The following is a 222462-nucleotide window of genomic DNA, read 5'->3' as shown; positions in this document are numbered from 1 at the left end:
CCTGATCCTAACATATTCCTCAGCTTCAGATCAAGAAAAGGGTATCAACTTCTTTCATAACTGAAAGGAGCCTGGGCTGGTATGACTCAGAGGTTGAGCATCGTCCTATGAACCAGGTCACAGTTAGATTCCAGGTCAAGGCACATACCAGGGTTGCAGGCTCAATCCCCATTAGGGGGCATGCAGGAGGCAGCCAATCAGTGATTCTCTCATTATTAATGTTTCTCTCTCTCCTCGCTTCCTCTCTGAAATCAATAAAAATATATATTTTTTTAAAAAAACTGAAAGGCAGCCTAGACGTTATCCATCTAACTTTTTATTCAAAATGGTAGCCCTCTTAGCAGAGATTTCTGAGTCATCCACTTTCTGCATGAATATTTTTGCTGTTGGAACCCTCATTTCATAAAGCAGTGAGTACTGTGGGAGAGCACCTTAACATAGAACCAAAATCTATCTCACTCTGCTTCCTCCACCTACTGGTTTGAATCTTATCCTCCTAAATCCTCTCTATATTTGAGGACAGTTGTCTTATCTCCCTTAGTTGTCTGTGGTATGTTATCAGTTCTAAGATGCATATTCTTTCCATGTGTGGCATCTGCGAAATTGGTATGCCTTTTGTAACTGGTGGCTTGTCATAGTTTCAGCTACTTCTTCCTTGGTACAAAAAATAATGATGTACCTTACAATTGTTGGCACATGTTTGTTGAAATACAGTATTCCACTTCAACACTTTTTCAATAAATGATAAAACATTCAAGATTATTCAATTTAACTCCTTACCTTACCTTACCTTACCTTACCTTACCTTACCTTACCTTACCTTACCTTACCTTATATACAGAACATTTTCCTTCCAGTCTCCCTGGTTATGTTCTATGATGTTGAATCCAATGCGTTATAAAGCAACTACTTTCAAAATTTTAATGACCTCAGTTACGTTTTAATATTGCACTGAAACCTTATTGGTTCTGCTCTTCATCCACACAAATGAATTCATCTTTCTGCGACAGCTCTTGAATTTGAAACTTGAAGACAGACATCATGTTTACAAAGTTGATTCTCTAATGCTAAACATTCCTACTTCCTATTTGTTTTTGTATATTTTGAATGTAATTTAAAATGGGGATACTAAAACCTGCCTCATGATACCATGCTGAAGACAGGGTACAAGAAGCATTCAAAACACTTAGTATACTGATTTGCAACTAGAAGTCATACCACATAGTGCTCTGCCTTCCCGTCATGGCAGCTCTTAAAATACAGCAGACTTCCTATCTTCTGAGCACTATACTTTTCCTAAGGCAGCTGAAGATTAGTATTTGGACAATAGACTCACAATTTACATTGGTCTACATATGAACCACTACTTAAAAAAATTTTTTTTAATTGATTTCAGAGAGGAAGGGAAAGAGATAGAAAGAAGCATCAATGATGAGAGAATCCTTGATAGGCTGCCTCCCACTCACCCCCTACTGGGGATTGAGCTGAAACCCAGGCATGTGCTCTTGACTTGAATTGAACCCAGAACCCTTCGGTCCGTAACCCAACCCTCTATCCACTGAGCCAAACCGGCTAGGGCAGTGGTAGGCAAACTCATTAGTCAACAGAGCCAAGTATCAATAGTACAACGACTGAAATTTCTTTTGAGAGCCAAATGTAAGCTTAAACTATATAGGTAGGTACAGTTATTAACTTAATTAGGGTATTCCTAAACTGGCCTTTGCTAAAAATGTCCTCAATCTGATTGAGGTACATTCGCTGAGGTCGGCCCCTTCCAACTCTCCCATCCACACTCGTCTTGTATACTTGTTTCGTCTATCTCCTTTCGTTCATCCTCTCTATATGTCCAAATCATCTCAACATACCTTTCTCAATCCTCGACACTACATCTTTCATTTCACAACGTTCCCTAAAATCAACTTAATAAACTTTCCTTAAAGTCTTAGTTAAACTATAGGTACGCTGAATAAAACTTCAAAATAGACTTGCCCAGGCTGAAAAACAACTTCTGTGCATGGGCCACAAAGTTTCAATCGCACTGTAAGTGCACGCCTGCACGTGGTATTTTGTGGAAGAGCCACACTCAAGGGGCCAAAGAGCCGCATGTGGCTTGCAAGCCGTGGTTTGCCGACCACTGGGCTAGGGCTACATATGAACCACTCTTAAGCCTTGTTATATTCCACCATCCTTTTTCTTTTAGCAACCCAAGTGCAAAAGTAATTATCCTGATTCAATGTATCTTAACTTGAAGCAACTCCACACACAAAATTATAGGGTTTGATTTAGATCTCAATTTTGACTTCTTCATTTCCTGGTTTGTCATTTATTCATGATATGATCTAATTCACGGGTAATGCTAGTGGCAAGGGAGTGAACCTTGTGACATGCCATTAGGAACTAGCATTTAAAAAGACATTGAGATGTGGCTTATCTCATTCTCCAGGGACTGTCTTAATAGAATCAGTTAGAAGGTATTTCTATGTCTTTTTTATTAACTACAGAGATAAACCAAGGTTAAGAGAACATTAAATATAAAGAACCCTTTTTGTTTTTTTAAAATGTATGTTTATTGATTTCAGAGAGGAAGGGTGAGGGAGCGATAGAAGATTCAATGAGAATCATTGATCACCTGCATCCCGTACACCCTCCACGGGGGATCAAGTCCGAAACCTGGGCATGTGCCCTGACCAGGAATCAAACTGTGATCTCCTGGTTCACAGGTTCACACTCAATCACTGAGCCATGCTAGCTGGACAAGTTCCCTTTTCTTTTACAGACAAGCATGTTTAGGTTTTTGGCAGTTTTTTTGCAAAACTGGTCTATTAAGCCAATCTAAGTTAAATAAAATCAGTGAGTCTTCCTTTGCAGCCATTCTCAGATCCCATATATTTAACCTAATATTAAACAGAATATTTAATAAAATAGAAGACAGATAGTTTTTTAATGAAGGAGAATTCAGAGGAAGGGGTCAATTAGAAAGGGTAGAGTGAAAAAAATGGGGAAAGTTTAGAAAATTAATTAAAAATGCTTAGAAAGTCTCTTGAAAATAAAATTACAGCAAAAAATAGTAAATTGTTTCAAAGCCCAATGATTTAATTTGTAAATTTTATTTTCAAATTGAAATATCACTTTATGCCATTTAATCAACATGTGTTTATCAAGCACCTATTGTGTTCCAAGTCCAGTGGCAAAAAGGAAAAGACCAGATAAATATTTGGCTTTATATATACTATTAGAATTCAAATAAACTTTCAGTTCTTTTTTTTTTTTAATTTTTATTTATTTTTTATTTTTTGTTTATTTTTTAAATATATTTTATTGATTTTTTACAGAGAGGAAGGGAGAGAGATAGAGAGTTAGAAACATCGATGAGAGAGAAACATCGATCAGCTGCCTCCTGCACATCTCCTACTAGGGATATGCCCGCAACCCAGGTACATGCCCTTGACTGGAATCGAACCTGGGACCTTTCAGTCCGCAGGCCGACGCTCTATCCACTGAGCCAAACCGGTTTCGAAACTTTCAGTTCTTATTAAAATTTGTTAAATTGAAGGAAAACTATGTGCTCAGTGAAAAATCCCTGAAAACTGAGTTTTTTCCATATAAAGTATCACCACTAGAACCCTAAAATATGTATTTTAAACTAAAAAACCAAAAGGGCTTTTCTTTGTAAATAGCTTGTGGTTCCATGAAGCCAATTATAGTAAAAGCAAAAAAATTATTTAACATAATGTACACATTTATATCTCTAGTTATATAGGGAAAAATTAATAAAATCTAAACCTGAGAGAAAATGTGAATAACTAGTTTAGGTCAACTTCTGCACATGTAAAACCACAAATTATAAAACCAAGGAATATAGAAGTGTGTTGTATTAAAGACTTCATATAGAATTTTAAAACTTGGATCTTAAGTCCAGAGCATGGTAATTTCTGATATTAACAAGTTATAAAAAGTTGGTTTACATACAAGCGTTTTGCATTTTGATGATTCAGGGTGGAAGAACTCAGGAAATTGAAAAAGTGTGCACTTTACTTTGCATATGGCAATTAAGACAACAAACCACTTGATATGAGCTATTTTGCTCTTCTGAGTCATTCACACAATACCAATCATGATTATGGTGATGCTTTATGTTGATATGTTTGTATCATAAGAATAGATGCCCTTCCATTTTTTCATTTTACCTTTCATGTTTTTGTAGGAAGTTACATTTAACAGTAAATTATTATGAAAAAATGTTTAAAAAAGAAATTGATTTGTAGGATTTGACACTGGTTTATGTCAAATATGGTGTGTGTTCTGTGAAGATTGTTTTCACTACAATAAAATTATATAAGTGCCATCTTTCCTATGAAGAGATGCTTTGGTTTAAATCTGAAAGATTAAAAAAATCCTGTTATTTTTATATTAGCTTCATATCTCAAAATACATAGAGATAAATCTTGCCATTTTATAATCCTGACACAGAAATGTCATGTTTCATTTTCAAAAAAAAAAATGATTTGGTAAATGTCAAACTTTCACTCTTCATAGAAAAATAGGTTAAAAAGGAAAATTTACAGATCAATACTCACTGCCTCCCTTTTGCTATCTTTAGTTCTGCTTTCATAGCTTCAGTCTTCAGGCATTTTTAAATATAGTATTTAAGTTTAGATGGAAAAGAACCCATCAACTTGTAACTGTTTCACACTGGAGGTGAAGTCTGTCCTGCCACTGCTTTTGGCTTCCCTTAATTTGAGTATTACTTCTTAATGATAAATATCAAAGGTCTAGCAAGAAATTTCTTACAAGTTTCACGCAAAAGAAAAGCATTTTGATTGGGTCCCAAGAGTGATCAGGAAGTTTTATTTCTAATAGTTTTCTCTGTTTTGAACTTGGTTAATACTAAAAATGTCTACATTTTAACCTACAAGTGAAATGGTGATGGTTCCAGTAAACTACTTGTCAAAAACTGAAAGAAAACTACATTTTAAATTGTTTAGTTACACCCTTCAATTTGATATTTGTAAACCCTTAGTTTTTTTATCTTCTATTTTTCATGCTGAAGAAATAATTTCACAATTTCAAATCAAAGTCAACACTGCAGTGAGGAGAGCTTTTCTACTTTATTACAAAGAGAAGAAGCCTTTATGTGGTCAGAAAATACAAGATTGATCTTTTTTTCTCTTCCTATGAAATGCTGCTGTTCAAACAGCCAGAGTGAATTGTCTCAGTTCACTTCTTTAAGTCCCATCACATTCACTTGGGTATGGATGTCCTTGGCTGCTGAAAATCTGGCCCTTTAGTGCACAGGGCGACAAAGTCCCCTGACCAGCAGTTCCAGAATGTCCCATTTTCATATATTGCATCCATGCACACCTCCTAAAAATGAGGTACAGCAGGGCAAACATTTTCCAAAATAGATGTCATATATATAATATATACACATTCGTACATACATACCTTTATTCATGTGATGTCCAAAAATTTAAAAAAAATGTACACATTTATTACAAAATCGTAACAAAGACTGGACAGTGTTTTGCTCATTCTGGAAAGATGAAGCTCAGTAATAACACAACCCTGGAAACCATCCAGAGATCGTGGCAATCTCTTTCTTCTAAACAGTCAGATATTCGTGCGTTAAGCTTGGCGAAACTGCCTTTCAAAAACAAAAGGGGAAGTAAAATGAAGGAAGCAGACCTTGCTCATCTTTCCAAATGAAATACGAGAAGGATCTTCACATAAAAATGCACAAACATTTGTTATTTTATTACCAATAGTGCTACAATGAACAATGCAAATTTTGTGGTCTAATTTTGTTGAGTCTTTTGTGGGTTTTCTTTTTTACATTTTAGAAACTAAACGGTAAACTTCTGTCAGTGTACTTGCTTGTCTTTATAGACCCAAGTCTGTCTGCTGGCAAAAAAAGAAAATAAATGAAAAAAATTCAGACCCTGCTCGAACTAGAGAAAAACAAATTACAAATTTAGTTGTTGGGCAGCACATAATTAGTAAGGCAGGACCTCAAATGGTGACCCTTTGCGTAAGCCAATTGCCAAATCCTCAAGGAATTAAAACCAGGGTGCCTGAGCCACATCAGTTCTGCAGTTATGTTGAGTATTGTGCTGAGACAGCCATACCCCAAGAAAAGGGAAGTCTTTTTTTAGAAGGCTTGCTGAGCAGGGTTGTAGTTGAAGGTGGATGGCAGGTGAGGCCGTTCTTCTAATTTGTCATATTCCAAATGGAACTCCTACAAAACCAAATTTAAGAATTTAGTTGATTTCCTCTCCTTTTGTCCTCCAAGTTTTGTGAAAACATATTTTACTATATTAACAAAATACCTACATCTATGAGAATGTTCACAGACACAGATATACCAACTAATTTTTCTCTTAGGTAAAATATAGCTTGAATGAAAATAATATGCTGTCATTTCTATCCGATAAATAAAATAGAGACTTCCTGCATAAAAGTCAGACTTCTCATGCACATCTATTTTATGTCACAAATTCTATGCTTTTTCCCCCCTCAAAAATAAAAACTTGACAGGGCACTTACTATATCACTAATAAAAAACACAGAAAATTAGAGAATATAGGGTGTCCCCAAAAATGTATAACACACTTTGAATAGATTATAAAGTCAGTGTTTATTAACATACAGTTCATTTTCAAAATTTAAAAGAATCTACAGAAAGGAATAATTTTCTTTTTCAACGCCAGTTTTCAAAATGATGACCGTTCTGGTCCAGGCACTGCTGATAATATGAAGCAATGGAATCGCAAACATCAAGAATCATTTCGTTCGGTATTTTGTGCACCCTCGATTCGTCGACTGCTGTTGGTTTTGTACCATAAACTTTATCTTTTATGTATCCCCATAAAAAGAAGTATAATGCCACTTTAGGATAAATTTTCTTTGTTCAAAACTTAGTATGGCTTCACCCATTATTTCAAATCAGTTAAACCTGAAAAGGAGTGAAAATTAAGTGAGTTATCAGCTGTTAAAGTGTGTATACATTTTTGGGACATGCTATATTTAAAAGTAAAGCCTCATTCAATGAAATATAAAACCTAAAAATTTATTTTTCATGAAAAAACTTTAGAAATAGTTTACCAATTTGTCTTATAAAAAAAGCATACAAAGTTATTCTAACATTTAAATTTCAGGAAAAACAATGAACTTAAAACTCACACATCTCCAGACTTCCCATTTCACAAAAGCAAATCCCTGAAAAGATGTAACTGCTACCCAAAACTAGACAGTGGCTGATGTAGGCACATTTGAAAGCAAACTGCATAGCCTATTTCAATTAAACTTTCAAAATACTATATTATCTTCATGAGTTTTAAAATTTAAAAATGTTGAAGCCATTGTTTTCATACTTAACCAAGATCAATGAGATGCAGAATATAATTTTTTATCCTATCCTATATAATAAAAGCTTAATATGCTAAATGTCTGGTTGACCATTCAACCAATCAAAGTGTAATATGCTAATGATATGCTAAGGATGCTCAACCTCTCGCTATGACATGCATTGACTACCAGGAGGCAGACGCTCCGACTAGTAGGTTAGTTTGCTGGTGGGGTCCGGCTGATTGGGACTGAGCGAAAATGGCTGGACATGTCCTGGTGCCCTCCACGGTCCCTCCCTGGCTGGCCAACCTCCCGCTCCAATCATGCACCAGGCCTCTAGTATTAATATAAAAATCATACCTTTGCAAATCCGAAGAGCAAGAGGTTCTAAAATCATTAATTCTACAACTAAATTCATTTAGCATAAACTATCTCAGTCGATCACATTTAAAAAATTATTTAATATGATATATTATGATTAAAGAAAGCCAGCAAGTAATGTTAGTACTATGGGTTACTATATTTTACCTTATCTGCTGTTTTGTTTTGTATTGATTTCAATAATGAGTATTTTCACGATTAAATTAAGGGGGAAATTTCACTCTTAAATTAATGAAAACCTATGTCATAATTAAATTTTGAGATACAAAACCAAGTATTTAAAATTTAAGGATAGGGAGAACCAAGATGGCGGCATAGGTTAAAGCTGGAGTTTGCTGCTTTGAACAACTACTTCAAAAGTGAAACCAAAAAACGGAAGGAACATCACCCAGAACCACAGGAACGCTGGCTGAGTGGAAGTCCTACAACTAGGAGGAAAGAGAAACGCATACGGACACTCAGAGGAGGCGCAGTGCTGAAGTCAAATTCTGAGGTGCGGAGTGCGCGGAGCGGGCTGGCGGCAGAGGGCGCGGTTGTTGTTTTCAATCGGGAGGGAGTCGCAGACTCTGAGCTCCAGATCCGGGCGAGTCTTTAGGGACCCAGACTCAAACGGGAGAAGCGGGACTGTCTGGCTTCGGTCAGAGCGAGGGCAGCTTTCTCTCCGAGCTTTGCAGCGGGTGCTGGGACTCAGAGAGGCAGAGCCCCTTGGGACAGGACTGAGAGCCGCCATAACTGCTCTCTCTGGCCCACCCTGTTGATCCTGTGCGACCCGCCCCGCCCAAGCCCTGCACAGAGGCATTTGCCGGATAGCCTCAGGCAAAGGCTAGATTAGCACCTCCCTAGAGGACAGAAGTTCTCTCACTGCTGACACAGCTGATTCTCATAGCCACTTGGCCTGGAGGTCAAACCCTCCCTGGAATTAGCTACAACAATCAAGATTTATCTATAAGACTGCAAACAAAGACCACTAGGGGGTGCACCAAGGAAGCATAACAAAATGCGGAGACAAAGAAACAGGACAAAATTGTCAATGGAAGAAATAGAGTTCAGAACCACACTTTTAAGGTCTCTCAAGAACTGTTTAGAAGCTGCCGATAAACTTAATGAGATCTACACGAAAACTAATAAGACCCTCCATCTTATATTGGGGAACCAACTAGAAATTAAGCATACACTGACTGAAATAACGAATATTATACAGACGCCCGACAGCAGACCAGAGGAGCGCAAGAATCAAGTCAATGATTTGAAATGCGAGGAAGCAAAAAACATCCAACCGGAAAAGCAAAATGAAAAAAGAATCCAAAAATGTGAGGATAGTGTAAGGAGCCTCTGGGACAGCTTCAAGCGTACCAACATCAGAATTATAGGGGTGCCAGAAGATGAGAGAGAGCAAGATATTGAAAACCTATTTGAAGAAATAATGACAGAAAACTTCCCCCACCTGGTGAAAGAAATGGACTTACAGGTCCAAGAAGCGCGGAGAACCCCAAACAAAAGGAATCCAAAGAGGACCACACCAAGACACATCATAATTAAAATGCCAAGAGCAAAAGATAAAGAGAGAATCTTAAAAACAGCAAGAGAAAGAAACTTAGTTACCTACAAGGGGATACCCATACGACTGTCAGCTGATTTCTCAACAGAAACTTTGCAGGCCAGAAGGGAGTGGCAAGAAATATTCAAAGTGATGAATACCAAGAACCTACAACCAAGATTACTTTATCCAGCAAAGCTATCATTCAGAATTGAAGGTCAGATAAAGAGCTTCACAGATAAGGAAAAGCTAAAGGAGTTCATCACCACCAAACCAGGATTATATGAAATGCTGAAAGGTATCCTTTAAGAAGAGGAAGAGGAAGAAAAAGGTAAAGATACAAATTATGAACAACAAATATGCATCTATCAACAAGTGAATCTAAGAATCAAGTGAATAAATAATCTGATGAACAGAATGAACGGGTGATTATAATAGAATCAGGGACATAGAAAGGAATGGACTGACTATTCTTGGGGGAGAAAGGGGTGTGGGAGATGTGGGAAGAGACTGGACAAAAATCGTGCACCTATGGATGAGGACAGTGGGTGGGGAGTGAGGGCGGAGAGTGGGGCGGGAACTGGGAGGAGGGGAGTTATGGGGGGAAAAAAAAAGGAACAAATGTAATAATCTGAACAATAAAGATTTAATTAAAAAAAATAAAATAAAATTTAAGGATATTACATTAACAATTACAGAAAGAGCAAGTATAACTTGCTGAAAGTCTAATGTGTGTCAAAATAGGGCTAGAGTTGATTTTATTCTAATCTTTATAACTGTAGCTATCATCTTCATTTTGCACTTGAGGAACATGGGGCTCACAAGTAACTTGCCCAAGTCATACAAGTATCAGATTTAGGATTAGAATCCAGATCCGTGTAATACCATGACTTTTCTAGCATAAAACATTATTTTTAATATTCTTAGCCGAAGATCCAAAATAGAATCACTTCATTATACCATATATCCATAAATAATGTTGAAAAACTTCAGTCCACTGACAAATATTTATAAAGAAGGCACCCAGTGTTGACTTTAATCTAAAAAGGTTCACTTTATAGGGTTTGTAGAGTAACAAAAGCACAGTGGTTATATGCTTATCAGTAAAAACTAGCAATATCAGAATTACCATCACAATTACCACAGCTCTCCCTAATACACTGTATAAGCACAACTCTCTTTTCACCTGGCTAGGCTTTAAAAGAATTTATTGTCTGGCTTGAAGATGCATACCCAGTTAGTAAAGAAAGTATCTTTTTGATCTATCATTCTAAATTACGTGTAGTTATAGGGTAAAAAGTCTAGTTGTAACTGTGACAAATCATACATACATCTCACGACCTAAGTTATAAAATTCTGTTCAATTTTCCTGTCTTTGTCATTGCACATTGGTGAATTCTATTGTTAAAATTTATAACTAGAGTGATTCATCAATGCACATTTATTTTCCCTATATCTTTAAAAAAGAGATCAGTTTAAATCTAGGGAACATAAATATTTTAATACTAGAGGCCTGGTGCACAAGATTTGTGGACGTGGGGGTGGGGGGGTGCCCCAGCCAAGCCTGCGCCCTCTTGAAGTTTGGGAGCCCTTGGGGGATGTCCAACTGCGGGCTTAGGCCTGCTCCCCGCTCCCCAGGGGGAGCCGGCTTAAGCTGGGAGTTGGATATCCTTAGCGCTGCTGAGAGGAGGGCGAGGCTCCTGCCACTGCCACTGTGCTCGCCAGCTGTCAGCCTGGCTTCTGGGCTTCTGGCTGAGCAGCACTCTCCCTGTGGGAGTGCATTGACCACCAGGGGGCAGCTCCTGCGTTGAGCGCCTGCCTCCTGGTGGTCAGTGTGTGTCATAGCATCCAGTCGTTCCGCCCTTCAGTCGATTTGCATATTACCCTTTTATTATATAGGATGATAATTAAGAGACTCACAAAGACCTTTATATAAGATTTAAAATTTAAATAGGTTGCACTTGTGTGTTCCATTTTTAAAATCTTATTTTTGTTTTCTCTATACTTTCATTGTTAAAATATGCAAAGCTTACTATATACTGGTATCCCTAACTTTGATTGTTGATTACATCTCTTTTACATGTTTATGCTATATGCACACACATAACACATATGTACACCTCTACCTCTGTATAATCTGTAGGGGCAAGAAGGATGTCTTCTTTTGTGTACGATTACCTACTGTCTAGAATAGTGCCAGGGCCCTAGCAGGAATGTAACTAATGGCTGATGAATTAATAAACACAGTTTTCTTCATTTCTTTTAGAAACAGAACACTTAACTTTTAAAGTATTCAAAGATTAGGTATTTGCTTTAATGGGAAAAAATTTTTAGATTACAATTTAATGATTTTAAAGGCTAGAAAGAGTTCTAGATACTTTTAAAAAATAACTTCTATTGTCTTCATTTTTCTATTAATAAAATTAGGTTACATATTCTCAAAAGGTTACTATGAAGCAGAATTGGAATACATGCACTGGATTCAGATGTCAAGTAAAATTATTATTACTGATCAAATTTCACAGAAAAACATACACTGCAGGAATGTTTTCTAAAATCCTGAGAAATGTCAGCTTTTTCTTCACTAGGATAAGTCCTCATTAAATTTTAGGAAGGAAGTAAAAACTATCTTAAGTACAGTTATATTAGAAATACTTTTTATTTTGAAAAAAGCTCATTCCTAATTACAGTATAAAAAGTACTAAAATGTACAAGTGAAGTTAATGAAAATAAAAAAAACCCACTCTTATTTATATCAGGCTATGATATGATAATCCTAAGCATTAAAAATCCTATTCAGTGTTGGACTCAAATGGTAAAGTTAGGCCGAAAAAAATTCTTAGGTTTGTAAGTTTAGTATGAGAAAGCTACTGATAACAGGGCAGCCTCCAGCATCAAAATTTCTCTGTGGATGAAATTATTTCTCAAATTTTACTCATTAAGAGTAAAATAACTACTATCCAAATTACCACTATTTTAAATTAGTGGGATAGTGAGTAATTCCATATAAGACAGACCACCTAGTCTGCTGACAAATCAAGATTATCTAAAAGGGGAGAATAAGCAAAGGCAGCATCAAAATTTTTATGTACATAAATAACATTTTTAAAATAAATAACGGGCCACATTCTAGAACTCAGAGTCAGAATTTTTAGGGATAAGAAGTACTTCTGATTTAAATAATCTAATCCCTTACTTAACATTACAATTCTTAATTTCCCTAAAAATATTAAGTGGTTTACAAGAGAGAAAGGAAGAACCTCATATACAAGATATTCTGGATGGAGACCTGATTATGGTCGAATCAGGCCAATACTTTTCATGATACCAGGGTAACATCAAGTTATTAGTTATAATACTAATTCTCAGCGTAGGTTTCTTACAATGAGTTGAAGCTATTTAATGCATGTTCTTTAACTGTAAATAGTAAGCCACACCTACTTTACAGATGAGGACTTTGAAATTAACTTGGGACCTGGCATTTTAATGGAGTTTGTGTAGTATAATGAAATCTGTTAATGAATATAACTATGAATGAAATTAATTTAATTCCTAATCCAGTTTCTAGAAAAATACTGAAAACAACCTAAAAAAACAGAAGTCATTGCAAAAGTTTATTCTATGAATACAATACAACTTGGTCTAAGTTTATGAACCTGTATTTTAATACAACCAAAAGAAATTTGATAAAAAACAAAATTCCACTTGCTTTCATTACTATGAAAATAATTTTGTTAAAGAATATCAGTACAAGTGGCCAGCAAATTACTTCAAGAGAGATTTCTTAGGGAAAAGTTTAGTGATTATTTCCCAAATTTTATTTTCCTACGGCACTGCTAAAAATTTTAAAGGAAAAGGTTAAGAAAACCCAACAATACAAGAGAGATAAAATTGAGTAAAATTATTTTGTGCGCACGTGTGTGTACACACACTCAACAAACAAAATATTCTTTAAAATGACATTTCTCTGACTAGGGATTTCCTTTTGTGAGATAATAAGGGGTCCTATTAATGTTTAATAGGGGCCCTATTAAATTGTTTCTGAATGTTTAAGTTTATGGGGAGAACTTAGTTCTATAGAAAACAAGTATTTTTCAATAACTTGATTTTCTTCACATATACTGAACTGAAATGTATCTAAAATTATATATCTATCTACTTCACACATCCACCCCTTTTTTGCATATCCTAAATTTGGAATAATTTACAAGCAAAAGCCTCAAATTGAATGGAAAAAACTTCAGTTATTTCCTAATAGAATTTTTCATCCTCCAAAGAGACCTTTTCTCTCCTATAGAATCAACTAACAGAGTTTCTCAAAGTATGGCTCCAGACACGGACCAGCGTCATCATTGGCATCACTTGGGAACTTGTTAGAAATAAAAATTCTCAGGTTCCATCTACAAACTCACTAAGTCAGAAACAATGGCGGTATGGCCAAGCAATCTGTGTAAAGGTCTCCAGGTAATTTTGATGTAAGCTAAAATTTGAGGACCACTGACCTAGCCTAACAACAATCAATTATCATTTTTCCATCTTTGGGAAAAAAGTAATGAGCTGTAATAACCATGATTGAAACAGCAGCAACAAACTACCACAACTACACTCATATATAAATACTCAATATTTGCCAAGCACTACATTTAGTGTAAATGTGTTTGTGTGTAATCTCATTTAAAGTTCATGAAAATCTAGAGGGAAGTATTTTGATTTAAAAGGAAAATTGCACAAGGTGAAAGCATAAATAGCAGAAACAGGAGTTAAATTTAAATCCATGACAACAAAGGCTATGGCTTTCTATTACACTATCACTTCTTAAAGAACAGGTAATATACACAATGTCTTATGTACTATTTGTAATGAATATAATTATTTTAACATAACTGAAAAGTTAGAACATAGATCTACTTTTGAAATCAAGATATGCATAATAAGTAGAATGGTTAAAAAAACTCAAATACAGTCTATAGTGGTATATGGACTTGCTCTGAGAAGTAATGACATTAATCATTGAGAAAACACCTAAAAATAGTAATTTTTAAAAAATTTAATCCCTTGTATGTTTCAAGTTTTATATGAAATCTTGTAATGTAAAACGTTTTTCATGATAAGTATCTGGTAAGCACTTTACATTGTTTTCTTAAAATGTTTTACCTTTTTATCAGTTTAGTAAAGATGACTCAAAAGAAAGAAAAAAAAAAGCCCAACTAACAACTAAAAAATCATCCAATGAATTGTCTTCTGTTTCAAAACTCTAAACTCTTTTCTATAATGTGTGCAACTGTTTTAAAAACCCTATATCTGTTTATATATACCGGTTTATGGGAAATCTCAGACCTGCTTAATAAAAAGTAACAATAATATAATACATGACTGGCATTGCACAAGAGTATCTTTACAACTTAGTAGAAACAAAAATATTTAAAATGTCACCAAGGCTTTTGAAGTTACAAAATTTCTTACCAAGTTCAATCATTTTTCTAACTATGAGTGATATGAACTGTTTCTGCATACTCTCCTAGAGTTAAATAAATCAAGCTGAGGAGGTAGAGACAAAAGACCAAATATCTGGCACATTACTAAAATGAATGCATTGGTACATATAAACAGACAAGAGAGGTCACTTCTTTTTTAAATCTAGATTTATACATTTACACATGAACAAAATATATACCTTAGCTACTTTCCTCCAGTTAAGACAGTCAAAGAAGTAATATGTTCCCCTCTCATATGTATTGGTTTTCATTGTTGGCTCCATGCCTGGTGCCCTGGTAATCCATACTCGTTCTTCTTTGTGGTATCTCCAATCACGGTTAAAACTTCAATTTTTAAGAGAAAAAGACAATTAATATTTTCCTATGGCTCATATTTTTAAAACTTTTCTCAGAAAGTTATTACACATAAAATATATAAGTAGGAATGCTTCTTTGTCCTGACTTTGTTATTATGTACAACCCTAGTGAAATAAATGCAGAAAAATAATTTCTTAATTTTTCCAAAACCCACATCTTTACTTAACGGAAGAAACTTTTAATGAAAACAAAACAAGATCTTAAAAACTTTATGAGTGATGTGGTAAAATCTTAGGCAGACCAAATAAAGAACGATTGTGTTCCAGAAACTTCACTTTTTTGTTCTTCTTAATATTCAATAGAAATAGAAATATCTATTAAAACAAACAAAAATGCCAACTACTTGAATTATTTTGTATGGAACTAAATACAATGTCTATTTGAATTAACTATTTAAATTCACACAAATCCTCCACGTAAACAAATATCTTCCTATCCATACCATGAGGTAATTTTTAGATATATGATATGAGACAACACAGCCAGTGATGGATGGATGAATGAATTTATTTACTTATAACTTAAAAGGAACAGTTATCAATTCCTATCTTACAAAAAATGTGAAAAGAACATGAGAAAAAAAACAAATTCTCAGCTGAGAAATAAAAAACAATTTATTATCAACACAGTAAGTTTTACAGTTAAGTATCTAATCAAAGCCATTTGTAGAAATATTATAAGAAATGTTATAAAATACTTAAGTCTGTAAAAATGTCTCCTAATCATAACATCAGAATTTTTTAGTAACTCACTGTATAGTAATCATGATTAGAATGACTAATATGTTACCAACTGTACATGAGAAACAACACAAACTTTTTATTTGTACGACATCAGGTGAAAACAGAAATGCTCAGAAAAAAACATATCCGTGGACCAACTTCTTAACAGTAATTTAAGTTGGATTTTATCTTATCAATATTCAAAACACACAAGATATATGTACAGTGAGTTGCCCACATAATATTTAATAGATGTTTATTGAATGATGAAATTCACTAACATATGTGGTTCCATAAGGAGTCAGATGAACCACAGTTATGAACCATATCTTATAAAAATTAGATTCACCAAATCCATGATCCAAGTTGATTCTGTCTTCAGGCTTCTTACAAACTTAGGGTTAAGTTTAAAATTCTTTTTATGTACACAGTGATTATGAAGCCATAGTAATCTAAGATTTCAATATAAATTAACTTTATTTTACTAAATGTAAAAATAAATTTCTTGATGGAGAAATATTTTCACTTTAAAAACAAAAGACAAAAACTACAGCCATCATAATTTTTTTAAAAAGCAGCTTTTAGAATAAACAAGATCCACTATAATACAAAAATGTTTAAAAATATTTTGAACATACAGCTCTACTGCAGCTAGAAGTTGTAATACGTCTCCTCCATTCATGTAATAGAGATAGAAGAGAAGGTCTTCTCCATATCGGCCAAGTTTTATTGCAGCCAGCTAGGAAAGAGAAATAAATTATTCTCAAATGTAAAACAAGTCTGAAAATCCTAACATATAACTGCTACTACTAAAGTAAAAACAGAAACAGAAACTCTTCTCTTCATAGCAGATAACTGCTATTACATGATTATACAAGTAGCTATAATTCTAAAGTAGAGTTTCATCGTTTAGGGTAGTTTATTATTTAAGTGACTAAAGTTATTTAACAATTACTTCTGATACATCTATTTTATGTACTAATAGGAAAAGAGCTAAATAAAAACTTCCAGTTGAGTTCAAATGCTGAATGTCTTACTTAAGGGATTTATTAGTTATCCAATGTGGGAGTAATAGTGAAACACTGTGCTCAGAGATTCAGAACTTATATTCAAGATCTAATTCCATTACTTACTAATATACCATTTCAAGTAATTTAATGTCTCTAAACTTCAATTATAAAATGTAGAAAATGAAATCTTACAAGGGTTACTAAGAATGAAAATTAACTAAGTGACTCTATGTGAACAAGCCTTGTATGTCTGATAGACTCACAGGAAATGTTATTGAATCTACATTTGACAATGACTCAAGCACAAATCAGTTGGTTAAGTATATTTAGCGAATCATGGATGTAAGTACAAAAATAATGCCGAGATTGCCTATTTTGATTAAATGAATGTATGACCGCTTTACATGTCCCTCTAGAAAGCAGAAACAAATTGTCTACCGAACTATAAAATGTGAGTTCAACAGTTTCAAATTCTCACATTAATACAAATCTTAAATGCTCACCAAAACAAAAATACTTTTTTTACTTAATCCTGTATCTAAATATTTACTTAACTGCTACACATTCTCTGAATGTAATTTTTCTCTGCATTCATGTTATCCCCATTCAGGTAGCAGTCCCAAATGTGTCAAATCATCCATTGAGAAATGGTCTGGATCCTATAGGTATTGGTAGCAAAAGAGTCCTACAGTGGAGGTGGCAGCAAGTCACACAATCCAAAAATAGAAAAAGATATCTATCTCCATCTCATACTTATCTTCCACCTAACTCAAGAATTAAGACATAGTGAGAAATATATCTCTTTATTTGCCTGTCCACAACATCAATATCGATTTGGCTTACATAACTACATGGTATAGATGCAGAACATTGTAATTTACATTAGCCACTTATACACATAGGAATAACACAAATATGTAATTTTAATATATTATATCCTTTCACAAGGCTAAAATCCAGACACTATTTCTAACAAAAATAAACTCTTAGTTCTTTTCCCTAAAATAAGTGTTTACCACTTTCTTTCTTTCTTTGACCAGGGAAAAAAGAAAAAAAAAAGATTAAAGCTGCAAACTGTTAACAGTTACTTTATAACTAGAATTTTAGGTAATTCAAAAATAGAAAAAAAAATTACATAAAAAAGCCAAAAGTCATAAGTAGTTTTTAAACATATAATATATAATTCTATTAAAAACACTGTATCTGTACTATAAGAAAATCTTTCTAACCGATAAAGATATAAAATCTAAAAAAAGATTTTATATATATACACAGATTGGCAAAAGTAGGTTTATAGTTGCATTGTAATATTCTTATGAGTTAATAAAGCTACTGTAATAATCATAACCTGCATGTCTTCTTCCGTATGAACATCAGAAGGAATTTATTACATATTTCAAGTTAGTTTATTCCCATCAACAACGGTTATGGTTGTACACTGTTACTGATAACTATAAAGCAGTATTTTATCAGTCCTAAAAGTGTTTTGTTGAAAAATATTAAACAAAATGTAATCCAGACCTCATTAACATTAAGAATACAAACAAAAGTAGAAATAAAATTGCTACATATAGCTGAATAAACATATGAAATCATACCTGAGACCACTGCTAATTATTTCCAAGTATTATGCTATCTGAACTGAAAAATAGTGCCTGAGTACTAATAAATTCATGCTGAGTAGAATAATAAGCTACACTCACCTTATCCCTAATGTGAATGTTCGTTAAGTACTCAGATGGAACATGGAAGTCTAGATAATAAAATAAAAAAAGCCTTATTAACTGATTCTCAGTTATAAATATATTTTTTAAAGGTCTTAACACAAATACAATCTCCTACCTATGTCTTGAGGTCGACAAGGTGAAGATGCCCAGGGTGATGCAAATTTGGGGTAGAGATTTCTGAATAAAGGAGGGGAAAAAAAACACTCTGAAGTCAAGGGTAGAAAAAAAGATTTCTAATTTTAGTTCAGGATATCAGGAAAAACAGTTAACTTCAAAAACATTAACTTTTTATTTCTAATTTCCTTTCTTGGGTTTACTATGACTTATATAGAGCAGGAAACTGAAACCAGGTTTTATATATTCAGGGGTTGGCAAAAGTAGATTTACAGTTGCATTGTGACATTCTTTTGAGTCAATAAAGCTATTGTAATAATCATAACCTGCATGCCTTTTTCCTTATGAACAACTGTACATATAGATATCTATGCCTATGCTTAGAATTCATTAATACCATGACCCAAGTAATATTACTTTCTCATTTTTATGGTCAAAAAAAAAGGAAAGAAAATCAGTAATTATTAAAAGCAAAAGTTCAAATTCATCAAATATTTATTGAATGCTTATTATATGCCTGGAACCATTACAGGTGCTTGAAATACATCAACAAACAAAGCAAAGATCACTGACAAAATGAAACTTACTTTTTGGTTCAGGATGGTGGATTGGAGGGAGGCAGATAAAAACTATTTACATAATAAATTATATTCCCCATTAATGGGCGGGCAGAGAGAGGAGATTAGTTATATAATTAAATATAGGTATCAGGTTAGGTATCATTTAAAAGGTCAGATATGACAAAGACTTGACGAATGTAAGGAATTAACCATTATTTATCTGCTAAAGACTATCCTAGTCTGAGGAAACTGCTAGAACCACTAAGGCAGACATGTAACTGACATGTCTGAGGTACAGCAAGAAGGCCAGTGAAGCTGGGACAGAGTGAACAAAGGGAGAAGCTATTGGAGAGAGACAGAAATCAGGCCTATAGATATTAGAAGGCCTGTAAATATTTTGGGTTTTTAATCGTAATGAAACTATAAATCCTTAATGGGTACATAACAGAGGATTAACTTATTCAAAAAGAATTGTCCTGGCTGCTGTGTAAAGAAGAGATTATGAGGGGCAAAGGAAGAAGGAGAAATAACCAGTGATTAGCTAATGGAGTAATTCAGGCAAGAGTGGATGGTGATTCAAAAGAGGATGGTAGCAGTTAAACTAGTGAAAAGCAATACAGCAGCCCTTCTACTATGTATGTCAAATGTTGCTCACAGGTCAAAAAAGGATAAGTTCCTGAAAGTGACCAATGAATTTATTAATATACTGGTCATTTGATGACCTTGACAAGAATAGTTTTAGTGTAGCAGGAATAAAATATTAACAGAGAATAGAAGACGAATGGGATTTACAGAGATGGCTCTTTTGAAGAATTTTACTTCAAAGGAGAATATAAAAATGGGGGGCATTAGACCAAGAAGTCCTTTTAATATGAAAGTAATAACATATTTGTATGCCGACAGAAATAACCCAACAAAGTACGAAAAATTAGAAAAGAATGGATCAACTACAACAACAGTGTGCAAGAGAAGGGAAGTGCAGATGGTAGTAAATAGTTAGCTTTGGTTGGAGGACTATGCTGACATTCTCTTCTGATTGCTTCCATCTTTCTTAAAAAAGTAGAAATTAAAAAAAAAAAAACAAGCCGAGACCGGTTTGGCTCAGTGGATGGAGTGTCGGGCTGCGGACTGAGAGGTCCTGGGTTTGATTCCGGTTGAGGGCATGTGCCTGGGTTGCGGGCGTGTCCCCAGTGGGAGATGTGCGAGGGGCGGCTGGTCGATGTTTCTCTCTAATCGATGTTTCTAGCTCTCTATCTCTCTCCCTTCCTCTCTGTAAAAAATCAATAAAATATTAAAAAAAAAAACCACAAAAAAACCAAAAAAACAAAAAAACAAGGCCATCACCTGAGAGTAAGGACAGGGGTTTGAATAGGCAAATATAAAATAGTTGCATAGGAGAGCAAAAGAATAAATGGACTAGGCATGCCAGTTATGATTATGGTTGGCAGAATTAAGGTCCTACTTTTCCCGTTCCTGGATGTACTTCTACAATGAAACCAGGCAGTGAAGTTGTAAGCTTCTCTCCCACCAGGCTCAGTAGCACAGGTCAAAAATAGAACAGGCGGAGATATAACCAGGGTTATAGTTTTTTGCCATGCAAGAATGACAAAGCAGGAGGGGGCAGAGCAGACAAGAGTATATGTAGAAGAGCAGTATGACTGAACACAGAGTAAGTGGGTAAGAAGGAAGCGAGTTCACTGCAGGGAAAGAGAGAGAGAAAGATGTTTTGGAACAACAAAAAGGTAAAAGAATGGATTGAAGGTCCCAATAGAGTCAAATTATTTCAGGAGCCAACACTACAGGGAGAAAGATAGAAGATAAGAAGTGGCATGGGAGCACAGACTTAAAATTACAGAGAAACTAAAGTTACTAGTAATGGCAAGCTCAAAAGGATGACAAAAGAGGCGAGCAGGTGAGGTATAGTAGAGGGGTAAGATTTCTGGACGAGAGAAATTCAAGGAGCCTAGATGTCAGGATTTAGAAAGATCATCTATGTGTTTAAACGGCCAAATTATAAGAGGAATAATATTGTGAAATGACCGAGATACAGGAGCTAATATGAAAGGGAATGACCCATGATTCAACAGATAACAGTAACAATTAGTGGCAGCAGGTGATATAATTTGATGATATGCAGGGAGATCTTACGTACAAATGTGGAAGGAAAGAAAAAAACTTACTCAGGAGAGTTCAGATTGAGGCCTAATGTTGTCAAGTCACTTCCTAATGCAAGATGTACCATTCCTGGGTCTGTCTCTGCTGCCCTGATAAATGTTAACAGGCCAATCATTCCAAATTGGTCCGTCACCATCCCTTGAGGAATGTTAGTAACCCGACCTGAATAAGAAGAACATAGTCATTTTTATCTTTGCTGAAAAAGTAAAAGAAAAAAAGAATTCTATAATACCACTGACATATTTTATGGAGTCCCACCATCAGGTAACACCTGGATCCCTTTTTTCTGCTGGTTATTATTTTGTGTTGTTGAACTTTTATCTCCAGGGAATTTGGGTCCATCTGTACTTGAAGTTGTCTTGCCAGATGTATTCAAATTCTAACATGAAAAAAAAATTAAACGTAACATTAATTTTTGTTAAATACAAAAATTTCAAATTCACATTTCTATTCATTCTTTATTATATTTAATTTGGTAGTAAGTTACCTGTGTTCCAAGTTCTACATTAAATCTTTTTGGTTCTACAACTGTCCCATAGTATTCAAATAAATCCTGTATTATACACACTTGAACATTTAAAGGACAAGGAATATATGAAACATATTCTTATCTCAGATTTTCAGTCACAGACAAAATATGTTATCTATCATCTCAGGACTTCATGCTTCGGGATACACTTGAAATTACAACTCTTCAATACTTTCATTTAGAAGAGAAACTAAATACTTAAATATCACCATAAAAACCTCCAAGATAAGTCAGAACATACGCACTTTTAAAATTCGTATTTATTTTAATTCTTACCCAATATTCTTCTTTATCAAAATTTTAATATACAAACTCCCATAACGCAAAAAAAAGCTATTTTCAGTGAAATGTGGAAGAAATAAACATATTCATTAAGTCAGAAAGAGGAAGCTGAGTTGGCTGAATCAACACAGGAATAAAAATGTGTATAAAGATTCTTCAAGGAGAAAACTTACTCAAGAAAAACACAGCTCCTTAGAAGGCTATAATATCAAACTTCATGGGATCCAGCTGACAGGGACTACAATAAAAGTCTAAATTAACTCTGAGAAGTTCAACAGAAATTTGCAAACCTATATGAAATAGGAAAAAAATAGGCTATCTTCTAAGTTATAAAGAGTTTCCACATTCTTCAGAAGTTAGATTATTACGAATATTCAAGATAAACAATTTTGTAATAGTATTTAGTAAGTCCTTAATATAGTCTATAGTCTATAAAACTGTTAATATAAGAGAAATCTGAAGGGAAAACACTACATCACTGACATACATAATTCTCAGTTACTTACAGATTTACTGTCATCATTACTTGATGTTGGATCTTTATAGCTGGAACCAGGTAATGCTGGAAAGTCTTCGTTGTGTATTGAGAAGTCCTGGGATTGCTCATTTGCTGGTTTTGTTACCATTCCAACTATGTAATGAAAATAATCCAGAGAATTGCAATTGATATTTATGATATTTTGCTAAAAATTATAAAAAGTTAACTTTCCTCATAATATACCAAAAATATTTTTATTTTGCTCTGAAAGCATTCTTCAAAAAAATTAGTATTCAGAATAATAAAGAACTACATTTTTATATATTGATTAATAACGCAATATACAAATAATGCAAGGGAAATAAGTGTTTAAGACATAATTTGATATTGATAATAATCATTAATTTTTTTGTTTAAAAGCTTGCTTTATTTAAATATTTGACTAGCTATTATAAATACCAGTTGTCAAATACAAGTGAACAAAATAAATTTTAAGAGAACATGTCAGTATTCTACTTGAAAGTGACTTACAGAGTGAGCAAATTGCAATCAATTATTAAACAACTCCATATTATTTCAGATTTTCTTGGACTCCATGTAATAGATGTAAAACATGCAAGAACTGGGAAGAAATCCTCCCACTATACTTGGCATTAGTCAGGCCCTTATTGGAGACAATATCCAGTTTGGGGCGCCACAGTTCAAGAACGATATGGAGAAACTAGAGTTGGTCCAAGGAGAGCAACGGGAATGACTAAAGGGATGAAAAAGTGGACCTATGAGGAAAGGTTAAAAACATTAGAGTCTGAACTGAGAATCAAGTAGCTAGGTACTCAACTTCCAGATCATTTTTTGTTATTTTTGGAAGACTGATTTGGAAACTTCAGAATATGAACAATGTTTTTCCCATCTTCATATATTATTCATATTCATATTCTGAAAGGCATGGAAATCCTTCTAGGTTGAAAATGGGGAAAAAACAGTTGTAAGAGTGATGAACTGATCCCTCTTAGTTCATTGTTTTCTGCTACTGGTATCTATTAGGTTCTGCCAAAAAGAAACAATATGTGCAAAGAATAAAAAGAATACGGCTACATTGCAGCTACATAATTTTCATGTCTAAATTGTTACTGCACATGTTTCTACAACTGTCCTATAATATACAAATAAATCCTGTATTATATACATTTGAACATTTAAAGGTCAAGGAATATAGGGAAAATATTCTTTTCATTTAGCATCTATAAGACAAATTTCTTATTAGAGACAGTAAAATGGGATATTTTAATGGTGACGGAGAGTCTACATAAACTATACATGACCCATGAGCTGTGGTTCTCAACAGGAGGCAATTTTTTCTCCTACACATTTGTCAATTATGGAGACATCTGTGGTTGTCACAATGGGGGAAGGGTGAGAGGTAAGAGGTGATACTGGCATCCAGCAGGCAGAGGCCAGGGATGTTGCTAAATATCCTATAATGTACAAGACAGCCCCTCATTTACAAGGTATTATCTGATCCAAATGTCAATAGTGTGGAGGTTAAAAAACTCGCTTAGAAAAAAATATTTATTGTATGGTCAGTCATTATTAATCACTAATACTGTATTCTTTTTATAAATGTGTGACGAATTAATAAAAGGCAGATCACAAAATCATTAAGGTGTATCAATGCAGAACTGCCAGAAGAAAATAACTTCTGAATACCAATGAGGACTTCCTTTTGGTGTTTCTGTACAAACTAAGTTTTCCCATTTAACTTTGCTATGATGGTATTCTGGAAGGAAAACGCACTTTCGGTATATCAACTCCAATAAATAATACTACTCTGATAGGAAAACATACCAGTACCAGTATGTGTGTATATATGTGCAATGGAAACTTTCCATTGGCCATCATTAAAAAGTTTATTTACCATAAGGAGCTCTTCCAGCCAAGGGGTTTATTAATGGAGTTGGGTTACCACTTCCTTCCCTTCTGTTTCGGTCTGCTAATGCTGGAAAATCTGAAAGGTCCAATCCTGTCACATTTTCACTTCCATCTAAATAAGAAGAAGGAACACCAGTTATCGATTCAACCAACATTTTAAAGATATTATTAGAGGCCAACCATAATATAATTTGAAATGACAGTGCCTTCTTCCTATATAATGCACAGCACTGTACTAGGTATATGCAGGTGCACAATAAATATTCGTGGATTGATTTCATGGACAAAAGAATTTCATGGACAATTCAGCAAAGCAAAATATAACTATCATAATAAAAATTTTAAACCTTAGAGACTTAAGGTAAAGAATAAAGAATAAGGTAGTACAGTGTATTTCTCCAGTGAAAGATGATACTCTAAAGTTATAGCTTTTTAGCTAGCAAGAGAGAGATTATTGTGATATATAACTGCTCTTTTCATTATATCCAAAAGCAGAGCTTATATCTGAAATGCTTGGAGCTTCAATTATATACAAGTGTGAGAATAACAGTGCCTCCTGCAATGGCCAGAATCATATCTGAAGGGAGGCAGTGGAAACAGAAACCATAAGGACTTCTTTCCTGTGGTCTATTGGTCTCATCACAGATATATATGCATGTGTGTAAGTGTATGTGCGTTTTGATTTGGAGAAATAAGCAGGGTAGCATAACTAGGGTTACAAGTAGGGTTCCCATGTCTGCTGAATGCTTAGGAAGCATGGGAATATGATATAAAGACCAAAAGTTTTTTACCTATTACACAGTAGGCGCTCAATAAATATATGTTAAATAAACTTTATTTTTGATCATTTTAAATTTTTATAAACTCAGCTTGCTTCCTTTTAAAAAATAAAATTTAACCCAACATTTATACTTTGCCTATTTTAATCATCCCCTTGTTTTCTTAACTTCTATTATTCTATAATTCTTACAATCTTGTATTTCTAATTTTTAAAGAATTTAATTTCTACCTTAGTTTTAGCCTGCAATATAGCTTTTTTTTCACCTAGCGTTTTATGACCATTCTCACTTTATTTTACCTTCTTTCCTATTAATTTTATTTTTTCTCCAAGTTTCGTAATTAGAAAATCTCAGGAAAAAAACACTTTTATCTCAAGATAATTGCTAATAGAAAAAATACACTCTCTTAACATTCCAAGTTACGTGGCAATTTAAAATTATGAAGGGTAAAAGATAAAATCATTCATACCCATTGATTTTTTTAAAAATTGAAGTTGATGAATTTTAAATTTTAATAAGACACTATATGAATAAAATATAAATTAATAATTTACACAGTTTCAATCTAAACAGTAATCTCTTTTCAATTATTTGATTACAAATTAACTATATAATAATTTTTAATACACATATTCAGGTCCTCTAGATGAAATTAAATTGCCATGTTATTTGAGAATAGTTTTTACTTAACATAGTTAATTAACCCCCAAATTTATATTTTTAGGGATTTAGTAACAATTTTCCTATCATGAAATATTCTTAGTTAAAACAACTTTAAAAATAATTCTAAAATTTATAGACATATATAAAACCATAACTCAGAATATAAGATGGCATTGTCAGACAGTTACTTTATGATACATTTAAAATGTTTCTGCCTTAAACTATGAGATGCAGCTTAATTTCAGAGATATTAAAAAAAATCTACATTTTAGAAATAATGGGATGTGGTACTTCGTATTATTTTAACATCTTGAACACAAATTGTTAACTTTTAAATGCCAAAACTTGGGATTTTAAAGTCTCATTTGTTCAACTCATGCTGCTAAAGAGATAACTTTAAAAATCAAAGTCCATAGCCACAGATGACATTTCATTACTAAATCTTCTCTCAAGCTTCCACATATGCTCCATTTAACTGATCATTCTTTCACCTTCTACTTTTACATACATTTCTCTCTCAACAATCATATTTATTTTGGCTCCTATGACCATAACAACATCCTTTATTTCCTTTCTCAGGAGGCAAGGGTGGAAGAGGGTGAAACCTGTAGCAGAATAGCAACAAAGCCTCCTATTTGGTCTGAAGCAGATGCTAAAAGAAATAAATCAACAGACTGCAAGAATTCTTTAGTGTCAATATCAGAGTTGGTTTTCCATGTAATTAATTTTGAATTTTACACATAAAATTTCTAAGGGTTAAAATGCCAAAATCAGTATTAAAACTGTTAAGAAAAACTTATAAGTGGCTCCATATAATGTTAAAGATTTCTTCATTCTGGGTCTCACTGGCTAGAATGCCATACCACCCAACCTAGTTTAGACTATGGTGACAGGACTGAGGATAGGAAAAGTTCTTGAAGCAAAAAAGATTCAGAGGCATATATAAAGGCTTAGTTAATGTTTAGGGTCCTCTAGGTATTAAGGAAATAATAGTGAAGTTATAAAACTATGCTATTACCATGCCAAGTGAAAAAATATATTTAAATATCTCTGAACTGTTCACTGAATTAAGTCCTATTCTTGTCAAATTCTCACTAAATTAAATTCTACCAATTTAACACACAAAAAAATCCTGTAATATTTTAAGACCAGTATGTTCAATTGCTTTATATTTCAAAGATCTACCATATGTTTATAGGGTACTATCTCCAGAATAAGCTTACCTGTTCCATTAAAAATGTTACTTGATAAGGAGTTATTCATTCCAAATGCCTGATTCCTGTTCATTCCAAATCCAGACATACTGGGTACATAGAAAATAATTTTAGATATACAGTAAGAACACTAACTTTCAGATGAAGATAAACAAAAGTGTATACTTTTGGTCTCCTCATATAAAACAACAATATGTTCTAAAACAAATACTAATTTTGTTTTCCTGAGTTTAATTCTTTAATTTTATTTTAAAATCTCCCTAAGACCTTCCATGAACAACAGAGAACCAAACATCTTACACAGATGACTTAAAAAAACAAAAAATTTATAAGTCTTGAAGAAAACAAAGATTAAGGGTACCATTTAGTCTTCTTGGAGAGCCAACTTACTGGATATACTGGCAGAACTAACCTCAAAACTATGCACTTTAGTGTAGCACCACTGTTCCTGAATACTTTTCTTCCACTACTGGGAAAGTATGCTACTGTTATTGTCCATAAAAGGTCTTTTTTCATACAGTCTTTCTTCCTCAACTAGAATATACACTCCTCATAAACCGAGTCCACGTCATATTCAACTGTGCATAATCTGCCCTTAAGTGTCAGGAGGAAATAGGCACTCAAACATTTAGTTCATCTGAAGTAAATGATGCTTTTCTTTAACTGAAGTCAGTGTTCTAAAACACATCATTCTTATTTAAATATAGTTTATCTTTCAGATACTTAAAAGAAAAAAAATATCTTCCTGTAGCCCCATCAATTTTAAAAATTAATGAACAATTGATAATTGGTAAATAGTTATAAGTGCCTTTTTTTTTTTTTTGCACAAGCCTAAACATGGAAAAACAAAGCAAAAAATAAGACTCAACTTAAAGCAAGGCCAGAAGTAATAAAGAATTTCAAAAGGAATTAATGCCAATTCTACAATGATAGTAAGAATTTTTAACATCAAAAAGTCTAATAAAAGACAGTGTATCCATGTTCTTAGTAGGGTTAAACTGTTTGAAGATAATAGGTGTCTTGTTTTTTTGCCTATGTCTAAAAAACTAACTATGACCAAACAATATTTTCATAAAATATGCAGCTGTGCAACAACAATACTTCAGAGAAGAGTAAGAAAGCCAATAGAAATGTTGGTTTAATAGCATGTTAGAATTGCTGATATAGGTACCTTCAAACACTGAATAAGTGCTAAGAGATGAAAACGTTCTATAATAAATATAACTCATCAATAGTAATAAGCAGGGTTTTAGAGATACAAAGTATCATTGACAGTTTATAAACAAATTATTTTTAAAGACAATTAAAATGTAAAAAAATATGGAAAGGCAAAAATTTAAATATACATTCAATGAACAATACTATAAGAATGGGGAAAGATGTGATAAAGCTCAAGAAGTATTACATGATTAGGAAGCTATCAAGGAGATGAGAATTTTGATAACTCTTTACAAATAATAACTTAAAATTAAAAAAGCAGTATGATTATAAAAGAAATGCTCTCAAGTCTAAGTAAAAGTAAGAATTGAAGCTTATGAGATGAAGATTAAAAAGAAAATGTCCTAATAACCTACTTTAACTCAGATTTTACAAGTACTAGATAAAAGAAAGTGAAATAACTGGGTATGATGAAAACAACTAGAGCAAGGTCCTCTTTTTCCCTGGAGTTCTCCATTTAAAAAATATTGGCAAACTTAAATGTTATCTTCCCAAGAAAGCCTTACATTGTAGATAAAGGCATGAAACGGTGTAAGAGTTCATCTTTTTGTTTTAAATCCCAGGCCATGACAATTTTCAAATACTATAGATACAGTCTGAGAAAACCTTTGTTCAGAAAGTCTCCAAAGTAAGTACGAAATTAAATTTCAATTGAAAAGGTATTAACCATAGCCTAAGTGAAGAAAGGCAGTAATAGTCAAATATGTCCTATTCACAAGTCTCTTAACGCACAGGTGACCGACCTCATTTAATAGAGGAAAAACATACCAATAAAAATCTGCCTGCTGGCAACCTAAAAACAATCCTCTTCTAAGAGCAACAATAAAAAGCGATAATGTACTTTCTAAAATAAAACTGATTTTCAAAAGAATGTGTTGAATTTGGAGAGGTTAAAATTGTGATGTGTAACAGAAAGAGAATCTCTGTTCATAAATATATGATGAAACACTTATGAGACAGAAGCCACGACTCAAGAACAGAATGCTGATTATGAAAAGGCAAATTTGAAAATACCCAGAAAGACAATTATACACAGTATCAATAAACATCTTACCTGTTCACAGTAAAAGGCTGTCGAGAAGGCTGCTGCTTTGGCATACATATAATGCTTGGCGAGCTTCTGTTGGGGCTACCTAACCCTGAACTGCTCATGCTATTTGTCCTGCTAGGAATTCCAATGCCCTGACCAACCTGGGAGTGGTTCATCATATTCCTAGGATTCATAGGCAAAATACCCCTGAAAAAGAAGTCCATTATACTAAATAAACTCTCTATAATTACTCATTAAAATTCTCTGTAAATAATCAATTGACCTAATCCTAGAACTTCAAATATACTTTCAAATTGCATTGCTAATTTTTATTAATTTCTTTTGTCCAGCTATTCTACCCTTAAAAAAAAAAAAAAGCCAAAGTACATAAACCAACAAGGGCAAATTACAGTGGAACTAATATACGGTGATATCTAAGATGAGAGAACTATTACTGTGACTATAACATAAAATAATACAAATGTATTGCACATATATATATTAGAATTTCATTCCAAATGTATGTTATCCTTCTTTCTTTATACTAATATGCATCATCTATGTAATCTGTTTTATTTTATTCTCACTAGAGGCAATGGATGTGTGGTGTGGGAGCAATAATCAGAATTATCTAAGGAGTGATTTTAAATTGCATATCCTCCTTTGAGGAAGAGAGCTAGCTTTTGGAAAAGCCCCCCTGGTGGTAATTAAACCTTAATACCCACCAGCTGACAACCAGTATGCTAGCTGCAGGATAAAAACATCTTAAACTAAACTTATCAATTTGCAATGAAATAAAATTAGCAGAGGGTATCAACTTTCTTTTCTTCAGTGAAAGGCACTGAATCATTTAGTTAACTTATGAAAAACTGAAAAGCTTGCTTACTCTACAAAGATACATTTTGAGAAATATGCTGGTCCACCAATAAATACCTGCTTGGAGATGGAGGCGTGTGAAGTGACATTGTTGGTACCCCTGTTGTTGGCGTGACGTGGCTCGGTAACTGAGTGCCTTGTGATAAGCTGCGATTTAACTGAGGGGTATTGTTGCTCATCCCCCTCATTGGAAGGCCTAGTGCACCTATTAAAAAAATTCAGAAGAAGGAAATTCATTGCCATCAGGAATGAAATTGTTATCCATCTTCTGGAGTTGGTAATTTAAAACATTTAAAAATTATCTAACATGTAATATAATATGCAAATTTTAAATGAATATATTCAATTAACTCCAAATGGACTCTGATTTTAACAAAAATAATGTCCTGGTCTGAAATTTAGTAGTATTATAAATGGATATTGCTTTCATATTTCTATTTTACAATAAGCTATGTCTGTCAATGACAAATTAGATGATTGATGTTCAATAAAAACAATTTATACAAATATGCTTTTTGAAAAATTTTCAATCGTGTGTTTTAAATAATTGAAGTACACAGACATTTAACCTCGCTTTGCTGAAGGAACTTTTTTTTATATGATCCTTTTAAAATGCATTTCAGAAAGTCTTTTTACCACTATTTATACATACATACTTCTCAATATTATAGTCTTTACAAACCCAACATAAAATGTAAGCAATTGATTAAACTCAACCTGACATAGCTACAAGAAACAAAACTTTTAAATATATATATAATTTTTTTTTAAATTTCAAAGTAGCCCAGCCAGCATGGCTCAGTGGTTGAGCGTCGACCTATGAACTAGGAGGTCATGGTTCAATTCCCGGGTAGGGCACATGCCTGGGTTGCAGCTCAATCCCCAGTGTGGGGTGTGCAGGAGGTGGCTGATCAATGATTCTCTCTCATCAATGATGTTTTTTTTTCGCTCTCTCTCCCTCTCCCTTCCTCTCTGAAATCAATAAAAATGTATTTTAAAAATAAATAAATTTCAAAGTACGATCACCTTCTATTTATCTAGTAGCACTCCTGGGGCCAGATGTAGGAATAAATGCGTTCCAATAGGTGTATTTTTGAAGACTACTGAGGGTTTAATATTCAGATGTAAAACATTAAAAAATAAATGTTTGGAATAAGCTTTTTAGAAAAATGACATAATTCCTACCTTTTATTAGTATAAAATACAAATTATTATTTTCTTAATGACTCAGAATAATTATTATGGATACCTAATGTGCTAGATGTTTATTTTCCCCCCTTTTATCTCTCAAAGTAAGACTGTTCAGCTCTAACTTGTCATCATATCTGCCTATGAATGAATGGCCCATTGCCTCCATCTTCCTGACACACACTTTTTTATGCTTTCTGTTTCTGTCTACGTGGAATGGCACGTCAACCAAACTTATTCTAACTGGAGGTTAAATAAAAGTGATAAAAGGGAGTGAGTGCTAATGAATAAGTAGATGACAAGTGCTAGAGATTTAAAGTAACTTCCCCCACCCCACCCCCTTTTGGTCTAATTTTGTGTCAAAAACTGCAACAACCTGCATATTTTGAAACTATGACCTCAAAGAAACAGAAGATATATTCTGAATGTTTCCTCCAAATATCTTTATAAAATTTACCTTTAGGCATAACTATGTACCACCTTCTAATCTAGGGGGATACCAGTGGATTAAAATTTCCCTTAAATCTACCAGCCTCAGTACTCAGCCTAAAGTTTGCTTCTCAACTGAATGAAGCCAATGTATACAACTTAAATATAATGACTATAATCTATGTGTACTCTTTTCACTCATGTTCCATGAAGACCCAAGCTTGGTTCTGTATTTCTTTAAGTCACATGAAGAGAACTTAAAAAATCTGGCCTAGATTACATGTTGATATAGTTACTATATGTCTGATTACTATAAGTTTTGTGATGAGTATACCACTACCTGCAGCCACTTTCTCTGAATCTGGGACAAAATAAGGAAGAACAAAATATTAAAAATCAACCTATATAAGTATATAAGATAACTTCAGAAGAAATCAGTCTTTTCCTTCTTTCAAGCACATAGTTTTCTCCTAGGCCCACTAGATGCTTCCTGAAACGAACCACCCAGTGATAATTCTCACATAACTCACTAAACATTTACTGTTCCAGCTGCTGGGGATATAGCAGTGAACAAAATAGAGAAAAAAGGCGCCTATCCTCAGGGAGCTTACATCCTTCTCCCCAAATATGTTGTCCAAAAGTCAGCTATAGCTGCAAATTTCCCAAAGGAATGTTTTTCTCAGTGACTATTTCCACTGCACAAACTGAATTAAGAGCACATCCCTTAAATACTTATGGCAAGATATGTCATTCTTTATTCAAGGTTTGGCTAAAGATAAAAATATAAGTTATAAGGAAAAAAATCAATTACAGCAACCAAATCCTTGAATATTCATATTTTAAGTCTCCTGAAATCTGTATTAAGAAAAGGGGAGAAATTCATAATTCATCCAAGAGACCTTCTTAAAGTATTTTCCTTTCCATTCCCAAAGCAAGTAGCCTCCCCTAGGAATTCACCTGTTCTACCCACACCGACAAAGGACAAACAAGAAATATACAATTTTAGAGCCAGAAGGAACCTTGAAGATTAATTAGTCCAAAGTTCACATTTTACAGATGAGGAAGCTGAGCTTCAGGTAAGTTAACTGACTTCTCCAAGGTGACCCAAAGAACCAAGACAAGAGTTTAGAGCCCTTTAGGAACCCAATATACCACTAAATTAGTACCCTTATGAGAGCCTAATAAATTTGTTTTTTTTTCTCTTGCTTTCTTTTCCCATTTTTGAATGTTTGTTTCTTCAAACTTTTTCTAAACCTTCATCTCTTGTTCTCTTCCCTCCATTTTCTTTCTCCCTCTTTTCTCTATATCTGTCAAGTTTTCTTTCCTCTAGTTTTCCTTTTCACTCTCTTTACAGCTTCTTCACTATAAACATACACTTTCCACAAAAATCTAGTACCCTCAGGCTTTTTTTCTAATAATTAATAAGCCTTACAAAACCCATCCAGATTTGCTTACTTCAACCCATCATATACAAATTATTCTATGCTGTATTATGAAAATTTATAACTTAAGAAATATGAGATTATCTGAACATTTTTAAACTTAAAAACTTAAGAGAAGGAAATAAGAATGGGTAAGGTTTGTAGTCAATTAGGAAGTGGCAAACGAGTTAATTTATAGTGCTTAGAGTGGAGGAAGACTCTGAAATAAAGAAACTCAAAGACTAGCATTTACTTTTATTTTTTCTTCAACATGCTTAATTTAACAAAAAACAGCTTATAAATCAAAAGGTCTGAGATGTACTTTGAATGAGGTAGGTATAAAATAATCAAAAGAACAGAAAGAAGGGCATCAATTTCACACTGGATCATCAAACCTTGAATACTTAAGAATTGAGTTATTTTTAAAACATCAAATTCCTTTAAGACATAAAGAATATCACTGAATAGGAATATACAAAGATTTACTTTTAGGAAACAAAATACACTAAGTCATTAAATCTGAGTTACTTAAGTCAAACTATTACAACTGAGTAGGGTCAGAGGAGGGAAAAATTCACTCTTTTTCTAGCATAATTAGAAAAAAATGATGGAAATTCATCTCCAAAATATTATACCACGAAGAATACGTGTAAGTTTGAAGAAAAAAGAGGGGTGTTGGGGAGAAGAACTAGCTCATAAACTTTTCTTTGGCATAAAATAACTACAACAGATAAATATAAATATGTATGCCTGAGCTTGTATATTGGAGGGCAGTAGAATTAAAATTTATCACACACCTAAGAACCATGTGTCAAACATTATGCTACTTCATCTCTTTTCCTCCTTATAACAATCCTACAGAGAAAGTATTTACTCCCTTTTTTTTACAGAACAGGGATAAAACATGAACAACAACAAAAAACTGTTAAAAAGCAATAAGAAAAGTTCTAAAACTTTTCTAAACCAAATTTTTCTTTCATTTTGACAGATTGATAAATAAAGTAATACAATGTTAGGAGGAATATATGAACATATTCTAAATACAAAGCTACATATTTGGCGGGCTGCTAAACAATCAAAGAATGAATTGAATTCTTTATTAATTATTCTTCAGAAATCCAAAAGCCTATGATCTAAGAAATGTTTCCATGAATTATTTCCACTGCACAAACTGAATTAAGAGCACATCCCTTAAATACTTATGGCAAGATATGTCATTCTTTATTCAAGGTTTGGCTAAAGATAAAAATATAAGTTATAAGGAAAAAATCAATTACAGCAACCAGATCCTTGAATATTCATATTTTAAGTCTCCTTAAATCTGTATTAAGGGGAGAAATTCATAATTCATCCAAGAGACCTTCTTAAAGTATTCTCCTTTCCATTCCCAAAGCAAGTAGCTTCCCCTATGAACTTACCTGTCCTACCCACACCGACAAAGGACAAACATCTTCTTACCCCCAAACTGTCCTGCATTTAGCCAATTAATCTTCCCTCTAACATTATTTCATTACTCATTTTCCTTTATTAAAATCAAAAGATCTTAGAGACAGAAAAATCTCCAGAGATCATCATTCAACTAAGTTATAGATGAGATCATCCAACAGTTATATATGACAAACTAATATCAAGCATTAAGTGACTTGCCCAAGATCACAAATAATGAATAAAAATAATGACCCAATTTCTTAACTCCTATTTCAATTCCATCATGCACCGGGCTCTAGTTAAAAAATAAAAACTGCTATAATTGAGGTGTTTACATGCAGTATATGTATGGTATGCTTGGATGTGTGTGGGAAGGACCACCAACTCAGACTAACTTGGTGAAAGTAGAATAGATACGATGATCAGAAAATGTTTCTTGGAGGAGACAGTACATGAATTAATTAATGAAAGAGACCTAGCCAGGTATTTGGTGGTGGTGATGAGGAGTCAGGGATAAAAAATGTTATAACAGTTCAGTCTGAGAGAACAGCAAGATGTATGAAATGAGGACACAAGTGATATGCCTGGAGGAGGAGGCTTGCTTCTGCATCTTGGAATGTATGAGACAAGAAGCATAGTTAGAGCTAACTGACTTCAGCATCCTCAAATATAAGAAGTTGCTGCTTTGTTAGCACTAGCTGAGAGTCCCAGACAACATTTGGCTGGATCTTTACAGCAGCCAGCACCCTACCTGTGGAACAAATGTGTGAAACTCCCATCTATACTTTGTACTCCTCCACAAGCTAAGTTTCCATTATGAATTAGTGGCAGATATTCACAAAGTAATACAGGTCTCAAACCATACTTGATCCCACTCTTTCACATCCCACCATCAAACAATCATATTAGCTCTACCACCAAAATATCTGACCACTTCTAAACACCTCCACCACTCATTCAAGTCATTCTATTTTTCTTGCCTGAACTACTATAGTAATAGCCTTACTTGTTCCACCTCCACCCAGTTCATTTTCTACATAGCAAAATGATCTTTTAAAACTGAAACTGGCCCTGGCCAGGTGGCTCAGTTGGTTGGAGGGTTGCCCCATACACCAGAAAGTTTTAGGTTAGATTCCCAATCAGGGCACATGCCTGGGTTTCGGGTTCGATCCTCAATTGGCGCACATTCGCAAGTAAACCAATTTATGTTTCTCTCTCTCCCTCTCTGCCTCCCACCCCCCAAGTAAAAAATCAATAACATATCCTTGGGTAAGGATTAAACTTCAAAAAAAAAAAAAAGCTGAAGCTGTAAAATCTTTTAAAAAAATATATTTTTATTGATTTCAAAGAGGAAGGGAGAGGGAGCAAAAGATAGAAACATCAATGATGAGAGAGAATCATTGATCGGCTGCCTCCTGCATGCCCCCTACTGGGGATGGAGCCTGCAACCCGGGCATGTACCCTTGACTGGAACTGAACTTAGGACTTTTAGTCCATAGACTGACACTATCCACTGAGCAAAACCAGCTAGGGCTGAAGCTGTAAAATCTTAAATGTAAAGATAAAATAAGGTAGTCCAATGAAGTAATCATTTTCACCAAAAAAATAGTTGGTTGTTTTTTTTTTTTTTGGGGGGGGGGCGGTACTGTATGCAATAGTTGTGTTCTTGAGCTTGAAAAGTAGCAAAGATACTGAATTGTGAAAATTGTACTTCTTAGCTGAAACCAATGTAACAGCCTAATAGGTTTACCTTGCCTTAATAAAATAGAACACTCCCTAATATATCCCATTTTGTGGATGTTGTTTATACTACTCAAACAACCTTACACGTAGTCTCACAGATAGCCAATGTCAAAATGGCCTCAACTGTAAACCCTTTCCTGATCTTTCTCCAAGATATGTGATTACTCCTGACTTTGAAATATCCATTAAATTCTGTACTTCTTCCACTTGGTAGTAAAATAACATGTACATATCCTACTGTATTATATGTAGGGACCGTATCTTGCTCATCATTCAACAAACATTTACTAAGTGCCTGCCATGTAGAGTACTGAGGAAACAAAGGCAATGAAGACATGCAATAAATAAATGCATGTATGTACCACAGCAGTATGTACACTACATGGAGATATCATAAGAGAGAATGATCTCTTCTACTACACATTGTAGTACCTAGGATGATGACATATATATGGTAGGCATTCAGTGAGTATCTTGTTAAACTCATTTCCTATCTCCTTTTTGAAACCGTCCTTTCCACTGCAACTTACTGTGCTTTTCTCTCCAAACTGTCTGTCCATGCCATACCTTTTAACCTATCTATTAGCACTGGAGGCTGTTATTTAGTATTTTATATATAAATGTGCTTCGTGAGAGTAAGAACTCCCAGAGGATTCAGTTTTAATTCAAGTACCTGTTAAATGGTTCTCCAATTTCCTGAAGCTACCAAAATGTGTCCCTTGCCATACTAACTGTCAATAGCATCATCTGAACCACCCTACTTGTGTTCTGGTTCTCTATAAAATAAGTAGCCTTCACATAGGTGTTCTTAAAACAGGAGGCCCAAGAGATGTTGTTGAAAGCATGAGACTAAGCCACTGCTCTCAAGCTAGGAGTTCAGATTCCAGAAAGACAAGTTTATTTCCTTTCCTGACAACAGGTCTGGGTCCTCTGAAAATTCAGATACAAATGTGTATAATGGATTCATCCAGAGAGCTAGTTTACCCAGGTGCCTTTAAGATAACAGGCATACAGAAAGCACCCAGTAAATAGTAGTTTCTTAGTAAGTAAGGAAAAGTCACTCCAGCTATACTGCCACTTAATTTCAATGCACTGAATATCTAGGAGAAATTAATTCCTGGTTCTCTGTTCATTCCAATGTAGTAGATAGCTTCAGAAAGACCAGGCATATTGAAACCTGTAAAGTATACCTAAAATCTTATCAAAGAAGTAGAGAACATCATGCAATCTTGAATACAAGATTCTGTTTACTGGCTTCCATAGTTATCATTTGGTGCATAGTATTCATGAACTCCTGGATGAAAAGTTACTTGGATACAATAATTTTCTGGGTACCCTTATGTACTATGCAACCACTTCCACCCAAACCTGACAAAATGTAAGTTTAAGCAGTTCTGTATCCATTCCAAGAAGAATTTCTTCCTTTGTTTAATCTCAGTGAGTCTCAGTTTTCGAGAGAGCACTCTTCCTTCTCCTCCTATCACCTCTCTCTAATCATTAAGAATACACAAAAAAGACAGCAGAACTCCATTTTAATGGCACAACTTCCTACTGAATTTCGACAATCTGAATATAAAGTTAATGGTGGTACTCAATGCAAACTGGGAGGCAAAAGAACTTTTAGTTATAGCAAGACCAATGCAAATTACAATTAATTGCCATAAGACAAGAATCAGTAATATACTCCCACCTAAATTTTCCTTCTCCTTCCTCGTCCTTTATTAAGGTCAGCCCTTCAAGTTTCATCATTCTGACTTGGTTATACTATTAAACCTAGCCCTCAAACCCCACAGAGTAGCAACTGTTTTCCTCTCTAACAGGGTATGTGTTCAGACTACTTACCGGCTAAATGATTTGACTTGGTCCTGCTAACTGACAGAGACTGGGATTCCAGGCTCTGTCTTCTTTTACGATTTGTAGCTTCTAAATTTATATGCTGGAAAGAAATAATTGTACCCTGACTTGAAATACTTTAGTACCAACTGATCTAAGGTTCGATTTTTCTGTAGACTAATTAATGCCCACAATGTCAGTTAAAGAGTGAGCCATGCATTAAAAATGCTGTTTCACCAATACTAAAGGAATATAGCCATTTAATATATTAACCTCCAGTGGGAAATACATGTCATATGTGGCTTGTTTTTAAACTAATAAGTACCTTAAAATACATTTTCTAATAAAAATAACTTTGCTCATTTATTAATTTTTGTATATCCTTAACAATCAGCACAATGATTTACACAAATTAAAAAGTCAATAAATGTCCATCATAGCAATAAAATAACTATAATTAAAACCTAATCCATTCCACAGCTTAGCCCAATTACAATTTCACACTTGCAGGTTTAAAAAAATTAGATCAGAGCTTTAAAATCCATATAACTGATTATGTTGTAAAGTAATTGCCATTCTTCATAAAATAACCTTAGTTTCTCAAATGTAATTTTTCTCTAATCCAAAACTGTGGATTTTAAAAAGAAAACAAAGTATGTTTTTCACAGTTCTCTACAGATATAAAGGGTAGCTTTAAAATAACTAGGCATTTATTTCTATAGTAAGGGTTACCAGAAAGGTGAAAGCAGTATGTTTAATACTAAAACACAGGTTAAAAGAAAGAAATTACTAGCTAATAATATTCCCCAACAGCTATGATGAACACTGGAGGGTAAATAAGCAACACGGTTCCTATTATAAAAAGCTCTTTAAATATGTTCTCAATTTAGAGAAAACTGCTAACATCTGTAAGTACCTAATAATATTATTTACTAATTATTTATTAACAAAATTTTGTTTCATAGCAAAAGAGAAAGGCCACAAAAGAAGGAGAAAAAAGGAGATGTAAACTATATTTCTAACACAAACACTTCCCCCTACTAACCTTCAAAATAAGTTTGAAGGATCAAGTGGTATGATAACTATTCTGATACCTAAAAAAACTTTGCCTTTTATTATATTGGAAAAGAGTTTAAAATCAAGTAACTGATTTTTATTTGAAGCTAGTTAAGATACTTAGCCATCAGACTGTCTTCTCTATTATTATTCTGTAATCTATGCTGCAAACTTCTATTCCTTTTAAGTCTCCTCCCTCTCATAAACAGATCAGCAGTCTCTGACATTTACAGAGATGATAAAAATAGTATTAATATATAACAGTTTGGAAAATTAATTTTTAAAAATAGGAAGATTTTATAATTTAAAATTATAAATATTTTTGTGATAACAGCTAACATTTATTGAGCGCTTACTATGCGCCAGGCACTGTGCTAAGCGCTATAAAAGTATTACAATCTATAATAATAAAAGCGTAATATGCAAATCAACCGAACCGAACAGCAGAATGACCATTGGACAACCTTCCAGATGACCATGCTATGACACGCACTGGCTCCAGGCCAGCCAAGGCGGGTGCGATGCGATTGGTCGGGGGCCCCATCATCACCCCACGATCACCCCAAAGAGGGAGGCCCAGGCCACCGGCTGGCAGGGCAATCAATTGGGGGTGGGGTGGGAAGGAGAGGCCTCCCTCTGCTGGGCAACTGATCACGGAGCCCCACAATCAATCGCCCCAAAGAGGGAGGCCCAGGTCTCTGGCCAGCGACCCTGTGGCGGGTGTGCGGGGCTGGCCAGCGATTGCCTCACAGAGGGAGCCCCAGACCAGCTAAGCAATCACACCCCACACCTGTCGCCCGCAAACGAAGGTGGGGGAGGGGGAGCAGTGCCACACAGATGGCAAGCAGTGGCAGCGATGGGGATGGGGCCAGCTGCTGGCAGCCAGGGGCAGGAAAGCCCCGATAAGCCCTGATCACTGGCCAGGCCTAGGGACCCTACCGAGGGGTCCCGGATTGTGAGAGGGTATAGGTTGGGCTGAGGGACACCCCCCCCCCCCACCCGTGCACAAATTTTGTGCACAGGGCCTCTAGTACTTAATAAGAAATAAAACCTTGCATATGGAAAATGCATTAAACTGTGAGTCAAAAACATTGATTCTATACCTAGACTGAGCTAAAGTGAAAGAAGAAATATTTGCTAAACAAAGAGAACATTTGACAAACTGCTAAGTAAATGGGCTCACATTATTAAAAAGGCCAAAAACCACAAACAACCTAGTCAACTGACCAAACAAAAAACCCTTTAACTTCCTCTAATTGAAAAAAGAATGGATGTCTAGTTTTAATTTGTTTAGCAAATTCTTCTTCAAAATTACTGCAAAAGAATATATATAGATACAAAAGATGCAGAAATGAATTTTAATCTAACCTATATCCAAATAACAATAAATTTTTAATTAGAAAGGTCTGATATAATGAGATTTTATTATATAAGTGAAATAAGAAAAACTAAAAATTAAGTATCTTTCCTTTTAAACCCTAGAACAAACCCACAAGGGCAGCACTGGCTGTTCTTTACTTGGTAGTTGTTGTTTTTTTCTTTAAAGTATTTCAGAATAAATACAAAATTCTTACTTTGTTGCCCGTATAAACTTGCCCCAAACTGAGACAGCTGACTTGATGTTGATGGTGATGCCAGCATCTAGAAACAAATTAATTATATTAGAACATAAAGAAAGTACACAGAACAATGCATTTACACATTGCCAATCTGTACAATACATCATAATATGCGAGAGTCAAACCCACATTTCTCCTTCTTCAGAAAAACATAAAACAAACATTAAATTCACAATTGGATAAAATTAAACTGTGCAAATAAAATGAAATTTTTTATTATCACGAAAGTTTTTTCAAGTTATTCTAAATGAAACTATAACAAAATCATTATTTCACTTTAAAAGAAAACTAGGTTAACAAAAATTTGACAGTATTTCAAAAAGTCAGCCTCTAAATTCATAAGTGAATTCCTTAATTCTTAAATAATATATTAAGCTAAATTCTAAATTCAGTTTATTTAAATTAAAAATAAAATTACCTAAATAGAAAAGTTTTTTATTTTGTAAGAATAGTTCATGACTTGTATGCACAAATAAATGATGTGTATCAAATTGGTAAAAAATAAATAAAAACCTAACAAATATACTAGTACATGCAACCATATAATAGACGGAGATAACACACTACCAAAGGACAAGTCAAAATACTTTCAAAAAATACTCATATATAGACATGGTATATAAATGTATATTATACAGTCTATTAGTGAGTGATGTGAATTTCATGGCATTACTATAAAATGCCTTTCCGTTCATTGCATCATCCTTTTCCCCCCTAGAATATTAATTCTCAAGGAACATGTTATATTGAATTTTGTTTCCTCACAGAGTACTACTATAAATGGCAATGTTATGAATAGATACTTAAACTGAACAAATAAAAATGAGCACAGGTAAGTGCATGTCTGTGTATTCCGTCTTATATTAAGCAACCATAAAATATCTTAATTAAATAATACATGGGCCATATCATCAAATGGATTATAAGCTATTAAAGGAAGAAAATGAATTATACAACTAGTTGTATTTTAAGGCACAGTGTGGCAAATGCTCTAAACGAAGTATAAAGTAATACCAGAGAAAAATAATTCTGAACACTGGTTAGGTAACAGAAATGCTTTGTAGAATGGTAACATCTCATGTGAATATAGATGAGTGGTCTTCCACAGTGAGGATGGGATAAACGTTAGTGACATGATTACAATACAAAATAAGAAACATTAGGATAATAAGGTAATTAAGGAAAGGAGATAGGGTCAACCCCAATGCACAGTGAGGCACAGGAAGATGAGAAATAAAAGACTATGTTGGGGCCAAATGTAAAGAGTCTTCTTAAATGGCATACAAAAAGTGGCTACCAACTACGGTAATAAAGAGAAAAACTAGTATTAACCAAGGAAGTAAAACAATCAAACTGTGTTTGGGAAGATAATTCAAACAGCAAAAATGGGTGGAAATAGAAAATACTAAACTAGAACAGCAGAAGTGGGACTACAAAGAAGAGGCATTCTGGTTGTAGAAGCACAGTATTTGATGTTCTATTGAAATGGTTGAGGAATAGGGGAAAGGAGGTGGGTAAAGAATCACCAGTCAGGGAACTATCAGAGGTCACTCTTGTTTCCAGTGAAGAAATGGGCTGACACTGGCCCTAGCCGGTTTGTCTCAGTGAATAGAGCAGTGGCCCACTGACTGAAGGGTCCCAGGTTTGCTCCCCAGCCTTGGTTGGGGTGCGTGCAGGAGGCAACCAATATGTCTCTCTCACATAGATGTTTCTCTCTCTTTCTCTGTACCTCCCCCTCCCTTACACTCTCTGAAAAAATCAATAGAAAAAATATTCTCAGGTGAAGATTAACAAAAAAAGAACTGGGCTGACACTGACCATATTAGGAAAACCAGGAGAAATAGTTACAAAATAGAGCTTTAAAAGAACACATTTCATATTATTTTTATATCAAAATTCTAAGGCATTTTAATTATTCTAAAATTTAATAGTTTGTATACAACTGTAGTTTCAAATTAATTATACACATCAGACTCTTCTGTAGAGCTGAGTTACATACTACTATAAAATAGCAGTAGTTTAGTACAGTAACAAATTTTCTTTAAAAAAGCACAGAACATTCTAAATATATCTTCTCAAATCCAGAGAGTATGCAATCTGAACAAACTGAAAAATTATGCATTTTATGTCTGATCAAGTCCTTTTGTTAGGTACAGTTGTCATGACTGTTAGCACATAACTAGAAATATTTTAAGTACATGAAAGGCTAAGAACAAAATCAAAGAAAATGTATAATATATTAGGAAGATTTAGTTGGTGATAGAAGGTAAAAGGTTTACATGAAATGCTTAAGAGTCATGATTTTCTGATATCATTATAAGCTATAAAAGAAAATAGAAGAGCAAGCTGCTTCCAAAGGCTTTAAATATAAGCTGCTGGCCAACGTGAATGCATGACTTAGAAAAATCTGTCAGTGTAAACATTTTAAAATGAACCATTTAAAATTTTACTTTTCCTAGAAATTTATTTTTAGTGAGTACATAACTCCTAAGAACAAACACTTTAGTCTACATTCTCACAAAGATTAAACATCTACAAGAGAGTTATAGGTGTGCCAAGATATCAGCCTGCTCAGCATTAGGAAGCTTAGTGGGGAGGTACTGCATGAAGGTAGAGATGACATAGCTTACTGGGCCAACAACTTGAGACAAAGATTAGTAAAATGATCCATTTAGCAGAGTGACATATTAAATATTATCATTTTCTCTATGTGTGAGTACATGAAGAAGGTTAGAAAACTCTGCTTTACAGGAATATGAAAATAGTTTGTTACATTTTCTTTTTTTTTTTAAGTATTTTTATTAATTTCATAGAGGCAAGGAGAGGGAGAGATATAGAAACATCAATGATGAGAGAGAATCATTAATCGGCTGCCTCCTGCTCACCCCCTACTAGGGATTGAGCCCGCAACCCAGAAATGTGTCCCTGACCGGAACCGAACCTAGACCCTTCAGTCCACAGGCTGACACTCTATCCACTGAGCCAATTGAGCTAGGGCTAGTTGGTTACATTTTCAAAACATCCACATAAAGTAAGCATTAATCAGCTATACAAATGTTAAACTGACTGCCTCAAAATGTGTCAAAAATGCAAATAATTTCTCATAAAATCAACCCCTAATGCTATGGTATTTTTAAACTCTGAAAGAATGATTCATGAAATATATCAGTGCTAAAAATAGATTTAAAACAATGAAGGAATATGAATGGCATAGAAATCTATATATATAAAAGCCTAATATGCAAAGTGTCCCTTAGGGAGTTTGACTGACTGGGAGTTCGACTACTCGCTATGACATGCACTGACCACCAGGGGCAGCGTGGAACAAAGGAAGGCCCCTCTGGCAGCCACTAGGGACCCTACTCATGCACAAATTTTATGCACTCCAGTACAGTGATGGCGAACCTTTTGAGCTCGGCGTGTCAGAATTTTGAAAAACCCTAACTTAACTCTGGTGCCGTGTCACATACAGAAATTTTTTGATATTTGCAACCATAGTAAAACAAAGATTTATATTTTTGATATTTATTTTATATATTTAAATGCCATTTAAAGAAGAAAAATTAACCAAAAAAATGAGTTTGTGTGTCACCTCTGACACGCGTGTCATAGGTTCGCCATCACTGCTCTAATATTATTTATAAAGTAAAAAAAAAAAAATGCATACCAAATGTACTCTGGCACAGCAATAACTACAATGAACAAAACCCAGAAAATTTATATATTTTAAATTGCTGAAAGTTAACATACAGATAAATTTCTTAGAAAGATATAAAATTTTAGAAGATCAAGAGACACATTACAGTAGGGAATGCAGCATAAGTAGAAAGAGCCCAGCTTTGGAGTCAGAAAACAAATCTGGATTTGAATCCTGGTTCTGCAACTTACCTATGGGAGAGCTGAGTTTCTGTTCCCTTCTTGCAGGATGGAAATAACACTACCTATCTCATAAAGATGAAGTGAAGATTAAAGGAGATAAGGCATATAATAAGTGCTCAATAAATGGTAGGAGGAGCTTCTAATAATTTAGTCTTCCTCCTAAGGCAGGACTGTCATTAACAGCAGCCAGGAGTTCCCGGCCTTTGGGGATTTTTTTAATAGCATCCCAAATTTATATTAATTTCTGGCTAAGAAGCTATAGAAATAAGTCTGTCATCACAAATTCCTGTTAAAATAAGGAGAATTTGTGTTCTTAGAGAAATGATAGAAAAAGATCAAATGTCACAGAATGAGTAAAATGCTGAAACCAACAAGTAGGTTACTGTGTTCCCAGTCTAAAACCATCAAATAATTATACTCTTCCCCATTTCACAGTCTATAATATACTGCAGTCAAACAATAAGAAAAACCAAGACGCAGCTAGAACTACTTATGCGATTCAAGTTATTTCCTTGACCAACAAAAAGCTCCTTTATCCTTTAATATAGAGAATGTCAAAGAAATCAACAGATTAGAAACTATTTTAAAAATTATTTCCAGTTACTAGATAAAACTGAAATTCATGACAAAAAAAGAAGTCTGAAATTTTGGTTTAAAAAATGTATGTTTGAAAACTTAATAATAGGCCAATTTGGCTCCTGCCAGGAATCCATAACAGCAAAGAAGTATTAATTATTCTATACCACATGTACTTTTCAATAGTGACTACCTCTCACATTTATTCTCTCTAATAAATGTACTTTCAATTACAAACCCTCTTTTAAGAAACATTAAAATAAGTTTGGTCAAGAAATTATTGTCTACATTAAGGAATGACTTCAAAATACAACAAAAGTTTTGTTAAATAAAACTTTCCCAAACACAAAAGCAATTAGAAAATGAAGTTTTAAAATTTTTTTTAAAAATTCATGGTACAAGAAATATACTTACAGGTATGGTGATAATATAATACTGAGATTATTATTCAAGGATAAAAACAGTAAAGAAATATGACTTTCCCTCTATTATATCTACAAATAGAAAAAGAAACAAAGGAAAAGAAAGTTCTAACTATAGATAGAATCTGAAGAACATTTTAAAATTAAAAACAGTATGGTTAAAAAAGATTAAACCACTGAAGTCAGAATGAAATCTAACAAACAAGCACACCAAAAAAAATTAAAATGTCCATAGTACCCAAAGCAATCTATAAATTCAATGCACTCCCCATTAAAATACCAACGTCATATTTCACAGACCTAGAACGAACTCTCCAAAAATTCATCTGGAATAAAAAAAGACCCCGAATAGCTGCAGCAATCCTGAGAAAGAAGAACAAAGTAGGTGGGATCTCAATACCAGATATCAAGCTGTATTACAAAGCCACTGTTCTCAAAACTGCCTGGTACTGGCAAAAGAACAGACATATAGATCAATGGAATAGAACAGAGAACCCAGAAATCGACCCGAACCACTATGCTCAATTAACATTTGACAAAGGAGGCAAGAACATACAATGGAGCAAGACAGTCTCTTCAATAAATGGTGTTGGGAAAATTGGACAGATACATGCAAAAAAATGAAATTAGACCACCAACTTACACCATACACAAAAATAAACTCAAAATGGATAAAGGACTTAAATCTACGACGGGAAACCATAAAAATACTTTAAGAATCCAAAAGCAACAAAATCTCAGACATATGCCGAAGCAATTACTTCACCGATACAGCTCCAGCAGTGATGGCGAACCTTTTGAGCTCGGCATGTCAGCATTTTGAAAAACCATAACTTAACTCTGGTACCGTGTCACATATAGAAATTTTTTGATATTTGCAACCATAGTAAAACAAAGATTTATATTTTTGATGTTTATTTTATATATTTAAATGCCATTTAAAGAAGAAAAATCAACCAAAAAAATAAGTTCGCGTGTCATAGGTTTGCCATCACTGGACTCTAGGGCATTGGAAACTAAAGAGAAAATAAACAAATGGGACTACATCAAAATAAAATGCTTCTGCACAGCAAAAGAAACCATCAACAAAACAACAAGAAAGCCCACTGTGTGGGAGAACATATTTGCCAATGTTATTACCTATAAAGGTTTAATCGCCAACATTTATAGGGAACTCATACGACTTAACAAAAGGAAGATAAACAACCCAATTAAAAAATGTGCAAAGGACCTAAATAGACACTTTTCAAAAGAGGACATTCAGAAAGCCAAGAGACATATGAAAACATGCTCAAAGTCACTAATCATCCGAGAAATGCAAATCAAAACAACAATGAGGTACCATCTCACACCTGTCAGAATGGCTATCATCAACAAATCCACAAACCACAAGTGCTGGAGAGGATGTGGAGAAAAAGGAACCCTCCTGCACTGCTGGTGGGAATGCAGACTGGTGTAGCCACTGTTGAGAACAGTATGGAGTTTCCTCAAAAAGTTAAAAATGGAACTCCCATTTGACCCAGTGATCCCACTTCTAGGAATATATCCCAAGAAAACAGAAACACCAATCAGAAAAGATATATGCATCCCTATGTTCATAGCAGCACAATTTACCATAGCGAAGATCTGGAAACAGCCTAAGTGCCCATCAACAGATGAATGAATTAGAAAACTGTGGTACATCTACACAATGGAATACTACGCTGCTGTAAAAAAGAAGGAATTCTTACCATTTGCAACAGCATGGATGGACCTGGAGAGCATTATGCTAAGCGAAATAAGCCAGTCAATGAAAGGAAAGTACCACATGATCTCACTCATTTATGGATAATAAAGACCATTATAAACTGATGAACAAAAATAGACACAGAGGCAGAGCAGCAGCAAACAGACTGTCAAACTACAGCAGGAAGGCCAGCGGGGGGCGGGGGGGGGGGGAGGGCGGGTAAGAGATCAACCAAAGGACTTGTATGCATGCATATAAGCATAACCAATGGAGACAAGACATGGGCGTTAGGGGAGGCCGGGGGAAGGTCAAGGGGGAAAGTAAAAAAGAGACATATGTACTACTCTTTGTACTATTTTAAGCAATAAAACAAAATTAAAATAAATAAATGAATAAATAAAAAGACTATCTTGCCTAATAGACAAACATGAAAATTGACCGTTCCTTCGCTATGCCTTAAGCCACACCCACCAGCCAATCAGAGTTACTATATGCAAATTAACCCAACCAAGATGGCAGCCAGCAGCCACGGAGCTGGAGCGAGCAGTAGGCTTGGTTGCCCCAATAATGGAAGAAGCCAAACTTCCCGGCCGGCTCTGAGCTCCACTCAAAGCAACAAAGTTTCAATTATAGAAGGTAAATAAACCTCAGATAACTGCTTTCACCAAGCCATGGCCATGGAGCGGGAGCGAGCAGGAGTGGGTTGCCCCTGGCGATGGAGGAAGCCAAGCTTCCCGGCCAGCTGCGGCCTCCTCTCAAGGCAAGAAAGTTTCAATTATAAAAGGTAAATAAACCCCAGATACCTGTTTCCAGTCACCATGGCCACAGAGCTGGAGTGAATTAAAAAGAAACACACACAACAAAAAGGAAAAGTTGGGAGCTTCGGTCGCTGGGGGGCTTGGTCAGTCTGAAAATGGCCCTCAGCCCCTCACCCAGGCTGGCCAGGCACCCCGGCGGGGACCCCTACCCTAAAGGGGCTGTGGCCAGTCTGCAAAAAGCCATCAGCCCCTCACCCAGGCTGGCCAAACCCTCAAGGGGTGAGGTTCCCCACTGGTGGGCTTGACCAGCCTGCAAATAGCCATCAGCCCCTCACCCAGGCTGGCCAGGCACCCCAGCGAGACCTCCACCCTGATCCAGGACACTCTTCAGGGCAAACCAGTTGGCCCCCACTGGTGCACCAGGTCTCTATTGTATATAAAAAAGGGTAATATGCAAACTGAACCTAACAGCAGAATGACTGGAAAGACTGGTCACTATGACACACACTGACCACCAGGGGGCAGATGCTCAATGCAGGAGCTGCCCTCTGGTGGTCAGTGCACTCCCACAGGGGTAGCTCTGCGCAGCCACAAGCCAGGCTGACGGCTGCCAGCACAGCGGTGGTGGCAGGAGCCTCTCCTGCCTCCTCAGGAATACTACGGATGTCCGACTGCAGCTTAGGTCTGCTCCCTGCTGGTAAGTGGACATCCCCTGAGGGCTCCCGGGCTGCCAGAGGGATGTCTGACTGCCAGCTTGGGCCCGATCTCTCAGGGAGCGGGCCTAAGCCAGCAGGTGAACATCCTCCAAGGGGTTCCAGACTGCAAGAGGGCAGAGGCCAGGCTGAGGGACATCCCCGAGTGCACAAATTTTTGTGCACCGGGCCTCTATTGAAAAGGTAATATATTAAAAACACCAAAAGAAGACAGGGACAAGACAAAAATAAGTCATAGGACCTGATTATCTTATGAATCAGATAACTAACAACAAATTATGCATTTACTAGATACTTCCAGTAATTTTGATTAAAACATTAAATTTTTAAAAAGAACATTTTAAAAAGTATAATATAGCCAGGCTGGTGTGGCTCAGTGGCAATTGAGCGTTGACCCAGGAACCAAGTGGTCACTGGTTCAATTACTGGTGGTGGTGGTGGTGGGGTGGGGGGGGCGGTTAGGGCACATGCCCAGGTTACAGGCTTATTTCCCAGTAGGGGGTGTGCAGGAGGCAGCTGATCAATGATGTTTTGCTATCATTGATGTTTCTCTTTCTATCCCTCTCCTGCTCTCTTTAAAAAAAAAATCAATAAAAACATTTTAAAAAGTATTAACATATGCTGAAATATTTGGTAATAATTGTAAAAATAATTCCATTAATCATTGAACATTCAAATTCTTTACTAAAAAAGGTACGAAAATAATCGTTCTTATACTGTCAAAATTTTAGTTTAGAAGCAAAGTACAAGTTTACAAAAATGCATATGACTGATTCAAGGAAAGTTCACATTTTTAAAGGCTCTTAATATAAACTGATAAACTATTTTGTACAAAGACTATCCTGTGTTAATTATACTTCTAAGGCATTTACTTCAATGCTCCCTCATTGATACTGGCTATTCTTCCACTACAAGAGAAACAAACGAACTCCTTGCTAGTATGATAGGACTAATATAGTATTTTCTGAATATAAATTATTAGTAGTAGTGTTTAACACTTTGTAACCATTTTGGTAGAAATATCAAAATTTAATATATCTTATATCATTTTAACTCCTTTTGATAAGTAGGTTTTTATCTTTAAAATACTCAGTTTGAAAATTATGTGAATGACAATGACTGTAGATTTTAGAACATTCCCTTCAAACAATTTGACATTTAATTCCAATTTCTTTAGAGTATAGTCTGATGTATTTATATTTAATGATACCAGGTTATCACTTTCATAGAAATATGACACACTTATATGCATGCATATTTTCTATTAAAAGTTTTAAAGGTGAGTTTTCAGTTTTTTAGGTAAATAATCATATTTCCTATAAATAATGTTAATTTTGTTATTTTTCAATATCAACTTTCTTTCCCTTTCTTTAACAAAGACTCACTGAGAGTCTACTATGTCCTATGCATTATTACAGCTTCTAGGAACACAGCAGTAAACTAGACAGGGGAAAGTCTTTGCCCTTGTTAAACTTAAATTCTAGTGGAGTAGAAAGGATAATAAACAGTTAATAAATATGTACTTTCAGGTAGAGATAGGTGCTATGATTGTTAAAATGCAGGAAAGAATTTAGAAGAATATAGTGGAAGTAGTACAGATAATATACAAAAGTCTGCTTAGGAAGAGTGATCAGAGAGGTCTCCCAGATATATTTTAGCAGATACATGGATGTAGGGTAGGAAGACAGAGAGAACCATGTGAAGATCTGAAAAATGAAAGTGCAAAGTGCTAAGGTCCTGAAATAGAAAGAATTCAATGACAATAGCCAGCCTGAGTCCAGTATGTACTTAAATACTAGTCATGAGGATGACCATATAATGGTGATAGAAGGTATCCCTATTTTATACCAGATTTTAATGAAATATTATTAATTGGCCTAAGGGAAAGCATACTTGCCATAACTGCTGTAGGATAACACGAGTATGAAAGCTAGGTATGGGTTCAAAATGGATACTGTTTGTCAAAATAAGGAAGTAGCCTACTCTTTATCAGTTTTAAGAGTTTTTAAAAATATGAAGTAGGTGTCACATTTTATGCCCTTATTCAGCATATATTAAAACAAGGGAGAAGAGGTTCCTATAAATTTGTCTTCTAAAATGATTATACTTAAGAATCATCAAATAAGTGTAAAGACTCAGACTAGAAAAGATGTTAGCAATTAAAATATAAATATGTATATTTAAAATTCTTAAGTTGATTAGATTTTATTACCCCCAAAGAGTTGTCTATTTCATGTCTTATATGAATGCCTTTCATTTTCTGTAAGGTCCTCCCCATAACGAAAATAATTATAATGAAAAAGAAATCAAATCCATACCTGCCTCTGATTTAATCTTTGAAAACATTTAAGTAACATATCTGTAATATTTACAAAACTACTTCTGTATTTCAAAACAGAAAATTCAGCATTCTATAGGACGACACATACCATACAGGGACATCTTTAAATAAAAGGTCTTGGAAAATAAGAAGTAACAACCACTTAACAATTTAATTAGCAAGTAATCTCATAAAGTACAGTTTCCTATATACGTCTATGATCATGTATATGACAAAAAAGTTACATTTTATATTCTATGAATAGTGTAAATCAGGAAATTGGTTGTTTTTTGTTGTTGTTGTTTTTTAAATAATTGGCTTAAAGATTCCCTCAACCACTAGCCAGTTACAAATTAAAATTATTTTCTCACTGTTCCCAGAGAGAAAAAAATTACAAAGTTATCCATCCTTTATTTAGTATTTAAAATTTTTTTATCTTCAAAAGTTTTATAAAAGACAAAAATAATTATTTGTAGATGATACATAAAACCTAAAAAACCCAAGAGAATAAAACATAATATTATTCATATATATTATTCAGTGGCAAATTTAATATTTCTACCTGTCTTCTAAAAGTTTTGCATACAGTATTCATTTATCCTTATAACTACTCATGAGTCATATACTATTTCCAGTTTATAGATGAGAAAACAGAGACACAGAGACTAACTTGCCCAAGTACTATTTACACATAGCTAATAAATCATGTGGTTGAGATATAAATTCATATAGGAGGATTTCAAGAGTCCACATTCCCAATCAACAAAAACTAATAAAAGACTTTGTAAGGTAGTAGGTTATAAATATATACACAATCAAACTATTCTATATACCAGTAAAAACCAATCAGAAAAATACAATAAAAATAACCACCATAAAAACCTACATATTAAAAGGTATAAAGAACAGGAAAAAAAAAATAGCATATACTAAATCTAGCATATTGCATATACTTGCAGAATGCAAGAACCAAGAATGTTTTCAAAAATATTTTTAAAAGTTATATAAATATCTACTTAATATCATTTAGTTAATCTCTTGGCACGTAAAACCTATCTGGTCATTTATGGAAAAGTTTTCTGACTGGTGAGCTAATTATACATGGTGTAGGGACAACTGGATATTCAGAGTAAGGGGGAATCTGGCACCATAAAATGCACACCTTAAACCAAAATATATTTCTAATGAACATAAGTTATATGTGAAGGATGAAGCACAAAAGTACTAGAAGTCTAAGTATGATCTCAAAAACAAAAACAATAAAAAAAGACTGATGAATCAAATTCAGTAAAAAAGAAAACTATTTTGTATTTAAAAAACTATAAAGTAAACAAAACAAAATACTGAGAAAATATTTGTAACAAATGACAATTTTCTTTTTTTAAAAAATATATTTTTATTGATTTCAGAGAGGAAGGGAGAGGGAGAGATAGAAACATCCATGATGAGAGAGGATCATGGATCGGCTGCCTCCTGCACACCCCACACTGGGGAGTGAGCCCACAACCCGGGCTCAGGAATCGAACCAGGAATAGAACCCTGACCTCCTGTTTCCTAGGTCGATGCTCAACCACTGTGCCAGTCTGGCCGGGCAAATGACAATTTTCTTACTCTTATATATAGAATACAGCAACAAATAAACAGACATCATCTCAATAGAGAAATAGAAAATAGCACAAAAACAGGTAGTCCACAAAGAAAAACAAATGGCCAATAACTATATGGAAAAGACACATCACTCTATGTGTGTGCATGTGTATAAGTTTAGCAACGTTTTACTGTACATTAAAACAGGAGATTTCTTTTGTCTATTGGCAAAGATGTAAAGGTAACAGCTGGTATTCTTGAGGGCATAGAGAGTGCTGATGAAAGCAAAAATTGCTACAAGCTTTCAAATAGAAAATATGTCAGTATGTCCCAGAGATTTAAATAACATTTTTAAAATAAAAATATATAAAGTATAAAATTACAATTTTATTAATAAATTATTCCCGACGGTCAATACTATGGGTAATTTATTTTCTCCCATGAATATTTTCTAAAATTTTCTGTATTATTTTATAATTTAAAAAGTGTCAGCAATAGCAAAAATTTATAAGTAGTTACATATATATTATTATTCCCATTTTACAGAGAGAAAACTGATGCTTGGAGAAATTTTTGCTAATAGACAAAGCCAAGACGCAAACACATACCTTTACTGCTTTAGAGCCCAAATTCTTAATCCCTATGTCTTATTACCTTGTTAATTAATTAATTAAAGAGTTTTACGAATCAATTCATTCTGTGTTATTTTTGTGACAACTAGATTGGGATGCTAACTAATGTATGTGAGTATGAGAGTGGATGTAAATAATTCTGACTAAAAAACTTGGCTCTCTAGAAGACAGACATCTCTAGCATTCATTCTGTTCACATATCTTATTTCCGAATCAGTTTGCAAGTTTCATATCTTCCTAATTGAAATAAATGCTTTTCATCAATAAGTAACATTCCACTGCCACTTTTCCATCAAACTTAACTTTTGCTACAATCACAGTAACACACACAATTTAGTTTTATAGTTTCTGCAGTGATGCTACCAGAAAGACATCCCAAATTCTTTAACTCTAGATCAATACTTAAATATAGCAACTTATGTAAAATATAATTCCATTATAATTTATAGCAAATAATTAGAGCACTAACATAACAAAATAAATTAGATGACATTATTCTGAGTTATAAAATTGCACATTAAGTATAAAGAAAACCACCATACACATAATTTGAAAAGAACCCTAACAATGCAACTGGTAGTTTGTTGCTAAAATGACACAATTTTCAAATACAAATAAAATGGAATAACACCAAAACCCAGGGGTTGGGGGGGGGGGATCTTTAGAGCCCACTGAAATCCTAACTTAACCTAGTTAAGCCAAACTGTGAAATTCTAAAAGATGCAGGAATAAATTTTAATGAAAAAAAAAAAAAGAAAGAATTTGTTACATATCTTAGAATTTTATAACTATTTAAACACCACTAAGAATCTTATTAGCTTAACAACTAGAGTAGATTATTAGAGAGAGAGAGAGATTGGGAACAGCAAGTTCGTAAAGGAAAAAAGAAAAGTACAAAGTAGAAGAACGCAACTGGTTTTCCTAAGTATACAGCAGGTTCTCATTATTATGTTGGTGGTGTTGGTGTCGGGGAATCAATTCCCAGTGGGGACCACTGACTGTATTGAATTTGCACATTCTCCCCATGTCTGTGTGGTTTCCTCTAGGTACTCTGGTTTTCTTCCATGTCCCAAAGATATTGTTAGGTTCACTGGAGTGTTAAAAGTGTCCCAGTCTAAGTGAGTGTGGATGTGCGTGTTTACGAGGGAACCCTACCATGCAGTGGTTTCCTGTCCAGGGTTGGGTACTGCCTTACATCGAGCTGGAATAAACAGGTTGGAAAATAATTCTCTTAATTGTTTTTATTAATATTTCTTAAATATATATATAGCTCATGTTTATTTCAATGTTTAATATTAGATGTGTTTTGGGGATTTTAGAAATATGATGTTTTTGTGACCAAATATACCATAGGAGCTTAACTCTTGTTTATGTCAATTAACCGATGGTAAAATTGGTTTTGTCATATATCATTTTGCTTAAAGTTGCAGTTTCCAAGAACCTATTGATGATGTTAAGTGAAGATTTACTATACAGTGTATAATTTAAAGTAGTTTACCAGAATTTGAAAATAACGATTGAATTCATTTAAAATATTTTATCAATTGGCTAATTATGACTTGGCTATGTCCTAAATCCTTTCATTCCAAATGGGAATATTGAACTATTAGCCTTCCAAAGCATTTAATTCACACCTCTATATGATCTTCCATATTTTGAATATAGTTCTTCAAAAAAATTTTTTTTTTATCATTGCATCCCTACAATTGAACAATGGAAAAAAGCTGTTTCTATCTGAGGCCTAGGGTTATAGCTAGATTACAAAGCAAAGATAAAGTTTCATTGAGGCCTGTCATTATACGTTGAAATCTGTGCAAATCTTTCTATTCTATATATGTGTTTCAACACAAGTCACTAAACAAATTAAAAAAAAAATTGATCTTAACGCAATACCATGTTTACCCCATGTCTTTGAATACTTCCTACCACAGCATTACCATATTTCAACTTGAGAATCAGAACATTTGTCTCCCATTAGAATGTAACTTATTCCTGGGCCTAGAAATGTGTCTAAAAGATAGTCATTCAACCAAAGATGGTACACTGAAGTTCATATACTGCTTTTCAGGAACCAGAAAGAGACAGACTAAGTAAACACAATGTTAATTGATTAACTTACATCTTTTTCTGACCGATGTGGAAACATAGAAGACTGGCTGTAGTACATATTTTCGTCATGGTAGTCACTGTCGACCCCCTCTACAAACTTCTTTCTTGAAGCACCAAACATGCTGTTTGTCACCTAAACAAAAATATTGCTTTTATCAAGAATAATACTTTGGAAAATGTCAAACTTTACTTTATTCTTATGTGGAACCAGAAAATGAAAGGAGCATTGCTAAGATGAAGAAACAGATCAACTAAGGGCTTCTGGAACACGTTAGACTAGTGGTTCCCAACGTGGGGCACATGCCCCACAGAGGGGGGAAATTTGACTTTAAAAGTTAAGGGGGGGCAATTCAAGAATGAGTTATTAACAGTGAATTTTTTGCATTTCTTATGGTTCTAGGGGCCTCTTATACAGCATATAAATATATATTGACATATATATGCATTTCAGTTCTCTATTATATGTTTTGAAACTTTATTTGCTATTTTTTCATATCACTTCATATTATTATTTTTAACAATTTCTTAGTGATTTCTTCCTCAGTACTTCAACTGCCCATTCATTCTGTTATTTTTCTCTTTCATGGATGCTATGTTCTTTGGAAGCTTTAGACCAAGTTAATGGCTTTTTAGGCTTCCTCCATGTGAATAGGAGCTCATTTTTTGAATAATAAGAATTATATGTCACGGGGGGGGGGCATCAGGATTTTAGAGATGCTTAGGTGGGGCATGGCCACCTAAATTTGGGAACCACTGTGTTAGACATATATAAATCTCACTATAACAATATAGTACTTAATGTTTACATCCAGGCCATAAAAATAAGAGAATATATGTAAAGCCTGTCTTATACAATAATTCCACTTAAAAGAAATAAATGTCACTTATTCTTGGGGGAGGGGCGGGAGCAACCCCAAGTATAATTTTCTCCTGCAAACATTTTTTTGAAATTAAGTTTGGGTTTAAGTATTCAACATCTTCACATGCATCTTCAGTAGTAGTGTCTTTGTAAATACTCTAATTACGGATTAAATTATCTGTTTTCCAGAGTACAGGATATTCACTTACAATATAAGTTTATTAAGATATAGTAATTTCTTTTTTTTCTTTTTTTTTTTTAAAGGATTTTTTTAAATATATTTTATTGATTTTTTACAGAGAGGAAGGGAGAGAGATAGAGAGTTAGGAACATCGATGAGAGAGAAACATCGATCAGCTGCCTCCTGCACATCTCCCACTGGGGATGTGCCCGCAACCCAGGTACATGCCCTTGACCGGAATCGAACCTGGGACCCTTCAGTCTGCAGGCCGACGCTCTATCCACTGAGCCAAACCGGTTTCGGGAAGATATAGTAATTTCTGAGGCAGTATTTAATGGCACACAGGGAGTTTTATCTGAAGCCACAGTACCCACTCATATAATATTATAGGATAACTTTTTCATTCATCATCCTGGTGTAAATTTATATTCTCCATTACATAACATGTTTACTCTTTTGTTTTTTAAGTCTTTACCACATCCAACACTAGCAATTTTGAACCCAAACCAAAATAAAAAATTACTAAATCTATGCTAATTTTTACTTATTTTCAAAAGCTATCAATTGATGTTAAAATCAATGTGTAAACTGCAGTGTCACGATAGAAGAGATATATAAAGAACTAAATACATGGTGACCACATCTTTCCATAAAAATTTGGGGGGAAAGCATCAAATTTGATACTTTTCTTATACACTTATTATGAATACAGGTATTTTATTCAACTATAAACAAGAAACAATTTCTTTCAGTTCTCATTTCAAAATGAAACACTGTAGTTACCATTATTTATCAGTAGATATGGTGAACTAATATGGTACAGACTTTAAAAGCAAGTTTAGCCCTAACCGGTTTGGCTCAGTGGATAGAGCAATGGCCTGCGGACTGAAGGGTCCCAGGTTCAATTCCGGTCAAGGGCATGTACCTTGGTTGCGGGCACATCCCTAGTAGGGGGTGTGCAGGAGGCAGCTGATCGATGTTTCTCTCTCATCGATGTTTCTAACTATCCCTCTCCCTTCCTCTAAAAAAAGCAAGGTAATGTGCAAGTTTGTTGAAAGCATCTATGCTATTTGGTAATTGCTTTTTTATCTTAAGTTCCCTGTTAAAATTGTAGAAAACTCAAATATCTAACTATTCTTCCTGTTGAAGTCTGAGAAAAAGCTATTTAATTAACTATCAACAATAGTAAAAAACAGCTTAACCACTGCTTTGCTATATGTTTTTGGGCTATTAATCTCTTTAGGTATGAAATACAGAAAGTTATTTTTAAAGGGTCTATTAATCTGTTAGGACATACTTAATCTTCATTGGGCAGTGGACTCCCTTGGTTAATCTCATGAAAGCTCTTCCATAATTCTGAATGTAATTTCAGGGATTAGGATCCCATATGCCTATCTCTATCCCCCTAAGTAGTCACTAACAAGAAGGAAAGCACTTTATAATCTACAAATTAAGGCACTTTACATATGAGATTTTAAATGCTTGTTTTGTAAAAGTTAAGGATACATTTGAGTTCTATTTCTAAGAAAGAACACATGAGAAAATGCATGGAACTTATAGAATTCAATAATATTATGTGAAAGTACCAGCATATCTCTCTTCATATTTAACACACATAAATTAACTCAAATAATACAAATTAAACTCTTCTTTTGACAATTTTTGTATAACATTTATCTTCAAAACCAATTACAGATTTCTAGAATTCCAAAACTGAAGTTAATTGTACAGAATAAAAAACTTCATGCTAATATTGTGCAAAGGTTTTACTGTTTTGAAAGCAAAACTAAACATATGAAGTGCCCCATACAAAGGAAAATGTTTCTTTTCCATCAATACCAGATTTTCCCAGATTCAGTGTATGTGTGTGTTCCTGTGTGCCAGAAAGAACACAAATATGTAGAAATTCATATTTGTTTTATGTGCTAAATCACACATCAGTGAAAATGCTAATTATTCCTACAAGACTTATGCAAAAACAAAGAGAGGTAAAAGTGTAATAATACTCTGCTCTCCAAATTCAAGCCCAAGTCCAGGGATGTGTACTGAGATGAAACAAAGACTTTTCTAATCAATAACAAAACCAGAGAGAACCAAGATGGCGGCATAGGTTAACGCCGGAGTTTGCTGCTTTGAACAACTACTTCAAAAGTGAAACTAAAACACGGAACGGACATCACCCAGAACCACAGGAACGCTGGCTGAGTGGAAGTCCTACAACTAGGAGGAAAGAGAAACGCATACGGACACTCAGAGGAGGCGCAGTGCTGAAGTCAAATTCTGAGGTGCGGAGTGCGCGGAGCGGGCTGGCGGCGGAGGGCGTGGTTGGCGTTTTCAATCGGGAGGGAGTCGCAGACTCTGAGCTCCAGATCCAGGCGAGTCTTTAGGGACCCAGACTCAAACGGGAGAAGCGGGACTGTCTGGCTTCGGTCAGAGCGAGTGCAGCTTTCTCTCCGAGCTTTGCAGCGGGTGCTGGGACTCAGAGAGGCAGAGCCCCTGGGGACAGGACTGAGAGCCGCCATAACTGCTCTCTCTGGCCCACCCTGTTGATCCTGTGCGACCCGCCCCGCCCAAGCCCTGCACAGAGGCATTTGCCGGATAGCCTCAGGCAAAGGCTAGATTAGCACCTCCCTAGAGGACAGAAGTTCTCTCACTGCTGACACAGCTGATTCTCATAGCCACTTGGCCTGGAGGTCAAACTCTCCCTGGAATTAGCTACAACAATCAAGATTTATCTATAAGACTGTGAACAAAGACCACTAGGGGGTGCACCAAGGAAGCATAACAAAATGCGGAGACAAAGAAACAGGACAAAATTGTCAATGGAAGAAATAGAGTTCAGAACCACACTTTTAAGGTCTCTCAAGAACTGTTTAGAAGCTGCCGATAAACTTAATGAGATCTACACGAAAACTAATAAGACCCTCGATCTTATATTGGGGAACCAACTAGAAATTAAGCACACACGGACTGAAATAACGAATATTATACAGACGTCCGACAGCAGACCAGAGGAGCGCAAGAATCAAGTCAATGATTTGAAATGCGAGGAAGCAAAAAACATCCAACCGGAAAAGCAAAATGAAAAAAGAATCCAAAAATGCGAGGATAGTGTAAGGAGCCTCTGGGACAGCTTCAAGCGTACCAACATCAGAATTATAGGGGTGCCAGAAGATGAGAGAGAGCAAGATATTGAAAACCTATTTGAAGAAATAATGACAGAAAACTTCCCCCACCTGGTGAAAGAAATGGACTTACAGGTCCAAGAAGCGCGGAGAACCCCAAACAAAAGGAATCCAAAGAGGACCACACCAAGACACATCATAATTAAAATGCCAAGAGCAAAAGATAAAGAGAGAATCTTAAAAACAGCAAGAGAAAGAAACTCAGTTACCTACAAGGGGATACCCATACGACTGTCAGCTGATTTCTCAACAGAAACTTTGCAGGCCAGAAGGGAATGGCAAGAAATATTCAAAGTGATGAATACCAAGAACCTACAACCAAGATTACTTTATCCAGCAAAGCTATCATTCAGAATTGAAGGTCAGATAAAGAGCTTCACAGATAAGGAAAAGCTAAAGGAGTTCATCACCACCAAACCAGGATTATATGAAATGCTGAAAGGTATCCTTTAAGAAGAGGAAGAGGAAGAAAAAGGTAAAGATACAAATTATGAACAACAAATATGCATCTATCAACAAGTGAATCTAAGAATCAAGTGAATAAATAATCTGATGAACAGAATGAACTGTTGATTATAATAGAATCAGGGACATAGAAAGGGAATGGACTGACTATTCTTGGGGGGGAAAGGGGTGTGGGAGATGTGGGAAGAGACTGGACAAAAATCGTGCACCTATGGATGAGGACAGTGGGTGGGGAGTGAGGGTGGAGGGTGGGGCGGGAACTGGGAGGAGGGGCGTTATGGGGGGGGGGGAAGGGAACAAATGTAATAATCTGAACAATAAAGATTTAATTAAAAAAAAAATAACAAAACCAAAAAGAAAGGGGGAAAAAGACAACATAGTAAGATTTTCATAAAAGCTAGTTTAATTTATTTTTAAATGGCCTGTCCTTTATTCCATATAGAATAATGAAATGGAATAGGAAAGTTTTTAGACTAATAACCAGGAAGGGTGGAATTGGGAAGATAGTCAAGCAGAGAAGTAAGGGAGCCAACTAGGCAGACCCATAGGAAGAGCATTCAATAAAGAGGAAACAGAAGATCCTCAGTGTTGTGACTAAAGCAGCATGAGCTTAGTGGATAATGATAGGAAATAAAGGCAGATATACTGATGAGGGTCAGATCATTTTGTGCCTGACAGGCCTGAGGGACACTGGATTTTATTCTATGTGAGGTGGTAAGTCAAGAGAGGGTTTTGGGCTCTCAACAGGTGGCTCAGCTGGTTGAAGCATCGTTTCGCGCACCAAAAGATTTTGGTTTTGATTCCTGGTCAGGGCATATATGGGAGGCAACCAATTGATATCTCTCTCATCAATAAAATCATCCTCAGGTGAGGGTTAAAAAGAGCCAGAGAGATGGTGTGGGGGCAGTTTAAGGTTGACATAATTTGGCATATAAATGTTCTTAAATGCCTGAAAGCTACTCTGTAAGAATTGAATAAAAGAGGGGATAAGAATGGAAGCAGGGAAACAGGTTGATAAGAGATGGTGGCTCAGAGGGCAGTGGCAATGGTAGAAGTGATTAGATAAAGGATATATTTTGAGGGAGAGCTGATACTAATAAACAGATGAACAGATAGTAATATGAAAAGATAACATTACCTCCTGGAAGAGAGTAAGTAGAAATCAAAGTACTCTAGATATCAATTTTTATCAATTTCAAAGAGATATCAACACTATCTTGAAATATACTAAAATTACTGGTTATGCCATTTATATTAAAATCAATTTGGTAATGGAAGTTTGAAAAATTAATTTAAAAATAAACATACTTCATTTTACATTACTACATATAAAATCTGTTATATGTTATACTCTTTGGTATGTATCATCTGTCAGCTTTTTTCAAGCAAACATATCAAGGGCTTATATCTATTTTGTTAACCATCTTTTCTCACAACTCTCATACTAGATGTTATAACAAATCAGAAATAAAAATTAAGAATTTTACCAAGAAAGAACAGGAATATGTATATCCCAAAAGCAATGTTTCTTAAGAACATCTTGAACATAGATCTAAAACATTTAACTGACATTTTTCTTTCCTTTGACTACACAGGAACTAACCAGAAAGAGAGAGAGAGAGAGAGAGAGAGAGAGAGAGACAGACAGAGAGAGAGAGAGAGAGAGAGAGAGAGAGAGAGAGAGAGAGAGAGAACACACTTATTATTTAACTTGGACTAGCTAGAAATTCTTAAGATATGACATTCTCAACATCTAAATACAGTATTTCAAAGCCAATGCAGTAAATCAAAATAATCTCAGAGAAAGAATTTGCAAAACCACAAACTTGATATATTTTTTACCTTTTTAAAAAAAATATTTTTTATTGATTTCAAAGAGGGAGGGAGGGAGGAGTGGAGGGAGGGAGGGAGGGAGGGAGGGAGAGAGAGAGAGACAGAGAGAGAGAGAGAGAGAGAGAGAAGAGAGAGAGAGGAGAGAGAGAGAGAGGTGTACACACACACACCTCATGATGGAGTGGTCCTTTTCCTGACAGCAAACAAATGTAGCTTGATTTCAAAATCTATCTTCAGTCATAACTCAAGATTCTAGCAGCATATTTTAAAGTGCTGCTAACATTTCTACCTCAGAAGTACAATTTAATAAACTAAATCAGCAATATTTAAAACTTATTTCCTGATTATTTTTTCCTGCTTTGTTCTGCACATCCATCGCGTTCTATTCTTTCTTTAGAGTGGCTTTCACATCTGTTTTTGACATTCTTCCTATTATCATCTTAGTTTAAATTCTAGACTAGATTTTTTTAGCTTTCTGACTGGTCTTCCTTCATATTTCAACAAACATGCTGAGGATTTACTATATGAATTATGCTAGCAATTGTGTTGATGAAGAGAAAAACTAATAGGTAACAGTCCCAAGTCTTAACTCACAGTCTAGCTAGGAGACAGACCTATAAATAAACAATTACAAATAAAAATCTATACAAGTGCTTTGGGAACACAAATAAGGGAATATCTAACTTTGAGGCAAACAGACAGAAAGATTTTATTATAAAAGAAGTAATGTTTGGGTGAGCAAAACCTTGATAAAAAAGGAAATACAAGTGCATGGAGTGGGAGCTAACTTTGGCATGAGACAGCATGCACAAGTGCTCAGAAGTGAGAGAAAGCCTAAGAAACAACAAAACTTTTCAATATAGCCAACATGGAAGAAGTCTGTAAGGACAGTGATAATTGGGTAAGGAAAAGTAGGCCGAACTTTTGCCAGGTTAAAAGAGGGCAAGAGAATTAGCAGACAAACCAGGTACAAAAATCTAGATGATGAACTAAGCAAGACTTCCCTTGACTAACTTTATTGTTGTGCCATATTAATAACTACTACATTGACTTTGTCACTTTCCTGTTCTCATGTCTTGTTAATTTCCCCCACCTACAGGATACAGACCAAGATTCCTGAGATCATGACCTTAAAACAACTCTGCAACAACAATAATCTGAAAATCCAACACAAACCTTATGCCTCAGTTTAATTTGGGTTATTCCTAGTTGTTCCTATTCATCTCTGAAAAATGCCATATGTAACCCTTGTGATCTGCAAAAAGTGAAACTCCATGCTGATCAGACTAACTCTAAATATTGATTGAAATCATCCTATCTTTCCATCTTTGTCACTTCCTAGCATATCTCCAATATCCTCTGAACATTTTTTTAACCATTCTTATTCCCCTTAAATCTACTTTCCCATATCAGCCAAAGTGAATTTTTAAAATAACTATCATGGCCCTACTGATTGGAATGTTTCAACAGCTTGCCAAATCAATAATATTGCTTACAAAAGGCCCTAAGTCAGTGGTTCTCAACCTTCTTAATGCCGCGACCCTTTAAAACAGTTCCTCATGTTGTAGTGACCCCCAACCATAAAATTATTTTCGTTGCTACTTCATAACTGTAATTTTGCTACTGTTATGAATCGTAATGTAAATGTCTGATATGCAGGATGTATTTTCATTGTTACAAATTGAACATAATTAAAGCATAGTGATTAATCACAAGAACAATATGTAATTATATATGTGTTTTCCGATGGTCTTAGGCGACCCCTGTGAAAGGGTCATTCGACTCCCAAAGGGGTCGAGATCCACAGGTTGAGAACCGCTGCCCTAGGTAATCTCTTTGACCTTAACGCTCTCCACAGGCCTACTGCCACACTAAACTGCTGCCACACCTCAGTAAATCAAACACAAGTTCCATTCCACCTCAGGGCCTTTGCATAATCCTGATACCTCTATTTAGAATGCTTTGTCTCCCATTCTCTGGAACTTTCACACCATGTTAGGACCCCTGATTTACACAGTCATTGAAAAAAATAACTCATCTTGATCACTTACTATATGCCAGGCAATATATCCTAAATGTTTTAAAATGTATTTACTCATATGCAATCCTCAACGCTTACTTAGTACAGTAGCCCTTCCCCCCTTATGCACAGGGAATATGCTCCAAGACCCCCCAATGGATACCTAAAACCTTAGATAGTACCAAAATTTATACACTGTTTTGTTCCTATACATACTTATGATAAAGCTTAATTTATAAATTAGGCACAGTAAGAAATTAATAATCCTATCTAATAATAGACAAACATGGCAATTAACCGTACCTCCGACACGCTTCCCATTGGCTAATCAGGGCGATATGCAAATTAACTGTCAACCAAGATGGCGGCCGACAGCCAGGCAGCCAAAGCGAACAGGAGGCTTGCCTGCTACGGTGAAGGAGGAAGCCAAGGTTCCCCGCCTGCCGCTGCTGGGCTCTGAGCTTGCACTCTAAGCAACTATGTTGCAATTATAGAAGCTAAACAATCCCCATGCTTTCAGCCAGCCGGCCCAGCTGGAGTTGCAACAGTGTTTCAATTATAGAACCCAAACAAACCAGATAACTGCTTTCAGCACCCAAGGCCTCAAGCTGGAGGCGAGTCTCAGAGCTAAAGACGGCTCTCAGATCCAGTGATAGCCATAGAAGGTAGATAAATCCCAGAATAAAAAAGAAAAAGAAAAAAAGGAGAGATTGGGATTTTCAATCGCCTGCCAGCCTGAAAACGGCCCTCAGCCCCTCACCCAGACTGGCCAGGCACCCCAGTGGGGACCCCCACCCAGAAGGGGGTGTGACCAGCTGCAAACAGCCATCATCCCCTCATCCAGGCTGGCCAGGCACCCAAGCGGGACCCCCACCTTGATCCGGGACACCCTTCAGGGCAAACCAGCCGGCCCCCACCCGTGCACCAGGTCTCTATCCTATATAGTAAAAGGGTAAATATGCCTCCCAGCACCGGGATCAATGGAGCAGCAAGGCCTGCTAGCACTGGGATCAGCGGAGCCGCAAGGCCTCCCAGCACCGGGATCAGCGGAGCAGCGAGGCCTCCCAGCACTGGGATAAGCTGAGCAGCAAGGCCTCACTGCCCAGGTGTCAAGTGGAGCCACGAGGCCTCCCAGCACTGGGATCAGCGGAGCCTCGAGGCCTCCTGGCCCCTGGAGCAATGTGACAGGGGGCAGCGCCCAAACCCCCTGATCGGCCCTGCTCTGTGTGTGACAGGGTGGAGCCGCAACATCCCCATGGGCCCTGCCCTGAGTGTGACGGGGGGAGTGCCCCAACACCCTGATTGGCCCTGCTCTGTGGGTGACAGGGGGCGGTGCCCCAACTCCCCTATCGGCCCTGCTCTGAGCCCGACCAAGGGCTGCACCTAGGGATTGGGCCTGCCCTCTGCCACCCGGGAGTGGGCCTAAGCCAGCAGGTCGTTATCTCCCGAGGGGTCCCAGACAGTGAGAGGGCACAAGTGGGGCTGAGTGACACCGCGCCCCCCGCCCCCGCCAGTGCACAAATTTTTGTGCACCGGGCCTCTAGTAACATAATAAAACAGAATTAAACAATATACTGTAATAAAAGTTATGTAAATGTGGTCTGTCTCTCTCGCCTCTCTCTCATAAATGATCTGATAACCATGATGTCTACTAAATGACTAACAGTTGGGTAGTGGATATGCTGGACAAAAGGATAATTCACATCCCAGAAAGGATGGAATGAAACAGCTTGAGATTTCATTATGCTACTCAAAACAGCATGCAACTTAAAACTTATAAATTGCTTATTTCTGAAATTTTCCATTTAATGTTTCTTGACTATGGTTGACCACAGGTAACTGAAACCACAGAAAATAAAACCATGAATATGCATTTACATATGTAGTCCTCATTTTCAGATGAGAACCAGCATAGTTGGGTATATTGCCCAAGGTTCCATATCTGATAATTGACAGAGATGGGATGTGAATCCAGACAATGTTAGAGTCCTCCTCTTTAGCCACTATAATGCAGTGACTCCCACATGTGCAACTAATAATTAATGTATGTATTCTCCCCAAACTCTAAGCTTCATGATAGGAGAAGCAGTAGGGGGCAAAAAAGGGGGGAAGGGACAGGGCTTATTTTGTAGTGAACAATGGTAAGTAGGAGGCCACAATTAAATATTTGTGCATGCTAAAAAGATCTCTACAGTAAAAGAATGAGAATGGACTGGATAGAATTATATGAAACAAAAGCCAGTCTCTACCAGACTGATTGTATCTATTTTAGAAAAAGACACATTTTTTTTTAATTGTGCTGAAAAGACTATTACACCAATTAAAAAGTAATTACTGGCCTGGCTGGTGTGGCTCAGTGGTTAAACTGTCTCTCAGTTGCAGGCTCAATTCCCAGACCCAGGAGGGGTGGGTGTGGGAGGCAACCAATCAATGTGTCTCTCTCACATAGATGTCTTTCTCTCCCTGATCCTTCCCCTCTCCTCTCTCTCTCTCTCAAAAAATAAAAACAAAAACAAAAAACAAAAAATCAATGGGAAAAATGTACTTGGGTGAGGATTTTTTTTAAAAAAGTAATTACTGTTTCCATATTCTACATGAACTAATATTTTTGAGTTCTTTCTAAATATAAAGAACATAATTTAATTCTTCAAGGAATTTGGATGATTATAACAAGATTCTAAAACTCTAAATTTCATTATAAATTACCTAAATAGATATTGTAGCATTAAATATGTAGGATACGTCTAAAAACTGGGTTACAAGAATAACAAATTCCTAATGGCAATATTTTCTTATGGATTCTGTAGCCAGGAGATTTACTGTTAATATGCTGACACATGTGAACCATAATAAAATCAACTATTTCACAACACTAATATATGAAGACTTCTCCACAGAGATTTTTTTCACTTCTAGTAACAGAGTTTGTACTCACCTTGTATTATCAAAGATAAAGTGCCAACATATGTGTTTGTGTGTGGGTGTGGGGGTGGGGGTGGGGAGGAAGGCTGCACTGTTCCTTTTTTACTCTTTTCTAATGGAGGTTCTACTCTGGTTACTGAATAGACAATCTGACTTACTGTTTACTTTTCCCTCTCAATACCACATTTACTATCACATACACACACGTTCTCTGGTGTCTACAAAGTAGGCAGAAACCAATTAATAAAATCACAGCCAACAGCCATTAACATTTATCTGTCTTTATCAAGAGGTAGTCTATAAAGATTTGAAACAAATCATGAGAAGCCATAATATCTGAAGATAATCAGGTATTTTTATTATTGCCCTTTAGAGGGAAAGGCTAACAGGTCTTTCACTGAGAGATTGCCCAAGTTCTATGGAACTAGTATATTCCTATTCAAAGATTAAATAGTATCACCTAGAAATATTTATAGCCCAAGGAATTTTTATTTTGGTAGTATTTTTTGGCATTTGGATTCTGAGCTACCAATCATGTTCCACAACTATTATAAATAATCCAAATTTTATTTCATTATGGAAAAACACTAAAGTAAAATAAAAAAGAAATGGGCTTAAATAAAAAAGAAAAGAGCACATAGAGTGGACAGGAAAAAGAAATCTAGTTTCTCAAAGAACAAAGAACTTAATATTTGGAAATCTTTAGAAAAAGAACAAATGATCTTCCACTCCTTATGTAAGAACCATATTACTCTTGAAGTCCTACTAGTTCTAGAATACTGTGGCTTGATATTTACAATATGATAAATGTATAATGAATAGTTTATGAATCTGCTTAGAATGGATCTAAGAAAAGTGAAGGTTTAAATTTTAAAGGTAGAACAGAAAAATTCATCAACTTGTATTGATAGCATGGAAATGAAAGTAAGTAATTTCATACTCTTAGCAAATGCAGAATGCTCAAATGTGCAAGAAAAGCCTTAATAAATACTAAAAATGAAGTTAACAGGTAGATGCACAGGAAACATATGACTCTGGTTGGAAATGTAATTCAGCAGAAAACTAGGGGCCTAAATGAACATATTCACAATCACTATTTTGGAGAGTAGGCAAATATCCTGATAGTTCCAGGATTTATAGAAATATTTTGTAAGCGGTCTCATTCAAAAGGACAGGGTACACCATATCTAACAAAAGATGGAGAGAGAACATAAAGAGAAAACATCATTCTTCCTAATCCAAAGACCGTTTACTGAAATCTGAAGTCTGAAGCTGCTTTACTCATATATACCCCAAAACCATCCCTTTAAATGTACCCCCCCAATCTAAAAATTCTCTACACAGTGTTAAAAAAAAGTCTATAAATGCCTCTATTAGTTTGACTTTGATGTAGGAAAGTATGTTGTATACATTTCAACTTGAAGAAACAGATTCTGTGGTTTTCCAAAAATTAAAAATTGCTTGTATCAATACACCTTATACACATTAAAACTTGAATCACTTATACTAGTATATAAGCTTTAAAAGGTAAGTGCATTAGCCTAAAACCAAAACTCTAATAACTCAGAAAATACTAATCCATAGAAAAAAGCACACAACCATATATTAACTAAAAAACCCACTATAATTGGTATGCCTATGAGCAGTACGTTAGAGTTGACAACTAAAATTAAATAAGCAGTACTTTGTCTTTAAATATTAGAATGGCAGATGACTTCGTGATGTACTTAAATTCCTAAAATTAGATCAGTAAGCTTTTTAAAAAACAGGGACAACTTTTGGTAAAAGCAAATTCAAACAAAATGACAGAGAAAAATTTAGACTTTTAAAGAAATCAATCTATATATAGGACTTAAATAAGATTTATTCACTTTTATGAAAATGTAAATACTTGTTTTATAACAGTAAATTAATGATGCCAAAAAAATAGATTCTATTATCAATATTAAGACTAATAGAAATAGATTCTTATTTAAGTTATTTAAAGATAGCATCTATTCACTAACACAATGAAGGTGCAAAATATATTAAAATAGTAAATGAAATACAGAGGAATATCAGAATGCTGAATTATGCTATATAAAGCAGTTGGAAATGAAAAGTATTCTTTCAGCAAGGGAACACAGGACCTTTAAAATACTTCTAAACATCTTGCCATATAAATTCAATCAACATTCATTGAGCATCTACTATGTAATGTGCTAGATATTACATTTGTACTCATATACTTTATTCATTTGATGCTCAGATTAAAGGAACATCACAAATCAAAGAGAGTAGAGGTGTGTCCTAACCGGTTTGGCACAGTGGATAGAGCAATGGCCTGCAGACTGAAGGGTCCTGGGTTCGATTCCAGTTAAGGGCATGTATGTACCTTGGCTGCAGACACTGTCATGGGGTGTGTGCGGAAGGCAACCAATCAATGTGTTTCTCACATCCATGTCTGTCTGTCTGTCTTTCTTTCTGTCTCTCTCTCTTTCCATAAAAATCAATAGAAAAATATCCTCGAGTGAGGATTAACAAAAAGAGAGATAATGTAGAGGCAAAACATTTACAATGGGTTCTTGTACCATTACTATGGCCTCCAAGGCCTGAGTGAACTTACCCTTCATTACCTGTCCTCTCTTACCATTTCCCTCTTATTTTACTGTGTTCTACACTGAGCCCCTCCCCTGCTGTTTCTCAAATAAGGCATGCTACTGTCTCCGGGACTTTGTACTTATATTCTTTAGGATTGTTCTTCCTCCTAGATAATCATATCATCTTCCTTCAGATATTGAGGCATATTAGTGAGGATTTCCCTATTTATTCTATTTAAAATTACACTATCCTTTTCCCCAAACCCTTAGGCACACTATCCCCTTTCCTACTTTAATTTTTTTCTGCATAATATATTAGCATATAATTTATAATGCATTTTATTTGTTTGTTTAATGGCTTTCTATACTTTAAAATGTCAGTTCCATGGAAGCATTTGAGATCTTGCTTCCCAGCATGTCATTGCTTTGGCTCAAATAAACTCTTAAAAAAATTTCTCTCTCTTTCTCTCTCACACACACAAATAAAATAAACAGAATGAAATGTCAACTCCATAAGAATAGATTTTTTTGTTTGTTTCTTTGTTTACTTCTGTCTCCATGGGATCTAGAATAACTGCCTGGCAAGGAGTAGGCTCATAACATGAATGTGTCCTCATCTTACTCCATGCATGCTATTACCTGAATGTTATTTGACACTAACTGACCAATACAGCATGCAAAAACTTTGAGTATATAAACTATTTTTTAAAGTATTAAAAAATTAATTTGAAATTTTACAGTTCTGAAACATATGTCAATAAAAATTGTTTTATGCCTTTTCCTACTGAAGTTGACAACCACTTCCAAAATACCTAATAGACTACCAGAAACCTTCATTCTAACTATGGGAAGTAGTAGACGAGGATTGGGAGATTTAAACAACTTTTTTTCAACTTCCCAATTGTTTTTCAAGTTAGAATACATTTTGCTTAAAATAAAAAAAAAGGTGTTTTGAGAGTATTTCAAGTATTTCAGAGTTATAATTTAATACAATGGGACAATATGTCTCTTTTCTATCACAAAATTCCACTAGAAGAATTATACTACTTAGAGCCACTGGATTGCACTGCAGTCCAAGGGAATATGTATTTGGAGTTAGCTGAACAGTGCACAGCCTATATACTCAGTCTAAGACAGCGAGCATGGTACAATTAAGCACTAATATGTATTTAGTGTTTGCCAAGTAAGTACTGCTCAAAGCACTTTACATATATATATATATATATATATATATATATATATATACATATATACATATATATATGTGTATATATATATGTATATATATATATATATATAACTTCAATGAGCCTATATAATAAAGATGTAATATGCAAATTGATCCTCACACCCTCACAAGATGGTTGCCTATAACCAGGCCGACAGGGGGGTTAATGAGGGAAAACCAAACGACTTAACAGCAGGCTGCATGGGGCGACCAGGCCAGAAGGGGGGCTGTGAGGGGCGATCAGGCCAGTGGGGGGGGGGGGCAGTTTGGGGTGACCAGGCCGGCACGGGGGGGACAGTTAGGGGCAACCAGGTTGGGGGGAGGGGGGCAGTTAGGGGCAACCAAGCCAGCGACGGTGGGGGGTTGCAGCTGGGGGCGATTAGGTGGGCGGGGGGGGGGGGGGCAGTGAGGGGCGACTAGGCTGGTGGGGCGGGGGATTTGAGGGAGCAGTTGGGGGCAACCAGGCAGGCAGGCAGGTGAGCGATTAGGAGCCAGCAGTTCAGGATTGTGAGAGGGATGTCCGACTGCTGGTTTAGGCCCGATCCCAGCAGTCAGATATCCCCTGAGGGGTCCCAGATTGGAGAGGGTGTAGGCTGGGCTGAGGGGACCACAACTTCCCAACCCCCGTGCATGAATTTCATGCACCGGGCCTCTAGTTTTACGTGTGTGTGTGTGTGTGTGTGTGTGTGTGTGTACATACATACATACATATATATCCTATCTAATAAAAGACAAAAACGGTAATTAACCGTACCTCCGCTATGCTTCCCATTGGCTAATCAGGGAGATATGCAAATTAACTGCCAACAAAGATAGCGGCCGACAGCCACACAGCTGAAGCGAGCAGGAGGCTTGCTTGCTCCAGTGATGGAGGAAGCCAAGGTTCCCTGCCTGCTGTGGCCTGCTCTAAGCTCCAAAAGCAACAAAGTTTCAATTACAGAAGCCAAACAAACTCCAGATACCTGCTTTCAGCCAGCCTCGGCCTCAGAGCTAGGAGCGCCAGTGACGGCAACAAAGTTTCAATTATAGAAAGTAAATAAATCCCAGAAGAAAAAAAAAAAGAAGAAAAGAAAGGAGAGGCTGGGAGCTTCAGTCGCCGGTCAGCCTGAAAACACCCCTCAGACCCTCACCCACAGTGGCCAGGCACCCCAATGGGGACCCCCACCCTGAAGGGGGTGGGGGCAGCCTGAAAACAGCCATCAGCCCCTCACCCAGGCTGGCCAGGCACCCCAGAGGGGACCCCACCCTGAAGGGGGTGTGACCAGCTGCAAACAGCCATCAGCCCCTCACCCAGGTTGGCAAGGCACCCAAGCGGGACCCCCACCCTGATTCGGGACACCCTTCAGGGCAAACCAGCTGGCCCCCACCCATGCACCAGGCCTCTATCCTATATAGTAAAAGGGTAATATGCAAACTGACCCTAACAGCAGAAAGACTGGGAATGACTGGTCACTATGACACACACTGATCACCAGGGGGCAGACGCTCAATGCAGGAGCTGCCCTCTGGTGGTCAGTGCACTCCCACATGGAGGAGCTCTGCTCAGCCACAAGCCAGGCTGATGGCTGCCAGTACAGTGGTGGTGGTGGGAGCCTCTCCCGCCTCCTCAGCAGTGCTAAGGATGTCCGACTGCAGCTTAGGCCTGTTCCCCGCTGGCAAGTGGACATCCCCCAAGGGCTCCCAGGCTGCCAGAGGGATGTCTGATTGCCATCTTAGGCCCAATCCCCCTGGGGAGCTGGCCTAAGCCAGCAGGTGGTCATCCCCGGAGGGGTCCCAGACTGTGAGAGGGCACAGGCCAGGCTGAGGACCCCACCCCTACCCCCGAGTGCACAAATTTTTGCGCACCGGGCCTCTAGTGTGTGTGTGTGTGTGTGTGTGTGTGTGTGTGTGTGTGTGTGTGTGTATCCTATCTAATAAAAGAGAAACAAGGTAATTGGCGTACGACCGCTACCCTTCCCATTGGCTAATCAGGGCGATATGCAAATTAACTGACAGCCAAGATGGTGGCCAGCAGCCAGGCAGCTTGAAACTAACATGAGGCTTGCTTGCTTCAGTGACGGAGGACTCCAACGTTCCCCGCCTGCCACTGCAGGCCTCTGAGCTGCAACTCTAAGCAACTATGTAACAAATATAGAAGCTAAACAACACCCCAGAAACCTGCTTTAGTCCGCCGGGCTTCAGCCAGCAGGATCACAACATTGTAAGCAAAGGCCAGAAACCTACTTTCAGCAGCGGAGGCCTAAGAGCTGGAGCCAAGCCTCAAAGCTAAAGCTGGCCCAGAATAAAAATAATAAAAGGAGCAGTTGGGAGCTTAAGTCGGCCTGAAAACAGCCCTCAGCCCCTCACCCAGACTGGCCAGGCACCCCAGTGGGGACCCCCACCCGGAAGGGTGTGTGACCAGCTGCAAACAGCCATCATCCCCTCACCCAGGCTGGCCAGGCACCCCAGTGGGGACCCCCACCCTGATCCAGGACACCCTTCAGGGCAAACCAGCCGGCCCCCACCCGTGCACCAGGCCTCTACCCTATATAGTAAAAGGGTAATATGCCTCCCAGCACCGGGATCAGCCTTGACAGGGGGCAGTGCCCAAACCCCCTGATCGCCCTGCGGCTCTGTGTGTGACAGGGGGCGGGGCCACAACCTCCCTATCCACCCTGCTCTGTTCGTGACAGGGGAAGGTGCCCAACCCCCTGATCGGCCCTGCTCTGTGGGTGATAGAGGGCGGCGTCCCAACCCCCTGCTCTGTGCGTGACAGGGGGCAGCGCCCCAACCCCAATTGGCCCTGCTCTGTGCTTGACAGGGTACAGAGTCCCAACCACCCTGATGGGCCCTGCTCTGTGAGTGACAGGGGGCAGCGTCCCAACCCCGATTGGCCCTGCTCTGTGCGTGACAGGGGGTGGCGCCGCAACCTTCTCATCGATCCTGCCTTGAGTGTGACAGGGTGCGGTGCCCCAAACCCCCAATCGGCCCTACGCTGAGCGTGACTGAGGGTGGCATCACAACCTGCCGATCGCCCTGCTCTGTGCATGACAGGGGGTGGCGCCCCAACTCCCCAATCGGCCCTGCTCTGAGCCCGACCAGGGGCTGCACCTAGGGATTGGGCCTGCCCTCTGCCACCCGGGAGCAGGCCTAAGCCAGCAGGTCGTTATCTCCCGAGGGGTCCCAGACTGCGAGAGGGCACAGGCCGGGCTGAGGGACCACCCCCCCCCCCGAGTGCACAAATTTTTGTGCACTGGGCCTCTAGTATATATATATATCTCATCCTCAATCATTAACAAAACATCTACAAGCTTGTTACTTTTTCCTCAAATGAGGAACAGAAGGGCAAAGCCTATAGGCTCTAGTCAAATTAAACAGTTATCATGGAGAATAACCAGCCTCCTACAACTCCAAAACCAAAGGTTATTCAACAGAAACACCCAGTGGATAGGCATGGGCTTGAAAAGTGAGGGATTAAGTGAAGACCTACATTCTGAACTGTGAAATCCTTAGCTTTCTTTCCTTAACCTGTTTTAAAGAAAGTACCAATCAGATTAAAATCACCCCTCTACTCCACCTTAAAATTTGACCCTTGCACAACATGGGTTTGATTGTGCAGGTCCACTTATACTAGATTTTTCCCCCAATAAATACTACGAATGTCACATACTGTAAAAATGAAATTTTCTTCAATAAAAAAGTTAACTCAACTACATGTTAAAAAAAACTCTGTCCACAAACCCTGTTCCCAATTTTAAAAAACTTGTTATTTGGAAGTAATTTTAGACTTGCAGAAGAGTTGCAAAAATTTCAGAGTTCCCATATACCCCATACTCCCTAGTAATAACATATTATATAACCATAGTACAAGTATCAAACTAAGAAATTAGATTCTAACTAAACAACTTTATACAGATTTCACTAGTTATTCCACTAATGTCTTTTTTCTATTCTGGAATACACATTACATTTAGTTTTATGTTTCTTTAATCTTCCCCAGCATCAGACTTTATCTCAGTCTTTCCTTGTTTTTCACAACATTTACAATTATGTCATCAGTTACACTAATGTAACCACACTGTAGAATGTCCTGCTATTTGGGTATACCTGAGGTTTTCTCATAAGTAGATTAAGATTATGAAGCCACATCATCACAGAAGTGATGTATCCTTCTCAAGTGCATCATATATGATGGATCTATTCCAATATGAGTGTGATGATACTGTATCTTATTACAGATTAGAGGCCCGGTGCATGAAATCTGTGCACTTGGGGGGGGGGGTGCCCCTCAGCTCTGTCTGTGCCCCCTCGCAGTCCAGGAGCTCTCGGGGGATGTCCGACTGATGGCTTAGGTCCGCTCCCCATGGAGATCGGACCTAAGCCATTAGTCAGACATCTTTAGTGCTGCAGTGAAGGCAGGAGAGGCTCCCACCACCGCCTCTACGCTTGCCAGCCATGAGCCCGGCTTCTGTCTAAGCAGCACGGCCCCTGTGCGAGCACACTGACGATCAGGGTCAGCTCCAGTGTTCAGCACATCATGGCGACTGGTCACTCTGCAGTTCGGTCAATTTGCACATTAGCCTTTTATTATATAGGATGATATTAACCTTGATCTTCCTAAAGCTGGCATATCTGCCAAGTTTCTCCATTGTAAATTACTAGTTTCCCTTTCTGAACAATAAATATTTTGAAGTACGTATTTGAGAATATTTAAATATGTTTGTTTTTAAATTTCTGCCCACTAATTATAGAATTCAACCATGGATATTGCCTGCAGCACCTATTACTGTAATGTTCTGATTTTTAATTTTCTTCATTTCTTCTGTACTATACAAGGTGGGGCAAAGGTTAGGTTTATAGTTTTGAGTACACAAAAGAGTGTCTTCTTGCATTATATATATGTGGTTCATATGCTAAGTGTTTCTCTGACCCTCTCACCGGTCGCTATGACGTGCACTGACCACCAGGGGGCAGATGCTCAATGCAGGAGCTGCCAGTATGTGAGCTGGCATCATGGACCTGGCGCCCACAAAGCAACACTTGGCTTCCCCCAAGTGGGACACAGGTCCTGCCACCAACCCAGAGCAACAGCCCACCAAATTGCAGCCAATGCTGCTGAGACTCCATTGCGTAAAATGTGGCTCACAGCACAGCCCGGCCCGGAAACAGTCGCTGTGGGCGCTGGGTAAAGACGTCACAGAGCAACTTCCGCTTCCTCTCCCTAGTGACGACTAGCTTCCTTGCAGTTTCTTTAGCCCAGGAACACGACTCGCTTTATAGCCAGGAGCAAACATTTCACACTTTAACCAAATGTCTGTGAAGCGTTTTCCTTTGCCTTATCTCATTTGATCCTCACAGAAGTCCTGGAGTAGGTAGTTAGGAGACTCGGTGGAATCCTATTTACTTTTCATTAGCTGGAAAATGGAGATTTAGAAAGCTTAGAAACTTGACCCAAATGAAAAGAAGTAAGAAATAGTGGACCTTGAAAATGACTTCAGGTTTTCTCACTGCGCAGAACATAGTCAAACACTGCTGCAGTTAAAGATTTTACCCTTTGTTCTCCCTGTGTGATCTACAATAATAATCTGCTTTGTGTTGATATTTACTGCTGTGTTGCTGACAATTACCTGAAAGAGAAATTGGGGTGCTTCACTGGGCTAGAAAAAGTTTAGCTAAATCAAAAAGCAGGTCTAATTAAGCAAGTTTATTCTATATCTAAAAAAGGCTAAGTTGACTCGCGTATGTGTGATACATATAAAGCTCTTGCTGGCGCCAATTGCACGCGTGTGTTTCCATCTGCCATTGTCGATTGTAAATTTGGTTGACACTTCTATTATAGAGAAAGGGCGAATAGCGATATTAATATATTTCTTCTAATTAATTTCCTTTCAATGTGCACGAATCTGTGCACTGGGTCACTAGTTCATTAATTATTGTATTATCTTCCATACGAACAACTGCAGACCTACTTTGGCGCCACTTTGTATTTGTTAACTGAGTGCTTCTTTATGTCAATCAAACAATCTTTTAAAGATCTCACTCTTAAATATAAATAGTGTCAAAGACTTTACCTAACTGATCCAAAATGATATAAGTATAGAATAATGTCTCAAAATAAGGGTCCTTCACTCTCACAAACACATTCTTTCAGCTCTCTTACATTGCCTTTATCCCAGTAGAAAAAAAAATAGGTTTAAATTTTTACATGCCCCATACAGCCTCTCAGCATTTCTGTCCTTGAAAAAATATCTTCCCATTGTTATTAGGACATATACTATAATGTCTTTAATTCATTAAGCCAGGTTAAACAATAAAGAGATAATATATATTCTATGGAGTAAGGAATTCTAATTAGTAAAATTATTTCTTAGCTGAGATGATAAATGGCTACTGTATTTATGAATCTATTTGATTCCAAGAAATCTTGAGGGAGGGAATTCAATAGAAATTATCCCAATTTTTTGCTTTAGATCAAACAGAATTCAAGACTATGAGGTGTCCACATAACTGGAATCTTTTTGCTGACTTTTACTGTTTTATGTTTCTTTTTCAAGTGTTGAGGACAGGTATAATATACCTGTGTACTGCATAACACATCGTGTCTTACACAACAGAAAGTATTCAAGCCTTGACTGAATACTGACACAAAAGCTCACGCTCTTTATCAGGAATGCATTTTCATTCACCTTCTCAACCAAAATATAATTTTTTAAAAATGAAATCTTAGGACTTTTACTTCCAACCAACTTAAAAAGGGACAAAATATATTAAATGATCGTTTGCAGACATAGGACATCAGGCAGTGCAAGACAATAATCCCTGGGAGCAGCAAAAGAATTGATGTGAGTACTACACCTGCCCTTGCTTAGAGACTGAAGGAATTTTGAGGTTGTAATGCAAGTAGAGGGAGTCCTGATGGAGCCCAGAAATGTCTTTGATTTGAGGAAATGTAGCTGAGGGTCTAGGCATGCCAGCGTAGCTGGAGTGAGGTTAGAGTAACAGATAGGAAAAGTGAGCTGCAAAGAGAGTTCTAAAGATCTAGGATCACTCTAGACTTCAGCTAAGTACTGATTAGCATATGCATGTGAGGCATAGAAATGACCTCCAAGACTTACATGGCTATTCCCAAAAGCTAGAGTACAAAAACATTGTAATTCACAGGGCATCAGGTAGAGTACTCAGAAGAGTACAGCCCCAGTAATTGGGAATAATTAACACTAGGCAAAAGGCTAATGTGGTTCTGCCTAACAAAACAAAAAAGCAAACAAAAAAAAGAAGCCTCAAATAGTTTCTAAGTAATTTAACTGTGTCCCCAAGAAAAGTGAAGAATATTAACAGAAATACAAAAAATATATAATAGCACTGAACAGGTAAAATTTCCAAGGACTGGCATCCAAGTAGATATTACCAGGCATGCAAAGAAGTAAAATAAAATACATAATGGGGGGGAGGAGAGGGAGAACAATCAACAAAAACAGACCCATAAATGACACAGATAATAGCATTAATAGACAATGGCATTAAAAGTTATTATAACTATATTTTGTATGTAAAAGGTAGACTAATGAACATGATGAATATTAGTGAACTTAAAGTGGCTCTGTTGGTTGGGGCATCATCCCATGCACCAGACAGGTTCAGGTTCGATTCCCAGTTAGGGCACATACCTATGTTGCAGGTTCAATCCCTGGTTGGGCGCATATGGGAGGGAACTGATGGATGTATATCTCTCACATAGATGTTTTCCTCTCTATCTCTTTCTCTCTCTCTCCCTTCCTCCCTCTCTAAAATAAAAAACAAAACAAAAAATCATCTCAGGAAAAACTACCCTAAATAAAATACTGAGAGAAAAATATAATTAAAGAAATAAACAGAATATCAGTAAGCTGTGGGATGACTTCAGGTGACCTAGTATGTATAATTAAGAGGCTCCAAAGTAGAACAGGGACAAAATAAATATTTAAACAAACAACAGATTAAAAATTTCCCAACTTGATAAACACTATGGACACATACATTTAAGAGGCTCAAGAAATCTCAAGCACAAGAGTCATGAAGAAAATTATACCAAGATACAACAAAATCAAAATATGTAAAACAATGACCAAAAAATCTTAATAGTAGCCAGAGAGAAAAAGTTGTATTATGTAAAGAGGACTAAAGATAAGAATGACAGCAGACTTTTTGTCAGAAATGATCAGTCAGAAGAAAAGATCTAAAGTAAAAACTGAAAGATTTCAGACACACAGGCCTCAAAAAATTCACCATCAAGAATGCATTACAAACTTTTTTCTTTTCAGTTTAGGTCTATCCCAATGGGAGTTCTTCTGTAGGCCCACATCATTGGAAATGCAGCACAGTAAATATGTGGTTTGCTTAACTCACAGAACTATTTGTTAGATATGTGGGAAAGAACTACAAAACAAGAGATGCTAAATGTATGAAAGATCTAATCATCAAAAAATTTAATGTTGGGTATTGACATATCTTAAAGATATGTATTATTCTAAAATATGATAGCTTAGGGGTTTATTCATGTTGAGAGGGTGACTGAAATTGAAAACCAGCCAGATCCATCGACCCTGACACTAAAAGTGGCCCTAAAGTAAACTGCATATAGAAATTGAATCCCAAAGATTATAGGGGAAAATTTCTCAATTATGTACGTCATCAGTATGTCCATATTCAAGTAGAGATCAGGAAAGCCCACCAAAAAAAAGTGTGGACTGACATGACAATTATAGGTTAAGCAAAATTTCTTTTATAAAGGGCTCTCTTGAACACTATAATTCAAACTTTGGAGGAATTAAGGCGATAAACAGTAACAGTATCCCAACATGTGAAATTCCTTACATAAAAATAAACTTAAATCGCCCCCCCCCCCCCCCCCCCCGCCGCCCCAGGACACACACAAGAAGATGTTTTAAGTGTGAACTTCAACAACTCTACTCAAACTCCAAAAACGTAGCTGGGCTTAAATTTATAATAAGAAATATAATACACAAAGCAGATTCCCGTATAAAAATCAATATTTCAACCAATAATCACCTGAAAGTCATTAGCTTTTACCACAAAACAGGGAATGCACTTTCCCAAACTAAATTCCTAAGGCTTTAATCAGGTCTATAATGAAATGAGATTTGGGAAAATATTATGCTTATTTAATTAGGGAACATCAGTAAATTTAAATATCATTATAAGGCATCAAGTGCTTTCCAAAAACAAGTGAAAAAAATAAATGATCAACATGGATACAAAGGAATCCTTTTTCCATAACAAAGAGCAAATAAAATTATTCTACAATAGAATTTTTTAAAAATCTAAATCAATTCATCTCAGCATATACAAACTCTTAGCAATACTAGTATAAATATAAGTGATTTATTTAATATTCCTTTGAATTTCCCATATGCTCTTCTATATAGGAAATAACATGTATTTTTATACATGTACTTTTCAGAGAGGCTTCAAAAAATTTTTTTTACAATGGAAATTTAAACCACTGTTCCTAAGAATATATTTGAACATGCTTTAAGTGTCAATAAGTAACAATAAAAGAAAGGGAGCCCATGTGAATCAGCTAGTTGGAACATGGTCCCGTACACCAATAGGGGGCAGGTTCGATTTCTGATCAGGGCACATACCCAGGTTGCCAGTTCAATCCCCGAATGGGGCGCGTGCAGGATGCAGCCTATTGATGTTTCTCTCTCTCCCCCTTCCTCTCTCTAAAAACCAATTTAAAAATAACTAAACAAATCTAATTCCAAAGTGGTGGCAGAGTAACTGGAAGCTACACAGATACTCTCCTAGGAAATAACTGAAAATACAACTAAAATACAGAAAAAGCACCCTGAAAAATTAACTAAAGATTAACTGGAGAGAACCGGGATAACCAAGGACAGAAAGTGGATGATACTGCAGAGACTGGAAGGAAATGCAGACGTGCAAACGGGTGGCAGCAGCTAAAGTTCCAGAAGGGTATCTCAGCAGTAGGGAGGTTCCCTGAGAGCTCTGGGTTCTAAACCCCAAGCTGGGATCCCCAGCCCAGAGCACCAGAACTGAGAAAAGTGGCCACATAACATCTGGCTGTGAAAAACAGCAGGGTTGATGTCTGCCAGTGAGAGACGATTGAAAATGTAGGCACCTTCTTACATGGCCAACTTATCAGATTTCATGTGGAGCCACTCACCTTGGGCTCCTGTAGAGGGAGAACAGAGCGAACTGGAGCTATGTGAGCAAAAGCCAGGGTTGGGGGTATAGGGTGAGACCTCAGAAACCAGACACCCCAGTTTCCTGTGCTGAGTCATTCCCTCACACTGCAGAGGACATCTTTCTCCAGCAGACCTTTGTCATCCAGGAGGTTTTTGACTGGGGAAAGGCAATTGCCCGACCCATTGGAAGACCTCTTGCCCACTCCATGGTTGATAGCCTGAGGCTAATCAAGAGTTGAGTGTCAATGGGACAACAGGCAGAGATAGGTCTCTGAAGCTTTGAGTTTTTGCCTAATCTAATCTGGAGCTCAGGGCTAGGAAAAGCAGACTCTGGTGCACATCTTGGTCCTTTCCAAAGGCATCCAGTCCCAGCAGAGGGAGCTATAAGCTGTGGATTGCTTTTAGCGCCAATCAGGGTACTCAGGGCCAGTCACAAACAGCTTCTGATACAGTCCTGCATTAGAGATTGGGAGTTCTAGCAGATCTACCTAATACAGATACAAACCCAAACAAGCAGACAAAATGGGGAGACAAAAAAACAAGCCCCAAATGAAATAAGAGAATTCTCCAGAAGAGCTAAATGAAATGGAAATAAGAAATTTATCAAATATACAGCTCAGAATAATGATGGCAAAGATGTTCAACAGCATGAGAAAAGATACAGTAACTCTGAAGAATGACATAGAACTAATAAAGAACACAATGGAAGGAATGCACAGCAGATTAGGGGAAGCTGAGGATCAGATCAGTAAATTAGAAGAGTATAAAAAAGTCAATCAGAGAACCAAAAAGAACAAAACAATTAAAAAAAACAGGACAGCTTACGGGAGCTGTGAGGCAACATGAAACCTAGAAATATTCAAGTGATAAGAGTACCAGAAAAAGAAGAAAGTGAGCAAAAGATAGGGAACATGTTAGAAGAAATAACAGCAGAAAACTTTCCTAACCTGGAGAAGGAAACAGTCATACAAGTTCAGGAGGCACAAAGAGCTCCAAGCAAGAAGAACCCAAACAGGCCCACGCCCACAAACAGCATAATTAAAAAGCCAAAAGTTACAAAGAGAGAATCTTAAAGGCAGCAAGAGAAAAGCAATTTGTTACCTACAAAGGCGCCCCCGTATGGTTGTAAGATGATTTCTCATTAGCAACTTTACAGGCCAGAAGGGAATGGCATGAAGTACTCAAGGTAATGGAAAGCAAGGATCTGAAACCAAGATTACAATTACTAAACCAAGGCTATCATTCAAATTAGATAAAATAAAGAGCTTCCCAGACAAAAAAGGCTAAAGAAGTTTATCACCACCAAACCTGCACTGCAAGAAATGCTAAGTGGACTGCAGTAAAAAAAGAAAAAAAAAGAAAAGAAATATATATTTAGAGAAACATAGGCCTAAAGAATTAAAATGGCAAGAAATAAGTACCTATCACTAAAAAACCTTAATATAAATGGATTAAATGTTCCAATCCAAACACATACAGTAAAAAAAAAAACACCCCACATACGGTAGCTGAATGGATACAAAAACATGACCCAGTTAAATGCTATCAATAAGAGACTCACCTCAGTACAAAAAACTCAAAAAAGATGAGTGTGAAGGAATGGAAAAAAAATATTCCACGGAAATGAGAAAAATAAAGGTAGGCTAACAATACTCATATCTGACAAAAGAGACTTTAAAATGGAGGATATCACAAGAGACAATCAAAGTCACTATCCTATCCTATCTAATAAAGAGAAACATGGTAATTAGCCGTACTTCCGCTACCCTTCCCATTGGCTAATCAGGGTGATACGCAAATTAACTGCCAGCCAAGATGGCAGCCGGCAGCCAGGCAGTTTGAAGCAAACATGAGGCTTGCTTGCTTCAGTGACAGAGGACTCAAACGTTCTCCGCCTGCCACTGTCGGCCTCTGAGCTTGCAGTTTGAAACATTGTTACAAATATAGAAGCTAAACAAAACCCCAGAAACCTGCTTTCAACCAGCCGGGATCTCAGAGCTGGAGTTGAAACAGTGTTTCGATTATAGAACCCAAACAAACCAGATACCTGCTTTCAGCAGCGGAGGCCTAAGAGCGGAAGCCAAGCCTCAGAGCTAAAGCTGGCCCAGAATAAAAAAAAAAAAAGAAAGAAAGAAAAAAGGAGCAGTTGGGAGCTTCAGTCACCCGCCAGCCTGAAAACACCCCTCAGCCCCTCACCCAGACTGGCCAGGCACCCCAGTGGGGACCCCCACCCTGATCCAGAACACCCTTCAGGGCAAACCAGCTGGCCCCCACCCATGCACCAGGCCTCTATCCTATATAGTAAAAGGGTAATATGATGCCTCCCAGCACCGGGATCAGCGGAGCTGTGAGGCCTCCCGGCACCGGGATCAGTGTGACAGGGGGCAGCACCCAAACCCCCTGATCACCCTGCGGCTCTGTGTGTGACAGCAGGTGGGGCCACAACCCCCCTATCTGCCCTGCTCTGTTTGTGACAGGGAAAAGCACCCCAACCCCCTGATCGCCCTGCTGCTGTGTGTGTGACAGGCTGTGGTGCCCCAAACCCCTGATCGGCCCTGCTCTGTGTGTGACATGGTGCAGCGCCCCAACCCCACCCCCCCACACACACATACACAGGCCCTGTTCTGTGTGTGACGGGGTAGAGCCATAACCTCCCCATCGGCCCTGCCCTGAGTGTGACAGTAGTGGCGGCCCAACCCCTTGATCAGCCCTGCTCTGTGGGTGATAGAGGGCGATGCCCCAACCGCCCCCCATGGGCCCTGCTCTGTGTGTGAGGGGGTAGAGCCATAGCCTCCCCATCGGCCATGCCCTGAGTGTGACAGGGTGCGGCGCCCCAACTCCCCTATCGGCCCTGCTCTGTGTGTGACAGGGGGGAGCTCCCCAACCCCCTGATGGGCCCTGCTCTGTGCGTGACAGAGGGAGCTCCCCAACCCCCCTGATGGGCCCTGCTCTGTGAGTGATGGGGGGCAGCGCCCCAACCCCGATTGCCCTGCTCTGTGCGTGACAGGGGGTGGTGCCGCAACCTCCCCATCGACCCTGCCTTGAGTGTGACAGGGGGCGGCGCCCCAACTCCCCAATCGGCCCTGCTCTGAGCCCGACCAGGGGCTGCACCTAGGGATTGGGCCTGCCCTCTGCCACCCGGGAGCAGGCCTAAGCCAGCAGGTCGTTATCTCCCGAGGGGTCCCAGACTGCGAGAGGGCACAGGCTGGGCTGAGGGACCCCCATCCCCGAGTGCACAAATTTTTGTGCACCGGGCTTTTAGTCCTATATAATAAGAGGCTAATATGTAAATTGATCAAAATTAAAGTGGTGAAGTAACAAGTGACATCACAGAAATATGATTGCAAGAAAATATTATGAACAAATATATACCAACAAGATGGACAATGTAGATGAAGTAGACAATCTTTAAAAACTGAATCAGGAAGAATCAGAAAAAGTGAACAGGGAACTGATAAAATAGAAGCACCAATTATAAAAAAAAAGAAAAAGAAAAAAAGAGCCCTGGTCCAGAAAGCTTCACAGGGGAGTTTTACCAAACCTTCAAAGAACTGACACCTATTCTCAAACTATTCCAAAAAATCTAAGAGGAACACTTCCAAGCTCTTTTTATGAGGCCAGTATTATTATCCTAATAACAAAACCAGATAAAGACAATACAAAGAAAGAGAATTACAGGCCAATATCTCTGATGAACATAGATGATAAAATCTCCAGAAATGTATTAAAAAGAGCATACACCATGACCCAGTGGGATTTATTCCAGGGGAGGAAGTCTGGTACAATATTTGCAAATCAATAAACAGGATACATCACATAAACAAATTGAAAGAATCATATCAATAGATGCAGAAAAAGCATTTGACAAAATCCAACAGCCATCTACATATATAATAAAAGGGTAATAGGCAAATCAACCAAATGGTAGAATGATCAGTCACTATGATGCACACTGACCACCAGGGGCAGATGCTCAACGCAAGAGCTGTCCCCTGGTGGTCAGTGCACTCCCACTGGTGGAGCGCCGCTCAGCCAGAAGCTGGGTTCATGGATGGCGAGTGGAGCAGCGGTGGCGGGAGCCTCTCCCACCTCTGCAGTAGCACTAAGGATGTCCAACTGATGGCTTAGGTGGGAGCGGGCCTAAGCCATCAGTCGGACATCCCCCGAGGGCTCCCGCACTGCAAGAGGGCGCAGACTGGGCTGAGAGACACCTCCCCCCGAGTGCATGAATTTCGTGCACCGGGCCTCTAGTCTATATATATAAAGCCTAAGTGACCGTTCAATCATTAGATTGATGCACACTGACCACCAGGGGGCAGATGCTCAATGCACAGGCATGGAAACATGGAACAGACTGATGAATCTCAGAGAAAAGGGAGAGGGAAGAGGGCAGGAACAGATTAACCAACGATCTTATACTCATACTAGAGATCTGTTGCACAGATTCGTACACTGGTGGGGCTCCTCAGCCTAGCCTGCACCCTCTCGCAATCCAGGACCCCGTGGGGGATGTCAGACTGCTGGTTTCAGGCCAATCCCCGCAGGCCAGGCTGAGGAAAAGCACCAGTGCACAAATCCGTATACTGGGACTCAAGTTTTTGATAAAAACTCTCAGCAAAGTAGGAATACAGGGATCATACCTCAACATAATAAAGGCCATATATGACAAACCTACAGCCAACATCATAGTCAATGGGCAAAAACTAAAACTATTTCCTCTAAGAACAGGAACATGACCAGCTGTCTGCTTTCATCACTCTTATTCAACATATCACTGGAAGTATGAGCCTCAGCAATCAGACAAGAAGAAATAGAGAGATCCAAGATGGTGGCAGATGGGACAGTAGGCTGCAAGATAGTGTGAGAGTGAGAGAGTGAAAGGAGAGTGGGCGGACATGCCGGGAGTGTCTGAATTTGTGAATGAGGGACAGCTATATTCCACAGGACTGTTGGGGACTGGTGGACCAGGCTCCTATGGCCAGGCAGCCTCTATTACTGCTGAAATCTCTCCCAGAGTGGCTGCTCTGCCACAGAGACCGCACCATCTTGAAGGGGAGAGCAGCTGTGATTGGGAGCCCAGTCTTACCTTCAACCAAGAAAACCTTTGATGCCTCCCCGGACCATAAAAAACACAATTTCCACGGACTAACTGTTTGACCTGTGAACCCCATGAACACGGAGACTCCAGCCTCCCTGGCCATGGGCGCCTAAAGAGTTTGTCCAAGGGGAGACAGAGACATGGTGGCAACTGAAACATGAATGGGTCCTGCACCTTCTCACAGAATAGATAGAATAGCTGAATCAAATAACATCCACCCGGAATTGGTGAATTAAACACAGCTGGTGAGGCAATATGTGAATGGAAAGGTCAGAGATAGCCTGGAGAGAGGTGGGATCTGGGATCCAGGCTCGAGGGAGAAAAGCATGCAGCGGGGACTAGAGTTTCAGAGGGAGACTGCGCTCCACCAAATCCATGGCCCTTGGGGTCCGTGTAGCCCTCGAATGTGGAAGAGGATCCACAGGGCTGCTGGCGAAGGGGACTCTAGATACAAGACCACAGCTGTGGGAGACTGTGCCCCAGAAAGAAAGCCTGAAGTTCTATACTGGACATGCAGTGTGGGGAGAAAAAAAACGTGAATCGGTACGGTTCCTTTGTCTTTTTTACTTCCTTGCTTTTGCTGGCTAAGCTCAGTACATAAGATAGCTTAACAGGGGAGTTCTACCAAGCATTCAAAGAAGAACTAAAACCTAACCTCCTCAGCCTATCCCAAAAAATTCAAGAGGGACACTTCCAAGCTCTTTCTATGAAGCCAGCATTACTCTAATTCCAAAACCAGATAAAGACACCACAAAAAAAAAAAAAAAGAACTACAGGCCAATATCCTTGATGAACATAGATGCTAAAATCCTAAACAAAATTCTAGCAAATCAGATCCAGCATTACATTAGAAAGATCATACACCATGACCAAGTAGGATTTATCCCAGGGAGGCAAAGATGATACAACATCCGCAAATCAATAAATGTGATACATCACATAAACAAACTGAGAGACAAAAATCACATAATCATATCAATTGATGCAGAAAAAGCATCTGACAATATCCAACACACTTTCTTGATAAAAACTCTCAGCAGAGTGGGAACAGAGCCTTAACATAATAAAAGCCATATATGACAAACCTACAGCCAACATCATACTAAATGGGCAAAAAATAAACTCATTTCCCCTAAGGATGGATACAAGGCAGGGATGCGCACTTTCACCACTCCTGTTCGATATACTAATGGAAGTGCTAGCCATAGCCATAAGACAAGAAGAAATAAAAAGCATCCAAATTGGAAAAGAAAAAGTAAAACTGTCATTATTCACAAATGACATGATAATGTATATAGAAAACCCCAAAGACTCCATCAAAAAACAACTACATCTAATAAATGAATTCAGCAAGGTAGCAGGATACAAAATTAACACCCAGAAATCTATGGCTTTTTTATACACCGACTAGAGGCTCAATGCATGGAATTTGTGCAAGAGTAGGCCCTTGCAGCTGCCCTGGATGCTGCCTCGGCCCTCACAGCCCTGGCTATGTCCAGAAGGTCGTCTGGATGGTTGTTCTACTGTTCGTCCGTTCAGTCGATTTGCATATTACGTTTTTATTATTATAGATAATAAACTCACAGAAAGAGAAACTAAAAAAACAATCACATTTACCATTGTACCAAAAAAAAATAAGATACCAAGGAATAAACTTAACTAAGGAGGAAAAAGACCTGTACTCAGAAAACTAAAGGACATTGAAAAAAGAGATAGAGGAAGACATAAACAAATGGAAGAACATACCAAGTTCATGAATTGGTAGAATAAACATCATTAAAATATCCATACTACCCAAAGCAATCTACAGATACAATGCAATCCCTATCAAAATACCAATGGCATATTTCACAGACATAGAACAAACTCTCCAAAAATTCATCTGGAATAAAAAAAGATCCTGAATAGCCACAGCAATCCTGAGAAAGAAGAACAAAGTTGGAGGGATCACAATACCAAATATCAAGCTACATTACAAAGCCACTGTTCTCAAAACTGTGTGGAATTGGCACAAGAACAGACATATAGACCAATGGAACAGAACAGAGAACCTAGAAATGAACCCAAGCCATTATGCTCAATTAATATTTGACAAAGGAGGCAAGAGAATACAATGAAGTCAAAACAGTCTCTTCAATAAATTATGCGGGGAAATTTGGTCAGATATATGCAAAAAAATGAAACTAGATCACCAACTTACACCATACACAAAAATAAACTCAAAATGGCTAAAGGACTTAAATGTAAGATGGGAAACCATAAAAATCCTACAAGACTCCAAAGATAGCAAAATAGGAGACATATGTTGTAGCAGTATCTTTACCGACATAGCTCCTAGAGCAATGGATACTAAGGAGAAAATAAACAAATGGGACTACATCAAAATAAAAAGCTTCTGCACAGCAAAAGAAACCATCAACAAAACAAGAAAGCCACCTGCATGGGAGAACATATTTGCCAATGCTATTTCAGATAAGGGTTCAATCTCTAAAATTTACAGAAAACTCATATAACTTAACAAAAAGAAGATAAACGATCCAATCAAAAAGTGGGCAAAGGACCTAAGTGGACACTTTTCAAAAGAGGACAGACAGAAGGCCGAGAGACACATGAAAATATGCTCAAAGTCACTAATCATCTGAGAGATGCAAATCAAAACAACAATGAGGTACCATCGCACACCTGTCAGAATGGCTATCATCAACAAATCAACAAATGACAAGTGCTGGAGAGGATGTGGAGAAAAAGGAACCCTTGTGCACTGCTGGTGGGAATGCAGATTGGTGCAGCCACTGTGGAGAATAGTTTGGAGTTTCCTCAAAAGGTTAAAAATGGAACTCCCATTTGACCCTGAAATCCCACTTCAAGGAATATATACCAAGAAACCAGAAACAATCAGAAAGAATATATGCACCTCTATGTTCATAGCAGCACAATTTACAATAACTAAGATTTGGAAGCAACCTAAGTGCCCATCAGCAGACGAGTGGATTAGAAAACAGTGGTACATCTACACAATGGAATATTACGCCACTATAAAAAAGAAGGAACTTTTACCATTTGCAATAGCATGGATGGAACTGGAGAGCATGATGCTAAGTGAAATAAGACAGTAGGAGAAAGATAAATATCACATGATTTCACTCATATGTGGGATATAATGATCAACATAATTTGATGAACAAAAATAGATCCAGAGACAAATGGCAGGAGAGGTGTGGGGGTTAGAGAGTAACCAAAGGACTTGTATGCATGCATATTAGCATAACCAGTGGACACAGACACTGGGGCGGTGGGGGCTTGCACAGGGTAGGAATGGCTGGGGGTTGGGGGCGGAGGGGTCAATTGGGGAAAAAGGAGACATATGTAAAACTTTAGACAACAAATAAATAAAAAATTTTTAAAAGAAAAGGCATTCAAATTGGAAAGGAGGAAGTAATACTCTCATTATTTGCAGATGACATATAGTACATAGAAAACCGAGAAGACTCCACCAAAAAACTACTAGATTTAATAAATGAATTCGGCAATGTAGCAGAATTCAAAATTAACACCCAGAAATTAATGGAATTTTTATACACCAATGAATTATCAGCCCCAACCAGTTTGGCTCAGTGGATAGAGCGTCAGCCTGCGGACTCAAGGGTCCCAGGTTCGATTCCGGTCAAGGGCATGTACCCTGGTTGCGGGCACATCCCCAGTAGGGAGAGTGCAGGAGGCAGCTGATCAATGTTTCTTTCTCATCGATGTTTCTAACTCTCTATCCCTCTCCCTTCCTCTCTGTAAAAACTCAATAAAATATATTTTTTTAAAAAATAATGAATTATCAGAAAGAGACACTAAACAAAGAATCCCATTTATCGTTGCAACAAAAAAATTAAGGTACTTGGAAATGAACTTAACCAAGTAGAAAAAGATTTGTGCTCGGAAAACTACAGGATGTTAAAAAAAGAGATAGAGGAAGATACAAAGAAGTGAAAGAATATGTCCATGTTACTGGTTGGTAGACGTGAAATCATTAAAATGTCTGTACTACTCAAAGCAATCTACAGATTCAATGCAATCCCTATTAAAATACCAACAGCTTATTTCACAGATCTGGAGCAAATACTCCAAAAAGTTATATGGAATCAAAAAAGACCCTGAATAGCTGCAGCAATCTTGAGAAAGAAAAACAAAGTTGGAGGGATCACAATACCAGATATCAAACTATACTAACAAAGGCACTGTCATTAAAACAGCCTGGCACTGGCACAAGAACAGGCACATAGATCAATGGAATAGAACAGAGATCCCAGAAATTGACCCCAGCCATTACTCTCAATTAATATTTGACAAAGGAGGCAAGAACATACAATGGAGTCAAGACAGTCTCTTCAATAAATGGTATTGGGAAATTGGACAGATACATGCAAAACAATAAAACTAGACCACCAAGTTACACTATACACAAAAATAAACTCAAAATGGATGAGACTTACTTAAATGCAAGACATAAAACTATAAAAATCCTAGTAGAAACCTCAGGCAGAAAAATCTCAGACATCTCTTGTAGCAATATGCTTATAAACTAGTAGCCCTGTGAACGAATCTGCACCAGTAGGTCGCTGCCACCCTCCTGTAGCTCTCCGCCCACTGCCCCATCCTCTGGTAGCTCCCCCCACCACCCCCCATAGCTTGTTGCCCTGCCCTCTCCTGTATCTCTCCGCCTCCATCTTGCTTGCTGCCCTGCCCCCTCCTGTAGCTCTCTGCTGCCCGCTGCCCCGCCCTCCTGGAGCTCTCCCTTCGCCCTCTCATAGCTTGCTGCCCTGCCCCCTCCTATAGCTCTCCACAGCCCGCTCGTACCTCACTGGCCCATCCTGCTGCTGATCCGTGAAATGGTTGTGAGGCGATTGGTCGTTATGCCTCAAGGCGTAATGGCTAATTAGCACATTCCTCTCTTATTATATAGGACTAGTAGCCTGGTGCACGAAATTTGTGCACATTAAAAGGGAATTAACTAGCGGAAATATTTTAATATTGCTATTTGCCCTTTCTCTATAATAGAAGTGTGAGAGATAAAAAGAAATTAGTAAAATGTATATTAAAATAATATATAAATTTGTTAATAAACAGTATCAAAAGGATATAACAGAAGCATGATATAAAAACGACAAAAACATGATATAAAAACAACAGTATTGCAAACAATGTCTGATAAAGTTATTAAACTTATTCTAGTTATCTTCCTGTACACCACATTAAGAGTGAAAACACTTTCAGAGTGCTCGATTAATTTTTTGTGGTGAAGTATTTAGAACTTTAATGTCACATGCTCTTCGAACTCGAGAGAAAGCATGTGCGAAAATGGGTTTAGTTAGGAATATGTCTACTCTGTCTAGAGTTTGTCCTTGTGATTTATTAATAGTCATCACACATGCTGGCATCATGGGAAACTGTCGTTGAATCAATTTAAATGGGAGGCCAGTGTCAGATGGGGACAAATCAATTCTTGGAATCAGAACAATCTCTCCCTCTGCCGATGCTGTTAATACTTCAGCTTTGATAATGTTAGGTCATAATCTTCTAATAACAAATTTGGTACCATTACAAAGACTCCATTTACTATTAAGATTTCTCAATAGCATGATGATTGTACCCACTTTCAATTTTAATTTATGACACAGCATTCCCAAAGGAGTAATACTATTAAGAAATTCAATGGGAAAATTTTCCTTTTCAGCATCATCTGTGGAATTAATGGAATCATCACTCAAACATGTGTGAAAATCTCCATCAACTATATCCAAATTTTCTTCATTTAATTTTTGAACATGCTCATTTTTTGGACAAAGAATTGCATGTTTAGATATATTTTTAATATTATCTATAGATATAGTATTTCCAAAGGTAGCTTCAATAATAGATCCATTACAAATCATTTCACAGGGGATTTCAGTAATATCCATTCCTAAATGAAAACTGCTATCTAGTTTGCCATCTCCAAGTTTTACTAACCATTCACTATAAGCAGAATCCTCTGATCTCATATTTGTTGTAAGAGACAACTTTCTGAAACATCCCCAAACACTGCAGTACTTTAAACTTGTTTGTACTATGGCCAATCGTATACCATGCAGTACAATACTGAGACATTGTCTAAAATCCCCTCCAAGAAGGAGAACTTTCCCAACAAATAAAACATTCAAATTTCTCTTAGTAATCTGTCTGTGGCGTTTATAGCATGACTGGATGCCATGGTGCATTCATCAATAATGAGAAGATGGGCTTTTTTAATAGTTTTAGCAACTTCACTGTTTATATCAAGTCTAGAAATTGAAGTTTCATTTAGTGGAATGGGTAATTTATATTGGGAATGAAAGGTGCTTCCACCGAGAAGTAAATTTATAGCAATTCCTGTAGATGCTGTGGGTAAAACAATACTACTACGACCTCTAATATAATGTATTAAAACTTTATAAAGATATGCCTTCAGGCTCTGAGGGCCGGTTCCTGCCTCAAACCTTGCCCACACTGGAAACAGCTCTGGGAAACAGCTCGAGGAGGGCACAGTCCTTGGCAAAGCGATCCAGGACTCAGTGGGTCCATGCTCCGAGGGCAGGTTCCTGCCTCAAACCTCACCCGTACTGGAAACAGCTCCGGGAAACAGCTTGGGGAGGGCATAGCCGTTGCCAAGACAACCCCTGCAGGATTGACTTCCTTCCACTTGGTCGAGCCTCGGTCGTGACGTTACACCCAGGGTTTTTATATAAATAGATTTCCTAGGGCAGTGGTCGGCAAACTCATTAGTCAACAGAGCCAAATATCAACAGTACAACGATTGAAATTTCTTTTGAGAGCCAAATTTTTTAAACTTAAACTATATAGGTAGGTACACTGTTATTAACTTAATTTGAGTACTTCTATGCTGGCCTTTGCTAAAAATGTATGTTCGCTGAGGTCGACCCCTTCCAACTCTCCCATCCACACTTGTCTTGTATACTTGTTTCATCTATCTCCTTTCATTCAGCCTCTCTATATGTCCAAACCATCTCAACATACCTTTCTCAATCCTCGACACTATATCTTCTTTCACTCCACAACGTTCCCCAAAATTAACGTAATAAACTTTAAAGTTTTAAGTCAACTTCGCACTGTACGTGCGCACCCGCACGTGGTATTTTGTGGAAGAGCCATACACAAGGAGCCAAAGAGCCGCACATTTGGCTTGTGAGCCGCGGTTTGCCGACCACTGTCCTAGGGCAAAGGAAACTAAGGAAAAAGTAAACAAATGGGACTACATCAAAATAAAAAGCTTCTGCACAGCAAAGGACACCATCAACCAAATGAAAAGGGAGCCCATGGTATGGGAAAACATATCTGGCAATGATACATCTGATAATATATATAAGAAACTCATAGAACTTAATAAAAGGAAGACAAATAATCCAATATATAAATGGGCAAAGGACCTAAATAGACACTTCTCCAAAGCAGACATACATATGGCCAAGAGACATATGAAAAAATGCTCTAAGTCACTGATCATCAGAGAAATGCAAATTAAAATGATAATGAAGTATCATCTCACACCTGTCAGAATAGCTACCATCAACAAATCAACAAATGATAAGTGCTGTTGAGGATGTGGAGAAAAGGGAACCCTAGTACATTGCTGATGAGAATAGAGACTGGTGCAGCCATTATGGAAAACAGTATGGAGTATCCTCAAAAAATTAAGTATGGAACTGCCATTTGACCCAGTGATCCCACTTCCAGGAATATATCCTAAGATACCCGAAATACCAATCAGAAAGAATGTATGCATCTCTATAGCCATAGCAGCATAATTTACAATAGCTAAGATTTGGAAACAGCCCAAGTGCCCATCAGTAGATGAGTGGATAAAAAAGCTATGATACATTTACACCATGGAATTCTATTCAGCAGTAAAAAAGAAGAATCTCTTACTCTTTGAGACAACATGGAGGGACTGGTAAGAGTATTATGTTAAGCAAAGTAAACCAGTCAGAGAAAGACAATTATCACATGATCTCACTCATATGTGAAATCTAACAAAATAAATTGATGAACAAAACAGATCCAGAGACATAGAAGCATGGAACCGACTGTGGAATCTCAAAGGGAAGGTGGGGGAGAGTGGGGGAGTGGGAAGAGATTAACCAAAGTATTTGTATGCATATATGCATAACTCATGGACACATAATAGGGTGGGGAAGACCTGGGGGGTGGGGAGGTGGTAGTGAAGGCAGGCTAGAAGAGGTCAATGAGGTAAAAAAGGAGACGTATATAATATTTTCAACAATAAAGATTTAATAAATAAACAAGTAAGAAAATAAAAAATATTTTCAGCCAGAAAAACCCTAACCAAGGATACATTTTTTGAGTAATCTCAGAAACCTGGATTATTTGTAAGTAATGTGACTGAAGATATAAACTATTTTTAGAGTAGAATGAGCAGGAATTAGGAAATAACTTCATGTGTAAAATATAACCTCATCTTATTCCCTTCTTAAGTGAAAATTTTGGAATTCTATATTAATATGATTCATGAATTAACCATACTGTGAAATGATACAAAGTTCTTTTCAAGCTGGGTTATGAATAACGAAATGCCACATAACCTAGAATCATAATATTCTTAAAATAACTTACCAGAACCTATCAAAGATTCAATAACCCAAGTAGTGTGACCAATTGAAACTATGAGTCAAGGTAGTTGGAAATGGTGGTGAGGCAGGAGCTACAGCAAGTATAAATAATTAGCAATGGCCATGTTAGTCAAGTCTATGAGAACAACTCAGAACAGAAAAGGTTACAAGAACCAATTTCTCATAGGATTTACTCTGGCTTATTAAAATCATAAAGATCTGGCAAGAAACTTCAGACATCAAGTTAGGGGAAATTCTAGAAAGGTAAAATATGACAACTGTCTTGTGTGCTATTTAAAATCCTCACCCAAGGATATGTTTTCTTTTTTAATTATTATTAATTTTAGAGAGAAAGGGGAAGGAAAAGGGAGGGAGAGGAAAAGAGAAAAAATGAGAGACAGAGAGACAGATATATTGGTTGCCTCCTGACCAGGGATCAAACCCGAAACCTAGGTATGTAACCTGACCAGGAATTGAACTGCAACATTTTTGGACAAAGTTTGAACCAACTGAGCCACCTAGTCAGGGTGACACTGTTTTTTTTTATTAGGGGTAGTGCCCAAACCAGTCAGTCTTATAATCACAGACTCTGCTAATTGTACATGAATATCCATTTACAGATTTTCTCCACTCCTCATTTTTCCAAGCTGAGGGAAGAAAAACTTGAGCTAAAATTAAGGATTAGCAGATTAACCAATGCTGTTACTATCACCCTAATTGCTGTCACGTCCTAGAGCAGTGATGGCGAACCTTTTGAGCTCGGCGTGTCAGTATTTTGAAAAACCGTAACTTAACTCTGGTGCCGTGTCACATATAGAAATTTTTTGATATTTGCAACCACAGTAAAACAAAGACTTATATTTTTGATATTTGTTTTATATATTTATTAAATGCCATTTAACAAAGAAAAATCAACCAAAAAAATGAGTTCACGGTGTCATAAGTTCGCCATCACTGGCCTAGAGGAAATGAAACTTGTTGGATGGAAGGGAGAGAGGGAGGCTGGATATGTTTCTGTGCAGAAAGCCTAAAGCTTTGAACTTTGAATCATTCTGTATTCTGAATCATTAAATAACTTGACAATGAATTATTACCAAATGAATAAAGTAGATTTTCCTTGAAAAAATTAAACTAAAATGTTTTATTTTAATCACTATTTAATAGCACCAACTTTATAATTAACCTTCATTTAAAAGCTCAAAAAGAAAACAGTAGGTTGGGGGTTAGGAATGTGAAGGGATTGAGGTAAAAGAGGTACAAAAAGAGAAAGAACTCATGGGCATGAACAACAGTGTGGTGATTACGGATAGGGGTAGGTGGAAAAGAGTATAGGTCACCTAAATGGTGATGGAAAAAATAAAATAGAATAAAAAGAAAACAGTAATATTACACTTCAACCATCCTTTCAGCATCCTTACAGACTACAGAGGATGGATACTAACTTAATGAGAAACAAGACTCTAGCATTGTAAGGACAGAAGTGAATGACAAATTCAGTAAAATGGTGGTCTCTGAGCATCCTGGGATTTTCATTTCTATTTCTTCTATATTCTAACCAATTTTGTCCACATTTCTGTAATTCTCCATTACCCTAAATATAGCATAAGACTTCGGTTTAGTCTTCCAGTATTAATACGTATAAAAGCAAGCTCTGAATCCAGCCACAAAGTTATAAATTATGTATCAGATAATATAAGTTTTTACATATATACACACACCTGAAAATTTGTGTTGACATTACAAGAATACACATTTATTAGAAGCATATTTTGAAAAATGTCCCCAACTATTTAAACTGTCAAACCCATTACATATGTACTTTAAATTATAACCCAAATTTTTCAAATTGAGGTATATCCAATATGCTGGTTCTAGTTAAATACAACATATTAAACAGTTCAATGTAGCTATCTGACCAATAAGGAAAAAGGAAAATAAATCTTACCTGGTAGTTTCTTTTTTCAGATAATGTATGTCCATCAGTCCTCACCATAGAGTCGTGTCCTTTCCTCACAGTACTGGAGGCAATCAAACAGAACTGTCACTCAAGGGTCGTGTCACAGGAAGGACCGCCCACCAGTTCTCCCTCTAGAGTGGAATTATCCAAAAGCCATCAAAATTACTAACATGTAAATATATGAACAGTAACAAAAATATCCAATATTATACATAGAAAACAAAACAAAAAGTACTTTTTAAATATTCTACCTGATCTTCCTCTCAACTATCTGGGGAGAGCTAGATGGGCAGTCATACTTTGAGATAGAAATTATTAAATATGAAAAACTCTTCCTTCCCACTTCTCTCTACAGTTAAAACTGTCTGCCAGACCTCATATACAAGGTAGAAACTTATAAAAATGGAGTTGACAAAAATGTTCAGCCCTCAGCTGACATTTTTTCTGTTAAATGTTCTTCTGTTAGTCTCAGAAATATCGAATTAATTCAGATTTAGTCGATATTTCTGAGACTTAAAATCCCTCTCTTCCAAATACTTTATATAGTACTCATTCAGTTTATGATGTTTATTCCTATGCGATATAATGAAATAAATGTTCTTATGACTAGTAAATGAAACCCAAATCAATACTTATTAAAATTTACTTCAATGAAGAGTAGTAACATATGTTAACTTCCTGAAGCCTTTGTCTTTCAATCCTCCAATTTCATACACATTCTAATAGAATTTGCTTTACTACAATATGGAAGAAAAATAAGGGGGCTCATGTCTTAACCTCAATAAAGATAAATAAGTCCAAAATGACTAGGCACATCAGATACAAAAAATTCAGTGTAGGAGAAGTGATAGTCGCTAGAGATGTTAACTTAAAAACTGTAAACTGAAAATGAGATAAAAACCAAAAATGGCATATACAAAAAAAAAAATGGAAGCACAGATTTTATAAACAAATATCTCTCACCAAAGTTTTAGTGAAATGTTTACCCTAGGAAAGTAGTAAGTGTATCTAATCCTATCTAATAAAGAGGGAATATTTTAACTGACTGCCACGCCCTCAAAGATGGCCAGCAGGGGAGGGCAGTTGTGGGCGACCAGGCTGGCAGGGGAGGGCAGTTAGGGGCAACCAGGCTGACAGGGGAGGGCAGTTGTGGGCGACCAGGCTGGCAGGGAAGGGCAGTTGGGGGCGACCGGGCCGGTAGGGGAGCAGTTAGGCGTCCATCAGGCTGGCAGGGGAGTGGTTAGGGGGTGATCAGGCTGGCAGGCAGAAGTGGTTAGGGCAATCAGGCAGGCAGGCAGGCAGGTGAGCGGTTGGGAGCCAGCAGTCCCGGATTGTGAGAGGGATGTTTGACTACCCACAGATATTGGGTCTAAAGCAGTGGTCGGCAAACTGCAGCTCGCAAGCCACATGCAGCTCTTTGGCCCTTTGAGTGTGGCTCTTCCTAAGCCTTAGGAGTACCCTAATTAAGTTAATAACAATGTACCTACCTATATATTTTAAGTTTAAAAAATTTGGCTCTCAAAAGAAATTTCAATCGTTGTACTGTTGATATTTGGCTCTGTTGACTAATGAGTTTGCCGACCACCGATCTAAACCGGCAGTCAGGCATCTCCCAAGGGGTCCCAGATTGGAAAGGGTGCAGGCTGGGTTGAGGGACACCCTCCTCCCCCAGTGCATGAATTTCCTCTAGTGATCTAATAATAGTTGCTAACCATTAAAATTACATTCAAATTTAGAGCAATTATTTAACATCATAAGAAATATACTTTGGGAGAGGATAAGAGAAACACCTACTTTAAATTCATAAAAAGTATGAATAAATTTTATTAAAATCAACACACACATACATACACATACATATGGACTACCTCCAAAAAAGCAATCTAATAAGACGAGCAGAAACATTTCCAAGGAAAACAAGTCATTAAGAATTAAAGTTTTAAAAAGAATCTACATAATGAAAACCTGTATTTTGCCTTATTTTATTACAGAGTTAGTCAAGCTACTTAACTTTTATTATCTTACATTGTATATGTTTGGTGAAATATTTTAAGATTCCTTACTCTAAGGCAAAAATGTAACAAACAGCCCATTACCAAATTTAAATGTACCACTGGAATTAAGTTTTTCTTTCTCAAATATAACAAATGAGAAAAGTTTGTTTTTTTTTAAGCCATAAGTAAGTATAATTACTGTTATAAATGTAACCCCTAACATCTAGTTAGGAATTAGGTTATTCATAAAGAAAAATTATATCAAGTAAATTTGGATGTCCAAGAATAGTTAGGTGACACACATTCAGCTCTAATTTAAATTTTCATGATCGTTACAAAATGAGAGCGACACTGTTTTACTAAGCATTCCCAAAACAACATTAACCCTGTTTTAATGTTAGTGTTTTATAGTATTAATAGATTTTAAAACAGTATTTGCCTTACTATTAATGTATTCATGGCAACTCTGAAGTCAATGTATAATAGTTGGATTTTCCATTGTTTCTTATAAAATAAAAATGTGTTTCTTCTTAAATATGTTTAAAGTCCATGCATTTTCTTCAAATTATGCTAGTTTCATCAAAAGATAAGTTACAAATTTAAAATCGGGTAAGGCATTTTTCAACAGTATAACTTAACTATATAAAACAGATAATTATTACTATATATGCTAAATAACTTGATTAAAAATAAAAGTTAATATTTATTCTGTAAATTTACCAGGTAAATGAAAAATAACTTTGGAATACTATAAATTTTAATACAAAGGGAAATACTGTTTTGTTTCCCTCTTAGGATAACTTAAAATATTTCATGGCTTAAGGTTTCAAGCAATATCACTATATGCTTTAACCAATACAGGAACAGATATTCTATACTGAAAAATAACTAAGAATTCATTATCTCCTTTAAGTAAACAAAGAGAAAAAGAAATAAACACACTCTATTTTCTTCCAGGTAAACATGACAGCTAACATTTGTTACCACTATCTTGCATTGGATAAAAATGTTCAGTAATAGATTGTCTTGATATTTGTCATATTTGTAATGAAATGATGTGCAATAGATTAAAGAAGATGTGAGTATGTATGTGAAGCACAGTATGTGAAAAGCAGCAAGCATGAGAGAGAACATGCACTCCAACTGCCTAAATTTATTAAAGTTTATACATTGGTTTTCTAAAAAGTCCGACAAATATTCAAAAAGGCAGAAAAGACAAATATTTACAAAACCAAAATGAAATGGCCTATAAGGCAGGGATACCTTCCAAGATATAAAACAAAACAAGAACAAAACAGAGACTGCATTTACCCTCCTACCTTAAAAAAGCAGAAAACTAGACAAAATATGTGAAACTAATTTTCAGACACTGGACATTATCTAAGAGCAGAGATCTTCAAGAGGAAAAAAAATGAAGTAACCCTATTGCCTGCAGAGTTATGATGCTGAATGAAACCGGGAAGGTAGAGATGGGACCCATTCAGAGCCCAATGGTCTCACTGAATTAAAGAGAGTTCAGAGTTAGGGGAGACACCAAGGCAGCTAGAATTTGCAGAACTAATGAAGAGAAGGAAGCTGCAGGGGCAAAGAACTCCAAAGATCAAGAGAGAGATTCTCCTTAAGGTTTTGGCTGAGTAATGATCTGTGCATGCATATGAAAAAAGGATTGAGTCTGGAGAAAAAAGCCTCTGAAAAGTAGAAGTCAGGCCCTGGCCAGTTGCTCAGTGGTTAGTATGTCGGCCCACAGGCTGAAGGGTTTTGGGTTCAATTCCTGGTCAAGGGAGCATACCTTGTTTGCAGGTTTGATCTGCAGCCCTAATAGGGGTGGGAGGCAACAAATCAATGTGTCTCTCTCACATAAATGTTCTTTTTCTCTCTGCCTCCCCAGTCCCTCTCATTCTCTGTAAAAATCAACCGAAGAAATACCTTCAGGTGAGGATTAGGAAAAAAAAAAAAAAAAAAAGGAGTCAGAACATTCCCCAGACCTTCTGTTTCCATTAATCAGAAGGTAGTTAATGCCTTATAAGGTTGTATGAGTATGTTTTATACAATAGGATGTTCTAAACCAGCACTAACAAAGCTTAAAACTGCTGGGCCAGCGTGGCTCAATGGTTGAGCATTGACCTATGAACCATTAGGTCATGGTTTGATTCCCCATCAGGGCACATGCCCAGTTGCAGCCTCAATCCCCAGTGTGAGGTGTGAAGGAGGCAGCCAATCAGTGATTCTCTGTCATCACTGATGTTTCTATCTCTCTCCCCATCCCTTCCTCTCTGTAATCTATCCTCCTATCTAATAAAAGAGTAATATGCAAATTAACCATCACTCCAACACAAGATGGATGGCAGGGGAGGGCAGTTGGGGGCGATAAGGCCAGCAGGAGATGGCAGTTGGGAGGGACCAGCCCTGAAAGGGAGGGCAGTTGTGGGCGATCAGGCCAGTAGGGAAGGGCAGTTGGGGGGGGACCAGGCCTGCAGGGGAGGGCAGTTAGAGGTGATCAGGCCAGCAGGGGAGCAGTTAGGCGTCGATCAGGCTGGCAGGGGAGCGGTTAGGGGCAATCAGGCAGGCAGGCAGGCAAGAGGTTGGGAGCCAGCAGTCCTGGATTGTCCCAGATTGGAGGGTGCAGGCTGGGCTGAGGGACACACACCCCCGTGCACAAATTTCGTGCACCGGGCCTCTAGTCCTAATAATAGAGAAACATGGTAATTAACCATAACTTCATTACCCTTCCCATTGGCTAATCAGCGAGATATGCAAATTAACTGCCAACCAAGATGGTGGCCGGCAGCCAGGCAGCTGAAACGAACAGGAAGCTTGCTTGCTCCACCGCCTGCCGCTACCCGCCTCTGACCTTGCACTCTAAGCAACTATGTTGCAATTATATAAGTTAAACAATCCCCAGAAACCTGCTTTCAGCCGTCAGAGCTGTAGCAAGCAGGACCGCAACAGTGTTACAATTATAGAACCCAAACAAACCCAGATACCTGCTTTCAGCAGCCGAGGTCTCAGAGCTGGAGCTGGCCTCAGAGCTAAAGCCAGCTCTCACCTCCAGTGACAGCCATAGAAGATAAATAAATCCCAGAATAAAAAAAAAAAAAGAAAGAAAAAAAGGAGAGGCTGGGAGCTTCAGTCACCCGCCAGCCTGAAAACGGCCCTCAGCCCCTCACCCAGAGTGGCCAGGCACCCCAGTGGGGACCCCCACCCTGAAGGGGGTGTGATCAGCTGCAAACAGCCATCATCCCCTCATCCAGGCTGGCCAGGCACCCAAGTGGGACCCACACCCTGAAGGGGGTGTGGCCAGCCTGAAAACAGCCCTCCGCCCCTCACCCAGGCTGACCAGGCACCCAAGCGGGACCCCCACCCTGATCCAGGACACCCTTCAGGGCAAACCAGCCGGCCCCCACCCGTGCACCAGGCCTCTATCCTATATAGTAAAAGGGTAATATGAAAACTGACCCTAACAGCAGAAAGACTGGGAATGACTGGTCACTCTGAGACACACCGACCACCAGGTGGCAGACTCTCAATGCAGGAGCTGCCCTCTGGTGGTCAGATTGCTCTCACATTGGAGGACCTGTGCTCAGCCACAAGCCAGGCTGATGGCTGCCAGTACAGCGGTGGTGGTAGGAGCCTCTCCCACCTCCTCAGCAGTGCTAAGGATGTCCGACGGCAGTTTAGGCCTGTTCCCCGCTGGCAAGTGGACATCCCCCGAGGGCTGCCGGGCTGCCAGAGGGATGTCTGATTGCCATCTTAGGCCCAATCCCCCGGGGAGCGGGCCTAAGCCAGCAGGTGGTCATCCCCTGAGGGGTCCCAGACTGCAAGAGGGCACAGGCCAGGCTAAGGGACGCCCCCCTCCCCCCCTCCCCGAGTGCCCAAATTTTTGTGTACCGGGCCTCTAGTGTATATATAAAAGACTAAGCGACCATCCAATTGGTAGCTATGATGCGCAATGACCACCAGGGGGCAGATGCTCCAACCATTAGAGGAGGGAGCCTGATTCCTTACGGAATCGGCTATGGGTTAGGTTCATGCTGGTGCACTGTCTGCCCCAAATCTGCTTCACCCATACCCCAGACCCAGAGAGGGGGAAGCCTGAGTTGGGGGTGTATCACCTCTGGCAATCCAGGACCCCTCGGGGAAGTCGGAGAGCCGGCTTCAGCCCAATCCCCACAGGCCAGGCCGAGGGACCCTACTGGTGCACCAATCCATGCACCAGGCCTCTAGTCCTATATAATAAAGGTCTAATATGCAAATGGTCGTCACGCCATCAGGCCTTAACGGCTCAGACACTCAACACTGTAGAGAGAGGAATGGGGACCAGCCAGGCACAAATAAGCTCATGAGAGAGGAATGGGGACCCCAACTGCCCTCCTTTTCAGGCCTAGTCCCTCCCAATTGCCATCCCCAACCAGCCATCTTATGATCACATGGGAGTGGCCATCTTGTGTTGGAGTGATGGTCAATTTGCATATTACTCTTTTATTAGACAGGAGGATAGATTACAGAGAGGAAGGGATGGGGAGAGAGATAGAAACATCAATGATGACAGAGAATCACTGATTGGCTGCCTCCTTCACACCTCACACTGGGGATTGAGGCTGCAACTGGGCATGTGCCCTGATGGGGAATCAAACCATGACCTAATGGTTCATAGGTCAATGCTCAACCATTGAGCCACGCTGGCCCAGCGGTTTTAAGCTTTGTTAGTGCTGGTTCAGAACATCCTATTGTATAAAACATACTCATATAAATCTTATAAGGCATTAACTACCTTCTGATTAATGGAAAAAGAAGGTCTGGGGAATGTTCTGACTACAAATGAGCTAGCAAGAGAGGAATGGGGACCAGCCAGACTGCAGCCCAGGGGAGGGACAAGCCTCATGCCCCATGGTCCCGGGCGACAGCACCTGAAACCTGCGGCCCAGGAAAGGAACGAGCTGCCCACCCTGCAGTCCTAGGTGCTAGCGCCTGTGGCTGCAGGCCCAGGAGAAGGACAAGCTGCCCACCTTGCGGTCCCAGGTGCCTGTGGCTGTGGCCCAGGCGAAACTGCCCGCCCACAGTACCCTGCAGCTGCAGCCGGCCCGAGCAAAGCTGGCCCAGGTCCTTGGTGCCTGTGGCCAGCCAGGAGGAGAAAAGCCTGGGTCCCGGGTGCCTGCGACCAGCCAGAGAAGGGAATTCTGGGTCCTACGTGCAGGGCAAGGCAGAGGTGGTTAGGGGCAATCAGGCCAGCAAGGTAGCAGTTAGGGGCGACCAGGCAGGCAGGCAGAGGTGGTTAGGGGTGATCAGGCAGGCAGGCAGGTGAGCGGTTAGCAGCCAGCAATCCCGGATTGCGAGAGGCAGTTGGACATCCCCTGAGGGGTCCCGGATTTGAGAGGGTGCAGGCTGGGCTGAGGGACCCCCCCCCCCCGCAACGCATGGATTTCATGCACCGGGCCTCTAGTGTATATATATATAAAAAGCTTAAAACCTAACCTCAGAAGGATCAAGCTAATTCTAAGTACACCTGTACACCCAAATAAAGCCCAACAATCTCTCTCTATATATAAAAGGATAATATGCTAAGTGTCCGACTGGTTGCAATGATGTGCACTGACCACCAGGGGGTAGACACTCAATGCAGGAGCTGCCATGATGCACACTGGCCATTTACAGAGAAATGGCACTGTGGACCTGGTGTCCACAAAGCAACACTTGGCTTCCCCCAAGTGGGACACAGGCCGTGCCACCACCTCAGAGCAATAGCCCACCAAATCACAGCCGATGCTGCCGAGACCCCATGGCACAAAATGTGGCCCACAGCCCAGCCCAGAAACGGTGGCTGTGGGATCCGAGTAATGATGTCACATAGCAATGCCCAGCTTCCTCTCCCTAGCAACAGGCCATTTAACAATAAGTGGCACCACGGACCTGGTGCCCACAAAGCAACACTCAGGCTTCACCCAAGTGGGACACTGGCCCCAACACCAGCCTGGAGCGACACCCCACCAAATTGCAGCCAACGCTGCCAAGACCTCATGGAGCAAAATGTGGCCCACAGCCCAGCCCAGCCACCATGGCTGTGGGCTCTGAGTAATGACGTCACATAGCAACACCCAGCTTCCTCTCCCTAGCGACTAGCCTCCTTGCAGTTTCTTCAGCCCAGAAACATGACTTGCTTTATAGCCAGGTGCAAACATTTCACACTTTAACCAAATGTCTGTGAAGCATTTTCCCGTGTCTCATCTCATTTGATCCTCACAGAAGTCCTGGAGTAGGCAGAAAGGAGACTTGATGGAATCTATTTTCTTTTCATTAGCTGGAAAAACGGAGATTTAGAAAGCTTAAAAACTTGACCTGACTGAAAAGAAGTAAGAAATAGTGGACCTTGAAAATGACTTCAGGTTTTCTCACTGCACAGAAATATAGTCAAACACTGCTGCAGTTAAAGATTTTACCCTTTGTTCTCCCTGTGTGATATACAATAATAATCTGCTTTGTTTTGATAGTCACTATGTTGCTGACAATTACCCAAAAGAGAAGTTGGAGTGCTTCACTGGGCTGGAAAAAATTTAGCAAAATCAAAAAGCAGGTCTAATTAAGCAAGTTTATCTATATACATAAAGCTCTTGCTGGCGCCAATTGCACGCGTGTGTTTTGATCTGTCATTGTCGATCATGAATTTGGTTGACACTTCTATTATAGAGAAAGGGTGAATAGCAATATTAAAATATTTCTTCTAATTTCCTTTCAATGTGCACGAATCCGTGCACCAAGCCACCAGTATTTAAAATAATACCACACTCAAGCATAAAATGATGTTAGATTTATAGTATCAATTATATTGTGCTGATTTCTGGCTATAATAATGTACTATAGTTGATGACATTATTACTATATAAAGTAAGATGACATCACTATAGGAATAGGTGATAGGTACATGGGATTTCTCTGTACTACTTTTGTACCTTCTTATGAGTTTATAACTATTTTAAAGTTAAAGATTTTTAAAAGGTCAAATTGATCTAGAGCAGGGGTTAGGAATGTCCGGCCCATGGGCCCTATAAGGCCTGCAAAATCACTTGGTCTGGCTCTGCCAAGGCATTAGGGGTGAGTTAATTAAATGTTTTACCAAATATAGCAGGCTAATTTTCAAGTTGATAATTTTGTATGGCCTGCACATGATGTTATAAATATCCAAATGGCCCAACTATTAACCAAGAATTCTAAATCTAGTTAAAATATCTTTCAAAAATAAAGGCAAATATAGCCACTTTGGAAGAATTTGGCAGTTTTTAATAAAATTAAACTTAAAATACAATCCAGCAATTGTGCCCCTGGGTATTTACCAAAGTCAATTAAAAACTTAGGTTCATACCACAATCTATACCTGAATGTTTATACCAATGAAGGCATCCTTCATGAGGTGAATAAACAAAATAGAACATCTACACTAATAAAAGGGAAACATGCAAATTGGTGTCACTCCGCTATACCTACCAGCCAATCAGGGCAAGTATGCAAATTAACCCAACAAAGATGGTGGTGGCCACGGAGCTGGAGGCTTGAGTTGCCCCCGGCGATGGAGGAAGCCAAGTTTCCAGCCCGCCCTGGCCGCCGCTCAAGAGAGAGAACAACACGCAGGCACGGCCAGGAGCCTGAGAGATCAAAACAGAGGGGCGCCTGCTCCACGCCTCCATGGTGTGGCTGGGGGCAGGCCCCCAGTGGACATACACACACACAGGGTGCCTGCTCCAAGCCTCTGACATGGCTGAGGGCAGGCCCCCAATGGGGATGGACACACACACACACACACCCGGCGCGCCTGCTCTGAGCCTCTGTGGCATGGCTAGGGGCAGGCCCCAGTGGAGACACACACACACACGGCGCCTGCTCCAAGCCTCTGCTGCCAGACTGTGGCTAAGCAATCAGTAGGACATCCACTGAGGGCTCCTGGACTGTGAGAGGGGACAGGCTGGACTGCGGGACCCCCCCCCCCCAGTGCACGAATTTCGTGCACCGGGCCTCGTTATACAATAAAATTCTATTCAACAATAAAAAACAACAAGCTATTAATTCATACAACATGGATAAATCTTAAATGCATTTTGCTAAGGGAAAGAAAGAAACTCGACCAAAAAGGCTATATATTAAATGTTTCCATTCATATAATATTCTGGAAAGGCAAAACAGATTAGTAGTGCCAGGGAACTGAAGAGGGGTACAGGGAGCAATTGAAAAAGAGGATACACAGAGTTGCACCACCAGCAGACTGAGGGAAGGGAGGAGGTAGCCCATCCGTATGCAGGCCACTGGGGACTGAAGAATGCGCCCCCATCCCACTTCCCAGGTATGTGAACCTGTAAAATTATGACTTCCAAGATGATATAGTATATTTTAATTGTAGGGGTTCTATTTCCCCAGTTTTTGTCCCATCCAGGCTTTTTTACTTCAATTGGCCCATAGAGAGAAAGATCTGGTGACTTCCCTGAGAGACTATATTAAGGAAGAAGAAGACAAATTAGAAGAAATATAAAAATGGGCAGAGAATTTAGATCGGCTAGCTAGCACGATAAAAGATCCAGAAGGATTTGTCAGGCACCCAGTAAATGCATTCAAGTTAATGAAACCTCTGAACACTGAGTGGAGTGAGTTTGAGAACCTAATCCTCAAGGATATGTCAGATGGCTTTATCTCTAACCTAACCATTCAGAGACAGTACTTCCCTAATGATGAAGATCAGGTTGGGGCAGCCAAAGTTCTATTGTGTCTCCCAGACATCTACAATTTGAATACAGATACTATCTCAAAAGGTAATCTTCCAGGAGTAAAACACAAATCTTTTCTAATAGTTGAGGACTGTTTTGAGTTGGATAAAATGGCCTATACAGAAGATTATTACTATACAGAACTGTGAATTGAACAAGCACTCAGGAAGCTGGATGAAGGTGAGGTTTCTACCACTAATAAAGTCTCTGTTCTAGATTATTTGAGCTATGTGGTGTACCAGCAGGGAAACCTCAATAAGGCACTTTTGCTTACAAAGAAGCTTCTTGAACTAGATCCTGAACATCAGAGAGCTCATGGTAATTTGAAATATTTTAAGTATATAATGGCTAAATAAAAAGATGGTAATAAGTCTGCTTTAGATTACCAATCTGATCAGAAAACCATGCTGAAGAAGAAAGGGATTGCTATATTAACTGCCAGAGACAGAAGTAAGAAATGCTGTGCAGTGGGGAGGGTATCAAAATGACTCCACCAAGATAGAAAAAACTCTTTTGCCACTACCATGATGGAAACTGGAAACCTAAATTTATTCTGGATCCAGCCAAACAGTAGCATGAGTGGGACAAAAGTCGTATTATGCATTTCCCTGATATTATTTGATACATAAATTGAATGTCAAAGATCTAGCAAAACCAAGAATAAATAACTTTTTTTTCTATCCTCAATTTACTATACCTCTGTATCTTTTACTTTGTAAGATTACAGAAATTATAACTGATATGGCAATAACACCATATCACAATGAAGTTGTTAACTAAGCTGTATTTATGCCAGTTTTTCCTCAACACAAGTAACAAATCTTGTAAATGTGTTTTTAAAATTTTATTTCTTTAGGTGACATTGGTTAATAACATTATATATGGAAATAGGTTTTAAACTTTTAATTACGAAAATTATAGATGAGATTTTTATTTCACACTTAACAAATTTGTTTCAGCATCTTCCTGAAAAAGTTTCCTATGTACTTTGGAGCCCTTTAGTCTCAGAGGCTAAACAAAAACCAACTGTTTCATTCATCTATATTTTTATCTGAAAGAATACTTAAAGTATTTTTATTCCCTTTTAGGCACATTACTAGAAATATATAATTAGGCACAAGCATTATTCGAATTTGAAATATCATAGTTTTTTTTATTTCAACCTACATCATTTACCTTAATAAGAGAAACTTAATGTAAATGCAATCCTATAAACTGTTTAGTGTAGAATTCTTCTTTTGTGAGAAAGACTACCTTTAATGCTCTTGCCTTTTATTTTTTTACCATCAGCTTGTTTTTAAAATGTTGTTTAGTCTTCATTGTAAAGTACAATCTGCCATCGCTTTCATAAAGAGATGGTTAAATAAACACTAGGCATATTTTTGTCTTTTAATACACAAAAGTTGTCACATTTCTTTTTTTTTTTTAAATGTACTTCATTGATGTTTTTACAGAGAGGAAGGGAGAGACTTAGAAATATCGATGAGAGAGAAACATCCATCAGCTGCCTCCTGCACACCCCCACTGGGGATGTGCCCGCAACCAAGGTATATGCCCTTGACTGGAATCGAACCTGGAACCCTTCAGTCCGCAGGCCGACGCTCTATCCACCGAGCCAAACCAATCAGGGCTCTAATTTCTTCTTTATAGGTCGAGAAAGTAAATACATTTTAGACTTTACAGGCCATACAGTCTACCAAAAACACTCAACTCTGATGTTGTAGTGCAAAAGCAGCCATTAAAAATACAGAAACGATGTGGCTATCTTCCAATAAAACTTTATTTCCAAAAGCAGGTAACAGGCTGAATTCGGCCAATGACATCATTTGCTGAGCCTAGTTTTATTATAAAGGTTGAATTATCAGAATATTCGTACTGCAAAATGCCCTTCAAGTTAGAATTCTTGTTGTTGTTACGTTTTACTTTTCCACACTGCTACTTTTTGTTTATTACCAAAAGTTATATTTTAGGTGGAAAAGGTGGTCTAATAAATATGGGTACTTTACAGGTGAATCCTTATACATTTTCACTTATAATTACACTAGAGGCCTGGTGCACGAAATTTGTGTACCAGTGGGGTCCCTCGGCCTGGCCTATGGGATCGGGCCAAAACCAGTTCTCTGGCATACCCTGGGGGGTCCCGGATTGCAAGAGGGCACAGGCCAGGCTGAGGGACCCCACTGGTGCAAGTTCAGGGCCAGGGAGGGATGTGGGAGGTTGACCAGTCAGGGAGGGAACGCAGGAGGGCTCCAGGGCATGTCCGGCCCATCTCGCTCAGTCCTGATTGGCCAGACCCCAGCAGCAAGCTAACCTACTGGTCGGAGTGTCTGCCCTGTGGTGGTCAGTACATGTCATAGCGACTGGTTGACGGTTGACTGTCTGACCCCTGGTTGTCAGTGTACGTTGTAGCAAGCAGTTGAGCAGCCTTAGCATATCATTAGCATATTACACTTTGATTGAACAGCCGACCAGCCACTTAGCATATTAGGCTTTTACTATATAGGACTAGAAGCCCAGTGCACGAAATTCGGGCACTCAAGGGGAATCCCCTCAGCCCGGCCTGCACCCTCTCACAGTCCTGAAGCCATCCCGCGTTGAGTGTCTGGCCCCTGGTGGTCAGTGCATGTCACAGAGACCAGTCGTTCTGCCGTTCGGTCAATTTGCATATTAGCCTTTTATTATATAGGATAATATTCTATCATTCTCTTTTGAATTTCTATTGCAGTCCGTTATTTGTGATCAATAAACCCCAAAACAAAAAAAAAAAACAAAAAGAGGATACACAGGGAAACTTTTAAAGAGTTGGAACTATCCCATATGATGTTAGAGTGATGAGTATGATGCTATGCATATATTAAAAATTCACAGAACTTCACAATATAAAAGAGGAAATTTAAATGTATGCAAATTATAAAAACCAACTGGAGGTTAGAAAATCAGAACTGCATAGCCACACTGAAGGAGGCATGAAACTGGTGCTGACCTAAGTAATTTTGGAAAAGGGTGTCTTGACTGTTAACTATTAAGAAGAAAAAAAGAGCTCTACATAAACACTGTATTCTAGTTGGCAAAGTAATTCCTCACAGGGCTATCCTATATAATAAAAGAGAAAAATGGTAATTGGCGTACGATGATACCCTTTTCATTGGCTAATCAGGGCTATATGCAAATTAACTGCCAACTAAGATTGGCAGTTAACTGCCAACAAGATGGCGGTTAATTTGCATATGTAGGCACAATGCAGGGAGGCGAAAGGGAAAGCAGGAAGAAGCCCCCTGCCACTGACAGTGATCGGAAACCCAGGGGGGTGCTAAGAGCTGGGGGGAAGGGCAAAGGCGGCCCTGGGGCCGCCTTTGCCCTGCCCCCCAGTCATGATCAGAGAATCAGGTGCCTTTTCCGCCCTGGCCAGTGATAGCAGGAAGTAGGGGTGGAGCCAGCGATGGGAGCTGGACACGGTCGAAGCTGACAGTCCCGGGAGCTAGGGGTCCCTTGCCTGGGCCTAAAGCGGAGCCCACGATCGTGGGGCCGCTGCAGTTGCGGGTCCCCGCTGCCCGAGCCGGACGCCTAGGCCAGAGGCGTTAGGCCTGGGCAGGGGCGGAGCCTGCAACCGGGGGGAGCTGGGGGTCCCCTGCCCAGGTCTGACACCTCTGCTGGAGGCCTCAGGCCTGGTCAAGGGGCCGATCCGGTGATTGGTGATCGGAGGGTGATGAGGGTCAACTCCTCTGGCCGAGGCATCAGGCCTGGGCGGGGGGCTGAGCCTGGGATTGGGGGGATATGATGGTCCCCTTGCCCAGGCCTGAAGCCTGGGTCAGAGGCGTCAGGCTTGGGAGGGGGGTGGAGCAAGCGATCAGAAGGAGATGGGGGTCCCCTGCCCAGGCATGATTCCTGGGCCAGAGGCCTCAGGCCTGGGTGGGGGCCAGAGCCAGGGATCGGGGGGAGATGGGGGTCCCCTGTCCAAGCCTGACACCTCTGGCGGAGGCGTCAGGCCTGGGCAAGGGGCTGATCCTGCGATTGGAAGGTGATGGGGGTCAACGCCTGCGGGCTCCCAGTATGTGAGAGGGGGCAGGCTGGGCTGAAGACACTCCCCCCCCGCCCCCCACACCCAGTGCACGAATTTCGTGCACCGGGCCCCTAGTAGGTTAATAATTCTGAAACTGTTATGCATATATGCTGAAGAGAATAAGTAAAATGGATGGTGCTTTGTGCCAACTAGGTTTCTCCCAGTCCAAGAGAGAAGCTACAGATAAGCTAGGAGGAAGACTAGAATGAATTAGTCATGCACCTCTTAATGAAGGGATAGATTCTGAGAAATGTATTGTTAGGCAATTATCTTTGAAGCAACACCACAGATTGCACTTACACAATCCTAGATGGCAAAACCTACTACATACCTAGCTTATGGTATAGCTTATTGCTTCTAGGCTACTGGCCTGCATGGCATGTCACTGTACAAAACAACATGAGATTAAATCAAGCCCAAGAGAAAAAGATAAAATCAAGAGATGACATAAACACTAGATACATGTTATGCAGCTGGCATAACACAACAAACATACTGTTTTACAGTATACTATTTGTTAAATAGAAAGAGTACACTCTAAAATAACAATAAAAAGTATAGTCTAGTAAATACATAAGCCAGTAGCATAATAACTTATTATCAAATAGTATGTACTATATACAATTCTATGTGCTATACTTTTACACGACTAGCCACAGCAGGTTTGTTTACATTAACATCACCACAAAAACTGAGTAATGAGTTGTGCTAGGACATTAGGACAGCTACAATGTTGCTAAGTGATAGGAATTTTTCAGCTCCATTATAATCTTACTAGAGACCTGGTGCACGAAATCCGTGCACTTGGGACGGGGGCGGGGGTGTCCCTCAGCTGGCCTGCAACCTCTCACAGTCTGGGAGCCCTCGGGGGATGTCCGTCAGTCGGACATCCTTAGCGCTGCTGCGGAGGCGGGAGGCTCCCGCCACTGCCGCTGTGCTTGTCAGCCATGAGCCCGGCTTCTGACTGAGCGGTGCTCTCCTTGTGGGAGCGCACTGACCACCAGGGGGAAGCTCCTGCACTGAGTGTCTGCCTCTGGTGGTCAGTGTGTGTGGTGTGGTGGTCGATTTGCATATTAGATATTATTAGATAGAATAATATCTTTTATTAGATAGAATGGGGCCACCATAGTCTACACAATCTGTAGCTGAAAGAAACATTGTTATGCAGAGCATAATTGCATATGTACTAGATTAGAGCGAGAGACATCTCTACTGGTAACAGCTTGCTCTCAATTACAAGGCACTTTAAATACAGATTGTAAATTGTTCATACTGTTACAGAATAGATAATTTCACTGATGTCACTTGAAAATAAATTAAAAGTTGATAAAATGTTAGATGATTAACAGGTATGTTGAAATTATATTTTAAAGGTAAGTTTGATAAAAGGGTATTTAAAATATTTTTTTACATTGCAAACAAAGCTAATTTTGAAAAAACCCCAATTTTTAAAATATTTTCAAACAAGTTAAATTTATCTTTAATCTTTTTAACAGACTAGGAGCAATTAAATTTCAAGAATGCAAAGTAATTTATGTAACACGTGCATCAATAGTGTCTACTCATGAGCAATAATTTCTCTCAAATGAACACTTTTAGAGTAAATTTCTGAGTGCATCAGTATAAAGCAGCGGTTCTCAACCTGTGGGTCATGACCCCTTTGGCAGTCGAACGACCCTTTCACAGGGGTCACCTAAGACAGTGGTCAGCAAACTGGCTCCTTGAGTGTGGCTCTTCCACAAAATACCACATGCTGGCGCACATGTACAGTGCGATTGAAACTTCATGGCCCATGCCACAGGACCAAAGAGCCACATGTGGCTTGTGAGCCGCAGTTTGCCTACCACAGGCCTAAGACCATCACGCATATCAGATATTTACATTACGATTCATAACAATAGCAACATTACAGTTATGAAGTAGCAACGAAAATAATTTTATGGTTGGGTCACAACATGAGGAACTGTATTTAAAGGGCCAGAAGGTTGAGAACCACTGGTATAAAGGGTAAAGAATAAACATTTTATACTTCCTTTTCTGTGTTGAAAACCCTTAAAATAGATTTAGTCATGCTATCAGCTTAAAATCCAAGAAGCCAATAAGGGGGAAACATAAACTATATCTTAGGGTAAGAATCAAAAAGAAGCAGGCTTATTCATGCAGGATGTTTCCCCAAGTCAGAACCTAACAAAACTCCTCTACAAAATGACCCAACTTTGGAACATGCATTTTGGCCATGGTCAGATATGGGAGCACCTGGAGATTTTAACATGTCTAATAAAACTCTCCAAAGAATGGAAATGTAATAGGAAGGGGTGCGATGTATGCACAGAGATGCATACTGTTCTAAAACTGGAGATGATGCAACTTGAAAATGAGGAACCCAAGTGAGATTTTGGAGTGCTTCCCTGGGAAACAGAACAGCTAATTTTCATATCCATTTGAATGCCACAGTGACAGTGCTATACTTGCTTAAAATTAAAAGGTACATCAAGAATGAAAAACATCGTAAAAAAAAAAAAAAAAAGAACCTAACAAAAATTAAGCATTTATTACCTGGCCTACTAAATAACACCAGAACTCCAATTTTTCTCCATTCAGAAAGGCTTGTCAAAATAAGAAATCAAGGAAACTAAGATGGCGGCATAGGTAAACACCGAAATTGCTGCCTCCTACAACAACTTCAAAAATACAATAAAAAGACAAAACGGACATCATCCAGAACTACAGGAAGGCTGGCGGAGTGGAAATTCTACAACTAGAAGGAAAGAGAAAAGCACATTGAGGGTCAGGAGCTGCGGAAGTAAAGTACAAAGGTACGGAGGCTCGAGCGCGCACGGAAAGGGGCTGGTACCTGAGGACGCGGCTGTCTTTTTGAATCGGGAGGGAGTCACAAGCTCCTGACTGCTCTGAACTCCGGTTCTGGGAAGTCTCTGGGGACCCAGGACTCATACGGGGAGAAACTGGACTGTCTGGCAGCGGGCAGAACTCGGAACTTGAGAGCGGCTTTCCCTCAGAGGTGCTTGCAGCAATTAAATTACCGGGACACTGAGATGCGCCCAGCCCCTTAGGGCAGGGCTGAGGATCTGCCATAGCTGCTTGCTCCGCCCTTTGATTCCCTGAGACCCCGCCCCGCCCAGGCTGCAGCAGAGGCTTTTGCATATGAATGCCCTGGCCCTTTGCAACCTGAAAATTACCTAACAAACTGCAGCTGGGCCACAGAACCAGAACTTCCAAGAGAAGGCCCAAGGCCCCACAGCAGCTTGCATTGCTTCACAGCTGGGCCTCATCAGGGCACCTCCAAACTCCAAAAAAGGAAGGGGAATCTGCAGTTCTCTTCATAGCTCCTGCTGGGTAACCTCTAAGAGCAAGGGTACCCAGTGGTCAGAGGGGGACCATCCAGATTACAACTCCTCAGATCCATAAGGGACACACTCAGGGTGCAGACTCAGTGAGCACCAAAGCCCCACTGAAGCAAGCCTTGCCCCAGAAGGGTGTCTTCAGCACAGAAGTTCACCCATTGCAGACACAGCTGATTCTCACTACCAAGTGGCCTGGAGGTCAATTCCTCCCAGTTATCCTACAACAATCAAGGCATAACTACAACAAAACTGTGCACAAAGCCCACAAGGGGGTGCACCAAGAGTGTCCACCTCAGGTAACTGGGGAGCCTGAGCCACTGGGCCCTACAGGACACCTAGCACACAAAACCACTCTACCAACACAGGGAAGCATAAAAAATGTGGAGACAAAGAAACAGGTCACAAATGACAGAAATGGAGGAAAGGAAACGACTGGATATAGAGTTCAAAACCACGTTTATAAGGTTTTTCAAGAATTTTATAGAAACCGCCGATAAATTTAGTGAGACCCTGGAGGATATGAAAAAAGACCAACTAGAAATTAAGCATACACTGACTGAAATAAAGAATAATATACAGAGATCCAACAGCAGACAAGAGGATCCCAAGAATCAAGTCAAAGATTTGAAATACAAAGAAACAAAAAAGACCCAACCGAAAAAGAAAAAAGAAAAAAGATTCCAAAAATATGAAGAAAGTGTAAGGAGCCTCTGGGACAGCTTCAAGCGTACCAACATCAGAATTATAGGGGTACCAGAAGAAGAGAGAGGGCAAGATATTGAAAACCTATTTGAAGAAATAATGACAGAAAACTTCCCCCACCTGGTGAAAGAAATAGACTTACAGGTCCAGGAAGCGCAGAGAACCCCAAACAAAAGGAATCCAAAGAGGACCACAGCAAGACACATCATAATTAAAATGCCAAGAGCAAAAGACAAAGAGAGAATCTTAAAAGCAGCAAGAGAAAGACAGTCAGTTACCTACAAGGGAGTACCCATACGACTGTCAGCTGATTTCTCAACAGAAACCATGCAGGCCAGAAGAGAGTGGCAAGAAATATTCAAAGTGATGAATAGCAAGAACCTACAACCAAGATTACTTTATCCAGCAAAGCTATCATTCAGAATTGAAGGTCAGATAAAGAGCTTCACAGATAAGGAAAAGCTAAAGGAGTTCATCACCACCAAACCAGCATTATATGAAATGCTGAAAGGTATTCTTTAAGAAGAGGAAGAAGAAAAAGGAACTCTTACCATTTGCCATAGCATGGATGGAACTGGAGAGCGGATAAATACCACATGATTTCACTCATTTGTGGAATATAATGAACAAAATAAACTGATAAACAAGGACTGATCCAGAGACCGAGAGGCATTGATTGGACTGTCGGGCCTTGGAGGGAAGGTAGGGGAGGGTGGGGTAAGGGGGAAAGATCAACCAAAGGACTTATATGCAAGCATATAGGCCTAACCAACGGACAGGGACAACGGGGGGGGGGGGGGGGGGGAGGGAGTAACGTGGGGATAAGGACACATATGTACTACCTTAATCAATAAAAAATGTATTTAAAAAAAATAAGAAATCAGCTGATCATGAGTAAAATCTCTAGAAAATACTTCATCGGCAAGGGGAAATAATTATTAACTTTATTCTCCAAATCCTATTAAATTTTGTGTGTCCTATCATCATACAGAAATACACAACTATTAGTTTTGTTAATTTCTTCTTTCTGGCCTCAGTTTCCTACTCTGTAAACTAAAGGGATTTAGATAAATTTTTAAAATGCAAGCTGTTTGCATTTTATGTTTTATGGAAAAATATTATATTTTGATAATTTTATATTTTAGATATTTTGTGTCAAGAAAACAGTGAACAATTATAGCAGATTCCCCCTGGCCCCATGTTTTTTTCCTCCCACTTTATTACTCAGTACTACTTATAACACTGCCCAAATATTCTGGAGTTCGGGAATGGTATCTAAAATATTTAGAATTTAGTAGTCATTACCACACTCAACTTTGAGCTACAATGGGAATTTGGACAGGTTAAGACAGTTGAACAGGTTTTTCTTTTCTTTATTTTGTTAAAGCCTCTCACGAAGATATTTTTATTGACGAGAGAGACAATATAAAGAGAACAATATATTCTAGTTTGGATATTAATTAGAACTGACTACCATATGTGACCAATTTCAATGGCGCTCAATAAAAGCTAAGTAAATGTACTTAGCCATTATCTTTAAAATCATAGGGTTTATCAAATTCCAGAACTATGTCAAGCAACTTTTTAATAGGTAGATTATAATAGCAAAAATGTTATGAACTGATTTTCTGAACTAATTTTTGGTTTGATCACATGATAAAATAGTTTCAAAAGTCTGTGTTGATAATTAAGGTACATGCAAGAAAGAAGCATGGGCAGACATAATGAAAATAAACACATTTTATTTCTGCCCAGCTGGTGTGGCTCAGTGGTTGAGGGTCGACCCATGAACCAGGAGGTCATGGTTCGATTCCTGATCAGGGCACATGCCCGGGTTGTGGGCTCAATCCCTAATAGGGGGCGTGCAGGATGCAGCCTATCAACGATTCTCTCTTATCATTGATGTTTCTATCTCTCTCTTCCTCTCTCTCTGAAACCAATAAAAACATATTTTTAAAAAAGAATTTCATTTCCAAAATCAATGCCACCCCAATAAATTATCAATAAAATATTAAAAAACAAACAGCAATTTCAGTCCCATACCAAACTTATCCTGGGAAAATTGCCACATTAAGTAAAAATAGTTTTTCTGAATGCTTTAATAATACAGGCTTTATGGATCTATAATCAACATGTAAAATAAAAAGTTGCCTATATTTACAAATAAAAATAAATCAACACCATTGTCTTTAAATCAATTTATTCGCTGGTTGTCATAATTTAATGTTTAACTTAATTCTGTGTTTCTTCCATTTTCTGTAGTGGTAGCATTACTTCTAATATATTTGTGTAGCTCTCTCACAAATATTTCAAGGATTCTAGGCACCTTATACATAGAATTCACTATAAGTAGAAAATTTGTCTAAAAGGTCCAGCATCTCAATAGTCTTAAAAGTCCTAAATAAAATGAAATACAATAGAATGCTACTGACCTTAAATGACAAAAGTTCAAAAATATCTGAACAAAGTTCATTATCTTCAATGAAATTGGGATCCAATATAAAGACAATGGGTATCCTTCTAGTCTTCCAGCTGCCTGAAACTTACACACGTTTATGCAAATTGCTTAACGTTTGTGTGATTCAATTTCTCCATATGAAAATAATATCTGCATAGTCTGGCTTATGGCTATAATCAAGTAAGTTTGTAAACTAGCTTTATAATATATATAAAATATCATTTAAATAAAGTTGCTTAAATCAGAACAGACTACCAGATGTGACCAATCTGAATGTAAATAGCCAAATCAGTAGCAATTTTCTGTAAGTTTAAAGCTAAAGAAGGTATTAAAATTAATGAAATATTTTAGAGCCTTCATTACAATTAGTTAAAAATCCACAAGTGGTACCAAAGACGGAAGTAGCTATTGCCAAAGCAGTACCTAGTACCTCTAAAATAAGACCAAGTCCTATTAGCCTCACATTCTACTGTGGAATGGACATACTGGTTCTATTAATTCAACAAAGGAAATTGCAAATTGTGATCTATTTAAGTAAAACTCCTTAAAATATGTAACAGCTTCCTTCTCATTCTGCCTTATAAATGGTCATCAAATATTATTTTATATCAGCAACTGAACACACCACATGTGAACCAAAAATCTGAAAATTGGAACTCTAATACAATTTTTTGTACGTAATATTTTTTCTTGTAATAATTCCTTTAAGTTATTGGTTCTACTAATAAGATAATACTAAAAGCTGACGATAAACTGCTTAGACTCACCAAATGCATGACTGATTATGCTTATCAAATTATCTCAGAAAAAATGATAGTCACGTGATGGGGGAAAGATGTGGCTTCTTATAAAAAGTAATTAAAAAGTTGCTCTTAACATGAATTTAACAAGTCAATTATATATTAAAATACATTTTTATCTCAAAACTAATTATTTTTATAGTTTTCCTTAGAGACTATTAAAATAAAGTTTAAGTAAAAAGCAGAAGAGAATAATTATAGCTATAATTTGAAGCAGACAACATAATAGTCAGTGAGCACTAACTAAATGGACATTTTCCCAACCCCTCAAAGTTTAGTTTTTGTGAAAGACAAAAGGACAACTGGTACATGTGGCATGATGGACATGGGAATGGCCAGAGATGCTCTGCAGAGCACTGGCACCTGATTGTCCTGTCTAAGGCACTAACACCGAGATGAGACAACAGACATATCTATAGAGGACACAAATAGGCTAAAGAATTTACATCATTTTTTTTCAGAGGATGCTTATCAAAATCACCTTATGAGTGTTTAAATATTGCTTCCCCTTCATTACCCCTACTTCTGTTCACCAGATGCTTTTTAAAATGCTCTCAGTGATTCTAATGTATAACTTCCAAGGTTTAGCCTATACAGGAAAGTGAAATTCCAAAAATGTTTTCACCTCAGCATTAAATAGTGAGCAAAAAGAAACACTGCAAATTTATAAATTGATGTCTTATGTATGCCAATGTGCCCTTTCCTTGCCTTTTCTTTACTCTACCTGAGAAATAATGCTAGGCCTTAAACATTAATATTTAAAGTGGTTGTTTTTTTTTTTTAAAGATTACTTTTTTTGTTGTTTTTTTAAAAATATATTTTATTGATTTCTTACAGAGAGGAAGGGAGAGGAATAGAGAGTTAGAAACATCGATGAGAGAGAAACATCGATCAGCTGCCTCCTGCACACTCCTTACTGGGTATGTGCACGCAACCAAGGTACATGCCCTTGACCGGAATCGAACCTGGGACCCTTGAGTCCGCAGGCCGACACTCTATCCATCGAGCCAAACCGGTCAGGGCTAAAGTGGTTTTTAAGCACAAGATCTCTATTGTTGAAATGCATACATTCTAAGTTCAGAAGTGGAAAATATTAAAAAGTAGGAGCAAATATTATAGTAAAACTTCTTCGTAAGAAATGTCTAACAAAAAGTTCCTCTAATGTTCAATACTTAGGTTTTAAAATATGCCCAAGGTCAACATTTCTTCTTAGAAATGTAATATTAACTATCATTTGCCAACTATTAGGCACTGTGCACTAAACTCTACTTTCTTTTTTTCACTCTTCACAATAATTCTATAAGGTAGATATTACTATCCCTTTTAAAATATATATATTTTTACTGATTTCAGAGAGGAAGGGAGAGGGAGAGAGATAGAAACATCAATGATGAGAGAGAATCATTGATTGGCTGCCTTCTACCCTACTGGGGATCGAGCCCGCAAACCAGGCATGTGCCCTTACCAGAATCGAATCCAGGACCCTTCAGTCTGCAGGCCGATGCTCTATCCACTGAGCCAAAGCAGCTAGGGTTCTATCCCTTTTTTAAAGATGAGAAAACAAACTTTGAGAATAAGAAAATTATACAAGGTTAAGAACTAATAAGTTAGAATTAACAGGGCCAAAATTTGAGCTCATGTCTATGTAACTTGAATTCAGTCTTAGCCATATATTTTGCTCTCTCGCATATACTGGTATGCTAAATATCTCAGATATATCATACATATCATATGTACACATAATATCTATCCTATCAACTATGGCTTTATGAAAAATGAAGTCATTTCAAGAAATTCCAGCTAAGTACTTCTGCTTAAATGTCTCACTACTCTGCTATAATAATAAAAAAAAAATAGCAAAGGGGAGACACGTAACAGACATTAATCAGCTAGAAATTGAAAGTTCAGAAAGAACCTGATCAGGATATAGAGTGACCACAATATTCTTTCAGGACAGCTTTAGACCCCAAGAAGAGAAAAAAACAGGCACTTGTCATAAGGCAAACATTGTTCTGATACATTGTTTTGTTTAATTTTAAGGCAGGCAGATTACACTATCAATCAAGGTCTTTGTATCTATCGATGTCATAGAAATAAAGTAGTGTATCTTATTTATACACAATTCTTTAAGAAGGGGGCTTCAAAATTCCTTCAGAAGTCCACTTTCTATATCTTTATTACCAGCACCTTCATTCAGTCCTTAATTATTTCTTCCCTAATTGGTCTCCCTTCTTCTGTTCTTTCCTATAAGAACTATGGAACAGACAATTTGGTCTAGGTACCAAGGCATTTTGACATCTAGGAGTCAGAAAGATTAGATGCAACAAGCAAAAGGAAATAGAGAAGGAGCCAGTGAGGGAGATGAAAACCAAAGACAATGTGTTAAACATCTTGAAAGTTTATGGGGGAAAAGTGGTTCAAGGAATATTGAAACTGTTTCAAATGATGTTATTAAAAATCAGAATTTTTGATCTAACAATACAGAAGCCACTTGTTAATCTTGATAAGAGTAATTTTTTTTTGGTGGAATGTAAAAATAAACGCACTTACTGGTTTGGGTTGACAAAAGAATAGGAATAGAAAAACTAGAGACACAATATAAAGATTTTTTTTTTTTCAGGGAGTTTTGCCATAAAAGGAAGGAGGAAAATGGGAAATGGGTGAAGGAAAATGTGGAGGTGAAGGAAGCCTTTCAAGATTAGAAAACCTATAGCATAAGGAGAAAGCTGATGACACTAGAGGGTGAAGAATTACTTTGAGCAGATGTGGATGAAATTTATAAGAGAGAATGGTCTTAGGCAAAAGGACATATCAATGGAAATGGAGAGATAGTAAATGAGTATAGATTTAGGTAGGTAGATAGATATATCTAGAACTTTCACAAGTATGGAAGTTCTCATCTGGTTTTTTCTATTTTCTTAGTAAAATAATAAGAAATGAGGTCATTAGCTGAAAGTAGGAGAGAGAAGGGAGGTAATAGTGCCAAGTAACACTAAGGTCCACTTGAGATCAATGTTCATTGCTGTACTCTTTTTCAACCCATGTAGCTTAAGGAAAGCAGTGTTAAGCAGAGGTGGACTTAACCAAAGCTTGCGGTAAAATTAAGCATGAGATAGGCAGTGCTATTAAGGGTATAGGCAAAGTAGTGATTATGGGTAAGAAAAGTAGTAAGGGCATATCTTACCATTTGCTTGCCACAATAGCTTTCTTTTGTGATTCTCAAACACATTAAGTCAGTTTTCAACTTAGAGTCTTTACAGTTGCTGCTCCTTTTCAATGATGTTCTCCCAAATCTCAAATGCTAGGCAGTTTCTTGACATTAACTTTTCTGCTTAACTATCTGTCTTCAGAGAGGTCTTCCCTGAAAACTCACTATTTGAATTTTGTCCTCATTTGTTTGTCTGTCTCCCCAGCCTTAGAATATAAGCCCTGAAAAAGAGGAACCATGTCTATTCTGCTTATCACTATTAATTTCAGTACCTAAAATAGTACCACATAATATATACTCTTTTGTTGAATAAATGAACCACATAAAATATAGGAAATCCTTTATTAACTTTAATTTTATGAAAACATCATTTTCCTTAAAAGGACCGCACCAGAAGCATCTTATATGATTAGAAGAACAAGATCAATAATCAGGTTTATTTTATTTTACTTTAGAAGGTTAATTTTTATTAAAAGATGGCCTTTGCAAATAATTTCCCCCAAAATACATACTTTTAAAATATAATGTGCATTTACTCCCCTTGATGTTTTGATGCAAGACCATCCTTTTCTTTGAGTTTCAGATTACTAACTGTGTTTTTACATGATCTTTTTATATAAACCACATCAATGATCTATCTTTTAAGATTTCTAGTATTGATATGGTTTAAGTTGAACAAGATTTTAAAAGGGGTTTAATAACACAAACTTTCTGAATTTTTACAAATGTTTTATTTTTAAATAATTGTCTCACTATAGCAGACACTCCTAGATGACATGACTCCCTACCTAATAGTCTTCCCTTGTGACCACCACAGTTGTCCAGATGTTCAACCTTTCCCACATGAATTAAGGGGAAATGCTGGTCAAAGCCAAAATGATAACGCATGCACGCACGCGCACACGCACACACACATCCTTGTCAGTAATTGGTTTATGAAACAGCATTTGAACCAATTCTGGTTAATGAGACATGAGGGGAAAACTGGTGGTAAGGATTTAGAATAAAAGGGGGGAGGGAGAAATCCCTCTTTCCCCCTGCATAGCCATCTTGTAACCAGGATGACAGCTAGTTTATGAATAATCTGACACTAACAATGGCATAACAGAGAGATGGAAAGAATTTGGCCCTGGTACTAATCACTTAGCTGCTGCATTAACCAACACAAAAACTGCCATTCCTCCAGATATGTGAAAAAATAAATATTCTTTACTGTTTAGTCAGTTGAACTAAAAGTTTCCTAAACCTTTAGGCTTATCCAAAACTAACGCTTTAGTAATTTTTAAAGCACTTTCTGTAAAGCCATTCCAAAGCTTTTCATTAAAACAGTTCTTTCTACACTCATATTTCATTATTTTAGATCACACTTAAACTAAAAATCACGTTAACACTGTGTGAAAACAATGGATTCTTGAGCATATAACTAAAATGGTAGGGAAAAGGGAAAAGAAAGAGTAAACTAGTTATTCACTTGCTATAAGTACTCAGAATACTCTGGACTACAGGATTTGATAGCAATGGTTTGAAAGAACATGTCATTTAAATTGAGGTTTGTTAAAAACATTAGTCACAAACACACTTCTGTATATATAATAGATTATGTCTATAACAAATATATATTTGTCTACAGTGGGCAGAGGGGCAGCTAATAAGTCCTATAAAAACTTAGGACATAAGACTGTAAGAAAAAAATTAAAATGAGAGTAAACCTAGAGTCAAACAAGTATGAGTCTATTTAATTTAAACTCCAGTCAAGTGGTAAAGAGAATAGAAACTATACCCCAGTATGTATTGTTTTACTGCTAATGAATTGAGAATAGTGACAAAATTCCACAGTTCAAAATGTTCACACAATAGAGACAAAATGTACTATTTGCTTTGTGTAACAGCCAAATTCCATTTTATTATGTGCATATTAAAGATACCTATAACACTTTGCTACTTACAAGGGAAAGTTGTATATACCTGTAAGAAATATTAACTAGACAAATTATCTCAAAGAGAAATTCACCAGATATTTTGAAATAATTATTCAGAATTAAAACAGCCTAAGATCCTTGATACTAATAATTATACTTTTAAAATGACTTCCAAAAATACTTAATGAGCTCTACTGTATACCAGGTAGTAAATAAAGGTGAATTAAAGAAAAATGCCCATAAGAAACACACAGCTGGCCCTAGCCAGTCTGGCTCAGTGGATAGAGTGTTGGCCCGTGTACTGAAAGGTCCTAGGTTCGATTCTGGTCAAGGGCACATACCTCGGTTGCAACCTCGATCCCCAACCCTGGTTGGGGTGTGTGCAGGAGGAAACCAATTGATGTCTCTCTCACTCATTGACGTTTCTCTCTGTGTTTCTCCCCCTCTTCCACTCTATCTAAAATTCAATGGGAACATATCCTCAGGTGAGGATTAAAAAAAAACTAACACAACAAAAAACAAAAAGAAACACATAGCTGAAAAATTTATTTCTGAAATAAAAACTCTATTTGTACATATCCTGGAGTCAGACATCATGTTTCCTAATTATTCTCCATAGTTATAAAACACTAAATAGCACAAAGTTACAAATGGCAATAATATTCACATCTTTAATAGTAATATTAATTCACTAAAAATGTATTTAATATATATTGAACATAATTTATGTTTACCTAAAACACATAAAGGTACTAAATTGAATGTGTTGTTAGACTGATAAGAATAGTTCTTAACTTGGCTTCTACAAATTCTCAGTCTATTGATTGAATGCAGAGGGTGCATAAATTTGAATAGGAAAATAATCACATCTTTATTTTATTAATCTCTAATTGAAATTAAGTATTTCTTTAACAAAAATGTAAATAAGATGTAATAGTGGCATTACCTGCACTTGTGATTTTGTTACTAGTTAGAAACCACAGATATTTTCATATCACTTTGGTTGCTAAATTTCAAATTTTAATTTAGGCTCATTACTAGTTCAAAAATTACTGCATCACTTGACTCTGTTGATATGCACATTATTGAATTTACTTATTTGATATTTAAAAAATTGTATTCTAATATAATTGGTATCTTGATAAGTATTTAATTTTGCATAATTAAAATATTATTTTGAGAAGGGGTCTACATGCATCACCAGAAAACCTAAGGGGTTCATGACTCAAAACAGGGTAAGAACACCTGGATTAGACTATCAGCTCATGGGTTAGGTTGTTTGTAGAGGGTTAACAGAAAGCACAGTACTTTAAGAACTGGAAAAAGCCTCAGATCACATTGTGGTCTGGTGGAAGCAAGTGCCTTGTTCAAGGTCACTCACAGAGCTTAGTAGTGATAGAACCAGAGAAAACAGAATCCAAATTTTTTGGCTCATAACACAAAGCTAAATCAACTTAGATGTGATTTGGCTATAAGAAAGCAGAACAGGACAGAGACAACTCTGCAAATAGATGCCAAAAGGTTATTAGGGAAAGAAATAAATTACACAGCAAGAGCTAGTTTGAAAAAGAAAACGATGGTTTGAGGTGTTAAAGCATTTTGAAAATGAATTCTATAGCATGACATGCCAATTCAAATGCTGAAAAAGACGTCAGAAAACAAATAGGTGAGACTTTCTTTGCATACTGAATCCATAGAAACATTCCAAACATCTGAATATTACCAATGTTATTAAAATAAGCGGTCTCTCCCATTTTTCTTAAAACATGCACCTTCATCTGTTTTTTTTTTTTCCACTTTATAGAGACAGGGGTAAGGTGAAAATTTTACTTTCCTCCTGATCTACGATAAGAAGTGCAATAGTAAGGTGTTGGTTTCAAATAACAGTTGGTATCAATGTCAAGGAAACAGAAAGCAGGGACTGTGAAAAACTGGAGAGTCTGTGAACAGCATAAAGGTTGTTGCTACTACTCAAACCTACCAAGAAAAGAACTGTCAACTCAGAATTCTAGCTGGAACAAAAGTATCCTTCAAAAATGAAGGTGGCCTTGGTCGGTGTGACTCTGTTGAGCATCGTCCCATGCACCAAAAAGTAGTTGATTCCATTATGGTGAGGACACATGCCCAGGTTGTGGGTTTGATCCCTGGTCGTCCCATGCACCAAAAAGTAGTTGATTCCATTATGGTGAGGACACATGCCCAGGTTGTGGGTTTGATCCCTGGTCGACATGGTATTAGAGGCAACTCGATGTTTTTCTCTCTCTCCGCTCTCCTTCCTCTCCCTCTAAAATCAAGATAGATAGGTAATAGATAGACAGACAGACAGACAGACAGAGAGATAGATAAAGGTGAAATCGCACTGGCCGGGTAGCTCAGTTGGTTGGTCTTAATATGCCAAGGTTGTGGGGTCAACACTTGGTGAGGACACATACAAGAATCAATCAATGAATGCATAAATAAGTAAAACAACAAAATGATGTCTGTTTGTCTCTCCCCCCCTTACCCCACCCCTTCTACTCTCTCTAAAATTAGTAAGAATTTAAAAAAAAATAAGTTTCATTCTTAAAAAAAAATGAAGGTGAAATAAATTTTCAGATGAAAGGAAACTAAAATAATTCATCATGAGCAGACTTGTTCTAAAGGAAATTGCTCTGGACAAAGAAAAATAATGCCAGTAGGAAACTTAGAATTTCAAGAATAAAAAATATAAAAAATGGCAAATATGTGGATACATGCAATAGACCAGGAGTTGGCAAACTTTTTCTATAGAGGGCCAACCAGATAGTAAATATTTTTAGGCTTTGCAGGCCAAACAGTCTCTGTTGTTACTAACCAATTCTGCAGTATAGCACAAGAGAAGTCACAGGCAATATATAAACAGGTGAGACGTGACTGTATTTCAACAAAACTCTATTTACCAAAGAAGGTGGCAGGCCAAATTTGGCCTGCAGTCATAGTTTGCCAATCTCTGTGACAGACTATTCTTTTCTGTTTAAATTCTTTAAAATAAGTATAATAATTTAAAACAAAATTTACATCATAGTCTGAAGGGGTATTCAAACCATGTAGACAACCACTGCCCTGCCCTCTTATTACCAAATTAAAGTTTCCTTACTAAGTTGGAGTTTTTCTGCAAGGAATTTAAATCATATATGAACTTTCAAATGTTATGTACATACTTTTTATAATCTAGTAATTGAATTATATCTTCTCAACTAAAGAACTAGTCCTAAGTAAAGAAAGCTGCCACTCTCAGTATCATAACTCAGAGCAGTTGATAAATCTGGTGACTTCTGGCATTGCAAAAGAAACATAGTGCAGTGATTTTCAAACTATGAACTCTAATAGTGGGCCATAAAATCAGCCAGTGGGTCAAAACTAGCATGTTTAAAAACATGATATCTATATATATATAAAAGGCTAAGTGTCTGTCAGTCCGACCTGTAGCTATGACCACCAGGGGGCACTCAATGCAGGAGCTGCCATGATGCGCACTGGCCATTTAAAAATAAACGGCACCACAGACCTGGCACCAACAAACCAACACTCAGCTTCCCTCAAGTGGGACACAGGCCTGCCACCACCCCGGAGCAAGACCCCATGACACAAAATGCGGCCCATGGCCCAGCTCAGCCCGGAAACAGTGGCTGTGGGCGCCAGGTAATGCCGTCACATAGCAACGCCTGGCTTCCTCTCCCTAGTGACTAGCATCCTTGGAGTTTCTTCAGCCAAGTAACAGGACTTGCTCCATAGCCAGGTGCAAACATCTCACACTTTAACCAAATGTCTGTGAAGGGTTTTCCCGTGCCTCATCTCATTTGATCCTCACAGAAGTCCTGGAGCAGGTAGAGAGGAGACGTGGTAGAATCCTAGTTTCTTTTCATTAGCAAGAGGTGAAGAGCGATATTAAAATATTTCTTCTAATTAATTTCCTTTCAATGTGCACGAATCCATGCACTGGGACACTAGTATAACGTAAAATACCTGCGTGAATACTGCAGTAAGATAATTGTTTTCTGAGTCTTCCCGCCCTTGCCCCGCCCCGAGTCATACACAAGTGAATGAACTCACCCTGGCTCCACACTACCAATCCTGGTTTAAGGAAAAAAAAAAAAAAATAGTAAAATCTCTAGAAGTAGGCTTGAGCAAGAATGATAGTGTAATGAAAAACACACACACACACATCACAAGCTATGAAGTCAAAGACCTAAAAAAAAATCTTCATTCTGCCACTCATTAGCTATATGACCTTGGAGAAGTTATTTGCACAAGTTATTCTATAGAACATTTATTGAAATGGGAAGAATTTGGCTAACTTTGTATAACAATTGTGAAGAGTATATATGAGATTACTTTACTCGGAGCAAAAGTCAAAGTCCTTGTGATGGCTTATAAAATCTTTCCTGACTTGCCTCTCGCCCCCTACCTCCTTTTCTAAACCCATCTCCCCTTCTTTCCCATTTCACTCCAGCCACATAGACTTCCTTGTGATTTTCCAATCATAAGATATCAAATCCTATGACACCCTCTCTCACGGACCTTTGCTCTTGGTTGTCTTCCCTTCCTGGAACCCCTTTCTCCCAGATATGCACAGAATTGCTGCCTCACCACAGTCGTACAGAATCACCTTCTAGAGGAGAAATTCCATGACCAGCCAATTTCAATCTGGATCTCATATATAGGGTGGGGCAAAAGTAGGCTTAAGTATGTGAAACACGGTTTATTCTTGTATTATTATTTATTAATCATTGTATTATTTTACATATGAATAACTATAAACCTACTTTTGCCACACTGTGTATATCAAGCATGTCAAATTCGTGGCCTGTGGGCCACAACGAATATTTTTGCAGCCCAGCCAATATAATGGTATGTAAGAAACGTTTTAATAAAAATTTCATTTTTTACAATATCCTGTTACATATAATCATTAATGAATTATAACGTTCACTAATGACTGATTACTATAATCGTGTTGCATTCATTTCCCTTATGCGCAGGCGCACCATTTCTCTTCACTAATACTAGCAACAAATATTTTAGCAGCTAATTGCCACGACATTAGTCTTGGACTGACTTGTTTGGTGTGCGCAACAGGAAATATTTTGCTTTTGGAGAACAAGAAAAATAGGTTTATTTGCGTTACGCTTATTAATTTGTGCAATTATTCAGTGTCTGGTAAGTTAATGTTCAAGAAAAATACTAATTTTTATTAAAATGTTTGCACATTTGTAATTCCTTAACTAATAAAGAATTTAAAGATTTAAAAAAAAATAAAACAAAATGTTCTATTATTTTATGTTCACGATTACTCATTTATTTCAGCCCTTTGTATTCAGCATGTCTCTATCAAAATAAATCTATGTTTCTATGAAAATTGAAACTATTTTTTTTGCAGCTCACATAAACTTAAACCTTGTTTATTTGGCTCGTGTTAGTCTTTGAGTTTGACATGCTTGGTGTATATACTTCATACTCCCTTGGTCTCTTTTTTTTATACCCTTACCACTATCTGCCATACCATCTTTTATTTCTTACTCTGTACACTCTATATTTTCTTAGAACAGTACCTGGTATATAGAAGTTAAATAATTGTCGAATGAATAAATAACATATAGAAAGTACCTAATACAGTACTTTAACATTATTTTGTCTACCCCCCCCCATTAGCAAACAACTTATTCTTTCAAATTCATCCATGAATATCAAATTGAAGGCCTCTTAGGCATATGCTTAAGAAAATGGTAAAAAAATAAATCCAATTTAACATTTAACATAACATCTTAGCTACATTTCTTAGTGTTGATATAGTAAATTAAATTAGGCAAAAATCCTCTTAACCATTTACATTGTTATTTTATCCAGTCTGACCTGCTTTGGGCTCAATTTTGGTGTAGTACTTCTTTATGTTAATCTCACTTCATATTCGTGTGATATTAAACTTCCCCCCCTCCCCAAGGAAACAGAATGATTTGGGAGGGGACCAGAATCAGGATAACTGTCATTTTATTCTTATTCTTATTAAAATAAAAGCTATAAACAGAAAACACATAGAACACAAAATAATAAAAAATATTCACTATTCAAAAAAAACCAAAAAATACAAAATTTTCAAGTTATAAGCTTACATTTTTAAAATTCAGGACTTTTTTTCCCCCACACAACTGTAATCAGTGCCATTGACAATAAAATGAAAAAGACAATTCATACATAACTGGTGAAAATGTAAACTGGCACAGCCTTGGTATAAGGAAAAAAAGCAAGTAAATATTAAAAGCTTTGGAAAATAACCTTTCATACATTCAACAAATACTTGCCAGTCCCTATATGAGGCTTCAAATACACATCAGTGAGCATGACTGATTTGATCTCTATATATGATCCAGTGATGGAATGAAGACTAAAACTGAATAATGCTAGAAATCAAAGGAACTTAACCTCTTTTTCTGTGCTAATTGACATATTAGAAATAAAGATAAACTTTTTCTGAAATAGTATTAAAACCAACAGTCAATTTTGTAAAAGCGAAAATACGTATATTTGCCATGGCTTAAGATTTTAGCAAGTACATTTGCCCAAGGCTGGCATATACAATTAAAAATAAAAGCCATTTAACTATACAGTTTAGGATGTAGACTATTCTGAGGAATGAATTCTCTAGTTACTTCTTGTTAATTTCAGCAAAAAGCCTTTATTATTAAACCTTTTCCAAATGTGTTAAAAAATTATCTTTTTCTTAGAAACAGTAAACATAATGAACATAAATCACATTTGACACATGAGCATACTGTCGTGCCTGACAATCATTATTAAAACCATCAAAAATTACAAAGGGGCATATCGTGACCAGGATATGCATATCTCCTAGAAGTTTACAAGTTTTATATTATAAGTGTAAGTTTTATAAATAAGTTTACTGGTATGAATGAGTTGTCTTTATTATATTTTAAATTATTTGCCTTAGTTAATATGAAAAAAATGGAGGAACAACCTGAGGATTCAGGGTAGCACAATTCTAGTTTCTAGAGTTTTAGTATGTGAAAGTATAAACAGAAAAGAGCATTTTATGTGAAAGCAGCTTTTTAATAATACGAGATTAATCAGCAGACTTCACAAGCACATATCAGTAACTAGATTTTATAAGGGTTCCTTCAATGTACAACAATCATTTTCCAAATTCATCACTCTGTGATTCACTTTCCTTACTTTGCTACTGCAGCTACTTAGTACTAGTCTGCTTTCCTAATATGGTATGTACTTTAATGCTTCAAAAGGTTCAGTAGGCATGAGATCTTAAGAGATTTAAGGGAGGGGGGAAAAAACAGTGAAAGTTATTCACATTACATAAACAAAGTACAAAGAATATTTTCAAACTATTGTACTGACATTCTCAATACTCTAATTATAAATTACAAATTCATTTCATTTGTAAGGAAAAATAGGAATGTCAAGAAAAATGTCCGGCTAAGAATGATAAAGAGAAAGCACACAAATACCACTACAAAAATTTGGAAGAACCCAAGGAATATTTACAATCTTTCATCCTAATGACAGAATGAAGATGAGGCCAACTTCCTGCTATTCCTATCTATATATATTACACACAGAAAATATCAGGACTTCAGCAAGCAAAAATATCAGTATCAATTGGTCTATTCTGATGATCATAGCAGAATCATTTTCTCCCTCTTCACATCCCCCCTCCCCCAAACCCAATAAGCCAGATATTTAATTTAATAAAGGGCAAACCACATAAATGCAGCAGTAGCACAAGGTAAAAAATGAATAAATGAATCACACAACTTAAGAAACTACTAGTTTCATTACAACCACTAATAATAAGGCATCATCACCATAACACTCTCACATAATTTACAGTTAACCAAGCACTTTTACTTTCATTACTTCAATTATCATCAGGAACACTATGAGGTATAAATGACTAAAAAGCTGAGGTCCTTAAATATTAACAGATGTGCCCAGGGACATAGCTAATAAATTCATGGAGTCTAAATAAAACACATTTTCTGAATCCAAGTATGGTGTCTTTCCAAAATAATATAGTATTTCTTCATTTAAAATGAGTATATACTCAAATGTAAATAAATGACCCAACTTTCTCAACTTTCAAAAATTAAGTGATAGGAGCTATGTTAAGAATTTCCTCTAAACTTCCTCCAGAATTTTGGAATATTTCCTCTGCATAAAGGCAAAGAAATGGGAATCAAGAGTGCTAAGAGCCTATTGTCAGGTGTTTTATATGATTGTATTTAACTCTCTGAAGAGCCTAAAAGGAGATATTGTATTCATTTTAAGGATACGGAAAAGAGGCATAGAAAAAAAACCAAACTTGCTATCCATAATGCAACATAACTCAGGTTGTAACTGGTTGACACAAGTCTGACTGAATCCCAAGCCAATGCTCTACACATTAGGTTGTTAAATGCCTCTTATGTGCCATGAGAGTAATGCTAAGATGTATTTATGTTACTCAAAATACTACACATACTACTTAACACAATGTCATCTAAACAAAATTCCTGGTAGGAAAAACATGCCTAGATACTTAAGAACAAACCTGCATCCTTCTTGTTTACATTTACAAACTTGGAACAAAAAGAGCACAGTGCACTCTATGAAATAAATTGTGGCTAATTATCATTTGCCTCAGAAGCGCATCTTTACGTAGCAAGTCCCACTCAAAAAAAAAAAAGAAAGAAAAAGAAAAAAGAAAACCTCACACAACCCACAAAAGCCTTTTATTCCTTAAGTCAACTCTATGAGGTAAGTATTGTTGTTTATCCACATTTTTGAATGAGAACACTTAAGTTTAGAAAAGATAAATAAAGTCACACAGCTAATTAAAAGCAGTACAACGGTAATTCCAATTCCATAGCTGCTACCAAAGACTTTAACAACATCATGTAAAATTCCAACACAATATAACTCTCTTTAATAGGAAATAGTTATAAGTAGCTCCATTTTGTTAAGTCAAAAAGGAACCAAATAGACAATTAGGCAAGCTGGGCAGCTCCAAGTCATCTCGATAGAATCATTTACTTTTTCTAGTAAAAAAATGCTATATAATGCATGCTATTCAAAGTAGTAATTTCCTAAAACTGCATCCTTAAGGAATCAATTCCTTTCACTTAAAAACATGCATTTGGGTTCTTTTTTTTGTATGTCAGAATTAACAAATAATGCTAGCAACCTAAAATAAATGCATAACTAAGGGTTATTCAGTGGTTCTCAACCTTCCTAATGCCGCGACCCTTTAATAGTTCCTCATGTTGTGGTGACCCCAACCATAAAATTATTTTCGTTGCTACTTCATAACTGTAATTTTGCTACTATTATGAATCGTAATGTAAATATCTGATATGCAGGATGTATTTCATTGTTACAAATTGAACATAATTCAAACATAGTGATTAATCACAAAACCAATATGTAACTATATATGTGTTTTCCGATGGTCTTAGGCGACCCCTGTGAAAGGGTCGTTCGACCCCCAAAGGGGTCGCGACCCACAGGTTGAGAACCGCTGGGTTATATAGTATTGGGAATAACACGTACACACCTTAGCACTGCAAAATAAGCACTTTTAGTAATATATAAGTATCAGCTCCTATGAACGATTATGTCATTAATTTAGAGTTTTTGGTATTATTCTAATTTATCCAAGTAATGTTAAATCTCAAGTCTACAAATAATGTCAAATAACATTCAAAATTTGCCTGCCCTGTAACTTCTGTAATGAATTCCACCCATTAATGTAAAACTTTGAACTAATAGCACTGGTGTATATATGTAACAAGTTCTCTGGAAAACAGAAATGAAAGTTTCGAAATTATAAAGTTAAATAAATAAAAAAACACAAAAACCTGCCAATATGAATACAAAATACTCACTAATGGAGAGAAAATAATTCTTCAAGAATTTCACAAATATACTATATTACATCATCAAGCTTGAATTTTAATTATAAGTCAACTCTGGAATCTAAAATCTGCCCCTGAAGCACAAATTTGATTATCACGTGACTTGTTAAAATAAAAATTTGGTTATTACTCATACTTTAAGAAAGTCTCTCACACTATGGCAAATCCATTCCTTCAACCAACTTCTCATGAGGTCTCAGAACTCCATCAAGAATTTAGCAAAAAGCACTGGCCAGTGTATTCAGTGGTTAGAGCGGCAGCCAGAGAACCAAATGGTCAAGGTTTGATTCCTATTTGATTCCTAGTCCGGGGCACATACCTGGGTTCCAGGTTCAATCCTGGGCCTAATTGGGACATGTGCAGGAGGCAACCAATCCATGTGTGTCTCTCACATCCCTCTGTCTCTGTCTCTGTCTCTCTCTCTCCCCCCACCCCTCCATCCACTCTCTCCAAAATTCAACAAGAAAAAATATCCTCAGGCGAGGATTATCAACAAAAAACACAAAGAAAAAAAAATTAGAGCAAATTACTTAACCATTCTCCAAATCCAGTATATTCTGAGGCTTTTTTTATATGCAATGCTGATTCTGTACATTCGCCAACCTAGTGAACTCCAAATCATCCTTTCAAACCCAGTTCAAAGGCCACTTCCCTAAAATCAACACATTAACTCTCTCAAGCAAGACCGCTCTATTCTAGCATATATATCCACAGCATGCACCTTAAAAAGTAAACGTGAAGAATTATTCAGCGCACCTATAATAGTGCATGGCAAACAGTAACATTTATTGGACTGTTCAAAGAAATCTGATTGAACATGAAAATCATTACTAATCAATTTCTAAGAAAAAAACTACTATCTAAAACTTGGCAAAACTAAAAAAAAACCCAACTCTCGCCGAAACCGGTTTGGCTCAGTGGATAGAGCGTCGGCCTGCGGACTGAAAGGTCCCAGGTTCGATTCCGGTCAAGGGCATGTACCTGGGTTGCGGGCACATCCCCAGTGGGAGATGTGCAGGAGGCAGCTGATCGATGTTTCTCTCTCATCGATGTTTCTAACTCTCTATCTCTCTCGCTTCTTCTCTGTAAAAAAATCAATAAAATATATAAAAAAAAAAAAAAAACAAAAAACAAAAAAAAACCAACTCTTAAAAAAGGTTTTATAAGTCTATGCCAAGTTTTAGTTTGTTCTTCTTTATAATTTTCCACTAAGACCCCAATTCCACCGGATCCGGAAAACATTTTTATAGACTCTAAATGAAAAATATTCCCTCCTCCCTATAGCTCTCATAAAATTTATTACGAATTATTGGATCCACCAAAATATTTTCAGCAGTTTTAAGACAAGAATTATGTCTTGATCATCTTTCTTTTCCCCCTTTACAATTCACTCCTATTTCGGTAGAAAGCATTAAGTAACTGTTTATAAAACAACTTATCATCAAACATGCAAAACTTGACCCCCTCTCAGAGCCTTCTATTTTTTCTGCCTGGAAAACAATCACCCAGATTTTTGCATGGTTTTCTCCTTTTTAGGTTTCTGCTCAAATGCAATCTCTAGAGAGGTCTTCCCTCATTACCCTACTTAAAATAGTCTCATCCTTCAGCCCTAATCAACTGCTATACTCTTATCTGCTTTACTTTCTTCATCATAATTATCACTATCTAAAATTGTTTAGTTGTTTGCATGTTTATGTAATATCTCCCCCTCTAAGATATATTAGCTCCATGAAAGCAGACTTGTCTTATTCACTATCATATATACCCAGCACAACCGAAATGCCCACAAGAGAATAAACAATTACTAAAGGATTTAGTTGGAAAGAGCTAGAATTCTAACAACCAACCAGTAGAAACTAAAATTTAAATTTAAACAATTTGTATCCAAATACTACTAAAAACAAGTAAATTCTATAAATTTTGCATCTGCAGAAAGAACTCTTTTTTAAAAACACAGATTTTAGGTTGGAAGTGACCTTAGAGACCAAGTCCAGTGGTTTCAAGCTATGCTTTAAAATACCCTAAGAGGTCAAATTCCCTGAAGCACTGGACCGTAATTGTTTTATATATATATATACACTAGAGGCCTGGTGCACGAAAATTTGTGCACTAGGGGAGTCCCTCAGCTCAGCCTACGCCCTCTCACAGTCTGGGACCCCTCCAGGGATGTCCACCTGCCAGCTAGGCCTGTTCCCTGCGCTGGCAATCAGACATCCCTCTGGCAGCCCGGGAGCCCTCAAGGGATGTCCGACTGACGGCTAAGCCGTCAGTCGGACATCTTTAGCACTACCAAGGAGGCGGGAGAGGCTCCCATCACAGCCGCTGAGCTCGCAGCCATCAGCTCGGCTTATGGGAGCTCCCCCTGTGGGAGCACACTGACCACCAGGGGGGAGCTCCTGTGTTGAGCGTCTGCCCCTGGTGGTCAGTGCGTGTCATAGCAACCGGTTGTTCTGGCCGTTCCGCTGTTAGGGTCAATTTGCATATGATCCTTTTATTATATAGGATACACACATCTATTTTAGAATGTGTGATTTACACACATACAGAACAAAAAAGCATATTATACAGTCATGTGTGGCTTAACAAAAAGATACATTATGAGAAATGCCTCATTAGGCTATTATCTTTGTGAGATTATAGAGTGTAATTACACAAACCTGGATGGTATAGTCTAGTACAAACTTAGACTATATGGCATATAGCCTACTGTTCCTAGCCTACAAACCCGTATAGCACATTAATGTACAAAACAATGCAACATTAAATTAAACACAAGAGAAAATAATGCAATGAAAAGATGCAATAAACATGAGACTACTGCTGGCATAACATGGCACACTATTTTACAGCAAACTTTTTCTATAAGTAGAAAGAGTAACTCTAAAATAATGATAAAAAGTATAATACAGTAAATATACAAACCACTAACACAGTTATTATTAAGAATTTTGTATTGTACATACAGGGTTGGGGCAATAGGTTTCATGTAGTTGACTACATGGAAAAGTTTATTCTTGTATTACTTATTATATTATTTTCCATATGAACTGTAAACCTACTGTTGCTCACTGCTGTAGATGTATGTGCTATACTTTTATATGACTACCAGCATCACCATGTGATGTAATGTGCTGTGCTCCGAATTCAGGATTTGTGTGGGAATTTTTCAGTTTCATTATAATCTTACGGGACCACTGCTGCATATGCAGTCCATCATTGACCAAAATGACATAATGTAGCCTATGACTGTACATCAAATTTAAACACTTTGAAAACTGCTATCTCTGCTGCCAGGTTAAGTAGTTTTGCTATAGACTTCAAATAAAGTTTGGCTTGACATGTCTATGAGTCTATCTATAATTTCTCACAAATGTGTATAGATTAGAAAGGTTACAGCTCAATTTTTTCTAATCTGAAAACAGACATGCTCACATATAAAATTATAAAAACTCCACTCCTGAAGCACTACTCTGTGCATTAAATCAAGGCAAACCTCGAGGCATATATGCTCAGCACATAATCTTCCTGCAAAATAATTGGGCAATATGTAAATTTAGAAAATGTGGTATGAGTGTGATTACCTATTGTCATTACAACAGAATTATTACTTAAAGTTTTGGTGTTTCTTAATAAATTTTATATCTTTAAATATATGAACAGCTGATGTATTTTGCCAGAAAGTCAAGCTTTAAACAAAAATTTCCTACTACTCCTCTTTCAAACTCCTGTTATTATTTTAATTAAATTATTCTGAATCTGCAAGACGATGTTAAAACAAAAACAAACCTTCTACTTACACCGACATATAGAGTAGCATTGAGTGAAAAAGGTATTAGATGCTGAGTCCAGTCTAAGGATAAAATAGCCTCCTTCATTCCCAGTTATGAATTGTCATAGTAATCAAGGCAGCTTGACTGTCTGACCTTTATGTTAATGTTAAAATTTAACCTTATTTTGCCCTGGCCAGCCTGGCTCAGTGGTTAGCATGTCAGCCTGTGTAAAGGAGGGTCTTGGGTTCAATTACTGGTCAAGGGCACATACCTGAGTTACAGGTTCCATCCAGGCCCAGTCAACCAATTGACATGTCTCTCTCACATCTATATTTCTTTCTCTCACTTTCCTCTCTCTCCCTGCTTTCCCCCCTTTCTTCCACTCTCTTTAAAAAACAGTGGAAAAAAATATCCTCAAGGTGAGGATGAACAACACAAAACAAAAATAATAATGATTTAACTTTATTTTTAAAATTAACATCAAAATGACAACCATATAAAATTGAGATGAAGGAAAGTATTTTGCAAGCTGTAAATCATTTTTAAAATATTAAATACTAAAATTAAGCCAAAAGGAATCAGGTACTTTGAATGGCATGGTAAACTTATGGAATATTATTTGACCAATCTATGAAAGACTTTTACAAACCAAAAATTAAATACAAAATTGTATGTAGAAGTATTATAATTTACAATGTAAAAAGTTATACAAATACACACTCCTGCCAGATGACAGAAAACCAAATGTTCCTCTCCCAAATACAGTGTATTACATAATCAGTCATTACATTTTGTCCAGATGCTGAAACAAAATGCAGTTATGTTTCAACATCTAAATATACAAATTAAAAAACTGTGTATCGCCGAACCGGTTTGGCTCAGTGGATAGAGCATTGGCCTGCGGACTAAAGGGTCCCAGGTTCGATTCCGGTCAAGGGCATGTACCTGGGTTGCGGGCACATCCCCAGTGGGAGATGTGCAGGAGGCAGCTGATCGATGTCTCTCTCATCGATGTTTCTAACTCTCTATCTCTCTCCCTTCCTCTCTGTAAAAAAAAAATCAATAAAAAATATATTTAAAAACAAACAAACAAAAAACAAAAAACAAAAAACTGTGTATCAATTTTTTGGGGGGGAAAAAAAGCAGATCTACTCATTGTTACCTAAACTGCCAGGACACATAATTTTCTCTTGCTTATTTTATCATTCCTTGGCAAAGTAAAAATTTACTAAGTGTGCATTCTTATGTACTCTCACATCAGAAAAGATACTTCAATTTAGCAAAAGCGGAGAAAGGACTGGTGTCCTGAGTAATGAATCGAGTTCTATTTTAAAAAATATACCCTCTTGCCCTGGCTGGGTGGCTCAGTGGTTGAGCGTTATCACATACACCAAAAGGTTGTGGGTTCAATTCCCAGTCAGGACACATACCTAGGTTGCAGGTTCAATCCCTAGTTGGGGCGCATGTGGGAGGCCACTGACCAATGTGTTTCTCTCTCTCTCTCTCTCTCTCTCTCTCTCTCTTCTCTGTAAAATTAAAAAATTAAAAAATAATAATAAATACCCTCTCTGTATCTTTAGCAGTTTTTAGTAATTATAAAGTCTCTGAAAAATATATAAGCAAATAAAACAAAAAGCATGATTTTTAAAATCTAAGTTAAATGTTAACATCTCCTCTAGATACAACTGGGGGTCATTACCCTGTTTTGATTTCTGTATCTCAAAAAAAGGGAGGGAGGGATAAAACTGGTGTATAATCTCTTATTCAAACTCTTAAAGGCCAGGTTTATCTCGAACTGCAATTTCTCAGATTTTAGAAAGTTAAAATAGCATATATATTAAGCAATGGTAAATATATGTCACCATGTAACTATAAATACAAAATATCTCCTTCAACCAATGACTTTAGTGACCTTAGCCATACAAAATACAGTAAGATATATAGATCTAAACACTCTGCCAGAAGCACTTTATTACTAACATCCTTCCCTTAGTCCTGCACGCACTCTACACACATTTCTCTAAGAAGCTGGTTATCTCTTTTCCATAGATAATTTAGAAACAAAACGGTAAGGACTCAAAGAAGTGAAGGAATGCAGGATGGCCTTCTCCCATCCCCTTCCAACCAGTCTGATATGTAGATTGGGAAGCAGAGCACTCTGACAGCATTACGTGTCAAAGGACAATCTGGCACCTGTTCTGTTTACTGCATCTTTATCGATACCTACTAAGCACTGTGCACTAGAGAAAATACTAGAAATGTAAAGATAAACAGGACAAGTACTACCTCTTAGGTGCTTACAGTCCAGTGGAGGTTATAGTGGATAATGGGGTTGGACAGTAAATTACAATACAGTATGACATGTTCAATAAAAACTGTATGGGGGCCAGCTAAATTTTCATTAAGTGACACCAATACTTTAAACAATAAAAAATAAATTCACATGAATGTATAAAAAAGAAAGCGACACCTGAATAGAGTTTTGAAGAATAAGAAGTCTGTAAATCAACAGAGAAGAGATAGTAAAAATATCCCTCCCCCATACACACCTAAATACATTCACCTGAAAGAAAAAAAAAGAGAGGAACACTTTCATAGTAAGTTGCAAACATGTCCAAAATATCTAGTATATAAACAGACTTGGATCCTGAATCAAAGCATATATAACACATTAAAGTGTATTCAGAAAAGGGAAATTTTCTTTTCCCTCCTAGATAATTCATTTTGCATTTCCATATTATATAAGTTATGGGTCTTACAAAAAAAAATATTACAAACCATTTTATTAGTTCCAAATAAAGCATACCCCCAAGTGATATACCTGGAAATTTGCATCTGTATCAGAGAACAAGCTGTTAGAAATTATTTTTCTAGGTCATTCTTATAGACAAAGTAAATAAATGAACAACCACATCAGTGTGACTTGTCATACGAAAGGAGTCTTTAAAGTTTAAAAAAAGGAAGCCAAGTTAAAAAAGAAAACCCACAAAAAACTAAAGTAACAAGAAAAAATGTGTGTGTGTGTGTGTGTGTGTACTATTTAAATTGAAGAAAAGGTTCAATGAACAAAACCAAGGTAAAAAATGATAAAATAACTCTAAAAACTCAAAATCCTAATGTCTGTTCTATTACTTTTCAAAGACAGACTTTCTACGAGACATCAATTTTAGTATATAGCTCTTTTTAAAATATCTGGTCAAAGTCACACTGAAATTCATCTAAGTATCACAGGTAGAAATCATCCTTAGTAAGGACAGTCACCTGTATAATCAACCAGAATGACTCCTATCACAGTATTGGATCCCTTGACATCAATCTTGTATATAATTCTATTCAAACATTACAGTGTAACTCAGAGTAACTGTCTGTAAAACTGCCCTACCTGGTACCTTGATTTCTTTTGCTTCTTTGTATTACAAAATCCACTAGAAGTCTATGTAACAAATAAAATCTTATTTAGTAGTATCTTCTGCTAAGATTGTATCACTATTTGCATAAGTTGTCTTCACATGCTTATTTAAGCAAGCACATGGAAAGTTTGACTTTATGTAATCCTAATAGAATGAACTTTCTATACTTAAAAATTTTAAGACAAAGAGCAAAAAATTTGTTAACTTCCTTACTAGTCTGTTACACTCATTATTTCATATGCCTCCATGAAGCAAACCTACCTTTTCTTTATTTTTCTATAGTATCAGAAAATGTTATGAAGCAAATTTGTCACTAAAAAGGGAAATACTATAACTCCCCCAAAGATTGTGGGGAAAAAAAAATCTGTAAGTTTTTCCCCCCAAATACAAGTACTTTTAGTATCAATATCTATCTACTGAAGAGATAAAAACCAAAACTGGGTTAGAAGTACTTCTAGAAAAATCTACTCATAAATCTAAAGTATTTATTTACTTTTTGAATAAACAGAATTTTCAGGTTATAGCTAACTGTAAAGTAGCTCCCAAAAATAATAAAGTGAATTAAATATCCAAAGTTCTAAAGTATAAACATAGGTAATTAGTTCTCTTTGGGAGAACTAGTTTTATTTTATCTTCAAGATCAAGTACTTTTCAAATGAAAGAGTTATGTCACTCATATCTATAAATTTTGCCCTTGTTTTTCCACCATGTAAGTTTACTTTAAAAAGAAAGTATTATAGAAACTGAAAATGTTTTAAAGATTGTATTTGTTGCTTGGTTAAATATGAAGGCAATTCTCATTCCCCAAGAGTTATCATATTGGGTTACAGATAGCTCTACATAGTATACTTAGAATAAAAGGTTTCTGCCAACAAATGATAGCTACATTAATTCATTTTTATGGGTACAGCATTAATTAGGATGCAAAAAACTGTGAAAGGTTCTCAGCTCCTTTCTAATACACAAGGTATTCACAGAAGTCACTGCAATTCAAGCTCTCAGGAAAAAAAATGATAGAAAATGAACTTTAAAAATTAAACGAGGATCTTATGAAGTCAAGAAAGAAGTGCCGAAGTTTTGCCTTTTTTACAGTGAATTTTTCCTTCTGATTCAGTATTACAAAAGAACTACAAACTAGAGTTGTTCAACATAGAAAGCTTACTAAAGATCTTGGTCCATTTAGAAGTATTTCAATAAAAAGAGCTCAGAATGTAGACATCTAACCATTTTAAATATACATTTAACTGGTTCAGTCCACTGTGATTCTTAACCCTTTAAATATAGAAAAGTCATCCTCCGTAATTGCAGAAGAAATGTATTCATGGACATTTGGAAACAAATGTGGTCAAATAACAGGAAGTGTTCCCTAATAACTCAACATAAACATGTAAATACGTAAGTATTTTCAAATTTCTATGCCCCCCCCCCCACTTCCACTTACGTTGTTTCAAAGGGCAAACCAAAAGTTGCACTTATTCCAGAAGTCCTAATATCAAGCATGACAGAAAATGTGTTCAACTATGAGCTCAATTCAAGTACAGCCTCCCTCAGGAACAGATTTTAACTCAATACCGTCTACCACTTCACCAAGAATCTAAGGGTTCGTATCAGTGCATATTTTCTTATACTTATTAGAAACTGTCCTGAAGATTAAGAAAGGAAGTTTTATGACCAACAGTTTTATGAAAACGGAGAGGAAGAAGAAGAAGAAAAAAAAGTGTTGCATTCTGTCTTCTGGATGTTGCAGGCATCTCCTAGGACCCAAAGGAAGTTGATGCTTAGGCTCCTTCCGAGAGTGTGGTACCCGTATGTTAGGACTTTCACGGAGGTAACACCGCGCTCCCGGGGCCTGGAATCAATGCAAATTCTAAAGCCCCGGCAATGCTCTCCCTAAAGGAAACTTCAGCTTGCGTTCAGAAACGATCGCCAGTCACCGAGCGTCACCGGGCTTCTCGCCTCGGCGGACAACACAGCCTCGAACGAGAACGAGGAAGGCCGCCTTTAACTCCGCTCATTTCTTCCGTAAAACTTTTAAGTGAGACCGAAGCCAGCAAAAGGTGCGGAGGCCCCGACGGAAGTAGAAACCCGGGGCCGGCAACTTCCCAGACAGCAACGTCCCGGGTTCCTCCGCCAGCCCGGGACCCTCCGGACTCCGTCTCTACCGCACGGCGGGGGCTTCGGCCTCCGGGCGCGGCGGCAGAGGCGGCATCACAGCTGCACTCCTCCTTCCATCACCCGGGCCCTTCGGTATCCCGGAGCCTGCGGGCTCCCGAGACCCGTTAGTCCAATACCACCCATCTTACACACACACGCACACGCACACACAGACACACACACAAGTTGCAGGTGATGTGCGTGTACGGAGAGAATGTGAACAGCCCGGGGCCGCGGCAGCTCAGGGGAAGGCGGCAGCGCCGTCTAGAGCGGGCCCGGGCTCCCCGGCCAGCGCCGCCGCTGCCTCCTCTTCTTCCCCAGGAAGCAGCGCGGCGCAGGCTCCTCGCGCTGGCGGGAGCCCGTGAGACCCGCGTCGGAGGGAAAAGCCCAGCGCCCACCGAGGGGACCGGGCCTACGACCCAGAGCTGCTGCTGCTGCTGCAACGACCCAAGTACCGCGCCGCGACGCTTTACGTCCCATCCACCACCCTCCCCATACACACCCCCTCCCTCTCTCCCTCCCTCCACCGCCGCCACCCCCCCTCCCCGCCCGCTCTGCTCTCCCTCTCTCGATTGGAGCCGAGACAAAAGCAACGGGAAGCGGCGGGCCGGGACGCTGCCCGCGGACCCCAGGCGCGACCGGACCGGCCCCGAGGCATTCCCCCGCCTTGCGGGGGCCCCGAATCCGCCGCCCCAGCCGCGCGCCCCGCTGCCAGACTTCCGAAAATTTGCCAAAAACTCACCGCATGAATTTTCTTGTCCCGCGGATCCAAGATGGCGACGTATCCACCGCGGAGGCTGCTGGGAGCAAGACCTTTACCCTCTGACCCCCACCGTGACCCCCGTCGTTCCGGCTTCCCTTAGGCGGTGGCGGAAGGTGGGAGAGGCGATTGCCGACCGGACGAGGTTGGGGGCGGGTTGACCGCTTCCCGCGCGTTGGCCCGTGGCTGGGAGAGGCGCCTCACTCCGTCATCTCTGTCCGCAGCCTCCGCCACGTTTCCCTCCGACTCCCCGGGAGGCTCGTAGCTTCTGCGCGGCCGTTATAGCGAGCGGAGCCTGAGGCCGCTACAGTTCCCTTGGGGCGGGTTGGTTCCCCCGGGGCACGGGCCCTGGGTGCGCGGTGGGCCGCGGGGTCCCGGGCCGGGGAGTGGTGAGGTGGCGTGGGCCCGCCCTCCCCGGGCCGGGGAGCGTGTTTGTGTTTGTGTACGTGTGGACACCCCGCCCCGCGTCCTCCCGGAACGCCCCCTGGCCCGGCACCTGGCGCCCGCGGATCCCGGCCCCGCTTTCCTCCCGCAGCCCTGCAGCCTCCGCGGCCCGGGCGCGCCCTTCAGGGACCGCAGCGCGTCACCTCGCCTCCGGAGAAGTGAGTGCCCCTCTGCCCAGCCGCCGCGATTTTCTACTCACCACCCTTCCTGCCTTTTTTTTTTTAACTTGGTGGGAGGGAACATATTGGGGAGTAGGTTTTTAGAGCACTTTGGGGGGCACTCTCTCAGACTGTTGGATTTATAGTATTTTCTCTCGCCCCGAATGACTGGCTGCGCATATCAGTTGGAAATTATGGTGGCTTTGGTGGAAACTTCAGGAAAATGAAAAGTCTCTGCTTTCCAGAAAAATAATTGCCACTCAGTGAAATTAAATTTGTTTTCTTTGAAGTAATCAGTCTGTTCCCTTTTATATTGATAAACTCTTCCCTTTTTGTTACTAGTGGACATTTGGGGCTTGAAAAGACCCTCTACGCGAGTGTTTTGGGGTTGTGAAAATTGTTATTTCTATTTGAGTGATGGAATTTATTAATGTAAATTACGTGCAATTGATTCGGAATAAATAAAATTTCTAATTTTCTTATTTGTTTTTGTAAAATCAACTTTTTCTTCCAAAAAACTCACAGTAATCCAATTTAAAATACACCACTGAAGAGCAAAGGGTTATCTGTCGCTCCTAAATAACAAAAAATATATAAGCATAAAACAAAAGGTGTCTTTGTCCTGTTTACGGAATGCAGTGTATTTTGAACTATTACTAGATACTGTGTAAATTAAACTCCAAATGTTGATGTGGCCAGTGGAAAGTGTTTCACATGGTTATTCATTTCACTAAACATTCTGCTTCACCGTGTTTTTTATGTTAGGAAAGGTCGAGGAAGAACACTTCTTTATATTCTTCCCTACCTTTTCCCCAACAGTTCTGCCTGCCTTTTGAACTTTTCCTTCTGCTTTGTAAGATGGCATGTTAAAAAACTGAATACGCCTCTGAATGTCATACATACATGTATATAAGTACATGTATGTACATTTGTATTACTGAGCATTTTAATCTATTAATAAAAGTATAACTTGATATTTGGAATCATAAGTTAGAATAATAAAAATGAGATATGGTTTTATATATATATGTGTGTGTGTATCCTATATAATAAAGCCCTAATATGCAAATTGACTGAATTGCGGAACTACGGGTCGCTATGATGCGCACTGACCACCAGGGGGCAGATACTCAACACAGGAGCTGCCCCCGGTGGTCAGTGTGCTCCCACAGGGGGAGCGCTGCTCAGCCAGAAGCCAGGCTCATGCTGGTTAAGGCAGTGGCCGTGGCAGGTGCCTCTCTGGCCTCCACAGCAGTGCTAAAGACCCCTGGGGGATGTCTGACTGCCAGCTGCGGGGAGTGGGCCTAAGCCCGCAGGCGGACATCCCCTGTGGGGTCCCGGACTGAGAGAGTGCAGGCTGGGCTGAGGAGCCCTCCCCTCCCCCCTCCCCAGTGCATGACATTCATGCACTGGGCCTCTAGTACAGATATATTTATACAGTTGCACCAAGTATTATCACTTTATCCATTAGTTTGCTTATATAGAGGACTTTGTTAAGACCAAAAGATGGACCTTATTGTTAACATCCCCATATTTACTCAAAACATGTTTTAAATAGCATAAAAGTTGGTAAAATTGGAGAAATCACTTCCAGAAAGGGACAGGTCTAATTTGACGGTTTTGTTAGCTTGGATATTTTACTGGAAGACATAAGACATTTTCATGGTAAATGTGTAGGGTAGGAGCACTAGGAAAAAATGCACTGACACTGTTTCTTTCTTGAGAAAACTTTAGGATAAATTTAAGTCTTGTTGAACAAGTTTTAAATTATCCTATTACTAGTGTCTAATCTGTTAATTTGTAAAACTTGTTGAATGCCTACTATAGAGGTTGGTCCTAGGTATTAAATGAGCTAACATTTGTTAAGAGCTATGTTCATAGTTTTCTAGTAAGCACTGTAAATAGAATATTTTTTAAAATTGTCCTATTGCATCAAAAAGTCCATTTTTATTACTAATATTGATCAAATTTATCCATTTTGTAGATAAGTGGTGTTTTTAACTATTCACTTTGATGGCTTTTACTGAAAAACAGTCCACACCTTGTATGTGTTTTGTGTGTTGAAATGTGTGTAGGTAAATTTCTTGCATACCTTATGGAAAAATTACTGGTTTAAAGTGAGGGAAAAAAATCCTCACTAGGGGAAGAAAATGAGTTTGTAAATAACTAGTTATAGGAAAGGGAGTCCTCACATTTTTGAAAGATGTAGACAGTACTGAAAATCTTACCATGGTAAGGGGTAAAAAGGGTAGGTATCTCAAATTTAACAAGTACTTCATTGTCTTCTGTGGCTCGGTTGTCATCCCATGCACAGGGGGTTGCGAGCTTGATTCCCTGTCCAGGTTTCAGGCTCAATCCCCAGGAGGGAGGCAGCCGATTGATGTATCTCAATGTTTCTCTCTCATGGATGTTTCTCTCTATCCTTCTCCTTTCCTCTCTCTAAAAATGAATAAAAACATTTGGATTCAAACTGCCCTTACATAAACAATACTACCAACAGTCCACTCACTTGTTCAGGCATAAAACTAGGAATATTATTTGATTCCTCACCTCAACTGATCATCCAGTACCATCAGCTCTTCCTTGTATGTATTTACATTCAGCCACTTCTCATCACCTCTCATGCCACCATCCTGTCCAAGACACTACATCTCTTAAAGAGCAATATCCACATTATCTGCTTCCACTTTTCCCTGTGCCCCTTCAAACCATCTCTACATACCTGCTAGAGTGATCATTTTAAAAAGCTCAGGAGGCTATGGTACTTCCTTATTTTAACCTCCAATGGCTACCCTTAGAATAAAATTCATTTTCCTTACCATGGCCTTTAAAACTGTATAATCTGGCTTCTGCCTACCTCTCCAACTTCATCTTGCTCTCACCCTTCCTTTCTGTCTCTGTCACGTATCGGGCTTTTTCCAGTCTATAGCAGAGACTGTTGGTTGTCCCCTAAAATTTTTCTGATTTTTTTCATAGTAATAGACATGGGCACGTGGCTATCCAGAATAAAGACTCTATTTCCAGCCTCCCTACAGCCATGTGGTAGTTCTGGCCAATAAGCAGGTATGTCATATTCAAAGACAGCTCTTACACAACTTCAGTCCTTTGCTGCTTTTCCTTTTATATCCTGCACCCTGGACTACAGGTGTGAAGCATTTAACTCTAGCTGCCAGTTTGGGCCAGGTGCAGGTTCCCACATCATAAGGATGGCAAAACCTTAAGCTGGCGGAAACCTGAGGCCTTGAGACCCTTGTGGAGTACCATACCAACCCTATACTCCTTATATTAATTTTGACAGAAAGAAAAAAGTAAACTGTCAGTAAAGCTACAATTTAGGGTCTCTCGTACTCAGTTCAACTTAACTGATACTCCATAGGACCTTTGTACTTACTGTTTATTTCTGCCTGAGATATGCTTTCTCTATGTCTTATGGCTAACTCATTCTCATTCTTCAGGTCTTAACTCAGATATTATCTCTCACACTCTTCCTTGGCCACCGTATCTAAAGTAGCTCCTTTTTTCACTTATTTTCTCGCACATGACCCTCTATTTTAATAGCATTTTTAATTTGTCATCATCTCTTTATTGTTTCCCTTCGCCCTACTAAAAATGTAAGTTTTATGAGAGCAGGGACTACATTTGTTTTATTCACTGCTTTATCCCCCACACATGGTAAGACGTTAGGTAAGTACTGTTGAATGTATGAGACTGGGAGTAAATGAGCTGTTGAATGAATGAAATAGATCCTTATCCAATATATTAGGTAAACTGTTTTAAAGTTAATATGTTGAAAGGTTTTCTTCAACACATGTGAAATTCAAGCTACGAAACAACTAGGAAGAATAGTGCTAAACTAATAGAATAAGCCAAGCTTCCAGCCCTTGATAATGGAAATATGTACCTTTTCCTGGGAAACCTATAAGGTTATTGCAGGGGGCCAGGAAAAAGCATAATCGGCGAGAGAGTAGCAAATCAGGAAGAGCACTACAAAATATCTTCTGCAGAAACACCCACAAAATAGCATTCTGGTTTGTTATATAACTTGCTGGACCTCAGATTCTTCAGCTAAAACATATGAATCTTAAGCTTTGAATAGTAATCTAAAAGTTTAATAGTAAGTTAGACTTATGAGTGATGTAACATGTTACACATTAATTTGGTCTTCAGGTGTTATTTTAATAAGTGATTAAATCTTGATACTGGTAAGGGTTCAGAGAAACGCTTTCTTATACTACTGAGAGTATTAATTGGCAAATTTCTAGAGTATAGCTTAACAATATGTATCAAAAGCCTTGAGCATATGCATTTGACAGGTCAATTACTCTAAAGGAAATGTAGCATAAGGATATGTGTAACAATTTTATTGCAAAAGTGTTCATTACTGCATTGTTTACTAGAATATTGGTTAAATAAGCTACATCCATACAGCAGAACCGTATTCAGTTTCTAAAAACAATGGAGGAAATTTTATCAATAGATACATTAAGTGTGAAGAAAGCTTTAAAATATAACTCCAATTTTGTAAAAATTTATAAGTTCACAAAGGACTAACTGGATATGTACAAGATTTTTAAAAGTGACTTTTACAGTTATTTTTATTTCATTTCATAGTTTTAAATTTTTTTCATAGAAAAATTTTTTTACAATGCTAATTAAAAGGCTGGCTGTCTTTAGCCCAGCCAATGTGGCTCGGTGGTTGAATGTTGACCCATGAACAAAGAGGTCACCGATCCGATTTCTGGTCAGGGCACATGCCTGGGTTGCAGGCTCCATCCCCGGTTTGGGGGGTGCATGAGGCTGCTGATAGATGTTTCTCTCTCATACATGTTTCTATTTCTATCCCTTTTCCTTCCTCTCTCTCTCTAAAATCAATAAAAACTTTTTTAAAGGCTATCTTTATATTTAAATAAGTAAGTGCATAATTTGGGGAAATAGTACCACTACTAAATTGCCAAGCCTGATATCTTCTACCTTTTCTTCCCTACACAACTATTACCAGATCTTGCATATTTTACCTTCTAAATATGTCTAGGATCCAGCCTTACCTCTCCCATTTTTTAGCCATTCTCTTAATCATTCACTCATAATCTCTTATCTGAACTTTTAAAAGAGATTATTTAACTGGTCTTTCTTTATTAAGTTTTACCTCTCTCCTGTCTTCCAAACGACCACCAATTTCTATGGTGCACATCTTTGGAGACTTCCCAAAGGTGGAAGTAAGATTGTAACTCTGAGACTATCATAAAAGGCATTGGGACTTCCTTATGCATACTCTCTTGAATCACTGAGAGATGCCAGCTATCATGTCATAGGACATTCAGGCAGCCTATAGAGAAGCCTATGTGCCAAGGAAATGAAATCTAACAACCAATAAGGAACTAAAACTTGCCGACAACCACATGAGTGTTTAGAAACAAATCCTTTGACCCCCTTGAGATGACTCCAGCCCAGCCAACAGCTTAACTAACCTCATAAGAGACCCTGAACCAAAACCACCTAGCTATCCACTTCCTGAATCTGAGATATTTGTTGTTTTAAGCTGCTGTGTTTGGGTTAATTTGTTATGCAGCAGTAGATAACTAATACATCTTCCTTCAGGATTCATCTTTTGTGAAATTTTTCTGAACCCATTTTTTTTTTCCACTTAGGCTACTTACAGAATTGGGTTTTGCCTTGCTATACAAGGAGCTTCTTAAGGGCAAGAACTATCTCATTTTCCCTAAATGTTTATACATCAACAGGTGTTTTTAGCACTTACATGCTCAGCATCATACTAAAGAGTTAGCAGTGACATGATTTGATTTAAAAATGTAATTAGTAAGTAACACTTAAGACTTACTATGTATCAGGCACTATTTTAGTCATTTTACCTATATTAACTCATGAAATTCTTATTTCTACTTTATGTGCTCTGTGGTACAGAGTAAATTCTCTGCTAGATTAGAAAAGGGAAGTGAGAGGGGACTGGTGTTGTTAGGGATAACTTCACTAACTGGCTGTTTAGGTTCAATGTTAAATGACAGTTTGCATAGATGTGCATGAGAGGAAGGGGACGTTTTCAGTGGGGGCATAACACGAACAAAGGCAGCTGGGAATATCATAACAAAGTACCACTGATTGGGTGGCTTAAACAAATTTATTTCCTCACAGTTTGCAAGCTACTAGTCCAAAACAGGGTTGTTTTCTTCCAAGAGCCTCTGTCCTTGGCTTGTAGTTGGCTTTTTATGTTCACATGGTGTTCTCTCTATATTCAAGTCTGTCTCCGAATTTCCCCTTTTTATAAGAACACCAGTCATATTGAGTTACAGCCTACCCATATGACCTATTTAATCTTAACTACCCTTTTAAAGGTCCTATCTCTAAATAAAGTACAGTGGGGCCTTGACTTAGGAGTTTAATTCGTTCTGAGACCGAGCTCGTTAAGGAGCTCGTTAACTCAAATTACTCTATCAACTCAATGCAAAAAAATCGGCCGAGAGACAGCTGGTATCTCAAAAAACACATTAGTCGGAACACTCATAAGTCAAGGCCCCACTGTACTGGAGGTTAGAACATAAATTTTGGAGCAATACAAGTCAGCCAACTTGGAAGCAGAAATGAGTAAGGGCCAGTGACTAAAACCCCAGCCTAAGGTAAGTAGAGGGGGCTAGTGGAATTTATCTTAGAATCAGGTGGCACAATTTTAGATTATTTTAAATGCCAGGCAGAAGAGTTGAAATGGATGGCTTTTGCTAAGTCACTGCTAATCAGTTCATTCCAAGGTTTAGTCAGCACCAAAAAGGAAAAAGAAAATAAGTTAAATAGAATCATTTATTGTATATTTCTTCATATCTACTTAAAATTTTTTTTCTAATCCTCACCCAAGGATATGTTTTTATTGATTTTTAGAGAGAGGGGAAGAAAGAGGGAGAAAAAGAGAGAGAAACATCGATGTGAGAGAGAAACATCATTCGGTTGCCTTCCGTATGCACCCACATGGGATTGAATCTGAAACCTAGGTATGTGCCCTAACCAGGAATTGAACCCAAGACCTTTCCGGGAATGGGACAACAAACACTTCAGCCAACTGAACCGTACCGGCCAGGGCTTCAGATCCACTTTTATGACTTGACATTGTCATTCTGAACTTTCCAAGGTAATTACTTTTAATTATCTATGAGTCATCTCAAAATTAATGTCTTTTTACCCATTCAAATCAATTTCATACAATAAAAAAAGTTCTTTTTTCCCCACATCATGCAAAAAAATCAACAAAATGTTTCCATGATTAAGCTGTTTTTTAATAAAAACACCAATTATTTTATCCCATGTATGAATTATAAGATATTTTTCACTTCAAAAGTTACGCCCCCCCAAAGGTTACCAGGTTTAATGACTATATAATAATTAATTAATTTAAAACATAATTAGCCAATACATTCTTGCTTGGCAATGAATGAATAACTGAAATCTGTTTAAAAGGAAAACGTGGATTAAATACTGAATTGACAGAAGGAATGAAAATAATTTATGTACATAGAGTAGGTTGATGAGAGAATTACCTGCTTAAAAATAGTAATGGCCTTAGTGATAGCTATTCCAATGTTGAATGTTAATACAGTTTTTAATTAAGCAGTTTATACTTAATGTGAAATTACATTCAGTATAAAAGAAAGTGATTATAAAGACAATGAGACAATAAAGATTATGAAGTCTGTAGATCTCACCAAAACCTTAACCATAGAAGAAACAACCTAAAAATCCCCTACTTCAAACTGATTATATTAAATTCACTAATTCTTGCAATCAGGCACTGTTTTTATGTTTAACCTAAAATATTTACATTGTTTTTCTTATTTAGCATTTAAGACTGCTCACATTACACATTGTTCATGGATGAAATATGAATCTAAGCAGATTTTCTGTAAAATATGATATAAGCTTATTCAGTTTTCCATCTGATTGCTAATAAACCTTACAGTACAGTTTGTAAAGCCCCTTAAGGACTGAGTGTGTAGAGCAGGCTGCAAGTTTCAAGAAATAAGCTGAAAATGAGCATATAAGCCTACTTTTTTTTCTTTTTAAATATATTTTTATTGATTTCAGAGAGGAAGGGAGAGGGAGAGAGATAGAAACATCAATGATGAGAAAGAATCATTTATCATTAAGCTACCTTCCGCACACCCCTAATCCCTCCCCCCCCCCCCCCCACCACCAATAGGGATCAAGGCCGCGAAACCCAGACATGTGCCCTGATTGGGAATCGAACTGTGACCGCCTGGTTTATAGGTTGATGCTCAACCACTGAGCCCCACCGGCTGGGCAGGCCCATTACTTTTTTAGAAAGACATTGTTTGCAAGAAGATAGTTATTGAATAATCACAATAATTCTCAATAACTTTACATTATGAATACGATGTCCACCTCTATATGTGGAGCCTATATTCATAATCAATTAAGGTGTTTTAAAAACACTGCCTATAATAGAGGTAAAGACTCATTTCATCAATAAAAAATGAGCATAGTTGGTTCCTATTAGCTCTATATCTTAAAAGTTGCTCTATCTGCTATACCTCTGACGGGTGAAGGTGGTCCCCACACCTTTTTCCCTTTTAATGAAGCAGCCTACAATTAGGAGTAACTCTTCATAAGCAGAACCCACAAGAGTGGGCATAGAGTAGTTGAATGATAAAACCCAGAGGAACAGCCAGTTGATTACTTACAAACCCAGCAGCTGCAACTGAAGAGAGTTGATAGTCTAGCACAAAAACAAATCATAAAACATCAGATTTCTGAAAAATAGGGAAAATCTTTTCTGGTGGCCTCATCCCAAAAGCTAGTTTTTCCTGATAACAGGGAATCTTATCAAAACAAAACAAACAAAAAAACCCTCTTACTATAATAGCAGAGGAGGAGAAAGCTTCTATTTTGAATGAACCAACTGCAAACATATTTATTATACTTTGTTAAGTTGAAGAACTTGCATGAGTGTGTGGTTTCTTACTGAAAAAAAATTTTCAAAAAGGAGAAAGGGAGGAGGATCCAAACTGTGTTGCTTGGACTGTTTCTATGAGATATTGGTAAGTATTCTGTGATAAAAGGATTCTGTTATATATAAAGCATAGGAAATGCTGAGTTAAACCAGGTAAATGTTTCATTATAGACTAGAGGCCTGGTGCACGGATTCATACACTGGTGGTGTCCCTTGGCGTGGCCTGCGGGGATCTGGCTGAAACCAGTAGTCCAAAGCCACCTGCTGCTCCTGCTCATCCTGGCCCCGCTGTGTCTGCCTTGGGCTGGCACCCAGTCAGTCCTGATTGGGAGAGGTTTGCGCTGCCCACAGTGGCACTTGACAGCCATGAGCCCTGTGTCTGGTGCCCATCGGTCAGCTCAGTGGCGCTACCACTGTAGGAGCGCACTGACCACCAGGGGGCAGGTCCTGCTTTGGGTATCTGCCCCCTGGTGGTCAGTGCACGTCATAGCGACTGGCCATTCGGTCGACCGGTTGCTTAGGCTTTTATATATATAGATGGGATTTTTAATATGCCAACATTTGTGTCCCTAAGTGTCATAGTTCATTGTTACTGAAGATTTCAGCTAATACCTCACAAAACATCAACTGTCTACTACGTTTAAGAAAAGACTGTACTTAACTGAGTTTGGGCTTCCTATAAACAGAGATTAAGGATTTTCTTTCATCATCTTTGTTAGGAGGAATTGACTTGGGCTGTGAATTGGCTATCACCAATGTTTTGAATAGGACCAAATAAGAAATACTTATTTATGTAAGAGTAAGGTTTACCAAAACCTTATGCAAGGACTGGCTGGCATTCAATATCATAACAACACTAGTTTTTTTAGCTGAATATATCTTATAGTTAGATTTATAACATATTGAATGGGAGTTATCCCATAGACCTGTAATTATGATTATGCCCCAAAGCTGAACATGAAATGCACCAAATGCTCCACATTATAAATTAAAATAACTTTAAATAACTGCAGGTATTAATTGAGTAGTGTCACAACTAGCCTACAACCACCACCACTACCACTTCTATCTACCCTTACTTAAAAAAAGGAGGGCTGGTGGAGAAAATAGTGTTTGTGGAAAAGCTGTTCCCAACATGTAGTTGGGGCGGAGGCTGGAGTTTTCATGGAAGAGAATCACTTCTAAAGACTGGATTTATTTTAAAAAGGGAGATAAATTTTTTCTCTCTTTTGGCTGTTTGCTTGGTCACAGGACTTACTGATCTTCTGGAGCTGAGTATGGGAAATAAAATTTCAACCATGATAGACTGAGAGAGGTCAGGATAGCAGGGAAGTAGCTACCATTCCCATCATTTAATGTGGCAAAAAATGGAGTTTCTCATGGGTGGTGTGAATACCAGGGAAGGTAGGTGGGCTTGAGCCATCTTTGCCAGTACGAGGGCACCATCAAGAAGGAACCGCTATAGCAAGAGGTATGAAAGAGCTCTAGTAAGCTGGAGCCAGATAACCACCAAAATAGCAAACAAGGTAATGGTAAAGCCCTGCAGGCTTCTGCAAAGAGGCCTCACTGGAGATTCAGCTTTTGGATACTGGCACATAGAGGTTATCAATATCCAGTCATGAAGACTGCATCCTCACCCAGTCAAGGAAGGAAACTTTTGCCCTTTCTCTTTTTTTACAATTTGTTGAGGTGATTTTGGTTAATAAAATTGTATACAGTTCTCAGAGACATCATCTGTATATTATTTTGTATGTTTGCTACCCCAAGTCAAATCTCCTCCCATCACTATTTATTTCCCCCTTTACCCTCTTCTACCTCCCCCCACCCGCTTTGTCCTTTTCTCTTTTAAATAAGGAAGAATTTATCTTTTTCTTTCTCCCTTCTCTCTGCCACAATCCAAGTGTCCTAACCCTAGAAGAGGGAGGAGAAGCAGGTGTCTAAGATTTCCTGCTACTGCCTCCAAATCACTAGAGCTTTACCTGTACTGGTGGTGGATGGATGGGAGGAAAAGGGGAGAAGAGTTTTGAATTGAGTTCAGGATTGAAGCTCTCAAGTTAACATGACTGACTCTTTAACCTTAGATGGTTATTGTTCTAATCAAGTACCTGAAAAATCAAATATCCTATATAATAAAAGGCTAATATGCAAATAGACCAAACAGCGGAACAACTGGTCAGTATGACATGCGCTGACCACTGGGGGCATGCGTGGAACATGGCAGGCATTGGCAGCAGGTGGCAGAGCACGGAATATGGCGGGCATTGGCCGCAGCAGAATGGTGGAGCAGGTGAGCAGGGGTGCCAGACCAAGGCGGGGCACTGGTCGCTGTAATCAGGGCAAGCCTCTGATGGTTACTGAAAATTCTTTACTTCCCGCACGCCGCAGCCCCCTCCCGCCCGGCCCTCCGGTGCTCATACCTGCTGATGGCGCCGGACCTGATAGCTTGGCGCCGTCTGGGTGCAAGCAGCAGCTGCCGGCTCCAATTGCCCCTCAGGACTTCTCCACCTCCCCCTGCTCCTGAGGGGTGATTGGGGCTAGCAGCTGCCTCTTGCACCCACAGCTGGAGTTGCTGTTCGCACCCGCTGCTGGCACCCAGCACTGGCACCCAGCTTGGCGCTGTCAGCAGGTGCGAGTGGCGACTGCCCACCTGGATCGCCCCTGAGGACTTCTCCAGCTCCCCCTGCTCCTAAGGGGCAATCGGGGAAGCAGCCACTGCTCACACCCGCTGACAGCACTGTACAGGTGCAAGCAAGGCCTGCGCCTTCAGTAGGTGGGAGCGGCAGAGGCCGGAGCAGGGCTGCCGGCAGACAGGGAACCAGGGGCCATGGTGGGAGGGGCTGGGTGGGGCACGGAAGATGGGCCAAGATCTGCCCATGTGCCCACTGCAGCCTCGCAGCCCACAGTTCCTTTTCAGGTGCACAAATTCGTGCACTGGGCCCCTAGTATGTAAGATATCAAAAGAGCCACCACTCTGTAAAAAAGGAAGTTCTAGCTGGTATTGTTGGGAAGAGTTATTCAAAAAAATGAGGACATTGCTTTTATGCGCTCAACAGTTTGAAACATTTTAGTAAAGAAGACAGAAATACTTAAAAACATTTATGCTTGTTATAGTGTTCATTTCAAAGTGTGATTTCCATAATTCATTATCAGTTTCTTTTGTGAACTTAAGTTCTGAAATTTAAAACATCTTTGCAAAATGAGTATTCTAGAGGTGTATTTATAACTGACAGTTTTGGTGAAGATTCAGAGGCCACCCACCGTACCCCTTCCAAAAAAAAAAAGCAAAACAAAAATCAAAGTAGGCAACACCACACCATTTATGGAATGATATTCTTAAAAGTTTTGCTCCTTTTTGCTTTTGCCACACATTGCAAAGACAGGCAGTTATGTCATTCAATCCTAATATCATCACATTGTCCAGATTTTAAACGGATAAGTGGGATTAAAGAGCAAAGGAGTCTGAACTACCTCTTTTTACATTGTCCTTGATAACGTTTTTAAATCAAACGGCATTTCACATAATTTGAGATCAATGTCTTTACTTCCCTTTTTTTGGTAATTTTTTTTTTCAAATGGTAACTTTTTTTATTTCAAGAAAAAGGATTGGAAATATAATAATGTTACACGCAGTAAACACCAATTATTCAAGGAAAACTATCTTAATTATAAAAATATCACATGCAATAAACATTAATATTTCAAGAAAAAAGGATTTCAAGTATAGTAATATTACCAAAACTGTACTAACATAGTATGATATCACAAAAGTTGTAGGAAATATTAAAAATAGGCAAATAACAGGATTACTTCTATTCTAAAATATTAATTTTTCCCTCTGGCTCTATTTTTGTTCATCAGTTTATGTTCTTCATTATATTCCACAAATGAATGAGATCATGTGATATTTATCTTTCTCAGACTGCCCTACTTCACTTAGAATGATGCTCTCCACGTCCATCCATGCTGTTGCAAATGGTAAGAGTTCCTTCTTTTTTACAGCAGCATAGTATTCCATTGTGTAGATGTACCACTGTTTTTTAATATGCTGATGGGCACTTAGGCTATTTCCAAATCTTAGCTATTGTAAATTGTGCTGCTGTGAACATAGAGGTGCATATGTCCTTTCTGATTGGTGTTTCTTTGTTCTTTGGATATATTCTTAGAAGTGGGATTATTGGGTTAAATGGAAGTCCATTTTTAATTTTTTGAGGAAACTTCATACTGTTTTCCACAATGGCTGCACCAGTCTGCATTCCCACCAGCAGTGTAAGAAGGCTCCATTTTTTCCACATCCTCGCCAGCACTTATTGTTTGTTAATTTGTTGAGGATAGCCATTCTGACAGGTGTGAGATGGTATCTCATTGTGATTTGATTTGCATCTCTCGGATGATTAGTGACTTTGAGCATGTTTTTATTTGTCTCTTGGCCTTCTTTATGTCTTCTTTCGAAAAGTATCTATTTAGATCCTTTGCCCATTTTTTTATTGGATTGTTTATCTTCCTTTTGTTAAGTTGTATGAGTTCCCTGTAAATTTTGGAGATTAAGTCATCAGAGATGACATTGGCAAATATGTCCTCCCGTGCAATGGGCTTTCTTGTTGTTTTGTTGATGGTTTCTTTTGCTGTGCAGAAGCTTTTTATTTTGATGTAGTCCCATTTGTTTATTTTCTCTAGTTTCCGTTGCCCTAGGAACTGTATTGGTAAAGATATTGCTTCAACGTATGTCTACTATTTTGCTGCCTATGGAGTCTTCTAAAATTTTTATGGTTTCCCATCTTACATTTAAGTCCTTTATCTATTTTGAGTTTATTTTTGTGTAGGTGTAAGTTGGTGGTCTAGTTTCACTTTTTTTGCATGTATCTGTCCAATTTTCCCAACACAATTTATTGAAGAAACTATCTTGACTCCATTATATGCTCTTGCCTCCTTTGTCAAATGTTAATTGAGCATAATGGCTTGGGTTGATCTGTGGGTTCTCTGTTTGGTTCCATTGTTCTATATGTCTGTTCTTGTGCCAATACCACACAATTTTGGGAACAGTGGCTTTGTAATATAGCTTTATATCTGGTATTGTGATCCCTCCAACTTTGTTCTTCTTTCTCAGGATTGCTGCAGTTATTCAGGGTCTTTTTTTATTCCAGATGAATTTTTGGAGAGTTATAGGCCTGGGAAATATTCCGTTGATATCTTAATTGGGATTGCATTGAATCTATAGATTGCTTTGGGTAGTATGGACATTTTAATGATATTTGTTCTACCAGTCCATGAACATGGTATATTCTTCCATATGTTTATGTCTTCCTCTATCTCTTTTTTCAACGTCCTGTTGTTTTCTGAGTACAGGTCTTTTACCTCCTTAGTTAAGTTTATTCCTAGGTATCATAATTTTTTTGGTGCAGTGGTAAAGGGGATTGTTTGTTTAGTTTCTCTTTCTGTGAGTTCATTATTGTTGTACAAAAAGCCATAGATTTCTGGGTGTTAATTTTGTATCCTGCTACATTGCCAAAGTTATTTATTAAGTTGAGTCGTTTTTTGATGGAGTCTTTGGGGTTTTCTATGTACAATATCATGTCAGCTGCAAATAATGACCATTTTACTTCTTCTTTTCCAATTTGGATGCCTTTTAGTTCTTCTTCTTGTCTGATCGCTATGGCTAGCATTTCCAGTACTATGTCGAACAGGAGTGGTGAATGTGGGCATTCCTGTCTTGTTCCTGTTCTTAGGGGAAATGGTTTTAGTTTTTGCCCACTGAGTATGATGTGGGCTGTAGGTTTGTCTTATATGGCCTTTATCATGTTGAGATAAGCTCCCTCTATTCCAACTTTGCTGAGAGTTTTTATCAAAAATAAGTGTTGGATTTTGTTGAATGCTTTTTCTGCATCTATTGATATGATCATTTGACTTTTGTCTTTCAAGTTGCTTATGTGATGTATCACATCTATTGATTTGCGATTATTGTACCAGCCTTGCATCCCTGGAATAAATCCCCCTGGATCATGGTGTATGATCTTTTTAATATATTGCTGGATGCAATTTGCTGATATTTTGTTGAGGATTTTAGCATCTATGTTCATCAGGGATATTGGTCTGTAATTCTCTTTCTTTGTAGTGTCTTTATCTGGTTTTGGAATTAGGATAATGCTGGCCTCATAAAGAGTTTGGAAATGTTCTTTCCTCTTGAATTTTCTGAAATAGTTTGAGGCGAATAGGTGTTAGTTCTTCTTGGAATGTTTAGAAAAACTCCCCTGTGGAGACATCCGGATCTGGGCTTTTGTTTGGGGGGAGATTTTTATTACCGCTTCTATTTCATCGGTGGTTATTGGCCTATTCAGGTGTTTTGATTCTTCCTGATTCAGTATTGGGAGATTCTATTTTTCTAGGAATTTGTCTATTTCCTCCACATTGCCTAGCTTGTTGGCATATAGTTGTTCATAGTATTTTACAATCCTTTGTATTTCTGTGATGTCCATGGGTACTTCTCCATTTTCATTTCTTATTTTATTTATTTGGGTCCTCTCTCTTTGTTTCTTGATGCGTCTGGCTAATGGTTTATCAATTTTTTTTATCCTTTCAAAAAACCAGCTCTTGGTTTCATTGATTTTTTTGTATTTTTTTTTTTTTTTAGTCTGTATGTTATTTCTGCTCTTATTTCCTTCCTTCTACTTACTCTTGGCTTTTCTTATTATTCTCGTTCTGTTTCTTTAAGTTATAGGGTTAAATAGTTTATTGATGATTTTTCTTATTTTTTGAGGTATGCCTGTAGTACTATGAACTTCCTTCTCAGTACTGCTTTTGCTGTGTCACAGAGATTTGGGGTTGTTATGTGTTCATTTTCATTTGTTTCCAGGAAGTTTTTTATTTCTTTCTTGATCTTGTTGGTAACCCATTCATTGTTTAATAACATGTTATTTAGCCTCCATGTGTTCGAATGTTTTGGGGTGTTTTTACTGTAGTTGATTTCTAATTTCATTCCATTGTGATCTGAGAAGATGCTTGATATGATTTCAATTTTCTTGAACTTGTAGAGACTTGTTTTGTGTCCTAGCATGTGGTCTAGCTTTGTGAATGATCCATGTGCACTTGAGAATAATGTATATTTTGCTGCGTTGGGGTGAAATGTTCTATAAATGTCTATCAAATCCATTTGATTCAGTGTGTTCTTTAGAGTCTCTGCTTCCATGTTATGTTTCTGTCTGGAAGATCTGTCCAGTGAAGTTAGAGGGGTGTTAAAGTCCCCTCCTATGACTGTATTGTTGTCGATCTCTCCACTAAAGTCCTCTAGAAGTTTTTTTATATATTTAGGTGCACCTATATTGGGTGCATATATGTTTACTAGGGCTATATCCTCTTGTTGGATCAATCCCTTTAGTATTATGTAGTGACCTTTGTTGTCTCTTGTGATGGCCTTCATTTTAAAGTCTATTTTGTTGGATATGAGTACTGCTGCTCCAGCTTTTTTTTTCTTTTCCATTTGCATGGAAATTTTTTTTCCATCCCTTCACTCTCATACTCTGTGTGTCTTTTGTTTTGAGGTGGTTCTCTTGTAGACAACATATAGTTGGGTCATGTTTTTGTATCCATTCAGCTATCCTATGCCTTTTGATTGGAGCATTTAATCCATTTACATTTAGGGTTATTGTTGAGAGATACTTATTTATAGCTATTTTAATTCTGTATGGCTAGGTTTCTCTCTCTGTTTCTTCTTCTCAGCAGTCCCTTACAGCATTCCCTTTAGCATTTCTTGTAATGTTGGCTTAATGGTGATGAACTCCTTTAGCATTTTTTTTTTGTTTGGGAAGCTCTTTATTTGACCATCTATTTTGAATGATAGCCTTGCTAGATACAGTAATCTGGGCTCAGATCCTTGCTTTCCATTACCTTGAGTACTTCATGCTATTCCCTTCTGGCCTGTAGAGTTTCTGATGAGAAATAAGGTTTGTCAGCCTTATGGGAACTCCTTTGTAGGTAACAGTTTTTTGTTTTGTTTTTTCTTGCTGCCTTTAAGATTCTCTGTCTTTAACTTTTGGCATTTTAATTATGATGTGTCTGGGCGTGGGCCTGTTTGGGTTGTTCTTGTTTGAGGTTCTCTGTGCCCCTGAACTTGTGTGACTTTTTCCTTTACCAGATTAGGGAAGTTTTCTGCCATTATTTCTTCAAACAACTTCTCTATGCCTTTCTCCCTTTCTGCCTTTTCTGACACACCTGCTGTTCTAATATTGTCATGTTTCACGTTGTTCCACAGCTCCCTTAAGCTGTCCTCCTGTTTTTTAATTGTTTTTTTCTTTTTGGTTCTCTAATTGAGTGATATTTTCTTTCTTTTTTTTATTGATTTTTTACAGAGAGGAAGGGAGAGGGATAGTCAGAAACATCGATGAGAGAGGAACATCGATCAGCTGCCTCCTGCACACCCCCCAATGGGGATATGCCTGCTACCAAGGTACATGCCCTTGACTGGAATCGAACCCGGGACCCTTTGGTCCGCAGGCCAACGCTCTATCCACTGAGCCAAACTGGTCAGGGCTTGAGTGATATTTTTAACTCTGTCTTTTAATGCACTGATTCGATCCTCAGCTTCCCCTAATCTGCTGTGTATTCCTTCCAATGTGTTCTTTATTCATGTTATGTCATTCTTTATCTCAGACTGTTCTTTTTTCATAGTTACTATATCTTTTTTCTTTTTTTAAAATATATTTTATTGATTTTTTTACAGAGAGGAAGGGAGAGGGATAGAGAGTTAGAAACACCAATGAGAGAGAAACATCGATCAGCTGCCTCCTGCACACTCCCTACTGGGGATGTACCTGCAACCAAGGTACATGCCCTTGACCGGAGTCAAACCTGGGGCCCTTGAGTCCGCAGGCTGACGCTCTATCCACTGAGCCAAACTGGTTAGGGATATATCTTTTTTCATACTGTTGAGCATTTTTAGCATTATTGCTCTGAACTCTGTTTCAGATAAATTTCTTATCTCTGCTTCATTTATCTCTTCTGGAGAATTCTCTAGTTCTTTAATTTGGGGTTTTTTTCTTTGTCTCCTCATTTTGGTTGTCTGTTTGGGTGTGTGATTATGTTTTAGGTAGATCCGCTACACCTCTCAATCTCTAGTGCAGGACAGTGTTGAAGGCTGTTTCTAACAAATTGGATCAGACAAAGATTCAAAGCCTCCAGAGACTGCTTCTGTCTACAGCAGTGATGGCGAACCTTTTGAGCTCGGCGTGTCAAAATTTTGAAAAACCCTAGCTTAACTCTGGTGCCGTGTCACATATAGAAATATTCATAATTTTTTTTTTTTGATATTTGCAACCATAGTAAAAAAAAGATTTATATTTTTGATATTTATTTTATATATTTAAATGCCATTTAACAAAGAAAAATCAAACAAAAATATGTATAAAATGAACAAAAACAGAAAAGCAATGTACATTTAGGAAAAAATAATAATAAAAACAATGATAATCAAATGGTATGAAAACTAGAAATTAGTGACTTTTTTGGTGCTGAAGTTTGTCTGCTAATTCTTCGATTGCAGGTTCATACTTGGTGCACTTCAAGGCCAAGCAAGCGCCACTAACTTCATCTGTTAGCTGGTTTCTTTTGTTCGTTTTAATATTATTTAATGCTGAGAACAAAGTCTCACAAAAATATGTTGATGAAAAAATTGTTAGCAAAGCCATCGCTAGATTTTTTATGTCGCTGAAAGTGTCAGGTACTCTGTTCCAAGCACTCAAAATTTCTTGGTCGTAGTTGCACTCTTTTTCATTATTCAAACGATTTCGTTCCAGATTTTCAAGTTTCGACCTTAAGTTGACAAACACAAGTCCAAATGCTACCTTGAAAATCTGCAAATTGCATCTCTAAATCGTCAATTTGCATACATTGGAAATCCTTACACATGAGTCCAAATGCTACCTTGAAAATCTGCAAATTGCATCTCTAAATCGTCAATTTGCATACATTGGAAATCCTTTAATTCCAAAGTACTGTAAACAACTACATTCGGATACTTAATTATTTTAATGGTCTGTTCTAGGCTTCTAAATTGGTCAAATCTTTTGCTGAACTGCGCAAATAACGAGTTTACTATATTGTGGTACATAAGTATGGACTCCATTACACTCGTAGTGGCCTTCTCGAAATACTTTTTTATCTGAGGAAAATACTTATAAGTTTTAGTTTCAGTATGTTGCTTGAAAATTTTAAGTTTACTTTCAAAAGATTTGATGTATCCAAACATAAAGTCAATACTTTTGCCAAAACCTTATAATTTTAAGTTCAGTTCATTCATATGAACAGTGAGATCTGTAAAAAACATCAAATTGCTGACCCACTTATTATCATTGATCTGAGGAAAGTTTTCCAGATCTTTATTCTCAATAAATACCGTAATTTCTTCAAAGCACTCCACAAATCGCTCAAGTACTTTACCTCGACTCAGCCATCTCACATTATTGAACATCAGTAGTCCACTGTAGGTTGAATCAACTTCCTGTAAAAGTGCAGAAAATTCTCGCTTGTGAAGGGGTCGAGAAGCTATAAAATTCACAATTTTTGTTCAACTGACATTAAATCATTCAATTCTGAGAATCCCGATTTGGCACACAACACCTCCTGATGGATAATGCAATGAAAAGGTACAAGTGGATGTCTAATAGCTTCCATAAACAATTTCAAGAATCCCACAGTTTTTCCCACCATATTTGGTGCCCCATCTGTCATGACTGACACAATTTTAGAGATATCAATGTTTAGGTCACTGAATGTTTTTATAACAACCTTTCATATTTCATTTCCTGATGTCCTTATTGGCACTGATTCTAACTTTATCAACTCTTCTCTCATTGTGAGACCATCAGAATATCTAGCAATAATGGCCAACCGAGCATTTGATGTGACATCAGTAGTTTCATCAAGAGAAATCGAAAAATATTTACAACTATTTAAGTCTTTTTTTAATTGATGTTGTATGTTTTTGTTAAGATATTTTATTCTGTCTTTAATAGTATTTCTACTGAGTGGTAACTCAGAAATTCTTTTAATAATATCATCTTTATTTTTCATATTGTGAAATAGAGCTGGTGCACATCTTAGAAATGTTTCCTTCATAAATTCTCCGTCACTGAGGGCTTTTCCATGCTGAGCTATGGAGTGAGCAATACAGTAACTTGCTGATGTTAAATTTGTAGAGCATCTTACAAATTTAATGATGGAATTTGATTGACTTTTATAGAGGTGTAGCTGCCTAGAAATGTATTCCTTCCTTTCATCGATACTTCTTTTCAAGAGCTGACAATGATTAGTTTCAAAATGTCTCTACATTCCACGTTCTGCTTACTACCGTTTCATTACACAGTATGCACAGTGATCTGTTGTTTCTGTCTACAATCCCGTACATCTCGGTCCATATGTCTTGAAAGGGTCAGCTACTGCTACTTCCACTTCCTTTATCATTCAATGTTGCTTTTTTATTTTTTTGATTCTCCACCACAAGGCTGAAAAAATAAATATAAATCACGGCGTTTTTTATAAAAGGTTGATAGCTTTCTTACCTATTAACTTTTTGCAGTTGTTGCACTGACTCCTGGTGCAAAACAATTCAAAGATAGTATGTATAACCAACAAATATATGGTGCTGTAATCAATTATCCGACACGCAGAATGTCTCGTCGAGCACTGTTGCACTGTATATCTTTTTCTTCCAATCCTCCCACTCCTGTCTCCTAACGAACATGGAGGTCAAGTGCCTCGATTTGCCGAATGCACCCAAACGCACGGAAGCTTACCCGAGGCACATGTTGACAATAACGAGGCCGTTTCCAGAATTGGGCATTTTGTCACTCGAGTAAAAATAAAATGTCATGAGTAAAGATAATCTATTTATAGTGCAATGCTTAACCTTTTTATATTAATGTCAATATTGGAACAACATATCTTGGATGTTTTCACCATGTATCTTTGCTATGCAACACCGCTGTCCATGTTTACATCCGGTTTTAGAATTGCATTATTGATCATGAGTAACGTGAGTATATATTACTCCAGTGATGCCCAACTCTGGCTGTTCGGAGAGACAAATATTTGAATTATGCAATTTTTTGTCTCTGTTGATGCGTGTCACCCAAAATGAGTTCGTGTGTCACCTCTGACACTCGTGTCATAGGTTCGCCATCACTGGTCTACAGACTACTAGGATTCCAATTGAATTGTCCTCAAGCAGTCGTCTTCAGGTGTAGGGAGAGTTTTTTCAACAGGGTGGGGTGATTGCTTCTGCCTGAGGCTAATTGTTACTTTCAATCTCCTACGTGGCGTCAGGGCAAGGTGTTTTCCAGTAGGGTGTGTCAACTGTATTCCCCCCAGGGAAGGCAAATGTCTATGTGGGAAAGACTCATCCCAGGAAACTTGAGGTTTCTGCCTTCTGAACTTTATCCCCACAAGCCCCCATTCCTGGGTTCTGCTCTCACAGCTCCAGTCCACTTCACCCTCCCTCTGCCAGAGCACAAGGTGGGTGGCTCCACAGTGAATTTTTGTGTGTTAGCCCTTCAAGAGAGTGCCTGAACTTTAATCTGCCACTCCCTGGCAGACAGCACCCCGCTGCTTTTCACAGCTAGATATTATGTGGGTATCCTCCACATATTTGGTGCTCTCTGCTGGGGAGCTCAACTTGGGGATTAGATCCAGAGTTCTCAGTGCCAGCACCCCCCCTCTCAAATTCCCGCCCCCCCGCCCCCCACACACAGTTGAGATATCTTTCCAGGACTTCAGTTGCTGTCTGTGGGTGCCCGGCTAGCCCTTTCGTGCCTCCGCCCCTCCTACCAGTCTCTATACAGTCTCCACCTTCAGTCCTTGGATATCAGGGTTCTCTGCTGTGAGTTTTCCATTGATTATTTAGGAAGCCTTTCCATATTTCACTTGTAATTCCAGCCTGTTCCTGGGAGCATGTCCATGCAGCATTCATCTACTCTGCCACCATTTTTAACCTCTTTACTTTTAATTCAATAAAATTAATATAGTTTCACCCAGAAAACAGTAAAGAATAAATTTAAAACTGTTACTTAATGTGATTTAAGATCCAGTCTTCCAGATCAATATAGCATTTCATTGACAGTTGATGGAATAATAACCAGCATATATTTATTCAAACCTTTTAACCAATTTATTAGATATATGAAGCATGAAGAACTACTTTTGCTTGTTTGCTTATTAGTGAGGGAATAATATAGTACCAGAGATTGCTTAGCAACTTTAGATCTGGCGACAAACAATTGGAGAAATATATGGAGAGCCTGAGTACATGCAAATTCCTAGTGCATTCATGCTGGCAAATGTGTACTATGTGCCAGGCACTGATCCAAACACAGGGAAATAGAGCAGTAAGAAAGGCTGATATGGTTCCCGTTTTCCTGGAGGAGATACAATAAATAACTATTCAACATAATATTAAGCAATGATAAGAATTATTAAGGAAATGAAGCAAAATAAGAGCTAGAGAGTGATAAGGGTATGGAGTGCTCTTTCAGATAACGTGGTCAGTGAAGACTTCTCTAAGGAGATAGCATTTGAGCAAGAGAGCTCCAGGAAATGAGATTGCATCAAGTCCATTTTATAGATATGTGATCTAGGTGTTAGGCTATGAATTTAATAACCCCAAAGGACAACTTTAAAAAATATGATCAACATCCCCATCCAAAACACACAATTAATTTGTCTTTACAAAAAGTATATTGCTGTGTACAGTTAAATCTTTATAGAAACTGATTTTTTGTTGCTTTTGGTCTCATTCATTTAATTTCATTTTAACTCAACAGATCTTCCTTGAGTAATTAGTATGTTCCAGGCTTTATTAGGCTCTTGCCAGATGCCAGTGAATAAAACAAAGGAGGCAAGAGCATACAATGGAGTCAAGACAGTCTGTTCAATAAATGGTGTTGGAAAAATTGGACAGATAACATGCAAAAAAATGAAACTAGACCACCAACGTACACCATTCACAAAAACAAACTCAAAATGGATAAAGGGCCGTAATGGGTTTGGCTCAGTGGATAGAGTGTCGGCCTGTGGACTAAAGGGTCCCAGGTTCGATTCCGGTCAAGGGCATGTACCTTGGTTGTGGGCACATCCCCAGTCGGAGGTGTGCAGGAGGCAGCTGATCGATGTTTCTCTCTCATCGATGTTTCTAGCTCTCTATTCCTCTCCCTTCCTCTCTGTAAAAAGTCAATAAAAATATATTTTTAAAAAAATGGATAAAGGACTTAAATGTAAGATGGGAAACCATAAAAATCTTAGACGAATCCATAGGCAGCAAAATAGCAGACATATGTTGCAGCAATATCTTTATGGATACAGTTCCTAGGGCAATGGAAACCAACGAGAAAATAAACAAATGGGACTACATCAAAATAAAAAGCTTCTGCACAGAAAAAGAAACCATCAGCAAAACTACAAGAAAGCCCATTACACGGGAGAACATATTTGCCAATGTTACATCTGATAAGGGCCTAATCTCCAAAATTTATAGGGAACTCGTACACCTTAACAAAAGGAAGATAAATAATCCAATCAAAAAATGGGCAAAGGACCTAAATATACACCTTTTGAAAAAGGACATACAGAACGCCAAGAGACATATGAAAACATGCTCAAAATCACTAATCATCCGAGAGATGCAAATCAAACCACAATGAGATACCATCTCACACCTGTCAGAATGGCTATCATCAACAAATCAACAAACAACAAGTGCTGGCTAGGATGTGGAGAAAAAGAAACCCTCAGGCACTGCTGGTGGGAATGCAGACTGGTGCAGCCACTGTGGAAAACAGTATGGAGTTTCCTCAAAAAATAAAAATGGAACTCCCATTTGACCCAGGAATCTCACTAAGAGGATTATATCCCAAGAAACCAGAAACACCTATCAGAAGGACATAAGCACCCCTATGTTCATAGCAGCACAATTCACCATAGCTAAGATCTGGAAACAGCCTAAGTGCCCATCAGTAGATGAATGGATTAGAAAACAGTGGTACATCTACACAATGGAATACTATGCTGCTGTAAAAAGGAAGGAACTCTTACCATTTGCAACGGCATGGATGGAACTGGAGAGCATTATGCTAAGTGAAATAAGCCAGTCAATGAAGGAAAAATACCACATGATCTCACTCATTCATGGATAATAGAGACCATTATAAACTTTTGAACAATAATAGATACAGAGGCAGAGCTGCCTCAAACAGACTGTCAAACTGCAGCAGGAAGGCCGGGGAGGGTTGGGGGGCAGGAGGGAGGGGGGTAAGAGATCAACCTAAGGACTTGTATGCATGCATATAAGCATAACCAATGGACATAAGACACTGGGGGATAGGGGAGGCTAGGGGACTGTCAAGGGCAGGGGGAAAAAAAGGACACATATGTAATACCCTTTGAAATACTTTAAGCAATAAAACCCAAGTAGTGTCAGGAACCCCCCCCCCAAAAAAAAAAAAATAGAAAACTGTGGTACATCTACACAATGGAATACTACACTGCTGTAAAAGCATTCTTACATTTGCAATAGTATGAATGGACCTGGAGAGCATTATGCTAAGCGAAATAAGCCAGTCAAAGAAAGATAAATATCACATGGTCTCACTCATTTGTGGAATATAATGAACAATATTAACTGATGAACAGAAATAGATCAGGAGACATAGAAGCATCGAACAGAACATCTAACATCAGAGGGGGGGCAGGGGCGGGTTGGGATGGGAGATCAACCAAAGGACTTGTATGCATGTATATAAGCATAACCCATGAACACAGACAGTAGGGGCAGTGAGGGCATGTGCTAGGGGGGTGGGAATGACTGGGGAGAGGTCAATGGGGAGAAATGGAGACATATGTAGTACTTTAAACAATAAAGAATTAAAAAATAAAACAGTAGAATGCTACAGGATATGCTTTTAATAGCAGTTATACTATTAAATGCCTAAATTACACCTGAAAAGTAAAATGACCCCTAATAAAAATTTCATCTGTATTATTGGAAAAAAAAAGATCCCTGACTGTGTCAATTACATTAGAGCAGACAATAAATAATAACACAATAAATAAATTATATGCTGTATTAGGTGATTTGTACTATAGGAGGAAAAGTAGACCAAAGAAAACATTAGAAGAATTTGTTTCACTAGTAAATTGGATAGTCAGGGTGGGTCTCAGTGACAATAGACCAGAGCAGATACCTAAGGAGAGGAGAAAGTTAGCCAACTCTGAAGGAACAACTCTCATTGACATAGACATAAAAGGCACATATACATACATGCTTTTGCCTTCAAGGATGTTACCTTTTTTTTCAAGATTCATTTTCTTAGCTTATAAAAAGTAAACTGAATATACAATCACTATTTATAACTATTTAAAGGTATGAATATGTTATCTTTTAAGTACTTAAAGGATAGTGGGGGAGGGGGGAAATTTTACCCTCGTTTTTCTTCTGGCTGGTTGGGAGGGCGGCAAAGGATGTAGAAAAGACAGAAAGAATGAGCTGGGTCAGGTGGATCTTACTGTGCCTGGCTGAGGCCACAGAGAGAGATCCAGAGGCAAGCTGAGCCTTTATTTTATAGCTAGAGGTAAACAAGGTAGTGGTCACCGTAGTTACAATGTTCTTGTGAGTTTCACTTGTTTTGGCAGCACTTGCTGCACCTCCCACAGCCCATTAGCTACCCAGGAAGGATCTAGGGAGTGTCATAAGGTCAAGCCTAATTATGCTAAGAGGACTGTGCCCTCTAAGCTGGGACTTGTTTGTGGCTTTGCCAACAGGTCAATCCCAGGCTTAATCCTATAGCCGCACCCTACAACTGGTCTAATAAATAGACATGAGACATTAGTAATAGAAAATAAGTAAATGTAATACATATATTTATATGGGATCCCTTCATACATAGAGAATCAGAGACTACAGGCAGGTGAGGCTCAGTGATAGAAAGCGGACATGAGCCCTGTCCGGGTAGCTCAGTTGGTTGGAACCTTGTTCCCATATGCCAAGGTTGTGGGTTTGATCCCAGGTCAAGGCACATACAAGAATCAATCAATGAATGCATAAATAGGTGAAACAACAATCTCTCAATCTCTCTCTCTCTCTCTCTCTCTCTCTCTCTCTCTCTCTCTCTCTCTCCCTTTCTCCCTTCCTCTCTCTCCAATCAATAGATTTTTAAACATTAACAAAAAGCAACTTGGGTATATAAGACATTCTGGGCTACAGATGAGTAAGGTGCAGGATAAGAAAAGCAGATGCTTAGTAAATAGAAGTTTGCCCTGCCTCTAAACCAAGTTATTCTATTTAGTTAAGGGAGGGGGCATATCTTGGGGTAACCTGTTCTGAACCCCCATAATAGCCACTACTGTAGATGGATAGATAATTTTTAAATCATTAGATTATGAAGCATTACTATTTTAAAAGAGACTGAAAAAAATAACAATTAGAAGTATTTTTAAAAATATATTGGAATGTGTAGGTCACAAGTAAATGTACTATATTTGTTGCCTGTTCAAAGGTAATGGGGTTCTCAAAGTAATGTTTTAAAAAATAAGATAGCCCTAACTGGTTTAGCTCAGTGGATAGAGCATCAGCCTGCAGACTCAAGGGCCCCAGGTTCTATTCTGGTCAAGGGCATGTATCTTGGTTGTGGGCACATCCCCAGTAGGGAGTGTGCAGGAGGCAGCTGATCAATGTTTCTCTCTCATTGGTGTTTCTAACTCTCTATCCCTTTCCCCTCCTCTCTAAAAAATCAATAAAATACATTTTTTTAAAAATAATATAAATTGGACAGTATGGTAGATTACTCACTTCATGCTACAAATTGAGTGTAGGACTAACAAGCATAATGATTTGTTGGTATTAGTAGTTAGAAAAATTGACTTTTATGAGTTCATTCAATACAATTTGAATAATTTCGATTCTTTTTGTCTTATTTTAGCTTCATTTTACCTGTTTTTCAGGTATTGCTACCTTTATTATAAGTTTGTTTAAGTCAGCCCTCATGAATTTACATACAATATCTGTTATTCTGGAGATTTGTAATCTTTGTTTCTAAAACATGTTAGATTTGATTAAATACTAGGGAGAAAGCAAACAGAGAAGGACTAGACAAGGAATTGCAATACTAAATAGGATGGAAGGACGTTTCCTCTGAAAAGGTGACTAAATGGAAACCTGGAAGAAGAAAGAGAATGAGCTATTGAATATCTGGGGGAAGAGCATTCCAGGCAAGAGGGTACTGCAAATGAGTAGCCTTCGTGTGTTCAAGGTCTGGCAAAAAGACCAGTAAGACTAGAAAGGAGTGAGCAAGTGGGAGTGCAGTAGGAGAGGAGGCAAGAGAGGTAATGAGGTGAAAATGGGGTCCTTTGGAGATAAGAACAAGTTTCAATCACAGAGGTCACTATAAGCTATTTTGGTAACTTTGACTTTTTTTCTAAGTGAGATAACAAGCTATTGAGGATTTGAAGGAGAGGGATGACATGATCTCTTTTGTAAAGATCTGTCTGAAGTAGGGCAAGAAGCAGGAAGGGCAGTTAGGATGCTATAGCAATAGTCCTAATGAAAGGAGATGACGATTTGGACCAGAAAAGTAGCAAAGGAGGTAATGAGAAATGGTCAGATTCAGAATATAGAATAAAAAGCTCCCAAATTACTTTATTATTGATTAAAATATGTTTATAACAGTTTGTTTATAACATTTTCATTATAAAATATTATGGTCATTTCCCATTTCTTTAAGTATTCTCCAGCACATAAAAATAAAGTAAAAATAAAAATTAAAAACAAATGTCCCCAGCACATAATATTAGTGACTACATAGTATACTTTAGTTGTAACATAATTTAGCCATTGTTTATATAGAACAATTTATTTAACCAGTCCTCTTGTTGACCATGTAAGTTTTTCCAGGATATTTTCTATTGTAAATACCATTAAAATGCACATCCTCATTGTTATGTCTTTGCAAATATTATTACTAATTATTTAGAAATCTCTGCCTGTTGATTTTAGGAATGACTCTGCTGAATTTGAACTAGAAAGGCAGAAACTAGAAAAGCAGAACTATTACCATAAACCAACAACTTAGATTTTTTTCCTTTTAGCTATAACCATAGAAAAAGGGTTCTCTACATCAGATGCACATTGATAGAGTTTAAAGGGCACCACAAATATTTGATTATGAAATATTTATAAATTCCTGCTCAAGATTAAATAAACATTCATGTATTTCAGAATTTGTTTTTATTTCTGATAGACGTAATTATTACTAGGCACAGATGACCAATTACAAGGACTGTCACTATTTTAACATTCTACTTGAACTGGGGCCATGCTGGATTTCTGGCACCTGAGCTTTCACATCCATCTGTTATTAGGGCATTGTGCCCACTTACTAGGTTTATGCCAGTTTCAAAATATGTGTAAATCAAGATAGGCAATGTGTATTTGAGATATAAATCATTTTTTTTAGAAAGTTTTTATTGATTTTTTAGAGGGAGAGGAAAAAAGAAATAGAATCATTGATATGATAGCAAAACATCAGCTGCCTCCTGCACACCCCCTACTGGGGATCGAGCCCACCACCCAGGCATGTGCCCCACCAGAAATCAAACCTGCAACTCTGTGGTGCATCCGGCGACACTCAACCAACTGAGCACACCAGCCAGGACTATTTTACATCTGGGTTGTTTTTAGGAAGACTTTTAGGCACTTACAGATTTGACATAACTTCCAATTAGATATAGGTAGAAAGCAAAAATACTAACAAAATTTTAACTTTACTAAGTAATAAATAGAATACCAGGTTTCTTCAGCATGAGAAAATTGAAATTAGGGGAGCTGCTATAACAAATCCTTGAAAAAAGTTTATATATACTATTTGAGGGAAAGAAGTTAACATTTATTTGGTACCTGCTATGTGCAAGGTGCTTTTACATAATTAATTTATGTAAATCTTACAATAGACCTGTGATTTCAGTATTATTATCTCTATTTTGCAAACAAACAAACAAACAAACAAACCAAAAAAAACCCTAAACTAAAAGAAATGACTTAACCCTGACCGGTGTGGCTTACTGGGCATCATCCTATGCACTGAGAGATTGCTGGCTCTATTCCCAGACAGGGCACATGCCTAGATTTCTGGTTCGATTCCCGCTCTGGGCACATATGGGACTCAACCGATCGATATTTCGCTCTCACATTGATGTTTCTCTCTCTCTCCCTGCCTCACTCTCTAAAAAAAACGGAAGAAGAAGTTAAAATTTAAAAAATAATCAACAACCAAATAATTGCTTTACCCTTAAAACTCAACTCAACATTCCAAGGTAAGTGTGAGTTTATAAATTAGCTCTCATTATCAAGAGGCAATACCAAATAGCAATGAATTATTTTTACTCTAAGAGACTACCTACTCAGACAAACTATCTAAGAGGGGGAAAAAAAGCTGTTTGCTTATCATCAGGTCAGTGATTTTCAAACTTTTAAAAAGAAGCTATTTCTTTATCCCAAACAAAACTACATAAAACAGATGAGAATGGTTGAAGCAAGGGTGCAAAAATGGGAGCTGGAGGTTGTAGTTCTGTTTGCTCCCTACCCAGTTTTCTCCTCTAATGCTCCTTATAACCTCTGAAGTAATACTTGTAAATCGCAGGAGTTGGAATCTCTTTTAAAACCTGTGTTGTGGCTAGAGCACTTGGTTGATCAGCTCACTTTTGTAATATTCAACTGATTTATTTTGATTATCTACCGATCACAAAAGTGTGACTTGAAAGTGGGGGAGAACTTTCTGGGGCAATGGCTAAGAATTTTTTATTTTATCTGTATTGTCTTTCCTTCTCTCTCCCAGGCAGAATCAATTAATTCAATCTATCAAGTATTTTTTTAACCTCATCTGAATGCCAGGCACTATCCTGGTTCTTACCTTCAGGAAGTTTAGATTCTAGTTTGGAAAAGTAGATAATAAAGAAGTGAAAAAACTCAATTTGTGCTATAAGGAAAATATATTTTTTAAATAAACAATGCTTATGGAATGCTGGACTACTTTATTTATGTCTCGTTGCTTAAAGTTACTTGTATTGGGTTGAATGTGTCCCTCAAAAGTTCATGTCCACCCTGGACCTCAGAATGTGACCTTATTGGAAATAATGAAAAAAGTTTAAAATATACTATTTTTAAGATGTAATTAGTTAAGATTAAGTCAGTGGATTTGGGTAGGCCCAAATAATGGAGACACAGACACCCGGGGAGAAAGCCATATGAAGGAAGCAGAGATTGGAGGAGATGATTTACAAGCCAAAGAACACCAACGATTGCCAGCAACCGCCAGAACATCGGAAAGGCAGAGGTTTCTTCTGTAGAGCCTCGGGAGAGAGCAAGGCCTGTTGGTGCCTTGATCTTGGATTTCTCGTCTCCAGAACTGTGAGGGAGCAAATGTATCTTGTTTTAAGGCACCCAGTTCGTGCTGATTTGTTATGGTAGCCCTAGGAAATTAATACACTGCTTTATATAGAATAGTTAGGAAGGCTTCTCTTAGTATATGACTTTTAAACAGAGACAGGAATGATCAGAATGACCCAACCAAGGTAAAAAACACTGGTGTTATTTCATCTCAGTGATACATATGCTACAGATATTTAAATTACTAGTTCTAAAAATAATATAGTAGTTCTAAAACAAATTCATTATTTTTCCACTCACTACAGTTGTCTTTTCTTTGCAAAAACTATAAAGTAGATATTAATTTCCATATAGCAAATAAAGAACTTGGACAGTGTCACACACCTAGTAAGTGGCAGCATCTAGATTCAAATTTAGATAATCTGGTTCAAGAGCCTAAATTTACTAAGGCACTATTTCTCAAGCTTCAGGCATCATGATTTCATTCTGTCCACAGACTTCCAAGGTTGCCCTTTGGTGATATTTCACGTAACGTGGTCTTATTGAACATAGTTGCTCTATTTTGTCTCATACTTTTTATCTTCCCCTTAATAATAGTAGTAATAATTTATGATGATACTCATGATTGCTTAATTTACTGAGCACCGTGTATGCCAGCTTTCTTAATCCAAACAACAACCCCATGAGGTAGATGCTATTATTTTATGAACTAAGGAATAACTTACATATAGTAAGGTGATATGCCAAGATCTATAGGCTTAAATCGATAGGCCTATTCATTCTGATGTTATACACTTGTGTAACAATGACCAGAATATTCTCAGCTCAGAAGGCTCTCTTATGCTCCCTCCAGTAGCTAATTCTCCAATGGTAAACACCATTTTAATATCTTTTACATGGACTAGCTTTGCCTATTCTGGAACTTCCTAAATGTGAAATTATACAGTATATACTCTTTGGTGTCTTCTTTCTTTCCAAAGTCCTCACCTTTAATGACCATGTTATACTTTCTCCAACAAAATTGCCAGGTCTTCTGCCTTTTTTCCCTAAGCTTTTGCTAAGTAATTAATGTTGATGATGTAATAAACAACTTTTTGCTAAAATATTGGTGAGTGAAAATGGTTTAATATTTTTTACAGATAACTTATTAGTATTATAATTGACCTTAAACCTAGAAGAATGACTACTATGGGAATTCTAAGCAGTCTAAGAGATTCTTGGAAGGGGAATAGAGAGATTGTGTTTTTCCTTAAATCTGAACACATAATTTTTTAATTAGTGCATTAATTGTTACTTTTAAAAGTTCTTTCTAAAATGTCAATGCTGTCGCTATAACTGCTTCTGAAATACTATAGAAGAAATCTTGGATGCATAAAAAGAAAGTTTCATATGACACAGAAAATTGAGCACTGAAGTTGTCAAAGATTTTGGGTTCTATCCTATGCTCTTCAACTTACTAGTTGGTTACCTCACTTAAATCACCTGATCCTTCTGAGCCAACTTCAATGTGAGGATAAAAACATTTGCTATGACTGACAGGATTGGTGTGAAAATCAAATATGAAATAAGCTCATGAATCTTAAGTGCTTCATAAAGTCCATATGTGATAGATACTTGGCTTTTATGTATGCAAAACTTACCTATTATACTTCATAAAAGAGCTAATATGATAATAGATATAAGTAAAATGGAATATTCTGACCATCTGATGTAATAGGAAGTCTTAGTGAAATTATTTTTGAAGAACTTGTAATTTAATAACCTAGATTGCCAATCACTTGATTCAAGTTTGATCTCTAAGTGAGTTGATTTGGAAAAACATAATAGCAATTTACTTTCCCATTTCCTTTTATCTTGTTTTTACATTTCAGCTCTCCTCAGTTATAAATTTTGTTGGAATGCAATACAATTTTTTGCTTTTAACTATTTCCTTAGAATTTTTGAGTCACATGAACTTGTCTAGGGTCCTCCTGTAACAAGAATTCTATAAATGCCATGTAAGATTGTGAAGAATTTGTCAGAAAGAAAAATGTGCAAGACTTTTTCTCACTAATAACCACTTACTAATTAATCTATAACCAGTGAAAAATAGTTTTTTGGGGGGAAGTGGAGGATAGGAGAGGATGAGTATGTACCGCTTTACTTTGGAGCACCACCGGCTGGTAAATGGAGTCTAATGGTGTTTGGTACACAAATTAAGAATTATATTGGGAGATTAGAGCAATCCAATTTTATATAAAACACATACTAGTTATTAGAATTGTAAGAAATGCTGATTTGATTTACTAACTAAATGATTCAATTATTAATCTTTTCATTATACAGATCCTTTTTTTAGTCTGTTCCCAGAGCCAAATTCCCTTTAGACCTCACCATCACATCCCCAAGCGTCTGTAACATTATTTTCCTCTCTTGGAGTCCCACTTCTATTATCTCTGATTCTGTAGTGACACCTGGAAGGGCATTCTGTTTGCTTTAGCTCTTCTTCGATAATTCTTTTCCCTGTAAAGAGGGACAACTATTTTAGCTGAACTATTGATCTATAAATATTTTTAATACTGTGCAGTCTGCCACAAGATGAGAGTAACAATAGCATCAACAACAACCCACCTGATTACATGGTTACTGTGGGCAGTCATTTAATTCTCACAACTTTATGAAGTATTATGCTATTTTACAGAGGGTAAGTAATCTATCTACCTGAGGCAGGAAAGGCTAACTGTCTACCCAGAATTCATGTTCCTTTCACAGAATGGAGTTTTCATTGGGAATTCACCATCTATCATAAACTACATATTCATTCACAATTGTCATATCTTCCAAATATATTGATCCTTTATCATCATGAAGTATCCCTTTTTGTCCCTGGTAATACTCCTCTTCTTGAAGTTTATTTTGTCTGATTTAATATAACAACTCCTGCTTTTTAAAAAATTCTTTATTGTTTAAAGTATTACATATAATATTACATATGTCTCCTTTTTCCCCCATTGACCTCTCCCCCACGACCTCCACCCCCCGCCCCCGCACATGCCCTTACCCCTCTAGTGTCTGTGTTCATGGGTTATGCTTATATGCATGCATACAAGTCCTTTGGTTGATCTCTTACCTGACGGTCTGTTCGATGCTTTTATATCTCTGGATCTATTTTGTTCATCCATTTATGTTGTTCATTATATTCCACAAATGAGTGAGATCATGTGATATTTATCTTTCTCCGACTGGCTTATTTCACTTAGCATAATGCTGTCCATGTCCATGCTGTTGCAAATGGTAAGAGTTCTTTATTTTTTACAGCAGCGTAGTATTCCATTGTGTAAATGTATCACAGCTTTTTTAATCCACTCATCTGCTGATGGGCACTTAGGCTGTTTCCAAATCCTAGCTATTGTAAATTGTGCTGCTGTGAACATAGGGGTGCATATGTCCTTTCTGATTGGTGTTTCTGATTTGTTTGGATATATTCCTAGAAGTAGGATTAATGGGTCAAATAGGAGTTCCATTTTTAATTTTTTGAGGAAACTCCATACTGTTTTCCACAGTGGCTGCATCAGTTTGCATTCCCGCCCGCAGTGCACCAGGGTTTTTTTTCTCCCCACATCCTCGCCAGCACTTGTTGTTGGTTGATTTGTTGAGGATAGCCATTTTGACAGGTGTGAGATGTTATCTCATTATTTTGATTTGCATCTCTCCGATGAATAGTGACTTTGAGCATGTTTTCATATGTCTCTTGGCCTTCTATATGTACTCTTTTGAAAAGTGTCTACTTAAAGTCCTTTGCCCATTTTTTTTTTATTGGATTGTTTATCTTCTTTTTGTTAAGTTGTATGAATTTCCTATACATTTTGGAGATTAGGCCCTTATCAGATGTAACATTGGCAAATATGTTATCCCATGCAGTGGGCTTTCTTGTTGTTTTGTTGATGGTTCCTTTTGCTGTGCAGAAACCTTTTATTTTGATGTAGTCAATTTGTTTATTTTCTCCTTAGTCTCCATTGCCCTAGGAGCTGTATCAGTAAAGATATTGCTACAACATATGTCTGATATTTTGCTGCCTATGGATTCTTCTAAAAGTTTTATGGTTTCCCATCGTACGTTTAAGTCCTTTATCCATTTTGAGTTTATTTTTGTGTATAGTGCAAGTTGGTGGTTTAGTTTCATTTTTTTTGCATGTATCTGTCCAATTTTCCCAACACTATTTATTGAACAGACTGTCTTGACTCCATTGTATGCTCTTGCCTCCTTTGTCAAATATTAATTGAGTATAATGGCTTGGGTTGATCTCTGGGTTCTCTGTTGTGTTCCATTGTCCTATATGTCTGTTCTTGTGCCAGTAGGGGTAGTTTTGAGAACAGTGGCTTTGTAATACAGCTTGATATCTGGTATTGTGGTACCCCCAACTTTTCTCTTCTTTATCAAGATTGCTGCCACTATTCAGGGTCTTTTCTTATTCCATATGAATTTTGGAGAGTTTGTTCTAGGTTTGTGAAATATGCCATTGGTATTTTAATGGGGATTGCATTAAATCTATAGATTGCTCTGTGTAGTATAGACATTTTAACGATGTTTATTCTACCAGTCCATGAACACGGTATATTCTCCCATCTGCTTATGTCTTCCTCTAGCTTTTTCTTCAGTGTCCTGTAGTTTTCCGAGTACAGGTCTTTTACCTCCTTAGTTAAGTGTATTCCTTTTAATTCTTTTGGTGAAATGGTAAATGGGATTTTTTGTTTGTTTGTTTCTCTTTCTGTGAGTTCATTATCTATCCTATCTAATAAAAGAGAAACATGGTAATTAGCCGTACATCTGCTACCCTTCCCATTGGCTAATCAGGGTGATATGCAAATTAACTGCCAGCCAAGATGGCGGCCGGCAGCCAGGCTACTGACACGAACAGGAGGCTTGCTTGCTTCAGTGACGGAGGACTCCAACATTCCCCGCCTGCCGCTGCTGGGCTCTGAGCTGCTAAGAAACATTGTTACAAATATAGAAGCTAAACAAAACCCCAGAAACCTGTTTTCAGTCAGCCGGGATCTCAGAGCTGGAGTCACAACAAAGTTTCAAATACAGAAAGTAAACAAAGCCAGAAACCTGCTTTCAGCAGCGAGGTCTCACAGCTAAAGCTGGCTCTCAGCTCCAGTGACAGCCATAAATCCAAGAATTAAAAAAAAAAAAGGGAAAAAGGAGCGGTTGGGAGCTTCAGTCACCCGCCAGCCTGAAAACAGCCCTCAGCCCTTCACCCAGACTGGCCAGGCACCCCAGTGGGGACCCCCACCCTGAAGGGTGTGTGACCAGCTGCAAACAGCCATCATCCCCTCATCCAGGCTGGCCAGGCACCCAAGCGGGACCCCCACCCTGATCCATGACACCCTTCAGGGCAAACCAGCCGGCCCCCACCCATGCACCAGGCCTCTATATCCTATATAGTAAAAGGGTAATATGCCTCCCAGCACCGGGATCAGTGGAGCCACGAGGCCTCCTGGCACCGGGATCAGCGTGACAGGGGGCAGTGCCCAAACCCCCTGATCGCCCTGCGGCTCTGTGTGTGACAGGGGGTGGGGCCACAACCTCCCTATCCGCCCTGCTCTGTTCGTGAGAGATGGAAGGCGCCCCAACCCCCTGATCGGCCCTGCTCTGTGCCTGTTAGGGGGGAGCTCCCCAACCCCCCGATCGGCCCTGCTCTGTGTGTGACAGGGTGGAGCCGCAACCTCCCCACCAGCCCTGCCCTGAGTGTGACAGGGGGGAGTGCCCCAACCCCCTGATCGGCCCTGCTCTGTGGGTGACGGGGCGGCACCCCAACCTCCCCATTGAACATACCTTGAGTGTGACAGGGGGCAGCGCCCCAACCCCCCAATTGGCCCTACCCTGAGTGTGACTGAGGGTGGCATCACAACCTCCTGATCGGCCCTGCTCTGTGCGTGACAGGGGGGAGCTCCCCAACCCCCCTGATGGGCCCTGCTCTGTGTGTGACGGGGCAGCGCCCCAAACCCCTGATCGGCCAGCTCTGTATGTGACGGGTGGCACCACAACCCCCTGATCCACCCTCCTCTGTGCATGACGGGGTGGCGTCGCAACCTCCCCATCGACCCTGCCTTGAGTGTGACGGGGCGGTGCCCCAACCCCCCAGTCGGCCCTACCCTGAGCATGACTGAGGGTGGCATTGCAACCTCCTGATCCGCCCTGCTCTGTGCATGACAGGGGGCGGTGCCCCAACTCCCCAATCGGCCCTGCTCTGAGCCCAACCAGGGGCTGCACCTAGGGATTGGGCCTGCCCTCTGCCACCTGGGAGTGGGCCTAAGCCAGCAGGTCGTTATCTCCCGAGGGGTCCCAGACTGAGAGGGCACAAGTGGGCTGAGGGACACCCCCCCCCCACTGCCAATGCACAAATTTTTGTGCACCGGGCCTCTAGTCTATATATAAAAGGCTAATATGCTAAATGTCTCTCTGACCATCTTGACGAGTCACTATGATGCGCACTGACCATCAGGGGGCAGACGCTCAATGCAGGAGCTGGCATGACGTGCACTAGCCATTTACAAAGAAATGTCACTGGGGGCCTGGTGCTGACAAAGCAACACTTGGCTTCCCCCAAGTGGGACACAGGCCGTGCCACCACCCTGGAATGATAGCCCACCAAATCACAGCCAACACTACCAAGACTCTATGGCGCAAAATGCAGCCCACAACCCACTCCAGCCCGAAAACGGTTTCTGTGGATGCCAGGTAATGACGTCATGTAACAATGCCCAGCTTCTTCTCCCTAGCGACTAACCTCCTTGCAGTTTCTTCAGCCCAGAAACATGACTTGCTTTATAGGTGCAAACATTTTACACTTTAACCAAATGTCTGTGAAGCATTTTCCCATGCCTTCATATTATTTGATCCTCACAGAAGTCCTGGAGTAGGTAGATAGGAGACTCGGTAGAATGCTATTTTCTTTTCATTGGCTGGAAAACAGAGATTTAGAGAGTTTAGAAACTTGACCCAACTGAAAAGAAGTAAGAAATGGTGGACTTTGAAAATGACTTCAGGTTTTCTCACTGCGTAAAATATAGTCAAACACTGCTGCAGTTAAATATTTTACCCTTTTTCTCCCTGTGTGATCTACAATAATAATCTGCTTTGTGTTGATATTTACTGCTGTGTTGTTGACAATTACCTGAAAGAGAAGTTGGATGCTTCACTGGGCTGGAAAAAGTTTAGCTAAATCAGAAAAAACGTCTAATTAAGTTTATTCTATATATGTCAAAGGCTAAGTTGACTCGCGTATGCACGATACATATAAAGCTCTCGCTGGCACCAATTGCATGTGTTTCATCTGTCATTGTCGATCATGAATTTGGTTGACACTTCTATTATAGAGAAAGGGCTAATAGCAATATTAAAATATTTCTTCTAATTAATTTCCTTTCAATGTGCACAAATCCGTGTACTGGGCCACTAGTTGGTGTATAAAAAAGCCATAGATTTCTGGGTGCTAATTTTGCATTCTACTACATTGCCAAATTCATTTATTAATTCTAGTAGTTTTTTGATGGAGTCTTTAGGGTTTTCTATGTACAATATGTCATCTGCGAATAAGGACAGTTTTATTTTTTCTTTCCAATTTGGATACCTTTTATTTCTTCTTCTTGTCTGATTGCTATGGTTAGCACTTCCAGTACTATGTCGAGCAGGAGTGGTGAGAGTTGGCATCCCTGTCTTGTTCCTGTTCTTAGGGTAAATGGTTTTAGTTTTTGCTCATTGAGTATGATGTTGGCACAACTCCTGCTTTCTTGTGTTTACTGCTGCATGGAGTACTGCTCCACCTCCCCCCTTTTTTTTTAAAAAAAAAGTTGTTTTTATTGATTTTTAGAGAGAGAGGAAGGGAGTGGGATAGAAAAATAGAAACATCAATGATGAGAGAGAACCATTGATCAGCTGCCATCTGCATGCCCCTTACTGGGGATCAATGGTGATTCCAAATGGTGACATCTTGGTTCCTGGGTTGATGCTCAACCACTGAGGCATACTGGCTGGGCTCTCATTGACATTTTAGTGCTTTTGGTCCTCATTTCCTTCTTTTGTGTTAATTGAATATTTTAAAAGTTTTGTTTGTATTGAATATTTGAGTTTTAATTCCTCTGTTGACTTTCTAATTAGCTCTCTTTTCATTCTTTTAGTTTATCTGGGGTTTAAAAAATTCATTTTTAACTTATCTCAATCTACTTAGAGATGTATTGACTTAATTCCAGATAAAAATATAGGAAACTTACAATAGGATAATTCCATTTATCCCTCTCCTTAGTCATATATATTACATTTTTATTTGTTATAAATCCATTAGTACAGCTAAATATTTGGTTTAAACCGTCTTGTCTTTTAAATAGGAAAAAAGAAATATATATTGATTAATTTTTACATTTTCCCACATATTTACTATTTCCATTTTTTAACATAATTTCACTAAACTATCAAGAATCTTGAAATATTGTATTTTTAATTAATAAGTACAGTTAGAGAAATTTTTATGGCAATAATTAGAAATGGGAATAAATTTTTATAATTGTGTTTTTCCCTACTTGTTCTTAGAATTAAAGTGTGAAGTAATTTAAATGTCTAAAATTAAGAAAATCAGTTCATAAACTATGTTACATACATAGGATGGATAAACATTTGTTTTTAGGATGTTGATTAGCTGTGACATATATATATATATATATATATATATATATATATATATATATATATATATATTCTAATAAAAGGAAAACATGGTAATTAGCCATATGTCCGCTACCCTTCCCATTGGCTAATCAGGGCGATATGCAAATTAAATGCCAGCCAAGATGGTGGCCGGCAGCCAGGCAGCTTGAAGCTAACATGAGGCTTGCTTGCTTCAGTGACGGAGGAATCCAACGTTCCCCACCTGCCTTGCCGGCCTCTGAGCTTGCAGTTTGAAACATTGTTACAAATATAGAAGCTAAACAAAACCCCAGAAACCTGCTTTCAGCTGGCTCGGGATCTCAGAGCTGGAGTTGATACAGTGTTTCGATTATAGAACCCAAATAAACCAGATACCTGCTTTCAGCAGCAGAGGCCTCAGAGCTGGAGCCAGAGCTAAAGCTGGCCCAGAATTAAAAAGAAAAAAAGGAGCAGTTGGGAGGTTCAGTCACCCACCAGCCTGAAAACAGCCCTCAGCCCCTCACCCAGACTGGCCAGGCACCCCAGTGGGGACCCCCACCCTGATCCATGACACCCTTCAGGGCAAACCAGCCGGCCCCCACCTGTGCACCAGGCCTCTATCCTATATAGTAAAAGGGTAAAATGCCTCCCAGCACTGGGATCAGCGGAGCCGCGAGGCCTCCTGGCACCAGGATCAGCGGAGCCGAGAGGCATCCCGGCACTGGGATCAGCGTGACAGGGGGCAGCGCCCAAACTCCATGATCGCCCTGAGGCTGTGTGTGTGACAGGGTGCGGCACCCCAACCCCCTGATCCGCCCTGCTCCGTGTGTGACAGGGGGTGGTGCCCCAACTCCCCTATCGGCCCTACTCTGTGAGTGACAGGGGGCAGCTCCTCAACCCCCTGATCGGCCCTGCTCTGTGTGTGACAGGGGGGAGTTCCCCAACCCCCTGCTGGGCCCTACTCTGTGCATGACAGGGGGGAGCTCCCCAACCCCCTGATTGACCCTGCTCTGTGCGTGACAAGGTACGGAGCCCCAACCCCCCTGATGGGCCTTGCTCTGTGAGTGACAGGGGGCAGCGCCCCAACCCCCTGATTGGCCCTGCTCTGTGCATGATGTGGTGGTGCCGCAACCTCCCCATCGACCCTGCCTTGAGTGTGACAGGGGGCAGTGCCCCAACCCCCCAATCGGCCCTACCCTGAGCGTGACTGAGGATGGCATCGCAATCTCCCAATCCGCCCTGCTCTGTTCATGACAGGGGGCGGCGCCCCAACTCCCCAATCAGCCCTGCCCTGAGCCCGACCAGGGGCTGCACCTAGGGATTGGGCCTGCCCTCTGCCACCCGGGAGCAGGCCTAAGCCAGCAGGTCGTTATCTCCCGAGGGGTCCCAGACTGCAAGAGGGCACAGGCCGGGCTGAGCGACCCCGCCCCCCCCCCCTGAGTGCACAAATTTTTGTGCACCAGGCCTCTAGTTAATATATAACATTCTTATAATTTTTAGAGAAAGACTAAGAAGTACACCTAGATATCAATACTAGTTCAATTATTTGTTTGGATTTCTGCCTTTTGCTTATTTACACTTTTCTGTATATTCTGAATTCTTACAACAAATATATGTCCTTTTATAATGAGAAGAAAAGTATGATGAGAAAGAATTCAAAATTAGGGAGGTCATGTTATAGAAACACTGGTCAGAATGTTTGAAACTAGTTAATCATAGTATTAAGAATAAATCGTTTCAGCCAGGCTAGTGTTGCTCAGTGGTTGAACTTTAACCCAGGATCCAGGAGGTCACCTGGTCAATTCCTTGTCAGGGCATATGGCCTGGCTGTGGGCCCAATCCCCAATAGGGGGCATGCAGGAGGCATGTTTCTCAATTTCTCTTCCTTCCTCTCTAAAAGTCAATAAAAACATATTTTTTAAAAAGAGTACGTAATTTCATAAACATATTTATCAACTTGAATTCAGGATAACGTCTGTCTTTAGTTGACAAGTTTGGAGGATGAATGTAATAAACAAATTATGACAAAGGTATATGAATTTATACATTATTCAATATATTAAACCTATTCTCTTGGTAGGCTTTCCTTTTCCAATGTGATTTAAAGATTGTTACAGTTCCCTAACAAGTATCTCAAGTATCTCCCTGACTGGCTGAATCATCCCTTAAAATTCCTGTAAAGCAACATCTTTTTAGAAAAATTATTTTGTCTTTCTATGAAACCTATCTGATTTTATCTAGGAAGGTAGCATCCATTGACATATTACCATGGGTTACTGTATCAGACTCGGGACATTCTGATGAGTATTTTGGCAGTTTTGGTAAAGACCTGCAGCTGTAAAGCTGATAGAGCATGCCAATTCTAAGCAGATTCCTGTGGGATATTCTGGAAAGTTCAGTGGCAGGGTGAGGATGTTGGGTACTGTACAGAATTGCAGGTGGGTAAAAAGAAGACGAAACAAGAAAAAGAAGAGAGAATACCAAATGGGGATGCAGGAATCATCTAAAATTTATTCAAACAGTGGGCTGTGTTCAGCAGTTGTTCAGCCTGTATCATCTTTTAAGTGGCATTTGTCTGTGACCATCTACTCCCACGGTGATTTGCCGCTTGCTCTATCATTGAGATAGACATAAAAATCCTATGTAAATTTTATAGTCCTTAACGTTTATTATTTTGCCCTTCACACCTTCAAATTCCAGAGTTGCCTAAGTAACTGAAGAAATTAATAGCCAATAAAGGGACGTGCCAAGTGAACCGTACTCAGGGGGCGGGGGGGAATCGGTATGTATGCTAGTTAATCAGAGCCTTCTGGAGGCTGTACCTCTTTTTCCTTGACTGTCACACATGCTGACAACTCTTTAAGATGGAATTTAAAGCCAGATCAGAGAAGATGGAGATCTGTGGAAGTTCTTGCTAGATGAACCTTTCAAAGGATCGTAAGTCAAGTTGCATTAGCAGCCTTGGTTCAGTCTTCCCATAGGACCCAGTCCAAAGAAAGGAAATCTTAAACACACACACACACACACACACACACACACACACACAAAGTCAGAGATTCAGAATACATAGGGATTTAATAAACCCAAATCTAACTCCATTGTACAGATGAAAAATGTAAGTCTTGAAACTTGACTGTAACTAGCTTATAGCAGAGCTAGGATTAGAACCCAGGTCTCTTAGCTGCTAATTAAATGAGTGTCCCACAATATCAAGTTGCCCCAAGTCCAGGTGTCAGATACACACCTTCAAAGCCCATAGAAACACCAAACAAAGCCAAGCAAAAACCAATAGCAAGATCCTGCAAGTCTGCCATCAAACACTGGGAGAAAATGTGTAAACATTAGGTAGACTAGAATCTCAAGCCATACTGCCTTTTACAGAAAGTGGGTTATATCAATGGTTCTAAATCATTTTCCCCTCCTAAAATTGCTTTAAAAAAGGAATATAGATTGCTACTTATTTGTTCTATGATACTTTTTAAAAAATATGAAATGATGTATCTCATTTGAAGTCTGTCTTCAACTGATTTGGGCAATACTGTTTAGCCATGACAAAGTTAAATGAGCCTGTTGTGTGAAGATGCCTGGATGAGTGCCATAGGAATCAGAATAAGGTCATATTTATCCTTTTGGACATTTTATTCTTTATCTAGACTCCAAGAAGGCAAAGGGCATTATGATAACGAAGTCCATTGGTGACCTAAATTGGAAGGCATTGTCAATGCAAATGAGAACAGAGAAATAATATAAATACCAGTTTAGACACATATGCCAGGGAAGATATAGTGGGACTTTAAAAGAAATATAACAGCTTGGCCTGGAAATGGTTCTGGAAATTCTAGGGATAAAGAAGTCATGTAAAATGATAATGGCTAAAAAAGAAAAGGGAATTGTAACAGTTTGCAAAATGAGACAGTATTACAATATGGAAAAGTGGGGGAGGGGGAATAGCCCCAAACAAAAAGTTGCAACTATGAACTTATATACATTTATACAAATCTTCCATCCCAGAAAGATTTCTGTTATTATATTGGGATATAAACATGTTTGGTGTGGAGTTAGAGATGGTATCAAAATAACCACATAAAGAGATGAGTTGCATATAAAAGGGACTGTGGTCCTGGCCAGGTAGCTCAGTTGGTTAGAGCATCATACTGATACACCAAGGTTGCTGTTCGATCCCTGGTCAGGGCACATACAAGAATCAACCAATGAATGCATAAATAATTGAATAAGTGGAATGTCAAAATGATGTCTCTCTCTCTCTCTCTCTCTCTCTCTCTCTCTCTCTCTCTCTCTCTCTCTCTCTCTGTCTTTCTCCTCTCTCCCTTCCTCCCTTACTCTCTCTCCCTTCTTTTCTCTTTCTAAAAAATTCTCTCTATAGAAAAGGCTAATTTGTAAAGCGTCCCCTTGGGAGTTTGACTGGGAGACCGGGAGTTTGATCGCTCACTATGATGTGTGCTGAACACCAGTGGGCAGTGTGGAATGAAGGAAGGCCCCCAATAGGCCCCAATCGGCGCTGATCACCGGCCAGCCCTAGGGACCCTACCCGTGCATGAGTTTTGTGCACAGGGCCTCTAGTCAATAAATAAAAGGGACTGTGAGTACACTGTGAAGGTGTTGGTAGTACCTTCAGGATCCCATTTAAAGACAAAAGGGGAAGAATGGAAAAAGAGAAGGAAATTGCTGTTTCTGCCCTTTGTTATCTATGCTTATTATGCTTTTCTCTCTGCTGCTTCATTAAGAAAAAACTAAATTTTTTTCTTTTTTAATATATTTCTACTGATTTTAGAGAGGATGGGAGAGGGAAAGATAGAAATATTAATGATGAGAAAGAATCATTGACCAACTGCCTCCTGCATGTCCCCAACTTGGGATTAAGCCCGCAACCCGGCATGTGCCCTTGACCGGAATTGAACCTGGGACCCTTCAGTCCATAGGCCAATGCTCTATCCACTGAGCCAAACCAGTCAGGAAAACAGTTTTGTTTCTTAATAAATCATTGCCTATTTCTAGGTCTAAAAAAAAATAGTCAGGCTTCAGCTACAACCTATGGCCAGGTGGTCAATCTGAGGCTCCCTCTATAATCCTATGAGCATTTTTTATGTCTCAGGAGACTAGAGCCAATGATTTTTTATTCTTTTTATTATTTTTCCACACTTTTTTAATTTGTAAAGTTAGAATTTTCTCAAACTGTCTTTATAAGAACACACAACAGTCTGTTCCACACTGTGTAATGCCATGATGAAATTTAAAATTTAGCATATGTGATTGCTATGCAGTGAGATTCAGAAATCATATGCCATTGGATCAGAAATGGATCCTCCCTCTACAGCTGTATAGAGTGACTGAAGTGCCCTTTTCAGCAGATACCTCTATTTCATGGCAGAAGGCATCCATTAAAGATTGCAAGAGATATTTAAATGAAAGGCTGACTCACCCAGAAACATCAAACACATAATTTCTCACTAACCCACAGGTAAGTATGGGTTTGATTTTCTGCAAAAGTATAATAGTAATGCTAGTTGGTGCATAATAAGTAAAAGGGAATGAAATTATAAGATAAAAATATTCTTTAGCATAATTTTTAGGAAACATCCATCCAGCCTCCAATTTTATGAGCATTATTTGCCTTACAATGAAATAGTCAATATTTACTAGTCAGGATTCTTAGGAGCTTTGAAGCAAATAGCTTTAGATGATATCCCAGAAAATTAAGAATGACCTGGATAACAGATTTTTCCTGAAAGTCAGTCTATTGAAGTTCAGCTGTAACATAGCCATCTGGAATGCTTGCTTTTCCCCAACCAGCACATGTGCTGCTTGTGATCATTTTCTTAGACCTGCATGCTGTTTTGACAAGAGGACACTGTGTCAGCATTAATTTACCTCACTATATCCTTTCATGAGCCAGTCCAGAGACTTCTAAACTACATCCTCTTTCCTTTGCCTATTCAGTTCTCTGTATCTGAAAGATTTAGCTTAAAAAGAAATTGAACCAAAGGCCACAACTCTAAAGATTTGTAGAACAACATTGTATGTGCTGTCAGAGTAGTAAAAGAAGCACCAATGTCTGTGACCAGATAAAAGTCATCATTGAAAGAACTGATTTATATTTACAGACCTTAAATACATGGTTGAGGGAAACCTGTTTCTGATTCAACTAACGTGTGGAATTTTTTTACAGGTACCTGTTACATAGGACAGACACTATTTCATTCCAGTCTTGCTAAATGCCAAGTATTGTGGTTATGTTGGGGATACAAAGTTGAATAAAATGTAATCACTGCCTTCAGGAGGCACATAGTCTAGTAGGGGAGCGAGATTCATAAATCGATGCGGTAAATGTAACGAAAGAGGCAAGCTTGGAGGGCTATTGAGACACAAGGTTTTCTGCAGGAAGCCACTTTTGAAATGAATTGAAGAAGGAGAGAAGGAAGAAGCAGTAGCTTGAGCTAGGGCCAAGGACTGAGAAACAACACTTCAGTGATACTAGAGAACAGAATAGGATATGGGGACTGGGGAGAAATGATGGCTGAGGAGTGGGACAGGGTCCCGATAATGCAAGGCCTCTTGCCACATGTTAAGGAGCTTTCCTAGCAGATATTTGATGGAATATTTTGTTCCTAGCAGATAATTCTGTGGGGGGAGGAGTTTGGAAAACATTAGATCAAAAGATTCCTTTAATGTAGAGTCTCTTGGAAACAAATATGGTAATATGCAATGTGAGTCTCCAAAACAAGAACATACTGCATAATTTCTGACCATGGAACACTTAATGAAATACCATCTTTTGGGATTAGAGTTCTGAGATGCGCACTTTGGAAAGTAATGCACAGATCTCTCAGAAACCATGGAGGATTTTAAATAGATGGATGATATGGACAGATTTGCATTTTAGAACACACTGGAACATTTCAGAACTCTATAGCAGTGTAGGAGACAATTATAGGGGGACAAATTTGATGGCAGAGAGACCAGACAGGAGATCATTGTTCCAGAATCCAGGGTATCAAAAATGTGGTTCTGCACTTAGGTAGTAGAAGGAAGATAAGGATTGAACTAATGTTTAGGAAGTTAGGTGGATAAAACTTGATCATGGATTGAATGTAGGGAAGGTGAGGGATAGGAAAGATTCAGTTTCTAACATGGATGTTCAGGTGGATGGGGTGCCAACAATTAAGTAATTATAAGAGGAGAAGTAAGTATATCATGAGTTTAGTTCTAGACAAGTTGAGGTTTAGGAAATCTATGACAAATCTAGTGGAGATTTTAGGAGATAATTGGGTATGAAAATGAAGCTTTTCTGTTAAATACTCAGATTTGGTAGTCAACAGCATATAGGCTGTTGTGTGGTTAAAATTATGACAATATTAAAAAATCACCCAGGAAGAGCAAGTAGAACTAGAACATGAACTTAGGATACAAGCCAGGGGAATTCCAACAAAAGTATGTATATACATAACAACTTCAAAACCTTGAGTCAACTCAAACCTTAAATATAGGTTGATATTTAAAAATACCAGCAGCACAAAATTAGATCTCATTTCAATGATGATTTTGGATCTATGTTAAATTTGTATCTTTTCTTACTTAGACTTTATATTAGTCCATATCAAATATTAATAAGCATTCTCCATTTTCTTTCTTTGTAATGACCAGAATTTTACTTTTTTTAAACTTTGCAGTGCTTTTCTTCTTTTAGTTACTCTTTGAAAACAGAGAGCAGTAGCAAATAGAGATGTGAACTCAGGCTGTCATATTTAAACCTGTGAGTTTGCAGACTGCTAGTAGTGGTTCCAAAATTTCTACATAGGAAGAGCTTGAGAAGGCAATCTGGTTGAAAGAAGGTGCAGAGGCAAGGTTCTGTAGAAAATGTTTTTGCTAAGGTTGAATGTTTCTTTGGGGGTTGGGGTTTGATGAAAGTTATTCATGGGGTGGAGGAAGCTAAATTTTCCCTAAGGCCTTCACTTGGCCCCATGCCTGCTCTTTCACATAATTAAATATGTAGTAATTAATATTTCCAACTGATATTAAAATTAAACCTCTAAGTAGTTAACAATGTGTCAATCTAAAAAATATCTCGTGCATATGTCACCACAATAAATTCAATAAAAATGTAAAATAGCCCAGCCCTGTGGCTCAGTGGTTGAACATGAACATCAGCCCATTAACCAGAAGGTCATGGTTCAATTCCCAGTCAGGACACATACCTGGGTTGTGGGCTTGATCCCCTGTAGGGGATGTGCAGGAGGCAGCTGATCAGTGATTCTCATCATTGATATTTCCATCTCTCTCCCCCTCTTCCTGCCTCTCTGAAATAAAAAATTAATTTAAAAAAGTAAAATAAACATATGAATAAATAAAATGTAAATTAAAAGATAAAATTAAATAAATAGATTTAACCATTTGTACATAATTCATGTATGTGTGCCTAGGGGCAGTAATTTTGAGATTCAGAAAAACCCTTCAGTATTATGGGTAGGTGGACAAAATACCATGTTTTTAGGGGAAATAGCTACTTTCTGCCTAATTATCCACATTGGCCCATAAGAAGAGGAAAGAGTATACCAATACAGTTTTTTATTTAATTGGGTTTTTAAAATATATTTTTATTGATTTCAGAGAGGAAAGGAGAGGGAGAGAAAGAAACATCAATGATGAGAGAGAATCATTGATTAGCTGCCTCCTGCATACCCTCTACTGGGCATGTATCCAGACTGAGAATCAAACCGTGACCTCCTGGTTCATAGGTCAATGCTCAACCACTGAGCAACGGAGGCCAGGCCAGTTTTTATTTTATTATTTTGTCTGTTTTTATGTAATATTTTTAGCAAATATTTGAAACTTCATTTGGAAAATATTGTTTTAGAAAAAAATAAAACAATGTATGAATAAATATTAAAACATAAACAAAAACATTTAAAAATGTTTAAATTGCAACTAAATTGTACCAGGTCACCTCTTCATTGTGTGTTTATTAACCTAATTATATTGTTGATTAAACTACCTTTCAGCGTCCTATTCTTATTCTTTGGTATACTGAGGTTGCTTTTTTAAAAGCAATATGGTAGAACTTAAAATATAACCACTTATGGCAAAACAGCTTTGCTTAGTATCTACCACTGTTGACTCTCAATCTTTATATTTTATATACTAAAATTTTTACATAACCATCAAAATTCTTTTTGAAAAAAATCAGAGTATAAATAAAAATGAGTAAATAAGGATATGTAGCACTATACTTTTTATGAATAATAAAAGAAATTATGTATCTAACTCACTTAGGTTGTGTATGACCTACTTTGGTGTTTGTGTTGCAAGTGTAATGTTATATGAATGTAAAGGAATATTAAGGAACATAGGACAAACTTTTAAAACTAAAATTATGAGATATTCTCTGTGTATATCAATTAATAGTAATTTAATAGATTACACCTCATTGATTTGAAGAATTCAAGCAATTAGTTTCTTTGGCACAGAGCTTTCTTTCCAAGAGTAATTTAAGTATTAAAAAAATCTTGTCATGTAGTTAGATTTGGAAAAAGCAGAAGCAATATCACTAATGTACATGCCACTCCAAATACAGCTTTGCAAAAGGCAGGTTTGCCTGGAATCCTTGCAATGGATACAGTTAAGCTGAAGCCTAATGAAATCGAGGTGGTTTTCAATGCCCAGTTTCATGATCAAAATAGTGTTTATTGTGATGTTCTGTGATTGGTCTCTTCTTCAGCACAAGAGATTATATTTAGTTAAATACAATCACTTTTCCCAAAGACTGGTTTCTTCCAAGGAATGCCAAAGACAGGGCATTTCATATCAATAGAGTCTTTGTAAATCTAGAGCAGAAATAGTAAGTTGCATTTCAGAGAACCTCAAAGCTGGTGCTTTAAAAAAATTATTAAACTCCAGGACCCCTTGGGGGATGTCGGAGAGCCAGTTTTTGCCCGATCACTGCAGGCCAGGAAAGGGACCCCACTGGTGCACAAATCTGTGCACGAATCCGTGCACCAGGCCTCCAGTAGTTAATAAACTAGGGAAAGAGGAGCAGAGAAAGAAAGACTCCCTCACTCCCAACGTGTGTGTCCAACCTGCAGCAAGCCCTGTTGGAAGAGGTGGGAAGCTTTTAACATTCCAACAATTTTGGCATTTTTATTATTACGTTATTGGAAAGTTATAATAACTGTACTCAAACTGTATTGATGACCTAGTGTGACTATAGAACTTTACCTAAGGGTGGCCAGAAAATAATATTGAGCCTGTCTGAGTTCTAATCCAAGGCTAGGAAAAAAGACTACTCACATTTAACAGTTTAAAAAGAGTAGTGGGAAACACAAATAAATTGTTTTAAATACCAGTTATGTAGTTATAGGTGAATTTTCATGATCATTAAATAATCATTTAAAGAGTGAAAAATTTGGTGTAATTAGATATCACATGACACATACTTAGAATGTCCCATCACTTACCAGCTGTATGATCATAAGTTACTTAATCTCTCTGTGCCTCATATTTTTTCATGTGCAAATGAGATAATATCTGCCTTGTTAGGTAGTTGTGAAAATTAGATAAAATATAGATTAAGTTCCTAGCACATTGACTGTCAAATAGTAGCTGTTCAGCAAATGATAGTTATTGTCATCATCATTTTCTGCCCTAAGTTGTTTTATGAATTAAATTTTTTATAAGTCTATTTTTTACTTCCCTTTTGTTAGAAGATATTCATCTGTGGGTTTTAAGAAGTGATAATATTTTATGATGCAATAATATCCTTACAGGTACTTAACATAATGACTGGAACATAGTAAGTGTTCAGTAAATGGTAGTAGTTATTATAGTCACTTGAATGCAAGCCATTTTAGCTCCTCTCTTCCTACCAAGTACTAGTTATATACTATTATTGGTACTTTATTTAACCTCTTTGAATCTCAGTTTCTTCATGTGTAAAATGGGGCTATTAATTACTATACCTAATGCACAGGTTTTTTTTTTTTTTGGTTGTTTTGTTTTTGTTGTTTTTATTAATCCTACCCAAGGATATTTTTTCATTAATTTTTAGAGAGATTGAATGGGACGGGGAGAGACAGAGAGAGAGAAACATTGATGTGAGAGAGACACATTGATTGGTTGCCTCCCACATGCCTCCTGGCCAGGGCTGGGGATCCAGCCTACAACTGAGGTACGTGCCCTTGACCAGAATGGAACCCGGGACCCTTCAGTCTGCTGGCCAGTGTTCTATCTACTGAGCCAAACCAGCTAGGGCTGGTTTGTTACAAGGAATTAGATCATTTTTGTGGAAGCACTTTTAAAACACTATACATAATGATGATGATGTGGACAAAAGGGAACTTGGGTGCAGTATTCATGGGATTATAAATTAGTGCAGCCTCAATGGAAAGCAGTATGGAAGTTCCTCAAAAAATTAAAAATAAAACTACCATATGACCTGTGAATTCCACTTCTGGATATTTATCCAAAGAAAATGAAAACACTAATTTAAAAATATATATGCACCTCCATGTTTATTGCAGCATTATTTACAGTAGCCAAGATATGGAAGCAACCTAGATGTCTATTGAGAGATGAATGGGTAAAGAAGATATGGTTTATATACATACACAAAGGAATATTACTCAGCAATAAAAAAGAATGAAATCTTGCTATTTGTGACAATGTGGATGGACCTAGAGGGTATTATGCTAAGTGAAATAAGTCAGATAAAGACAAATACCCTACCATATGATTTTACTTATAGGTGGAATCTAAAATAACAAAACAAATGAACAAATAAAACAAAACAGAAACAGACTCAGACACAGAGAACAAACTGATGATGGTTGTCAGAGGGGAGGCTGATGGAAGGTGGGAGATGGATGAAAAAGTGAAGGGAAAAAGATACAAACTTCCAGTCATGAAATAACTAAGTCATAGGATGTAATGTACAACACAGGGAATATAATCAATAATCTTGTAATAATTTTGTACCGTGACAGATGATTACTAGACTTTTTGTGGTGATCACATCCCAAGGTACATAAATGCCAAATCACTGTGTTATACACCTGAAACATAATATTGTATGTCAACTATAGCTTTTAAAAACCTATAACTATGAGTTAGCATTATTATTGTTTATTGTGTAGGTTACTTTTTATATTATTTGTAATCTCTTTCAAATGATTTTGAATGACACTCAATGTTTTTCTTCAAGAAAACAGAGCTGAAAACTCCAGTCACATATAAACTGCTTTTTAAAAGTCGGTGTGTATTTTCTAGCCTTTATACATAGATGTTGTGATTGCAGGGGCTTAACAAGATCCTACTAGCCCACCAATCTTTCTTCTTCTTGGTACTGAGCTACTCTCCTACTTCACCTGAAATTGTCTTAGTGTTTTTAGTAAGGTAGACAAGAAGGGTCAAACTTCTGAAAACATTCATGTTTTACCTGACAGAGGGGACTCTTACAACATCTCAGAATAAATTAATTGATTAGATTAGCTCAGAGTTAGCTAAGAACATCCATTCTAAAACCGAGAGATCATAAGATGGCTGTATTTCAGTGGAGGAGCAAAACATGATGGCAAACACCTAAGAATAAATAGCTCAACAAGCTTTCATTCTATTTATGTCCAACAGGAAGTGGCTGCTTCCCTAAGATGCCTCCCACCAGATGGTGACTTCTCAGTTCATTTTTAACTACCTGCCAAATCATGGCACATGGCTGTAACCTCCTTTCCTTTTGAAATTCACCTTTGTTTCAGCACTAGATTACTATAGATTCTGATTTCCATCTGGGCAAACACTTTCCTTACAAGGGAGGAGTTCAAAGTCACAGGCAAACATATGTGCACATGAATATAAGTACTTTTGTGAAAAGCTGTGTAGCTTTCTCTTCATAATCCATCTGTAATTATGGGCAGCTGATTTTTGTTTGTTTGTTTCAGAATAGGTTCTTTCTCTATCTTTACAATGCCAATTATCTGTATTTATTCAAGAAATGAAAGCTAACTTTAAAGTATCCTAAAAAATATATAATTATGAAGGCATATTGGAAGTTCCCTCTCTGTAGCGCATTCTAAAGTCACTCTAAAATCCCTTGTATCCTCTGTATCAATCCTTATTCTCCAAATCTCCTTTTGTTAGTGTTCATGATTGTGAATTGACAGCACAATTATACTAAGCCTCAAAGATAATCAGGGTAAGACCTTTCAGTAATAAGTGGAGCTTAGCTACCACTCTAATCAATTATTTGTTTTTCCTGAATTTATGACTACACACTGCACCCTTAAGGTTAGTCAGGAGTAGACATAATACAAGTAGGTGCTGCTTGTAGAAAGAGGTTTGGGGCCAATAGAAAAATCAGGATCTGCTTTTATCACTATTGGGAAAATAATTCACAATAACAGAAGGATAGGCTATTTTGTCATCTTGGATGCAACCTAGCAAAGGATGTTTTCGAGAAATGACAATGATGTGCTGCTCTGCCATTAAGTATAAATTAATCTCAACTGTTTTCATCTTTATTTCCCAGGGTGAACTTTTTATTTTACTGAGTGTATAAATACATAATGGGGGAAAGTGACATGTTTATATGAAAATATTAATTAAAAAGAAATAATGAAAAGATGTATGATATAGTTCCCTAAATAAAATAAACACGCATATGAAGAACTTTTTGTTGCTGTATATTCTTTAAACTTCCATATTTTACTACAGGCCCAATGCACAAAATTTGTGCAAGAGTAGGCCTTCCTTCACCCAGCTTCCAGCACCGGCTTCCCCCTGGCACCTGGGACCCAGGCTTCCCTTGGGCCACCAACAGGCACCCAGGACCCGGGCTTCCCTCCGCCTGACAGTAGGCACCTGGGACCCAGGCTTCCCTCACAACCCTGGCTTCGTCTGGAAGGATGGCTGGTCTAATTAGCATATTATGCTTTTATTATTTTAGATAACACAGGGCATTATAGCTATACCCCAAAAATGTGAAGTTGGAAAGAATATTTGAGAATAACTAGTGTAGCATCCTAATCTATCAACACTAGTAAAAGAGAAAAATGGTAATTGGCGTACGACGATACCCTTTTCACTGGCTAATCAGGGCTATATGCAAATTAACTGCCAACTAAGATTGGCAGTTAACTGCCAACTAAGATTGGCAGTTAACTGCCAACAAGATGGCGGTTAATTTGCATATGTAGGCACAATGCAGGGAGGCGAAAGGGAAAGCAGGAAGAAGCCCCCTGCCACTGACAGTGATCGGAAACCCAGGGGGGAGCTAAGAGCTGGGGGGCAGGGCAAAGGCGGCCCCTGGGGCCGCCTTTGCCCTGCTCCCCAGCTATGATCGGAGAATCAGGCGCCTTTGCTGCCCTGGCCAGTGATAGCAGGAAGTAGGGGTGGAGCCAGCGATGGGAGCTGGGCACGGTTGAAGCTGGCAGTCCTAGGAGCTAGGAGCCCCTTGCCTGGGCCTAAAGCGAAGCCCACCATCGCGGGGCCGCTGCAGTTGTGGGTCCCCGCTGCCCAGGCCGGACGCCTAGGCCAGAGGCGTCAGGCCTGGGCAAGGGGCCGATCCTGTGATTGGAGGGTGATGGTGGTCAATGCCTGAGGGCTCCCAGTATGTGAGAGGGGGCAGGCTGGGCTGAGGGACACTCCCCCCCCCCACACACACCCAGTGCACGAATTTCGTGCACCGGGCCCCTAGTATATATATAAAAGCCCAGCGACCAAATGGGAGAACGACTGGTCGACCAATCACTATGACACGCACTGACCACCAGGGGGCAGACACTTAATGCAGGAGCTTCCCTCTGGTGGTCAGTGCACTCCCATAGTGGGAGCACCACTTGGCTGACTGGGTTAAGCGACACTCCTACAGCGGGAGCAGCTGCTCAGAGGGCAGGTCCACAGCTGCTCGGCTGACCTAGATGAGTGGCACTCCCACAGTGGGCCAATCCCCGCAGGTCATGCCACTCACAGTGCATGAATCCATGCACTGGGCCTCTAGTCCTATATAATAAAAGGATAATACGCAAATCTACCGAACAGCGGAACCACTGGTCGCTATGATACACACTGACCACCAGGGGGCAGCCGCTCAATGCACGAGCTGCCCCCTGGTGGTCAGTGTGCTCCCACAGGAGGAGTGCTGCTCATCCAGAAGCTGGGTGAGCGCAGTGATGGTGGCAGGAGCCTCTCCCACCTCTGAGGCAGCGTTAAGGAACAGCGAGCCAAACAGGCGGGTAGTAAGGAGCGAGGGCTCCTGGACTGCAAGAGGGGTGGAGCAGGCCTAACCCGGCAGGCAGACATCTCCCAAGGAGTTCCGGACTGCGAGAGGGTGCAGGCTGGGCTGAGAGACCCCCCGAGTGCACAAATTTTCGTGCACCGGACCTCTAGTTTTACATATGAGGAAACTAAAGCAAATACAGATTAGGCATCTTCCCCAAGGACACAGGCTGGCTCATGGTTGAGGATCATACCAGACACAATCCCACACCTTCTGACTCTTAATATTGCATTTTTCCCACTCCCATGCACATTATACAGATAATTTTATATTAAAATTAAAGTAATTTCTGCACATAATTAAAAAGAAAATTATATTTACAAAGTGTGCCTCCATCTTAGACACATTAAAATCATTTGAAGAGCTGTTAAAACTACCAACAACAGATTACACCCCAGATAAATTTTATTACAACATCTGGGGATGGGATCTAGGCATCACTAGTTTTCAAAGCTCTCTGGTGATTCTAATGAGCAGCCAAGTTTGGATACTACTGTACATATGAAATTAATTATAATGAAAAACAGATGGCCTTTGCCTAACTAATTCTACTTTCGAAGTTAGAACCCAGGACCAGCAGCCTATTGACTCAGATCTCTGAGGAGGATGCCCAGTAACCTGTGATTCTTAGGTTAAAATTTGAGAAACCTTACCATATAGGCTACCATTTTTACACTATTTTTCTTAATCCCCTGTGTTTACCTCCATGCTTGAATACTGTTTGTAATCTTATTTTTTATTGCCATTAAAATTAATGTTTATTTACTAGAGGCCTGGTGCACAAAATTTCGTGCACTGAGGGGGGGGGCGGGACCTTCAGCCCAGCCTGCACCCTCTATCAGTCCAGGACCCCTCAGGGAATGTCTGCCTGCTGGCTTAGGCCTGTTCCATCCCTCTCGCAGTCCAGGAACCCTCTCTCCTTACCGCCCGCCTGCTCGGCTTGCTGCTCCTTAGCGCTGCCTTGCAGTCAGGAGAGGCTCCTGCCACCACCACTGCACTCACCTGGCTTCTGGCTGAGTGGCTCTCCCCTGTGAGAGCACATTGACCACTAGGGGGCAGCTCCTGTATTGAGCGTCTGCCCCCTGGTGGTCAATGCATGTCATAGCGACTGGTTGTTCCACTGCTTGGTCTATTTGCATATTATCCTTTTATTATCTACACTAATAAAAGAGAAAGATGCAAATTGACCATACCTTCACAATGCCCACCAGCCAATCAGGAGTGAGTATGCAAATTAACCCAACAAAGATGGCAGGTGAATTTGCATACGCAGGTGCTGAGCAGCTGGGGGTGGGGCAGGATGCTTGCATCGACACCATGGCAACAATGCAGGCGTTCAGCACTGCCCCAGCCGCTCCAGGCCTCTCTGCAGCTTAAGAAGGTGGAAAGGTGGCTCTAGGCTGGAACAAAGGCAGAAAGGCAGCTCTGGGCTGGCTGGAGCGAAGGCAGTGCCGGCATCCAGGGGAAGAAAGGCCCATTCTTGCATGAATCTTTGTGCATTGGGCCTCTAGTATAGGATAATTTCCTATTAAATTTTGTAGAAAATGGTGAAGAGTTTCCTTAAAAAGCTACTTAAACTCATAAACTTACCAATGTTAAGCAAGACTGAAAACATTGTATCAAGTTCATTCTGAATTCACTTTCTTCCTTGAATAACACAGACATGTTTAAAAACCTAATAATGTCTGTTAAATATGGCTTCCAAACTGAGTAAATGCTGAATTCATTAAAATCACATGTAGCCAAAAACAGAGGAGGAACTCTGTTTCCTTCTTTTCTTGGCTCTCTTAGAAAGAGCAGGAGGCTTGTGCTGGCAGACCCATCCAAGTGTGGGTCTTGGGCTCTGGCTCTGGGCACTAGTGTCTGGGTGTGGAGGGGTGGGGAAAGAGGAGAGAGGGGTATAGGAGGAGGGGAGAGAAGAGGGAAGATGGATCTTGGAGATGTTCACATATTTTCTTTTATTTTAAACAGCTCTTGGACCAGTCTTCTTTCCAAGCTTCAGGTCATCGGGCATCATAGTCACGGGGTACTCTGGAGGAATGAATGCTTCTATCTCAATGGGCTCATTAGAGGAGTTGCTGAACTCCAAGCTGAGGACAGGTTGGTCCTGGTCCCAAGGGAAGTGGAGACCCACTGGCCAGACTTCTGGGCCCAGCACAAAGTCACCTCCTATTTCCATTCTGAAAACTGGTCAGGCTGGAGGGGGCACACTTCCTGCAGGGCCTGCTCCTCATCCAGCTCCTTCACAATGATGATGGTGGGAGATGGCACAATCTGGGCCTCCTGGGCCTCTGGGAGGGTGTCCTGGGGCTGCTGAGATGGCACATTCTGGCTGCTGCCTTGCAGTGAGTTCAGGAGTGACAGGTTTTCCGTGGCTGACTCCACAGCCAGGATCCGAATCTCAGGAAAGGGTTCCTGGGTGAAGCACTTGGTCAATGCTGGCCCCTTGCTCCTGAAGTTATGCCTTCATTTTCAGCACTGTCTCCCTCCACAGGTGCCGGGAGCCAGTCCATGCTTGCTGTTTCAAGGGACCTGGCATATATAGAATACTGTTCTTAATATGTTTGCTCACCTTCTTGGCACTATGTGTTTTAACCAAGATCTCTGAGAAAGGTTGTTTCCCCAGGTAGGGATTTTCCCCTGAAGTTAGGGAGGGAATAAAACCCCTCAACTAAGTGCCAGGCGAGTAATTAATCACTTTAACTATGAACAATCATGCTTAAGCTACATAATCTTTACTCCCTGGAATGGAGATAAGAAAAGCCCTAACCTTTGTAATAGAGATTGATAGGATTGAATCAACTGGTATAAATATAGATGTAACAAGACAGCAAGACACAGAACTTAGAAGACAGAACCAAGAGGCACAGAACCTAGGCCAGAACCTACACAGAACCTAGAGACAGAACATGGCAAAAGATCCTGGACAGAAACTGGCCTCAGAACCTAGAGACAGAACCTAGCGAGAGAACATGGCAAAAGATCCTGGACTGAACCTGACTACAGAAATTGGCAAGAGAACCTGACTAGAACCTGGTGACTGAACCTGGCTGGAGAACCTGGACAGAACCTGGCTGGAGAACCTAGCGAGGGAACATGGCTACAGAACCTGGCTGGAGAACCTGGAGAACCTAGCAAGAGAACATGGACACAGAACCTGGCTGGAGATCCTAACCAGAACTTCACTGGAGATCCTGAACAGAATCTACCTGGAGACCCTGATAAGAGAACCCGGCTATGATGATCACCTGAAGGCTGCCTCCGTGTCATTCCTTCTTCGCCAACTCCGTCCACACCTTTGGGGACCCCTGGACCTGCTGGGGTTGGACCCCAGAACACAGGAAGGAGATTGTTTGCAACCTTTGGTGAGGAGGAGTCTTCCTGAACCACTGTAATGCTCACAGACTTGACAAGGGGCAGAGCTGGAGGCAAGACTACAGAAGATAGCATCCTGCCAGGTGGAGAGAAACTGGATTGTCATTCATTTCCTCTGGAGAAATGGCTGGGTCTAAAGGAAAGAACCTGCTGGCTTGATCCTTTCCTCACAAGGCGTCTTCGATGCTGATAGAACAAAGTTCCAGGCACCTACGTGCAGATCAAATTGGGTTGTGATCTCTTTGCTGTGGCAATACTTATATTCTAAGGGTCCTATTTTTGTTCCTTGATGAGGCTCTTGACCTCTGTTGTTTGTGGCCCCATGTCACACAATCAAATGTTCTCATCCTGTTCAACATTAGATAAAGATGGAAGATGAACAGGCACTCAATCAGCAGGAGGCAGATGACGCCGAACACCAGCACAAACACCCTGATTATCATGAGCACTGCAGTCTTGGCCTTTCGGTGAAAATATGGCAGGAACAACAGCCACGTGTTCTGCTTGCCAACATTTCCATTGGAACACCCACAGGTTGATGTACTGGATTAAAATGTACAAGAGGATGATAACCAAGCACAATAACCCAGGCAGAGGCCACAGAGCTGAAGAACCACCAGTAATTCCTGCTCCTGATGAAGTTTTGAGCCATTGGCAATGATGGACAAAGCCGGCGGTGCACTTGCAGATGCTCCGGTGTTTGGCTTTTGTGCTCACAGTGACCCCTCACAGAGAGCAATACTGATTCTCCAGGACATGATGGTGTTTAGATCGGTCCAACATAAGCAGCCGTTGACTGTAGGTGATCTTGTGTAGAATGCTCACTTCAGGCGTAACCATGGAGGCAGACACAAAGTGCATGATGATATGAAAAAGGAATATTCCACCAGTCTGCAGGCAGTGTACTTCCTCTCATGCAGTGCACTTCCTCTCATAGGACTAAAAATTCAAAACATGGCTAAGGCCAAGGTCTGGAACATGGCCCAGGATATCGCCTGGTGTTTGGACAGGCGAGGCAGCCGTGGGTTCTGGGAGGACCTGTCTCTGGCTCCTGCCACAGCAGTCCATCTTAATAATATCATCCGTTCCTCCGGCAACAGGTTTTGATTTGAGTACTTCTGTTTGTTTCTCCCTTCTGTACATCTTGACTTACTTTCTGTATTAGCATCATTTGCTTCTTGACAATCTTGATAAGATCTCCCTTGACTAATGTTCCAGCCTTCACTCTTCAGGGAGCCTGCTAGTCAAGTATTCTCTTTGCCTTAGATTTCCCACTTCCAGAAGTGGCTGGAGAAGCCACCCCATCTTGAACAAGATCCTCCATGGCCACAGGCCACCATGGCCACATGGTCCACAGCTGGCAGCCTGGGGGCCACTGCAACCACCTGGCCCCTAGTCTGGTCACAGCCGTCTCTGCTCTTCTGACTGCAGCGCCTCTAACTTTGTAATCCTATTTCTTAATTTGATAATTTTCTACTTCATCTGTTGACTTGCTATTTTCATATCATGGTAAATGAGGATTTATTTATAATTTAGATATTTGTAATTTTTCTCCTACCCTCATCCTTCCAGTAGAGTTATATTACAATTTTTTTGTTAAATCAATCAGTCTTATCTATTTATAGTTAAGTGTAAATAAAAAAAGAAAGTATGTGCTGCTTAGGAAATGTGTGTGTGTGTGTGTGTGTGTGTGTGTGATGGATAGATTATGTATGTGAGAATTCCATATATCTTCTCACTGATTGCCCTGTAGTAGATCAATGTTATGGGAAACAAAACAAAACAAAAAAACCCCTCAGTAAACATTTTTATACAATATCTCCTATGCACCATAATAAGGACATTGAAATAGAATATGTGATTCTAGCCTGTGAAAATTCACAAATTTCTATAGGAAGTAAAGCTTTCACAAGGTTTGATTATATGTAGAAAGTAGTATTGTAGGCACCTTAGAAATTCAGAGAAAAAGAATGCGCTATTTTGACTGACTAATCAGAAACAGTCTATAGAGAAGACAGGATTTGAGTTAGGATTTAAAATATGGGTAGTAAACCAATAAATAAATAAATAAAAAATAAATAAATCAATAAATAAATCAATAAATAAAGGTGGTTTTTTTATGTGACTGGATGGAGAATTTTTAGACTGAGATAGCCGTGACAGTAAGGCATGGAACAAAGGTAAAAAGCCATTTTAAAAAGAATATAGACTGGGACTAGTTTGACTGGTACATTGAAATGCTGCCAGGGAGTAGGTGAAAATAAGATCAAAAGGTATTTATTGATGTTGACTATCTAGTGGGTTGGTTATCCTTTTCTTATTATTTAATTGACCCTTTACATAAAAATAGCTCTCAGCTAGCTCAAGTAGATTTTATTATCTCCACTTAATAGATGAAGAAGCTTGAGGCCCAGAGGTGTTATTAAGTAACTTGCCTAAGGTCAAAAGACTAGAATGTGGTATAGCTAGTATTTGAACCTATGCAACCTAATTCCTGAGCCTATGCTATTAAATATTACCTATATTGGCTTTGTCTACTATATATTTTGCAAATATTTTCTCCATTTTCCATTTATCATCTTAACTTTGTGTATGGTATCTTTCACTACATAGACATTTAAAATTTTATGACACAGACAACAGGGGGGTGAGGGCATGAGTAGGGGGTGGGTGGAGGGGCAATGGGGGATAAGGACACATATGTAATACCTTAATAAAGAAATTAAAAATAATAATAACAAATAAAAAATAAGTAAAATTTTATGTAGTCAAATTTCAATACTTAGTTTTGTTTCATACTAAGAAAAGCTTACTATGAAGAATAATAAAAACATTCTCCTACTATATCTTATTCTGAATTTTTATTTATTTGTTTTTTTAATGCTTTTATTTTAAACTTTATAATTAATCTTGAATATTTTATTGTCTATGTAGGGATCTAATTTCACTTTTCCCTCAAATGGCTAGCTAATTTTCCCTAAAATATGTTCTTTCCTAAATGAGCTGATATATATCACCTTGATATAATAGATGTTCATAAATTTGCCACATTGCTAGACAGTCTGCTAGTTAATGCTTCATTCTGATTAAGAAGAATTCTTTTAGAAATGCAGCCCTGGAAGGTTATACCAATCAAAATTGCCAAGGTCAGCCTGGCTGGCGTGGTTCAGTGGTTGACAGTTTGATTCCCAATCAGGGCACAAGCCTGGGTTGCAGGCTCAGTCCCCAGTGTGGGACATACAGAAGGCAGCTAATCAATGATTCTCTCTCAACATTGATGTTTCTAACTTTCTCTCCCTTCATCTCTAAAATCAATAAAAGTGTATATTTTTAAAATGCCAAGGTCAGTAATTTTGGCTCTGGAGATCAAATCTTCCAGGGGAAGATGATGAAAGAAGAAAAACTAATTGTTAATGTAAGGTACAGGTGGGTGAAACTATTGCCTTCTTCACAATGTTGCCTCTAACAAACAAAATTCTGACATTTTTTATTGTCCAATTGAATAATTTGATTGACAATAACCTGCCATCAATTGCAGTAATGCGGACTTATAACCTGAAATTTTAGTAAGCAAATCTCTCCAATTTTCTAATATCACCCAGCTTTGGGCTAATGGGAAGGCAATCAAACAAAAATAATCATTAGGATCCACAGTCCAGTAAAGACCCTTTCCTTTCTCAGCAAATGTGAAACTCAGATGTATTTTCTTTTCATTTCCTTCAGGACAATATTATGCATGTGTATCAGTGGTTCTTTTGTATAAATTATCAGGAAATCCATATGCAAATATTGAATATTTCCTTCTATTTCACTATGTGCATGTTCTGAACAACTGATGTCCTCACTTGCCTTTACAGTGGTTCAATCCTCTTGTGTTTTCTTCCACTGAAAACATTTGTTTTTTCCTGTTTACCTTCTTCTTTTCTCTGCTTTCTGATGCAGATAGAGCAAGCTGCTCCAGAAATGTACTTGTTAGCCAAAAGCAAGTGCCTTGGATCATAGCAATATAAAATTCACCCCAGTTAGTAACCTTTAAAAAACCATTGTGGGTTTTTGTTGTTTGTTTTTTTAAGTATATTGCCTGGAAAGCACTCTAAGGTCTTACTGACAGAAGCTTTTCAATCTGTTGACAAAATCAACTGTAAATTTAAAACCATGCTTGACTTTTACATTTCATTTATTACATTTTCATTTTTAGAAGTTTAGTGTGATTAGTTTTCAGATCTTCTGAATAAATCCTATTGTCTTTTTCTCACTGCACATGCATTTTAATCTCTTATATTTCTGCAAACATATTAAACATAGTTATTTTGTATTGTCATGTGGTAATTCCAGTATCTGAAGTATTCCAGGGTCTGGTCATCTGGGGTGTTGTTTACTCTTGTTTCTGGTGGCTTGTTTCCTTTTGTGATATCCTGTGGCAGGAAGGTTTTAAGACCTGTAATCCCCCATATAGCCATACTACTGTCATTTTTATTTCTCCTAAACTTTTGAAGGGTAATTTCACTGAATTTAGAATTCTAGTTTGACTTTTTTTTAACACTTTAAATATTTTACTCCACTCTCTTCTTGCTTGCATAGTTTCTAATGAGAAGCCTATCCCTCTATAGCTAAGGTTCCCCCACACTCCACCCTGTATTCTTTCAGGATTTTCTCTTAGCCTTTGATTTTCTGAAATTTGAATATGATATTCCTAGGTGTGGCTTTTGTTTGTTTGCTTTTATTTTAAGTTGTATTTATACTGCTTGATGTTCCAGAGCTTCCTGGATAAGTGGTTTAGTATCTGTCATTAATTTGGGAAGATTATTGGTTATTATTGCTACAAATATTTCTTCTGCTCTGTTTTTTTTTCTCTTGGTATCACACCTTTTGCATTTCAGTTTGGAAAGTTTCTATGGACCTAACTTTAAGTTTACTAATTCTTTTCTCAGTCAGGTGTAGAAGAAAAGGGGCCATATACTAAGCTCAGGGGAGGCCTGCTTGGCAACCTTACAAACTCAGAAACCTGAAATAACCAAAAGGATGGTCTGAAATTAAAACTTTCTTAACTAAAAATATATGGTAGGTAGTCATGTCTTAGGCTAGACTCTTCATGACAAAGGTCAATTTTCACCTTAACTAAGACTGTCTGTTATTTTTATGCATCTACAATAACATATCTTTGGAATGTCAAAGTAATTTTTTCCAGACCCCTCAAAGCACAGGTAGCACACCAGAACAGAGACCACAAATCCCCTCATTGTTATCTTGTTAATTGTTGACTGTTAACTATCCTATACCCACATAAGTAAAAGAAGTATGTAACTATCATTTTACTTTTCATCCAAACCCCAGAGGTTTCCCTGCTTTGCTTTCTCCTGCCTCTCTAATTTATTACCAATAGATTTCATGCAATCCACTTATGTCTTCTCTTTTGATTATAATCTACACTAATAAAAGAGAAACATGGTAATTAGCATACGACTGCTACCCTTCCCATCGGCTAATCAGTGAGATATGCTGCTGCAGACCTCTGAGCTGGCAGTTTGAAAAATAGTAACAAAAATAGAAGCTAAACAAAACGCCAGAAACCAGCTTTCAGCTAGCTGGGATCTCAGACCTGGAGTTGATACAGAGTTTCGATTGTAGAACCTAAACAAACCAGATACCTGCTTTCAGGAGCGGAGGCCTAAGAGCTGGAGCCTCAGAGCTAAAGCTGGCTCAGAATAAAAAAAAGAAAAAGAAAAAAAGGAGCAGTTGGGAGCTTCAGTCCCAGCCTGAAAACAGCCCTCAGCCCCTCACCCAGACTGGCCAGGCACCCCAGTGGGGACCCCCACCCTGAAGGGTGTGTGACCAGCTGCAAACAGCCATCATCCTCTCATCCAGGCTGGCCAGGCACCCTAGTGGGGACCCCCACCCTGATCCAGGACACCCTTCAGGGCAAACCAGCCAGCCCCCACCCATGCACCAGGCCTCTAATCTATATAATAAAAGGGTAATATGCCTCCCAGGACCAGGATCAGCGGAGCCGCGAGGCCTCCCGGCACCAGGATCAGCGTGACAGGGGGCAGCGCCCAAACCCCCTGATCGCCCTGCAGCTCTGTGTGTGACAGGGGGCGGGGCCACAACCTCCCTATCTGCCCTGCTCTGTTCCTGACAGGGGAAGGCGCCCCAACCCTCTGATCAGCCCTGCTCTGTGCCTGTTAGGGGGGAGTTCTCCAACCCCCTGATCGCCCTGCGGCTCTGTGTGTGACGGGGTGCGGCGTCCCAACCCCCCCACCCCACGGGCCCTGCTCTGTGTGTGACGGGGTAGAGCCATAACCTCCCCATCGGCCCTGCCCTGAGTGTGACAGTGGCGGCGCCCCAACCCCCTGATCAGCCCTGCTCTGTGGGTGATAGAGGGCAGTGCCCCAACCCCCTGATCAGCACTGCTCTGTGTGTGACAGGGGGCGGTGCCCCAACTCCCCTATCAGCCCTACTCTGTGAGTGACAGGGGGGAGCTCCTCAACCCCCTGATCGACCTTGCTCTGTGCGTGACAGGGGGCAGCGCCCCAACCCCCTGATTGGCCCTGCTCTGTGCGTGACAGGGGTTGGCGCTGCAACCTCCCCATCGAACCTGCCTTGAGTGTGACAGGGGACAGTGCCCCAACCCCCCAATCGGCCCTACCCTGAGTGTGACTGAGGGTGGCATCGCAACCTCCCAATCCGCCCTGCTCTGTGCATGACAGGGGGTGGCGCCCCAACTCCCCAATCGGCCCTGCTCTGAGCCTGACCAGGGGCTGCTCCTAGGGATTAGGCCTGCCCTCTGCCACCCGGGAGCAGGCCTAAGCCAGCAGGTCGTTATGTCCCGAGGTGTCCCAGACTGCGAGAGGGCACAGGCTGGGCTGAGGGACGTCCCCCTCCCCCCCAAGTGCACAAATTTTTGTGCACCGGGCCTCTAGTCCTATATAATAAAAGGCTAATATGCAAATTGTCCGCTCTACCAGGAGTTCAACTAGGGGATGGGGCCGGCTGGCCAACTGGCCCACGGCCCCTCCTCCCCAGCCAGCCACAGCCCCTACCCCCACCCCCAATTGGCTCCCCCTACCCCAATTGGGGACAGGGATGGCCAGCCAACCGCCCACGGCCCCTCCTCCCAGCTGGCCTCCAATTGGGACAGGCCGGACAGACCCCACCCATGCAACAAATTCGTGCACCGGGCCTCTAGTGTATAAAATAAGGTGCAAAACTGCCATTCTCTGGAGCATTTTCTCAATCTGTTAGATTGTGCTTCCCAGCAATTATTGTCAGTTTGGCTCAAACTCACAAAAATTCTCTACAGGTTTCAATGTTTCTTAAATTGACACATGTTTAGTCTACTGAAGGCATTCTTCATTCCTGTTACTGTTTTTTGATTCCTACCATTTTCTCTTGATTCTTTCTGAACATGTCTGTCTTTCTGCTTGTATTACTCATGTATTCTTGCATGTTTTCACATTTTTCCATTATAGTCCTTAACATATATTTTAAATTCCCTATCTTATAATTCCAGTATCTGTGACATATATGAATCATATTCTGATGGTTGCTTTATATTTTCAGACTATGCTTTTTCTTGCCTTTTAGCATGCAATTGTAGTTTTATGTTAAAAGTCAGACATGCTGTATCAGGTCATAGTATCTAAGGCAAGTAGGCTTTTAGAGAGAGGACGTATGTTAATTTGGGTAGATGTGCTGTTTACTGTTTCTTGTAGCTTTGTGTCAGAGGCTTCAATACTCTAGTATTCTTGTAGGGGTTCTGTCTCCTCTCTTGAAGAGATGTGAGACTGTGCCTTGGCAGCTCCTTCAGCTGTAACCCACTGTTACTATACTAGAGGCGTGCTGGGTTGGTGGTAGAGTGTGTGGGAGGAGGAACATTTTATAATCTTCTAATTGAGTCTCAATCTTTTAGCAGGCCTGTGCCTTGGGGCTGTGGCCTTTATAAGTATTTCTGTCCCTTTATTAATTAATAGCTTTGTTGACATAAAATCATCTAAAACTGTAGAGAATTTTAATAAGAATTTATTGGAGCCAAACTGACAAAAATTGCCAGGAAGCACAATCTCCAATGCTCTGGAGAATGAAAGTTTTGCAATTTCTTTTATGCGTTTGAAATTAAGGAGGGAATGTGAGGAAAACTATAAGGGGGTGGCAGACATCAAGGCCAGGGTTGGATTACAGGATAATTACCAAGATTATGTACTTTCTTGAGGGTGGTTACACTTATTTCAAAGGTGTGTTAACCTAGATGCACAGAAACAATGGACAGGGCTTGCTTAAGGCAAAGAGAAACCTTTTACTAAAAAAGTTATATGCCTGGGGCGTGACTACTCACCATGACTTGCCCAGTTAGGAATTTATGATCAGAGCGCCCTGTGAGGTTACTTTTCATAGAACCGATATTGGAGAAAAGTGTGGATGGTCTTTCTCCGTTGCCAGAGAGAGGGGGTTCTTGGGGTACCACTGGAATAAGCATTTCCAGAGGGTCCCTAATGGAGGATGAAATATGGTAGAAGCTTTATTTTTGTGAAATGACATCCTTGGGTTTCTAAAGTCCAATTCCAGGCATAGAAGAAGTGCAGCTGGGGTCTCAGTAAAGCTCAAAGCAAAGTCAGTGTCCAGAGTTTCCATTCCATGTGGGCTGGGTCCAGTTCAGCATCAGGCTAGTGCAGTCTATTAGTCCATTGTGTGTAGGGTCCATATGGCCCTGGGCCATATGGGTTAATACAGGGGAGCCAAAAGAGAACCCCAAGCAGCAGGAGTCCCAAGAGAGCCCAGAGCAACCAAGAGAATGAGTTTCTTTGTTCAGGGAATTAAGTATCCCAAATCTTCCTGTGCGAGCAGTAGCCATGCCAGCTCTGGTCACTGAGCTGTTCCCAGGTGTGACTGACAGCAAGCACCTGCTATAGTACCCCCATCCTTACTGGGCATGCATTTATTCTCCTTCCTGTTCAGTCCCTTCCCTCAGCAATTTGTGATCTATGGGGAATAGACTGGTAGTTCCCTGGGGAGTGTAAAGCTTTAGCTTCCTGGTGAAGCTGCCCAAAAGACATACCTATAATATTTGGCCTTCCCTTCGCTCCTTTCCTGTTATTAATAACTAGGTTCATTACAATGGTACTAGGACCACCCCCCCCCTTTTTTTTGTCGACAGCAGCGATAACATCCATACTTTTTACATGTCATAGCTGAACCAGAAGTTTCATTACTGACTTTTAAATTTTCATTGCAGTTTTCAAACAAAAGAAATTAACTCTGGCTAACTTAAGTAAAAAAGAATTTGTCAGAAAGATATTAAGACTCAGGCAGCTCTGAGCATCAATTAATAAAAACTATAGAAAAAGTTTTATCAGCAAAATTTTGGTTTGAACATCTCCACTGATTTCAACTATTTTCAGTACCTTTATTAGTCTGCTCAAGATTCAAATTTCAGGAATTCTTGGAAGAAGATCCCATGAGTATAGCAGAGTTTTTTTCAGTTTTCTTGAATTTTTACATAAAAGTAGAGCAAGCAACTAGATAGAAAAACTATCTGGAGAGAATTATAAGATGTTCCCACAAACCCCAAAGAAGCAATGTCCACAGGCCTATGTGTTATTACTGTCTTGGTGGAAGAAACTGGGGGAAATAATAGGGTATCTGGCAAACCTAGTAACAGAAAAATACTCAAATAGCCAACAGATATCTCCAGAAATGGCACTAGACTAATTGGGGAATATCAGTTGAAACAGAGGTATTTTGCTGAGCACAGTAGATGATGAGGCATAGTGTAAGTACTGCTGGAATAGTCTATCCGAGTTCTCTTGGGTTCCACACTGAAGGAGAAATTTTTTAGAGTGAAATAATATTGAGGGACAATGGGGATTTAAAAGAGAGACCACCTAGTCTGACCAGTGTGTCTTGGTGGTTGAGCGTCGACTTATGAGGTTATGGTTCAATTCCTGGTCAGAGCACATGTCTGGGTTGCGGGCTGGGGTGTGCAGGAGGCAGCCAATTGATGATTCTCTCTCATCCTTGATGTTTCGATCTCTCCCTCTTCCTTCCTCTCTAAAAGCAACAAAAATATGTTTAAACAAAAGTAAAAAAAAGAGGGACAACCCAGAAAATAATGGAGGGGGAGGAGCCAGAAAATCTGAGAAGAAAACTTCTAAGTGTTTAAACATTATGTGAAAAAAAAACAACAGAAGGAGCTCCATGTAGTCAGAAAAGCTATCTGCAACAACCCTCCTTCTTAGAGTTTGAAACACAAAATTGATATAAAAATGAACAGAAAAGTATCATTCAAATCCCTTACAAAGTCACCATAAGACAAGAATAAAGACCATAGATAATAAAATGAACAACTGAATCCTTACAGACAATAAAATCATGAAAAACCTACAAATAATAAGGTTAGAACTGTAATATTCTCTTTTAAAACAAAAGACATTTAAAATGATATAAGGTATGAAAAACAACAAAAAATAAAAATTACAGAAACTCAAAAATGAGGTGACAGACTCAAGACAAATTTAAAAGCAAAAAGCACATATGATTTTAGAAATAAAGACTAACCAAAAGAGTAAGTACAACAAATAATGCCTCAACAGAAAAAGAAATAAAAAGGATGCAAATTTTAAAAAGAAAAAAGGAAATGAAAAAGAGAAAGAGAGTTAGAGTTAAAAGAATATTAAAGACAGGTAAATAAGACCCAATATGTAAACCTTATGTTGTCCAACAATATAAATATAGTACACATATACTGTGGAGAAAGTAGGCACAACACACATTTTTAACTTTTCTATGCTCTCAATTGGCAGTGATGGTATCAGTATTGTTATCCTGAAACTAATGTGTATGTAGTGTGGGATAAAACAAGTAAATAATTATGGAGTATTCTAAATATATTTTGACCCATGTTCTTAAGAAATGGGATTCTCAGTGGGGAAGAACTGGTTTTGTAATTTCTTAATGAAACTTACCTACCATTTATAGCATTGTTCTGCTGAGTGTTACTTCTCTTCTTATCTCTGGATGCTTTTAAGATTTTTTTTTTTTAATTTTGTTTTCCAGCAGTTTGACTATGTTGTATGTAGTTGAGATTTTGTTTGTATTTCTCCTGCCTGGAGTGTGCTGTACTTCTCCACTCTCTCTTGGGAAATTTTCACCTGTATGTCTTCATATGCTACTCTGTTATCACTGGAAGCAGAATTCATTTTAGAAATCTTTGATTTCTACTGAGTGGGTCTAAAAGCAGTGAGTGCTTGTCGCAATGAGAACATCTGAGCCAAGATTTGGTTTTAAATACCATTATTTATATTTGTAACATTCTGTAGTATTTCTACCAAAAATCATAACCTGAATTTAATCTTAAACTGCCAGACACACAAATTTATGATAGCCCCTTAATTGTCCTGGAGTTATCAATCTACATAACTCCAGGAGTGGGGTTGAGTGGGATGGTATACTAGTAGACTCACTGAACTCTGCAGATTTTTTTCCAATTTTGCCTTTTTGTTATGGTGTGGGTCTTGATTATGGCCCATTAGCATTGACTAACAGAAAATATTATGGTGCTTCTCCCTCAAGGAGTAACTCAAAATAAAAACAAAATACTAAACTATAAAATATGCAATTTACATACCGAAAATAAATATCTTCTTTCTAGAAAAAAAAATAGAATAATGTCAATAGGATGCAGGAAACAACTTGAATAAGCTCCCACTGGCCAAATATGAGGTAACTGAGCTTCAATGAAGATAAGAATTACAATGGATCAAAATCCATTAGATAAGTTTAAATATGTGATATTGAATTATCAGAATGATATTGGGAGGAAAATCCCAATTGGTTACTTTCTGAGGCAAATAGCTAACCAATTCATTATCTTGAAAACCAGGAAAATAAAAGAATCATGTATTTAATCTGCATTTCCTATATGAATTGTATCACTGGGTAATAAAGTAATATAAAAATTTTCCAACTAATATATGAAATGACAGAATTAAAATATCAGCATTTTAAAATTTTCAATGAATTAATAGATCGATACATTGAGCATCAATGGCTACTTACATAAAGAAAGAGAGAAAACCAGACCTTATGTGCTTCCTGACAAATATGACTAAGTCTCTGAATCCCACTGCTACTTTATAGAAAATAGGAGAAAGGAGCATGTTTAACTGCACCATGAGTATGTAATCAGCAAAATCTAGACTCTAAAGGTCAAATGGTCCTAAAGTTCTTCAACAAATGTATCTTAAGGGAAGAGAAATGCAGAGAGGGAGCCTGTGGATTAAAAAACATACCAGACGGCCCCGGTGAGCTTGCAATGGCCCCGGTGAAGGTGAAACTGCCCCGGTGAGGTTGAAACGGCCCCTGTGAGGCTGAGGCGGCCCCTGTGAGGCTGAGGCGGCCCCTGTGAGGCTGAGACGGCCCTTGTGAGGCTGGGACGGCCCCTGTGAGACTGAGATGGCCCCTGTGAGACTGAGACGGCCCCTGGGAAGCTGAGAAAAATGCCACATGAACTCACTCATTTATGGATAATAAGGACCATTATAGACTGATGAACAAAAATGGATACAGAGGCAGAGCAGCATTGAGTAGACTGTCAAACTACAGTGGGAACCCTGGGGAGGGTTGGGAGTGGGGTAGGAGATCAACTGAAGGACTTATACGCATGCATATGAGAATAACCAATGGACACAAGACACTGGGGGGTGGGGGAAGCCGGGGGAATGTCAAGGGGGAAAAAGGAGACATGTGTAATACTCTTTGTAATACTTTAAGAAATAAAAAACAAAAACCAAAACAATCAAACAAAAAAAAAACCATACCAGATTTTTTAAAAATAGGCAAGACTAAATTATAATATCCAGGGACACTTTCCTGAATGATTAAATCATAAACTTAAGAAGTGATCACTATAAGAATCAGGATGATGATTTATATTTTATTTTTTTCTAATCCTCACCTGAAGATATGTTTTTATTGATTTTTTTAGAGAGAGAGGAAGGGAGAGAGAAACATTAATGTGAGAGAGAAACATGGATCAGTTGCCGCCTGACTAGAGTTCAAACCTGTATCTTAGGCATGTGTCCTGACGGGGAATTGAACCTGTAACCTTTGGTGTACTCCAACCAATTTAGCCACTTGGCCTGGGCAGGATGATGATTATTTTTATAGCAAGAGAAATAGCCTTTGTGATGGGCAACAAGAAAGAACTTCCGGAGTGGTTGGAAAGGGTTTTTTTGTTTTGTTTTTTGTGTGTGTTTTTTTATGTTGGCGGTGGTTGTTTTAATAATTCACTAAATCGTACATTTATTTTGTGTAACTCTTTATATCTGTGCTTTAAGTTATAACAAAAAAGACTAATTAAAAAAATCATAACATTCCAGGAAAGACATTTCCAACTGGCCTAGTGTGGAGTACAGGGGTATCTGCTGGTCAGGGGAAATACATTTGCATCAGTTTGTGTGCATAGGGTTAGATGTTATTCACCAAAAGGAAATAGAGTTGCTATCAGAAGGGGGCAGTGGCTGGTAGGCAGACCAAACCCACTACTTTTTTTTTATTACAATACAACTGTCCTAAATATTTGAGATAGTCCTAATGTGATATATATTAAACCTATCATAGAAGCAAGACCATTCAAAAGAAGTTTCTAAACTTCAGTCAGCTAGGAAACTAACACATTTTTAAATGATTTTACAAGTAAGAATATGTGTATCTAATTAAACACTTAATATTTACAAGAACAAAAACAAGGCTTTCAAAAGATTAGTATTTCGCCAAAACCGGTTTGGCTCAGTGGATAGAGCGTCGGTCTGCGGACTGAAGGGTCCCAGGTTCGATTCCGGTCAAGGGCATGTACCTTGGTTGCGGGCATATCCCCAGTAGGAGATGTGCAGGAGGCAGCTGATCGATGTTTCTCTCTCATCGATGTTTCTAACTCTCTATCTCTCTCCCTTCCTCTCTGTAAAAAAATCAATAAAATATATATTTTTTAAAAAGATTAATATTTCAAAAGAATAAATATTATGGTACCTTCTGATTATAAATAAAACATGTTTTTACTACATATATATGAGCTTTTTGGATTATTTATTAAACCATTGCCTGAGATCTATAATATTCTAACATCAAGATAGATAACCAGTTACCTCAAAAATGATTCTCTATACACATGGCTTATTAGCATTTTGAACAACTAAGTCAAGATACCTTAGAACCATAATAATTCCTGACTCTTGGTCCTCCAAATGATGTAAGACAATCATTCCCTCTGACAATATATTTTTTTTCTATATAACTTCTGACCTTTCCTTCTCTTTGCATTTGTTTGAAAGAATTTGGAATCAGAATGAGAGGCACTGATCATCTTTGACAGCTTAAATATCAAATGTCAGTATTGAACAAAGGAAACATAGACATCAGCTACATTAACTAACTGAGGTGTTTGGGTATTCCATTATCTGATCAATAATATACTCCCTACCCCTGCTATTCATTCATTTCTATTAAACAGTAACTATCTGAATAGCTATAGATGGCATTCTTGAGAGCTTGCTTCAGTGTCTGTGATTGTATACACTCATTCATAAAATATTTATTGACTATACAGACAGCCAAGAAGGGGATGCTGAACATTATTAACTGTTAGAGCAATGCAAATTAAAACCACAAGACATCACTTCACATGTACTAGGATGGCTAGCATAAAAAAGATAATCAATGATTCTCTCTTATCACTGATGTTTCTACCTTTCTCTCCCTCTCCCTTTCTCTCTGAAATCAATATAAATAAATTTAAAAGACAGTAACAAGTATAAGTGAGGATGTGGAGAAATTTAAACCCTCATTCATTGTTGGTGGGATTGTAAAATTGTTCAGCCCCTTTGTAAAAGCAGTTTGGCAGTTCCTCAAAATGTAAACATTGAGTTACCATATGACCCAGAAATTCTACTTGTTGGAATCTACCCAAGAGAATGGAGTACATATGTCCAACTAAACCTTATTTTTGATTGTTAGTAGCTGAATTTTTATAATAGCCAAAAAGTGGAAACAGCTCAAAATGCCCATCACCTGATGAATGAATAAACAAAATATATTCATATAATAGGTATATGAATATATTATATTCAGCCATAAAAGGAATGAAGTGCTGATACAGGTTATAACATGGATGAATCATGAAAACATTATGCTAAGTAAAAGAAAACAGGCAAGAAAAGGGCACATATTATGTAATTCCATTTATATAAAATATCCAATGTAGGCAAACCTATAGAGGTAGAAAATAGTTAGTGGCTTCCAGGGGCTGAGAGGAGGAAAGAGGATCAAGAATAATTGCTAATGAGGAAAGGATTTCTTTTTGAGATGATAAAAATATTATTAAATGATATAGTGGTGATGGTTGCATAACTCTGTGAATATGCTAAAATAAATTTTACACTTTAAAAGAGTGGAATTTTAGGTATAGTAATTATTTCTCAATAAAGCTGTTATAAAAAATTCATTGTGCACTGCAAACTCTTCTAAGTGCTGGGAATAATTTAGTGAAGACATCTAGGCCCATGCTCTTAAAAAGCTTACAAAAAAAAGATGTATCTATTGAGTCTAAGCTTGTATCCCTAGACTGTACATAAATTAGGGTCCTACCACTCTTTTTCCAAGGGAAAATTTGGCAAAATAATTTTTCCCCTTAGTACTTCTCACTCAACCTTTCTCTGCAGCCTTTCCACTAAGACTATGTAAAGAAATCAAAGAGGAAAATGAGCTGTCACAGATTACAAGAATTTCATGAAGGTGAGAGTGAATAAATTATCAAATGCTGCAGACAAGTCAAGAAATATAAGACTTGCCTGGCTGGTGTGGCTCAGTGGTTGAGCATTGACCCATGAAGCAAGAGGTCATAGTTCAATTCCCCTTCAGGGCACATGCCAGGTTTGCTCGCTTGATCCCAGGTACGGGGCATGCAGGAGGCAGTCCATAGATGATGCTCTCTCATCATTGATGTCTCTATCTTTCCCTCTCCCTTCCTCTCTGAAATCAATAAAAATATATTTAAAAAATAAAATAATAAAGACATATATTAAAAAATAAAACTAAACTTAAAAAACAAAACAAGGGAGAGTACTTGTGATCTTGGTTCCCAGTATGTCATCAATTTAGCTCAAATAAATTCTTAAGAAATTTTCGAAACAAAACAAAACAAAAAACCAAGGATCAAAATATACTCCTTGTATTTGGCAATTAGGAGGGCCATGGTAATCTAGTATAGTTTCAGTGGAATCGTGAGGACAGAGCAATTTTGTAATAATTTCACACAGCATGGTGTCTGATGAATAGTAGCTGTTAAGGAAATATTTGTTGAATTGGGAATAAGTGTGCTATGAGATAGTAAAGACAGAAAATAAAGACTACACTTACAATGAGTTTGTATGAGAAGGGAAAATAGATAGTGAGTGGTATTTGGTGGAATATGAGGTAACAGAGTTTATTTTTTAGTGTGAGCAAAATTGATTATAGTCTGAGAACATGTTGCTAGTAGAGAAGGAAAGTTTGAATGTAGGAAAAAGAAAATAGCAGGGTCTGAAAGAGGTGAAATGGTTCCTTTGAGATTAAATTAGATCTGTGTAAATGTAGGTATATTTATAGGAAGCGGCAATAAGTTTATGGAAATAATATCTGATGGCTTCAAGTTTCTGTATTAATCAGGTAGTTAAGTCATCTGCAAAAAGTATGGGTAGTAGGGAACCAAGAAGGGGGTTTGAAGATAGCAGTGAAGATTTGGAAATAGCTGTAAGGAGAGGAAACATAAACTTGTCAAGGACAAGTAAAAGGCTTGCTAGGACATGTTGACATTTCAAATGTAAAGGATAAAATTATCTATTAACGTGCTTAAAATGCTTAACATTTTGACATTTTCATGGGCATTTTTTTAAAAACTGTTTCCCAACAGTTATTTAACTTCAGAGAGAGAAAGATAAAGAACATGAGTAATGTTATATTCACACTTTATGTGTGTGGATTTTACTATTTTCAGAACTCCATTTATGAGTAGTATTTCAGATTATAAGCAATACTTTATATATAGTTAATGAAGTATATTTTTAATGAAGTTGTCAAACTCAACTTGCATAATTCAGATGACCTCTTGGTTCCCTGGCCCACCTAAGACAGGGGTGAGATTGACTTAATTCACCCTTGTCCTGTGGATTGTAGATGTCCAAAATTTTCCTCAAGATTTATGTGTATTCCCCGAGGTCTTGTGATCTCATAATCATTGCTGGCTCAGAGCTCCTGCTTCCATTTAACTTAGTCTAGTTTATAGATCATGCATCATTCTGCTCACATTGCCTGTTTCAGATTATGTTAAGCCAATTGCGATTTTGGTCTTTTCCCGAATGGCCACTGAAAACATTCGCAGAGGCATTACGCGTGTGCAAAGACGACTTTGCTAAAGGTGGCCGTGTGCAGGGGTTCTTACATCACATTAACAGAACACAATTCAGCTTGCTGTCAGCTTTCTGTACCTTTCTCACTTTTCTGTCCTCTCATGTAAGGAACAAAATTCCAATTTTTCCCACGCTGTAGTGGCAGAGTCATTTAGCTATGACACCTACTGCCAAACTCAGCTTGAGTATAGCTTGGCCTACCCAAAGCCAGTGAAGTTCTCAACAGAACAAATGGGCCTTCTTTAGAAATCTTTTCTGCATCCCTTACATAAGTCTCTAGCCAATTTCATTTTTTTTCTTCTTTTTCAAGACATATCATTAAAAATATTTTTTTCTTGCAAAGGATATGGCCATTAGGCAAAAATAATCTTATATCTGCACTAAAAGGAAAGTTAGATACTACCCCTCACCTCTGTGTTATACCAAAATGAATTCCAATAAGGGGAAGGTCACATAGCTTTTTATACTCCTGAGTTGTTGTTTTTTTATATACTGATTTTTCACAGAGAGGAAGGAAGAGGGATAGAGAGTTAGAAACATTGATGAGAGAGAAGCATCGATCAGCTGCCTCCTGCACACCCCCTACTGGCCATGTGCCTGCAACCAAGGTACATGCCCTTGACCGGAATTAAACCTGAGACTCTTCAGTCCCCAGGCCGATGCTCTATCCAGTGAGCCAAACCATCTAGGGCATATACTCCTGAGTTTTTAAAACCTGTTTGTAGAATTGTCATAGCTTATAAAACATCCAAAGACTTTAAAGCAGATCATGTTTTTCATTAAGATTTTAAAGTTCCATAGTTTCTTCAATGTTATAATTTAAACTATGGTATCACTGATAGGGGTCTCTTATTGACCATCATGGTACACCGTCACTACATATATGTTCCTAAGGATCCCTATGCCAGATTTACTGATCCTCTTTACCAAGAGAAAAATATCAGAATTTACTTTGGTAACTGCTACATCCCATTTTTCTTAGGTTAATAGATTATTTCGTTACCTTCCTCTGATAGACCCAACAAGGTCCTATGTCTTTTCCCCAGGAGCCCTGTGTGGGGAAATTAAGAAGACTGGGCTATGTCATTAAATCTGTCACTAGCTGTTTATGTCAGCTAAGTGACATAACTGAACCTAATTGTCCATTAATTGTGTTCTCACAGAGATGAATAAAGAAGAAAAAGGGACTGTTTGGAACAGTTGAGAAATGTAAATAAGAATCGTTATAAGACATGAATGCAGCAAAATGACGCTATGAGATCAAGATGGTGCTCTGGGAATCCTGAGGGACCAACCAACAGTGAGGAAGGTGACAACGACATGACCACATGCTGTCCTCACCGGTGGGATTGTATTTAGCATAGTAACAGGAATAAGCAGCAAGCATTTTAACAGGATGAAAAAGAGCCTGTGATTTGAGCAAACTAATGTTCTTGTTTCTAGGGAAAACACCCTCCTAGAACAAACACAGCAGGCTTTTCAGATTCAGCAGCTACATTAATGCAATTTTAACTTAATGAAAAGGACTTTATGCTGTGACTACAGAATGTGTTTAGAAATCATTACAATAATATTAATAAATATGAAATGATAAAATGTCTGAGGCACTGATAGTCTAATACATGTCATTACTAAGAGTAGAGAAAGTGGGGGCATCACTACCTAGATGAGCAACAAAAGCTTAGGTGAGCTTAGGTGAATGAGGACCTAGGTTTTGTGGGGAAGGGGGAAAGGGTTGGCTGGGATACCAGAGGTTAAGAAAAGTGGAAAGATTGCTCAGCAGGCGAGAACACCAACAGCCACATGTGAAAGAACATCTTGGGTGGTACTCTATGTGTTATTCTGACTCTATGAATGCTAGTAGGTGTAGTCTTGTAATTCTGTTTTGGACATTGCAAACATCAACCATCAGACTTTTTTCTAGGACCTTCTGAGGGAGGCAGAGAATCTTTTGGAAATAGATGACTAGAATTGGTAATTTAAAACACCCCCCCCCCCAAATCAATGGAATATTAATTGGGACTGAGATATGTACAAGTTGTTAGTCACAATTGAATTTATTGAGTTCTAACCTATACCAGTTACTGTACAGTGCATTTAACACATGGAATCTCATTTAATTTGCATAATAAGTGAGGCGAGTATTTTCTCAGGTTTACAAAAGAAGGAAATAGAGAAGTTAATTAGATGCATTCCAAAGACTAGTATCTGTAACATAAATGGAAGTCCCAAGCAAGCATGTTTCAACAGGAAAAGCTTAGTAAACTCTGAGCCCAGGGATGAGGAAATGGTGTCATCTACTTTGCACTTTGTAGCAGAGATTAAGATTTGGGCCAAGTTTAGGATAGTAGTGGAGAAGTAATTATCAACATCTGGTTCTCACTTCGTTACCTTTGCAAGCACTCATTACTTGA

General features: G+C 38.3%; 1 protein-coding gene, 1 long non-coding RNA gene, 1 other non-coding gene and 1 pseudogene across 20 annotated transcripts; 3 read left to right on the top strand and 1 right to left on the bottom strand.

The window, feature by feature from the left end:
• Positions 1-5089: 5089 nt before the first annotated feature.
• CNOT2 (CCR4-NOT transcription complex subunit 2) lies at positions 5090-144731 on the bottom strand. 14 transcript variants are annotated; one of them, XM_059683618.1, is made up of 17 exons: positions 144292-144718; positions 120613-120688; positions 97016-97088; positions 55870-55992; positions 41093-41159; positions 30478-30625; positions 29569-29751; positions 27306-27385; positions 24627-24752; positions 22740-22864; positions 21681-21801; positions 21428-21584; positions 18689-18750; positions 18550-18599; positions 16475-16575; positions 14937-15081; positions 5090-6235 (listed from the first exon to the last, which is right to left on the bottom strand). In XM_059683618.1, the coding sequence occupies exons 3-17, from the start codon at positions 97061-97063 to the stop codon at positions 6149-6151; spliced, it is 1623 nt and encodes a 540-aa protein (XP_059539601.1). In that variant the 5' UTR covers positions 97064-97088; positions 120613-120688; positions 144292-144718; the 3' UTR covers positions 5090-6148. The 14 variants fall into 14 exon arrangements, with proteins under 14 accessions (XP_059539601.1, XP_059539600.1, XP_059539606.1 ...); XM_059683617.1 differs by having other exon boundaries at positions 97016-97158; positions 144292-144716; XM_059683623.1 differs by lacking the exon at positions 55870-55992 and having other exon boundaries at positions 144292-144726.
• On the top strand, positions 79410-79538 carry LOC132229019 (small nucleolar RNA SNORA18). The gene has a single exon (XR_009451598.1). It is a non-coding gene; the product is annotated as a small nucleolar RNA SNORA18 (small nucleolar RNA).
• Positions 107368-108545, top strand: LOC132225788 (prolyl 4-hydroxylase subunit alpha-1-like; annotated as a pseudogene).
• Positions 144732-144775: 44 nt separating the features above from the next.
• Positions 144776-204273, top strand: LOC132227931 (uncharacterized). Of its 5 annotated transcripts, XR_009451259.1 has the most exons (5): positions 144793-144911; positions 151927-152046; positions 157801-157857; positions 201210-201338; positions 202580-204273. It is a non-coding gene; the product is annotated as an uncharacterized LOC132227931 (long non-coding RNA). The 5 variants fall into 5 exon arrangements; XR_009451258.1 differs by lacking the exon at positions 151927-152046 and having other exon boundaries at positions 144788-144911; XR_009451257.1 differs by lacking the exons at positions 151927-152046; positions 157801-157857 and having other exon boundaries at positions 144776-144911.
• Positions 204274-222462: the final 18189 nt, after the last annotated feature.

Source organism: Myotis daubentonii, chromosome 2, assembly GCF_963259705.1.
Source record: "Myotis daubentonii chromosome 2, mMyoDau2.1, whole genome shotgun sequence".
Taxonomy (NCBI): Eukaryota; Metazoa; Chordata; class Mammalia; order Chiroptera; family Vespertilionidae; genus Myotis; species Myotis daubentonii.
This window is presented reverse-complemented; position numbering and strand designations above follow the sequence as displayed.

What these genes read in the sequence shown, in the direction of transcription:
- CNOT2 (XM_059683614.1), bottom strand. An exon ending in AAGTTTATACGGGCAACAAA is followed by an intron (nt 30,626 to 41,092) that starts GTAAGAATTTTG and finishes TTTTTTTAATAG; the next exon opens with GTGCACTAGGCCTTCCAATG. An exon ending in CAGCCTTTTACTGTGAACAG is followed by an intron (nt 27,386 to 29,568) that starts GTAAGATGTTTA and finishes CTATGTACCCAG; the next exon opens with TATGTCTGGATTTGGAATGA.